Genomic DNA, 288358 nt, shown 5'->3' on the forward strand with positions numbered 1-288358 from the left:
TCTTTTTTATATTTTCTAGCTCCTTTTCAAAATTCTCACTGTGTTTATCCACTCTTCCCTATTGAGTTAGCTTTATTATTGCTAATGCTTTGAACTCTCTATCTGGTAAATTACTTATCTCTGTTTCATTAGTTGCTTTTTTCAGGGTTTTTCTCTCATTTTTCATTTGAAAGAAATTCCCCTGCCTCCTCATTTCTCTCAACTTTCTTGTGAAATTAAGTGAAACAGTTACTTACCCTGGTCTTGAAAGAGTGTCCTTGTGTGAGAGCATACCTCTACAACGTGCCTGTGCCCAGTAGCTTTGTCGGGAGAGTGTATCTAACATGAGCATGAGTCATGTCTTCCTCCACGGTGTCCTAGCAGCTATCATCTTAGTGGTAGGTGGGACTAGAGATGGTAGGTGGGGCTAGAGCAAGGGCAAGGTGTTTGCTGGCGTTCCTCCTCTGTGCAGTGGCCAGCACCAGCCTACTGGGGAGTGGGAGTAAGGCTCAAGTTGCTGGAGTAACAGCCCTGAGGCTTGGATACATGTTTGTTTTTTCCCCTCTAAATGTGTGCTCTCCCCACTCGCAACACTGATACCCTTACCCCAGAAGGAAGCAGTGCTGGAGCAAGAGGGACTGAGCAGGTGCTTGGCTTGGGTTGGAAAAAAGCTAGGGTGGTCCTGGCCCCAGGCAGAGTTCTAGACCATTTCTGAACTGCTGCCGCCACAAGTGCTAGTGATGTCTGCCCTCACCTGGCTCAGGTTTTTCTTAGGCCTGAGCCAGCTCTGCCCCTACAACTGCATGCTCTTCTTGTCTGTGGCAGTCTTTGTCCTGGAGAAGAGCTGTATTGTGGAACCAATGGGGCTGGAGCTGGCACTCGACTCAGCCTAGGTCAAGTGCTATCAGTTGCAGGAAGCAGGCCAGTGTCCCAGGCAGTTTCAATCTGTTTGCTCTGTCCTATTTCAGGAGTAAACAAGTGTGTGCACACTCTTCACAAGCAGAGTCTAGGTTTCTTAGAGCACTATGGTAGTCCCATTTGGTTTTTACCCAGCTAAGGAGACTCAATCCACCCAGGGTCATACCCCAGGGTAGGGTGCCCAGTACTTGGTTCAAACTTCTTACTCCCCAGGGAGGAACTCTGAGTAGATATAATTCTCCTCCTCTTCCGTGTATGCTCCAAGGGTGCAGGTCCCAACCTGATTGTTTTTTCTCCCATTCATCCAATTCTGCATGGATCTTTCTTACAGCTTTTGTTTTACAGGGGTCTTTCTGTCTGCCTCCAATTTGCTTTTAGTGAGAATCACTCCATGTACAGATATATTTTTTATGTATTCGTGGAGGGAGGTGAACTCCACGTCCTCCTACTCTCATGTTTGTCTCCTCCTACTTTACATTTCAGCAAACTAAAATGGACTGGAATGGGTGAATTTAACTCAGACAAACATTATATCTACCAATGTGGGCAGGAATCCCTTATAAGAAATGGAGTAGTCATCATAGTCAACAAAAGAGTCCGAAATGCAGTACCTGGATGCAATCTCAAAAACGACAGAATGATCTCTGTTCATTTCCAAGGCAAACCATTCAATATCATGGTAATCCAAGTCTAGCTCCCGACCAGTAATGCTGAAGAAGCTGAAGTTGAACAGTTCTATGAAGACCTACAAGACCTTTTAGAACTAACACCCAAAAAAGATGTCCTTTTCATTATACGGGACTGGAATGCAAAAGTAAGAAGTCAAGAAACACCTGGAGTAACAGGCAAATTTGGCCTTGGAATACAGAATGAAGCAGGGCAAAGGCTCACAGAGTTTTGCCAAGAGAATGCACTGGTCATAGCAAACGCCCTTTTCCGACAACACAGGAGAAGACTCTACACGTGGACATCACCAGATGGCCAACACCGAAATCAGATTGATTATATTCTTTGCAGCCAAAGATGGAGAAGCTCTATACAGTCAGCAAAAACAAGATCTGGAGCTGACTGTGGCTCAGATCATGAACTCCTTATTGCCAAATTCAGACTTAAATTGAATAAAATAGGGAAAACCACTAGACCATTCAGATATGACCTAAATCAAATCCCTTATGATTATACAGTAGAAGTGAGAAATAGATTTAAGGGACTAGATCTGATAGAGTGCCTGATGAACTATGGAATGAGGTTCGTGACATTGTACAGGAGACAGGGAGCAAGGCCATCCCCAAGAAAAAAAAATGCAAAAAAGCAAAATGGCTGTCTGAGGAGGCCTTACAAATAGCTGTGAAAAGCAGAGAAGCAAAAAGCAAAGGAGAAAAGGGAAGATATTCCCATCTGAATGCAGTGTTACAAAGAATAGCAAGGAAAGATAAGAAAGCCTTCCTCAGCTATTAGTGCAAAGAAATAGAGGAAAATAGTAGAATGGGAAAGACTAGACATCTCTTCAAGAAAATTAGAGATACCAAGGGAACATTTCATGCAAAGATGGGCTCAATAAAGGACAGAAATGGTATGGACCTAACAGAAGCAGAAGATAGTAAGAAGAGGTGGTAAGAATACACAGAAGAACTGTACAAAAAAGATCTTAATGACCCAGATAATCATGATGGTGTGATCACTGACCTAGAGCCAGACATCCTGGAATGTGAAGTCAAGTGGGCCTTAGAAAGCATCACTACAAACAAAGCTAGTAGAGGTGATGGAATTCCAGTTGAGCTATTTCAAACCCTAAAAGATGACGCTGTGAAAGTGCTTCACTCAATATGTCAGCAAATTTGGAAAACTCAGCAGTGGCCACAGGACCAGAAAAGGTCAGTTTTCATTCCAATCCCAAAGAAACTCAATGCCAAAGAATGGTCAAACTACCACACGATTGCACTCATCTCACACGCTAGCAAAGTAATGCTCAAAATTCTCCAAGCCAGACTTCATCAATACATGAACTGTGACTTCCAGATTTTAAGCTAGATTTAGAAAAGTCAGAGGAACCAGAGATCAAATTGGCAACATCTGCTGGATCATCGAAAAAGCAAGAGAGTTCCAGAAAAACATCTATTTCTGCTTTATTGACTATGCCAAAGCCTTTGACTGTGTGGATCACAATAAACTGGGGAAAATTCTGAAAGAGATGGGAATACCAGACCACCTGACCTGCCTCTTGAGAAATCTGTATGCAGGTCAGGAAGCAATAGTTAAAACTGGACATGGAAAAAACAGACTGGTTCCAAATAGGAAAAGGAGTACATCAAGGCTGTATATTGCCACCCTGCTTATTTAACTTATATGCAGAGTACATCATGAGAAACACTGGTCTGGAGGAAGGACAAGCTGGATTCAAGATTGCCGAGGGAAATATCAATAACCTCAGATATGCAGATGACACCACCCTTATGGCAGAAAGTGAAGAACTAAAGAGCCTTCTGGTGAAAGTGAAAGAGTAGAGTGAAAAAGCTGGCTTAAAGCTGAACATTCAGAAAACTAAGATCATGGTATCTGGTCCCATCACTTCATGGCAAATAGGTGGGGAAACAGTGGAAACAGTGGCTGACTTTATTTTGGGGGGCTCCAAAATCACTGCAGATGGTGACTGAAGCCATGAAATTAAAAGACGCTTACTTCTTGGAAGGAAAGTTATGACCACCCTAAATAACATATTAAAAAGCAGAGACATTACTTTGCTAATAAAGGTCTGTCTAGTCATGGCTATGGTTTTTCCAGTAGTCATGTATGGATGTGAGATTTGGACTATAAAGAAAGCTGAGTGCGGAAGAATTGATGCTTTTGAACTGTGGTATTGGAGAAGACTCTTGAGAGTCCCTTGGATTGCAAGGAGATCCAACCAGTCCATCCTAAAGGAGATTAGTCCTAGGTGTTCACTGGAAGGACTGATGTGGAAGCTGAAGCTCCAATACTTTGGCCACCTGATGCAAAGAACTGACTCGTTTGAAAAGACCCTGATACTGGGAAAGATTGGGGGCAGGAGGAGAATGGGATGACAGAGAATGAGATGGTTGGATGGCATCACCGACTCAATGCACATGAGTTTGGGTAAACTCTAGGAGTTGGTGATGGACAGGGAAGCCTGGTGTGCTGAAGTCCATGGGGTTGCAAAGAGTTGGACACAACAGAGCGACTTAACTGAACTTTGCATTTCAATGCTGATCATTGCCTTTTTGCCCTCAATTTCATTCTGTCACCCCAAATGATACAGTTCCTCAGGCTTCCTTGTGTGTAGGCACAGGGCAATAGGCCAGAACTGTGCACTAGTGACATTTTGGCTGGATAATTCTTTGTTGTGAGGGATTGTCCTCTGCTGCTTAGAATGTAAAAAGTATCACTGGTGTCTATCTGCTGAATGTCACTAGTACATTCTCTCTCAGAGTTGTGACAAACAAAAATGTCTCCAGTTGTCAAATATCCCCTGGAGGAAAGGGGGTCAAAAGCATTTCAGAACCATTATACTAAATCTTCATATTGTTGTTGGAAGCCTGGCCACATTACCAAACTGTTTATTCGATTTGATTTGGAAGTCCAACACAGCTTCCCAAGTGGTGTCTCATAAGGTGCAGAGTGCTAAATTCTTCAGGGAAGTATAATACTTAGGTTGTAACTCAATCAAAAGACAAAAGAAGATGCTGTGAAAGAATAACATCTGCTAAACTTTTGGTTATAGGTAGGAAATTTAAAAAGAAGTCATGTAAGACAAGAAAGTCAGCCAATTATAAGTCAGGCCTTAGAGTGAGATGGGCTTTTTGCGGCCACCAGAACCCAGAGTCTAGCCCTCAGGTTGTAGTTTCAAAAAATGGTTACTCTTTTGCTTTTAAATTATATTTTTTAAAAATGTTCATTCTAATACATAATATTTTGGCAAGAAACATTTATCGAGGTGTCCTCAACCCTGCCAATAATTTCCACCCCAGTCCATCAAGGATGTTAAAATGTTGGCATTGTGATATGTATATTTCCATACTTTTTCCAAATCTCTACAGCGATACTTATATACAGGTTTCTATATAGTTGTTATATTTGTTGTTGTTTATTTGCTAAGTCATGTCCAACTCTTTTGCAACCCCATGGACTGTAGCCTGCCAGGATCCTCCATCTGTGGAATTTTCCAGGCAAGAGTACTGGAGTGAGTTGCCATTTCCTTGTCCTTGGGAACTTCCTGACCCAAGAATCAAACCCATGTCTCCTGCTTGGCAGGCAAGTTCTTTACCACTAAGCCACCAGGGAAACCCAGGTATTATATAGGGGTTTTTAAATAATAAAAGGTATACTTATTAAATAATAAAAGTGGATCATAATATGCAATTTTTGTGCAACTTACTTTTGTTATTCCCAGTGTATCAGATAAACATTCCTCAAGAACAACCATTACAGATCTTTTTAAGGGTTGCATAATATGCCACAGTATGTATACATCATAATTTGATCAACGGGTTTTCTATTGAAGACATCTGGATGTGTTTCTGGACTTTTTTCCCAACAAGATTGAATGCCATAATAAATATTCTTGTACTCATAGCCTTAGATATTCACACCAAAAATATATACATAAATAAAAGCTAAGGACTACTAGGACAAGAAAAGAAGTTAAAAATCTTCAAAATCTTCTTAGTAATTAGTGTCTGAAGTCTATGACAGCCTTTAGTATATTTTGTTTTTCTCTTCTGTTCTAAACACAGAAGTCTTAACACACTTGTAGTCTCCTGAGTGATCAGATCAGATCAGATCAGTCGCTCAGTCATGTCCGACTCTTTGCGACCCCATGAATCACAGCACACCAGGCCTCCCTGTCCATCACCAACTCCCAGAGTTCACTCAGACTCACATCCATCGAGTCAGTGATGCCATCCAGCCATCTCATCCTCTGGTGTCCCCTTCTCCTCCTGCCCCCAATCCCTCCCAGCATCAGACTCTTTTCCAATGAGTCAACTCTTCACATGAGGTGGCCAAAGTACTGGAGTTTCAGCTTTAGCATCATTCCTTCCAAAGAAATCCCAGGGCTGATCTCCTTCAGAATGGACTGATTGGATCTCCTTGCAGTCCAAGGGACTCTCAAGAGTCTTCTCCAACACCACAGTTCAAAAGCATCAATTCTTCAGCGCTCAGCCTTCTTCACAGTCCAACTCTCACATCCATACATGACCACAGGAAAAACCATAGCCTTGACTAGACGGACCTTTGTTGGCAAGGTAATGTCTCTGCTTTTGAATATGCTATCTAGGTTGGTCATAACTTTCCTTCCAAAGAGTAAGCGTCTTTTAATTTCATGGCTGCAGTCACCATCTGCAGTGATTTTGGAGCCCAGAAAAATAAAGTCTGACACTGTTTTCACTGTTTCCCCATCTATTTCCCATAAAGTGATGGGACCGGATGCCATGATCTTCGTTTTCTGAATGTTGAGCTTTAAGCCAACTTTTTCACTCTCCACTTTCACCTTCATCAAGAGGCTTTTTAGTTCCTCATCACTTTCTGCCATAAGGGTGGTGTCATCTGCATATCTGAGGTTATTGATATTTCTCCCGGCAATCTAGACTCCAGCTTGTGTTTCTTCCAGTCGAGCATTTCTCATGATGTACTCTGCATATAAGTTAAATAAACAGGGTGACAATATACAGCCTTGAAGTACTCCTTTTCCTATTTGGAACCAGTCTGTTGTTCCATGTCCAGTTCTAACTGTTGCTTCCTGACCTGCATACAAATTTTTCAAGAGGCAGGTCAGGTGGTCTGGTATTCCCATCTCTTTCAGAATTTTCCCCAGTTTATTGTGATCCACACAGTCAAAGGCTTTGGCATAGTCAATAAAGCAGAAATAGATGTTTTTCTGGAACTCTCTTGCTTTTTCGATGATCCAGCGGATGTTGGCAATTCAATCTCTGGTTCCTCTGCCTTTTCTAAAAGCAGCTTGAACATCAGGAAGTCCACAGTTCACGTATTACTGAAGCCTGGCTTGGAGAATTTTAAGCATTACTTTACTAGCGTGTGAGATGAGTGCAATTATTCGGTAGTTTGAGCATTCTTTGGCATTGCCTTTCTTTGGGATTGGAATGAAAACTGACCTTTTCCAGTAGGAGCGTCCTTTATTATTTATAAGAAGGCTCTTCCAGCACTCCTGAGTTTATGCTAATGAGGTAGCATAAAGTAGGTCTTAGGGCGGGATCCCCAAGATAGCTTTGAGATGGAGTTGCTCACCAGAAGGACCAAGTAACTAGAGAGTGGGAACTTTTCAGCTCTACTCCCGAGCTCCAGAGTGAGGGGCAGGGTGTGCTGGAGACTTTAAATTCTATAAAAACTCTTGAAAAAGAAGTTTCAGATGGCTTCCAAGTTGGTGAACACAGTGAAGTGCAGGGAGGGTGGTGTGCCCCAACTCCACATGGACTTTTGCTCGGGATCTTTGTGAACTTTGCCCTCTGTATCTCTTTATATGGCTGTTCATGTGTCTCCTTTGTAAGGATACAAAAGTTAATGCTTTCTTTGTAGATATAAGTAATGTGTCTTACTGGGTTCTGTGAGCCACCTGAGGAAATTATTGAACTTTAGGAGAGTTTCACCAGAACTCCAAATTCAAAGCCTTTTGGTCAGAAATCTATAATTCTGGGATTTGTGACTGGCATCTGAACTGGGGACAGTCCTGTGAGACTGAGACCTTCACCAGCTCCCAGTATTTAATGTCAAAAATGATTTGAATTGCTGAATATCCAGTTATTGTCTGAAGAATCAGAGATTTGGTTGTTGGTGTTGGGAAACACATAGGCCAGTACACCATGCTCATCCTCTTGAACAAGATACCAGAAATCTCATATGTTTTACTAACGTTCTCATGTGAACTGTGCTGGCTACAAACTGAATTTCCTTGCCTTTTTTTTTTTTTTTTTTAAGCACCTTTGCTGCCTATCCCTATTTTTCCCCTTTTATTTTTAAAAAATATTTATTTATTTGACTGCACTAGGTCTTAGTTGCACACGTGGGATCTGGTTCCCAGACCAGGGATCAAACCTGGGCCCCCTACATTGGGAGCTTGGAGTCTTAGCTACTGGACCACAAGGGAAGTCCCTGCCCATCGCCTTTCATTCAACAATTCTTTTCCTATGTGGCAGGTTTCCTTTAGATTCTTCATTTAGTCTGTTGTTCAATAAATATATGTGCTAGCTCTCTACTAGATAGCTGATGATACAGAGGTGAGCAGGGACTACAAAGTCCCTGCTGTAGTCGGGGGAGACAGTCAATAAAACACATAGAGAAAAATAAGTTAACAAATAAAATAGGGGAATGTGTTCTCCAATCTACTGAATAAGAAGTAGAGAGGATTTGTTCTAGGAAAGTAGGCACAGGCAAAAAGTATGACAAATACGTGGCAGGCATGTACGTATTTATTTCAAGTGATTCCAGGGTTATTTTATACACATATATAAGCTAATGCATACATCTGGTCTCACTTCCACACCCTTTTAAAAACAAAAAAACAAATGGCACTATCCTGCACACTGTTTTACATCTTGCCCAATGCAGTTTGGAGATCATTCCATATGAGAACGTAAAGAGCTTTCCTCCTTTTAAAAAAAGTAGCTTTGAAATATGAAAAGTACTATTTAGAGAATAGTAATGCCAAAAATACTAACAAGAAGGTCAACACTAGAGCCACAGGAGATCTGAAAAACTGAATGTGAACTTCCAGCTTTAGGAACAAAGAATGAGCTGAAGTTCGTGCAAGTAATTTTCAACTACTGGTAAGGCCAGAAGAGATGAGAGTTTGTGTTGTTTTGTAATACAACTTCTGTCTCTCACTTATCCTACTGGCCATGACTGTGCCATTAGGGCACAAGTAATCACACAGTGATCACACAGTATTTCATAACACCATCAAGTGTCTCTGAAGTACAATATATACAAATCAATGAAGTAATAAGATGTTCATAAGCTTACATGTCTTTTTTTTTTTTTAATCTGAAAGTCCTGTTTCTATTTTGATAGAATATTGACTCTTAACATTTTATATATTATATCCTACCAACATAGTCGAGAAGCAATTTGAAATATATTGTGAGATAAGATAAAGTGGGGAGAGAATAGGACTGAGTATGAAAGCCAGGAAGGGTGAGGTGTCTACCTAATTAAGCACTAGAAGAAGTGTACGAGGGAAGAAAAGACCACAGGATTTGTTCACAGGCTGATTACAGGGCATCCATCTGAAGGAACACTTCAGTGATTTCAAGCCTTTTAGGATGAAAGATAGCACCCCACTCCAGTACTCTTGCCTGGAAAATCCCATGGATGGAGGAGCCTGGTAGGCTGCAGTCCATGGGGTTGCAAAGAGTCGGACACGACTGAGCGACTTCACTTTCCCTTTTCACTTTCATGCATTGGAGAAGGAAATGGCAACCCACTCCAGTGTTCTTGCCTGGAGAATCCCAGGGACGGGGGAGCCTGGTGGCCTGCCGTCTCTGGGGTCGCACAGAGTCGGACACGACTGAAGCGACTTAGCAGCAGCAGCAGCAGGAGGATGAAAGAGATCATCACTTTTAGAAATGAAACAACCAGCTGTAAGGAGAGATTTTCAGTTTAACTCGAGGTACAAAGACTTTTGGGTTTAGATGGGACCTTCCAGTTAAATTTTCAAAATTAGAAGTTTTTTTTTAAAGGATGAAACACCTTTAAGTTGCTTTCTTAAGTTCAAACAGTAATTGTCACTGTATAGACAGGACCCACTCAAAGCTTACAGACTGATAAACTATAAACTCACTACCCCTTAAGGGGGAAGAAGTGCTATGTTTCAGAAACAGATGCCCACGAAGTTTGGCTCTGGATCTGCCATGTATCATACGGGTTCGTAGTTAAGGTTAGATGTGGAGTGAGAGTCCTAAAATTTCAGGAAAAGTGAACAGAAGAGGGACTTCAAGTAGGCAAGGAATTAATATTTTTGGCTACTATGTACACCCTTCACTTTACATCTGGCTATCTTTAATTCTCATCATAACCCTACAAAATAGTCATTAACCATTTTACAGATGAAGATCTTGGGTTCAGAAAAGCTAAACTTCTCACGCTAGAAGGATCTCAAATTCTTACCCAAATCTACATATTTGTAGCGGCATATAAGTCATGCTCTGCCCAGTTACCTTCATACCACTCCACTTGACCCGATATACTCATTTTATGAAACCTATACGAGGGAATGGAGAAGGCAATGGCACCCCACTCCAGTACTCTTGTCTGGAAAATCCCATGGACGGAGGAGCCTGATAGGCTACAGTCCATGGGGTCGCTAAGAGTTGGACACAACTGAGCGACTTCCCTTTCACTTTTCACTTTCATGCATTGGAGAAGGAAATGGCAACCCACTCCAGTGTTCCTGCCTGGAGAATCCCCCAGGGACGGGGGAGCCTGGTGGGCTGCCGTCTTTGCAATCGCACAGAGTCGGACACGACTGAAGCGACTTAGCAGCAGCAGCAACAGCATACGAGGGAAATCACACATTTGGGGCCAAGCTGGGACCACAAAGCAGGTAGGCTGATCATCCCTCCGCCTCAAAGGTCTTTGCAGGGCGCACACATGCCTTTAATGGACAATCTACACCGCCCTACAACGGATGGAGAAAGGAAGAAATAGCAGTAGTCTAAAGACAAAAGCAAAGAGAAAAAGGGAGTCAAAGAGAAGCTGTGCGAGTGGGTGTGGAGGTAGGTTGACAAGTGAACCGTGCTTTTTGCCTCTATTTCTCGTGTGGCTCAGCTGGTAAATAATCCGCCTGCAGAGCGGGAGACCTAGGCTCGAACCCTGGGTTGGGAAGATCACCTGGAGAAGGGAAAGGCTGGCTACTCACTCCAGTATTCTGGGCTAGAGAACTCCATAGACCGTATAGTCCACGGGGTTACAGAGAGGCGGACAGGACTGAGCGAATTTCACTTCACTTGTCCGTTAACAAACTGACCGATTACTTAGCACATTTCGGGAAGTTTAGCCTTAACGCCGTTCAGGAACTTAGTATTAACCCTCAGCATAAGTTAATAAAAGACAAAGGCAGTCGAGCAAGGCGTGCTCTTCAGGCAGAAGTGGAAACTCGCGGTGCGAACCAAAACTTGAAGCAACCCGCGGGCACTGATTTGAAGACTCTGAAAGACAAGTTTGGCTGCGAGACGCGCCTGCCTCCAAGGGGTGGGGCCGCAGCACCCAAGGCGGGGTTTCCCCCAGGCCCACGCCGCCTCCGCCTGCACGTGACCCGCGGTGTTGTGGTCCGGCCCGCGTGGGTGGCGGGAGCGGCGGGAGGGCGGGGGCGAGGAGCGGCGCGTCACGTGACGGGGTTTAAATCTCCCGCAGCCAGAGCCGCGGGGGCGCCAGTGCCGCGAGTCGAGCGGGAGCAGAAGAGGCGAGGGAGGAGGGCCAGAGAGGCGGTTGAAAGATGGCGGACGAGGCGGCGCTCGCCCTTCAGCCCGGCGGCTCTCCCTCGGTAGTGGCGGCTGAGAGGGAGGCCCCGTCGCCGCCTGCTGGGGAGCCGCTCCGCAAGAGGCCGCGAAGAGACGGCCCCGGCGTCGGGCGGAGCTCGGGCGAGCCCGGTGGGACGGCCCCCGAGCGGGAACTGCCGGCGGCGGCCGGCAGTTGCCCGGCGGCGGCGGCGGCGCTGTGGCGGGAGGCCCAGGCGGCGGCGGCGGCGGCGGCCGAAGAAGAAGACAATGGGCCGGGCTTACAGGGCCTATCCAGGGAGGCGCCACCGGCCGACGACTTCTACGACGACGACGACGAGGGCGAGGAGGAGGAAGAGGCGGCGGCCGCTATTGGGTACCGAGGTGCGCAGGGCGCGGGCGGCCGGGACTGCGCATTCCCCCTCCTCCTCCCGGGGCCCCTCCTGGTGTCGGGTGGTGGAGTCTCGGGCGGGTTGGGGCTCGGGCCTGTCTCTGCGGCTTCCCCCTGCCGGCCTGGGCCTTCTTCAGCCGCGCGCCTTAGGGGCTGAGGGCCGGGCTGCCGGAGCGGCCCGCGGACTCGCTCCCTCCCTTGCTCTCTACCACCCCCCGCCCCCCTTCCTCCCCGCGGCCCGCCCCAGCGGCCTCGCGTTTTGCGCAGCCGCGGGGCGGGCTACCCTGGCTGTCGGTTTTAAAATAAGTTTCTCTCCCCTCCTACTCCTTTCGTGTATTGCTTTTGTTAAATGTTCTTCGCTTCTCCGCCCCTCCCCGTCCCGCACACTTCAACCTGCAACTTTTTGACTGTCCCTTGCGCCAGCCTTTTGCCGTTGCCTTGGCTAACTGACACCTGCGAAATTTGTTGGGGTTTTTTGGAGGGCCTTTATTTTTAAACTTGTTTTACATTTTAAAGAGCATAGTTGTTTATAAAGACATTACCCTTCTGTGGTGCAATTAATAGTGGGCATAGGAGAGTAATAGTTTTTTAGACTACTTTGCCATGAATAGTGTTTTTCCTCTAACCGTCTTCTTATAGTGGTTTTTACATTAACTGTCTTCGTGTGTGTATATGTAACCCTGAAACACGAATTGACATTTTTCTGACATGCTAAAATAGATGTGATAGTTGTGCGTCTCGTCATCCTTCAGTGTTTTCATAGTTTTTTTTTTTTTAATTTTACATAATTAGTTTTCATAGTTTTTATCTAGACAGATGTGCCTCTTATTTGTACCAATAAATCCAACCAGTGGACCATTTGACCATATGTAAAGATAACGTGTGCATTAGGGACTGGATTAGAAAAACAACACTGTTTTCAAGAAACATAGTTTAATAAGGGAAACGAATAATGCAAAGGTACCTTAGCGTTATGTAAGAGAAGTGCAAGTTGCCATAGCTGTATTTGCATGACTTTTTGGGTAAATTTTTATTTGGTAAGTTTTATGAACCATTATTTGTGATCGATAAATTCAGTCAAGGTTGCTACTTTTTGTGTTTTGATTAAGTAGACTTAATTTATTTCTAGATTTTGATGAAACTTAGCTTCTGAGCAGAATTCCTAAAGAGGATATACTGTTCCTGTGAACGGTGTGAGTTGATCCAGTAGACATTTTTTACACGGGCAGTATGAGTGAATGTTAAGTGCTTTATTCATTGGAAATTGTTGCATCACAATAATTATAGAGGTTTATAATTTTAAATGCTGATTGTTTCCACAACCTTGAGTTACCTTTGGTTTCTTTTGCAGATAACCTTCTGTTTGGTGATGAAATCATCACCAACGGTTTCCATTCGTGTGAAAGTGACGAAGATGATAGAGCCTCGCATGCGAGTTCTAGTGACTGGACTCCAAGACCTCGGATAGGTATGGTTTCACAGTTTAAGACCTGTCTTTTCTCTGTATTTTCTTTTTATGCCGACAAAAAATATATTTCTTTCTTCCCTTATTGTCTTGTGATGAGGTTCTTAGGTGTTTACTGATATTTAATGTCAGCTTGGTTTTAGGGATAGTCTAGTACTTTGTTCTGTTTTTGTTTGTTAAACAGCATGGGCCCATGGAAGCTGGCCTGTATTATTTCTCAAAAACCAGGTCCTCACACTTACGGTCCTTTCCACTTGTACCCTCCATATGGACTGGTCATCCTCCAAAGTATCTTGCTTCATCCTTCATATCCTTCTATAATTTTTCTTAACACTACTTGACAATTTCTGTATATAACTTTTATTGCTGGTTTCCTGTATTAGAATATAAAGTCCCATGGGGGCCAGGGATTTCTGACTGATTTGTATACTGTTTAGTCAGTGCCTGGAAAAGTTTGCCCTCAGTAAATATTAAGTATTTTGATGAAATGGGAAAGTATTTTGAAGTAGAGAATACTATGAGATTTTTATATCGAAGTAGTAACATGACCATCTCAAAATATTCTTTTTCTTAATATGCTCTCATTTTTCAGAAATGCCTTGACTATTTAAAGGCAGTGACGATTAGTTTCTCTTTAGTGTTTATATTGACTGTATTTTTGGTTTTCTTAAGCTAGGAACTGATTAAGAAATTTAGGGCAAAGAATTATTAAAGCTCAGAACATTAGCATTGTACGTATCATTGCAGAGACTGGTTAAGATTAAATTGAAGATTATTACTGGGAAAATTTTAAAGACAGTAGTTAAGTATAGATTTCATTTTCTTTGTGTTTTTAATGATAAATAGTGTGGGCTTTCAGGATGGGTAAGATCTTTATTGATTTGCAGAACCCTTTTGTACGTCTGTTGTATTTAAGTTATATTTTTTTAGGTTTTAACCAGAGAAATCTAATTCTAGTAGTAAATTCACTCGACTCTTGCACACGTTGTTGTTTAGTCACTAAGTTGCATCTGATTCCACCCCATGAACTGTAGCCAGCCAGGCTCCTCTGTCCCTGGGATTTCCCAGGTAATAATGCTGGATTGAGTTGCCATTTCCTTTTCCAGGGGATCTTCTCTACCCAGGGATTGAACTATGGCCTCCTGCCTTTCAGGTGGATTCTTTACTGCTGAGCCACCAGGGAATCCCTTTAAAATACATACCTGGCATTTTATAGCTCAGGGGACAGGATATATAGCATTGGCTCTGAGTCTGAGCTCCTGATTTCATTGGGATATATTAGCTCTGAAGATGTTCTGAATGAAACACCTTTGCAGTGCATTTTTTTTACTTTACAAAACAGCCTTAAGGATTGCTAATTTACTACTTCAGAAAATAAATGAGATTTTGAACTACTTGGAGTGGATTGATCCAGTTCTTTTCCCTTTCAATATAGGTCCATATACTTTTGTTCAGCAACATCTCATGATTGGCACAGATCCTCGAACAATTCTTAAAGATTTACTACCAGAAACAATTCCTCCACCTGAATTGGATGATATGACACTGTGGCAGATTGTTATTAATATCCTTTCAGAACCACCAAAAAGGAAAAAAAGAAAAGATATTAATACAATTGAAGATGCTGTGAAATTACTGCAAGAGTGCAAAAAAATAATAGTTCTAACTGGAGCTGGGGTATGTAAGATGGATGAGAATACTAGTACAAGGGGGAGGGTATGTATTTCCAGCCTTGTCCAAGTCAGAAACACATTTCTGGTATAGAATTTATTCTTACATGATAATGGGCATTTGTGTTTGGAAACTGCTAAAAAGTGAGTGCAGCAGCAGTTACCAAATTGGTTCAGGATTTTTTAAACTTCTTAGTAACCTTAAAAAAGATGCCCTTCTATCTATTGACACAGAAGGTAAGTGGGATTAAGGTAAGATTTTTACCTGCTTTATTATACCACAACTCCTAAAGGACATGCAGGGAATTCTGCTTGCATTACAGTGTCAGGGCCTAATGATAAAAATTGGTTATTTGCTCAGCCTTCATGGAGAAACCAGGAACCTATACGTATGTATTGGCAAGTAGAGAACTTAGTGTTGGAAAGGTAAGATTCCTCCCTCTCCTCCTTTTTTTTTTTTTTCCAGTTACACAGAAGTTTTTTTAAAGGGGAGATAGGGCACCATAAACAGAAGTGGAGTACAGATAGCAGATTAAAAAAAAAAACAACACCATGATTGACTTACAAAGGATTATTACTCTAATGTACAGTTAGCTTCAATTGATTGAAAATAACAATAATACAATAGAAAAAAGGCAAAGACTATAGACAAACAAGATGGTTTGCAAATAATCATAAAAGAGGCTCAATGTCAGTACTCAGTGAATGCAAATTAAGTAATAGTGAGTTTTCACTTTTTTACCCATCAGCTTACTAAATTTTAAATGTTGATAACACACACTGTTCCAGAGTGTGGAGCATTGTAAACATTCTTGTACATCGTCTCTCCTCCGTTTTAAATTAAGATGATGTGATTGTGGTGGCTTGACATTTTCCATTTGCCCCACTTTCCGTCTCAATTAACTAGTTACTTAGGCTGTTTCATATTGTGTGTTGAATACAGAATATATTACATGGTAGTGACAGTTTTTAGAATAAAGTTGAGTCCTGCTTTCTGACCTGTTGAGTTCAGGGAGAGTGTTATTTAACATTAGATGATCGTGACAAATAGGTATGTTTTGCTTCCCCAGTGTGACTTAGACGTTTGTTTTTTCCCTGAGACCAGAATGGAGTAAATGCAGACAAAATTGTGAAATGGATAACTTCTGAAATCCCAGTTTGAAATTGTCAAGATTTATTTGTAGAAAAAGCACAGAATCTAAATTTGTTCTTCACAATTAAAAACTGCAATATTGTACAGCATAGTTTTTTAAGGAAAATTAAGAAATTTAGTGTTCCTGAAGTAATAGAAGCCTGATTTAGAGGAGGGATTTTTTTTTGGAAATACTTGACTGATAGAAACTCTTGCCCGCTTTCTAGTTAAAATAATTTGAAATGGTTTACTTCTTTCCCAATCAAGTTGGAATTGCTTTAATTTGTTGGTTAAATGCTTATAAAGGTTTAAAGTTAGCCTGACTTAAAATTCCTTACCCCCTTATGAATGGAATATGTGGTGGACTTAATTACACTGGTTTTCTGAGTATTTTATTTCTATTAGAAATTAAACTAAGACAGTATCTCTATTCCCCAAAAGTTTCAAACTAAAAATATTTTTCAGCTCTTCCCTAATTGTGTGATAAGAGGACTAGTAATTATTAAGGTAGCAGTAGATGGTTTAATTGTACAAATCATGCCATGCGTATTTCAGGTTTCTGTTTCTTGTGGAATACCTGACTTCAGGTCAAGAGACGGTATTTATGCTCGCCTTGCAATAGACTTTCCAGACCTTCCAGATCCTCAAGCAATGTTTGATATTGAATATTTCAGAAAAGACCCAAGACCATTCTTCAAGTTTGCAAAGGTACTACAAACTTTTCTAGCTGTTTCTTTGTCCTTATGTCATGAAAAATTATTTTTGAGTGGCTGTCTAGTAAATTGAGTACTAGTACTGTGGTGGAGTAAAATCACTGAAATAAAATCATTGTAGTCAGAAATCCCTTCTTCCCCATAGGCACTATCATTTGCTTTTCTTCATTTTATGATTGTGCATATTTTCAAAGAAGATGCTATTTTGTATTTTTCCAGTTTGCACTTCACTTTACATTGTCTAGACATTTTTTTAGAGGTTAGTAGATCATATAAAAGTAACATCACTGTTTTGATATTGAATGGATCACAAAGATTATAACATCTGCTCAATATGTTTTATAGTATGAGGAGATATGCCTGTGTTCGGGGTGGAGAAGGTTCTTAGATTGCATTTTAGTCAGGGTTGATTCTGCTCTAGAGTATGTAGAGCTACTCTGTTCAGTTCCGAAGCCATTTGCCATGTGGGGCTATTGAGTACCTAAGTGTACTGTACTGAGATGTTAACAAGTGTGGAAGACATACCAAGTTTTGGAAACCTAGGAAGAAAAACATACAAAATATAAATTATATATAATGATTATATGTGTAAATAACAATACTTTGGTATTGGGTTATAAATTGTGAAAATTTCACATTGTTAATGTGGTTACTAGAAAATCTGAATTGTGTATATGATTCGGATGTTTTTATTTGGCAATTCTGGAGTTTAAAGTTTGACATAATAGTCATCCCTTGGTATCTGAGGTGGGGATTGGTTTAAGATTCCCTCAGATAACAAAATCTGAGGATGCTGAAGTCCCTTATGTACAATGGTATTCGCATACAGTCTATGTATATCCTCACTGTATACTTTATTTAAGCGTTTCACCTCTCTCTTTTTGGGGGGTGGGGCTACGCTGGGTCTTCATTGCTGCTCAAGGGCTTTCCGTAGCTGTGCTTCTCATCGCTGCTCTTGTTGCAGGGCACAGGCTCTAGGGTGTGTTAGCTTCAGTAGTTGCCCCGCATGGGTTTACTTGCCCCAGCCGCATGTGGGATCTTCCTGGACCGGGGATAGAATCCGTGTCCACTGCATTGGCAGGTGGACTCTTAGCCACTGGACCCCACCAAGGAAGCCCCTGACCCTGTATACTTAACCTTCACAGATACTGTGAGCTTTTTTGTTTTTACAAATTTGAGGCATAATGGCAATCCTACATCAAGCAAATCTGTAGGTGCCATTTTTCCAACTGCATTTGCTCACCTATGTCTGTGTCACACTTTGGTAATTCACAGTATTTCAAACTTTTTCATTATTTGTTTTTATGATCTGGGATCAGTGATCTTTGTTATTACCGAGGATGTATTGATGGTTAGCATTCTTTTTAGCAATAAAATGTTTTAAATTAAGGAATGTACATTTTTTTTGAGACATAATGCTATTGCACACTGAATGAATTACAGTATAGTATAAACATAACATTCTATGAATGGGGAAACCAAAAAAATTCATTTAACTGACTTGATTGGGATATTTGCTTTTTTGCTGTGGTCTGGAACCAAACTCATGGTGTCTCTGAGGTATGCTTGCATGATGTTAATAGTTGCTGGTGCAGTAAATTCAAAATTTGGTAAATTGTTATTGCTAAACTTCAGTATACTTGAAAGGGTCTTTTGTATTACTGATTATTTTTTAATGGGCATAGAAATGAAATGGAATTGAATTTTAATTAAAGGATGACCTCAACTACTTTCAAATCATGTGGTCTGTTTATATAACTATAGGAAAACCTCCGCCGATTTAGAATACATGTATTAGCTTAAATTGATGGACTATCTTAAATAATTTTGTTTTGTGCAAGTGTGCTTATAAACAGGAATTAGAATAAAATGGGGATATTACATTGGGATATTTTAGAAAACGATTTACTTGCTAAAACTGAAAACTGAATTTGAATTTGCTAGGCTACTAAGAGAAATTTGAATCTTGCCAATAATCAACTTGAAACTTAGAAAACTTTTGAACTTCATATATCAGCAGTGATGATGGTCTATCCTTTAGAATAGACTACTGGTTCACAGTGAACTGAGCAAATAATGTAAAGTTAGTTTCTGTTTGTTCTTCTTTGTTACAAGAATGTGAATTTGTGAAGATATTACTGTTTTTTATATACTGGTGCTAGGGGTACTGCTGCAAGACTTTGAAGACCAGTGAAATAGCAGTTACTTGGTTTCTTGAATTGGACTTAGGACACTGGCTCTGGTTATCAGAAATTAACACTTTTTTTCTGGCCTCACTGTGTGGCCTTTGGGATCTTAGTTCCCTGACAAGGGATGGAACTCATGCCTCCTGCAATCTGCTGTGGGAGTGCAGAGTCCTAACCACCAGACCCCAGGGGAATTGCACAGGAATTAACACTTTAAGAAAGCCATCAAGTAACTAGAAATTACTTTGATCTTGTATCTGAGTATAAGAGCTTGATTTACTGGTGCATTTATTTAATGCTCACAAGATTTTTGCTGTAAATTCTGTGTTCTAAGAGGAAACAACATGCCCAGACTAACTTTCCAGCTTTTTCAAAAGTCTGTCATTTAAGTGTATATTAAATTGTCTAGTAAAGGTAGTAATCTCACATTTGGGGAAAATATGATAACTGAGAATACAAATAGCAAGGTGAGAAAGATTGTAACTTTTGTTGTCTAATGTACATAATGAGTATTCAGTTTTAGCTTAAACTGGTTTTAGTAAACTATTCTTGTTTGGTGCTTTGACAGGGACTTGAACCTCAGATTAAAAATCTGATGTTCTACCAGCTGAGTTATCCAGGCAATTTAAACTGGCTTTGATGTATAAGAATCCACAGAAGCAATTAAATATTACTCTTACAAAGACAGGTTATAAAAATGCACATAACAGAAATCTGACAGGGCAAAAGAGAAATAAGATCTGAATTGGAGCAAAAATGCTGCTGTGCTGTGCTCAGTTGCTGAGTCATATCCAACTCTTGTCAGCCCATGGACTGTAGCCCACCAGCCTCCTCTGTCCGTGAGATTTCCCAGGCAAGAATACTGGAGTGGGTTGCCATTTCCTACTACAGGGGATCTTCCCCATCCAGGAATCAAACCTGTGTCTCCTGTATTGGCAGATTGTTTACCACTGAGCCACCTGGGAAGCCCAGAGTAAAAATGGCAGTGTTAATTTGGTACAGTGTACAGATTTTATGGTGGCTGGGAGAAGAAAAAGTTGGTAGAGGCAGCATGTTTCACTTCTGTATGAAAGTCGGAGCTAAACAAATGAATTAATCTTTATAACTGCTAGTCATACAAGATTGTTTTTCAGTTCTTGCACTAAAAACTACCAAAAGGAAAGCATCTAGTTGCTGAAGTACCGCTTAAAATAAATGGTAATAGGTAAGAGAGACTGAGTTAATTTGAGTCTAAAAATGAATAATTAGGAAAAAGCTGAAGGACAAATAAGAAAGGAAAAGAATGAAGGACAGTGTTCAGAAATTAAGAATGGGGAGGATATGTAAATCTTGTATTATTTTACTAGATTCCAAAAAGAATACATGAGTAAAATACTCAGAATCTAACATTTTCTACCAGTTTCTATACTAGGCAGAAAGTTTAAAAAGATACAGGAAGCTTGGGGCTGGTGCACTGGGATGACCCAGAGGGATGGTATAGGTAGGGAGGTGGGAGGGGGATTCAGGATTGGGAACACGAGTACACCCGTGGCGGATTCATGTTGATGTATGGCAAAACCAGTAGAATATTGTAAAGTAATTAGCCTCTAATTAAAATAAATAATAAAAATAATAAAAATAAAATAATAAAAAATAAAAAGATGGTTACTTTGCTAGTTGTGAGAGAAAATGAATTTAAGTTGATGTGTAGTTGATTTAAAATGGGTTTCAGGTGTGCAGCACAGTGATTCAGTTGTGTATCACTTTTTTTTTTCAGATTATTTACGTTATGGGTGGTTATGAGTATAGTTCCCTGTGCTGTACAGTAGGTCTTCATAGGCTACCTATTTTTATTTATTTATTTATTTTTGGCTGTCCTGAGTTTTGTTGCTGCACGAGGGCTTTCTCTAGTTGGAGCAGCAGGGGCTACTCTTCATTGTGGCTTCTCCTGCAGAGCACAGCTCTATAGAGCGCGCAGGCTTCAGTAGTTGTGGCTCACAGGCTCTGGAGCACTGGGTCAGTAGTTGTGGTGCACAGGCTTAGTTGTTCCACAGCATGTGGGCTCTTCCCAGACCAGGAATCAGACCCGTGCCCTCTGTATTGGTAGGCAGATTGTTAACAGTGGATCGTCAGGGAAGTCCCGGTTATCTATTTTATATATAGGAGTGAGTATATGTTAATCCCAAACTCCTAATTTATAACCAATGGTTTCCCCATTGGTAACCATAAGTTTGTTTTCTGTATCTTTGGATCTATTTCTGTTTAGTAAGTAAGTTAATTTGTTATTTTTATTTTTTAAAAGAAGTGATGTTTGATATTTGTCTATGTCTGGGTTACTTCACTTTAGTATAATAATCTCTGGGTCCATCCATTTTGGTGCAAACGGCATTATTTCATTCTTTTTTATGGCTAAATAGTACTCCATTGTATGTATTTACCACATCTTTATCAGTCATCTGTTGATGGACATTTAGGTCGTTTCTGTGTCTTGGGTGTTGTAAATAGTGCTACAGAACATTGGGGTTGCATGTATCTGTTTGAATTACAGTTTTCTCTGGATATATGCCCAGGAGTGGGTTGTAGGATCATATGTCATCTCTCTTTTAGGTTTTAAGGAACCTCCATAGTGCTTGTACCAATTTACACCAACAGTGTAGGGGGGTTCCTTGTGAAAGAAAATGAATTTAATAATAAAGCCATGAAAACAGGAAATATTGTGAATTTAGACCTTTTTGGAAGGAAAGTTTCTCTAGATGTATCAAGCCGTTGATTGTATATAGTGGAGAAGAAACAGATTTCCTCTAGACTGGGACCTCCAAGTAATGGGAGAGGTGTGTGAAAGAGGTTACTGGTTCATTGGAGCAGTTTCTCAACCTGTTGACGGTTTGGGATGGGTAATTCTTTGCAGCGAGTGCTGTGCACTGCAGGACATTTAGCAACAACCAGTGGCCTCTTATTAAATACCATTAGCACCCTCTCGTCAGTGTGGACGATCAAAAGTGTGTGCAGATGTTGCCAGATGTCTCCTGCAAAATGGCTCCCTGTTTGAGCCACTGGTGTATCAACAGTGTGCCTAGCTATGGCACCACTTTGAATTCTTCTATAGGAGAACAATTTAGGCCAACATTAAAGCTATATATTCTTGTTCTGAACCATTGTCTTCTTGCATAAGGGCTTAAATTGATAATGAATTGTGGCCATGGTTCTCAGGAGTCCATGAAAAACAATCCTCCTATATGAGTGGCAGTTATAAAGACTAATTCATTTATCAGGTGCTGATAAATATGAGTGATTTTTATTAAGAGTCAGTGAAGGTGAAACTGAGGTTGTATAAAATGCTTTTTTTAAAGGACTATGTTCAAAGATATAGTTGCTGTCCCATATTGAATACAGTGAATGTTCTTTCCCCTAAAGGGATAAAATTCAAGGAAAGGAGAGGGATAAATACGAACTTCCAAAAATGTATATTTATTCAGTAAATTGTCACTTAATTGATAGGTACAAACATACCAGATTAAGTAGTTACAAGGTTAAGGAATCTTAAAACCAGCTCATTTGTAGTATTTTCCGTTCAGTAAACTTTCTGTCAGATACTTGAATACTTCATAACAATCACAGTGTTAGTCAGGTGGTTCATCATAGGTTCCATCTATCGTAACTCATCTGGCAAGTGTTCATTTTGACATTTTCTGCTTTCTGCTACTAAAAATGTATTGCTCTGATTGTCCTTTTTGATATGTTTCTGATGTTCTAAATTTCCTGAAAGCAAAATTGCTAATGGTTATGGGTGAATAAAATGTACTCCCATCAGAAGTGTATTGGAAAGCTAAATTAGCATGCCCATGCTCTTTCCCCCACAGAAAAAGCCTCCCATGATACATTAGTATTGTTGGTTTGTTTTTTTTTAGAATGTGTGTTGTGTGTATGGTTTGAAAAGATTGAAACTGTAGAAAACATGTTAGTTGGCCTCTCCCTTCAGTTTTCCTGTCTAATCTTTCTTAAAAGTTACCATGGTAAAATGTTTAACTGGTTTCCTTCTAGGAAAAAAAAAAGAGTAAACCTGTTTCTGTGTGTGTGTAGGGGGGAGAAATATTATTAAGTTTCTAATGATACTTTAAAAATGACCACCAACAAAATCACACTCTTCTCTCTATATTGCTTTTTTCTCCACTTAATATTCTTGGAAATAGTTTCATAATGGCTCTTAAATGTACCTCATTTTAAAGAAAAGGCTGAATAGTATTGTTTCGTAGTTGGACCACAGTATAATCATCTGTTAATGGCTATCTAGAGTTTTTAAGGCAGTCAGGTTCTTTTTTTGTTATTAATACTAGCGTGGATGACTGCTTCTTACTACTTGTCATGTATCTTTGAATCGCCTGTTGTTCTTAGTAGTTTTTTTTTTCATTGAGATTCTTTTCTTCGTACTGATTTGTGAGAACTTTTTTTTTTTGCAATGCAGAGCTTGTGGGATCTTGGTTCCCTGACCAGGGATTGAACCTGGGCCATAGCAGTAAAAGTTGTGTGCAGGCCTAAACGCTGGACTGCCAGGAAATTCCCAAGAACGTGTATTTTTAAAAAATTATTTATTTTTGGTCGCACTGGGTCATTGTTGCTTTCTACAGACTTTCTGTAGTTGCAGCAAGTAGGGGCTACTCTTCATTCCAGTGCTCTGGCTTCTCATTACGGTGGCTTCTCTGGTTGGCAGAGCACACGCTCTAGGTACATTGGCTTCAGTACTTGCAGCGCACAGGCTCAGTAGTTGTGGGACACGGGCTTAGTTGCTCTGTGCCATTTGAAATCTTCCTGTTGTAGGGATTGAACCCATGTGCCTTGCATTAGCAACCGGATTCTTATCCACGGTGCCCTCAGGAAAGTCCTGAGAACATATATTCTTGAAGTGTTGGTGGATGATTAGAATTCGTCTCCAGTAATCCCATGTGGGATGTGCAATGTGAAAAATGCTTAACTAGATTAGTCTCAGTAGACTGATTTGCAGTACCTCATAGAAATGGTACTTCACCTGAAGGAAGAACGGGGAACGTGAAGTTGAGGGATCAGAAACTGCATAGTGGTTAAGAGCTGCACTTTGGCATCAAAACTGGGTTTGAATGATAGTTCTGCTACTTTCTGCTTTTGTGACTTTTGGTGTTACCTCTGTGCTTTGGTTTTCTCACCTGCAAGATGGGGATATACATGTCTAGAAAGGAGGATCAACAGATCTTTTCTGTACAGGTCCTGGTAGTAAAGGTAATCTGCCTTGTGGCCACATGGGAACTCGGTCATACTGTGTTCTTTTCCTTTACAGTCCTTGGAAATGTAAAAATCCAGTCCTCAGCCCAGTCTGCAGCATTATTATAAAGGGCTCTTGTTATACCTGGGACATACATTAAGTATTAATGAATAGCTTCACTAATTGAAATTCTCTTACGTTATGTTAGTGCAGGGGCCAGCAAACTACAGCCTTAGTCCAGATGTGGCCCACTGCCTGTTTATTTACAACTATGAGCTAAAACTTTTAAATGGATGTGAAAAAAAATAAAAAGAATAATACTTTACATCATGTGAACATTATATGAAATTCTAATATCAGTGACTGTAAATAAAGTTTCACTGGAACACAGCCATGCTCATTCATTGACATGTTGCCTGTGGCTGCTTAAGTACTACAGTGGAAGACTTGAATGGTTGTAATACAGACCATAAAGACAAGAGATCACATGGCCTGCAAAACCTTAAATACTTGCTACCTGGTATCCCAGTGTGGAAAAAGTTGAGGAAGCGAGCTTTTTAATGGGGAAAAAAGTACATTTGTCAGGTGACTGATTTACAAGTTTTTGACTAGGAAAGATACTGAGTAGTCTGTGATTTTGTGGAATGAGTGAAACAAGACTAGGGATTATGAAGATTTTTCATTACTGTGGTTAGTTGGTTTCACTTACTTTTTGGGACTTTTAAATTTTTTAGAAAATTTAAATTCTAGTTTCTTAGCAGCTCTTCCTACTGCTTATTGAAATAGTGGCATCTCAAACTTTGGTGAGTCCTTCTAGTTTCGAGGGGCTGCAGTTAACACCCCTGCCTTTGACTGGATTTCTCATTCATATTGGTAGAAATTGTGAGAAGCAAACAAGCAGAGGGCATCTCTGGAGAAAAACCATTATTCCTACATGAAAACTCACTATGGCAAAAAAGTTGGTTGCTAGTGGCCAATTACTGGATTGTTTGCACATTTCTGGACATAGCTTATAAAAGCAGCTTGTCATTTTAATAGCATTTCAAGCATTTGGTCCCAGCTCTGCTTCCAGTCTACTGTAAATGGATTCCTATGGCAATAACAGTGGTCCAACCCACATGACTGGTTCCTAAATAGGACTTAAGGAGGTTCAGATTTAGGATGCCCTGTCTTGCTTAGAACAGATCTGGAATGTCACAATTCCAACAGGAAGAATTAATCTGTATTTTATCTGAAAATTGTATCTCCTGCCAGCCAATTAGGTTTTTTAATTTTTTTTTTGGTCTGTGTTGGATCTTCATTGCTGCATGTAGGCTTTCTCTAGTTGTGGCCAGCGGAGGCTTCTCTTTATGGTGCCTCTCACTGGTGGCTTCTCTTGTTTAGGAGCACAAACTCTTGGGTGCGTGGGCCTCAGTCGTCGGGGCATGTGAGCTCAGAAGTTGCGGCTCTCATACTTCCAGGGCACTGGCTCAGTAGTTGCCGTGCATGGGCTTAGTTGCCACAGGAAATCTGGGATCTTCCTGGACCAGGGATTGAACCCATGTCTTCTACATTGGCAGGTGGATTCTTTACCACTGAGCCACCAGAGAAGCCCTCGATTGAATTTTTAACAAATTTTCCTTGTTAAGGGGTTGGGAGCTTAGAAAATTTAAATTCTAGTTTCTTAACAACTTTTCATACTATCTATTAAAATAGCGGCATCTTGGTGAGTCCTTATTTAGGGATAGTTCTGTTAAGAAAGTCCTGTCAGAGTAAATTTTTCCCATTATTTCAGATTATATCCCTTAGTTGGAATGCAGTACTTAAATCTAGTGATTCAGACATGGTCCACTGCATATTTGGAAGAAAATAGACAAAGTTTCAAATAACCATTAAACGTAAGCTTACAAAATAAACCCTTCATAAATTATTCCAAACTACAGGAATTGATTTGTAAATCTAAGTATTAAATTACCCCTGAATTGTTAGTGGGTTGGACATGAAGGGAAACTGAAGTACAGAGCTGAATCTAGTATCCCACAAATTTTTGTTGGAGGTGTTGTTTTAATAATTCTATTTTATTAAATTCTTTCATGAAAAGTCTACACGGTCACCACAGATAAGTCACTGCAGAAGCTTTACTCCTTTTTGCCAGCACCAGTATTGGCCTCTGCAGTCTCCCTGACTGTCTTCATTCTGTTCTAGCCTTCCTTTCGCTGTCTTCTTGACATGTTTTTCTCCTCCAGGCCATGTCTTGCAAGTCTGTGTTGGGGCTTATTCTTATTCCCATAATCCCAGGAATTGAAAATCATGCCAAAGCCATTTGTTTTGCCACCACCAAAATCGGTTCTGAATCCAAACACAAGGGTGCCATCTGGTATGGTTTTGTACATTTTGGCTAGTTTTTTTTTTTCTTCTGAATTTCTGTCTTGGGTACTGTTTCCTACCCATGGTGAAGGTCAACGATGACCATTTGTTTCCACTGAAGTAATCAGTTGGTCCTGAACTTTCTACTCTGGATAGTTACTGTGTCGTTCATCATCTTCAAGCAGTCAGGGAGGAGAAGAGCTAGTGTCCCACAGGATTTTGTCCTTAAACCTTCCCTTTTAAAAAGGGTGGCCAATAAGGCACGTGAAACTTCCTTCTGTGGGGTGGAGTCCTGGTACTCTTGCTGCTGCTCAGCCTTGCTCTGAAGGTAGGCAGCCATTTGTTCTTGTACTGCTGGCTTGCTATTAGCACTTTCCTGACTACTGTTCTATCTGTTGCCTAGAATATTGTATTTGTTAAAAAAAATTCTAACGGCTATTTCCAGAGGGGAGATTTATAAGGTGTTGGTATTAGAACAAAGCAATCTGATGAGAAAACAGTGGTTAAGAGAGCACAACCTAGTTGTCTAGACAAAATGTGACATGTTTTTTTATAAACATTCGCTTTAATAAACTCTTCACTTGTTACTTCTTTCTATATGCATTGTCTTTCTTGAATTGCAGAGTTCATAATCTTAATGATAAAAATTTGGGAGGCAGAATTATTGGGTTTTGTGTATGTCGCATTTTCAACAGCATATGGTCATGTATGTGATAGACCTTATAATGAGATTTATAATGAGACATGCCTATTATTTTCACCTAAAGGGTATCTTGGTAGGCAGTTTTTTAAACTTGAAATATTTAGTAGATTAAAAGTTAAAGTCATGTAGAATCTTTACTATTAAACGCTTTTGCATAATGTCAGAATTGAAGACTCCAACCCCCTTCCCAGTTTTATAGCTTGTTTCTATCCTTCCTGACTTGTTTAAGAAGTATCTGTGCTTTGCATATAATTCCCATTTTTGCTTCTTTACAAAACAACAAAACCAAAATTATACACATTGGTGACTAACTTGACTTTTTTCACATGTCATGGGCCATCTTGCAGGTCACTCCCTCATTCATTTTAATGGCTGCACAATCCACTATTATGGATGTACCATGTTTCTACAGCCAGTCCTCTGTTGGTGGACATATGGTTGTATCTAGTTTTTTGCTAGCACTTTAATAGGTTAGAGGCTGTAATGAATGGTAAGGAAGTAGGTAGAAGTACTACTTCAATGAAAAAAGTAGAGAAGAAACTTCCTTTGCCATAGTCACTTACTAAATGAAATTTAATAAAAACACTGTCAAAAGTTGAGAGGACCGAAATTGATACTTTTTTTCTGATCTTTTTGCCATGTGTATATCTGAATTCTTTGTTTTTAAAGAAGAAACAGCATTGAAGCATTATTTGGGGGGAAAAACACACACACAAAATCCAGCAACTCAGCATTCATGAGCAACTCTATACTATACCAGTATGTGCCTGTGCAGTGGAAGGAAAACAATTTTGGTAAGGAATTAAAACTTTAGCTTTGAACTTCCAACAGGTTGATATTTATAATGAATGATGAATCAAAAATTTTAAATATTATGTTGACAGTGCCTTTTTTAGTTTTAAAAAAAAAGTCACCATATCTCTAGTATTTTTTATTTCAATATAAACTTTTCCCCTTTTCCTTTACAAAAAAAAAATCTGAATTTGCAGCCAACAAAAATTAGATATATATTAAGGTATGTATTTCTTCTGACTTTTATTAAAATATCAACATTTATAAGAGATGTTTGCAGGTCGATTTTATCCTTTGCGAGAGGCCGTGTTCACTAATTGCTGAGTTTTATTTGTATTATAGCAACAATCCTTTTGTGTGTGTTGCATCCATCTAGATGCTTTGAGATTGTCGTGTGTTGTTTTCTAATTATCATTGGTAGTTTTTTTTGTTGTTGTTAAACCTAAACCTGTGACATTTATTAACACTTAATGTTTTTTCTGCTTTTTGCATTATCTAGGAAATATATCCTGGACAATTCCAACCATCTCTTTGTCACAAATTCATAGCCTTGTCTGATAAGGAAGGAAAACTACTTCGCAACTATACTCAGAACATAGATACACTGGAGCAGGTTGCAGGAATCCAAAAGATAATTCAGTGTCATGGTTAGTAAACTTCAGAATTGCTTTTCTCATTATATTAGTTTTGTAGGAAAAATTAGGATTAGTAAGTAGGCTGTCATTTAGGAATGGAGATTAAGCCTTATTATTTAATCATGTTACCTGATCAGGTGTAGATAAGGAAAGTATAGACTGCAAAAATATGAAACCTGAAATACTGGCCTCAACTCTTAATTGTATCAAATGTCAGATGTTAATTTGGATTTCAAAAGATGTAGCAGTTGTGTACACTCAAGTTTCAAATAGTGTGCTTAGTCCTCTGTGACCCTGTGCAACCCTGTGGCTTGTAGCCCACCAGGCTCCTCTGTCCGTGGGATTTTTTCAGGCAAGTATGCTGGAGTGGGTTGTCACCTCCTCCAGAGGATCTTCCTAACCTAGAGATCAAACCCACATTTCCTGCATTGCAGGTGGATTCTTTACCCACTGAGCTATCAGGGAAGCCTATTACATTCTTTTAAATAACACTTTTTATTACAAAAGTGATATTAGCTATGGATGAAAAAAACATGGCGTCTTGAGGAAATCAAAAGAACTGCTGATTAGGTCAGATGTACAGGATTCAGAAATTTAAAGACTTTAAAACAAGTTTAAATAAACTTTTATTGTATCTAAACTGTCTCTGAAACAAAACTGTTAAGCTAATACAATCGTAACCTTCCAAATTTGCAATTTTAGTGCTGGAGGAGTTAGTATTATTTTATTAAAAGAGTAGCTTTAGGAAGGGTCATTATATCAACATCTCTTTTGTGGAACCTCTTGAAATTTCTAAAGTCTCCAGCTTTTCTAGTATCATATTTAATTATAACTTATTTAAGAAATGGAAATATTTAACAAAGCGTGTATTTGTTGGTTGTTTTTAGGTTCCTTTGCAACAGCATCTTGCCTGATTTGTAAATATAAAGTTGACTGTGAAGCTGTACGAGGAGATATTTTTAATCAGGTAATTTATCACCCATATCTTAAGATTTGTGCTTGTCTCTGATCTGTTTCCTTTGCCTCAATTGTTTTTTCCCTCCCCCGAAAGTATTTATGTGGTACAGAAACATCCATGACTATGGGGGATTACAGAGGAGTACCCAAAAACCTTTCATTACCTTAAGTTGAAAACTTCGCTTCATAATCTTTTTTAAAAAGTATTTATTTGACTGCGCCAGGTCTTAGTTGTGGATCTTTGTTGCAGCATGTGGGATTTAGTTCCCTGGACAGAGGCAGGACCCGGGCCCCTGTGGTGGGAGGGCAGAGTCTTAGCCACTGGACCATCAAAGAAGTCCCCATAATCGTTCTTGAATGATGAAATTGACTTCCTAAACATTACAAAATATTTCATGTATGCTCATTGCCAAAAAAATTTTAAGAAGATAATGGCAGAGCATAAAAACCATCCAGAAATAAAACTCAATGTGCTTAGCTGTATATAAAATCATATAATTATGAGAAGATAGCATATTAGAATGGAATTGTATTTTACAGACTTACTACTTTTTAAAATTTTGTTTTGGCTGCGTGCAGACCTTCTCTAGGTGCAGTGAGCGGGGCTGCTTTTGTGGTGTGCGGGCTTCTCACGGTGGTGGCTCTCTCCTCGCGCGGCTCTGGGGCAGGTTCAGTAGTGGTGGTGCATGTGCTTAGTTGCCCCACAGCATGTGATCCTCCTGGACCAGGAATCAAACCCATGTCCTCTGCATTGGCAGGTGGATTCTTAACCATCTGACCACCAGGCAGTCCCAAACTTTTATTTTTTTTTAAGGTTAAGACTCATGTACATGTATACACATTGCTTTTTCTTCTTAATTCTCTTTAATGTCAAATGTGGGTCTATACAGATATTAGCAGCAGATAATAGCACAATTGTATTTCATTGCTAGTGAAATAAGTGGGGGGGTCATTTATAGTTGATGTTTCGGTTTTATCCAGTTTTCTCTATTTATCCAGTTTTTCTGTTTTCTTTAATAAATTTGAAATGATTTCTTGCTAAGTGTGGAAATGTTGATTGTTCTAACTTGGACTTGGCATTCTCTTTCCCTCCTCAACCAAAACCTGGAACACCTAGGTGGTTCCTCGATGTCCTAGATGCCCAGCTGATGAACCGCTTGCTATCATGAAACCAGAGATTGTCTTTTTTGGTGAAAATTTACCAGAACAGTTTCATAGAGCCATGAAGTATGACAAAGATGAAGTTGATCTTCTCATTGTTATTGGATCTTCCCTGAAAGTAAGACCAGTAGCACTAATTCCAAGTAAGTTGGTAATGATTTTTAAAGAACCATTTCTGTATATTTTGCCATGGGCTGTGGGTATGTAGAGTATACCCCAGTGATTTGTTCTTCATTTAAGAGTGGTAAAGAGCCCAAGTTTTTAAAGGTGACATATTCTTGTTCATGAAGATTGATTAATCTGAAATTTCAGTGGGAATAGAGGGTTTTCAAAACAGAATAGCAGGGAAACCGTTCAATGTAACTTTTCGATGGGATGTGTTTTTAATGCAGTAGGAGTTAGCATCAACTAATTTACATATACATGGGAAACATGAAAAATAATCTATTTTAATCTAAATTTGAGCCTGTTGCTAGTGTTTCACATTCTAGTAGGTTCAGATGTATAGCTTGATATTGTGTAAGTACTCATGTGAGAGAGAATTTTGGGACTCAAAATGATTGTTTTAGTAAGTCATAAGCATTATATGTAGATCAGCTCTAACAAAAAGCGTGTTCATGTGTATAAAGATGCTCTAATACAACTGAATTCCCTGTTACTCTCAGGAATATTTCTTTAACCCATGCTCCTATACTACATGTTTTTCTCCCTCTAGTGAGCAAGGAAGGGGGAGGAAGATAGAGGGGCTTGAATTATTGCATCACTTGTGCCATAAAAGTGAGGAAAGGGGCAGAGGAGAGAATATCAAACCCTTAACGAGAGAATTAGACCCTCACACCAGCAAATAGGCCGCTAAACTGCTGCTTTAATAGAAATTACTCAGGTAGATTATAGGATAATTTGTAGCTAAAAAGAAAATTTAATGTCTAAGCTTAGTTTTGTTTTTTTCTATTTAAACACAGAGCAGAGAACTTCTGACAAGCTTTCTGTGGAGTAGTATAATGTGTTGGTGATGTTAAGCAAAAGTGGAGAGTAAACACTATATCAGAAGCCATTTAAGTAGAGAAAACTCTCACCTACTAAGAGCCAAGAACTTTGCATATTAGGTCACTTAATCCTCACTGCAATCTTGTGGAGCAGTAGTTACCCTATTATGCAGACAAGGAAACTGAACACAGAATGTAAAAGTTTGAGGCAAGAGGTAATCAAGTGATAGAAGAAATTTTGCTGTTCATTTATTGACTTAATAGTGTGATGGTATATAATTGCTTGATTAGAGTTGCGTCTTTTTTTGGCATTGGGGAGTGTTAGATTTTCTTTTGGCTTACAGGAACTCATTTCCCTGACCAGGGATAGGACCCTGGCCATGGCAGTGAAAGCAGAGGGTCCTAACCACTGAACTTGCCAGGAAATTCCCTGTTAAGATTTAACATACTGTGTGTGTTTTGGTTTTATAAGTGCACCTCCCTTCTTTTTTCTAATTCTTATTTTTTCACCCTAATCTTAGGTTCCATACCCCATGAAGTGCCTCAGATATTAATTAATAGGGAACCTTTGCCTCACCTGCATTTTGATGTAGAGCTTCTTGGAGACTGTGACGTAATTATTAATGAACTGTGTCATAGGTTAGGTGGTGAATATGCCAAACTTTGCTGTAACCCTGTGAAGCTTTCAGAAATTACTGAAAAACCTCCTCGAATACAAAAAGAGTTGGCACATTTGTCAGAATTGCCACCCACACCCCTCAATATTTCAGAAGGCTCAAGTTCACCAGAAAGAACTTCACCACCAGATTCTTCAGTGATTGTCACTCTTTTAGACCAAGAAACAAAGAGTAACGTTGATGATCCAGATGTGTCTGAATCAAAAGACCATGTCACAGAAAAATCACAGGAAGTACAGACTTCTACTAGGAGCATTGAAAGTGTTAATGAACAGTTGGAGAGTCCAGATTTGAAGAATGCTGTCTCCAATTCTGGTGAGAAAAATGAAAGAACTTCAGTAGCTGAAACAGTGAGAAAATGCTGGCCAGCTAGACTTGCAAAGGAGCAGATTAGTAAACGCCTTGATGGTAAGAAAGGCTGTTGGGCCATTTTGAGGATATAACTATTATTTTTTTTTTTTTTAATTGGAGGTTAATTACTTTCCAATATTGTAGTGGAAATATTTTTGACATACATTCACATGAATCAGCCATGGGTGTACATGTGTTCCCCATCCTGAACCCTCCTCTCTCCCCATCTCATCCCTCAGGGTCATCCCAGTGCACTGGCCCTGAGCACCCTGTCTCATGCATCGAACCTGGACTGGTGATCTGTTTCACATAATATACATGCTTCAGTGCTATTCTCTCACATCATCTGACCCTTGCCTTCTCCCCGAGTCCAAAAGTCTGTTCTTTACATGAATCTCTTGTGGTCTCACGTATAGGGTCATCATTACCATCTTTCTAAATTCCACATATATGCGTTACATTGTATTGGTGCTTTTCTTTCTGACTTACTTCACTCTGTACGATAGGCTCCAGTTTCAACGGAATATTTGCAGGAAGTGAGCAATTTTGGCAAGCTAGTTAGTGTAAACTTCATGCAGCTAAATTTTAATACTTGATTGTGTTTAGAGAAACTGAATCTGAGATTTTAAGCTAGAAAAAGATAAAACAGTATCTCAATAATATGGGGAAGAAATGGTGTCCAACAGCGTGCTCTGTACTTTGAGTTTCTCTAGGGAGTGAGAAGTTAAGCATTTAATTGGGGACTACTGAGTGCCCTGCTGTTTTCTGCTAAGAGCTTTAGATGGTGAAAATCACAAGATTTGGGTGTTTACTGAGCATCAGTGACTTGACATATTTTCTGATTTCAGTATCTGATTTCAGTTAGGCAGGAAACTATTCCTTCTCAGGTACAGGTGGGAAAACAAGGACCACAGAGGTTAAATACCCTGTCCAAGGAAACAACTAGAGTGAAGAAGAGCCAGGTAGATTCCAGGTTCTGTTAACCTGTTGCTGTTTCAGATCTAGGAAAACATCTGGTTCTTCTCCACTATCAGAAATAGCATCTGCTCTGTTTTGACTCATGAAAAGTCCTTAGCAATTTGTATTAATATGGGTGAAATCACTTTCTACCTTTTAAAACCACTTGTGCACAAGTATTAACCTATGGTGAAAAACCCTAATTAAGACGGAAAATTGTGCTCTTAGATGCAACAATCTTGTACTGCTTAAAACACTCTCACTCACCATACATGGGGAAAACTGGCAAGAAATTTTAGACAAATGTATTACGTATTCTAATCATTTGCCATAAATAAGTTTTAGTTCAGTTGAATAAGCCTTTGGGTATTTCCAAACTAGGACTGCACCAAGTTCTGCAAACACCCATCCAAGCAACTGATATTTGGGTATAATTACAAAAATGGGTGAATGGGAAAAAAAATAGGTGAGATTTTTAAAAGGTAGATGCTACTTAGTGGGCACCAAGTTATAGAAGGCTTAACTGTAAGTTGGTGAAGTCTTCATGGGGAAGACACTAGAAAAAGCATAGAAGAATACTTATGCTTATCAATGTGGCAAAAGTCAGAAGTAGAAAAATTGCTGTTGATTTAGTCAGATAAGTCTCTGTCATATAGTCTGCTTGTGTGTTAGTCCTTTGTGTCTTGACTTGTGTCTTGACTTGTTTTTGACCCCATGGACTGTAGCCTGCCAGGCCCCTCTGCCCATTGGATTCTCCAGGCAGGAATACTGGAGTGAGTTGCCATTTCCTTCTTCAAAGTCTGCTTAGGCACTCACAATATTCTTCGGCTCTTTTTTGACAGATGGGTCAAATGTATAAAACTCTGCCCCAGAAAATTGGTATACCTTGGTTTTATTCTGCTAATTTAGACCTTTAAAGACACAGGCTTCAGAATTTGACTGCATTGTCAGATCTACCTCTCAGAGCATTGTGAGCATTTGAAAAGATAACTGATGTAAAGAATGTAAAACTTAACATTTTTAACTGTTTAAACAACTGGAGTTTACTCATTTACTTTGCCACCATTTGTAGTGAGGTCAGGGCTGAAAAGGAGGAAGTTGGAGCATATAAGAACTAAAATGTGAATATCTTAAAGGTAAGATTGCCAGTAGGACAAAAACAGGTACAGGGTACTTGGACTGAGAAATAGATTGTACAGTTCTTCAGGGGGCCAGAGCAGAATGAACTGGTTTTTAATAAACCCGTAAAAGGGCAGAACAGCCATGTGCTGGGACCCTTAGAAGACTGGCTCCTAGGATGTGATTCAGAGGAGATGGTCCTGTTATAATCACTAGATGGGTCTGCCAGCAGCTAGAATGCAGGTACTCAACTCCCTTCTCCATGAAAACAATGTGGTTTTCATGCTGCAAAACATGGGTTATTCCAGAGTGAGAACTGGATCAAGACGGAGTCTTAAAAAAGCTTGGAAGTAATTTTGAAGAGAAACTTAGGTATATATTACTCCAGATGAACTATGCAGTAGTCAGCTTTTGTGAATCAGTCTGGGCTCTTAAGAGCCTTGACTGGGGAGAGAGTCACTCTGGCTTAGGGGACAGAGGGGAAGGCTCCTCACCATGAGAGGTCAAATCTTATACTGCAGATGCTAATTTGGGAGGGCTTTGCAAAAGAAAGCTTCACAGTGCTTCTCACACTTTAACATGATAGGACTCATAGAAAAATAGCTTCTGATTCAGAGGGTGGGTGGTGGGTGGATACTTCGTCTCACCGAATCTCAAAGGAGTTGGTTAAGCCTAGTTGAACATGGCTCTCTACAATTTTTTCATACTTAACCTCATAGGGTTTGAAAATTACTTCATACCCAGATGAGGAAATTGAGGCACAGAGATAACACTCCCAATTTGCAAAGTTTATGAGTGGCAGAACTAAGATTTCTACCCAGGACTGAGTGTCTCTATAGCTTATTGTTGAGAAACTATATAATAATAGCCTCTAGTAATGATACTCAGGTAAAAGCATAGGTTCTATGCTTATCCAAACACCACAATCATACTAAGTCCTAGAAAACTGGAAATAACCCATTTCTCTATTTCTGTATTTCAGATAATCAGTATCTGTTTTTACCACCAAACCGTTACATTTTCCATGGCGCTGAGGTATATTCAGACTCTGAAGATGATGTCTTATCCTCTAGTTCTTGCGGCAGTAACAGTGATAGTGGAACGTGCCAGAGTCCAAGTTTAGAAGAACCCATGGAGGATGAAAGTGAGAATGAAGAATTTTACAATGGTTTGGAAGATGATGCTGATGTTAATGAGAGAGCTGGAGGAACTGTATTTGAAGCTGATGGAGGTGATCAAGAGGCAATTAATGAAGCTATATCTGTGAAACAGGAAGCAACATGCATTAACTATCCATCAAACAAATCATAATATAGTAATTGTCCAGGTACAGAAATTGTTCCACCAGCATTAGAATCTTTAGCATGTCAAATTGAATGTTTACTTGTGAACTCAATAGAGCAAGGAAACCAGAAAGGTATAATATTTATAGACTGGTATCCCCTCAATGGGTAATTTTTAACTTCCTTATTTCTGTGCTTATACACTCAAACACTAACTTTTTTTTTTTAAACAAAGGTACGTAAGTATCTTTAGTCAGCTATTGGACTAGACTTTCTGTTAAAGGTTCATTTGTATGATACATCGACATGTATATATAATTGTTTTTGCCTAGTGAGTTTCAACATTTCAGAGTCTTCAAAAAGCCATTGGAATGTTAAATTAATGTAAAGGGAACAGCTTATCTAGACCAAAGAATGGTATTTTCACACTTTTCGTTTTAACATTGAATGGTTTGAAATCCTCAAATCTGTTCTGCTAAACGTTTGATTCTTTATTAGCACAATTACCTATTTTTAAACACTGGCATTTTCCAAAACTTGTGGCAGCTAACTTTTTAAAAATCTCATGACATGCAATGTGAGAAGGAAGTCAACGACGTGGGAGAGCACTCAGTTGTTTTTGCTTTTTTAAAATGAAACTTGGTGCTAACAGTTTCAGAAATGTATCGTTCAAATGAAGATCGCTTTTGTACTTCCTGTGGACATGTAGTAATGTCTATATTGGCTCATAAAACTAACTTAAAAAATAAATGCTTTGGAAATGTTTCAGTTGCTTTAGAAACAATAGTACCTGCCTGGGTCCCCTTAGTTTTAAGAATATTTGCCATTGTTGTTTAAACACCTATCACTGTGGTAGAGCTTGCATTGATCCTTTCCACAAGTATTAAACTGCCAATGTCAATCTGCAAAGCCTTTATGATCAATAATAATGGTACTTTAACTGGGGAGAGTGTAATATTTTGGACTGTTGCCTTTTTTGCCCATTCATGAGAGCAGCAGACCCAGATTACGGTTCCAAAGCCAGAAAGTACATGTTTCCTGTTGGGAGGACTTGGTGTAAGAAACACCAAACATACTAGCCTAGTATTATGGAGATGAACGTGATGTAACTTGTAATAGCAGAATAGTTAATGAAACTAGTTCCTATAATGTCTTTATTTAAAAGCTTAGCCTGCCTTAAAACTAGAGAACAACTTTTTCAGCTGCAGAAGCTTCTAGCCTTTCAACAAAAGTTTGTACTTTATAAAATTGCACAGTAACGATTTATTTCTCAGACCTTTCCCCAACATTGTTTTCAAAAAGTATTTTTATGTTGCTTTAGTATTTATTACAGTTTAACAAGAAGGGTTTGAAAAACAGCTGTTCTTAAGCTTAAAATATCCAGCTAGGACCATTACTGCCAGAGGAAAAAATTTTATTGAATGGCCATTTCCCTACCTAAAAGATGTTTCAATCTGAATTTATTTGACTACACTAAAGAATACAGTATATTTAGTTTTCCATTTGCATGATCTGTGTTTGTGCTATAGATGATATTTTAAATTGAAAAATTTGTTTTAAATTATTTTTACAGTGAAGACTGTTTTCAGCTCTTTTTATATTGTACATAGTCTTTTATGTAATCTACTGGCATATGTTTTGTAGACTGTTTAATGACTGGATATCTTCCTCAAACTTTTGAAATACAAAACCAGTGTTTTATACTTGTACACTGTTTTAAAAGTCTATTAAAATTGTCATTTGACTTTTTTTCTGTTAGCTTATTACATTGTTTAAGGTAAAGAAATTGTGCAGCTTTTGTACGCTTTGAGGGCTATTAGATGCTACATTTTCTTTCAGTTTATATACAACAGTTAGTACTGAAAGTGCTGGTTGTAGTAACTGGTACATCACCAGAATGTTTCAACTGTTGTAGACCAGGAGCCTTCCCCCGTCATTAACCCTGCCTAAGAATAACTGGGAAAGGTTGAAGGCAAAAGGAAGAGGAAGCAGCAGAGGATCAGATCCGAGCAAGCAGCAGAATCTGAGCAAGCTCCAGGGGATACTGGAGGACAGAGAGGAGCTTGGCATGCTGAAGTCCATGGGGTTGCAGAGTTGGATATGACTTAGTGACTAAAAGAATAGCTAATTTTTGACATGAAACACTGACAAAGGACCAGGACTTTGGGATTAGGGAGATGAGGGAATGGTGGAACTGTAGCAAACTCAAGACCAAAAGGAGTAGACAGAAAGTGACTTGATCATATTTGGTGTGAACTTTCTTAGGCTGACCCAGAAATCGAGTATTCAGGAGGACAGAAACGTGCCCCTTTACAAAGACGTAATGAATAAACGTGGCAGTTTCCTGCCTTCAGGTCTCTTGAAGGGAACTAAACAATCCAAAAAACTCTCTGCCCCTGTATATCTTGTTTGCACTAGAAAAAATACCTGTGAAATTCCATAGATGCACAAAATAGAAAAGTGGTTCTTAATAAAGAGCATGTCATTTCAAGTAATTGAATACCTAGCAAAACCTAACTTAATTAAAGCCGTGGATTCAATGCTGTTGCCACTTCCCTAGGTGCGTGTACCATATTCCACGGATACACTGTTTAATCAGTGTCTTCCTCAGTGGCACTAAAGAATGCTGTACCTTGACCCACCTGCTAAAACATTATCTGATAAATTTTATTTGAAACAAGTTTCAACTCTTAGACTAATCAAAAGCTCTCCCCACTCCTTAAAAATGAACAGTCACCCTTCCCCCCCCATCCACCCACCAAGTGACTCTCAACTGGGATTAAAAATAAACTGGGGAATTTTGGGAAGTAACCTGAGCTGTCACCTCTTAGAGATGACATCTAATTGGCCAAAGGTGGAGTTTACAGTAAAAAGTAGCCCCAGGTGATATATTAAGAGTTGAGAAGTGAAAGGAATAGGGTGAGTTCCTTCTGCATTTAACCCTCCATTCAGTGTGGCTGGCCCAAAAGGGAAAGTAAGGTAGACATATATAAAACAGACAAATTCCCACTTTGTCCCTAGTAATGTTACAATGTGAGTGCAGGGAGCTACCGAATTACTGTGAAAGGAGGACAAAACTAACCTAAGGAGTTTGGATGGCCAAAGGACCAGAGGCTGCGGATAGGAAGAGGTTGAGAGCAAGACCATTTTGCCTTTGCTTTCAGAGAACTCACCATATGCAGGGGAAGACTGCCTTAGGCATGTTGCACATCATCAGAAGACCTTGTTCAACTAAATGCAGTGAAAACCTTATACAACGCAGGCAAAAGCATGTTAGAAGTCAATCCCTGTGCAAAGGCTGGGGTTCTCAGTTTTGAAAACTACATTGTGGTTTTATTTCATGCCAATTTAAAGGCTTGTATTGATTCTACTGCCTTCTCTGAACAATGGCTATTGGTTAAAATTACTACTGACTTAAGAACAACTACTTGTACAAATAGGTCTAAGTGGAGGCCAAATGTTTTCAAAGGTTAAGCCAGTTCCGCAATCATGGTCCTTAAAATTTAGTGAACTCAGTATTTGCCTACTTGCTAATCTATCAATTCAGTTCAGTAGCTCAGTCGTGTCAGACTCTGCGACCCCATGGACTGCAGTATGCCAGGCTTCCCTGTCCATCACCAACTCCTGGACCTTACTCAAACTCATGTCGAGTTGGTGAGCCATCCAACCATCTCATCCTCTGTTGTCCCCTTCTCCTACCTTGAATCTTTCCCAGCATCAGGGTCTTTTCCAGTGAGTCAGTTCTTCACATCAGGTGGCCAAAGTATTAGGAGTTTCAGCTTCAGTATCAGTCCTTCCAATGAATATTCAAGACTGATTTCCTTTAGGATGGACTGGTTGGATCTCCTTGCAGTCCAAGGGACTCTCAAGTCTTCCCCAATGCCACAGTTCAAAAGCATCAATTCTTCAGCGCTCAGCCTTCTGTATGGTCCAACTCTCACATCCACACATGACTACTGGAAAAACCATAGCTTTGACTAGATGGACCTTTGTTGGCAAAGAAATGTCTATGCTTTTGAATATGCTGTCTAAGTTGGTCATAGCTTTTCTTCCAAGGAGCAAGCGTCTTTTAATTTCATGGCTGCAGTCACCATCTGCAGTGGTTTTAGAGCCCAAAAAAATAGTATGTCACTGTTTCCATTGTTTCCCCATCTATTTCCCATGAAGTGATGGGACTGGATGCAATGATCTTCATATTTTGAATGTTTTAAACCAGCCTTTTCACTCTCCTCTTTCACCTTCATCAAGAGGCTCTTTTAGTTCCTCTTCACTTTCTGGCATAAGGGTGGTGTCATCTGCAAATCTGAGGTTATTGGTAATTCTCCCTGAAATCTTGATTCCAGCTTGTGCTTCAACCAGCCCAGCATTTCACATGATGTTCTTTGCATATAAATTAAATAAGCAGAGTGACAGTATCCCTGACATACTCCTTTCCCGATTTGGAACCAGTCTGTTGTTCCATGTCCAGTTACAACTGTTGCTTCTTAACCTGCATACAGATTTCTCAGGAGGCAGGTCAGGTGGTCTGGTATTCCCATCTCTTGAAGAATTTTCCAGTTTGTTGTGATCCACACAGTCAAAGGCTTTGGCCTAGTCAATAAAGCAGAAGTAAATGTTTTTCTGGAACTCTCTTGCTTTTTCGATGATCCAGCGGATGGATGTTGGCAATTTGATGTCTGGTTCCTCTGCCTTTTCTAAATCCAGCTTGAACATCTGAAGTTCATGGTTCACGTACTGTGGAAGCCTGGCTTGGAGAATTTTGAGCATTACTTTGCTAGCATGTGAGATGAGTGCAATTGTGCGGTAGGTTGAGCATTCTTTGGCACTGCCTTTCTTTGGGATTGAAATGAAAACTGACCTTTTCTGGTCCTGTGGCCACTGCTGAGTTTTTCAGATTTGCAGCACTTTCACAGCATCATCTTTTAGGATTTGAAATGGAATTCACCTCCACTAGCTTTGTTCTCAGTGATGCTTCCTAAGGCCCACCTGACTTCACATTCAGGATGTCTGGCTCTAGGTGAGTGATGACACCATGGTGGTTATCTGGTCATAAAGATCTTTTTTTGTATAGTTCTCTGTATTCTTGCTACATCTTCTTAGTATCTTCTGCTTCTTTTAGATCCAAACCATTTCTAATCTATAAAGCTTGGTATTTTTGTTACTTTTAAAAAGCAGCAAACAGCAATTTGAAAAATCTTCAATGGTATTTTTTCCCATGAATCTCCCTGCTGTTAATTCTACTGTAGCTCTGCAGTAACAGGGAGGAAAAGAATACCAGAGTTACCCAAATTATGCCTTGCACTGTTGTATTCCCAGATAACAGGTCAGGCCTTGTTAAAACACCTGTTCAATGAACTCTACCTGTATTAATCCAACGTGGCTGCTATTTTACAGAAAAGCTTCATAGCAAATAGAGGTTACTAAAAAACCTGACACACACATCTGTTTTCAGTGTTAACAATCAGTAGCCTCAAGGAATGGATGTGCACATCAACAATATAATACCAGAAACCTGGAGGAATTTTACTGGGAAAAATGTTACTTTAAGGACAATTATTAAGGCTTTTATTTAAAAGCCTATTAAAAACACCAGAAGTTTAACTAGTGAAAAGTACATGTCCACAATCCCTTTTCCAAAACCCTTGGACTCATTTGCATTTTGGAATTACGAATGTTAAAAGAGTTTTTAAAGCACACAGTGTTGCACCCACACAGATCTGGGCAGCACCTAGACCAAACACAAAACAAACACACTAGCACTGCCACAGTAACATATGCAAACAGTCCCATTTAGTATCATAAACAGCCTCAACAACTGAGGTCAGGTTTTGCTACAAAGTGATGTAACACCCCCGTCTCTCCCCACCCTGGCTGAGATGTTTTGGATTTTAGAATTACAGGTAAGGAGACTTGGGAGCTTCTATTAAACAGATAAATTTGTATGGAAATGGGAACTATCTGTCCAAAATTTAAGAGACCTTCCCTTAGATATTACTGTTTTTGAAGAATTTTGACTCTTATATGAGAACCAGTGAAAGTTTAAATATTAAGCCAATAAACCTTTATTATTTAAACAGTTTCATGGCATTTAAAAAATAAATTTAAAAAATAAATATTTGCATTATAGCAGAAAGTCACATGTGTTGCATCACTCACTGTTACAATTTAATGACAAGATAACTAAGCATCAGCACCTTAAAACTTAAAAGAGTTATCTGTTAAGATTTGTCTCTTAAAATTCAAGTAAATGGTTCTGAAGCACTAAAAATTCTCTTTAAATACCAACCTGCAGCATCAATAGTTTTAAAAGCTTTAACCCAATGATTGGTTCTCATAGTAGTCAACGATTGTATTTCCAGCAACTGGACAGAGTTCTTTCAGTACTAAACATTAAGCTTTCCCACAACTTCCCATTGGTCAATTATATCTCAAGACTCATAGAAAGAAAGAACTATATGTTAATCAGGTAAATTCTATTTGCAATTTAGACTTACACAAGGACATTATTCTAGTAAAAAAGCAAAGACTATTTTCCACCATGCTAATTTTTTGCCTTCACAGATTCTCAGAATAAGATTTAAATGATAATTTTTAACCCTTTAAAGGAATCTCAGTTCAAGTACAACCACAGAAACTGCACTGGTATCAGAACATAACTATTTTATTACAAAACTTTAACATTATTTACAAAATGAAAAAATAATCGAATGACTATTGCAGGCCAAAGTTAAAGGCTTCTCATCCGTGATTGGAGGAAAATTAAGCAACATTTTCATGCACTCACACACCAGATCATTTGTCAGATATGCAAACTCTTAAAATTTATGTTAGTAAAACCTCAACGTAGTCACAATACTTGTATGTTTATTAGAAGATGGCAAAAAAAAAAATCCATGGTTCTGTACAGTGTTTAATATTTAACACAGTTTGTTCGTTTCTTTTAATTTTTTTGGCTTTCATGAATACTCATTGCATTGAACATTTTGCAAGTAAGAATTATAATAGTACCTCTATCACCTTGCTGAATTCATCACCACAAGAAAAACACAAATAATTAGTTTAATGCTTTTGCAGTAAACTGAATAGTTGTAACTCCAAAGTTACATTAAACTGAAGCCTTCATTGTGATCAATAGCTTGAATCAGTTTAGAGCGTAGAGTTTCTTTGTCTGTATATTTTGGAAGATCCAGAAGATTAAAACAGGTATGGGAAACTGGGAGATACTCCTCACCACCTCCTGTTGACTGGATGACTAGTATTAGACTCTTCATACCAAGAATAGGAATGCGATCACTACCTGTCAAAAATACTGCCAAGAAAAGAATCACTGAGTGAAAGAACTACTTTTATCGACAATAAAAGTTTTAAATAACAATGTGGAGTATCAAGTTACTTAAACAATCACTTATAGCAAAGCTTTACAGTAACATTTGCTCTAAAGTGGAAGCCTATCCCCAGAATTTGTGGAAGCATGATTCTGAGATACATCCAAACAGTATTTTTTCTTTAAAAGTGTAATCTTAACATCAGCACACAGAAAGGCTTAATATATGTGTGATACATGAATGACTACAGAAAGGCTTAATATATGTGTGATACATGAATGACTACTATCCTTGATAAAAACACTTTGGGAGCCCCTCTTTTTTGAAAAGAGTAACCATTTAGAACTATTTATTAAAAAAAACATGCAGTTTTGATTATGATTCCTTTCCTATTTGTCTTGTCATTTTTAAACAAATTCATACTTGGAAGCCAAAATTAATGACCTGTCATCCTATGATATGCAAAACAGACACACATTAATAGGCATTAAGTTCAGGAACAGGAAAGTTCTATTTTCTACACCAACTACCAAAGTTTTCATTCTGAAGCAAAGAAAAAAAATTGAATATGAAAAGTTATACTGCAGAGATCTTGTTAAAATCTAAAGAATGTGGATTAAAAAAATTACTCTGAAAATTAAAAACAGGACCTTGAATAATACAGAAAAACCCACCAAAGTGAATCAAGTTAGTCTAAGTTCAAAAGTTCGATAATTAGACTCCATTCTCATAAAACAAATACTTACACAAAAATTGTTTTTTCTTTTCCAATGGTAATTCATGAAATACTTCCCAGAACATTTTTATTGTAGGATGTTCTGCCCAATATTCTCCTTTGTATTCTGTATTCTAAAACAACATAACCTTCTATTAATATTAAGGGATATCAGTTTTATCTTCAATCTGACAACTAGCTTCCTTAGCACAGAAAGTTAACACTATCCAAGAGTTTGAAACTCATGTAATTCAGTTAATTATTACTTCCTGGATATTCTGTAACTTGGAACTATTAGTTCCAGAGAAAAAGAAAGAAAATATGAATCTGCAGAACCATCTCCCCTGCTCCCAATTCAAAGAACATGATGTGATAGTAATATCATTTTCCAAAGTTAAGTATATAAAGGATAAACCAAAATTACTAAAAGGCTAATGGACTATTAAAGTTTAAGATGGAATTAATTATCTCTGATAATCATGAAATTTTCTTTCCCTTTATCGATGAACACAAGTCATATGAATTATTTTGTATTATTCCATCTTCTCTTTAAAACATTAATGGTTCTAAGAGCAACACTAACAATTTTCTGTGTTAGTTTCCATAAGGCCCTCAAAGACCTCTGCTTCCTGCTATTCATGGCCATGTTATGTCCCCTCCCACACTGAATAGGCTTGACCTCATCAGGATAGTGCAGATGTGAGAATACATGACTTCTGAGACTAGATCATAAAAACTTGTGTGGCTTTAGCTTTTTGGTCACTCACTCCCAGGGGGAGCATTTCATGGAGACATTCAAACAACCCTATGGAGAGGTCCTCATGCTGAGATCCTGAGGCCTTTGGTCCACAGCCATGTGAGTGAGCCATCTTGGAAGGGGAATCCTATCCTTCAGCCATCTTCAGATGACTAAAAGCACCAGCTGGCATTTCAACTGCAACCTCATGAAAGATCTCCAAGTCTAAAATCACTGGACTAAACCACTTCTGAATTCCTGGCCCACAGGAACCATGTGAGACAACCAATGTTCATCTTTAAGCCTCTATGTTTCGGTGTAACTTGCAACAAAACAGCAAACATGTTTCCCAAACACTCCTTTCTTTGTTCATCGGATTAAATTCTACTTGTCCTTTAGGTTCAGATTAAATGTCACCTAATTCATTCATTGGCTCATTAGACACATGTATAACGAGTTTCAGGCAAAGTCTGGAGTCCTGGGGAAACTGCACTGAACCTGGTAGATATTACCATCAAGTGAGAGGCTTTCCCTGTTTGTGCAGGTTTTGCCTTATATATCATTCACTAAACTCTCTTTATATTCATCACAGTTCAATTATTTAACGTCCAGCCTCCTTGCCAGAGAACAAAGACCACGTCTCAAGCTTATTTACTGCTGTCTTTCTAATCTTTTGCATAGTATTAGGCATCTAGTACAGAGAAGGCGATGGCACCCCACTCCAGTACTCTTGCCTGGAAAATCCCAAGGACAGAGGAGCCTGTGGGCTGCAGTCCATGGGGTCGCTAAGAGTCGGACACAACTGAGCAACTTCACTTTCTCTTTCATGAATTGGAGAAGGAAATGGCAACCCACTCCAGTGTTCTTGCCTGGAGAATCATAGGGACGGGGAAGCCTGGTGGGCTTCGACACGACTGAAGTGACTTAGCAGCAGGCATCCAGTAGAGGCTCAGTAAAGATTTATTTTTAGGTTCTTGAATTTGGAGCTCTATTTGTAGCCATGATTATATCAATGACTGAACTCGAGAAATCCACAACATATATATTAATTTACAAAGAGATTTGGAGATAATGGCTTGAATTCTAGCAATCAGCTTAAGTATTAACCTGTTTGAATTGAAGACTGAGTATGTTAGTGGGGAAATGAAAGGTGGTTGGCTAGTTTTTTTCTTTTTTCCTTTTTTTAAGCCACAAGATGGTACTGGGGAAATGTGCACAGTCATGATGAAGAACATCTGAAGACACAAATCATAATTAGTGAAATTATAATGAATCAGATCAGTGGAAGAAACTAAGTATACTAAGTACACTAAAATATACCTTTAAAAAATGCCCTCTTGCTGAATGAATACTTTTATCAGTTATAACTTCAGACAAGGTTTTAAGTATTTGCTGAATGCCCTTCTAGGTTCTGGGAACACAGCAGTGAACAAATAGACAAAAATCCTGACAGCAGTGAACTAAGAGACAAAAATCCTGCCGTTATAGTGCTGACAGTGAGTGGGGGTAAGGGGAGCAGACGGTAAAGACAATTAAGTAAAATTTTATTTAGTCACATTTAGAGAAGAAAGAAGGAAAATAGGGGGTATGTATGTGTACATATGCAATTTTTAGTGGGTTAGCCAATGAATTCTCTAAAAAGATATAAAGACATAAAGGAAATGAGACAAGACACATTTGAAATTATCAAGGTGAAAAGAATTCTAGGCACAGAAAACAAAAAGGCCACAGGGCTAAAGTGTTTCTGGAGGGTTCTAGGCCCAGCTAAGAAGCCAGTAAGGCTGAAGCAGAGTGAGAGAGGAGGAATGAAAGATGAGGCAAGAAGGATAAATCTTGTAGGATCTGAGGGGTAATGATTCTTAAAGTCATCTTTCTTCTGTTTAGCAAATTAATTTACCTCCTGAAAGAAATCTTCAATCTCCTTCCTGGAGGATTCAAGCCTGACTGCCAGTTTCTGAGTGCCAGCCTCAGTTCTACATGCTTTCCCAGATTCTAGAGCCTCTCTCCAGGGTTCTCTTTTGCCAGGCAGGAAAGGGGATATGAGAGGGCTAGTAATTCCTTAAATTAGTTTTGAAACAACTGTATTGCTTTCAGTCCAACCCTGTAGCCCTGGTAACATGACGTGCTCATTTCTGTGACTTGCACAAATTCTATAATGTGACAGGCTGCCTCTTGACGAATCTCGTCCTCTGGAGGCTCAGAATTCAATTTTCTTTGTTCTAAGTCACTCATCCACCTATTTTCCATCTTCCAAAGCTGTACTTTCTCGTGCTCACTGTGTTTTGGGGGAGGGGTTAGTCCTATGCTTAGTCCTTTACTGTAATTCTAATGAGATTTGGGAGGGAGCAGAGAAAAATGTTTATTCCACTATGCTTAATCAGAAGTCCTATTTTTTTTTTGTAATTAAAATTTTTTTTCCTTAAATTGTTACACAGTAAAATTGACATTTATGTGTGTACAGTTCTACAAGTTTTAGACCACGTATACAGATAAACCACCACTAGAGCCAGGACAGTCAACAATTCTGTCACCCTAAAGAACTCTCATGTTGCCCCTCTGCAGTCACACTCCCTCCTCATCCCTAGCCCCTGTCCAACACAGTGCTTGGCTTAATCATACGGTATATAATTCTCTGAGACTGATTTCTTTCACTCAGGTGTTGAACGTATCAATAGTGCATTCAGTTTTAATGCACAATAGCAATGGCACCCCACTCCAGTACTCTTGCCTGGAAAATCCCATGGACGGAGGAGCCTGGTGGGCTGCAGTCCATGGGTACGCTAGGAGTCGGACACGACAGAGCGACTTCACTTTCACTTTTCACTTTCATGCACTGAAGGAAATGGCAACCCACTCTAGTGTTCTTGCCTGGAGAATCCCAGGGACGGGGGAGCCTGGTGAGCTGCCGTCTACAGGGTCACACAGAGTCGGACACGACTGAAGTGACTTAGCAGCAGCATTATTTTAAAAAACTTGTAGTCAAATACACATAACACGACATGAATACCATCAATACCAGAGATATAACCATCAACAAGTTATGTTTTCCTTTTGCTTTTCCATCTAAACAATATCATAGATTTGTTTTCCCCTACCTTTTCCAATTCCTTCCAATCATAATTTGTGTTTCCAATAACCATTGCTTGTAGTTCATTAGGCTGAAAGAGCTGAAGGACTTTTCCTCCACAGACCTTATGAAAGCCCGCATGAAAAGCATCAAATAAGGAAGCCACTGATTTATTGAATATGTAATCCACATAAGCATCAACAAACTCTTGTCTAGAAATGAAAAAGCATACATGCACAAAATATAAAAAAAAAATTTACAGATAATATGTATTACAGTCTTACTAAACCTCTGAGTGTTACTGTACTTTTTGCAATTTACGTACAAAACCGAGAAAGTATGAGTAGGATTCAAAAGACAAAATCTTTATGAAGAAGTCTATTATTCTTTCTATATAAAAATCTGGTACATCTAGGAGGCATGTAGACAACCTCTCATTCACAGCCATTCTTAGCTTACTTCTAAGTGAAAGATGTCCTAATGGGAAGAATATTGATGCAAATGGCTATCAAAAATATTTTTAAATAATTCACAAATTATTGAGAATTTATATGTATCACTCTAATACGTCCCTAAAAAGTATAATGCTAAAATAAGGAATTTTTAATAAAGAGAGAGAACTTTGGGATTAAGACTGTTTCACAGATTGTACAGTCTGCTTTTCCTTGGGTTTCAAAGGAATCTGATGAACCAATTTATTTAAAAAATTAAAAACCCAAGAGGGGCATTAAGTATTCTTTCAGGATAACCATTAAAAACTACAAGTGAAGTTTCTTTTCAAGTGTATGTGTACATACATATAAATACACATACAGATGAACACTGCTGATGCTTTTCTCCCTGTTATGATACAAAAGGAAACAGTCATGAAAAAAGAAAACCCTTTACTCAGTAATTAGAACTAGTTTTATTCCCACTTGTTCTTCTGGCCACAAACACTTTATGCAGCTACCTGGTTAAGCTGATAATCAGAATGTGTGCTAGAGATTTCAATATTTTACACTCTTGTGATCCAAATTAAAAAGGATGCTTCTATAAATGGGAATACTGGTAAATTTAGTCATCTACAGATAACCACTTCAGCAAATTTTAGAATAATCCCAAACTCACTTTACAAAGAGGAAAAAAGGTTAAAGGGGGCCATTATAAAATAAAATTGGTGGCCCTAAGGAAAAATCAATAGCATATGCTTATCAGCGTAAGGTTCTTCTAAGAAGAAACAGGTAATTTCATAAGGCATCATTTTATAACTCAACTATTAGAAAGTCAAATTTATACTGCTAATAGTTAAGTCTCCTAAGTACAAAAGACTAAATTGTTTTATGTGCTAACATTTTTGCATTCCACACTTTCATTATGCAACTCGGACTGGTGGTAAAAAGATCAAAATTCTTTAAATTACTTCTAAACTAAATAATCTATGTGAAATAATATTTGTTAGAAACTTAAAGAATTAGTGCAACAATAGGAACTTGAAAAGCTGAAAAAATATCTTTCTATATCATAGTCAAAGCTTTTCAAAACGAGTAGTTTTTTTTTAAAGTAGAAAGACCTAAAATTTTTCCACATTATTTTAAAAACAGCTTTGTTTTTACCAAAGAAATAACATATATTTTAAAATGTCAAATGTATAGTCCTAACAGCCAACATTTACTGAGCACATACACGTGCTAGGTACTATTCTAAGCATTTTTAAATTATCGCCTCATTTAATCCTCAAAATAACCCCATGAAGTAGGTATAATATATCATCTCACCTTACAGAAAAAGAGACTTGAGGCATGGAGACACCAACTTATTAACCTAAAGTTACACAGCTTCTAAGTAACAGAATCAGGATTATAATCACCTGGATCAAGTCTCTGGCAATTTGAAGAAAACTATTTGTTAACTGTGTCGTTCCTTCTGGTATCTACCTTCAAACTTCAACAGAGTTCTGTTATTCCTTGATCTACAATTATTAATATTATCTGGTGAACTGAATACTGAATATTGGTTCAATATTCATTGTTAACATTTTTATGACTATAAATACTAAGTTAAGGAGTGTTCTACAATTACTTTTCTGAAGAATTTTTGTGTCCCTCAGGTTGCTACCTCATCCCCAACTTCAACAGAAACGTCAATCTCCTTTAGATTCACTCAAATATACTAGGTTGCATTTTTTTCCTGAAGACATTCCTCCTGGAATCCTCCATCTTCCTTATCTAAGGCAGATTGATTGTTATTTCTAAATCTTGTACATATCACTGTTTCTCTTTGCCTCTCATCTTTTTTTTTGATCCCTTTTTCCTCATTCTTGGTTCAATTCCTTGTTTTGGTAGGACATATCCTCTAGTAACTTCTTGAGAAAATTGCATTGGAAGTAAATTCTCTGAGACTCTGCATGTATAAAAACATTTTTATATACTTGTATGTATGGATATGAGAGTTGGACTATCAAAAATGCTGAGTGCCAAAGAATTGATGCATTTGAACTGTGGTGTTGGAGAAGACTCTCTTGAGACTCCCTTCGACTGCAAAGAGATCCAACCAGTCCATCCTAAAGGAAATCAGTCCTGAATGTTTACTGGAAGGACTGATGTTGAAGCTGAAACTCCAATACTTTGGCCAACTGATGCGAAGAGCTGACTCATTTGAAAAGACCCTGATGCTGGAAAAGACTGAAGGCAGGAGAAGGGGACAACAGAGGATGAGATGGCCGGATGGCATCACCGACTCAATGGACATGAGTTTGAATAAACTCCGGGGGTTGGTGATGGACAGGGAAGCCTGGCGTGCTGCAGTCCATGGAGTTGCAAAGAGTCGGATACAACTGCACAACTGAACAGAACTGAACCACATACTTGATAGTTTCAATATAGAACTCTATGTTTAAAATAATTTTCTCCCAGAATGTTGATCTCCTAACTTCAGTGTTAATCTTTATGAATCTGATATTATTTTGATTCTTAATTCTTTGTGTATGGTCTGCTATTCCCCGCCCGCCCCCCCCAAAGGTTTCAGGGTTCGTTTCTTTTCAGGTTGTGAAATTTCATGTAATTTTGCCTTGTATTATGTTTTATATTTCCGCTTCCATGCTGTCATTCTTAAAAGGCATGTCATTCAGTTCTGGAAATTCTGCGGGGTACCATTTGACAAATTTCATTCATTCCATTTCTTCCAATGAAGTTTTTCCAGTTTTTAATATTATCCTCATGGATGCTACTCTTACCAGTTTGAGCATACTGATTTCAATTTTTATTGACGTTTCTTCATCCTACACGGTTTCTGTTTCTGTTTTACCGTTTTGGTCTTTTCTGAAATGTCTACCGTTCTTTCATTATTCATTTACATTTAAAAGTTAGGCAGTTTTCCCAGAGAAGAATCTTCCAATACCCAGTGTCAAGGAGGAGAGAGCTGTAGACTTTCACTTAATCTTCATGTTTCATTTCAGTGCTTTGCCTAACTGTCCTCAAATCCACAGTTCCTTTAGTCTGATCAGTCAAGCTCCAGTCTGCCCAGCTGGAGAGGGGAAGTTCCTAGGCCACACGTGCTCTATGGGAAATGGGTCTCTAACTGCTTCTTATAACAGCCAATCACTCTGTTTCCAGTTTCCCCTTAAAATCCATACACTTTTTAACCTATTTTTTTATTCTCCATGCCTGAACTATTGTGCTGCAATATGAACTGTCCGCCTTCATGGCTCCTAGTCCATCTTGTGCTGCAGCTTCTTCTGTCTGGCTGAAGTTTGGTACCATTGGTTTCTAGCTTCCGAAAATGTGTCTGTTGTTGTCTCCTCTTTCTTCCCTTTGTTCTTGTTGGTAATGATCTTTTTGTCCCTTTATTAATGTCTTAACAGGAGCAAAAGGAAGATTGATTACGTCCTCACCATTCAAAGAGTAAATTTATCTGAGTAAAAATTTAAGACTGTGACATATTTCTAAATACAGAAGAAAATGCCTACTGAATCTTATTACTACCACTGATGCTGCTATAAGTCACTTACCGATTTTGTTTGTTAACAGCTGTGTCTGCACCATTTAGAACCAGTTCTTTCACTTCTGTTGCACCAAAGTTTTCAACTGTGATCTATTAATTTAAATTTTTAAAAAAAGTCAATGTCAGACTCAAAACTTATTATTTTAATAACCTATTATAATCTACCTTTCTCTCATTAAATATAAGAAATAATAAGTTTGAAGTAAAATTCTGGTAGCATAAGCTTATTTGTGAATTCTGCATGAAGCCACAGCTAGAAATTTTCATCTTCTCTAGCAGTTTGAAATCGTACATTGACTAATTACAAATTAACAAGCTTTTGGTTTGTTAACAGGAAATTGAGTAATTATCCCACGTAAAACTTCAGAATGGTCACTACAGGAGTAAAATATTAGGAAGGATGTTTTCCTTGGACAAGTGATAGACTCCAAGTCAGAATGCATTCAACTTTAGAATAGCTATGCATTCTTCCCGCATGACAGCTGCCACTCTGGTATTCCTTCTTGCTGCATTTTAACTACAGGTGGTTCTTCCAGTTTGCCATTAATTTGGTTTATAAAGAGTCATTTATTTTGAAATTTCTTATTTCCCTTACTAGTGTGCTCATTTTCCTATATATGTTTTCATTCCCACCTCTGCATCTTTTCTCTTCCTATTCCCTTTTTTTGGGAATATTCCTCTCTTCTATTAACATTTTTTTAATACCTGTTTATAAAACACTATACTAGGAGTGGGATGATAAAAGATGAATAAATCCCTGCTCTGGAATTTGCTACCCAATAAAGAAGGATAAATGTGATATGTAAACAACTCATTATTATAGTAAAATAAATGCTATAATAGAGACATGAACAAAATACTATCAGACCATGGAAGAAAGCAAGCTTACTTCTAAACAGAGAAAGTATAAAAAACCTTGAGAAAGAAATGTCATTTGAAAAGCATCTAAAAGGATGAATAAGGCTCTGAAAGATTAGGAGAGGACAGAATTTCTGACTAAGGACAGGGATTGAACAAAAGGATAGACAGACCAAATATCAAAAAAATGCATGCCCCTAAAAAACAGGGAAGGTGCGGCATATAAAAGAATACTGTGAGACATGACAAAACTTAGTATGAATGGGAGGATACAATGGAAGTTAGAAAGCCAGATTACAAACGATCTGAAGCCCATTCTAAAGCTATTACTCCATAAGTAGCAAAGAGCCGCTGAGTATGTCTGGGAAGAACTGACAGTGGGAAGCAATGTTTGAATTAGCATAGATCTTACTAAATAGTCACACACTTGATGACTGATAAAGCTTAGAATTCAATGCTTCAGTCAATTGAGATGATCAGTAAAGATCCAAAGAAAACTGATAGGGTTATTAAGTGCACCAACTGAAAAGGAGAACTAAAATTTCACAGTAAATATGAATTCAAGGAGGACTTTTTCTTGGAAAAAGTTAAACATTACTAAAAGAAATTAACCTATTTCCCTTTAAACCTATCAAATTCTCTTGTAACTGCACTATGTGACAATTCTTAAAATGACCAAAGAATGGACAAACATTTTTGAGGAGGCACATAATTTTTTTGGCAAACTGTGTGATACAAGAATATGGTATCTTTTTGTCAGCTTTGACTGTAAAAACACAAAGAGGACAGTTTGAGGGTATGTGGGGGGGGGGGGGAGGGCACACGAAGTTTTTGAGAAGAATAGACAGGAAAAAAGAAAAACTGAAGGTTTTTACCATTTTCCCAAGAATCTAATTTATACTATTCAAATAGTTACTTCTGAAGTGCCTTATCATAATCCTTGCTGATTTTTCTCTCCTTTAATTGTCAACTATTCTATTTCTGCCAGATCCTCATTTATCAATGATTCTGCATAAAGACTAGATGATTTATTGAACATCCCTCTCACTGAATTAAATTCTACATCTTTTTTAAGATTTGTAATTTCATTTTCCAAATAATATTTCAATGTATTTCCATTTATACTGCATTGTATCCAACAGTAAGACAAAATTCGCAAGGATGAATGTTACTATAAAAGGGATGTCTGAGTGGGAATTCATCTTTTAGGTGGCAAATTCATTAGTGGATTCATGTTACAATAACCTTTACTTCTCTAAATATTCTTGTGATTGCAGACTCAAAAAAAATGAACACTTGAATAAAGAGGAACCCTTGTATCTGGAAAGATCTTTAGTATAATGTTAAACAACACAGGCTTATCCAGTCACAGAGCTGGATACAAATACTATCTCTGAAATGTGACAACTGTTTTCAGTTTTCTCATCTGTAAAATAAGGATAATAATACCGATCTCTTGGGATTATGAGGATTAAATGAAATAATGCATGTGACTAGCATATAGTTAATGCTCAATAAATGTTAGCTAAAGGGTTAAGAATTCCATTCATCGAAATAAAAACCATAAGGCATAGCTGATAAATAAAAGGGATGATGAACAATCAAGCTACTATTCTATGTCTTTCCATCTTACCGTAAAATTAAGACAAAATGTCTCTTCAACATCATCTTCAGGATAGTCCAGTAACTGTTGCATGCTTCTGAAAAACAATATGTATGTTGCTTTGAAGTAAAATATAATTGCGTTATTTTGACTAGTTTGCCTATGACTAGGTATATATTTCTCATTCATTCTTGGTCAAATCCTTTTGCTAATCTGTACTTTTATGTTTGTTTCAGAATGGTAGTTGTACAAGCAAAATTTATAAACAATGTTGAAGGGAAAAAAAACAAAGGTTTTTATCTTTTCCTTTGAATACAAAGGCCATGTATCCACCCATTTTCAATACTTGTTCTTATATATAAGTTTTAGGGCTTCCCTGGTGACTCAGATGGTGAAGAATCTGCCTGCAATGCAGGAGACACAGGTTCAATCCCTGGGTCAGGAAGATCCCCTAAAATGGCAACCCATTCCAGGATTCTTGCCTGAAGAAGCCCACGGACAGAGGAGCCTGGTGGGCTGCAGTCCATGGGGTTACAGAGTAGAACACAACTGAGTGACTGGCAAATTTATATACAATATTGAAGAGAAAAAAACTAAGATTTTTACTTCCTTTGAATACAAAGACCATGCATGCACCCATTTTTAATACTTGTTCTTATATGTAATTTTTTATTCCATTTAATGTAATAAATAAAAAGAACTACATATTCCACCTAGGAATGAAGGTGATTAGAAGTAAAAGTCCAAATCAATTATTTAACTACATTCAAGAAACATTACCTTCCTAAATTTATTATCTGATATTCACAAAGTATTGTTAAACTAAAAATTTACCACATGGCTTTATACATATAACTCTTTCAGTAGGAAATTCTCACAATGGTTTTTTCTTTTATTAGAAGGGTTACTGGTTTATTTTGGAAATTCAAGAAGAACAACAGAAACATAATTATTCCTAAAAAGAAAATTTCTGTACATCCCCCATTTCCTATTTTCTAAACCCCATTCTTGCCACTTTTTACAACTAACCTCCCAACATCAGGGACCAGTTCTTTCAAATCTTCCAGGGATGGCTTCTTTTTTAGCAGTTTCTTATATAAAGCCAAAGGAAAATGGAGGTCCACAATAGTAAAATTATAAATTGCTAATCCACAGATAACACCAATTAAGTGGAATAAATCACTGTCTTCAAATGTCTGAAAATACAGAAAAAATTAATGAATAAAAAGAAAAAAGTTCATTCTCATTCCTATCTTCCTGGGGCAATATTATTGTTAGTATTTTTGCACATTTTCATTCAATGTATTTTCTAGGAGAGACAAAACTAAAATCTAGTGGACATGATACTATACATATAATTTCACAACTGACTTTTCCCCCAGAAATATAATCATTTTCACATCACTAAGCATTATATTAAATGAAATGATTACTAGAACTTTTTTCTGATTTAAAAACTTATACACATTCAGAATTTGAAAAATAAAAAGCTTATGGAAGAAAATAAATTAAACACCTGTGTAACTCAATCACTTAGAAACACCAGGGACAATGATTTTTAAAAATTTTAATGTATTTCCATCTACTATAAGTTCAGAAAAATAATATAAAACATATTAAAGGTTTTCTCATTCTTCTAATTACAACACAAGTATTTCTTATGTCATTACTCTTCCAGAACATGATTTTTAATGGCTGAATATTAATCACATAGAAGTATCATGGCTTGCTAAATTAGCTATTAATATTAAGGCTTGCTAAACTAGCTATTAATAACTATAGTTGGACATCTAGATGATTAAAATATTAAAAACAATGTTTGTTTCCTTCAGTAATCTTTAAAGAATTAAAGATTTAATAATTTTTAAAGAATTAATGTATGTTCACAGGAAATTCTGTGAGCATGTAATTAACAGAAGAAATTTTTAAATTAGATCTGGGGCTCCAGACATAGTTCATTCACTATCTAATGTCAGTGTTTTCAAGATAAAAGCAGTATTAATCTCATAAGGTTATTGTGAGGATTAAGTGGAATCATGTATGTAAAATGCTTTTAGCATAGTTCTTACAGCGCACAGTAAAGGCTCAATAAACATTCTAATTAGCTAGTAATTTTCAAAATAAGATGGGTATCTTTTTTGCATATATATATATATGTGTGTATATATATACTGGTCCATAGTTTGGAATATTTCCATAGAAGAAATTCTGCTTTGCAAGGAAGAATTTCAAAGTCAAAGGAATGCTAAGCATACCATAAAAACTCTTTTCCTCCACAACTGTTCTAGTTTATACTGCCATTGTAGTCCAGGAAAATGACTATCTTTTCACATTTTCATCTATATACACACATAAAATATATTTGAGTTAAAAAATGACAAATGTGTTTCACTGTACATTTTTGACTACTAGTGATACTAAAAATATAGATTTGTGTGTGTTTTTGAAAAGTCTTTTTGTGTCCTTAGCCCATTTATCTTTTAGGGGTTAGTGTTTTCTTATATATTTATATTTGAATACATCATATGTTAGGGTTATTACCCTGTGTCATATTCAAAACATATATGCCTTTTATGTTCTGTTATCTCATATTTTTCATTGGTCAGATTTCTCTTTTTCTTCTGTGATGTCCCTACATTGTGTTGAAGCTCAAAAAGTCCTTAAACAGGGCAGACTGTGTATGTGTTAATATCTCTTCTTCCAGAAATCCCTGTAGATGAGAATACAGGAATAAATGGCATAAATTCACAAGAAAAAAGAATAGGGAGGAGTTTCAATAGCACGAAAGAAATTTCAATATCTCAAGATATGAAAAATAAATGGCTGGTTTGATTTGGTAAAGCAGAAAAAATGGAAACAGCAGCTTGTGAGAAAAGCCAGTAAAAAAAAACAAGCTCATCTATGCTGTAGGCTCAGGAACTGACAGTGCCGGTCTATCCCTGTGAAGTCAGAGGTATTCCAGCTAGCTCAGCTAGTAAAACATAACTCTGAGAGTTAAGTATCAGAGAGGGGTTGAAAACAGGATGCTTGACGGGAGAGGCCTCTGACTTTCTAGAAAGGATGAATCAAAGAAGCTCTGGAATCTGAGACAACTGATGCTCGGGGTCCTGCTTCAAAAACAAAGGGATCAAATGGAAGTCTATACAGTGAACAATGGGAATCCGAGCTTCCCTTTCCAGTGTCTGGAACACTACTAGAAGAACACTGACAGCCAGGGCTACAACCATGCCTGTAAACACAAAGGGTAAAAAGCTTACACATGCTGACATAGGCAGGTTCATCCTTCAAAGACCTCTACCTAATCACTTTACGAGTGGGGTCCCTAAACATAAATGTGCATATGCCCAGACACAAAAGTATCTAGGTAGCATTTCAGTGTCACATTCTAAAATAATAAACAGCCAAGAATTACAAGGAAAAAACAAAAGAAACAAACACAAGAAAACTAGATGAATAAGAAATAAAGCCAATAAATGATTAACTTTAAATGGCTACATTTTAAAAGAATAAAATCATAAAATAAACCTTCTAGGACATAATGGAATGAAACTAGAAATCAACATCAGAAGGAAATACGGAAAATTCACAGAGATGTGGAGATTAAACAACACACTTTTAAAAAAGATTAGTCAAAGGTACCACCACAAGGGAAATCAGAAAATACTTTAACTCCTAAAAATGAAAACACATCATACAAAAACTTATGGACGACAGGAAAAGCAGTGTTCAAAAAGAAATTTTTATAGTTGTAAGCATCTAAATTTAAAAAGAAATAATACTTCAAACAAATAACTTAACTTTACATCCTAAGTAACTACAAAAAGAAGAGTAAACCAAACTCAAACCTAGCAGACGGGGAAAATAATAAAGGTTAAAGTGGAGATCAACAAAATTAACAAACCTCTACTAGAATGACCGAGAAATAAAGAGAGAAAACTTACTAGATTTAGGACTGAAAGTGTGGGCATTACTACTGACTTTATAAAAATAAAAAGGATTATAAGACAATAATGAGTAATTAGGCCACAATTATGAATAACGAATGCCACCAAAATAGACAATATAGATGAAATGGATAAATTCCTACAAACACACAAACTTATATAAGAAGAATTAGAAAACCTAAAGAAACTTTTAACAAGAGATTGAACCATCAATCAAACACCTGCCAACAAAAGCCTGAGACCAGATTCTACCAAACATTTAGAAGAATTAACACCTATCAATCTCAAAGTCTTCTTAGAAAAGGAAGAGAAGGAGACAGTTTTTAACTCATTCTATCAGGTTAGGGATGCCATGATAACAAAGCCAGACAAAGACATCTTTCACACACACACACCCCCCAAAGAAAACCATAAAGCAGTATTCCTAATAATAACAGAATAATTGTCAACAGAATACTAGCAAACTGAATCCAGCAGCTTATATAAAAAGAATTACACACCATGACCAAGTGAATGGTCAGGAATGCAAGGTTGTTGAACATAAGAAAATCAACCAATGTAATACATCACATAATGGAATGAAGGAAAGAAACCACATGATCACCTCAACTAATGCAGGAAAAAAATTGTGAATAAAATCTAACACCCTTTCATGATAAATAAACTCAACAAACTAAGCATAGAAGTGAATTTCCTTAACATGATTCAAGGAATTTATGAAAATCCACAGCTGACATTCCACGCAGATCAGGAAAAATTGAGAAGCATGTCCACTCTCACTATTTGCATTTGAAAACATATTGGAAGTTGAAGGCAGGGCAATTAGATAGGAAAAAGAAATAGAAGTATCCAAATAGGAAAGAAAGAGTAAAATTAAACCTACTGAATTTATAGATGACACGATCTTGTAAACAGAAATTCTAAAGAGTCCATAAAACAAACTATTAGATATAATAAATGAATTTAGCACATGATCAACACAGAAAACAATCAGCTGTATTTCTACACATTAGCAATGAACTAAAACTAAGAAAACAATTCCAGTTACAGCAGCATCAAAAAAAAACAAAATAATTAGAAATAAATTTAACCACGGAAGCGTAAGACTTGTACACTGAAAACTACAAAATGTTGCTGAAAGAAATTAAAAGACCTAAATAACTGGAAAGATATCCCATGTCCATAGACTAGAAGACAATACTTCCCAAACTGATGTACAAATTCAATGTATTCTCTATTAAAATCTCAATGGCTTTTTCTTTTTTTGCAGAAATGGAAAGCTAACTGTAAAATTCATACAGAATTGCAAAGGATTCCTAATAGTCAAAAGAATCTTGAATAGGAAGAACAAAGTAGGAAGACTCACACATTGCAATTTCAAAATCTACAAAGCTATAGTAAACAAGACAGTGTGGTACTGGCATAAGAACAGACATATACATCATCTGAATAAAATTGAGAGTCCAGAAATAAATCCATATAATGATGGACAATTAATTTTCAACAAGGATGCCATGACTATTCAATGGGGAAAGAATATTAGTCTCTTTAACAATGGTGAGACAACCAGGTATTAACATACAAAGAATGAAGTTGAACTCTTACCTCAAACAATAGTCAAATGAACTCATGATATATCAAAGACCTAAAAATAACAGCAAAAACTATAAAACTCTTCTAAGAAACTCAGGGGTAAATCTTCATGACCTTAAATTTGTCCATGGTTTCTTAGTTATAACACCAAAAAGCACAAGCACCAATATATGAAACAGACTGAGAAAAGACTTTACCAATATTTAAAACTTTTGATATCAAAGGATATTATCAAGAAAGTGAAGAGTTAATTCACATAGTGGAAGAGAATATTTGCAAATCATATATTTCTCAAAAATCTAGTATCCAGAATACATAAAAGAACTCTTAAAACTACAACAATAAAAATCCAACTTAAAAATGACATTTTGCTAAAGAAGGTATACAAATGGCCAAGCAAATACATCATTAGTCAGCAGGGGATGCAAACTGAATCACAATGAAATATCACTTCAAACCCACTATAGTAAGAAGAAATAAATACATGCATAAAATACATTTTTAAATATATTTTTTTAAAAAAGAAAGTAGCAAATGTTCAAACTGGAATCCTCATATATTCCTAATGGAAATGTAAAATGGTTCAGCCATTGTGGAAGACAATTTGGTGGTTCCTCAAAAAAGTCAAACAGAATTATCACATCACCTAACAATTCCACTCGTAAGTACAGATCCAAAATAACTGCAAACAGTAACTTGCACACAAGTTTTCATACTAGTACTATTCAAGAGTATTTCACCAAAAGAGGTAAACAACCCAAAATTCCATCAACTAACGAACGAATAAACGAATGTGGTACAGCTATACAACAGAGCATTATTCAGCTACAAAAAGGAATAAAGTACTGACACATGATACAAATGGATGAGCCTTGGAAACATTATCCTAAATGAGAGAAGTCAGATACCAAAGGCCATTTAACAGCAAATATCAAGAACAGACAAATCCATGGAAAAAGATAGTAAAGCAGTGATTGAGGCTGAAAGGATACGGGGAGAAACTGCTATGTCTACAAGTTTCATTTTGAGGTGATGAAATAGAACTAGATAGTGGTGAGGGTTGCAGAGCACTGTGAATGTACTAAATGCCCCTGAACTGTGTATTTAAAAAATTCTTCAGAGGAAGAACTTAGTTTTATAAATTTTACCTCATTAAAAAATAATATTAAATTAAAAAGAACAAACGGCCCTCTGATTTCCTCCCTCCTTCCTACACTGTCTCTGAGGCGTGAGTACACTCAGCATCCACAAGTGAACTTCTAAGTACCATTTTAAACTTAAAGAAGCCAGGGCCCTTAGAAGAAATGGCTAGTGTCAGGACTAGGGTATGGAAAACACAAAACCACATGGAACATTTTCTGTACCAAATTGTATACCAAATTTAAAGAATAATGAAAGAAAAATGGGGACATGTCAAAAGTACACTAAGTAGGAGCCAGCTCCATTGGGCTCCTATTGTCCAAATCAAGATATAACTGAAAAGGTAAGAGAGATCCACTCCCTTGGGTTATTATTTCACTCTTCTTTCTTCTTCAAGATTCCAACACCCTTCCCCCTACTCTAACCTTCTAACGAACATGCCTCTCTCCTAGGGTATACTCAAGGGGCAAAAAACCTTGCAAAACAATTAGAACTACAGTTGACCCCTGAACATCTCAGGGGTTAGGAATGCTGATCCCCTGTGCACTTGAAAACTTGAGTATAATCTTCTAGCTGGTCCTTTATCTGCAGATTCAACCAACTGAGGATAGTGTAGAATCACAGTATATAGTTGTTGAAAAGAATCTGCATATAAGTGAAAAGACACAGTTCAAATCTCTATTGTTCCAGGGTCAACTGTTTTTACAGTTATCATAATATTGGTTGAAAGGCTGATATTGTTAGGCAGTAATGTACAAGTCTAGAACATTTTATCATACCAAGTACACCAGGTAGCAAGGAAATTACTTAAAAGAGTATTAGTGCTCAGACACTCAGTTGTGTCCAACTCTCTGTGACCTCATGGACTGCAGCAGACCACCAGACTTCTCTCTCCATGGGATTATTCCAGTCAGAATACTGGAGTGGGTTGCCACGCCCTCCTCCAGGGGATCTTCCCAACCTAGGGAGTGAACCCATGTCTCTTAACGTCTCCTACATTGGCACAAGAATTCTTTACCCCTAGTACCACCTGGGAAGCCTGAGTATTATTATCTAGGAAGCAGAGTATTAAGACTATATCAAAAGGACTCAGGTGCCAAGTGGAAGAGCTCTTCTGACAAAAATGGGATAATACCAATAAAGATAATAACTGCAATGGATTGAAGGGCTTCCCTGGTGGCTCAGCAGGAAAGAATCCACTGGAGATGCAAGAGATGTAGGCTCGATCCCTGGGTTGGGAAGATCTCCTGGAGTAGGGCATGGCAACCCACTCCAGTATTCTCGCTGGAGTAATACCACAGATAGAGAAGCCTGTTGGGCAATGATCTGTGGAGTTGCAAAGAGTTGGACATAACTTAAGCGACTGAGCACAGCATACAGCAATGGATTGAAAAACATCAAATATGTTTAATCCATGAATATATAATAACATTTGAAAACAAAATCAAAAAATGAACTGTCACCCCTGGTATGCTAATGAACAGATTCATTCTTGTGAAAAATAAGTAACTACGGAGACAGAATGTAAAAGATCTCATATGAACTGTATTACTAAGGATCAAATAGTAGATGAGGAAATTTCCTTACAAGTATTTAAGCTACAAAAATGAAAAAGAAATGTCAGAATTAAGAGTAGCATCATTTTGCAACCCCTAATAAATTTAGCCTAGGCACTGATCATCATGACTGCTAACATCACAAAGGACAGTCTCCTGGAAGAAATGACTAAATAATATATTAAGGTTTTTAGAACAAATAGTACATAATTCAATTTCTTTCAACTCAAGAGTTCTACAAACTGAACCACCCATTTCACTTACAGTTTCTAAATCAGGGGCCAGCAAACTTCTTCTGTAAAGGGGCAGATAGTAAATATTTTAGCTTTTGTTGGCCACAGGGGCTCTGTCATAACTACCCAACTCTGCCTCTGCCAGTTTTAGCTAGAAAGTGGAAGGCTGCTCAGTGGTACAGAATCTACCTGCTAATGCAGGAGATACAGGAGACGTGGGTTTGATCCCTGGGTTGGGAAGATTCCCTAGAAAAGGAAATGGTAATCCACTCCAGTATTCTTGCCTGGAAAAACCCATGGGCAGAGGAGCCTGGTGGGCTACAGTCCATTGGGTTGCACAGAGTTGGACCTGACTTAGTGACTGAGTATGCACGCATAGCAGTGGAAAATAGGTAAGTGAGTAGGCATTGACTTTATGTGATGGGAAGAACTTAGATCATGAAATATCATTTGCTGCATAGTTATCTCTGCCCTATATGACACGGGAGAGAAATCAATGACCCCTAACGATAAATTGATTCTCCCCAGAATGAAAGTTAATCTGGTAGCTATTCAATCCTCAAATCTAACTCAGCAGAACAGTCAACATCATTTTTCAGGCTGACCATTCCTTAATTTCTTTTGCTAATTTGAAATGTGTGATAAGCATAATCTGTTTTAATGACTGTAAATCCAAGTTTATGATTTTTAAAATTGTAATAAAACAGATCTGTGAATGTTAGGAATCTAGTAAGTTACTGAGTTAAGCTGAAATATATAGGGGTGTGTGTGTCTTTATTTACAAAAGTAATTTAGATGGCTGGACTTTTTACCTTATCAGAAAACCAAATGAGTCTGGAATCTTCGTAATACCTAAACATGCCATATTTAGGATCCAATAATTCCCTCATGATAAGCAAGAAAAATTCTTTGCGTACCCCTCCTGCATCAACAGCATCTTCTCCAACAAATATAACCTAAAAGAGGATAATGCAAACACTGAGTGTAAAGAAATGAAAAGTATATTCTGGAGACTCTATAATACATTATTTATTATGAATAAATGTTCAGCAATTAATAGCTATAATTTTGTTTAAGTATATTTTTATTAAGATTCAAAGATACTATAAAAATAAACAGGAAAACTTTAAACATATTTTCTGAATAAAAGTTCCAATTATACAACAGAAAATGTTAAATTACCTTGAGTGGCTTTTTGTAGTCTATATTTTTTGTTTTCCTAAGGACTTCCATTGCATCTCCTACAATATTTTCCCTACGTACCACTAGAATTAGGCAAGGGTTCACAGATTCAATCACTGGGAGAAAAAGAGAGGAGACATTCTGTCTGTGGGCCTGGTCAATAGCCATCTAGAAAACAAAAATTAAAAATTTAACAACAATGCTAGGAAGAAGCTACTATGACTGGATAAGCTAACCTCTACCTATTTATAGCTATCCACGGCCCATAGGATTGTGAAGAGTTGAACATGACTTAGCAACTGAACAATAAAAAAAACAAATTACTGTATTATTGAATTCACATAGCACCTAACACAGTATTTAACACAGCATCAGAGCTTAAAAAACTATATTCTAAGAAAAAAACTATCCTTTTGAAATTTTTGTAGTAATGTATAACTGATGATACCATTAAATAAGCATGGAACTATAATAATAATGATAAACCTGAACACTGTTGTCTCTCAAAAAATAACTAGGATGGAAAGTGTGGAGAAAAAGAAAACTGCATTAAAACATACCTTTCCATAGAATAAGAAACAGCCTGGTCAACCAAAAGGTTTACAGAAAGTCATCTAGTAGATTGATCACAATGTTACTGTTATTAGTCACTAAGTTCTGTCTGACTCTTCTGCAACCCCATGGACTATAGCCCACCTGGTCCCTCTCTGCATGGGATTCCGCAGGCAAGAATACTGCAGTGGGTTGCCATTTCCTTTTCTAAGGCATGTTCCCGACCCAGGACCCTGCGCTGCAGGTAGGTTCTTTACTGCTGAGCCACCAGGGAAGCTCAAAGTGATCACCTTTTGTGCTCACACTCCAAACATTTGGCTTTTACCAATTTAAAGCTTTTATTTTTGTTTTTTCCTGTGATTTTCTTTGTGTTCTTGTTCTAAAATGAAATATCGTACATCGAAAGCACCAAGTAATTGTTTTAACAAAGACTGCTGGAAAAACCCAGCAATCCAATTGATAGTATAGAACCTTGCAAAAAATACTTATTTCTTCCATTGATGAAAACAGAAATAAGTGCAGCTCTAAAATTCCTCTTTGTATTATTTATTGTTTAAAACTATGAAAGAATTTAGAACATCAAATGCATTTATTTTAAAGGAATAAAAACTGCTAACAAAAGTAGGACGGGGGTAATTTTTAAAAGCATTTTTAGAATATCAAGTACCCAAGGTCTCATCTCATCCTTTCTTAGTCCTCAGCTCTATAGTCTGATATTCTCTATCAGAGGAAAAAAACTCAAAACCTTTTTAATTTACAAGTTCAAAAGGTAAAAGTAAAACTATTGTATTCCTTCACATTCACAATGTAAACTAGTTTTTAAAATTCTCATTATAAAGGAAAAAACACTCAACATAAGTGGGGGGAGGAAAAGAGCAAAGAGGAGGAGACAACCAACCTCAAAACACCTTATTATTACTAAAACATTCTTCACAGAAATTTCACACCCTCCTCCCAACATGTGATCAAATGCCTCCTACTCTAACATCATCTCATCTTTACTCACTTTCATCTTCTACTAAGTACATAGGTAGGGAATACATAATACAGCAAGATTTGAAACAAACCAACATTTTATCAAGGAAACAAATCAAACTGTTTATAAAGGCTACATATTTCTGTGATGAAAGATTATACCATTTTAAAATATAAAATGATAAAAATCTAAATTCTATTTCCTTATATTCTATATAAATTATTCTATTTCCTTTTAAATATATTTAAGTATCCCTTATAAGAATGCACAATTTACATCCAATAGTCTTAGAAGTACTAAAGATACTTTGGTAAAAGTACCTTTGCAAAAGACAAGACTACAAAGGTACAAAGTATCCCCAAAGACATTTCAAATATTTACTTTAAGAAAAAACCACAGAAACAATTCTAAAACTACTCTCAAGTTAAACTAGTACTATACAACATTTTACCTGCATCTGTAAGACTGCATCTGTTTGTAACAGAGTAGTTTTTGCTTGGGCGTCAAATACAAATGGATATGTGCAGATTGTAACCGGGATATCTGCCAACTGGAAATAAAAAATTAGCTTATTAGTACAAACTGGTTTGTGACATATTTCTTATAAGTACTGTCATTTCTTGTGTAAAGTTGATCATATTCTTGGTTTATTTGCTTTGTGTCATTCAGGAATTATACTGATAATTAGATGAAGCACTGGAATAAAGAACCCTAATTCCCAATTTTGGGAGAGAATTGTATACTTAGGAACCCATAAAATTGTAAATTACAGGTATCTTTTGCTTAACCTATATTAAACTAGAAGTTTCAGTGAACTATATTGGAAATATATTCTAAATTTGGGGCTCCTCTGTTAAATACAGTACCCCGTTCTCATATGTTAGGGCTACTCTAGCAACTGAGGCCAATGATAAGCAACCTACTTATTCATATTTACTGCATGCCATAGGGTGCCAACATTATTGTGAGCCCCAAAATTTGTCATTCAACATACAAAATAAGCATGATTAGCACTATTATTTTCTGTCAACCTACAAAGCTGATCAATAATAGTTGATATTATTCGCCTTATTATTTATCCTAGCAGATGAAATAGTGATTGACTGCAAAGTTTTTAATAGGCCAGAAAAATACAAAGAGCTATGAACTGCCAGTCACAGATCAGCTAGAGGATGTATTTCTACCATGTATCCAATAAAGCAAAATTTTTGTGCTACTTCTGACACAGAGTCCCTTCTCCTTATAAGGCTTCCAGTGAAGACTTAATACACCATGAAGCCACTCTCTTTAAGTTATTAGAAAGCTTTTTATATTAAATCTGAATCTGCATTTCTATGTATCACTTTGTTTTCTATTTCAGTCTTCATTCTGCCCCAGGAGGGAAGTTTATATGGTTTAGATACTTCATGCTGCCATATTCTCCCTAAGTTGTCTTTTTTCCACACTAAATATGCCCAGTTTTTCCAACCACCCTGAAAAATAATATGGTTTCCAACTCTACTTCATCCCAACTGCCATCTTTTAAATATATTTCAATTTGTCCAGGCTTCTTTTAACTATAGCTATCAAAAACAATGAAATAATTCAATAGTGCCTAATCCATATAGAACACAAGATTATCAATTCATTGTTCTCAACATGTAAGACAACATGCTGAGTTATATTAATCCTTAAGTAAATTGTCATTCTTGGCTATTTTTCATATGACAATTTTACCCTCCACTCTGTATTTGTCACTAACCAGCTATTGATGACTTTTCTAGTCTTTTTACTACTCTGAAACTAGAAGACTGAGACAATTTCTAAAGTCCTCATCGGCCCCAGCATTCTTTGATTTCATAATTTTATATGCTGCTTCTATTTGAGGGTGAGGAAGCAAACAATGCTGGGCCTATAATTTGAAACTAATTCTAAATATGTCACTGATTCAAGTGCTGGGAAAAAAAGCAAAGTAAACAACAAAACCTAATGTCTATAATAGAAGTATAATACAAAATTCCCAAGTGTTAAAAAAAAGGTGATTCAGGATTGTTGATTATGTAAGCCAAAATGCTAGAACCTTGAAAGTTTATTCAATTTTATGACCATGTTGAATATCAATTATTAGTTTAAAAACTGAAGATAATTCCACTTCTCTAACATAAAATATTTTCTGCCTTCTGTGTAAGCCTTTGTTAAATTTTACAAGTTTGCTTTTTTTGTATTCTGAGGACACTATAAATTTTATTCTGAAAGACTTTAAGAGGATAGGAAATATTTTAAAACATTGTTGAAAGGCATCATATAGGTGTAATGTTAACTAAAGAAAAAAGGGTCTAATTTTCTTCAGAAAATTCCTCTGAAATGTTATATAGGGCAAGTTCTATACACTCATTCATATATATATATATATAAATATATATATGTTTTACAGTCACAAAAAAGAGGAAGCTTGGGATCTCCAATCACTTAAGACAACACAGAGTGTATCTTACTCTGAACAGGAGACTTTATTACACCAAACTTACCTCAGTTAATCCATGGTTGACATCCTAAGACGGCAGTGCAGAATGTAACAGTAATGAGGAAAGAGCAATGTTAGTGTCCAAATTTAACCATTTCTATTCAAAGTAGCATTTCATTTATTCTGCTACAGTAGAATATTGAATTAATGAAGTAGACCAAAATACATCTACAACAAAACTTACCCTTTCTACATATACCTTATATATCTAAAAATGTAGTAAGAGCTTTTTTCAGATATCTTGTGATCAGAAAATCACTGAGGCTTGAACATAATGAAATTTGGTTTCAGCAAGTAAGTACGTCATTTGCAGAATTTAAGCAGAACAGAAAAACTAATCTTACAACTAATTTGGTCTTGAAGAAATAATTTTATGGCCCAATTTCTCCACTTGGAAAATGGGAGAAAATATTCCTCAAAGACTTGGTTAATCTTGACAAAATGTTTGAAAAGTGTTTAGTAGATTAAAGAGCTACACGGAGAAAATAAGCCATAAGTTGTTATTCATCAGAAATAACCAGTGAAATGCAGGTATCTAAATACTAAGGATTCTTTAACATTAAATTAGCTTAAAATAGGAAGTACAAGACAGGGCATAGAGGTTGCTAAATAGAAACAAGAAATGAAACGAGAGAGATATTCATGAAGGGTATAATAACGAAAATTATAATGAAAGCTTACCACTGCATTGACCAGAAATGTACAACACTTTCTTGAAAAAAGCTTTTGTGTATGTTTAGAGTGCAGACTCAAATAAAGGGTTAAAATCTCCAAAAGTATGTTACTAAATTTGCAGATGGTACCTTGTACAGTGAGGAGTTAATCTTACCCAAAGAGATCCTCTCCCAGTAGTCTGATTTTGCTCTGGAAGACAATCTATAGGACTTTTGAATTTCATACCTCAACAGGAGTATCACTGGTTGCCTGGAGACTCTGGGATATGTGGTTATCAGTTCTTACTGCAGAAGGGTTGGCAAGTAAAGGCCAGCCATATAGGCAGTACGTGATGGAGCCTCAATAAAAACTCTGGGCACCAAGGTTCTAGTGAGCTGCCTTGGTTGGCAATACTCTGTATCACAAACAGATGCTAGGAAAGTAACTTGTCCATGATCCTCAGGGAGAGGAAGACAAAAGTTCAGTCTTTAGTACCTTTGCCAGACTCTACCCTACGCACTTTTCCCCTTGGCTGATTTTAATCTGAACTCTCTCCTTATAATAAACTGTAAATGTCAATGTAATAGTTTCCAATTAGTTCTGTGAAGTTTTGTAGCAAATTATTGAACCTGAGAATGGTTCCAGGAATCTTCCAACCTCACAACTGGTATCAGAAGTGAGGGCAGTCTTTGTGAACTGTTCCCTCTAACTCTGCAGTTGGCTACATTCTTGCATATGCCTCAAGGGGTATCACTGGAAGCTTTAATATATTAGCAAACATTTAGGGTTTATTCACTATATTGTGCCAAATAAAGCCAAGACAGTATAAACATAAGTAAATATGACTTTAACTTCCTATTCTGAGAAAGATAAACATTTATAATTGTTTCTTTAATTTAAAAAACTCTGAGTACCAAATTATCACTACATATGCATCCCAGTGGCAGTACTAGCAGATATATTATAGAAGCTGTTCTGCAGAAAAAGCCATTTAGATTACACTGTTTAATTTAAAGCAATTTAACAGGAACACCTGAAATACTTGTATAGTACTAAATGTATCTTGTGGGATGTTTTTAAAGTCCTACTACAACTAAGAAAGTGTGAGTAAGAAACACCTTTCCACATTTTTCTGATTACCTATGGCCAATCTGATAACTATGTTTCATACCTGGTATCATGGAAGATGGATTTTACTATTAATAATGAAACACTAACCTATATGTACTTTGTTGCTACACGTAAATAGAGAAAAATGCTAGGCATATCATTTTGCATTGGGAAGACTGTCAGAATTTATAGTGCAACTAAACATAAGTCTGATTGTAGAGAGAGATGTAAGCTAGAAGAAATATGAAAAAATAATGGGATGTGGATAACTTGGGAAAAGAAGAGAGATTATAAGACACCAAGCAAAATGATTTACCTAGGGAAGAAGCATCAAAGGAAAAACCAGATTAAGATCACTATTAGAAATTTCAATGTAAGTGTTAAGAAACCTAAGACAAAAGCTTAAACATTGAAAACAAAGTAAATACATACAAAAGCAAGGGTAAACTCCTCTGGGAAATGTCAGGATTGCAAAGTAGTTACTGTATTAGTTTCGAGTCTAACTGAGCCATAGTAGTATTTCCAAGGGAAATTTAAAAGAAAAACTAAGTGGTGGTAGTGGTGGGGTGGGGCAGGGGGTTGGTATGCGGACAGGATACTAGCAAAATATGTGTGGTCAACTAAAGGTCCATTGCTGAAAATCCATCGTATCATTTAACCCACAGTCTACTCTTGGCTCCAAATCCACATACCCAAGCACTATCTGTTGGCTGTTTGTCCACTGGGGCCCCTGAAATTAGGTCAAAGTATGCCTAATTTTAGTTACCCAATGTCCTAGAAACCAGAGTGAGAAAGGCATGAAGGAATGTTCAAAAGCCAGGGTCTCATTGTCTGAAGCAAACTTCATTAAGGCTGCTTTAAACATCAATAGTGAATGATAATTTACTTAGTTTTAGACAAAAAAAGATGCAATTCCTTGGTACGTTTTAGTTTCAACATATTACTTATGGCAAAACACTGTATCATTGCTGGTGGCATCATTATTTAAGGGTGAAACACAGAATAAGTATAAACAGAGGATACTGAAGTTACTAAAGTAATTCAAATAAATATGAAGTATTGGTGACTAGACAGAAGTATAAAAGATACTTCTAAAACATGAAGAAAATGAAAAATATACAAACATAACTTGGTAATCAAGGCATAAGGAATCAGTCCAAGAATCCACAAAATATTAATGCCATTAAAGATTACAAGGGGGCTTAAAAAGCAAATGACAACATTCTGGGAAATATTATAACTACAAGGTTTATAATGCAAGGATTAAATGTATCACAAATATTAAAGTATGCAAATATACTTTAATTTCTTCATTTCATTAAATGAGGAAGAAGCTCAAACCCAGGAAGTACCAGCTGGTCTTCCCAGGTGTTACATCAGGCTATCTTCCTGGTTTGCTGGTGACCATGTCATGTCATTAGCTCAGCATTGTCCATAGTTAAAGTATAAAACCTTAACTCCACAGAACAAATACAGTAATGACTTATAAACATGGCAAAATTAATACTGAAATAAAAGTTATTAAAAATGTATAAAGTATAATATTAAAGACTAAAAATTTTACCAGTTTATCAAATATATTTAATTAGTACTTACTTGTATCTGACACAGACATACACAGTTCTTGAAATAAATGAATATACACTTTTAAAAATGCTTAACTTGATTCAATTATAACAGGCAAAGACTTAGCATAGACCTTTCTATACATTCACCAATTTTTACTAGACATATATTGATATTGTACAGTAACAAAAAGGATAAGAAAGGGAAGAAAAAGCAGCAAAAAGATTAGTTGTAACCACTAAAGTATTTTTGTCTTTTGACTATGCCTCACAGCTTACGGGAACCTAGTTCGATCAGGGATCGAACCCAGCCCTTGGCAGTGAAAACCCGAACCACTGGACCACTAGGGAATTTCCCACTAAAGTATTTTTAGAAACAATTTTAGAGCAAAGTTAAAAGAAGTAAGCAAATAAACTAAGAATAGTATCTAGAAAGTGGGAGGGGGGGGACATCAAATAGCAGAAGATAAAGAGAAAACTCACATACCCTTTTATTTTGCCAAGAAACTATTTACTGTAGAGGGAGAAAAAGAGATAAAAAGCAAAAGGAATCCAACTGAAAAAAAGTTTCATATCCTAATATCAGAGTCTGGAAAAACAAAACAGAGAAGCTTATATATTAATAGTAAGTGGCAGGAGTAGGAGATCAAGCAAAAACTTCACGGAAATGTGTAGAGGGAAACAGATGAAAGAGGATGGGAAAATAAGAGAGGATGAGGTGAAAAGTTAGTCTCAGCCATACAAAAGGACATTATAAGGGGTGCAAAAAAATTCACAGAATTAGTTTTTAATGTTTAGAGACAAGGAAAGCATATACCTGATGCATTCTTAAAAGTATATACCAAATGGGTTTTTTTTGTTCTAGTTCTATTGAATTATAAATGACATATAGCTCTGTGTTAGTTTAAGGTTTATATACCTGATGGATGCTTAAAATACTTGACTGGGAAAGAAAATCTGAGAAAAAAATCTCAACAGACTAGAGCATAAAGAGAAATATAATAAAAGCAATATAATAAAAGTGAAATAATCTTGTTGCAGTGTTTAGAACAAGATGAAGTTTCACATACATATGTGTATATATTTTGTCTCTCTGGTGGCTCAGACGATAAGGAATCTGTTTGCAATGAACGAGACCTGGGTTCAATCTCTACAACCGACTCCAGTATTCTTGCCTGGAGAATCCCATGAACAGAGGAGCCTGGGAGGCTACAGTTCATGGGGTTGCAAAGAGTCAGACATGACTGAGCAACTAAGCACAGCACAGCACAGTGCATATATTTACATATATAAAATACATGTATATATAAAATTTATAGACATATTTTTTATAATTCATAGTAACTATGTTCTATCAAGGAATATTTTAAACTTTCACACCAAAGGAATGGAATTATTTCAAGATCATAATTCTTGTTCAATAATGTTATACATATGTATGTTGTATAAAGTACATATATATGTGTATATATCTGTTGGTTATATAAATACACATACACATATCTGTATCATCACAAAATAACTTGGATCTTTAGGATAGACTCTTTAAAACTTTACTGGCTTTACTTACAAGGCCCACATGATGTTCAACCTAGTGTCAACACTAGTAATGCAAGTATGAATTTTATTGAACAGTCTCAGAAAAAAAAGCCTTTAGTGTTATATGTAAATGTGAAAGTGGTTTGAATTCTCCCACAGAATGCTCCTTCAGATATCACAATATAATTAATAAACTACTTGAGTTATTTAAAGACCTTCAAAGTAAACTGTCAGCCTTCTATTTCCAGAAGATTAGAAGAACCCAAATTATGGGTTCTAGATTCTGATTTCTAAGATATGATATTAAATCCACTGTGCCAATTAAAGAACAAGTTTCCACTGCCACAACCACATATTCAATACCAGTCTGTCTATAAATGGAGAAAAAGGAAAATCATGTGGTTGAAAGAGGAGAGTAACAGCAATTCTCAAGTATAGCAACTTGGAAAATCTTGAAATAAGATGGTCCTCTACTGTCTCCCTCTTACCAGAAAACAGTGGCATTGAAAGAGTTCCTAAGGAAATTCAATTTGATATCATCACAGTTATACACAAAGAGAAGTTTGGATATAAGCCTGTAAGGTTTAAAAGCAAACATTCAAACCACAGCTTTACCACAAAGCACAAGATTATTGCTACCTTAAAGGTTCTATTAGACTGGCATTTTCTCTTAACCTGTTCAGAACTGTTTTATAACCTACACACTAGGCAAAAATTCAGATGTCAAAGGACATCAGACCTAATTCACGGTGACCCAAGAGGATGTAACTCTCCAGCAGAGAGTGAAATGCTTAGTGAAGTAAGTCAGACAGAAATACAAATACTGTATGATATGTTACATGTGCAATCTAAAAAACAGTACAACTGAATCTGTGTACAAAACAGAAAGAGATTCATATAGAAAACAAACTTATAGTTACCAAAGGGGAGGGAGTAGGAGGAACGAATTAGGAGTAGGGGATTATAGCTATAAATAACTACATAAAATAGATAAGCAACAAGGATTTATTATATACCACAAGGAATTAGATTTAATAAAAAAGAAAAACACAAAAAATGTTGAGATGATATAGGAACCTAAGTGCTCTTATGTTACACTCCTTTCTTAGCATAATCAGGTTGTGAGCGGAGATTCCTGATCAAGACAACATAATCATCCTACATACTAAAATAATAACCTCATTTTAAAATTTGTAGTGTTATAATTAATTTACAAATGTGTTATGGCTTTAGAATTCTTTTAAAAGCTAAGAACCAGGAGCTTAGAACTAGTTTAGTATTTGTATACATTTAAATAAGATGGTCATAAACAGGGTAAGTGAACATTAAGCTTCTTAAAGGAATTGTTTTATTTTAAAAGGAGTCTATGTATTAATGCAGTCTCAAAAACACTGCTCAAAGACCAAGGTTACCGAGGTGGTATGTCAGAGTTTACATGCAAATTCTTAGAATGGAAAAAAAAAAGTTTACTGTCTGAATCATCAGTGTCCCTCATGGTAAATAATTTTAATTTCTTTTACAATAAATATTTATTAAACCTGAAATCTGCATTCACTCAAAGATGAAATATGACATTTCAAACAAGTCTTGCAGAGGGAAAATTAATAACCTCAAGAAATATGGTTTTTCTCCTGTCGTAGGAGTTCTCTGGAGGAAGAATGTGAAAAGCTTTATCTAGATGAGAGTTTTAGTTAAAACAGGGAAGGAAAAAGGAAATATTTATTCAAAGCTTTCCAGAAGTCAAGGATTTTCTTTTTAAAAAAACTGCTGTCCCTTGACTCCAGCTATAGCTCTACTTTTCTTACCCCCTCCTCTCAAGTGCAGAACTCTGTCAAAGTACTGCCTATGAATGCTGTTCCCTATTCCTCACCCCTAAATTTCCCTTATGCATAACTTACCCTAGACTGGCATTATCAAGGTTACCAGTGACCTTCATGAAACCAAATTCACTGCTCAATTCCATGGTTTTATCGTGTTTCTCAACAGCATTCAATACAGATTTCTGCTTCCCTTTTCCAGTTTCCACAACACTACTCTAGTTTTCCTTCTACCTTTCATCTCATTTGTTGTCCTTTCCTCATTTCATATCCATCAATAATTCTTGTCCCTTTTACATCCAGAGGTACTCAAGACCATTTATTTCCTCCTTTCATTATACAACTACCAACCATGGCCAAACTCATCATTTTCTCTCCCCTAACCTACTAAAACTATCTTCTAACTAGTCTCCCTTTAAATTTTTGTTCCATCCCCCTCATTCCAACCTCCACACAGCTGACAGGGTAGTTATTTCAAAATATAAACTACACTGTACAATATTCACCTTAGGTTCACCAGCATTCCAACAGCTAACCATAACACTTCAGATAAAATCTGTATTTCTGATCTTAATCTACTAAACTTTCCATGATCTGGCACCTGCACGTTTCTCTGATTGTTTCTCAGAACTCTCCCCATTCCCTTATTTTTAGCCATGTGTGTGCTCAGTCTCTCAGTTATATACAACATTTTGCAACCCCAGGGACTGTAGCCTGCCAGGCTCCTCTGTCCATGGGATTTCCCAGGCAAGAACACTGGAGTGGGTTACCATTTCTTACTCCAGGGACCTTCCCAACCCCGAGATTAAACCAGTGTCTCTTTTGTCTCTTGCATTGGTAGGTGCAGTCCTTACCACTGCGCCACCTTGGAAGCCCATTTTATACTGGCCTTTTTCTATCCTTCAAACATATCAAACTTGTTCTCGCCTAAGGTCTTTTACTAGATACTCATTTTTCCTGAAATTTTCCTTGCACTGATCTTACATGGCTGCTTTTTCTCATTTAGATAACAGATAATACTTCATTAGAAAAGACTCTTCTGATTACCCAACTGCAAGAAAGCATCCAGTCTTTACTACCTTCTCTTATTTTCATCCTCTATATAGTGCACATTATTAGTTTTTATGGCAGGGGAAGAGGGGTGCACACTACTTGATTACTATTCATCTTGCCTACTAGATTATAAGTTTCATGAGAACAGGCCTTATCCATCTGGTTCAGCACTGTATTTCTAATACCTAAATAAGTGCTTGTCACATGTGTTTTCAGTTGCTCAGTCGTGTCTGACTCTTCTCGGCCTGTCAGACTCCTCTGTTCGTGGAATTTTCCAGGAAAGAAGCATGGATTGGGGGTGCCATTTCTTACACCAGGGGATCTTCCCAACTCAGGGGCTGAACCCTCGTCTCTTGCACCTTCTGCACTGGCACGTGGATTCTTTAACACTAGCACCACCTCGGAAGCCTGTCTGTTACACAGGAGATTCTTACTAAGTATTTGCTGAATAAGCAAATGGATAGACGTAAATCTGTAGGATGGTTGTAAACTTGACTGAGCCTCCTAGTGATTCTGGGGAAAATAATCGACAAGTCTGTCCCAATGAAGATCTAAGTACCTAGGAAGTCTTTGCTAGGTTCTAGAAAGTGTTCAAGATGTTCTGGAAGTAACCTTATTCCTATAGGGAAGAGTACCCTAAAAAGAGCATACAGTAAACTGCACTGCTATTCAAAAACTACTGTACTTTCTAAGGGCCTACAAGACATATATGAGACACTATAAAAAGTACAGGTGAATAAATTGACAGAGTGCCTATTCACAAAGAGCTTGCAGTTGGTACCTAGCAAAATGAAAGGCCTTGCTAGAATTCAGTTCAGTTCAGTCCTCAGTCACGTCTGACTCTTTGCGACCCCATGGACTGCAGCATGCCAGGCTTCCCTGTTCATCACCAACTCCTGGAGTTTACTCAAACTCATGTCCATTGAGTCAGTGATGACATCCAACCATCTCATCTCTGTCCCCTTCTCCTCCTGCCTTCAATCTTTCCCAGCATCAGGTTCTTTTCTGATGAGTCAGTTCTTAAATCCGGTGGCCAAAGTATTGGAGCTTTAGCATCAGTCCTTCCAATGAATATTCAAGACAGATTTCTTTTAGGATTGACTGGTTTGATCTCCTTGTAGTGCAAAGGACTCTCAAGAGTTTTCTCCAAAACCATAGTTCAAAAGCATCAATTCTTTGGCGCACAGCCTTCTTTATGGTCCAATTCTCATACCCATACATGACTACTGAAAAAACCATAGCTTTGACTAGACAGACCTTTGTCAGCAAAGTAATGTCTCTGCTTTTTAATATGCTCTCTAGGTTGGTCATAGCTTTTCTCCCAAGGAGCATGCATTTTTTAATTTCATGGCTGCAGTCACCATCTGCAGTGATTTCGGAGGCCAAGAAAAGTCTGCCACTGTTCCCACTGTTTCCCCATCTACTTGTCATGAAATCTTGGGACCAGATGCCATGATCTTTGCTTTTTTAATGTTGAGTTTTAAGTCAGCTTTTTCACTCTCCTCTTTCACTTTCACATCAGGTGGCCAAAGTATTAGAGCTTTAGCATCAGTCCTTTCAGTAAATATTCAGGACTGATTTCTTTTAGGATTGACTGGTTTGATCTTCTTGCAGTCTAAAGGACTCTGAATAGTCTTCTCCAACACCACAGTTCAAAAGCATCAGTTCTTTGGTGCTCAGCCTTCTTTACGGTCCAACTCTCACATCCATACCTGACTACTGAAAAAAACCATAGCTTTGACTAGACGGACCTTTGTCGAACCTTTGCTTCTTGACCTGCACACAAGTTTTGCAGGAGGCAGATAAGGTGATCTGCTATTCCCATCTCTTGAAGAATTTTCCAGTTTGTTGTGAGCCACACTAATGAGGCTCTTTAGTTCCTCTCAGCTTTCTGCCATAAGGGTGGTATCATTTGCATATCTGAGGTTACTGATATTTCTCCTCGCAATCTTGATTCCAACTTACGCTTCATCCTGTCCAGCATTTCACATGATGTTCTCTGCATATAAGTTAAATAGGCAGGGTGACAATATACAGCCTTGATGTACTCCTTTCTCAGTTTGGAACCTGTCCATTGTTCCGTGTCTGATTCTAATTGTAGCTTCTTGACCTGCATACAGGTTTTGCAGGAGGTAGGTAAGGTGGTCTGCTATTCCCATCACTTGAAGAATTTTCCAGTTTGTTGTGATCCACACAGTCAAAAGGCTTTAGCATAGTCAATGAACCAGAAGGAGATGTTTTTCTGGAATTTTCTTGCTTTTTCAATGTTACAACGGATGTTGGCAATTTGATCTCTGATTCCTCTGCCTTTTCTAAATCCAGCTTGAACATTTGGAATTTCTCAGTTCATGTACTGTTGAAGCCTGGCTTGGAGAATTTTGAGCATTACTTTGCTAGTGTATGAGATGAGTGTAATTGTGCGGTAGTTTGAACATTCTTTGGCATTGCCTTTCTTTGGGATTATAATGAAAACTGACCTTTTCCAGTCCAGTGGCCACTGCTGAGTTTTCCAAATTTTTGGCATATTGAATGCAGCACTTTGACAGAAGCATCTTTTAGGATTTGAAATAGCTCAACTGGAATTCAATCACCTCCACTAGCTTTGTTTGTAGTGATGCTTCCTAAGGCCCAGTTGACTTTGTACTTCAGGATGTCTGGCTCTAGGTGAGGGATCACACCCTTGTGGTTATCTGGGTCATGAAGATGACCTTTTTTGTATATTCTTCTGTGTATTCTTGCCACCTCTTCTTAACATCTTCTGCTTCTGTTAGGTCCATACCATTTCTGTCCTTAACTGTGCCCATCTTTGCATGAAATGTTCCCTTGAAGAGACCTCTAGCCTTTCTCATTTTATTGTTTTCCTCTATTCCTCTGCACTGATCACTTAGGAAGGCTTTCTTATCTCTCCGTGCTTTTCTTTGGAACTCTGCATTCCGATGTGCATATCTTTTCTTTTCTCCTTTACCTTTAGCTTCTTTTTTCAGCTATTTGTAAGGCCCTCTCAGACTACCATTTTGCCTTTAGCATTTCTTTTTCTTGGTGATGGTTCTGATCACTGCCTCCTGTGTAATGTTATGTACATCCGTCTTGTACATCTATTATGTACGTAGTTCTTCAGGTATTCTATCAGATCTAATCCCTTGAATCTATTTGTCACTTCCATTGTATAATCATAAAGGGTTTAATTTAGGTCATACCTGAATGGTCTAGTGGTTTTCCCTACTTTCTCCTGCGTAAGTCTGAAGTTTGCAGTAAGGAGTTCGTGATCTGAGCCACAGTTAGCTCCTGGTCTTGTTTTTGCTGACTGTTTAGAGCTTCTCCATCTTCGAATGCAAAGAATATAATCAATCTGATTTCGGTACTGACCATCTGGTGATGTGCATGTATGTATATTCTCTTGTGTTGTTGGAAGAGGGTGTTTGCTACAACCAGTGCGTTTTCTTGGCAAAACACCATTAGCCTTTGCCCTGCTTCATTCTGTACTCGAGGCCCAAACTTGCCTGTTACTCCAGGTATCTCTTGACTTCCTACTTTTGCATTCCAGTCCCCTATGATTAAAAGGACATCTTTTTTTTGGTGTTATTTCTAGAAGGTCTTGTAGGTCTTCACAGAACTGTTCAACTTCAGCTTCTTCAACATTAGTAGCTGGGGTTCAGACTTGGATTACTGTGATCTTCAATGATCTGCCTTAGAAACGAACAAAGATCATTCCGTCATTTTTGAGATTGCACCCAAGTACTGCATTTCGGACTCTTTCATTGACAATGAGTGCTACTCCATTTCTTCTAAGGGATTCTCTCCCACAGTAGTAGATATAACGGTCATCTGAATTAAATTTGCCCATTCTGGTCCATTTTAGTTCACTGATTCCTAAAACGTCGATGTTCATTCTGGCCATCTCCTGATTGACCACTTGCAATTCACCTTGACTCATGGACCTAACATTCCAGGTTCCTATGCAATATTGCTCTTTATATCATCGGACTTTACTTCCATCACCAGTCACATCCACAACTGAGTGGTATTTTCACTTTGGCTCAGCCTCTTCATTCTTTCTGGAGTTATTTCTCCACTGTTCTCCAGCAGCATACTGGGCACCTACCAACCTGGGAAGTCCATCTTTTAGTGTCATATCCTTTTGCCTTTTCATATTGTTTATGGGGTTCTCAAGGTAAGAATACTGGTGGGCAGAGCCAAGCTCAGCAAATCTTTAATCCAATTTTCTGTTGATGGGTGGGGCTGTGTTCCCTCCCTCAGGCCAAATTATGGTAGGGGTAACTGTGGTGAAGTGAAGTGAAGTCGCTCAGTCGTGTCCAACTCTTTGTGACCCCAGGGACTGTAGCCTACTAGGCTCCTCTGTCCATGTGATTTTCCAGACAAGAATACTGGAGTGGGTTGCCATTTCTTTCTCCAGGGTATCTTCCCAGCCCAGGGATCAAACAAGGGTCTCCTGCATTGTAGGCAGACACTTTCACCATCTGAGCCCTCAAAAGGACTTATACCAGCATACCACAACTCCCAGGACTGATGTGTTCAGTGTCCTACACCCCACGGCAGGCCACTGTAGACCCACACCTCCACCGAGACTCCTGGACAGTCACAGGCAAGTCTGGTTCAGTCTCTTGTGGGGTCACTGCTCCTTTCTCCTTTCTAGAACTGCTATATGCATATTACTTAAAGTATTTGCTTCACAGATGATAAAGTTGGCCTTAAGTATATTACAAAGGTCAGCAAATAAGAGTATTAAACCTGTTTTATATCTAGCTGCTTATCCAATTTTATACTGAAATTTCACATGACTAATTAAAGTTTTATAAGACTATGTTATTATTTTTATGTTTTTTGGACCACACAGATCTTTGGAGATCTTAAGTTTCCTGACCAGGAACTGAACCCACGCACCCTGGGATGAAAATGTGGAGTCTTAACCATGGGATCACCAAGGAAGTCCCTATGCTATTATTTTAATAGAACATTAAGTGTCTAGTCATTAGAGACTTAGCCACATGGAAAGAAATATGTACACTTGTGGATGTACAACAAAAAACTGAAACCATATAAAAACATAAAGGATGGGGGAAAAAGAAAGAATTAATGGTCACACAGGTCTCTTCTGGTAGTTCTGAGGCACTGATATCAAAATTTTAATATATTCTTAGAATTCAAGTATCAGCACTCCAGTACTCTCAGCATTAGAGAATTAAGAGACAACCTCATAGAAAATAAATAAGACTTAAAATCTAAGTCATATTTGCATTTTTCTGTAAAAAAAAGTATAATCTATGTCTTTGGTTTGGCTTTATATAAAAACTGAATACTTACTTATAAACACTGCATAATATATATATAGCTGCTATTTTGCAATATGTTTTTATTTAAAAAATAGTTCTGGACAAAAGCTCTGCTATTTCAATAATATACAATTGTTCACTTTGTATTAGAACAAATGATACAAAAAAAAAGAAATCATAAAATGCAATAAGTAACATACCATTCCATAGGCCTGCTGTTGGACCCAGATGATATAATCATTCCGTATGTCTATCAATTCTTGTACTTCATGTATATAAAATTTATCATATTGAATAATCTGTCCAGATTTCTCATTTACCTACAAAAAAATTAAAATGTAATTAACATTAAATTTAACCAGTACCTAAGAAAGAGACTGAAAAGTATTTAAATAGAAAAAGGTTTGAGATTTCTTAGCTATTTTCTCTTCCTATAAAAAATAATTTACTGAGTGCCTACCATATGTAAAATGCTAAGTGCTATGAGAAATACAAAGATTTATAAGATGTGATATCTGTATTTAGTACCTCAAAATCAAGTAAAAAAAAATATTTATGTAACACCACATGAGCTATACCATTAAATATATATATATATATGTAAAATACAAACTAGAAACTATAAAGTCTTCTGATTGAGAATGGAACTTAAATAATAGTAAGAATAGCTAAAGCCCCAAAATCTGAATGTAAACTCCCCCTTCATCTTTGGCTAACTCTTAAACCATGAAAGCACAAGTGAGACTTGGTGGGGGATACCCCAAAAGAAAGCATCAACTTTCTGAGACTACTCAGAGCAGATTTCAAGACAAGCATTTCCAGAGGGAAAAAGGCCCATTTAATAATGCTAAAAGAATTCATTTATCAAGAAGTCATGACAATCCCAGGGCTTCCCTGGTAAGCTCAGTAGTAAAGAATTTGCATACCAGTGCAGGAGGCCCGGGTTTGATCCCTGATCCAGGAAGATCCCACAGGCCATGGAGCAGCTAAGCCTGTGCACCACAATTGCTGATCCCGTGCTCTAGAGCCTGCAAGTTGCAACTACTGAAGCCCAAGCACCTAGACCTGATGTTTTGCAACAAGAAAAGCCATCCCAACAAAACTGGAGAGTTACCACCACCACCCCCCACCCACCGCTTGCCGCAACTAGAGAAAGTCCACAAGCAACAACAAAAGACTCAGGTCAGTCAAAAATAAATAATTAGACTGGCTTGAATCCCGAAACTAACAACCACACAAGATGTATACAAATTTACAGGAATAAATTCAGCTTTTACTATTTTACAGACATTCAAAATTTGTGAGACATATCCAAAATCAGATAAGTAAATAAAACAAAAGACACGTAAAAAAAGCCTAAGAGAAAAAGCAATCAACAGAGCCAGACTCAGAGATGACCTAGAGGCTGCAGTAAGTAGACAGGTGCTTTAGGAAGGTATTTTGAACTTATTGAAAATAAAAACAAAACATATCAAAATTTGTGGAATGCTGGTAAAGCAGAGCATAGAAGGAAACTGATAGCATTTAATGATCATGCTAAAATAAAAGGTTTAAAATCAATAAGCCTAATAAGCTTCAGCTCAGGAATTCCCTGGTGGTCTAGTGGTTAGGACACGGTGCTTTCACTGCCACAGACTGGGTTCAATCTCACCAACTGTGTGGTATTGCCACCAAAAAAAAAAAAAAAAATTCTCAGCTTTAAGAACCTAGAAAATGATCAAATTAAGGACAATCAAGTAGAGGAAAAGAAAGATAAGAAATACAAAATACTATAGTTTTTAAATCTAATATTATTAATAAATATTTACATTTTTCAAAAGAAAAGTCCAGGCCAAGATGGCTTCACTGGTGAATTCTATCAAAAATTTAATAATACCAATCTTAAACTCAGAACACAGAGAAAGAGGGATCATTTCTTAATTCATTTTATGACCCTGATGCTAAGAAACTGATGAGAAACAAAATTTATCCAATCAACATCCCTAATGAACACAGACACAAAACCCTCAACAAATTATGAGCAAATTAAATCCAATTATATATATAATATAAAATGTCCAAGTGGAGTTTATCCCAGGAATGCACTATTGATTCAACTAACACAAATGAATTTCACTACATTTCAGGGAGAAAAAAAATTAATAATAATTTGTTCATCTCAACAGATGCAGGAAAAAAGCATCTAACAAAGTTCAACATCCCTTCATAACAACAACTCTCAGCAAACCAGAAATAGAAAGGAAGTTCTTCAAACAGATAAAGCTCACCTTAAAATCAAAACAAAAACTTACAGCTAATATCATGCTTATGAGTAAAACATTAAAAACTTTCTAAGATGAAGACTTAGACAAGAATTGTCCACTGCAACCGTTTATATTCAACATTGCACTGGGAAGTCTTAGCCAATTAAATAAGGAAAGAAAATATCATGACTGTATACATTAAAAATGCAAATGAATCTAGGAGAGAACTATTAATTTACCAAGGTCACAGAGTACAAGGTGAAAATTCAACTGAATTTCTCCACATGAGCAACAAAACTAAATTTCTCCATACTACTAACAATCAAAAATGATTTTAATTATCATTTACAATAGCATAAAAAACATTAAAAATAGAGTCGAGCAGTTATAACAGAAACCACACAGTTCACAAAGTAGAAAACATTACTATCTAAACTTCCACAGAAAAAGTTTACAACTCTTGCCTTACAGCTTAACTCTTACTGCTACTAAAAGAGAAAATAAACCCAGCAATTATATACAAAAATTCATTGGCTTTTCCTTCTCCAATATTTATGTGTTGTTGTTGTTGTTTAATCACTAAGTTGTGTCCAACTCTTTTGTGATCCCATGGACTGTAGTCTGCCAGACTCCTCTGTCCATGGGATTTCCCAGACAAGAATACTAGAGTGGGCTGCCATTTCCTTCTCCAGGGGATCTTCCAGACGCAGTGTCTCCTGCAAATCTTTACTACTGAGCCACCTAGGTAGCCCAATATTCATCTGCAGAAACTACTAAATATATACCTTAACTATTACATTGGACTCTTTAAAAATTTAATGATATTTGTTGAAAATGATCCACATCCTACTGACCTCTGATGTATTTTTCTTTATCTGAAATATTTATTTTAAAAGGTAAACTGCAATTTCCCTCACCAGTAGCAACCAGTGTTTACAGCTTTTATATCATGTAGATATGACATGTTTTTGATAAGAAATGCTATGTTAGAATGTGTGTGTATATTTCCCCTCAGTTGTGTCTTTCTTTTTGCAACTCACTCGACTGTAGCCTGCCAGGCTCCTCTGTCCATGGAATTTTCCAGGCAAAAATACTGCAGTGGGTTGCCATTTCCTACTCCAGGGATCTAACCCATGTCTCGTGGGTCTCCTGCTTTGGTGGGTGAATTCTATACCACTGAGCTGCCTCAGAAGACCATCAAGTTAGAATAAAAACTAACAATTTAGAAATCAGGTTTCATTCAGGAACAAATTTCAGTCAAACTTAAGACTTTGGGGGAAATGATGGTTAACGGTTAATTCAGTCACAATGATTTAATAACTAAAGACAAAATCAGTTGTTAAGTCTTTTAAAAATAGAGAAATATTTAGGCACTGAATAGAAGACCGATCCAAAAGACCTGTATACAGATTTACATATAAAGTCCACAGTTTTTAAAAATATAAATAAAAATACATTTGTATGGAAGGTAAAATTGACAAGACATTATTTTCTTCAGGAAGTTTTCTTTAATTCTTTTGAGTTATGTGCCCTCCTATGTGTTTCACAGCACCCTTCCTTTTGCTTAATCTAGCACTTACCATGCTATATCAAAAACAATTATTTATTTGTATTATACAACTGTTCTATATTTATAATCTTAACAAGGGAAGAAATCACATCTTTTCCTTATAACTGCATCACTAATGTTTATAACTGCACCATAATAAGCACACAGTAGGCACTCAGTAAATGTTTGTAAAATAAATTTTAAAAATTACATGACAGAAGTTCAAAACCTACACACTCAATACTGCTGTCTAAAATGTAAAAAACAGAAACTAAATGTGTGTGATCATAATGCTTCATATATTAATTACAGTTTAGTACTCTCATTTATAAACCTGAGTTCAGAGGTGGTATATGGTATGTAAACACATGCCTTATTTGTTTGAGTTTAAGGGTTCCTTGAAAAAAAATTTTTTTTGATAATCACTGACTTAGAGGGTTAGCATGATATGCAGCACTTAGGCTAGTCAGACCAAGTAAGTCTTTTCTTTTGGCATATTAGTGTCTCTATAATGTACTGTGTGAAAACTCAGAAACTACCCAATTTCTTGCCAGCAAATTCATTTATCTGGTAACACATTCATTCCTGACAGCAGGTACCAAAATTATCTTTCTTGTGATGCCATTTGGAGCACTGGGAGTGATTTCTAATTCAAAAGCTTTCCAAAGGACATGACATAAGGGAGGAACAAGTCACTTATATATCCTGAAAAGATCAGGAGAAATACAGACCAGTTCTACAGTTCTTAATCCTGTTCCAGATTTGGTCAGGAAGGAAATCCTTTTAGGAAACTTCTCCTAATTCTTAACTATGGAGCAGAGAGAAGAAATATATACAGCTGTCAGACATAAGGTGTCTTCTAAAACACAAATCTCTGATAAGCAATTTAGGTTCCACTATAGATGAAAATAAATCATCCCTGACAATTATCTATGACAGGTTAGGACCAAGTAAAGTTTTCTCCAAAGTAAGAGGTAAAAGAAAGGTAAGTGATTGCCCTAAGAACTCTCACTAAGAGATGCCTAAGAAACTGATAACGTTACTACCCTACTTTTGAGTATGTAACAATTTCAAACAGGAACTCAAGTTCCTCATTATCAAATAAATTGAGTTAAAAGCTGCAGTTTCCCATTCAAACAGTGGTGGTAACAAAATCTCTGCCTTATGAATGTATAGTATTTGTATATATATTCCATAATCTAAACAACACATCAATCCTGGGAAACCAGCAGGCCATTATTTCAATCCTTATTTTATAGATAACTATCTGCAAATGCAATAAAGAGAAAGAAGACTTGTTCAAAATCACATTGATAAGAAGCAGCATAGAGGGAATTAGAATTAGTCTTTTTAACAATTCAATGCTATCTACAATTATGGAAGTATAAGCCTCCAGACTGAGGCATAAAACAAAACCAAATCCCCTTCTAAATGAGTTATATTACCATATCTACTGATACAGAAGTACACTAGAAACATCAGGGACTTTAGAAGTAGATTTGTATTTCAATTCTGCTACTTACTGGTTTATGACCTTTGATACTCAGATTAAGGGGCAAGATATAACTATGAAAAGTTAAATGAGGAATTCATGTAAAGTGCTCACATGAATTAATGTACAAGGGAGGTTTTTCATCTTGTCTACCTCATGTAACTTCATATAACTTTTTGAACTTATTTTCCTTTCCCTTTCAGCTAGCAATAATTTAGGATCCTAGTTCCAGCATGGCTCCGTCAAAAAGGTCTCTGGACACGGAACCCCATAGGGTTCTCTTCAATAAAGATTGAGGCTTCTGAGCTACGCACATAAGTTACTAGCTGAAGTTCTGTCTGTAATTATGAAAGACAATTTCATAATTTCCTTTCCTTTTCACTTGTGGAAATTCCAATTTCCTTTCCCTTTCACTTGTGGAAAAAAAACAGCTAAGGAAAAAAAAAAATTTAAGAGGTAATAAAGATAACCAGACAAGGAAGAGGGGAAGTGAATAATTAATTACTTGGGAAAAAGGTCCTGCTGACAAAGGATGGTTCACTGAAATAGGAAGAAAAGAGAGTCCAGAGGAAGGAAAGAAACTAATCACTCACTTAAATCCTAGGCAAAAGGCATACAGAAAAGTAGAGACCCATATCATGAAGACAGAAGATCTTAATAGCAGTTTACTGCAGAATCCAGTTTACCCTAAAGTGCTGCAAGAAAGCCTTGGACTGGGGAAGGCAAACATAATAATAACTTATTTCCCCCTAAGAAAAAAAATGGCTATCATAGCCTCAGCTATAGTAAGAGAAATGACTTGTTTTTCAGAAGAGCTTGCAAATACTAAATACAAAAGAAAAGAAGTTCAAGAAGTAGTAGAGAAAGGATCATTAAATGAACCAGGAACTTCATTAAAAGAATAAAAAGGAAAAAAAAAATCGTCCGTATGGGCTCTTTCTTACAGAGAACACAAGGCTTGTTTCCTTTACCCTTTATCACTAACCGTAATAGCAAGCAAGAAGGGTCTGAAAACACAAGAAGCTGTTAAGGGGAGGAAACTAAAGATTCACATGAGTTTTTCAGTCATTCTAGAGGCTAGAAACATATGTTCCTCCCTTAGGTCATGTCTTCCAAGATAGTATCTTAATATCAAATGGCAGAACAGAGATATACCAGCTGTCAGGGATGTCTCAAAACCATCTTTAATGTAACAGCTGAGACTCTACTTCTTTGAACTGCTATAACTTTGAACTGCTACAAGTGTACTATTTCTTCCACTGGGAAGAAGGGCAGGAAAGAACAATAGGCAAATTAATGAATTATATATGGTTCCAATTTCAATTAGTCATGTTTCAAATGTTCTATTTTGATTGAAGTCATTAGTAGCCAATAGCAAAAAGAACATGAGTTTTAAATGTTCACAATCATAAGTAGGATGAAATCTCTTTCGTATTATGTCCACCTATAAATAACAAGTGTATTATTTAAATAACAAATCATGTTCTTCAGAAAAAAACATAAGGAGACTCTAATTCATTAGTATGCTATTGTTCTGCCCAACTATAGACAAGTTATTCATAAATGCCTAACAAAGTCAAGTAAGACCAAAGCTCTAAATACATATTCTTTCTTTGAAAGGAAAATTTAGATAACTTCTCCAAATTCCTATAATATCTTTTATGCCAATCTAATTCTGTAATATAGTCATGTTAAAATAAACATCAACAATCTGTTAGTGGCAATGGGGGAAGAGGAAAATAAATGAACTACTGGACATACCCTATGTAATATTTCTAAAACCTTTAATGCAGTATGAAGAAAACTGTTGAAAATTCTTCTCTCAGAAGGGGGAATGCCGATCTTGTAGAGTTTCAAAAGATGTACCACAACCTCCTTAAAAAGTTCTACAATCTTGAGGAATAGCGGAGGTTCAAGTACTGACCACCAGTTTTCTGTTATTAAAGGGTGAACACACAAATAAAATAAAATTTAAAAAGTCACAATTTTCAAAATCATACTGATTTTTCCTAAAGCAGTGGCTCTTAACCCTTTGAAAATCTCAAGAAGATACATGTAATATGATATTTTATGTAACATTTCTAGGGTTGATAGACACTACTCCACATTCAAGTTAAAGAATACGGTTCTAAAAGCTCTCAAAAGCAAAAATAAAGTAAAAAATGTCTATTGAATTTACATTCTTGGTTTGCTAAGCTATATTAAAAACTTAACCACTATCCCTCGTATTAAACCAGGTGTTTCAAAGTGCTTCATAAATTAGGAGGTTTAATTTTTAAAAACACTAAAAAACTGTATTGCTCCGATATTTATAGATCTCTCCAACTTTTACCTTTAACTTAAAGTGGAAATGTGAAGCACCACCTGAATGCAAGGTACTCCTAAATATCAAATACAGAAACTGAATAATGTAAAGTATACCATGTCTGTCGTTCCCCATGTTCACTATTTATAGCTATTAACTACAAATATGACAGTCTTGTGCAGGAGACAGAAAGGAACCGGAAAACTTCTGACAACATGGCAACAATACACTTGTGAGTCCCTGCTTCACTCTTCTAACCACTCACTGGCTCATTCCCTCAGATTCCAGCATTCTACCCACTGCTTGTTGCTTCCTCTGCTCACTCTCAGCCTAAAACTTCTTGTACTGATTTTATTACTCTTATGTATCTCAGACTGACATATCTAACAAATACTAAATTAGGAAGGAGGAAAGCACTGCTACTAAATATAGCAGGCAAACTACAACAGCCAACAGACAGAAATGAAATCTATACAATTAGAAAAATCAAAGCGAGAAAAGTTTATGCCAAAAACCCAGAGGAATAAGATCAAATGAAGACTGGAATCTCACATAGAGAGACATCAGAAAATTAGCAAACAAGGCAAAGGGCTAATAAAGTTCAAGGGGGATTTAATACCCAGGTTTGTTCAGTTTTAACTGTTCCCTTTCCTTTACTGTTTAACAATAAGATCACTCTGGAGTGAATCACTCTGGAAGTTTCTGTTCAGTCGCTCAGTCATGTCTGACTCTTTGCAACCCCATGGTCTGTAGCCCACCAGGCTCCTCTGTCCATGGGGTTCTCCAGGCAAGAATACTGGAGTGGGTTGCCATTTAGAGAAATATGAAAAACAGTTTTTATCTTTCCTGATATTGTCTCCACTGTTGTGTTTGATTAAAATTTTAATATTTAACATTCTTTGCCTCCAACAACTCTAACAACTAGCATCAGATGACTAGCAAAAAGTAATGAATTGAAAAACAGGTTTACCTTTCCCTGAGACAATGTCAAAATAATTCAGCATAGCAAAATTTCAAACAGCAAAAAAGTAAGAACCTAACGAGCATTTTCACTTAAAGAAAAAAGGTTACAAAAGAAAGAAGTATTAAAGTTCTTACCAAGTACTTTCAGCGGTGCCTTTTCTAAGTTCACAAGAGCTGTACCAAAGGGAATTGCTATTGTGGTGAAATTGTTGGAATCGCTCATCAGGGGACATTCTGGTAGAGTAAGATAAAATCTCAATGCTTCAACATCAGGTAAGGAGCTAGTCAGTTTAGGAATAAGATTCTTTTCCAAGCTAGCTGCCACCTACATTTTGACAAAAAGTAAAATCTACTTCATTTAAAATGAATGCATAGTCAAAAAAACAGAAAATCTTATACCAGAGGAAACATTAAATGGTGAAGGGGGAAAAAAAAAGAAAAGAAACCATCTTATGATGCATCAATGAATGTACTGTGGAGCACAATGAAAATTAATGACTACGCAATATAAGAGAATCTTTTTCTTTTAATTAATTAATTTATTTTAATTGGAGGCTAATTACTTTACAATATTTTGGTGATTTTTACCATACATTGACATGAATCAGCCACGGGTGTACATGTGTCCCCCCATCCTGAACCCTCCTCCCATCCCTCTGGTTATCCCAGTGCACTGGCTTTGACAGTCCTGTTTCATGCATTGACCTTGGACTGGTCATCTACTTCACATATGGTAATATACATGTTTCAATGCTATTTGTAAGAGAATCTTAAAAATCTTACGTATAAATCTCAATTTAAACTCTCTGCATCAACAGCTATGTAGACTTAACCAACATGGTAATGTTAAATAATTAAGGGTCTGCTCTGAACATCTGGAAAGATTTAAAGACGTCTGAGAGCTAAATTACAAACAGTTTAAAATAATACCTGATTTAAATTCTTACATTAGTTTATACAAAGACATCATAATAAAGTATATGAAACTATAAAGTTAATTAGGCAACAAAGCTTTAGAATAACATGGAATAAAAAACTCAACAGGGAACATAATACAAATACAAAATACTTTAAAAACAAACCTGCTGAGCTATCTGAGGATGATCAGGTTGTATAAGTTTGTGGAATAAAAGTCTAGCAGCATTCATGTCAACCCCTGAAAATCTAGTGCCCGTTCTATAGTGATCATCATTGCTATTGATAAAAAAAGAGAGGAAAAAAATGATAAACTTTAAATTCATTTCATTTATTTAATGACATTATTATTTAATATAATAAATTCAAAAAATTTAGTATAACAAAGAACTGTCACTTACCTAACAGCTAAAAAACTTCCATTTAGACAACCAGATGAAGAAAATGTTCCATCAATTTCACTAAAAAGAAATTTAAAAATCTCCAAATCACAAAATGTGAAATGTTTACCTTCATTTTTTAATAAAAATTAAAGTTAAACTAATATTTAATGCTACAGAGCATTCCTCCAATCAACATTCAGAATAAATCAGAATTCTATAAATTACTACAGATTAAGTAAACCTTGACAGAGGTATTACTGTTCACCCTAGACTCTCTTGAACATTACTATCATCCTCAGATTCACCAAATAAATCTGATGTTCCTAAAAAAAAATTTTTTATAAAAACATGCATATTTAACTTTCTTAATTCCACACAGTGGTAAATCTAATCTGCAAAGTTATTTTTCTGAAGACTACTCTTCAGGCTGTTAAGAAAAACTTCAATTTGGGAACATAATCTAGAACTAAAAAACAGCTGATCAGCTATAATCCCTCATCCCAAATACCTACACCACCTTCAACAACAACAACAAAAATTTAAAGTACTAAACAAGTCCATCTGCACGCAAAATTTTCAAGAAGGAAGTAATACTCAATTCTTCCAGGAACACAGATGTTAAAAGAAAGTGACCAATATAAAGCCAGAAGGAACTTTTTTGCAAACCCAATCTCTAAAGTGGCTATATTTAATATTTTAAGAACTGCATATTCTTATATGTATATTTTTATATATTTAAAATATATAACAAATTTAAATGAGATCTCCTAAAATATCCACTATTATAGAAATTCCAGACATTTAAACTTCTGTATATAAACCATTCAGTAAATGATATTTAATGAAATATTTATTTAAATAAAAACTTCTAAGTACAGGTTCCTCTACCAAGGAGTTGAGAGATTTTGTCTTTGTGTAGACAAAACATTTTTCTTACTTGGCTATCTCTACAGGAAATCTTCCAGAGGGGTAGCTGAGCCATTTTTGAATTAAAGCTTCATTCACAGTCCAGATCTGCTTCGAAGGATCAGGATATCTAAAGTCATCTGGTGGCCCACAGTTCTAAAGTTTAAAATAAGTAGATGAGTTTGAGGGAAGAGGATTATATACAAAGCATTCTGCATCTGGAAGTTAATCTCTACTAAACACCTGAAAACAAAACTGGAAAAACAAACTGAAAACAAAAACCTGTCAAATAGATCCGAAAATATTTGTAGACTTGAAGAACAAAATTAAGGCCATACTTTGTAACATATAAAGAATACTAATATGAAATTATCTGATCTTATTAATTATTCATATGATTTCTATTACCTGGGGATTAGAATAATGTGAAAAGCTTTGATCTCCACCTGAGAAAATTCTTTTCACGCAGAAATATTCTTCAGAATCTGTAATTAAAATAAAATATTTAAAAATTCAAGATTTATATATATATATTTTTTATAGCATCAAATATGCTACTGGACTTTCTCTTAATCTCTAACTTAATGAGACCTCCCAATCCTGGGCTCAATGACACAAAATGACTCAGAATGTTGACCAACCAAGTTAATGGAACATTAAATGATCCCACAAGCACTTCCAGCATTTGCTAAGCTTTTTGGTTGCTTTTTTACGTTTCTAAGTTTTGTTTTGGTTTGTTTTTTCAATTGGAGGATAAATTGCTTTATAATGTTTTATTGGTTTTTGTTGTACAGTCTTCTTTTTGATCTGCATGTCAAACAATGACATTTTTTAATCTAGATCTTTATTATCTCAATATATTTTAAACTGATGATGGTGTAAAAACTGAATCAAAGGTATAAAAGATAGCTCAGAAGAAAATAAAAAGTAAGAATATTCATTTTGGGGAATTCCCTGGTGTGGTCAGGACTCAGCATTCTCATTGCTGTGGCCCAGAGTTCAATCCCTGGTTGGGTAACTAAGATCCTGCAAGCTGTGTGGGACGTGGCCAAAAAAAAAAAAAGGAACATTCATTTTAAAAAGAATGAAAACAAACAAGAAACAAGTATCAGTGTATGTTATATCTTGAGTAATGCAAAATTATTTTCTCTCTCAACAAAGCTATACAAAAGTAAAGTGACACACACAGCTCTTTATTAGAAACTATCAATAACATCCAAATCAGGTCCAAAAATATAAATATTAATAAACAAATTTAGTAGAAATAAAAGAAGAAACAATAAAGTCCCTTTTCAAAAAGACATTTAAAGCCTCTTCCTCTTTCTCTTCATCTCAAAATGGAAAAACTATCTATAGTATTAACAAAAATACCACTAGACTAGTATTTATAAGTATCACATGCCAAAACACTATAGCATCACAATGTATGTAACTTAAGGCTTTGTTGCTGTTGTTGTTCGGTCTCTAAGTCATGTCCAACTCTTATGCAACCCTATGGATCACAGACCACCAGGCTCCTCTTTCCATAGGATTTCCCAGACAAGAATACTGGAGTGGGTTGCCATTTCCTCCTCCAGGGGAATCTCCCCAACCCAGGGATTGAACCCACGTTTCCTGGTCTCCTACACTTGCAGGTGGGTTCTTTACCATTGAACCACCAGGGAAGCCCAACTTAAGTCTAGTTATTTCCAAACATAATCCATTTCTGTGTTCCTACTCCTGACCCTCCACTCTTCAGCTGACTAGACTAATTCTTCACCTGTATTATTTGTGACCATCACTGCTACAGAATTACAAATTCTTAAGGAAGGGATCATATCTGGATCATTCCCTACTATTAACCACAATGTTTTATTTGTAAAAACACTGAGTAAATGTTTAATATATAAAAATTACCTAGCTTAGAAAATACCAATAATAAGAGCTTCAGAGATCAGAACATTAATGACCAAATTTTCCACAACAAGAATGTTCTAAGGCCAAATATTTTAAAGAACAAATTAAAAGGGTAAATTTAAAATATTAAATAAACCAATCATTCAACTTAAAATCTTTCTCTACATCATCTTCCCAAGTCCACATGAAGTCATGTACTTTCTTCAAAACACTGAGCAGGATGTTATTCATTTGTTTCTAAAAGGTGATTCTGCCCTCTTTAAATAATCATCAAGTAAATGGATAAACTATAGTACATGAATAGGTTTCTGGGGGCTGTGAATAGGTCACCAAAAATTATTTTCCTTAATTTTCTTTTAATTACAACTCTAAAAACGTCTGTGGAACCTAGTCATTTGTCCTACGCAGCTTCCTGCAGATTGGATTTTGGTGATTATATCCTTGAGGATTCTCCTAGTATTTTCCTCAGTCTTCCGTATATTTCTGTAAATTAGTAGTTGGATCTAGAGAGGATTTCATTAGATTAATTACTCAATTATTCTGACAAAATTATTACATGGTAGTGGACAGGGCTATTCTTCATCAGGAAGCACATAATGTATGGTTGTGTTCCTTTTTGTGATGTTAGTAACCACTGACACCCACAGACCATTAATTCATTGTGGGCTGAAAAATGATACACTAATATTACTTCCTCATCTTATGGTTGGACCATTAGCATCCCCTTATCCACCACATTGCCCTGTAATAGGAAAGATTAATGCTTGTTCTTTTCCACTTATTTACTATTGCTTGGCCTTTTGAATTTGCATTTCTCTTTGATTATAATTTTTACATGTTTCTTAGTAACCTGGATTTCCTCACTGGGAATTTCCATTAACTACCTTTATCTATTACACGTCTAAATGTTTGTCCTATTTACTAGGTATCTTACTATTTTTCACACCAATATGTATGAGTACTTTGGCAACTACCTCAGGTTTTATCTGTTACAAACATTTTTCCTAAATTATTTAATTTCAACTCAGATTTCTTTTTCCATTAAATCAAATGTATTTGTTTTATTCTTTATGACGTGTTTCATTGCCATAATGCTAAGAAAGGTTTTTCCCAGCCTCAAATTACAGAATTATCTTAAGAACCTTTTTATATTTAACTTTAATCCATCTATAATTTCCTTTAGAATATATTGTTAGTTTAGGATCTAAACTGACATTTTGCTACCAATTCTCATGTGTTGAGTAATTCTTACCCCTTCTCCACATATTTATTAGTGATGCCCTCGTTTTAAAGTTATAAAGAGACACTATACCTCTTCTACCTATAACATACAACCCTCAACAACTTTGGCACTCCTCTCCACCCCAAGTGTTCTCTAAGCCTTTCTCATAACTTCCACTTCATAAGGTCCTTCCTATACCTCCAAGAGCAACTGCCAATCAACTGCAGTTTGAACCTGGAACAAAATCTATATACAATGCCAATACATGGATCCTCCTCTCCCTCCCCACGATTTCCCTTAAACTATAATAATCTGAATGTCTGTTTTACCAATAATCTGATTTAACTGTTACAGTTTTATATATACATTGTCATATTTAGGAGGGCTAGTTCACCTTCTCCTTACTCCCTACAAAATACATTGTCAGGAAAAACTGAGAAGACTCTGAAATAGGCTCTCCTGAACTTCCTTCCCCATTTACTGAGTCTTGTTTAGGGCCCTTTTCGGAAACATAGCTACCTAAAAGGTGTCTCTGAGCTATTTACAATTCTGTAAAGCATACTATTTAGGAGCAATACTGACAGAGATACAACTATCTATGTGCCTTTGATTTACAAGGAAAAGTAGCTTTTGATGATCTCTGAATCCCTTTGCACTCTTAGGACTTATTCAGAATCCCAAAGAGCTTAAAAGCACTAATATATACCATACCAGAACTGAAAATTAAGAGATTTAAAAAATACTCATTGATTTATTTGAAAATGAACAAGAACAAAAGCACTGCATATTAACACTGACAACATTTAGTACTAATATGAAAGTCATTTTAACCTCAGGGACCCTCTGAGACAATACCACTTGCCCTTGAAAAACTATCAGCTTGTCCACAACATGGAAGAGCGTAACTGAAGACACAGCATGCTAAGTGAATTTCATCTGCCTCGGTTTATACTTGACTGTGAAAAAGGTTTTCAGTATGTTAAAATCTTAGCAAAGTCCACTTCAATTTTAAGGGTGTGCTCCCATGCCTTCACCTATATGTTGTTCTTTACTTTTGTGTAATCTGCCAAGCGCAAAAATTCTGCATCTTACTAGAAAAACTTTCTATACTACGTATCAATTTTATTGCCTTTCATTATTTAAGGGGAAAAAAAGAATCAAGACTCCTCACTTATGAATAAGCTAAAGATCTTTTCAATCATATTACCATTTACATTTATTTTGAAATGTTTTAATCTCACTTCAGTAAAACAGGTAACTAAGTATTATTTCTCAAGCATCAAAGGTTACATCTTTTAATAAAGTGTTCCTATCTTTTCTCACAACTTTTTTGATTTCTGTCTTCCTGTTATGGGCTGAACTGTGTCCCCTGCTCAAATTCATATGTTGAAGCTCTGAGCCCCAGTACCTCAGAATATGGCTGCATTCAGAGACAGGGCCTTTAGAAAGGTGATTAAAGAAAAATGAGACTGTTAGGAAGGTGTCCTAACCCAACATTCCTGCTGCCTTTATAAGAACAAGAAGAAACGCCAGCAAAATACATACACACAAACACACAATCATACAGTAAGAACGTAGCCGTTTGCAAGCCAAGGAGAGAGGTTTCAGAAGAAACCACACCTGCTGACAGGGTAATCGTAGACTTCTGGCTTCCAAAACTGAGAAAATCAATTTCTGCTGTTTAAGCCACCCAGTCTGTGGTATTTTGGCAGTCTTAGCAACCTAACACACTTCACCAAATCAGATCCTAAACATAGAAAAACAGAACTTCCAGATACTTTATATGTGTTAGTGAAAATTCCTTTGAGATTTCCCAGAGAGGCTATGGAGAATCACAGAGATCTGCCATTTCAACATATAAAAAGAGATGCTAGAAATAATTACGCTGATTTGATGTGTTACTATTGTTAAGAGTTGGTTAAATTTATATGGTAAATTTAAATATAAAATGTTTACTTCTCTAAACTAATAAAAATATTTCAAAATGCAATTATTATAAATTTTTCTAATTTACATGGTAAACATAATATAAAAATTTCATCAATTAATAAATTGTAAAAAGTGTTTGTCTTATAAGAAGTCCATGGAGATTCAGTAATGTCACTGCTTTGGGGAAACAGTATTCAAAACTCATGAATAGTTTTGTCAAGTTTTCCTGTATTTATGAAAGTTCCAGTGGTAAGTGCCATCAGTTCTAACTTCACTTATTACCGAACTTTCATTTTTATTTACATCTATCTTCTAGGCCAGTGATTTTCAAGCCGGGTTCTACAAAAATATAGATGTCTAAACTCGACCCCTGATTTACTGAGTCTCTTTACTTGATCCTCTTGGTGTTATTTCTGGCATCAGGTCTCAGGCTTATCATGTTGTAACTCAAGGCTTTCTTCGTCTATAAAAAGTCATATTTATTCATCTTTATAAATCAGATGTAACAATCACTGACTTCTTTGTAAACAGGCTTAACCATCATCATTAGAAACATTCTTGTTTAAAAACCTTTTTGGAATACAGGCATAACTCACTTTACTGTGCTTTACAGATATTGTGGCATTTACAAATTAATGATTTTTATTATCAGACAATGGTTAGCATTTTTTAGTAATAAAATATTTTGAATTAAGATACATATATTTTTTAAAGAACTAATGCTACAGTACATTTAATAGACTACAGGATAATGTAAACATAACTTTTATATGTACCAAGAAACCAAAATATTTATCTGACTCACTTAATAGAGGTGTTCTGGAATCAAACGGCAGTATCTCCAAAATATGCCTGTAATGTGCTCTGTCTGTCACAGATACAACAGACACAAATTTCCCTGTTAAATTTATTCTTATTATGGATCCTCATCATATCCTTCCACTTGACAATTACCAGTAATAAATAAGCAACAGTTATTCTAAGCCACTGTCATCTACTGAATAGTTTTTGTTTTACTCTCACGCTTGTCTGAAAGCTTTTCTATAAGCTACAGGCCAGAGTCTGTACTATCAACAAATAAGGATAATCTCAGAGTCCTTTGAAAAGGACTGTACCTGGTATTTTAAATCATTTATATGTCAAGCAGACACCTGGGCACAGGTGGGATTTCTCATATATTCTTTTTAAGCTGATAAGCCACTTTACGAAACTGACAATCCAAGATCTATAATGTTTAACTTCATTTTAATTTTCTGTTTTCTGGATCTCCCTTACAGAGAGTCATTTCTCCTTCTTCTAAAGTAATCTAATTCACATTAATTTTGTAAACTCTGCTTTGGTAGGCTGAAATGAAATGTTAAAAAAGTTTCTCTTCTCACTTCAGCTTGCCAGTATTTCCCAGAAAGGAGCTTATATCCTCACCTAGTGCCCTGATTTTGGCAGCAGCCATCTAGCGAACACCTCTAGATCACCCAACTCTGGGGGTCCAGTGGGCTTATGGCTCTAGGGTCCCACAAGACTATAATCAATGGAGAAAGACTTCTTAACTGACTACCACCCCAGGGCACAGCAAGAAGCAACAGACAGAGGTGTCTAATATTTTTATAAAAAAGGTGTATTAGTTTACCTAATACAGCTTTGGGCTAGGAGGAAGGCTTCTAATTAAATCCATATCTAAAGGCCTACTGTAATTTTCTCAGAAATCTCAGAAGTAGAGCCTTATCTATATGCTGTCCCTCTACTACACTCCAGAGCATCTGTATCTTCCACAGGGGAGCCTGTATTCCCATCTGGTAATCCCATTGTGGCTATCACTTAATGATTCCCCTTCATTGCCTGGTTCTGGTGGACAGCTGGGTTTGTATCCTGGATCCCATGGGATTTTAACAACTGGAGAAACAGTTCTTGGCTGGCTAGCACAGCATGAACAGCCAGTGGAAACATACCCCAGTTTTCTGTGAAAAGGCCTTCAAGCTTGTCCTGGAGCTTTAGCAACCTACTGAGGTGATCTCTGGGAACAGAAGCTGGTGGATGCCATCTCTACACTTTCCTTCTATCTTGCTTTAAGTTGCTAGACTCTCCTGCAAAGGAAGCCTGTACCTTTAATGGGGCCCTGATTTACACAGCTGCTGCCCAGGAAACATCTCTAGGTTGCCTGGTTCTGCCAGCCACTGTGACTTTCACTTGCAGTCCCACAGGACGATATATATTTGTTTACTTAAAAGATGCTGCCTAAGAGTCTGGCATCCAATCAGCCTGAATCTAGGTACTTGAAACTTTCCCCTTTGAGAAACTGACAGGTCTCAGCATATACTCAACTGGGAGCCACTAAAAATAGGACAGACTTCCTGGACATTAACAAAGGTTTGAGAGACAACAAAGAGTGAGGGCAGGGTTGAACTATATTACAACACTACAATAATCAAAATGGTATGGTATTGGCATTAATAATAAGACATGGATCACTGGAACAGAATAGACAGCCCAGAAATAAACCAAAGCGCATATGAGCAGTTTATTTAAGATAAAGGAGCCAAGAATACATAATAGGGCATGCTAAGTCACTTCAGTCATGCCTGACTCTTCTGACACCCCATGTGTGCATATCAGGCTCCTCTGTCCATGGAATTCTCCAGGCAAGAATACTGGAGTGGGTTGCCAGGCCCTCCTCCAGGGGATCTTCCCTACCCAGGGATCAAACCCACATCTCTTTATGTCTCCTGCATTGCCAGGTGGGTTCTTTACTGCTAGCGCCACCTGGGAAGCCCCACACAATGGAGAAGGACAGTCTTTTCAACGAATAGTGCTGGGGAAATTGGACAGCCACATGCAAAAGAATGAAACTGAACCACTATCTTATACCACACACAAAAACCACCTCAAAACACTAAAGATTTGAATGTATGACCTAAACCAGAAAACTCTTAGAAGAAAACACAGGCAGCAAGCTCCTTGACATCAGTCTTGAGGATGACTGTTTGAATTTGACCAAAAAGTAAACGTATCAAAAGCAAAAATAAGCAATAGGACTGCATACAAGACTAAAAAATTTCTACAGAGCAAAGGGAATCATCATCATGGATTAAAGACCAAAACATTAAGATCAGAAACCATAAAACTAGAAGAGAACAGGCAGATCACTCTTAGACATAAATCACAGCAACATTTTTTGGATCTGTCTCCTAAGGCAAGGAAACAAAAGTGAAAATAAATGGGACTTAATTAGACGTAAAAGCTTTTGCACAGCAAGGGAAACCACTGACATAACAAAAAGACCTATTAGATGGCAGAAACATTTGCAAATGATATGGCCAATAAGGAGTTAATAGTCAAAATACATAAACAGTTCATATTATTCAACATTAAGAAAACAAACAGCCTGGTTAAAAAAAAAAAATAGGCAGAAGACCTGAACCAACATTCTTCCAAAGAAGGCATACAGAAGGTCAACAGGCAAATGAAAAGATACTCAGCATCATTAATCATCAGGGAAACGCAAATCACACCAAAATATCAACCTGTTAGATTGGCTATTATCCAAAAGACAAGAAACAACAAATGTTAGTGAAGATGTGGAGAAAAGGAAAGCCTCATGTACTGCTAGTGGGAAAGTTAATTGGTACAGCCACTATGGAAACAGTATGGAGGTTCTTCAAGAAATTAAAAATAGAACTACCATATGATCCAGAAATTCTACTTCTGGGTAAAACAAAAACACCAATTTGAAAAGATGTATGTATCACCATGTTCATTTTACAATAGCCAAAATATGGAAACAACCTACGTTTCCAGTGATGGATGAATGGATAAAGAAAATATGAGCTGTGTATACATCTCATACACACACAAATAATATATACACAGCCATATACATGCAATGGAATATTAGCCATAAAAAGGGAAATATTGCCATTTGTGACAACACAAATGATTCCAAAGGGTATTATGCTAAGCGAAATAAGTCAGAAAAATAAAAAATAAACACTGCTTACACATGGCATCTAAAAAACAAACCACCACCAACTGAAAACAAGCTCATAGGTACAGAGAACAGATTAGTGGTTGTATATATTGCAAACGATCACCACAGTAAGTCTAGTTAACATTTATCACCAGTTACAAAACTATTATGAAACTGTTAAGATTTATTCTCTTAGCAAGTTTCAAATATGACTGGAAATTTGTATCTTTTGAGCCCCTTTATCCATTGTGTCTGCCCCTATCCCCAGCCACCTCTGACTGGGGCTCAAAAGGTACAAATTTCCAGTCATATTTTAAACTCGGTAGAGATTAAATCTTAGTTTCACAACAAGAAAAAAAAATTTAACTATGGTGATAGATGTTTAACTACAGTTACTGTGGCGATCATCTGTAATATATACCTGAAATAAAATATAGTACGTCAACTAAAAAATTGTATCTGATTCTTGCTGATCCCCAAAATTCAATGAGAATTCAAACATACTAGGTTTCCCTTCTTTTGATAGTAATGTTGCTGTCTGCGTGGGTTCAGTAAGAGTATGTTCCCCTTTTCACTAGTTTGTACTTCTTTCATAACTGGTTGAACAATCAATTATATAACTAAAGGCTTACCTGAAATGTCATATTTGAGAATGATGGCTATTGAATCAGATACAAGTCATTTTAAGGAATAAAGTTGGCTTTACTTATGGAGCCAATGCTTATGATGCTTCAGGCCCAGTAAAAGATTACTTTGTCAGGTCTGGGACATTGTCATGGAAAGAACTGTGTTCTCCGCAAATTCTTATGTTTGAAGTCCTAACTCCCAGAGGCTTCAGAAAGTGACCTTATTCAGAAATAGGGTCACTGCAAATGTAATTACTTAAACTGAAGTCATATTTGAGTAGGGTGGTCCACTAATACAAAATGACTGGTGTCCTTATAAAAGGGCAAAATTTGGACACACATAAGCACACAGAGAGAATGAAGGCAGAGACTACTAGCCAAGGAATACCAAAGACTGCCAGCAAACCACCAAAAGCTAAGAGACACATGGAACTCTCACAGCCCTCAGAAGGAAGCAACACTGCCAACACCCTGATCTTGAACTTCAAGCCGTGAGCACTGTGAAATCAATAAATTCATACTGCTCAAGCAAACAAGTTTGTGATATTTTATTACAGCCGCCCTAGCATACACATTCTAAAGAAAGGTTTACCCTTTGCCCAGTTCCAAGGAGAGAGTCTCAAAGTCTTGGGCATATCCTATTAAGAGTGTATTTGTTTACCTGTGGCCTTGAGACCATATCAGATAGTTTATGCTAAAAATGTGATTTATGGTAGGGACAACAGAGTTATCTTCTAGAGGGGCTGAGTAAATAAAATTCACATTTAATTAGTTTCTATCCTACACAGTTTTAGTACAGTACAAAGTAATTATCAGCCATAAATTGTGGTAAAATACACACAGTAGAAAATTTTACTGTTTTAAGCACTTTAAAGTGTTAATTTCTGGCATTAAGTAAATTCACAGTGTTATGCAACCATTATCATTATTCATCTCCAGAATACTTTATCATCCCAAACAAAAACTTTGTACCCATTAAAGAAGTCCTCATTCTCCCCTCTCTCAAGCATCTGGTAACCACGGTTCTCTCATTCTCTATAAATGTGTTCTAGGTACCTCATATAAGAGGGATCATACAATATTTGTCCTTTTGTGTCAGGATTCTTTCACTTAGCATAATAATGTTTTAAAGGTTCTTCCATGCTGTGGCATGTACCAAAATCTTATTCCTCTATATGAGTAATACTCAATTACATGCATATTCCATATTTATCTATCTATTCATCTGTTGATGGACAAATGAATTGTTTATACCTTTTGGCTACTGTGAGTAATGAGACTAAACAGCAGCAATAATGACTACCTTTAGAATTCTATTTCCTTTCCCACTTTAATACAAATAATCTCAAAGTATGCAGTTTTAAAGGCAACAAAATGCACCTCTAGGTGACTGAACTTTATGAACAGAAATACATGATTCCTTACAATACCCATGCTGCTTTAAATGACAAAATCTCTTTTTTAGGTTATTAACAGTGCCTTTTGGAAGAAACTGATATGATGAAACACCAACATGTTCCTAAGGACATAAGAAAAAGAACGATACTATTAAAATAAATGCAGGTTACAAACCAAAGAATGACTGGAAGAAAGTTAAGCCATATTCTAACACAAAATCAAACAAAAAGAAGAAAAAAACAGAATCATATTCTGACCTTTGTTAAATAAGAATATAACTGAGATAACCTTTCAGCTACAAAAAAAAATCTTCAAAGGTAATTCATATTAAAAAGTTTTGGATCTTTCAAATGTCAATCTTCATGGCAGGTTCATCACTAAATAGTCTCAAGTCCCACAGCTCAGAGAAAAATCCCAAAGAAAATCAAGTATAGATAACATAAATAAAAAACAATTCTGAGGTACAGTTCAGGATGGTAAAGAAAGTATTTTAAAAAGTACATTTTGGTTGCAGCTTGTCAAAGAAGTGAATGAGAAAACAGCATTTGAGTACTTCAAATTTTTTAGTAGTAAATTAATATCAATGAAAAGATATCCAGATCTATTGAAAGAGTAACAATATAAATTATACATTTGTCTAACACAGTGGGATATAAAAGCAAATTTTAAAGTTTAATATTTTCAATAAGTAATATATACATATGTTCAAATTTCAGAGAAATAGACAAGGTTATATATGTTAAAGTCTCATATATACCCAAGACTGTTAAAGTAACTGTTTCTCGCATATACCCAAAAGAACTGAAAGAAGCATCTTAAAGAGAGATTTATATGCCCATGTTTATAGCGCTATTCACAGCTGTCGAAAGGTAGAAACAATCCCAATGTCCATCAGCAATTAGTAGATAAACAAAATGTAGTCTATACACACATGCTGTTAATAACCTTACTATTAACATTCATGCTGTGACACGGAGGAACTTTAAGGACATTAATGGTAAGTTGATAAAATAGGCCAATCACAAAAAGGCAAATACTGCATGATTCCACTTATGAGGTGAAATTTAAAGTGTTAGTTGCTCAGTATTGTCCAAGTCTTTGTGACCCCATGGACTATAGGCTGCCAGGCTCCTCTGTCCATGGGATTCTCCAGGTAAGAATACTGGAGTGGGTTGCCACTTCCTTCTCCAGGGGATCCTCCCAACCCAGGAATCACACCAGGTCTCCTGCATTGTAGGCAGATTCTTTAACATGTGAGCTACCTGGGAAGCATTATGAGGTAATGAGTCAAGTCAAATTCTGAGAGACAGAATGCAGAATGACTGCCCGCTAGTGGGAAGAGTGAATGGAGAACTGTTGTTTAATGAACAAGGAGTTTTAGTTTTGCAAGATGCAATGAGCTCTGGAGGTAGCTGCACAACGATGTAAATGTACTTAACAATACTGAACTGAGTGCTTTAAAAACGGTTAAGTTCATAAACTTTGTGAAGTGTATTTTACCATAATCAAAATAAAAAACTAAAAATATTTCCCTCCCACTGGTTTCTAATCACCATTCGGTTTCCACCCTCTGAAACCACTTTCATTATTTTATTTATCTTGTGTTTCCTTATGCATATACAAGCAAATATAAATAAACTAAACCACAGTATATAGTATTCTGTATCTTGCTATTTTTCCTAACAATGCATCTTGGAATTCTTTCATTTCAAATGTAGAAAAGTTCACCTCTTAAGAGCAACATTTTAACAACAGTTTTAGCATGTGCTGCAAAGCTTTAATATAAAAGAACTTACCAAAATCTGGTGGACACTGCCCATTATAAGGAAACCAGTTTCCTTTCACAGTGAAAGGACTTTTCCTGTTGCTTGTTGAACCAGTTCCTAGCTGTCCATTACCACCAAGTCCAAAAGAATAAATTCGTCCTGATGAAGGAACAAAAGCAGAAGTGTGCTGCCTAGAGTAAAATGACAGAAAACCTCAGACTTAATGTTACCTTTCATGTAAATATAAAAATAATTTACATTTAGAAAAGCATGGTGAATATTACTGGTATAATTTTTCTCTTCAAAAATAAGTTAATAAGACCATTAGAGTTTTCAAGTTTTCTGTACAAATTTTTATTAATAGCCTTATTCTATACTGAATGAATTCTGTACCACACAGGTAGACTGCTTAAGCATGGTCCAGAAAATTCCCACAAATGTCCAAATTTAAAAAGGCCCAGCTCTGTACTGATATCTCTTACACTATATGATTCAGCTCTAGAGGCAGCATCTAACTGCTGTCCAAGGAAATCAGCCAACCACCTTCTCACTCAGGTTCTGGCTTAAAGCTGTAGTCTCTAAAGGCCTACACCATGTGGGTATCACTCAAAAGCTTTAGGGTAAGAACTGGGCAGAAGACTGGTACATATAAAAACGTATGGTAAGACAATGTTTCCTTTCTTCAAAAGAAACTGATTCTTATGTATACACACTCAGATTTCTCTAGAGGTACCAGAGTGGAAGCAAACAAATTACAAACCTAAGAAATTACAAAACTGAAGCTAGCGAAAACCCACTAATCCTGAATCTGTCCAACTCCCTCTGATGCTTCATCACCATATATTTAGGAATGGGCTAAGGTGATCATCCAGCTCAGGTGTTGTGTTCCTCAAAGTTTCATGGATTCAATCAAGTCTGGCAAATTCTTATGTTATTTCTGTAAATACTGTCTCTCTCCCATGTATTCAATGTTCTTCTTGATAATATTAGACAAATGTTTTATCTTCCCAACACTCTAACAGTCTTCTAACTTCTCCTAAATATCCATATCCCTTGTGACTAATTTCCCTAGATTTGTTTTCCATATTATTACTTTACTCTTTAGCAGTATGTCCAACCTGCTGTTTCCATTATCCACTGAATTTAAAAATTTAATGACTATGTTTTATCCCATTTCTAGTTCTTCTTTTCAAATCATGCAGACAGTTACTTCATTTAAAACCCTTAATACATTGTAAAACATAATACGTATACTTCAATTCAGGACTATTCTGATAAATCCCAAGCCTACTTCAGGACAGTCTTGTGGTTATAAATTCTGAGGGAAGATTCAAACAAGAGACTAAGCCAAGGCCAGAAAAGTTTCCTTAAACTAGCAAGAGAATATTTCACTGTGGACTCATCCCATGAGGTGGCTTTACTGGGAGGAGATGGTTTCGCAGGCCTCACTACCACCTATACCACTTCTTCGGTCCTACTTCCTATTCCAAATTCCCTTGCCATCTGTGGTATATTGCTTATAAAAACTGCTGAAGTTATTCCATTCCCTATACCCATTACCCTTGCAACATGACTTTTGTAGGGGTTCCCATCAAGATGAGGAATCTATTTCTCCATGTCTTAAAACTGGTCTCTGGCCTATGGCGTGCTTTGAACAGAATGAAGCAGAAATGACAGTCCATGAGGTGACCCTAAGCCTAACAGGTGGCTCTGCATTCTTTCCTCTCTCTTTTGGAACCCTGCTATACTACTATGAGCATACTTAAGGTTAGCTTGAAGGATAATATACAATCTGGAGCAGAGATAAGCCAACCCAGCTAAAGACCCCACAGACTACCCAGCCCCTATCCAGACCATCAACTGATCAACTGAGTTCACCTAAGATGAGAACTGCCCAATGAAGCCCAGCACAAATCACTAAGCCACAGAATTACTAGCTAAATAGGTAATTATGTCAGTAATTTGGGGGTGGTTTGTCAAGCAAAATAAGCTAATTAATACATTACCCAGATTCGCAAATTTTTTCAGAGTAGCTCCAGAGTCAGTTCAAACTAACAGGTATTATTTTCAGATTTCCTTGGTTTTGCCCAGTGGAATTCTCTTTACTTCCTTGCAAACTAATCTATGCTATTTACTTAAAAGGACCTTTTGATTCCAGAGTTTTCAAGTTATCTAGCCTGTCATATAACTGAAAAACTAAGGAGAATCTAACAACCAACTCATCTCAGAGCCAGCTAAAGTTAATAAAAATTTTTTAAATCAAGGATACACATTTAACAAAATAAACCATAAATGAACTCACAGAAAGGCTATGACAAACACAGACAGCTTCTTAAAAAGAAAAGGCATCACTTTGCTGACAAAGGTCTGCACAGTCAAAGCTATGGTTTTTCCTGTAGTCATGTATGCATGTGAAACTTGGACCATAAAGAAGGCTGAACGTGGAAGAATTGATGCTTTTGAACTGTGGTGCTGGAGAAGACTCTTTGGAGTCCCTTGGACAGCAAGGAGATCAAACCCATCAATCCTAAAGGAAATCAACCCTGAATATTCATTGGAAGGACTGATGCTAAAGCTGAAACTCCAATACTTCAGCCACGTGATACAAAGAACTGACTCATTTGAAAAGACCCTGATACTAGGAAAGACTGAAGGCTGAAGGCAGGAGGAGAAGGGGACGAAAGAGGATGAGATGATTGGATGGCATTACCGACTAGATGGACAAGAGTTTGAGCAAGCTCTGGGAGTTGGTGATGGACAGGGAAGCCTGGCATGCTGCAGTCCATGGGGTCACAAAGAGTCAGACATGACTCAGTGACTGAACTGAACTGAACTGAACTGAAGCAAAGAGACAACTCACTGGAAAAGACCCTGATGCTGGGAAAGATTGATGGCAGAGGGAGAAGGGGGCAACAGAGGATGAGAAGGCTGGATGGCCTCATCTACTCAATGGACATGAGTTTGAGCAAACTCTGGGAGAGAGTGAAGGACAGGGAAGCCTGCCTGGCATGCCGCAGTCCATGGGGTTGCAAAGAGTCGGACACAACTGAGTGACAGAACAACAAGCATATAAAACAAACTGCTGTGGCTGAAGAAGGGCTTAACGTTGTCCAGTCTGCCTCCTTCAGGAAGTAGTACTGTGATATTTTAAAGGAACATATCAATAATTTGAAAATTACTGCTCAATACTAGTTCATTAAATTCCTCCACATACTGATCTATTAAAGGTGTGGTTCTTAATCCTGGCCACATTTTGGAATCGCCTAGGAGTGAGCCTAGGCAACAATACATATTACTAAAAACTCTCCAAAGGATTACAGCACAGAGTTAGAGCCACTGAACAAACATAACTATCTCAAGTCCTATATTTGATGTAATAGTTTAAAAACAGTATGATACTATACTACTGGAATTTGAACCCTTTCCTTTTAGATTATCTCCCTTGATGAGTTCATATTTCTGGTATCCTTTGGTTACTTCCTTCAAGAAGTTCCTGACAATTATTTGTTAAGGAAATAATACATAGTTCTTGTAATACCAACTACCTGCAAATCAAACTGGTGAAGATATCAACTGACATTCCCTCTGTAGATAAGTTCTTACATCTCTATCAATATATAAGTGAAATTCCTCCCCCAATCCAATAGTTAAATAAATAAAATTATCAGAAAGAACTAAGTTTACAGAGCTAAGAATAACTGTTCAAATCATGCTCATCTTAACTATGAAGAATTACAAAACTGGATTAACAGTAAATAATCTGTGATATCTCACAGGAGACTGATTAAATATTTCATCAGAAAAAAATTACCTAAAAATATTTATAATCTTTTAATGAATTATGCATGAAGCTGAACTAGAAAAGTTGAACTCTCTACACGTTCCTGAATATATATTCATGTATAACTTCAACAGTCTAATAAACATTATGATAGTAAGCATTTCTGCCCACTTACATGTTGAGCTTTTATTCATCTTTTACAAGAGATCCTGATGAAGGCCTTGACAAATTATTCCCATAAATCATTTTTCAAATACACGGTCAAACAAACAAAACTGAGCAAAGAAACGGGGTACACTGAACTTATCCCAGCAGAAAGAACAATAGAAACAGACTGCTAAAGATGTCAGACGTTGGAATTTTCAAACACAAGAACCTAGAATAATTCTGTTTAATAGTTGCTTAATGTCCAAAGAAATAAAGGCCAAGGCTGAAAACTGACCAATAGCTAGAAATATTAAATTAAAAAAAAAAAACCTTAAAGATTTTTAAAAAGAGTATGAAACATTAGGACTGAAAAATCACAATAATCACAATTGAGACCTTAAAGGTTTAACAAAAAATAGATAACAGTATGAGAATTAGTGAACTGAAGCATAAATCATAAAAATAATCAAGAAGGCAGCAAATAGAGGCAAAAATGTGGAAAGTTAAGAGAGAAACTACAAGGTGGAGTGAGACAATTTAATATACATCCAATCAGGGGCTTCCCTGGTGGCTCAGTGGTAAAGAATCTGCCTGCCAATACAGGAGACATGGGTTCACTCCCCAATCTGGGAAGATCCCACATGTGGTACAGTAACTAAACCCATGCATCACAACTATTAAGCCTATGCTCTAGAGCCCAGAAGCCACAACTACTGAGCCCACAAGCTGCAAATACTGAAACCCTCAAGCCCTAGAGCCCATGCTCTGCAATGAGAGAAGCCACCACAATGAGAAGCCCACACACCGCAACTAGGGGGTAGGCCCCATTTGCCACAACTAGAGAAAAGCCCATGCAGCAACGAAGACTCAGTACAGCCATAAATAAATAAATAAATTTCTTTTTACAAACAGACATCCAGAGTCCTATGAGGAAAGGAAAAGCTGTATCTAAAGAGACAAAGAGATTAGAATTTCCCATAACTGATCAAAGATATTACTCCATAGATTCAAGAACCCCAGTAAGAAAATGAGGAAATTCATTCTTTAACAAATGAAAGCAAAACTGAAGAGACAAAGAGAAAAGAGACAAATTGTCTTCAAAGGAGCAACATACCAACAGCTGAATTCTCAAATCTGAAGACAAAAGACAGTGGAATGTTATCTTAAAAGTGCTGAAAGCAAACGCCAAGCTAGAATTCTATAACCAGCAAAATCATTCATGAATGAAGGTGCAATACAGATATTTTTAAATATGCAAAGAATCTGCCACCTGCAACAAATCTACATAAAGGAAATACCAGAGGGTGGCTGATAAATGGAAAATGATACTAATTATAAAAATTGAAGAAAAAAGAAAGTAGTAAATGCATGTACAGCCATTTCTAAATGTGCACTGACTATATGAAGCAATATTTTTCTGGGGTTTAATAATATATTTGGAATGAAAATTAGGAAAGGTAAATGGAGGTCTTACAACTCCTGGGAAAGTATTAATATAAAGATTAATGTTATTTCTAGAGTAACAATTTAAAAAGTTTCCAAATTTGCAAAATGGGTATAGGGAATTCAGTTAAGTTCAGTCGCTCAATAGTGTCAGACTCTTAGCAACCCCAGGAACTGCAGCATGCCAGACTTGCCATCAATCACCAACTCCAGGAGCTTGCTCAAACTCATGTCCATCAAGTCGGTGATGCCATTCAACCATCTCATCCTCTGTCGTCCCCTTCTCCTCCCACCTTCAATCTTTCCCAGCATCAGGGTATTTTCCACTGAGACAGTTTTTCACATCAGATGGCCAAGTACTAGAGCTTCAGCTTTAGCATTAGTCCAATGAATATTCATCTGTCCAATGAATATTCAGGACTGATATCCTTTACGATTGACTGGTTTGATCTTCTCGCTGTCCAAGAGACTCTCAAGAGTCTTCTCCAACACCACAGTTCAAAAGCATCAATTCTTCACTGCTTTTTTTATGGTCCAACTCTCTCATCCATACATGACTACTGGAAAAACCATAGCTTTGATTAGACGACCGTTTGTCGGTAAAGTAATGTCTCTGCTTTTTAATACGCTGTCTAGCTTTGTTATGGCTTTTCTTCCAAGGAGCAAATGTCTTTTAATTTCATGGCTGCAGTCACCATCCATGGTAATTTTGGAGCCCAAAACAATAAAGTCTGTCACTGTTTCCATTGTTTCCCTATCTATTTGCCATGAAGTGATGGGACCAGATGCCATGATCTTAGTATTCTGAATGTTGAGTTTTAAGCCAGCTTTTTCACTCCTCTTTCAACTTTCATCAAGAGGCTCTCTAGTTCTCCTTCACTTTCTGTCATAAAGGTGGTATCATCTGCATATCTGAGGTTATTGATATTTCTCTCGGCAATCTTGATTCCAGCTGGTGCTTCCTCCAGGTGGCATTTCACATGATGTACTCTGCATATAAGTTAAATAAGCAGTGTGACAATATACAGCCTTGTCGTACTCCTTTCCCAATTTTGAACCAGTCTATTATTCCATGTCCAGTTCTAACTGTTGCTTCCTGACCTGCATACAGGTTTCTCAGGAGGCAGGTCAGGTGGTCTGGTATTCCTGTCTTTTGAAGAATTTTCCACAGTTTGTTGTGATCCACAGTCAAAGGCTTTGGCATAGTCAATAAAGCAGAAGTAGGTGTTTTTCTGGAATGTTCTTGCTGTTTCTATGATCCAGCAGTTGGCAATTTGATCTTTGGTTCCTCTACCTTTCCTAAATTCAGCCTGAACATCTGGAAGTTCTTGGTTCATGTACTGTTGAAGCCTAACTTGGAGAATTTTGAGCATTACTTTGCTAGTGTGTGAGATGAGTGCAACTGTGCAGTAGTTTAAACATTCTTTGGCATTGTCTTTCTTTGGGACTGGAATGACTTTTTCCAGTCCTGTGGCCACTGCTGAGTTTTCCAGATTTGTTGGCATACTAAGTGCAGCACTTTCACAGCATCTTTTAGGATTTGAAACTGCTCAGCTGGAATTTCATCACCCCCACTAGCTTTGTTCATAGTGATGCTTCCTAAGGCCCACTTGACTTTGCACTCCAGGATATCTAGCTTGAGGTGAGTGATAACACCATTGTGGTTATCTGGGTCATTAAGATCTTTTATGTATAGTTCTTCTGTGTACTCTTGCCACCTCTTCTTAATATTCTGCTTCGGTTAGGTCCATACCATTTCTGTCCTTAATTGTATGCATCTCTGCATGAAATGCTCCCTTGGTATCTCTAATTTTCTTGACAAGATCTCTAGTTTTTCCCGTGCTGTTTTCCTCTGTTTCTTTGCATTCACTTAGGAAGGCTTTCTTATCTCTCCTTGCTACTCTTTGGAACTCTGCATTCAGATGGATATATCTTTCCTTTACTCCTCCTGCCTTTTGCAATTTCCAAATGAAGGCTTGGGTGATAAACTGCAATTAATTTTGATTAATTTCAGACTCTGCACAGTTTTAGCTACCTACCCCTTCACCCTCAACCCTGTGACAGGCAGTTATCCAATGATTCAGGAGTATCTTGCACACAGCTTGTGGGAGCCAGAGCAGGCTATACGGATTCTGTCCTTATATATGAGATCAGTCCTTTGATCATTGATTGCGGCTTTTGATTACAGAGGAACAGACACAAAAGGAGGATAAGTCTCTTCTGTAACCCTTCTGACCACTGTCACAAGCCTATTCTCCTCCAGCTGAAGAGACTTCCAGGACTGAAAGGGCTGGTGTGTGTGTTGTTGTTTTTTAATTTTATCTTCTATTTTCTTCCCTTTATTTCTTTTGCCCCTTTTAAAAGTCAGTTGTTTAAGATCTAGGACATTCAAATGTAACTGAATATAGAGGGGAATTTAGAAAGTCATTCTGCATGCCCAGGAAAAGGTACAGTCTCAGAAAAGAGCTGAGAAGACCTTAGGCTTACAGTTCAGTCTGATCCTTGGCACAGAGACAATCTGTAACAATCAAAACAAAACAAAAATCAGCAAACCCTAGAGAAGAAGCAGAATCTTTTTTCCAGAGTTACCACATTTTAGGTTTAAAGGTCCAGTTTTCAAAAAGAAAAAAAAAATCTCAGAGAATATTAAAAATTACAAAAGCATGGCCCAATCAAAGAAAAAAATAAACCAACATGGGAATGCAAAATGATACAGCTACTTTGGAAGGCAGTTTGATAGTTTCTTACAAAGCTAAACTATTACAATATGATCCAGCAAAAGAGCTCTTCATTATTTATCCAAAGTAGTTAAAAACCTGTGTCTAAAAAAACTTAAACACAGATGCTCATAACAGCTTTATTTGTAACTGCCAAACCTTAGAAGCAACCAAAATTTCCTTCAGTAGGTAAGTGGATAAACAAACTTACATCTAGACAGTGGAATATTATTTAGCATTAAAAAAAAATCAGCAACCAAGTTATGAAAAAACACAGAGGAACCATAAATGCATATTACTAAGTAAAAGAAGACAATCTGAGAAAGCTACAAAGTATGTGATTCCAACTATGAAATTCTGGAAAAGGCAAAACTATAAGAGTAAAAGTCAGTGACTGCTAAGAGTTAGGGTGTTGGGGGGATGAATAAGAGGAGCACAAAGTATTTTTAGGGAAGTGAAAATACTCTATATAATACTACACAGGTAGATGCACATCAATATACATTTGTCCAAATAGACAGAATAAACCCTAATGTACAATACGTATACTTGCAATAATCTGTCAATGTAGTGATGAAAAGAAATTTTCGCATATTGAGGTATGGGAAGTCATTCTGGCTCACACCTAAGATAACACAAATTTAACACTAATTAAAACAGCTGGTTTGTGGCCCATCAAACATACATCCTACACCTGCTCTAATTATTAAAGAAAAGGACACAATGACCAGAAATAAACAATGTTCATGGTAAGAATAAAGATTAAATCCCTGCTCCCTTCCTGGGATGCCAATCCTGGCACTCCTTCGATGATAAAAGACTCTCTTCCCAGGTTCAAGGCCACAGGGACTTGCTGTGTATATGCTCATATCTCTTTTAGAAACTTTGACGCAATCTATTCATGACTTGTTTGATGGGTCTTTGTTCCAACACGATATAAAACTGTGCTGAAAAGTATGCTTTTCTGGAGCAGTTCCTCAGTTATCTGAGAAGCTGTCTTCCAGGCTAACTGTCCTCAGTTTGGCTTAAATAAAGCTCCTTTCTTTTTTCCTATTATAGACTGTTTAATTATGAATTAATTTTCTTGTGAACCTAAAAATGCTGTAAAAAAGTCTACTTTAGAAAAATGAAACAACCAGATGATGAACCTTAATAGACTAAAACAATTTCCTAAAGATACTCAAATAACTAAAGAAAAACACGAAAATAGTCAACAAAACAGTATATGAAGAAAATGAAAATACCAATAAAAAAACAGAAAGCCTGAAAACAAATCAAAAGTAAATTATGGAGATGAAAAATACAATAACCAAAAATGAAAGTTCAACAGAGGAATCAAAGGCAGATTTGAGCAGAAAGAAAAATGAATAAGGGAACTTGTAAAGATAAAACAACTGAATTACTAAGTCTCAAGGGGAAAAAAAATGGAGAAAAGGAAACAGAACCTAAGGAACATCTATGGAACATCATGGAGTGCACCAAAAAGGCAGTGTAGGAGTTCCAGAAGATAAAAAGAGATAGAGATCATCTGAAGAAGTAATAACCAAAAAGTTCCCAAATCTGATGAAAAACACAAATATCCAAGAAACTCCAAGTAGGATAAACTGAAAGAGACCCATACTGAGACACATTATAATCAAATCGTTGAAAGACAAAGAGAAAAACTTGAAGTAATCAAGAGAGAAGTGACTTGTTACATACAAGGAATCCTCAATAGGATTATCAGCAGATTTCTCAGCAGAGACTTTGCAGATCCGAAAGCAGTAGGCTTATATGTTCAAATTACAGAAAGAAAAATCTATCAACCATGAATTTGATACTCCCTCATAGCTCAGTCAGTAAAGAATCTGCCTGCAATGGAGGAGACCCAGGTTCGATTCCTGGGTTGGGAAGGTTCCCTGGAGAAAGAAATGGCAAACCACTACAGTATTCTTGCCTGGAAATCCCATGGACAGAGGAGCCTGGCAGGCTACAGTCCATGGAGTTGCAAGAGTCGGACACAACTTAGCAACTAAACCACCACCAAAATTCTCCTTCAAAAATGAGAGAGAAATTAAGACATTTATAGATAAAAGCTGAAGGAGTTATCACCAAACTTGTCCTTTAAGAAATACTAAAAGAAATCCTACAGTTGAAATGAAAGGACACTAGTTACTCAAAGTTGTATTAAAAAAATAAAAGATCTCAGTAAAGGTAAATATGGGGCTTCCCTGAGAGCTCAGCTGGTAAAGAATCCACCTGCCACACAGGAGATCCTGGTTGATTCCTGGGTTGGGAAGATCCCCTGGAGAAGGGATAGGCTACCCACTCCAGTATTCTTGGGCTTCCCTTGTGGCTCAGCTGGTGAAGAATCCACCTGCAATGCGGGAGACCTGGGTTCAATCCCTGGATTGGGAAGATCCCCTGGAGAAGGGAAAGGCTACCCACTCCAGTATTCTGGCACAGAGAATTCCATGGATTATATAGTCCATATGGTCACAGTCAGTCAGACACAACTGAGGAACTTTCACAAGTAAATATACGGGTGATTGTAAAAACTAGTACTATTCTAACTTTGGGCTTTTTCCTCCAAATTTTGTTTTCTACAGAATTTTAGAGACTAATGCATAAAATTATTAATTTTTTTTGACACACAATGTATATAAAAGTTATCTTGTGACACCAATAACTGAAACCAAGTAGGGACAGAGCCGTACAGGAACAGAGTTTTTGTATGTTATTGAAACTGACTTTGTATAAATTTGAGTTAGTGTGTAACTTTAGGATGCTGCTACTGTTAGTGCTGCTAAGTCACTTCAGTCGTGTCCAACTCTGTGCGACCCCATAGACGGCAGCCCACCAGGCTCCCCGGTCCCTGGGATTCTCCAGGCAAGAACACTGGAATGGGTTGCCATTTCCTTCTCCAATGCATGAAAGTGAAAAGTGAAAGTGAAGTCACTCAGTCGTATCCGACTCGTAGTGACCCCATGGACTGCAGCCTACCAGGCTCCTGCATCCATGGGATTTTCCAGGCAGGAGTACTGGAGTGGGGTGCCAGTGCCTTCTCAACTTTAAGATATTAAATGTAATTCCTATGGTAACCACAAAAAAATAGCTAAAGAATATACAGAAAAGGAAATAAGGAAAGTAAAACATTTCACTGCAAAAAATAAACACAAAAGACAGTAATGTAGGAAAATCAGCAAAAAGACATACAATGAAAACTAAAAAATATTGCTGAAAGAAATTAAATAAATGGAAAGATCCCACATTCATGGATTAAAAGACTTAATATTATTAAGATGTCAATACTTTTGAAAGTGACCTACAGACTCAATGCAATCCCTATCAAATCATGGAAATACAAATTAAAATCATGATTAAGGCCACTATATATCCATAAGATTAGCAAAAATTTTAAAATATAACAATACCAAATTGATAGTGATGGGAAGGTAAACTGGTGTAACCATTCTGGTAAAAAGGATAACATTAACCTGTAAAATTCAAGTATACTCTATGACCCTGGGAAGCCCTAGTGGTTCAGCAGTAAAGAATCTGGCTGCTAATGCAGGAGACACAGGTTGAATCCCTGGGTCAGAAACATCCCCTGGAGAAGGAAATGGCAACTCACTCCAGTATTCCTGCCTGGGAAATTCCGCGGACTGAGGAGCCTGGCAAGCTACAGTCCATGGGGTCACAAATAGTCAGACATGACTTAGTGACTAAACAACAACAAACGACCCAGAAATTCCATTCTAACTATACACTTTAGAAATATTAAAGTTTATGTATATCAAATAATAAATGTTCAAAGCAAAATTATTTGCAACTGCCAAAAATGGAAATACCCAAGAGTCCATCAGTAATAGAATGAGTAAATAATTATAGATGCATACAGTTGAGTAAAACACAGCAGTAAGACCTAATGATGGAGAACCATGGCTATACACAGATGGATAATCATACACATGATGTTAAAAAAAGAAAGAAAAGGAAGTCACCAAAGGCTACCTGCAGCATAATTCTGTGTATCTGAATTAACTGTTGGAAAAGTAAATTATATTCTATAGAGATATATACCAGCTGGAAAAAAAATTAAGCTAAGTGGTCAAAACCAAGTTAGTCAAGCAAAGGGTATTTTGCCTCTGGGGACCAAAGGTGAAGCTCAATTACAAAGCCCAGACTCCTATTTACTCCCAAGAACTGGGGATGGGGAAATCAGTATTCCAGTTCAACTTTCACCACTGATTAATCTTATGTCTTAAATAATTAATTGGTCAATTTGTTCACTTTTTTTTTTTTAATTTGTTCATTCTTTAAAGAAAAAGGTGGACAAGCAAAAGAAAAAAGACTATAACCTCAAGTGTAACGTTACATGGAACGGCACTGTTCAAAAAGGAATGACCCACAAATGTTACCACAGCACAAGTGGAGGAATCTACAATGTTACCCTGCATGCTACTGCCATACTATAAACAAACAAGTCAAGGGCAAAATCCTTCTTGCCAAGAGAATTAATGTATACATCGAGCAAAAAGCAGCCCTTAAGAGCCAAGACAGTTTCCCCAACATGTGAATAAAAATGATCAGGGGAAAAAAAGGAAGCCAAACAGAAAGGTACTCAAGTTCATCTGAAATGCTACCAAAGAAGCACACTTTGTGAGAACCAATGGAAAGGAGCCTGAGCTGCTGGAAGTCATTCCCTAGGAATTTGTGGTATAATAATAGTAATAATTAAAAGACCCCTGGATTGTTAAAAAAAAAAAAAACCTAATAATTGGGTGATAGATGAAAATACTCTTTTCTATAACCGCTTACCTTCCACAAGCAATCTGAGTGACAATGCTTCCCATAAGTTCAAAAACTTTCCTTGGGTTTATTTCATGACTGGTAGAGTTATGACCCAACTGACCATACCCTCCGGCTCCAAAAGTAAACACTCCGCCTTCCTAAAAAGAAGACAAAATCCTTTGTGATTAGAAAGCCTGATAAAAGAAAATAATCTTCAGGAAAATAAGTTTCATTAAACCAATACTATTTTTTGCACTGCCTTTTACTATCTTTATATTCTTGTCAAATCACAGAAAATGTCATAAAATCTAAAAATGGTATCACTTTCAGTTTCCAAAGTAGCTCTGCAAAGAAAAAAAAAGTATGTATAAACACAGCACACAAATATACCTACTCTTAGCATAGTGTTACTAAACTATAGACAATCTTTAAAATATTTATCATAAAATACATAACTGGATTAAAGGTAATATTTTTTTAAAATTCATGATGACAGTTTAACAAAAGCACGGTTAGTATTTTTTCAGTTCAATTGCTTTTCTTCATAGTTGCAGCTATGTAAACAAATTTAAGCTATTAAATGAAAGTGGAATGAGAGTATTTATACAGACTGCTATGTCAGGAAATTGATTTTTCTGTTTAAAAACTTTTTATCATGGGGAATTTCAACAAAGACACAAAAGTAAAGACAAATATATATATATATAAAATTTATTTATTTATTTATTTATCTACGTACAAATATATATATTTATCTACATACAAATTACCATATAACGGTCACTTTCAACTGGTAAAACTTAGACAACCCTGGTTCATTGATGCCCTTGCCACCCGCTTTGGGAGGGTATTTCAAAGCAGAAAACTGTACCAAAGGTACTTTAAACTAGTAAACTGTGGTCCATAAGTCATTTCACCTATAAATGTGTATGTATTCTCAATGGAACATACCTCTAACAGATAAAAATATATAACACAATACCACTATACACAAAAAAATATTAATTTCCTTTTTTGGACAGAAATAGCATGGGGTCACAAAGAGTCAGACATGACTGAGTGACTGAAGTTTTGTTTCTCAGGTTTTTTCATCTTACTGACATTACTGATTTGACATAAGATTGTGAATATTTAAAATATACAACATGACATATATATACTCTGTGGAATTATTACTACAGTCAAATTAATTAACACATCTATTACCTCACATACTTTTTGGAGGGAAGGAAAAAGCTCAGATCTACTATCAGCAAATTTTAAGTACAGAATACTGTATTGTTAATAGTCACTATGTTGTACATTAGATCCTCAGAATGTAAAAACCTTGCAACAGGAAGTTTGTACCCTTTGACCACATATCCCCAGTTTCCTCATGCCCTACACCCTGGGAACTACCATTCTACTCAATGTTTCTGTGAATTTGACTTTCTATTCCTAATTGCCTCCCCTTTCACTTTTTTTTAACAATTCCATGTATAAGTGATACCATTTAGTACTTGTCCTTGCCTGGCTTATTTCACTTAGCATAATGCCTCCAGGTTCACTTATGCAGTTACAAATGAAAGCATTTCCCCTTCTTATGACTGAATAATATTCCAGTATATGTATGTATGCCCACGCACACATGTACACATCACATTTCCTTTATCCACTCATTTGTCAGTGGACACTTTGGTTGTTTAAGTATTTTGGTTATTGTGAACAATGCTTCAGTAAAAACGAGCACAGTTATCTCGTTGGGATCCTGTTTTCATGTCCTTCAGAAATACATCCAAAAGTGGGATCGCTGGATCTTACAGTGGTTCTATTTTTAATATTTTGAGGAATCTTCATACTGTTTTCTGTAATGTCTGCACCAAGTTGCATTTCCAACAGCAGAGTATAGGGTTCCCCTTTCTCCATAAACCTGTTGTTTTTGTTTTTTAATTATAGTGATCATAACAGATATGAGTTTGTGGTCTTGATTTGCATTTCCTGAAGATTTTGATGTTGATACTGAGCACCTTTTTCATGATCTTTTGGTCATTTGTGTATCTCCTTCAGAAAATGTCTATTCAAGCCCTTTGCCCATTTTTAAATTAGACTATTTTTCAGTCATGAATTATTTGAGTCCCTTATGTATTTTAGATATTAACCCCTAACCAGATATATGATTTACAAATATCTTCTCTCATTCCACAGGATGACTTTTCATTTTGTTGACTGTTTCCTTTGCTGTGCAGAAGCTTTTAGTTTATTTTTGCTTTTGTTATCTGTGTGCTTTTGGCGTCACATCCAAGAAATAACTACCAAGACTCATGCCAAGAAACTTTCTCCCCAGGTTTTCTCCTAGGAGTTTTACAGTTTCAGGCCTTACATTTAAGTCTTTATTCCATTTTGAGCTACATTTTGTAAGTGGTATGAATTAGGGATCCAGCATTTGCATATGGATGTTCAGATTTCCCAGTATCATTTATTAATGATGATGTATGCTTTCAGCATCTTGTTAATGATTTGCTGCATTTATTTCTGACTATCTAGGACTGCAAGATCCAACCAGTCCATCCTACAGGAGATCAGTCCTCGGTGTTCATTGGAAGGACTGATGCTAAAGCTGAAACTCTAATACTTTGGCCACCTCATGCGAAGAGTTGACTCATTGGAAAAGACCCTGATACTGGGAGGGATTGGGGGCAGGAGGAGAAGGGGATGGCAGAGGATGAGACGGCTGGATGGCATCACTGACTCGATGGACATGAGTTTGAGTGAACTCTGGGAGTTGGTGATGGACAGGGAGGCCTGGCGTGCTGCGATTCATGGGGTCGCAAAGAGTCGGACACGACTGAGCAACTGAACTGAATTGATTCTGTTTCATTGGTATTAATATATGTGCTTGCTTTTACACCACTATCATGCAGTTTTGGTTACCATAGCTTTGTAATATAGCTTCAAATCAGGAACCACGATGCCTCTACTTCACTGCTCTTTCTCAAGATTGCTTTGGCTATTCTGGGTCTTTCATGGTTCTGTATGAATTTTAAGATTGTTCCATTTCTGTGAAAACTGCCGCTCGAATTTGAAATGGATTACATTGTAGATCACTTTGAGTAGTACAGACATTTTAACAATATTTGTTCTTCAAATCCAAGAACACGAGAAATCTTTCCATTTATTTCTGTCTTCTTCAATTTCTTTCATTGATGTCATATAGTTATCAGTGTACAGGTCTTTCCTCTGTTTGGTCTACCTTTATTCCTAAGCATTACATTGTTTTTAATGCTACTGTAACTGGGGCTGCTGCTTCTCTCTTTTTAGTTCGTTAGTGTATAAAAACACAACCCACTTTAAATGTTAATTTGTATCTTGCAATGTCACTAAATTCATTTATTGGTTCTAACAAGATGTTTCAAGGAGTCTTTAGGGTTTTCTCTTTATAGTATCAAGTCATCTGCAGAGACAATTTTACTTTTTCCTTGCTAACTTGAATGTCTTTAATGTTTCTCATGACTAATTGCTATGGCTAGGACTTCAAGTACTTTTTTTTTTGGCCATGCAGCATGCGGGATCTTAGTTCCCCAACCAGAGATGGAACCCATATCCTCCCACAGAGGAAGCATGGAGTTCCAACCACTAGACTCCCATGGAACTCCCCTTCCAATTCTATCTTAAAGAGCAGTAGTGAAAGTGGGCATCCTGTTTTGTCCCTGATCCCCAAGGAAAAACTTTTAAATTTTCACTTTTCAAACTTTTCACCATTAATTATTATATCAGTGGTAGATTTGGCCTTTATAATGTTGAGGCATGTTCCCTCCATACTCCCTTTGTATAGTCTTTATCATTAAAGGATGCTGAACTCTGTCAAATGCTTTTCCTACATCTACTGAGATGATCATATAATTTTTATCCTTCATTCTATTAATGTGGTGTATAACACTGACTTCCGAATGATAAACCATCCTTGCATCTCAGGGATAAATCCCACTTGATCACTGGATATATAATCATCTGAATGTGCTACTGAATTTAGTTTGCTAGTATTGAGTAGTTCTGCATCTACATTCATCAAGGATGTTGGCTTGTAACTTTCTTTCCTTGCAGTGACTTTGTGTGGCTTTGATATCAGGATGATGCTGGACTTTTAAAGTAAGTTTGAAAGTGTTCCCTCCTCTTCTATTTTTCATAGGAGTTTGAGATGGACTGGTATTAATTATTTTTCAAATAATAGAATTCACTAGTAAAGATATCTGATCCTGGGCTTTTCATTCTTGGGAGACTTTTGATTATAATCTCCTTACTCTTTAGAGGCATATTCTGATTTTGTTTCCTTTGGTAAACAGTTTTGATTCAGTTTTGGTAGTTTGTATGTTCCCAATATGTACTCATTTCATCTAGGTTACCTGATAAATTTGTTAATATATAATTATTGATAGTAGTATCTTATGAATCTTTGTATCTTGGCATGTCAATAATCATATGTCTGACTGTTAACATTAAAAATAAGTGGGACAGTACGTTTCAGCCTTATCTAGTCCCATTAAGCTTAATGCTGATCTTTGTCTAGATTCAACACTTCATTAAGGAGTATAAAATGAGTATTAAAAAATATTTCTTCTAAATTAGTTGAAATTTTTCTATAGAAAACTTAACTCATCAGCTATTAAGCCGTCATGAAATACAATAAAAATGCTTTTCTCATTTACTAATTTTTAGAAAAATGAGTTGTTCCAGCAACTTCCAAGGATAAGCAATGAAGTTTGTTTTGTATTGATTTGGGTAAAAAGAGGATCATTATGAAGTCATAGATTTCTTATAATTGGTATATTTCCACTTATTAAAGATATTTCCTTTTTTTGACCACTGAATACACTTCTTCAAGTTGTCCTTCTGCCATGATCTTAGTAGTCTCTGCTTTTTTGTAACACAAAATACCCAAGGCTATTTTCATACTTTTTTGGTTCCAGATATGAGATCAAACTCTTTTCTAAGAAGCCTTGGTTCTTTTTAGTACAGAATCTACAACAATCAAAGAATATTCATTGCTTCTAGATTGCACATATTTACTTATATCTCAGATCTTTCAGTGGTCATAGCAAACCAACAAATTTATTTTAGAAGGAGAAAAGTAAGAATTCACACTGATACTTTTGAGTCAAAGCAAAGATTACTTTTAATTTGATTGCTACCATTTTATATGTCTTTTCTCTTAAGCTGAAAATCATGGTTTCTAATGACAATAAAATAAATACTTATTTGCTTTATCCTATTCTATATGCAGTATAGTGAAAATAACTACTAATTTTCCTAATAACAATAAGACAACAGAATGCAGTTTAAGAGGCTCTTTGTGAATTCGATTTATCTTTAGGCTATTTCCCACTAGTGATGCACAACAAAATACTATACTTTAAAATGACCTAAAAGAAATCTTCTGCAGTTGTACCACTAGTAATTTTGTAGAACTGTTTTAATATACAAATGTAAGTTAGCTTTTTAATTATGTATAAGAGTTTCTAGGTTTCAAAGTCAAAACATAAGGCAAGGCTCATATGGTCTACCTATTCTTTTCAAATATAAATAACATGTATCTTCTTTTTCCTTAATGGTAATATATCCTGAAAATCACTCTACAACAAAATAGAGATCTTCCTCATTCTGTTTTACAGGGCATGACACTACACGCAGTGGAATTACCACAGTTTATTCAATTAGGCTGTTACTGTTAGGTATTTGGATTTCTTCTATTCTTTTGTTATTAAAATATTACCACAGCAAACGGCCTTGTGTATACATAATTTTGTATCTTTGGAATAGATTCTTAAAATTGCTAAGGGACAGATAAGTCAAAAGGTACATGTACATGTAATCTGCATAGTGAATTTATAAAAGAACTTGAAAAAAATTGACATCTTTATGGTAGTGTCTTCATATCCATTAACATGCATGTCTATTTATTCTGTTTTTAAATTTTGGAAGGTTTTTTTAATTTTTCCTATTTGTTTTGCACAAGGAAACTGCTTTGTAAAGTAATCCTAATCTACACTGCTTTGTAAAATAATCCTAATCTATCTTCAAGAAGTTCTAAACTGCTTTGTAAAGTAATCCTAATCTATCTTCAATAAGTTCTAAACTGCTTTATAAAGTAATCCTAATCTATCTTCAAGAAGTTCTAAACTGCTTTGTAAAGTAATCCTAATCTATCTTCAAGAAGTTCTTGCAGAAAAGCAAAAGGCACTGATACACAACTATATTTTAACTTTCAACAAGGAAAACTAAAAAAATCTTACTTTTGAAATAGTTAAAACTATCTAATTTTGCTGAAAATAATATATACCAAAAATTCCAGTGATAAGTTTTGAGAGAAAAATACAGAAGATTAATAGAATTCACATTAAAAAAAAACTCAACAGATATAAAGACTTAGAAATCTTGGGAAAATAAGAAGAGAGCTTATCTGAAAAGATGAATTTGAAAAGCATTAACATATGAATATTTCTACCACAAAGTTAATCCTCAAGAATAATATTATACAAAATATTTACTATTATGTTCAACACAGCTTATTTCTTCTAAGTATCAATGACAGAAGAGAATCACTAAAATTTATAACTTGCCAACAGTGATTACATCTGTAATTTGAACTTTTTTTTAAATCAATAAAATATGGTAATAAGATTAGCAGAGATAATAAAACTTCCTTATTCCAAAGCAAGTACAATAAAATTTTTCTAAAAATTAACTTTTGTAATTGGTCATTATAATATTTTTTTTTAAGTATCTTTAGTACACTGTATTTGATAAGGACTGAGAATAATTCTTATTTTGAAATATCCAGTGGGGGGGGCCGGGTAGTAAATGTGTAGAATTTTTACAAATCTGATGAGAAGTAACTTTTTCTTGACAATTTTATCTACTATGCAGGATAAAGAAAGATAAAAATGCAAAAATATTAATCTCTAATTCAGTCAATGATAATTTGCTAGTTCCTTTATGTTAACATAATAAATAACACTACTGGTAAAGGTTAGCCTATTTTCATTTTACTTCTAATTGCTAGAGAATTATACAGTACTGATACTGAACTGGTACATATTCAAGGAAGTGAGAGGTCAGAGTTAAAACCATTAGCAAGACGGTGATGAAAGCTCATTATAACTTCTTGCATAATACTGATTCTTGGCCTAGGGATAATAGAGGAATTCAGTCTCCTCTGTTACTTGTTATACTTATAAGCCACATAGAAGCTAAATTAAAATTGGGCAGAGTTATGCAATATAAGTAAGATTGATACACAAAGCACAGTAAGCCTGACACACTAAAAAGAAATTATTTCATTCACAATATTATTCAAGCAGTATTTAATATTAAGTTGTAAAACTCAACAATATATATCATCACCACACAAACAGCAGATCACAATTCACATTTCGTAACATAAAACAGTTGAAATATAAGATAAACTGTTTTTGAGAACAGATGATAACCTAAGTCCCTTTTTCAAGATAAATTATTTTTTAGACATCAGTAACTCTCAAGGTTTCAATACACAAAGCATTAAAATATTCACTAATTACAAAAATAACTACATAAATATTAATAAAAAGGTTTTACAAGAGTACAATACCTTGGTTAGTGCAGCAGTATGATCTTCTCCACAACAAATATAAACTATTTTCTGAGTTCTTAGTGACTTTAGTAAATTAGGAACATACCTATCTGAAAATTTCAATAAGAGAACAGTTAACGAATGTATTAACGAACAGTATTTTTAAAATTAAAACTCTTCTACAATGTGTTTCTCTACAGCTTTCCCAATGGTGGAAGACAGTGATAATTAAACCATTTTAACAATTCAATAATTCTGTAGTAAAAGGCTAAGTTGGGTTGCCAAGCCTTTCTATTCCTACTACAGTGATAAAAGAAAGGTCTAAAAAGGGGAATTTAAATTCTAATCTGCCTCAATGCCAATCTACACTCAGGAATCAAGGAATTTCAAAGCTTTTTGACTGCTTCTAATACACATACATCATTCTTTATATCTACCTCATGATAATTAAGCTCATAGCATCCTACTTTGAAACCTAAAACTATACTTTCTGATGTTTTATAACAGGAAACATATAATAAATACCATAAATTGACACAGTTTTCTTATGCAGAACAAAATACTTTTAAATTCTAAGAGTATTATGTTATCATTTCCAGTTGTTATAGATCAACAACTCACTTTTGTCTAACTCATTATAATTATGTTGAACTTTATTAAATCAGTCTTTGTATTTCAAATATTGGCATTAAACCTAATGCAGCTATGAAAAATCAGTTCCCAAGATCCTAATTTTAAGTAGTTATAATTTTTTAAAATTCAAAAAGTTTATTTGTAAGACATTAGCATCACCATTAACAGATTAATTAAATGACTCAGATATAAATATTTCTTTGAAATACTCAAATAGATGAATACTTTGTTTTACTTTTCAGGATAATTTTACAACTTTTTTCAACTGATGGTAGCTGATAATGTGGTTACCCATCTGAAGAAATGTTTTTCTAAATTTTCTTTTAGTCATCATTCAACAATGAAGATTTTTGTCCAGATATACTTTCTCCATTTTATTTTAGAATAAAATACTATTTTTGGCCTTCCCACAATCTCCTAAAAATATTATAAGGTGGAATTTTTAAACTAATCTCTCCATCCCCACTTCAATCCCAAGGAAGATTTGTGTATACTTCTCTCTGACACTAAGAATCACTAATTCATCTCAAAAAAATCATCTCTTTTTAAAAGTGTATCTATAAAAATTGCAAACCTACCATTTTCATCATTAAGACCTAGTTGACCAAATTTGTTGCGTCCCCATCCAAAGATAGCTCCAGAAAGGGTGAGTACAAAACTATGGGCTCCTCCAGCCGCAATTTGCATGAAAGGGATTCCAAGTAAAGACTTAATCAGCTGTGGTGAAGCTTGCTTTTTACAGTCAATGCCTAAACCCAATTGGCCATATTTATTCTGTCCCCAACAGAAGACTTCACTTGCTGTAAAACAAAAATCATAAATTACTATTTTTCTCACACACAAAAAAATTCCATTTGAAAATCATCAGTTATTTTGGGACATTCTTCCTTACACTGGATGAAAATACATATTCCTCCTTACAATTATTTCTTATACGATACTATCTAGAACAATCCATATTAGTAGAGTTTTACTTTGACTCACTTTACTAATGAATAGGGTAAGTCACACAACTGAGGGTAATCTCATTTCCTGATGTTCCTTTAGAGATTTAGTTCAACTTACTTTACTAATGAATGGGGTAAGTCACATAACTGAGGGTGATCTCATTTCCTGATGTTCCTAAGAAAGTACCACCTTTTTAATATTCCTCAGGTCTCATTTTTATTATATGATTTCTTCCAAGAGGGACTCATTTAAGCTCAAGGCTTCAGTTATCAATTACATGCTAAACACCTTCAAAATTTATCACTACCCTACATCTCTCCTCTGAGCAATAAATCCATGTATCCAATAGATTATCTGACAGCTATACTTCGATATTTGAAAGGTACTTCCAGTTCAGCATGCCCTAAACTCAATTCACAATCCCCTTCCTACCTCCCATACCTGGATCTCTTCCTAATGTTCCTCATTTTCAGTAAATAACCATCTTAACTGATTCAGCAGCACAAGTCATAAACATAAGGAGTCATCCTTCATATTCCCCTCTTCTTTTACCTTACATACAGGTTTTTATTAATTAATCACCTATCAATCAAGTCATATACTGTTTTCTTTCTAAAGAAAAATATGGCTAATAGATCCACACCTACCCATTTCAACAGGTTCTTTATAATAGTTCTCAGTTCAGTTCAGTTGCTCAGTTGTCTCCGACTCTTTGCAACCCCATCAATCGCAGCACACCAGGCCTCCCTGTCCATCACCAACTCCCGGAGTCTGCCCAAACCCACATCCATTGAGTCAATGATGCCATCCAGCCATCTCATCCTCTGTCGTCCCCTTCTCCTCCTGCCCTCAATCTTTCCCAGCACCAGGGTCTTTTCAAATGAGTCAGCTCTTCGCATCAGGTGGCCAAAGTACTGGAGTTTTAGCTTCAACATCAGTCCTTCCAATGAACACCCAGGACTGATCTCCTTTAGGATGGACTGGTTGGATCTCCTCACAGTCCAAGGGACTCTCAAGAGTCTTCTCCAACTCCACAGTTCAAAAGTATCAATTCTTCAGCACTCAGCTTTCTTTATACTCCAACTCTCAAATCCATACATGACCACAGGAAAAACCATAGCCTTGACTAGATGGACCTTTGTTGGCAAAGTAATGTCTCTGCTTTTGAATATGCTGTCTAGGTTAGTCATAACTTTCCTTGCAAGGAGTAAGCATCTTTGAATTTCATGGCTGTAATCACCATCTGCAATGATTTTGGAGCCCAAAAAATAAAGTCTGACACTGTTTCCACTGTTTCCCCATCTATTTCCCATGAAGTGATGGGACCGGATGCCATGATCTTCGTTTTCTGAATGCTGAGCTTTAAGCCAACTTTTTCACTCTCCTCTTTCACTTTCATCAAGAGGTTTTTTAGTTCCTCTTCACTTTCTGCCACAAGGGTGGTGTCATCTGCATATCTGAGGCTATTGATATTTCTCCCGGCAATCTTGATTCCAGCTGGTGCTTCCTCCAGCCCAGCGTTTCTCATGATGTACTCTGCATATAAGTTAAATAAGCAGGGTGACAATATACAGCCTTGACATACTCCTTTTCCTATTTGGAACTAGTCTGTTGTTCCATGTCCAGTTTTAACTATTGCTTCCTGACCTGCATACAAGTTTCTCAAGAGGCAGGTCAGGTGGTCTGGTATTCCCATCTCTTTCAGAATTTTCCACAGTTTATTGTGATCCACATAGTCAAAGGCTTTGGCATAGTCAATAAAGCAGAAATAGATGTTTTTCTGGAACTCTCTTGCTTTTTCCATGATCCAGCGGATGTTGGCAATTTGATCTCTGGTTCCTCTGCCTTTTCTAAAACCAGCTTGAACATCAGGAAGTTCACGGTTCACATATTGCTGAAGCCTGGCTTGGAGAATTTTGAGCATTACTTTACTAGCATGTGAGATGACTGAAATTGTGCGGTAGTTTGAGCATTCTTTGGCATCGCCTTTCTTAGGGATTGGAATGAAAACTGATCTTTTCCAGTCCTGTGGCCACTGCTGAGTTTTCTAAATTTGCTGGCATACTGAGTGAAGCACTTGCACAGTGTCATCTTTCAGGATTTGAAACAGCTCAACTGGAATTCCATCACCTCCACTAGCTTTGTTCATAGTGATGCTTCCTAAGGCCCACTTGACTTCACATTCCAGGATGTCTGGCTCTAGGTGAGTGATCACACCATCGTGATTATCTGGGTTGTGAACATCTTTTTTGTACAATTCTTCTGTGTATTCTTGTCACTTCTTCTTAATATCTTCTGCTTCTGTTGCTGCTGCTGCTGCTGCTAAGTTGCTTCAGTCGTGTCTGACTCTGTGCGACCCCATAGACGGCATCTCACCAGGCTCTCCCGTCCCTGGGATTCTCCAGGCAATAACACTGGAGTGGGTTGCCATTTCCTTCTCCAATGCATGAAAGTGAAAAGTGAAAGTGAAGTCGCTCAGTCGTGTCCGATCCTTAGCAACCCAATGGATTGCAGCCTACCAGGCTCCTCGGTCCATGGGATTTTCCAGGCAAGAGTACTGGAGTGGGTGCCATTGCGTTCTCCATTTGCTTCTGTTAGGTCCTTATCATTTCTGTCCTTTATTGTGCCCATCTTTCCATGAAATGTTCCCTTCGTATCTCTAATTTTCTTTAAGAGATCTCTAGTTCTCTCTATTTAACCACATTTGCTCACCCATTGCTACATTTTTTTTTTACAACTCTAAACATCTTTTACTTATTTTTATAAAATAAATGGCACTAATAATTGACATACTAATAAGTGATTTTTAAAAATTCATACCATAATAGTACATACTTACTAAGTTTCTCTCCAAACTAGATCACCAGTTCCTCTTCCAAAAGACAAGCACTCTTACCAACTGCTGATATGCACTTGCAGAAATACTCTATGGACATTAACTAGCAGACATTTGTATATACAGAGATATAAAAATGTAGATCTGATATATGGTAGACACCATAATAGTGGTCTGGATAAGTTTCAAATTAATTATTCCATAAATTTATATGTTCATGTGTTTATTTCATAATGAAACTCAAATGAGCTGATTTTTTTTAAAAAAACATAGATCTGAAATGTTGCTCACCTGAGAAAAATTTGTCAGTGCCTTCTCACAACTCTTGGGATAAATATTTTTAACAAGGCTTATAAGGTTCTACAAAATCTACCTATGTTTCTGAGCTCATTTCACACCAATCTCTTCCCTCACTTACTATACTTTGGCCATACTCACCTTCCTTCATATTTTCCAAAGCCAGTTTCTTACACACTTTTTGTCTCACACACTCTGCCTAAACCTTCCCCTCACTCTTGTCTAATTTACTTCTATTCTCTCTTCCTTAATCTCCAAAATTAAGTTCAATCCCCGTATTACGGGATCTAAGTATCCCAAACCTTTTTCTTTACAGTCTTCTTTTGTACTATATGACTATACTGTTATCTGTATGACTGAACCATAAGGGCTACGCTAGTCCCTAAGGGTGACTCAATGGTAAAGAATTCACCTGCCAAATGCAGGAGACAAGGCTTTGATCCCTGGGTCAGGAAGATTCCCTGGAGAAGGAAATGACTACCCATTCCAGTTTTCTTGCCTGGGAAACCCATGGCTAGAGGAGCTTGGTGGGCTACAGTTCACAGGGTCACAAAACAGTTGGATACAACTCAGCAACTAAACAACCACCATAAAGGCTAGTACTATACTGCTTACCACTGTGCCTATTTCATACTGAGTGATCTGCTCCCCACCCCAAAAATTTGTTTTTCACTAAATGAATAAGACACTGCTAAAACATGAAGCTGAATAAGGCAAAAGAATACTTGTCAAGATAGAAAAACTGTCCTCATCAGTAAAGCCTTTGGGTTTAAATTTATCTTGAATTTATCTACCAAAGTACCAAAAGAGAAGTTGACAGGTAACATCAAAAAATACAGGGATGCCAGCCCGACCCCTCATTTTATTTCTTAGATGGAATAAACCCAAATCCCTTAACACGGCACATAGGGCCCTTTGTAACAGATTTGTTTTTACTTCAACCACTATTTAAGTATAAAAATGTCTCCCATGCTCTGAAAATACCCACGTAAAATTATACGCTGATACACAAATACACAAAATACTTTCCTTCTATGCTCTCACTAGTACTATTATTACTTTAGCCAATCCTTAACATTTCCCCCTAGCTGCTTCTCAACAGGTCTCCAATTCTGAATTATATTCATCTTTCAAGACTTGTAGCAAATATGACTGTTACCAATTCTATTGTCAAACTACACTTTTTCCCTTATTCCCACAGTATTTTACTTTTACCTTGACCAAAAATAGTATATATTTTTTCTGCCTCAATTATAATATTTGTACATCTGCCTCTTCTATTAGATCACATGGTCCCTAAAACTGTCTCTTAATTTATTGGTATTTCCCTATAGTTCTAGTCTACTGTTTCATTCGCAGTAGGCCTCACAAGGCATTTAATAAATTTAAACTAATAATAATAAAGCCACTGAAACTTACTTTTATAAATGATGTAACAACAAATACATGGGGCTTCCCTGGTGCATGTGTGCTGGCTCAGTGGTAAAGAATCTGCCTGCCAACAGAGGAGACATGGGTTCGATCCCTGATCTGGGAAGATTCCACATGCCCCAGAGCAACTAAGCCTGTGTGCCACAACTACTAAGCTGTGCTTTAGAGCCTGGGAGCCACAATTAATGAGCTCACAGGCTGCAACCACTGAAGCCCTTGCCCTAGAGCCTGCACTCTGCAATAAGAGAAGCCACACCACAATGAGAAGCCTGCGCACCACACCTAGAGAGTAGAAAGCCTGTGCAGAGAAACAAAGTCCCAGCAAAGACAAAAATAAATAAACAAAATTTTAAAACTATAAAAAAATAAATATATATGGCAGGTTCTCTACGAACTCATAATCGTTAGCAAGCATAGGGAGAAGTCAAAAGAAATAAGTGAAGGTACCAGGATGCTTAGATGACTTTCTGTTTCTAGTCATAAAAAGTTTATCTGTGAGATCAAATGAAATTGGGCAAGTATAAACTACCCCAGCTATGAAGGAATAATGTTCAGCAAGCTAAAGAACAATCAGATGCAAAAAATCAATGTCATGTCTATATTCTTGCAAAAAATGATTTGAGAATGACACCATTCAGAATAACAAAAAACATCAAATATCTATGGGAAAATCTAACAAAATGTATGTAAGATCTCTCCACAGAAAAGAACAAAATATTCCTGAGACAAATTAAAAGGAGATTAAAATGAATGGGAACATACCACCAGTTGCTGCTGCTAAGTCACCTCAGTCGTGTCTGACTCTGTGCGACCCCATAGACGGCAGCCCACCAGGCTCCCCCGTCCCTGGGATTCTCCAGGCAAGAACACTGGAGTGGGCTGCCATTTCCTTCTCCAATGCATGAAAGTGAAAAGTGAAACTGAAGTCGCTCAGGCGTGTCTGACTCTTAGCGACCCCGTGGACTGCAGCCTACCAGGCTCCTGCATCCATGGGATTTTCCAGGCAAGAGTACTGGAGTGGGTTGCCATTGCCTTCTCTGATATCACCAGTTGAAGAACTGAAAAACTCAGTATTACAAAGATTTTCCTCAATTCGATTTAGAGACAATGTGCAATCCCAAACAAAATCCCAATAGTTTAATAAGTGTCTATGAAAACTGCCAAACTAATTCTAAAATGTATACAGAAATGAAAAGGATAAAGAAGAACCGGGGCAATGTTTAATAAGGATGAAGTTGAAGGAATTTCGTCTTTAAATAAGAAAGCTGAAAAGGCAAAAGAAAATAGAAGCAATGCTTACCTTTAGAAAGTGCAAGTGAATGATAGTAACCACAAGCAACCTGTACTATCTGGATATCCGACAAACTTTTAATATTTCTAGAAAAGAAGAAGAGATCAGGATTAGTTAATTCCGTTTAATAAATGAATCCTGAATGCTATTTATTGACCACCTACTATGTGCAAAGAGTTTCCTTACCAGCAGTTCCTTACTAGTTGTGACCTAGCAGTTTATGCTTTTTTTACACAAGCCCAATTTATAAAAAATTTACACTAAAATCAGTAAACAAAATCTAAGTATGAAAAATTATGAGGTGTGATGAGAAAACACTTTGAAAGGACAATATTTAAGCACAGTAATCTATGCTCATACTTCAGTGCTTTCGTATGTTTTTATTATCAAAATTTGAAAAAACTTTAACTTAAAATATGAAACTTGGTAATATATTTCTAAGACAAATGTACATGATCTAATTTGTCAAAAATTGGTGTATCTGGCCCAGTTTAGTAAATGCTCTCCTCCATCAGGTTCCTTAAGAACCAGTAGGGATTCCTATCATGTGATGCTACCAATTCACAAATTATGAAACCTATTCCTTTTGGACTATCTTTCTTCTCCTTTGCATCTAAATCAATGATATTAAATGTATTTAAATTCTTTACTACAGAAACTTAATTCATATCTATGATCACTGATGTGTGAGGTCATATTTCTGCCATCTCATGTTTCTGCCTTACATTTTTTTAGCTTCTTTTCCCGCCAATTTCTGATTTTTCCTTAACTGCAATGTAACTCTAAAGGCTGTGTTAAAACATAAAAATCAAGTAACTCTGTGCATGAATCATCCCAGGTTTTATGTAGTTCACCTTCACCTGGTCATTCTGTTTTTCCTGAATTAACATTTTCAAGAAAAAAAGGGGGTGGGAAAATACAGTATGTTTCTTATTTCCCTTTACCTGATACTGCCACCTGACCTGATTCTGCCATATGAGAGTCCGGAGCAAGTTCTGACCAGAGTGTCGATACCCATGATTTTCGGGAGGCAGCTTCAGCAAACCAAATTTTGAGCGGGAAAAAGGAGAGTTACTCTAATTCCATATTGTTGTATTAAAAATAATTTATTTAGTGGATTTATGTTCTTAACTACAAAACTTGAGAGTTGTACTGCTACCATTTAGCAGAATCCAACAAGTTAACAGGGTCCAACATATTTTCAGATTTTCAAATATAGCAAAAGGCTATATATACACTGGCAAAGCAAAACCAGGAATAAAAAAATACATGGATATTTACAACTGTGAAGTTATTAAACATTTACTGTTATTGCTTATGCATATTACGTACATCATACATTGAATAGTGAACGGTATTAAATGGTTTTAAAAAAAAAACTGTTCCTGGCATCAAGCCCAATTTGCAAGACTAAGTAAAATCTTTTCAAATTCTACATTCTAACAGCACGCTGTTTTCTCCTTCACAGCATTTATCTCTATAAAATACTGGAATACTTAGTCATTTAATTATTACTAGTATACTCTGCTAAACAATAAGCTCTGTATATTATCTTATACCCATGGAATCCCAAGCACCTACCACAGTGCCTGGCAAAATGTATGAGGAAACAAAAAGTATGTCAAGTGTCCATTGTTTGAGGATAAGTGAATCTGTAACTTCTTTGAGGCTTTAATATTAAACTATTCATAAAGTTTGCCCCCAAAACTTCTAAATTTACACAGCAATTTACACTCAAGTGATTCTCATTACCAAAATATTATCATGCAGCTTAGAATATAGGATGAATTTTTTAGTTGTGTCTGCTTGAGAGAAGTGAAGATGTTCTTCTGTGGAATTACTGTTTCAAAGGAAAGAAATCTCTGCTTTTGTCTCTATGGAGATGTAATACACTGAAGATGGGGGAGTGGAGGTGGGAAAGAGAAGAGGGTTTGCTTTTTATTTTTTTTAGCTTTTGGGAATTTAAAAAAGAAACAAAAATACTGTTTTATATATATATGAATAGTAAAGCAATTTTACCATGGTGCATTTTTCCTGAAGAGACAAATCAGAAAATTCTTAATGAAACAAAGTTTTATAGAATTCATCAAATATAATCCTCAATGAGTAAAAAAGATAATGTAAATGTTTTTCAGTTTTCAATTTTTAAAAGGATTCAAATCAATAGGAAAGTCAAAAGAAAAGAAATTTTGTAAATAAAAATATATTTACACATGTATATGAAGATTCCTAATTAATAAGAACTATGAAAAGAAAATCAAAATTTCGGATGTCTAGGGTAAATATTTTATAAATACTTTTAAATTTAACTCCCTAAAGTTTAGAGTTCTTGTCAAACATTTTTAAATGGCCACATCGCTAAAATTATTCATTGTAAAGGAATTATTTCTTCACTGAATTTTGAAAGACGTTTGAAATTTTAAGAAAACAGTGCATAAACCTGGAAATAAGATTCATACACCCCTCCCTTGAGAAGCCTTGAAGTCAAAACATAAATTGTTGAATACGTGTACTGTTGTATTGTTACATTTTTCCAACTTAATGTACAGTGGCAATACGGCAGAAACCAGGCACTTCCAATTTGTCTGAAAAGGTAAAATTCTTTAAAAACCATTAACAAGAAACAGTGATAAGTTTGAATATAATCAAGAATTTAGTATGAAATCAAGAATTTGAGGAACTAAAGCATTAAATATTTTGCCAATTTGAAAATCATCAAGGTGTATACACTAAATAAATAAAACTTTTTGTATGCCAAATGTACCTCAAGAAAGTGGTTTTAAAAATAAATTTCCCAGTAAAACATAATCAACAATTTTCTATTTCCCAATTAAGCCACAACTTTCTTATTCATCTGAGAAAAGTTTATAGCTGATTTTGAAAAATTTAGGCTAACAACTGATCTAGCCCCTACCATTAAATGTTCTTTAATTTTCATTTTAATCTGAAATACTCTGTACTTTCATATGCTAATATTAGGCAGAAATTGTAAGATACTTTTTGGCCATGCCATGCAGCTTGCAGGATCTTAGCTCCCCTACCAGAGATCTAACATGGCCTACAGGTGAAAGCAGAGTCCTAACCACTGGACAGCCCGGGAACGCTCTGCAATATGCTTTCAAAACTGAGTTAAATCAAGAAAATCTATTCATATGTCTGAGTTTCCTCCTATCATATGTTTTATTCAAAACGTATGTGAAAGTTACAAAGCTGGCTGACATTTCTAAGCACCTAGAAAAAGGTTTGGATCTAAAAAATGATTTGGTGTTAAGACTTAAAAACAAAAAAATCACTAATGGTCTTTCATAAAAACATACTCCTACTGTACTGAAATACTAAATTTCCCTTTAAAATATGAAGTACCAGTAAAAATTTATATGTATGTATACATATGTGTGTGTCACAACAGATCCAAATCAGATTAGCCCAATGAAAAACTGAGAAAGTTCAACAGGAAAGATGCCCTTATACACAGTTTAAAACTAGTAAGACGTTCAGTAAATACATAAACAGAGACGTTTAAATCAAAGGACTCAATTAAGATCTCTTACAGGTCCCCATTCAGGTTCATAAAAGAGCAAAGTTACAAATAACAGGATTATTGGGCAACCTTCAAATAAACTGTCACATAATAAAATTTTCTCATCTTTCTCTCTTTACTAAGCATCTATGGATTACTGTCTCTTAGACCAGAACTGAACAGAAAAAAAAAAAAAAAAAGGAAAATTCAGTGGAGTGAAAAATATTGGAAACTAGACAGCCTTGTTGTGAATCATGGTTTTGAAAATAAGGACTTAGAAAACCTAATATCTAACTCTCTTTTCATACTAAAAACACAAAGTTCTTAAAAATCTTAAATAAAAAATCCCATTCTACAATAATTACTTATGGAAGGAAATAAAGGCAGTAGAGAATGTGACAAATGTGAGATCACTCTGTTCCTATGAATGCTTTGCATTTTGTAGCCAGCAGCCATTTGGCTGCAAATTAACATTTTCTAAAAGAAATCAAAATTGAAATGACTAAAAAAATTCAATTTACTTAGCTTAAGGAAAAAACTCTCTCTCCCAACAGCACCATCATTAAAGAGGCACTAAAAGCATAACGGGAAATGTGTTTGCTATTTAATTGTTATTACAGAAGAAACAAAAGGAAGAAATTTGTTTGGGGAGTTTTGCAGAATTTGATTACAGGTTAAAGAAAACACATTAATGAGACATATCCCAAAGTCTCAACAGACAGCTCATTACTAGAACAAATATAAAGCATCAAACTAAAGATGAAAAAAATATTTTAATATGCTAAAACAAAACAAATATTTCAAATGTATACTTTTTAAGTTTTTTAACAGACATACACACACATATATACATATATATACATTTGATAAAAAAAATATGGGCTTGCTGAAGGAACTAGCTACCATCCCTATTTAAAAAAAAAAAAAATCATTTCTAATGATAAGAGCTCTGTTCTGTTTTTTTTTGTTTGTTTTGTGGTTGTTTTTGGTTTTTTATACCAGGTAACTTAAGGGATCTTAGTTCCCTGACCAGGGATTGAACCTGTGCCCTTAGCAATGAAAGCATGGAGTCCTCACTGGACTGCCAGACAATTCCCTCCTGTTCTGAAATGTATTATTTCCTGTGCTCCAATTTCTTATCCTAGTAGTTATCTATTTCTTAAGCCAGGGCAAACATTAATAATGTTAAATTAAAAACAAAATAGTGCACTGGGACGACCCAGAGGGATGGTATGGGGAGGGAGGAGGGAGGAGGGTTCAGGATAAAAAAAAAACAAACAAAATATCTAAATGTGTATATTATAAAAATGCTACTTGGAATAAATCTAAAATGAGTATAATATCTTGGTTCCCTAGAGTTCTCTTTTACTCCTGTAACTATTACCAGGAGAAAAAACATAAAGAGTTTAAGGAGACAAGAATTTGTATAATTTTAAACACTAAGGATGAGTTAGTGTATTAATTATGTACCCAAAAGAACTGGATATTTTTCTTTAAACCTTTATGTTCAGGATTACAGTTTTTAATATTAAAGCAATGGTGATGCCCTATATAATTCTGTAAAACTACAATATTGATGAAGCACTGCTTATTTTTAAACTCTGAAATAATTCTATGATGAATCAGTGGTTAGCATAAATTAAATTGTGGTCAGTGCTATGTAAAAATGTAGAAAGTGAATTATTCTTTTTACTCTAAGCATGTGGGACTTCAACATTCAATAAAAACAATAAAGACAAAAAAAAAAACAAGAGAAAAAAACAATCAACCAATATTTAATGGTTTAGTCTTAATCCACTTAAAAATTTCAGTGAGAGAAAATTTATAATAAAGTGTGCATTCTCTACCCTTTATCTTTGCAAACATACATAATCTGGGAGAAATATGAAATATACAAAAAACAGTATTCAATCCAAACTAAAGGCAAGCACCTACCCAATAAATGCCTTTAGAGCTTAAAGGGGAGAAGTAATTGTATGTCAGCTCTTAAAAGCCCAGTAGTAAGCAGAATGATTTAGATAACAAATTTATTATAAAAGATTGTTAAAGACCCCTTTGTCGGTCACCTTTGTTACCTGGGTACTCTGATACATTCCTCTGATCCTAGCAGGCCAAGTTGTCCATCAGAATCGAGACCCCAAGCATACACCTGGCCCTTGTCATTTAGTGCTAATGTATGAGCTTCTCCACATGAAACAGCTACAATATTTTGGGCATCCAGGGCAACAACCTGCTCTACAGAAATCAGAAACAGAGACATTACATTCTAGTTTTAAACCTCCAGTAAGAATAAAACTACAGTCTTCATCTTGTACAAAAAAGCTAAGGAAATGCTGAAATACAGACTGTAATTTAGTTATTCTACAAAACCTAACAAATACATTCCACACAAAACTCTCACTGTAGTAAATACAGATATATGTCACAGGGCATAATCAACTCAGATTATTAAGTAACTTAAATATTTGGGAGAAGAAATTAAAGGTGTATAAAAATTTTCTCGGGAATTGGTCTTCACTCAAAACCATTACCAATAAAAGGAGTACAGCTGAAAAGGAATCATTTGAATAAATTGGCTGTTTTTTAACAATAAAATCATAACCAACATATGTATTACCATATGGGATACTACTATGAAGTGATTCTGAAACAAATGAAATAATCTGAATTAGCAATTTCTAATAGGAAACAAATTCTTTACAGATCTCATAAATAAAGTATCTACTAGATATGCTGAGGAGAGAACTGAAAGGCAATGTGACTATAACAAACAGATTTCAGTTTATGAGCTGCTATTTTAATGTGAAAGATATAAAAACTCCACATGTGGTTAAAATATGTTCAAGTTTTAAATCAGAAATTAATTTAAAATATTGGCCCTCTTAAGACTGTCAATAGCCATTGACAAACCAGTAAAGAAAATGAAATTGCTTCCTTAGTCTCTTTAAGATGTGCATTATAGGTTTTTTACTAGTATACAAGTTTTTTTAAAGACATCATTAAAAATTAACCTCTTAAAAAAATTAACCTTTTTTAGCCTAATAATAAAGCTATGTCTTCTACAAACTCAAAGTGTCTTTTTGCAGAGCTGCTAAAACTGAACCAATAAGAGCTTCCTCAGAAACATAATTTTAGCTCAGTGTACAAATACAGCTGTTCAATAATAAGAGATTACATCACAGAGGTTTGAATCCCTAAGTAACAGAGAAATTCAAATTGCATCTGCATTACTTATTCTGCATTTTGGGGTGGGAAGTCAGCCCTTAGAGAGCCTTAAGAATTTGTATAACTCTAATGATATGTCTTTTTAAGTACTTACCTTACAATACTATGAATTCATAATTCATGAAGTTGATAAATAGTACATGGAAATTCACTATATGAATCTCTCACTTTTTTGTGTATATTTTATATATATACAAGTTTTTATAAAATTATATTGCAGAAACATACGAAAACAAAACATAACATATATAACATACTGCCCCTTCTCCCAAAAACACAAAAGGACTTAAAAGTATGTTATTTATTTACATCAAAACACTCCCATAAATCTTAATTATGAAGAAAGAAGTAAAATGCAAAAGATCTATTAATCTTTCACAGAGGACCCCGAAATGAATCAATGTCTCTCCAGAACAATCCTCAAAGGAGATGGAATAAAGAGCAAAAAATGAGAGGATGATAAGAAGGATGAGTAAGACTGGTTGGTTCAACAATATAGGAAGGGCATTTAAATTTGTTATCAATTGCTATAAAATCAAAGACACCAAAAATCCAAGAAACAAAGAAGACACAATCATTCATGCCAAATATTAATATTTACTGTATACTTCTTGTGCTCTAAGTACTAGAGAAAGATAAATAAAACAGAGTTCTAGTCCTCAAGGAGTTTACAGTCTATAGAAAAACAAGTGGGGTAAGGATCTTATTAAAGGCAAAGCTAAAGATATACAAAAGGCACCAGGGGAACATGAAATACTTTTAAAAGATACTAGGAAGAATTTTGGAAGACACTGACACTAAGTTAAGTATGTGAGGAAAGAGAAAGAGATGCCACGTATCTGTTAAAGAAAATTCAAATTACTTCTTCAAATATAGCAAAACAAACTAAAAGCAAACTGAAACAACTGATTTAAAAAAAAAAAGAGGGAAAACGTAGTTGATATGTCGAATAAAAACATAACCTCCCTAATATTTAAAGACTAAACAGGAGGAGGGGGGAGCAGAAGCTCAGTGAAAAAATGGGCAAAAGATATGAACTGACTGTCCACACAGAAAGAACAGAAACAGCTCTTAATCCTATGAAAAGATGTCAAATTCATTGATGAGAGAAATGAAAATTCAAACTAAGCTGAGAAGTTAACAATACACTAACTTGGAAAATTCATAAAGCCATAAACTGTATAATTTGTATACTTCTCTATCTGATTACAAAAGTTTACATTTATCAAAAGAATGAGAAGACAAGCCACTGACTGGAGAAATTATCTGCAAAAGACACACCTATAAAAGACTGACAACCCTTCCCCCAAAATAGATCTATATATTAAATGTTCTTAGAACTCATCAATAAGAAAACCACCCAATTAAAAAATAGTGCAAATGACCTGAAATAACACCACACCAAGAAGACATAAACATGGCAAGTAATTACCTACCAACAGAGAATTGCAAATTTAAATGAGCTACCATTATCAGCCTATTAAAATGGTCAAAACCCAAAACACTGACAATACCAAATGCTGGTGAGGATATAGAGCAACAGTAGCTCTCATTCACTGATGATGGACATGCAAATGGTACAGATACTCTGGAAAACCGTTTGGCAGTTTCTCACAAAACAAACCATACCATTACATGATCCAGCAATTGTGCTCTTTCACATTTACCCAAAGGAGCTTAAAATTTATGTCCACACAAAACCCTGCACATGGATGTTTATAGCATCTTTATTCTTTCCAAAACTTGGAAGTAACCAAAATGTCCTTCAGTAAGTGAATGAATAAACTGTGGTATATCCAGACAGTGGAATATTTTTCAGTGCTAAAGAAATGAGTTATCAAGCCATAAAAACACATGGAGACGTAAATGCATATTACTAAGTGAAAGAAGCCAATCTGAAAAGGCTACAAAATGTATGCTCCTACCATATGACATTTTGGAAAAGGTAAACTCTGGAGACAGTAAGAACATTACTGGCTGCTTGGGTTTAAAGGGAGGAAGGGACGAACAGGTAAAGCAGAGGGCATTTTTAGGGTACTGAAACTATTCTGTATGGTACTATTACTATTCTGTACAATACTAAGTGAGCTTCCCTGGTGGTTTAGATGGTAAAGAATCCGGCTGCAATGCAGGAGACCCAGGTTCAATCCCTGGGTCAGGAAGATCCCCTGGAAGAGGGCATGGCAACCCACTCCAGTATTCTTGCCTAGAGAATTCCATGGACAGAGGAGCCTGGCGGGCTCATTTCATTATACAGTCGTCAAACCCATCAAATGTACAACACAGACAATGTTACAGTAAACTATGAGTGTGGATGATATGATGTGTCAATGTAGTACACTAATGGTTAAGAAACGTACCCCTGTGGTACAGGCTGTGGATACTGTGTGTGTGTTAGGGGGGGCGGGGGGGGAAGGGTTGTATATGTATAGTATAGAGTACCTGGGAACTCTCTGGACTTACTGCTCAGTTTTGCTGTGAACTTAAAACTGCTCTTACAAAGTAATTTTTTTTTAAAAAGCTTATTTATAAAAACACACATTCACCAAGACAACATTTTTCATCTCATAAAATTCAAAAGTCAGATAACAATCTGTTGGGGGGAAATGCACTCTTGTATATTCATAGTGGAAGTACAAAATAGAACCACCTTTATTAAAAAAAAAAAGTGTCAAAACCTAACAAAACATACACAATTACCTTTTGGTTCCAGATCTAGTCCATTCTGAAGGAGATCAGCCCTGGGATTTCTTTGGAAGGAATGATGCTAAAGCTGAAACTCCAGTACTTTGGCCACCTCATGCGAAGAGTTGACTCATTGGAAAAGACTCTGATGCTGGGAGGGATTGGGGGCAGGAGGAGAAGGGGACGACAGAGGATGAGATGGCTGGATGGCATCACTGACTCGATGGACGTTGAGTCTCAGTGAACTCCGGGAGTTGGTGATGGACAGGGAGGCCTGGCGTGCTGCGATTCATGGGGTCGAAAAGAGTCGGACACGACTGAGCGACTGATCTGATCTGATCCAGATCTAGCCTACAGATGCGTCTGTGTACTAAAGGGCAGCAGAATATGCCAACTCAAAATACGCCATTTCGGCATAAGGATCATTTTGAACTGAAGGCCACTAAGAAGAAAAGCTCTCTGCTCTCCTTCAATGTGCCTAAAAGCAGGACATAAACCTTTAGAGGTGTCCTACCTTTCCTCTCTACCAGGAAGGATAGGAGTTAATCACTGGAGACAGCTCTAGACCCTTATCAGCTGAGACAGCAACAGTACAAACTATGTAACAAACTACTCAATAGCCCTATCTTTCTTAAGTTTCCCCACACATTTACCTCCCCCAAATTGCCAACCCAGAAACTCAAAAAGCTGTTTTCATCTTGTTACTTCTCTATTTATTGTTCTTTTAAGATGCCATATAAGCCCATGTGCCACCATCCCTTTGAGTTACTCATTACTGAGTGCTAATGCATGCGAACACAAGGCAATACACTTATTTTGCTTTTCTCCTTGTTGATCTGTCCTTTGTCTATATAGGCCCCAGCTGGAGAATCTAGTGTACATGTGTGCGTCGCTTCAGTTGTGTCTGACTCTTTGTGACCCCATGGACTGTAGCCTGCCAGGCTCCTCTGTCCATGGAACTCTCCAGGCAAGGTACAGATTCTTCAACCGGAATGAATCGCCATGTCCTCCTCCAGGGGATGTTCCTGACCCAGGGATCAAAAATGAGTCTCTCATGTCTCCTACATTGGCAGGCGGGTTTTTGTTTTTGTTTTTACCACTAGCGCCACCTGGGAAGCATACAAATATACAAATATGCATGTGTGTGAATGTGTGTTTTTACATATATCTGCAGTACTGTATAAAATAACAAAAGACTGGAAATATTCCAAATATCCATCAATAAAGAATTTTGTCCACACATTGGGATTCTACGCTCTGAAAAATAAAGAGGAAATGCTACAAGCTGATGTGGAAAGATCTCAAGGGTATATTATCAAAGGAGGAAAAAAATCAAGATGTGAAATAATATACATGATTTGTTATTTTCTGTCACCTTTACCTATGTTTATTATAGCTACAGGGGATGTGGATACAGAGGGAAATAGGGTGGTCAAATATAAGAGCAAAGCTTCTCAATGTGTATTTATATGATTTTGATTTCTGAACCACATGAATATATTCTCTATTCAAATTTGAATAATTTTAAAAATTAAACATTAAAGAAAATAATTAAAGCAATGTATAAAAACCAATGTTTTCACTAAAATTTAACTGAGCTCTTTAAGATTTCTCTACATACTAAAAACTCAAGATAAATAACTTTGGTTCTCTTAGAATTTGAGCCCATCAAATTACTAAGATACCTATTTTGAGTATAAATAACTATTATATGCCTTGGGAAAAGTACTTAACACAGGCTTTTCAGACAACAAATATACAAACTGATAAGTTCTGTGTACGATTTTTAAAAATTACTTTTTCTTCCCAAATGGCCAATCAAAATTAAAAGGCTCAACCATTTTTCCCCAGTATGCTAGAAAAGTCAGATCAATGTTAAACTGAGACATTCACATTCAGGACAAATTCTGGTTGAATGCTTGAAACCAGATGGCCTGCAAAGAGAATCAATGATAAGCAAGAATAAAGGGGAAATAAATAAATCCAACAAAACAAACCAAAAAATTCACTAGAAAATCTGGCTTGATGTCTTGTATGAGAAAAAAAAACAAACAACTCATACCAAACCTAAACAGTTAACATTTGTTGTGTTTATTATATACTAGGTACTATGGAGCCTGGTGGGCTACAGTCCATGGGGTAGCTAAGAGTCAGACACGACTGAGTGACTTCACTTTCACTTTTCACTTTCATGCACTGGAGAAGGAAATGGCAACCCACTCCAGTGTTCTTGCCTGGAGAATCCCAGGGATGGGGGAGCCTGATGGGCTGCTGTCTATGAGGTCGCACAGAGTCGGACACGACTGAAGCGACTTAGCAGCAGCAGCAGCATGCTAACTCTGTTCAAGTTTTAATCACCAAGGTATTGCAAACATTTGCCTTTCAACAAGGCCAAAGAACACAGAAAAGGGAGGAAAAAGTGAGAATTATTCACTTTAATTTAGGCTGAGTATGGAAATATAAGGAGGATATATAAGAGGACAGAAAACAAAAGAAAAAACTGTCAAGCCCATTAAAAAAACTATTATTCCTTTGATAAATGGGAGCTACAGGAAGATGTTAGAATTATGAACATAGGATGCTAAACTTGCTGGGAAAGGTTTAAAGTAGCACAGGGTTATTACAATTGACTATAATTCAGAAATAAGGTATTTTTTTTTAAAATACGAATTCATACAGATAAAAATACATGGCAAAATGTTGGCCACTGTGCTATTCCTTCAACTTTTCTTTATGCTTCAAAATGTTCACAGAAAAATTTAAGAAACGTAACACTGCTCATATCAGTATTTACAGTTCACAATATTTCTCTTTAAGAAAAGAAAAAAGGACCATTTAGTTTGGGGAGGCAGAAAAAGGCAAAGAAAACTTAAAAGAATAGGAGACTGTCTTGAGAAAAGCAGAAAAAAAATATTTTCAAAGACAGGATCAAAAACAAAAAAGATAAAGCACTAAAGAGAAGTAACATATCCATCCGGTAAATACTGTCAGGCAGATATACTCCACATACAAATCTAACAAGTCCTAGCTCATTGTTACTTCTGGTTCTTCTTACACTTGCCCTGTTAAAATGCAGCATTTCTGAAAACTGATGGTGCATCATTTCATTAAAGAGAAAAAGGCCATCTTTGCGCCATAAATCCAAAACACTGTCATTCTTAGATTTATAAAAATTAAAATGTTTATTTAACCTTATGCCAGTTTTCATTTGTACATCATTTTGCTGCACAAACATCATAAAAGAAGAAAGAATATGGTTGCACATCCTTTTAGCAAAAGGTTCAGGTTCTTATTGTAAAACGTTACGTGATAAAAACCTTCCATCTGAGTAACTAGGAACAACCTATTTCCTTTGGGATCTAACAAACATGTTCATCAATTCCTGAGTTTGTGAAAATTCATGTAGAATATCATCTCCAGAATTCACTCTTTTACGAGTTCATTTATATGATCGATTTCACCATATTCATACAGTGGTGTATCTACATTTACCTTCTGATCTGTCCTGTAATTATGTACATGTTCCTCTGTCAGTTTTCTTCTCTTTGCCATTATGGACAGAAAAAAAAAAATTTTTTTTCATTCTCAACTGTGGCTAATGAAACATACAAAAAGAGAAAAATAAAAAATGACAAAAACTGACTCCAAACTTCTTTCATATTTTCTTGAAAGATAATTTAAAACTCTGCACAATATATGAAAAAAAAAAAGCTAAATATGATGGTTTATTTCACCACTGCACTACCCTTATAAGAAATCCCACCACTGTTCCACTTGTAATTTTCTTTGGTCTAGTTGGGAATACAGATTCTTATTATTCACAGTAGTTATGTTTCATAAAGTCATCACAAATACTTATTTAGTCAATACTGAATCACTGCCCCTAGGGAAAATATAAGATTAGGGTGCTACAAGTCTCCAAGTCTCTTATCACAACACTTTATCAATCATTCATAACCTTGTTTTGTGTTTCCATTTAAAGACATCTTAATTAATATACATTTGTAATCCATTAACACTGAATTCACTGCCAAAACACTGTAAACTCATGCCTCAATGAATTTTTTCCAAGCTTCTTGTGCCTAGGGAACACTAGACAAAACCTGAGCAGTATGCACAGGGGCCATTTTAAACAGTAAAATTGCCCAAGAAAAGGTACAAAAATGCAAAAAATGTGGCACTAAATATACTGCAAAAAGGACATATTGTAACAGGAAGGCAAAGCACTGCTTTGTTGAACCTCGGCTGGGAAGCTACTTGTATTTTGCAGCTCTGCATGTGCATGTCCAGGAATCACCATGAAAAGCTCCATGAGTATTGACCAACCGTGATCCATTCTGATTTAATAACATAAACACTTCTTCCTAGACAACCAATCACAAGATATACAAGATGGTCTATTAAGAGTCTTTTGCTAAATGGGTTTTAACCTGATAACAGCAGCTTCCCCAATAGCTCAGTTGGTAAAGAATCCTGGGTTGGGAAGATCGGCTGGAGAAGGGATAGGCTACCCACTCCAGTATTCTTGGGCTTCCCTTGTGGCTCAGCTGGTAAAGAATCTGCCTGCAATGAGGGAGACCTGGGTTCAATCCCTGGGTTGGTAAAATCCCCTGGAGAAGGAAAACGCTACCCACTTCAGGATTCTGGCCTGGAGAATACCGGACAGAGTCAGACACCACTGAGCAACTTTCACTTTCAAGATATAATCACCAATAGCATGCTCTGAGAACCTTGAAACCATGCAAACAGTAAGTAAAAAATGAGTTGTGTTTTGGTTATAAAGGTAATACTATGGAAAACCCATTAGTAACATATTCATAACAAACTTCTCTTTAAAGTTGCATCTTATTCAAAATTCTAAAACAGCTATTTAAAGGAAAATACATTATCATGTTACTCTGTATCCTCTTTCATCTACAGACTTCAAAATCTTGCTATGGGATAAACTGGGTTACCCCAAAATTCATATGCTGACAGTCATAATCCACAGTATCCAAGAATGTGACCTTATTTGGGAAAGTGGTCATCAAGGCTGTAATCGGTTAAGATGAGGTCTGATGGGAGCAGGGTAGGCCCCTAATCTGACTTGTGTCCTAACAAAAGTGGAACCAACCCTACTTGACACCTTGATATTCAATTTCCACCCTCCAGAACTGTGCTAATATATTTCTGTTACTTAAGCCACCCAGGTTGTGATATTTTGTTTCGCAGCCCAAACAAATACACTTACCTAAATATTTTTGGGTTCAAAACATTCCTGTCAAGTTAGCCAAGTAGCACCATCTGTATTTTAAAAGTGGTCCACAGAAATAAACAACTTATTCTAAATAATTCAATCACAGATAAACTTGATTTTGAAATTTAAAGTTTCTATTAATAGTTCAAATTACATTATTTTCATGCCAAACAATTTTTCAAAGTTGGCAAAAGACACTTCTCTAAGCAATCTTTAAATACAAGTGCAAGGGGGAAAAAAAGCCTTTGAGAGAGCAAGTTGGCAATATGTATTACAATTCTAAACATGCATGCCCTCTGACCCCCAAACTTTCCTTTTGGGAAACAACAGGAAATAACGTGATTTCCAGTAACAGGTACATAAATAAATATGGAATATCCATGTAACAGAAACTGGTGCTTCTATTAAAATACATGTCTATATAGTACAACATGAAAAGATAAAAACATATTAAATGAAAATGCAAACCACAGCATTTTATGTAATGTGTACAGGACTATGTATTTTAATACAGGTATAAAGTTATGAAAATATAAAAAATAGTAGTAGTCAGTTTTAGGATTCAGGGGAAAAAGTGGCTTCTACTTTTTAAAACACTTCTGTAACTTCTAAAAACTTATAGAAATGTATTAGAAAAAAAGAATTAGAAAAAAAGTAATTAGAAAAAAATAATTTTTTAAGATATCTGAAGTCCCCAAATTATAAATGACCCAAACCCCATAGGGACAACTGTCCTCTGTTTCCCAAAATCAAAATACTAGGGAAATAACTAACACAGACTGATAAATTTTCTTCCCTAAGAGACAGTAGTAAAGTATTATATTTAAAATGTGATATATAGTTAAGTTAAATGCTACTCACAAAAATTTGTCCTGAGCTTTGTGGAACCAATAAAGCAAGAGAGCCAAACAAGCCAGGGTAGATAATGGGTGGAAATAAATTCTAATATGCAAATGTAAAACTTCAATGAATTTTTTTATAGAAAATGTTACAAAGGTAAAATATAATTATTGATAGAATATTATACTTAGGTATAATGTGTTTTAAAGACTGGTTTGAAAACCTATTTATGACATGCAGCAGTATTTCCATGAGCAAAGAAAAATTTAGCTTTTAAAAACAATTCATTTATAAATCAGGGACTATCTGGTATAAAAAGTACAATTACTAAGCATGACCAAAGGCCACAGTTAATCTCAACTCTTAATATGGTATATGAATTGAATGAAGTCTTATGTGTATACATATTTTTTTTTTACTTTTTTTTTTTAATTTTATTTTATTTTTAAACTTTACAATATTGTATTAGTTTTGCCAAATATCGAAATGAATCCGCTATATTTTTAATTAAAAAAAAAATGAATTCAACTGAATTTGCAAAGCTGTCAATGTTTTATACACAGAACAAAAATCCTGGTTGATGTTTAATGCTCAAGCTTTCAGGGTCTAAAAAACAATAGTTATGAATAGCAAAAAGCACAGTCATATTAATAACAATTACAAAACTGGAGGTCAGAAGGATATACTTGGTAAAAAGCTAATTTTAAGAACCTCCATTTCAATTACTCAGTAAATGTTTAATTCAGTTAGAGCTTAAGTTTCAAAAGCCTCTGCCTACCATGCTTCACTATTTGCTATATAGATTTTCCCCTTCCCTCCTGAATAACTCAAAACTCCAACTAAAGCAATGCAAAGCACACTTAATATCTATCTCTAGAAATTTAATGTTCACAAAATGCTATACAATGAAATTTAAAAGGTAATGCATAATTCCATTCGTATATAAAAATATGTCACACACAGCCCAGTATACGTGCAGAGAAAAGACTGTGAAAATAGGGTTTCCCTGGTGGCTCAGTGGTAAAGAATCCACCTGCCAATGCAAGAGACAAAGATTCAATCCCTGGTCTGGGAAGATTCCAGAGGACAACTTGGGCCAAAGGACAACTGGGCCCGTGTGCCACAGCAACTGAGCAAGTGGCTACAGAGCCCAGGAGCTGTAACTACTGAGCCCACGTGTCAAAACAACTGAATCCAGAATACTCTAGAGCCCATGCTCTGTAACAAGAACAGCCACCGCAATGAGAAGCCTGTGCACCAAAACTAGAGAGTAGCCCCCTGCTCACCTCAACTAGAGAAAAGCCCAAGCATCAACACTCAGCACAGCCAGATAAATCAAAAATATTTAAAATAAAAAAGACTGAGTAAAGAAATACTAAATTGTCAACACTGATTATCTACCAGTGGTTTTCTTTCTTTCATGGTTCTTCAACTGTTTAACTGAACAAGTGAAAGTGAGTTGATGTATTTTATGATTGTGATTTTTTTAAAAGATGAAGACATTAACTACTTGGGATTAGTGAATAACACCAATAAATAATTTAAAATGCTTTTTTTACTTTAATAAATAATGATATTGCTAATTGTGTGACAGAGCTAACAAATTACCAAATGGCTACTTCACTAAAGGCATGTTATTTCCCTACTCCTAAAGTAAAACTGTTCACTGACACTTTTTAAAGGATCACTAATATAATCATATAATGATCATAAAATATGAAAAATTAAGAATAAAATAAAGCCTAAATGTAAAATATTTAATGAAAATGCTTATTCTCTAAAATTATTACTGATAATTATCAATAGGAATTTGGAATGGTACAACTCATCATCATGAAAACATTTTAGTAAGTTTTCTGATAAAATCAAAATATACAGTAACTTACATGTCTTAACTGACAGTACACAGTAATATTCATATGGAGATGTAACTATATTAAAAAATTCTTTATAATGGATATGTTTACAAATCCATACCCCTTTTATGCATTCTTATCTACATACAGGTATACAGTTAACATACACAGAGAACCTATTATGTGCCTGGCACTGTGCTAAGCACTTTATTTAATCTCATTTAATCCTCATAACATGATAAGGCAGGTGTACCATCATCCCTACTTCAAAGGCACTAAGATATAAACATTTCCCTATTGAACAACTTGTACTTTTGCTTATAATACTTAAACAACAAGGTTATGTTTTAATAACTTACTTTCAAAATATACTTAAAACTGTAAAAGTACTAGGGCTTCACAACATTTTTTCTTCAGGATTCCTTTCTGGATGGCTAGGAACTGCTGAAATTAATTGCCTTGAAGCAGAAAGAAGCAAAACTAAAATACAAAGATTACAATTAGAAAAAAAAAAAAAGACTCCAATATAAATATATCAACCAAATAGCTGTTTTAATCTCTTTACAAGACCAGCAAGAATGAACTCTCAAAATATACTGGCAGTCCAGATTCAATGCACGATACTGGATGCTTGGGGCTAGTGCACTGGGACGACCCAGAGGGATGGTATGGGGAGGGAGGAGGGAGGAGGGTTCAGGATGGGGAGCACATGTATACCTGTGATGGATTCATTTTGATATTTGGCAAAACTAATACAATTATGTAAAGTTTAAAAATAAAATAAAATTAAAAAAATATATATATATACTGGCAGATTTTTTTGTTCTGTTTTCTTAGATTCTTTCTTGTATATTTCAAATTTATTCACCTCAGAGACAATTAACTGTATTTTCTTACTTTATTCTTGTTGATGACATAGGAAAGGTGGGGGGAGGGTTTTACAGACACCAAAAGAGTTAAACCCTCTCAGAACTGGCCAATTCCTAAAGATAACTTGCCTACCAAAATGCCTTTCATACAGAAACTGACCAAACCAGAGATTATTCCACCAACTATATCCTTATCTAATTCTCACACACCAAACCAGAATTTCCCCTACCTTAAATCATCCCAGAACCAGGTACCAGGAAATAAGAAACCTATCCTACAGAACAAAGCCTGGAAGAATTAATCAAATTAGTCAATTCTTAACTATTTATTCTGTCCAGTTTGCCTCTCCCTGGAAAACCTCAATAAAGGCCACGGTCTTACGATTTCCCCTGAGCTCTTTTCTGCCTCCTGATTACCGTGGTATCTTCCTCCTCAGCTCTGTGTGGCACGCAGTGACCTCCTCTCTCTAGAATCAGTGAGCATAATCAACTTCTTCGGAGCCTCATTCTCATTACCCCTTACAGCCACAATGACTTTACCTTACCACTTCCAACATGTACATTCTTAGAACAGGTATAAACTTTAAACTTTTCATTATAAAGTAGCTGATGACCACAAACTTACCAAAACAAGAGTCTTAACTGTAACTTTCCTCCCTTTCTATGGCACATCCAACAAAATGGTCATCGTGTTCATTCAACACCTTGTGTTTCTTCTGTGATAAAGATATGTAAGACAAGGTGTTTAACCGGCAGTAACTGACATGGTAGAGAAGACTTACCCAAATAATTACATAATATGAAGTTAGCAATGCAACTTACTAACTTACTGAATGACAGAGAACTGTACTAGATACTGTGCAAAATATATGACTTAAGTTCTTATACGACACACCAGAGAGATGTAGGAGAAGGCACTTGATCTGGGCAATATTCCAGACAGAAACAGAAATATGCCTTAGAAAGATTAAAGATGGATGGATTGGAATGGGGAGATCAGGTAGAAAGCTACTGCCACAGTTCTTGCATAGACTGCTGCTGCTGCTAAGTCACTTCAGTCATGTCCGACTCTGTGCGACCCCATAGACGGTAGCCCACCAGGCTCCCCTGTCCCTGGGATTCTCCAGGCAAAGAACACTGGAGTGGGTTGCCATTTCCTTCTCCAATGCAAGAAAGTGAAAAGTGAAGGTGAAGTTGCTCAGTCGTGTCCGACTCTCAGCGACCCCATGGACTGCAACCTAACAGGCTCCTCCGTCCATGGGATTTTCCAGGCAAGAGTACTGGAGTGGGGTGCCACTGCCTTCTCCGTTGCATAGACTAGCAATGATGTAAACTAAAGCATGATCTAAACTAAAGAATTTTAATTGAGATAGGAGGAAACTACAGGCCCCAGGGTTTAGGATAATTAGCTCAAGATAACATATGCAGCCACTTGCAAATGCAATGAAGACACAAGAAAGTTACTAAGAGTAAGATTTTGGCAACTGAGTCAACACTGTTGCTACAGGTTAGGAAGCTGACTCTAAGGTGAATCTAAGGTTTAAAGCTAAGTGAATTGAAGAAGCATCAATAAATAAGGAAGAGAGGCTATTTCAGCTGTTGTAGAGAGCTGGAGACAGCTAACAGTGGTCTCCATTTAAACTGTTCCTTTTTTGTTCTCCACATTTTATCTTCTCATTTTAAAGCTCCACATTGTATCTTCACATTTTATAATCTCAGAAATGTCTATTTGTCTTCCTTGATTTTCTTAATGTATAAATTTTTCCCACAGTCAAGCACAATATAAGCAGCAAATGTCCCATTTTTTATTAACAGCCTTTTTATATACTAAGCAAGTAAATTTAGGCATACTTGTATTAAAATAATTATGTATGCAAAAGTAAGAGTAGAAAGCTGCAGCCAAATGCATTTATTTTCAATTTAAAAGGCTGCTTATCACCTTAGGAAGGGCAGGTTTGAAAGCGTGAATAAGCAGGAGGAAAAAAAAATGATTTAAGTGTCTGATCCTCAAACTACCAGTACACAAACTATACCTTCTGTTACAGACTGAGTACTTATGTCCTGCCCCCGCTTCCCAAATTCACTTGAAATTCTATCTTCCCATGTGACAATACTAGAAGGTAGGCCTTTGGGAGGTAATTAGATCCTAAGGGTGAAGCCCTCATTGACAAGATTAGTGTCCTTTCTTAGACAGCTCCCTCACCCTTCTGCCATATGAGGGAGGACACAATGAAAAGATGGCCATCTTTGAACCAAGAAGCAAGTTCTCAACAGATAACAAATCTAAGCACCCTGATCCTGGATTACCCAGACTCAAAAGCCAAGAGAAATATGTTTGTTGTGTAAGTCACCCAGACTATATTATTTATGGTGTAGCAGCCTGAACAGACTAAGAAATCTTCAAATTAACTATTCATTAAACTTTTGAAAATAAACAATGAATCTAACTTCTATCATTTATGTAATTTTCACAAGAACAACAAAAAAATCTGTTTTTTCTGTTATTACTATGATCTTTAAACTCTTAACAGTAAAGTAATTTATTTTATATCTTGCTCCAATACAACACTACCTTTAAGTGAAAATGGAACCCCACTCCAGTACTCTTGCCTGGAAAATCCCATGGATGGAGGAGCCTGGTGGGCTGCAGTCCATGGGGTCGCAGGGAGTCGGACACGACTGAGCGACTTCACTTTCATTTTTCACTTTCATGCATTGGAGAAGGTAATGGCAAACCCACTCCAGCGTTCTTGCCTGGAGAATCCCAGGGACCGCAGAGCCTGCTGGGCTGCTGTCTCTGGGGTCGCACAGAGTCTGACACGACTGAGGTGACAGCAGCAGTAGCAGCAAACATACATTCTGGGGTAATTTGGGTATAACTTTTTCATATGAGCTTCAACAAGGTAAATGAAAACTAAACATAAAGAAATATGTACTTTCATAATTAGCATAATGTCTAGGACAAAGTAGATAATCTGTTGAATAAATGCCTGAGTTTCAGTTATAAATAAAAAGATATTGTCTATCTCAAAGCAAATGTGTAAGACTTACTTTTAAGAAAACATTTACTGAGCATTTTCCACATGCCAGGCATTGTTCTTTGCACTTCAGTGTGATAGCTCACTTAACCCCTACAACTACCCTTGGCATGATTATCCTCACTTTACAGACAAGAATACTTAACACAAAAAGACTAAGCTATGTGCCCAAGATAACACAGCTAAAAAATAAAAGATAAGTGCCCAAGATAACATAGCTAAAAGGGTACAGGGTTTGTACCAAAGCATTCTAATTTCGGAGCCTACCCTTTTATTTTATTTGGGTTTCCCTGGTGGCTCAAACAGTAAAGAATCTGCCTGCAATGCAGGAGACCTGGATTTAATCCCTGGGTCAGGAAGATCCCCTGGAGAAGGAAATGGCAGCCCACTCCAGTACTCAGGCAAGAGTATCTATAAGCAAATACAAATATCTTTTTTCTAATCCAAAATATAGCTTTATACACAATGTTCTACACCTTGCTCTTTTCACTCAATTTATCTTATAATAATGAGCAAACTCCTCCCTCATTCTCTTCTTAACTACATAGTATTTACATTACACTGACTGAATTATTTTACCGGTTCCCAACAGACTGTCATGGGGGCTTCCCCGGTAGCTCAGATGGTAAAGAATCTGCCTGTAACGCAGGAGACCTGGGTTCGATTCCTGAGTCAGGAAGATCCTTGGAGAAGGGAATGGCAACCCACACCAGTATTCTTGCCTAAAGAATTCCATGCAGAGTTGGGCACGAGTAAGTGACTAACACACAACACTGTCGGGGCTTCCCAGGTGGCGCTAGTGGTAAAGAACCCGCCTGCCAATGCAGGAGACCTAAGAGATGTGGGTTTGATTCTTGGGTTGGCAAGATCCCCTGGAGACAGACATAGAAACCCACTGAAGTATTCTTGCCTGGAGAATCCCATGGACAGAGGAGCCAGGCAGGCTACCGTCCATAGGGCCGCACAGTCAGCCACGACTGAAGCAACTTAGTACACACAGACAGTCACAATGTTGTTTCTAATGTTTTGCTGTTATAAACAATGCTGTAGTAACACTCACTTTGTATATATACAAATGTAGCTATCAAATCAACAGCTGTACTCTTGGATTTCTTGAAGGGTATGTACATTTGTAATTCTGATATATGATAGCAAAATAACCGTTATAAAAACCTATGAACACTTATTTACTGACAGCCTCACTGCAGAGATGGTACTGCAGTCATACACAGGTCTTTTGCACTTCTCTTAGTATGAATGAGGCTGCAGAGTACTCATGGTTTAAGTCATTTGTATATCCTTTTCTGTGAAGTGCCTGTTCCTATCCTTTGCCCATTCTGCGGTTTTTGTCTCATCAATTTTTAGAAGTGCTTTGTATCTCAGAGATTTACACTTTGATTTTAATAAATATTAAACTTTTTATTTTCCTATTTGTCTTTTACCTTTGTTTACAGTGACTTCCACCTAGCAAAATTATTTTTACTTCCACGCAACTTACCTTTTCTATGCCTATTCACAATTCAGAAAGTATTTCCTGACTCTAACAAAACAATTTTTTTTGAGGGATATACATTTTATTGGAAACCTTAAATACTCTTCAGACAGAACACAATGTCTTCAATCAAGGCTCCCATGTGGCCTACAGGGAAGACTGCAATTTCTGAAGGGCAAGGAGAGGGACAGTACAGAGGATGAGTGCTTAACTTGCCAAAAGAACCTCCTCACAAGTTTCCAATTTTTAAAAATCAGTCCATGTTTTCTTCAAGCATTATCATTATAGCCTTTACATTTAAATATTTGATTGATCTGGAATTTATCCAATATGTACATGGCATGAGGTAAATCCAACTTTTTTATTTCCTAGATGATGCTCCTACTTATACCAAGGTTATTTATTGAATATGTCTCACTTGAATATTTTTCTCCATGCTTATGTCTGGGCTCTATATTGTTTTATTGGTTTTAAATGGCCATATGTAGGGCAGTTTTAACTACCAAGGTTTTAAAATTAAAACATGCTATTAACTATACATATTTTTTTTTTCTGCTCTTATTCTTCAATTTTCCTAACTACTCTGGTTTATTTTTTCCATATGAACTAGAGAATCAATTTGTCCAGTTCCTGGGGAAAAAAACCATTTGGTATTTTTATTCGGATCACATTAAATTGACACTAATTTTAGAGAAACTGATAGGTTTATGTAGGTTAAGCATGCCTGTCCACAAATGTGGTTACCATTTACTGAAGCCTTCTGTATCCCTCATAAGTGCTTTCAAGTCTTCTTCATATTCTAGGTGTTGGCACATTTCTTAGGTAATTCCTAAGTCACTGTACCTTTTTCTTGCTATTGTTAAGTATTGACTTTTGATTGTTGCCATCTAATTGGACTTTCTTTCCATTAGGTTTGGTTTTGTTTTTTAATTGAGGTATAGCTGATTTATAATATTATCTGTTTCAACTTTATAACGTAATGATTTATAATTTTTAAAGATAATATTCCATTTATGGTTGTTATAAATTATATTAATATCTATCCATACAAATATATGTAAATATAATATATATATTATATTATAGGCTATATTCCCTATGCTGCACAATATAGCCTTATAGCTTATGTCATACATAGTACTGCCTCTAACCCTATTTGCATTCCCCCTCTTCCCTCTCCCACTGGTGGTCACTAGTTTGTCTTCTGTATCTGCAAGTCTGTTTCTTTCTTATTAGATTCACTATTTTTTAGATTCCACACAGAAGTAATATTGTACTTTTTGTTTTTATCTATCTGACTTATTTCACTAAGCCTAACATCCAAGTACATCTATGTTGTTGCAAATGACAAAATTTCATTTTTCATGGCTGAGTAGTATTCCAGTGTGTGTGTGTGTGGGTGTGTGTGTGTGTGTGTGTGCACGCGCACACACATACACACACACACACACATCTTCTTTATCCATTCATCTGCTGATAGACACTTAGACTGCTTCCATATATTGGTGACTGTAAATCATGCTGCTGTGAACACTGGATTACATGTACCTTTTCAAACTAGTGTTTTCTTTTCTTTGAATATATGGCTAGGGGTAGAATCAGTAGTCCTTTTTTCTTTCTTTGAAGAAACCCCATACTGCTTTCCACAGTGACTGTACCAATTCACATTCCCATCAACAGTGTACAAAGCTTCCCTTTGGGATCTCCACATACTTGCCAACATGTTATCTGTGGTGTTTTTGATGGTAGCCATTCTGACAAGTGTGAGGTGATAACTCATTGTGGTATTCATCTGCATTTCTCTGATGATTAGTGATGTAGAGAATCTTTATTCTACATCAGACAGGCCTGATGGCATCTAGATGTTTTCTTTGGAAAAATGTCTATTCAGGTCTTCTGCCCATTTTTAAATCAAGTTGTCTGCTTTTTGATATTGAAATGTATGAGCTATTTATATATTTTGAGTATTAATTCTTTATGGGCCATATCATTTGCAAATATTTTCTCCCATTCCGTAGGTTAATTCCATTTTGTCAAAGATTTCCTTTATTCACCAGGTGGATTTTTTTTTTCATGTTTATTTATTTGGTTGTTCGAGGTCTTGGCTGTGGCATGTGGGATCTAGTTCCCTGACTAGGAACTGAGCCCAAGCCCCCTGCCTTAGGAGCACAGTCTCAGCCCCTGGACCACCAGGGAGGTCACTATGGTTTTACTTTTGACTCTGGGCAAGGTATTTAACCTCCTGAAGTTCTATTTCCCTCACCTATAAAACTGAGCTAACTGTACTCTGAAGGATGGATTTAATGCTTTTGGATAATGTATAAAGGATTCAGCACAGTGCCTGGCACATAATGGTGGTTACCATTATTATTTTCAAATGTCCACATCCTGCTGCTGCTGCTGCTGCTAAGTCACTTTAGTCATGTCCGATTCTGTGCGACCCCGTAAAGGGCAGCCCACCAGGCTCCCCTGTCCCTGGGATTCTCCAGGCAAGAACACTGGAGTGGGTTGCATTTCCTTCTCCAATGCATGAAAGTGAGAAGTGAAAATGAAGTCGCTCAGCCGTGTCCGACTCTTTGCGACCCCATAGACTGCAGCCTACCAGGCACCTCCGTCCATGGGATTTTCCAGGCAAGAGTACGGGAGTGGGGTGCAATCGCCTTCTGCGGTCCACATCCCAGTACCTAATATATTCTAAATAATATTTCTCATTAGTTAAGTTTCTCCAACTACGAGGTGGGTATCTTTCTTCTCCCCTTTACACTGTCATATTAACTTCTAAGTATTTCCTTCCCCCCTTACTCCTAGTAGTAGAGGCTTACTCAGCTCCCCAGCTGAGTGCAGAAATAATCTTAGGTTCAGGCAGAAGTAACAGCAACCTTTCAGAATTTTACCTAATTATTCTTCAAAAAAATAAGTGTAGGTCCAGGAAGTTCATTCTTGCTAGTCTAGTTATGTCATCTATAGCTGAGCAATACCCTGATCAAAAATCAGGAGTATACACGTGCTGATTCATAAATACTTGGGATCAACTATGAGAAGCCATCACAAACTTCTTCAAAGAACTTATAGATAAAGAACCAAAATTTCCTCCAATTGTTTTCAGAAGCTCTCCTTCTGAAATTAAAACCTGGTAGGGAGTTCCCTGGTGGTCCAGTGGCTGATATACTCTGGGCTCCCAATGCAGTGGGCCTGAGTTCAATTTCTAGGCAGGGAACTAGATCCTCCATGCCACAACTAAGACCTGGAACAACCAAATTCTGCTGAGGGGCTCTTTTAGCCTTACTTTATTCTTTTTCTCACTTTCATTTCCCTTTCACAAAAGCAAGATCATTATCTCAAAAAGCACATTTCTCAGGGGCTCTTGCCTACATGCCAGCACACACACAATTAATAGTTAAAACTATTTCGGCTTTCAACTATTTCACAACTTCTATGTGACATCTTGTGACTTCAAAACCTTTGTTTCCAATAAAATCTGGAAATCATAAAGTCAGACATAATTAACTAATAGGTTTTTGTCAGTTAAATGAAGCAAATGAACCTATTAGTAAAACTCAAATAAGCAGTCTATCAAATGGCACCTTAAAATATAAACGTTTTATCCATATATAAAAATTCAAGTTTACAAAACATATGAAATAGAGCAGGCAACCATTTAGATTACTTCAAATTTACAAAGGTGTTATATTGCTAGGTACTTTAAAACAGTCTTCCAAAAGCACAAAATTAAGTATCGTTAGTGGATTATTAATTTCTTAAAAGGCTGGAACCAAGGAGAATGTTAAACTAGTATGAACTGAAGAGTAAACAAAAAATTTAAATTAAAACATTTCATGCCATTAGTTCTATTCTTTCTCCTCACTTACAGTACTGAATTTACTAATTAAATATTGTTACCAAGTTCAAAACACAATTCACCTCACCAAACCTTTTCTCTCTCCTCCTAAAATAAAAGTTAACATTCCTCCTCTTCCAGGATTCCCTATTTCTATTCATGATTCAACCAAGGATCACACCTGGCTCTTCCCTTTACCCTGACCATTCATTTCCTTCTGGTTACCAAAGCCCATCCATTCTTTGTCTCCCTAATGTCATGCTCCCTTCTTGTTTTAAAGAGCTACTCTCATAGTCTAATTAGTTTCTCTACCTCCAAATTATCTCCCTTCTATAAAAACCAGATATGACCTATTGCAAACTACAGACATCAAAAGATATCTACCAAATTAAATTCAGGCTCCCTAACTTCATTAACTCTATAATCTGACCTCAATTTTACTTTTCTAACCTTCTAGCTCACTATTCGCAGACATTTCAGTTAACTGAAATAGTATTCTCTCAGTAGGCCTCATATCTGCCTATTTCCATTTGAGGTGCTTTACCTATACAGCATTCTTCTTCATTCTTTCCTCCTTGAAATACTATATATTCTTCCAGTTCATATGCTATCTTCCCTTTAGAAACTCATCTACAATCCACTCCATCCCAAAGGGTTATACTATTCATCTCAACACAGCACTCTGTTTATACATTTATAATACAGCATATTTTATATGCATTTCTATGTGCTTAAAATAATTCTTCCCTTCTAGATCTTTAAATGATAATATCACATTACACTTAGAAGCTTATCAAATAATATACATTTTTAAAGTTCCATTTATAAATATTTTCTAATGAATTTATCAACTTTGTAAAGTGAGACAAAACTGTGTTAAATTTTTTAAAATAAATTTAGTTATTGTTCCTTTCAGATATGCTAAAATTAAAGATGTTCTTTCTCCTTAAGAAATAAACAGGGAGGAAATAAAGACTAAACTGATGTACATGTTTGTGGTGGCATTACTTACAACAAAAATCTGGAAACAAGTTCCAGAAAATAAAAGAACACAAATTTTGGTATATTTAAATAATGAAATGTTAAATAATCATTAACAACATCCCCACCATAATACCATTTTAAAATGGTATTTTAAAACCATAGAGAATACTTACTAAATTGTTATTCAATTATTAATGAAAAATAGTTGAGAAACAAGAACATATTCCCAGTCCATAATCAGAAATATATTAATATATGAATACAGAAAAACTGTTAAATGACGGCAGTATTTATCTGTGCATGACGGCATTATGGTTGATTTTTATTTTCCCTATATTTTCTAATTTCACTACCAAGAATATGTAATAAAACCATCAAAAACTAAAAATGTGTTATTTCAAAACAGTGACACCCAGCAAAAGAATAAAATGAGACTAAACTTAGATATTAATAAAGAAATAAGGTATTTTACAGAAAAGGCAATGGCACCCCACTCCAGTACTCTTGCCTGGAAAATCCCATGGACTGAGGAGCCTGGTAGGCTGCAATCCATGGGGTTTCGAAGAGTCAGACACGACTGAGCTACTTCACTTTCACTTTCCTGAACTGGAGAAGGAAATGGCAACCCACTCTAGTGTTCTTGCCTGGAGAATCCCAGGGACGCGGGAGCCTGGTGGGCTGCCATCTATGGGGTCGCACAGAGTCGGACACGACTGAAGAGACTTAGCAGCAGCAGCAAGGTATTTTAAAGTAATGTGAAAAACACATTACTAAAGGATTACAGAATGTTTTCTTCATGGGCTAGAAAAGCTGAAATAAAACTCTGCAGTACTAGAACTGAAGAAAAATGAGTAATTCATGTAAACAAAATACTATGGATTAAAGAATGCCATCAAAATTCAAGAAATTTCCCTTTTAACCAAATTAACTTCAATAATACAATTATACTCAGCACAGGTTTTTCTTGCATGTAAAGTAACCATAACGATTCATCAAAATATAAAAATAATTACTGCCTTTTAAATTCCATCAGCCTGGAAAAAACATCCATAGAAACTGAAAGGAGAAAACCATGGGCTCTTTAATATGGTTTATTTATTAATGATTTCCACTTTTCTACTTACTAACATAATCCTAGTTCAAAGAAACCCTATAACAATGGCTGAATACATTTCCTCCATTGTTTTAACATGTATCTCACATATCTGATACACCTTTTGCCTAGGAAAATTTAATATCTTTGAAGTGAGACTTTATTTCTTCAAAACAATTTTAAAAATACATGAAAAAAAAAATACATGAGATTTGTGAAAAATGACCTTTTACAACAGTGCTACACTCATATGACATATTGGGGACACAGAACCCAAAGAACACAGTCGGCCCTCCTTTTCCATGAGTTCCTTATCTCAGCATTCAACCAAAATGTGGATGGAAAACACAGCTAACCCTTAAACAACATGTGTTTGAACTGCACAGATCCACTTACTTATACATGAGTTTACTTCAATAAATACTTGTATTTTCATTTTACAGATCTTTAAGTGTAGGGAAAAGTTTATGTTCAATTAGAGATCACAATATGTGGAATCATAAAACTAGGGTTTGAGTTCTGATTCTATCCAAATTGTTTCTGCTTCTTGCCCTTGAGTGAGTCTCTTCAATTTCTGTTTTTAAGGTAGAGATAACAGTATGAGGCTTTTCAACTGCATGGAAGATCAGTACACCTAACACTCATGTTGTTCAAGGGTCAACTACATTTAAGGGGGAAAAAATCCCAGAAATTTCCAAAAAGCAAAACTTGAATTTGCCATGCCAAAAGTTATTTACGTATCATTTACATTGTATTTATAACTATTTACATTGTACTAGGTACTATAAACCAGAAATAATTTTAAATACATGCAAAGGTTATATGCAAACACTATGCCATTTTATATAAGGGACTTGAGCATCCATGGATTTTGGTATCAGCGAGGGTGCTGGAACCAATCCTCCATGGATACTGAGACACAGACTGTACTTATTCAAAGACAATGGAAACTAGACCACCTAGGCTGCCATCTGTAACAAGAATCCTTAGTAACTGCTCAAACTGTGTAACTGAAATATTCCATCCTCCTGTTCTTTCAAGGAAAATATGTGGCTCCATTTCCAATCAGATAAAAACACTAACATATCAAACACAAAGACAAAATCATTGGTTCCAAATCATTTTAAAAAGCTTCTATTTGTTAGACTGCTCAGATTAGGCATCTACTACTATTATTGCTTTTCTACTGGTTAATGGGTTTATAAAGCATTCTCCAAACCAATGCATCCTACAGAGAGATACCATGGCAGACTTGATACAATATAATTAACCCAAAGTTCCAATGTTAACCACCAAATATGTTGTGCCAGGCAGTTACTATGGACCTTGGATAGTAGCACAGCATAGCATTAGCACAAAGGGATACAGAATATGATATATAACAGAACGAAGAGAAAGAACTGGGTGTCACCATAGTTAAGTTTTTGTTCCTTGGTTTAAATATTCTTCATAACACACACGGTTATAATGAAGTACCAAAGTGGTATCACAAGGCAAGCATCTCGGTAAAATAATGATTCATTTCAATAAGCCATCAGCAGAATGGCAGAAAAAAAAATCTGTGCATTAGAATTTGATCTTCCTCAAATAGAATATACTATTGTAAATAATTTTAAACATAAGCACAATTAAGTGAATAAGGTAGGAGACTGGGAGACTTAAATTTTCAGATTCAATTTATAGCTTTTCACCAGTCACCTGCTGTTTTGACAAGTTACTTACCAACTTGTGCTGCCATTTCTCCGTAAATTTATCCCCTAAGATGAGGATAATTCTTGCAAACTGTGTCACAAGCATTTTGAAAGGAACCATGAGTTATTGTGTAATGCTCTTGAAATTCCTCAGATGTAGGGTCCTACACAAAGTAAAGTATTATTATACATCTCTCTAACAGTAGTCAACTGTTTGCATTATGATTTTTTTCCCTACCCTCGACACTGTGACTCTTGGACACTAACCTTTCTCATAGTAAAGTGTCCAAAGCAAGCCTCCATTCCTGACCCAAATAATCATTTTTTCAAGTCTTCATATCATCCACATCTTTCTCTTCCTTAGAAGGTACTGTGAAAATTGGGAGTTATAAAACAGCTTCTTTGGTATTATATGCTTTGATTCATTAAGCAATATATGGGATAATTTGCAATTTTTAATCTACTCTAATGTGAATAATTGTATTTCCCATATTTATACATTTATTTTCCTATATTGTTTTTCAAATTTCAACTATTTTTAAGGAAGTCATTTATAAATTTATGTTTTATGAACAGAGAAAACAAGTCAGGAAATGAAGAAGCAAGAGAGGCAAGCAAATTACTGCTATATGACCAAAGTGTTTTCATTGCAATGATCAACAGACATTACCATTTAGGGACACAAAAAAAACAGAATCAATGCTCATAATCTTTTTATCTTCTGTAGAAGAGTTGAGCACAAGCTATAATAAATTTTCTCATACTGTTCAAAATTTTATCTACTGCTGGCTTTGCAATGAAGTCAGTCTTTGGTTCAAGAATAAAATATACATATTTGAATTTTTAGTTTGTGTTGATAGGAGTATTATATCTGAAACAGAATTCTCACCCTTCTTACAGGGTTCCTAAAATGACTTCACTTGGAATTTATGCACAGGGAAGGGACCAGTGAGGGATAATAAAACATGATGTCTTCACTGTATAACCTTTAGTTATAAAATAGTAACTTTTGAGAGATTTTTTTAAAGCCCTCTGAATTACATTTAAATAATGATGGAAACTAGCTTCCTCCTAGATGAATAAATATTTCTCTACATTCTAACATGGCAGGGGCAAAACTTTGTGGGATAAAGATAAAAACTACAGAATTTAGAGTGGTCTAATATTTGCTAGTGATTAAACTCTTAACTTCAGTTTCCTCATCTGAAAAAGGAGGACCATAACACCTGTCAGCTGATATGCAAGACTGCTGTGAGGGTTAAAAGAGATACATAATCCATTTGAAAGAACTTTGTACACCATAAAAAGTTATTAGAACAGTCATTTTAACATGGTTTTTCCTGTGGTCATGTATGGATGTGAGAGTTGGACTGTGAAGAAGGCTGAGCACCGAAGAATTGATGCTTTTGAACTGTGGTGTTGGAAAAGACTCTTGAGAGTCCCTTGGACTGCAAGGAGATCCAACCAGTCCATTCTGAAAGAGATCAGCCCTGGGATTTCTTTGGAAGGAATGATGCTGAAGCTGAAACTCCAGTACTTTGGCCACCTCATGCGAAGAGTTGACTCATTGGAAAAGACTCTGATGCTGGGAGGGATACTGGGGGCAGGAGGAGAAGGGGACGCCAGAGGATGAGATGGCTGGATGGCATCACTGACTCGATGGACATGAGTCTGGGTGAACTCCAGGAGTTGGTGATGGACAGGGAGGCCTGGCGTGCTGCGATTCATGGGGTCGCAAAGAGTCGGACACGACTGAGTGATCTGATCTGATCACATTATTTGCAAATTATGGATATAAAAGTTTAGCACTATGTCTAACAGAAAACAAAAATAGATGTGTAAAACATTTATTTAGGACCATGAACACGAAATCTTATCTATGGCTAGATAGTGAGTAAATAATCTTAATAAGAAAAGTACACCTTCTAAATGTTATCTTAAAATTTCAGAAGCAAATTTAGAAGTACAAAAATAAAACAATTTTACTTAGGTGGACTGACCTATCACTTTGAAGATTAACTATACTATCTACCTGTTAGCTATGAATAAAGGAGGAAATTGAGAGGTTCTAAATTTTAGAAGGTTTAAAAAAATTCCTATTAGGGAAAAATATATACAAGAAAGTGAAATAGATACACACTTCTCTGCAAATAGTTCAGAAAGTAGTAGTACTGATAGCAAGGAATATGCATATACAAGAGAACGAAGATGAACATGTACTTAATCTGCATTCTTAGTATAATAAAGGAAATCAGTGAACTCTCCCCAAGTGGTTACTAGAATGTCCAGAATGGAAACTTCTCCCAACAGGCCATAGGACAAATCTATTTACTACACTATAAGGGTATAGAGTCCTCCAGGAGGTTATCATGCCTCTCAAGAATAGCTTATCTATGAATAAGGCCACCTCTTCCACTTTTACTCCTTAATATTTAGTATGTTTATAAAGTGAATTTCTGTAAGAAAACAATTCTTAGCTCTGTTTGCTTTCTTCATGACTCAAGTTTAAGGCTCTGATGAAGTGAATGATGTTTATTATATGGTCCTAAAATTCAACCAGACTCATTCTCTTCCCAGGAGACTTTAAAACAAATTAAATAAGAAAACCTCCAAATCTTCTAATTCATTTCTCAAACTCACAAATGTTTTAAAAATGGTTAGGGAAGAAGCACATTTAAATCATTAAGGAATTATTCCAACGGGAAATAATTTTAGTTAAAAGCATTATTACATTTTCTACCCAATCCCCTTAAATCAAAACTGATTTAAGATTAAGTCCCTATTGGAGCAACTACCTCCATTTGACATTTTACTTTTCCTACCTATGTAACTCAGTACACTTCAATACATCATTTAATTTGACCTTCTAGTAATAAAAGTTTTTCTCAGGATAAAGACTCTCTCCTATAAAGCTAGCTATTTCAGCTCCAGATTTACTTTCTGGCAATTTATGTGATCAATCATCAAATTAAACTTAAGACTTCATTTTTCCCAGAAATCTTCAATTCCATCCAATGACATTTCTCATCATTTAAACTTCCTAGTCTCAAAATACATGCCACATCATGAAGAATTTCAATTCTCTCTAGTTATTTCATTTACGTATGCCTTAATGCCCAACCAAGGCTCTAAATTTTTCAAAGATAAAGTTTATGTATGCCTTTCATTTTTCTATCCCATAGACTGTGACGTACTCTGAACAATAAGGCAATCCTAAAGAGGTATCAAAACAGGTAAACCCACCCTCCCAACTTTATATTCCCAAATAATGGCTCCAGGATGAAGCAACAGTGATATAAAGGTCACAATGCAATCATCACAATGTCAACATGGCCACAAAGAAGACTCTTCTGGCGAACCTCACCTATAGGGTTAAAAGCTGTTCCAGGTACTAAGTCATTATACTATTAGCACACGGTGTCTACCACCCTTGTCTTGGACATAGAATAGATGTTCAATAACATTTAAAGAATTTAAATCTTAGTAAATTTTAGTAACCATATTGGCAATTTCTATGTGCTAGCTTTGTACTTTCTACTTGCCCTGTAGCCTCTCAGGAATTACTAAAGCAAAACAGAGATATGTTCAGTTACATTTGTGGGGCATGTTAAGTATAAGAATAGTAACAGCCCCATTACCATGAAAATCTCAACCTGAGACAGTATTCCAAGCTAAGTAAAAAAGGTAAAGGACCCATCTGCCTCTGAAGCAGTGATTACAAATAGGTATCAACAAATTACCACTCATGTTTAACAACATGACAATCTCAATGTCTAAGATTATGAAAATCTGATGATTCCATAGAATATTCTTCATGAGGCAGAGTAGGAGAAAACTACCATTTACCTTGTTTTGCAATAATTAAACCTCTTGTATTAAGCATCACTACCATTCATCCACACAAAAAAATTAAATTACAAATTAAAGCAGAAGAAAAGAGATTAAAACTATCAACCAAAAAAAGATGAAAACTACACAGTAATTTACAAGTTAGAAGAATGAGGTTGGGCATGGTGGTGAAATGATTATGAAAAATGAGTAACATGCTTTAACACCTTTAATATCTTATACCTTCATTAACCTCTTAAAAGACTAACAAGAAAAAAACCACTTAAATATTGATGTGGTAAAGAAAAATAACTGCCATAGAAAACACTTAGATGCCATTATTGTTAAAGTTAAAATAAATTGTGAATCAGTACAGCTGTAATCTTATCTGAATTTACCATCGTAAGAATTAACTTTTAGTTAACACAATTGAAAAAAAAATTCACATATTTCTAAGTGTGGTAATATTTTACTTTAAAATACGTATAACAAGGAAAACAGAACATGAAATGTGACCAAATTCCTCAAAATTCTCAGTATCCTACAAATTATTTTAAATTTGGTTTGTATGGCTACTACATTATCAGGACATCTCATAGACACAAAACTTTCAGTAGCTAGTGTTACTACTTGAAAGTAGGAAACTAGGGAAATAAAAAACATGTCAAACTAAATAAAATCGTATATTTAAAATACAACAGAGAGAACAACAGAATAATTAGGATTATGTTTTAGTCAAGTAAAAAGGTTTCATCTTAAATTTCCCCCCTTTCTGATATACGGAAAGCACACAGTAAAATATACATTTAAAATCTGCTCAGTGTGGCTGAACAGTACTTATAAAAAAGGACCTATATACTGTATATACTTTATCAATATACTCAGTATCAAAGAAGATCTATATACTGCAAGGTAGTTTTCTCTATTGTTTTACATCACCAAAATTAATTTCTGAAACCACAGCCTCATACATTATAAGAGCAGCAGTTAAAAAAAAAAACAAAATAAGTTCTTAGAAGCATGCAAACTGTAAAGGATATATTTAAGGCCTAGTTTGCTTTTAAAGCTTAAAAAACATATGAGTTTAGCAAAATTGTTTGACATTTCAAACAATATAACTATTAGAAGAGCAAACAAAAAATTTTTCAACTTACCTGGTTTCTTTCTGGATTTTTCATGACCTAGCTGCCCTAGATCATTACATCCACACGTGTACACTGTTCCATCATCCAGAACAAATACAGTATGTCTGAGTCCACATCCTACATCTCGAACCTTTTTATTTATAAAAAAGTCACTTTTTCTGGGCTCTAGTACAATTTCTTCATCAATTCCACCCAAACCTAGCTGTCCAAAAGAAGCATTTCCCCAGCACAACATGTTCGTGATTCTTCTGGTCTTCCAGCTTCAATAAAAAACTCCCTTCTGAAACACTGGCAAGTTGGAGGTATCCCTATGTCTGAGAAGACAGAAAAGAGTTAGTATGACTTCAAAGAAAACAATGTATAATTGTTCTTTCAAGCGCTAGGCTACAATAATCAATTTGTATTAAACATGAAAGCTGTAATATGCTACATAAGTATCATTCAGTTTCCAAAACCAATCAGTGGTATATTCTTAAAATTATTACATAGAAACGTTCAGGAAAAATACATCACTTCCCATAACTACAAAACTTTATTATTAATTAGCTTTGACTTGTTATCTTCTGACAGACTAACTGAAATATTAAGTATCTTGACGAAGTTAATCTTTTTTTGCTTTGGATAATTTCAGTGGGAGTAAGATATAAGACATCTGTCCACTGCCCCCCAAAATCAGATATATATTCAGTGAAAAACGTCTAAGACTACAGAAACATAAACGCTTGCAATCTCCCTCAAGTCACAGAATACGTGAATAATTAGACCTTCTAATAATACCTACCTCCACATTAACAGAAAACTAAAGTTCTTATCTGTACTAGGAAAAAAAAAAAAATAATGGAAACTTTGAGTTTCCCACAATTTAAAGACTCTTCCAACTATTCATAGTAAGAGGTCCCAGGGAAAATTATAGTTCTCTAGTTAAACTCTGATCTTAAGAAAACCGCCTCCAAAGATCATACCTTACAAATCAAAATATTAACACTCTGACCTCACAATTAAATTTAAAAACTAAACCAGTGTACCTAATTATAATACAAAAGTATGCAGTTTAAAGATCAAGACTCTCCCCCAAAATTCAACATTTTCTATTACGAGTGGTAACCATGACTGAAAAATACTTCCCCAAGGCAATCTATGTCTATCTATACCCCGGAGACAATTATTTGAAGATGGAGGGGGGAGAACTGCAAATAACATTGGCACTGTCGATTTTTCAAGAACAGAAATGGGGATTGGGACACTGATAGTCTGATGGCGAAATCTGTAGAACTTTCCAGTACACTGAATATTTCTTCGCTTACATAGACACGGTAACAAAGAGCTCACTTCATCTAAACCTACACAGATTTTTAGACACATCGCGTACTAAATAACACAATTACAGGAAGCCCGTCTTATTCCCGTTGTAGTCACCCACATTCCTTATACAGAACCTAAGAAGTTTCCAAACCCAACTTTCCTACGTTCAGGCTAGCACTAGTGCTGAAGCTGTCTCATTCCATCCATGACCCACCCATTAGGAAAAGTTTCATTTCATTCTTTTGGGGCATCTGAACCCGATAGTTCCCGTGAGTTATGCATTGTCTGATCGGCTTTTGCTCTGTTTTTTCGAGGACAGGAAAACACCCTTAATTTCAATGCACGAGGTTTATCCATCCTTTTCTTTAAAAAGTCAGAGGGGTTATGAGAAAGACGTCCTCTCGCCAGCAACAGGTAGGGGAAAGAGAAGCACTTTATTCCCATCATTCCCTGAACATGCACTCAGAACAGCTCAGGGGAACCGCGGGAGAGAAATCATCTGCACACACCCAACCTCACGGGCAGACCAGTCAACTAAGGCAGCCGCCCGCTCGCAGCAGCCGCAGAGGCCAGCGGACGAGGTTCCGCACCTCGGCGGCCCTAGTCCCAAGGAAGCCCTTCCCCAGGGAGGTGCGACATTCCAGCCCCCGGGCCAAGGGGCCCGGCACTGCCCGCGTCCCCCACCCCCCCACCCCGAGGAAACGCTGAGAAAGCACCCAGCGCCAGGCTGGCCTGTATCCGCCCAGCCCGGCCTGCCCCCTCCCTAACGCCGTCACACGCCCCCGAACCCGCCCGGGCAACGACTCACCGGACCCCTCAAGGCAGGGGAAGCCCAGGGCGGCTGGGGGCGGCGCCTCCCCCGAGAGCGAGGCAGCGCGGCAGCTGAGGCTGGTCTCCGGCTCCTGGACCCTCCTCCTTCAGCCAGTGGCGGCGAACACCAGCGCTCCTCCGACGTCAGTGAAGGTGCTCCTCTGCTCCTCTCTTCGGCTCCTGTGAAACTTTACCAGGCTCCTCAGAGAAAAGCAGCCGCCACTGCTGTCCAGTCCAGAGCCAGCCGTCAGCTACCCGGATGGAGCAGGAGGGGAAGGACGGGAGGAGAGAGAAGCGGAGAGAACTAGGGGTGGGGAGAACAGGGGGAGAGACTGGGGAGGAGAAGGGAGAGGGGGAGGTGGTAACGCGGGGGAGGGGGAGGGGCTGGCCGGAAGTGAATCGCAGAGCACGCGCGCGAGCCCGCCCACTTCCCGGCTCGCGCGCCTGCGCCGGAATCCTCCCAGGGCACACCGACCCGGGCGCCTGCGTAGTGTGCTGTTTTGCGTTTCCTTTAGAGGAAAATGCCAAATGCACAAGTTGGGGTTTGCAAGACGAGCGGAGGCGTTTGATGTGTCTTGTAACAGCGTTTCAGCGTGCACAAGGACCTTTTAGTGAAGAAATTTCTTCGTTTTTTGGCTAGCTTGTCTTTTTCCCTATTGGTTCCAGTCTATTATTTTATTCCACCTTTATCCAAGGAGAATTTGAAGTCGCAGAAAAAACATCGCAAACATGTAAATAAAGGCTGGTGAAGTCTTTTATTTTATCCCTTAGCCTCACATGGAGCTAATCTGAGCATACCAGATGTATTCACAGCAATGATGGAGCCTGTTGGCATTAAATATCAACACACGTTCATGCTCCTGATAAAATGTTGGCTGCCATCACTTTCTGCACTCCTTCTTGAAGATAAACATTATGTAGGGCCTCTTTCATTCAGAGAAAATTAAGCAATGTGTGTGGCTGGAGTTCCAGCTTCACATAAACAAACTGCATTTCCTAGACCAGTCAAGGGGGGAAACTTAAAACAAGGCACTCTTGAAACTTTATGTCACACTTTTCTAGTACCTTGACTTAAGAATGTTGAGAACCTAGAAAAAATTCCACAGTAAGCCATTATTTCTTTATCGTATTGAAAAATATATCACAGATTGGACAGTATCTGTGTATGTGTGTTATTAGTATGTGTATGGAAAAGGCAATGGCACCCCTCTCCAGTGCTCTTGCCTGAAGGGTCCCATGGATGGAGGAGCCTGCCTGGTAGGCTGCAGTTCATGGGGTCCCTAAGAGTCGGGCACGACAGAGCGACTTAACTTTCACTTTCCACTTTCATGCATTGGAGAAGGAAATGGCAGCCCACTCCAGTGTTCTTGCCTGGAGAATCCCAGGGACAGGGGAGCCTGGTGGGCTGCCGTCTATGGGGTCGCACAGAGTCGGACACGACTGAAGCGACTTAGCATAGCATGTGTATTATTAATTCCTTAGGGCTGCCATAACACAATACCGCAAACTGGATTTCTGCTTGCTTAAAACAACAAATGTGTTGTCTCACAGTTGTGGAAGCCAGAAGTCTGAAATCAAAGTGGCATGGCAGCAGGGCTGGCTGTCTCCTGGGACCTCAGAGAATTTTCTCCATACTTATCTCCTAGATTGTGATGGTTGCTGACAGTTCTTGGCATTTTTTGGCTTCTAGAGGTAACACTAATTTCTGCCTCCATCTCCACATGATTTTCTTCTCTGTGCCTCTGTGTCCTTCCCTCTTATAAGGAAATCAGTCATTGGATTAACTCCCACCTTGATCGATTGTGACCTCTTTTTTAACTGCATTGCATCTGCAATGACCCTATTTCCAAATAAGGTCACATCCTCAGGTACTGGAAGTGAGGACTTCAATTGTCTCTGGGCAACCCAATTCAACCCACAACCTTAGTTCTGTATATTACAGAAATAAGAATAAAAATTATAAGGTACTTAAACAAAGAAAGCATAATTTCAATGTTGGGAGTGGTAATGATGCTCATGAAACATACTTAATTCTTATTCTGATAGCTTCATTGCCCTTGTAGGGCTTTTGTTGTCTTTTAACCTTCAGGACTTTATGTCTCTGAATGTATCATTAAAGGGGAAGTTGTGGGTTTGAGTCTTCAAGGTATGTAACAGATGCTGCAACAAATAGACACTAAATATGAGTCCTAATGTGGTAAGAGTTTTTTTACCTTTTAAACATTCCACTGAGTATTCCTAATGAGTGAAAACTAATTTCCAGGAGCTCCAGGAGATGAGGGCACCAGGAGCTTCTTAAAAGTTTTGTCTGGTCACAGACTTAGAAAAGGAACGTATGGAGGGGGGAGGGATAGTTAGGGAGTTTGGGATGATCATGTACACACCGCTGTATTTAAAATGGATAACCAACAAGGACCTATTGTATACCACATGGAACTCTGTTCAACATTATGTGGCAGCTTGGATGGAAGTGAGATTTGGGGGAGAATGGATACATGTATGGAATACATGTGTATGTATGGCCAAGTTCTCCCCTGTTCACCTGAAACTACCACAAAAGTGTTAATTGGCTATACCTACCCCCAATACCAAATAAGAAGTACAAAGTGGGGGGGGGGTGGTTTTTGTCTGGGGAGGTGCCACATACCACTTCACATCTGCACACATAATGTTAGGAAAAAATACACACCAAGATGCAAGGGGACTAGGAAACAACCTCTGCTGAGTTTCAGGTACTACTTTATACCAGAGAAGAGAGCACGAGTTGGTGGACAGCTATCTCTGCTATGTGGATGCATCTCTACAATATTTTACAATATAGATCTTGCTTGTAGAAAGTGGAATAGACTTTTGTAGATGTCCCTTTTAACCTTATAAATCTATGAAACTGTGAGGTAAGATATCAGAAAAAAGGCTGTGATTACCTTTAAAGTGAAATAAGCATAGGGTCAGAAGGTTAGTAGGATAATATAAATTTGTTGTATAAAAGCAGCATGAGTAACTGATCATGAGTAAGTACGGGCTGTGGTGCTGGTTTGTCTGGATTCAGAGCCTGAACCTACAGGCCACTCAGACCGCTGTCCTTCTATCCTCCCAAAGATACCTACAGACATTTACTAATGGTCTGTTTTACAGAAAATTACTTCTCAGTCACAGTTTCTATAAATGGGGGAAATTAATAATCCTCACTAGGTTGTGGGAATTTAATAAGATAACATGTACAATACCTTGAACTTGGCCAGTGTTTTGTAAATGTCAGCTTTACTATTACTAATATTACCTCTCCTGAACTACCAGTAGTAAGAGAAAATTTGGGAAAGCATTCCATATCACAATGATATAATTTTAGTATAGAACAAAAGTAAAATATGTTTTACCTCTTGTGTTATTTGCACTTAAAAAAATGCTCAGACTGTTGAGAAATAGGTGTTCATCCTGTCCCACTCTTTCCCTTGCTCCCTTCCATCTAGCCATATTGCTTGTGCTGTATACCACCTGACCTCCTTCATTCAATTCTGCAGTCATATTACCTCCACAGTCTTCCCTGATCACCCTACCCAAAAAACCAGCCCCTCACTTTCTATAACTTACCCTGCTTTATTTTCTCTTATGTCTATTATCACTACCTGATATTCATGTGTATAATACATAAGTGTATAATATTCTATTTATTATATTATATATGTCATGTATAGCTTGTGCTCTGAACAAGAGAAGCCACCACAAAGACAAGGCCTGTGCACCACAACAAGGAGTAGCCTCAGCTCACCACCAAAAATAAAAATGAATTAATTTATATTAAAACATCCTTTGAAAATAGAATTAACAGAGTTGGGATGGATGGTTTGTAGGGGATCAGGGAATGGGAGGAGTACTGGGCCACTAGGAGCTTTCTGACTTGAGGACATTTACCACAATGAGGATGGCTGATGAGGGAAGAAGAACAAATCTTGACTAGGAAAAACGAAGTGGTCTGTTTTGGCCTTAAGTCTAAAAAATCAAGAGTGTATTCCTATATTAGTTTCCTAGGGCTGCCATAACAAAAATCCCACAGACTGGACGGCTTAAACAACAAAAATTGATTTTCTCATGATGCTAGAGGCGAGAAGTTAGATATCAAGGTCTTGGCAGGTTTCTTCTGAGGTCTCTCTTCTTAACTTACAGATGGCTACCTTCTCCCTGGGTGTTCACATGGCCATTCCTCCCTCTGTGCATTCTCTCTGTCCTAGTCTCTTCTTATAGAAACACCAGGTGTAACGGGTTGGGCCCTATCTCCACATTCAGAATGCAGTCACATTCTGACTTACTGGAGATTAGGATTTCAGCATATGAATTGGGGAGGAGGGGGACAGAATTCAGCCCATAAATTTTTTTCTTCCTTCTGAATTGCATTTTAAAAGTCCTTAATGTTGTCTTACTGGGTATGGACCTAGCCCTGAAATGAGTGAGATGAAAGAAAGATTTCTCTTCTGCCACATAAATGAAAAAGCACAGAAGAAATTTGCTCTTTTTAATAGATGCAAGCAAAACAGTTTTCTTGATAATATTATATGTTATATGTCACTTAATCAACAACATGAAGAATAATAATTCTAGATATTTATTATAGAATCCTTCTCAACTTTCACTCTCACGTTTATACTAATCTCATTTCCCACTCTAAATTTACATTCTGACTCCAATTTCCTTCTCAGTATCCCAGCATGAAACAGTAGTAATGATCATATTATAACAACCTGAAACATTTTTTAAATGCTCTCTTTTATAATTCTCTATAATTTCTTTCTGTTTTCTATCCCCTTATTACAAGAATTCAACTGGCATTCAAACAGGCATAAGCCTGAAAAAAATCACATGTAATGTGGCTATTGACCAGTATGTGGGGATGTGTCCATGCCTTTGAAATTACAGCATGATTATTCCAGTTACTATACTTTCTAAACAGAGAGAGTGCTCAAAATGACTGTACTGATTTGTGGGGTTTTTTTTTTTTTTTTTTCTTTTTGTGCAGTGTGGGCAGTAAAAAATAAAAACCTTTTTTAAAAAAGTTTTAACTGTATGATAAACTATGCTTTTAAATTAATTTTATCCGACAGCAATCATGAGAATGCTGTAAGTTCTAATTAATAATAAGCATCACAAAAGAAATACAATATTAAGTGTAGAATCTATACATATATGAATCTTTTAAGTCTATCTGTTTTTCTTTTAAAGGAAACAATTAAAATAGCAACAAAGAGAAGAAATCTCAACTATTAGAGCTTAACGGTCAAACTTTGGGTTGCAAATCAAGCTATTGCTACTGACTTCAAAGGGTCTTATAAAGATATCTGAGGTTGAAAAGTTCTAATTCAGCTGTCAGAAATATGAAATCTGGAAAGTTTGCTTTATTTTCTTCCTTGTGCCAGGTTCCATACCAAAGTAAATCAGCAATATAACCCTCATCACATCAAAGAGTGAGACTGTACATTTCTATGTATACACAAACGTAAATATATGCACACACACATATATATGTATATTTTTAAGTGGAATGCTTTACAGCCTTCAAATAGGATCAGGGCTAAAACTAATGGTAACTACAGGTTTTAGTCATATTAACAGTACTAATTCTTTTTTAGACATCAACCACAGTGTGAGTATCCTCATCTATAGAATCTTTTATTAATAACTTGTAAACTAAGGATATAAAGGAAACAAACTTGCTATGCATCTTATTCAATTATCACTTTTTACACGGAAAATTGACAATGTGTTTGTTTGTTTGGTTTTTTTTTTTGGCCTTGTGGCATGCAAGATCTTAGGTCCCTGTCCAGGGATCAAACCAGCGGCTCCTGCAATGGAAGCACAGAGTCCTAACCACTGGACTGCCGGGGGATTCCCGACAACACATGGCCACAAAAGTAAGGAGATAGAAAAGCTTTTTAAACTCCATTCCCTCTTCCCCTACCCCTCGGAACTTCTGTGCTCTAGAACCAACTGTTGGTGCCAACATACAGATAACTTTTATACATATTGATTGCAAATTTTAAAAAAAATGTATACTGCTACTCATGCTTCTTTTGGAAAAATGAAATAGATTGCCAAAATAACTGGCATTTAGAAATAGATAACACACAGACATTTTTATGGACAGGTTTTCATTAGGGTTTGAAAATGTATTTTTATATGCTCAGTGTAAGATCTGATAGCCTAAAGAACAGTTGAGCAGTAGTGACTAGGAAGGACAGAGTGTTCCTAGAAGACAAATTATAGTTGCCACCTCCACATTGCCTGAATACAGTTTAACCACATTAAAATGACAGAAATGTTTGCCCAAGAAAAATGCCATGCAGTTCAAGCTGCTATTTTACTTTTAAAGAGAGAGAGAGAAGAAAAATTACTCTTTGTCAACATAGGGATATTAAGAGGTGAACTGAAGGATTCTGTGCTGCTCACTTTCAACAAACTTCATCTGTTCAATCTTTAAAAGGAAGCTTTACCCAGCAAGCTAACTTCCAAAGAGCGTCTTTCAAACTGCTCCTGTTTGCAAGCGCTCAGAGTGTTGACCATAAAATAGAAATAGTATGAGTTGGTAAACGTTAGAATTTATTCCTAGTTTGGAAAGCGGTTTTTTTTTTTTAAGTATTGCATCATCAGAGAATAAAATTATACATTGAATCTACAGTAAGGATGAAACACCTTGTCGTCCTTTTCCTAGTTACAAATAGGGAGACTGAATAAGATGGTTTCTTTCACTTAACATAAAACTATTCTGTTTAAAATTAAATGTGTTTTGTATGGGAAATTCTCATTTAAAAAATTAAAATAGATTTATCACACCAAGATCCTCTATGACCCACCTCCTAGAGTAATGGAAATAAAAACAAAAATAAACAAGTGAGACTTAATTAAAGTTAGAAACTTTTGCACAGCAAAGGAAACTATAAAAAAGGTGAAACAACAGTCCTCAGAATGTAAGAAAACGATAGCAAATGAAACAGCTGACAAAGGATTAATTTTCAAAATATACAAGCAATTCATGCAACTCAATACCAGAAAAACAACCTAATCAAGAAGTGGGCTGCTGCTGCTGCTGCTAAGTCGCTTCAGTCGTGTCCGAACTGTGTGACCCCATAGACGGCAGTCCACCAGGCTCCCCCGTCCTTGGGATTATCCAGGCAAGAATACTGGAGTGGGTTGCCACTTCCTTCTCCAATGCATGAAAGTGAAAAGTGAAAGTGAAGTCACTCAGTCGTATCTAACTCTTAGCGACCCCATGGACTGCAGCCCACCAGGCTCCTCCATCCATGGGATTTTCCAGGCAAGAGTACTGGAGTGGGGGTGCCATTGCCTTCTCCGCAGAAGACCTAAACAGACATTTATCCAAAGAAGACATACAGATGGCTAATAAGCACATGAAAAGATGCTTAACATTGCTCATTGTTAGAGAAATGCAAATCAAAACTACAATGAGCTATGACCTCACACTGGTCAGAATGGCCATCATCAAAAAAATCTACAAACAATAAATGCTGGAGAGGATGTGGATAAATAGGTACCCTCTTGTACTGTTGTTGAGAATGTCAATTGACACGGTCACTATGGAGAATAGTATGGAGATTTCTTAAAAAACTAGAAATAAATCTACCATATGACCCAGCAGTCCCACTACTGGGCATATACCTTTGAGGAAACCATAACTGAAAAAGACACGTGTACCCCAGTGTTCTTTGTAGCACTATTTAAAATAGCTAGGACATGGAAATAACCTAGATGTTGATCAACAGATAGATAAAGAAGTTGTGGTACATACATACAATGGAGTATTACTCAGCCATAAAAAGGAACACATTTGAGTCAGTTCTAATGAGGTGGATGAATTTAGAGTCTATTATACAGAGTGAAGTAAGTCAGAAAGAGAAAAATAAATATCGTATATTAACACATATATATGGAATGTAGAAAGATGATACTGATGAATCTATTTGCAGGGAGCAATGGAGATGCAGCCACAGAGAACAGACTTGTGGACCAGGGGTTGGGGAAGGAGAGGATGAGATGAATGGAGAGAGTAGCATGGAAACATATACACTACCATATGGAAAATGTATGACTCAGGGAGCTCAAACAGGTCCTCTGTGACAACCTAGAGGGGTGGGATGGGGTAGAAGGTGTGAGGGTGGTTCAAGAGGGAAGGGACATATGTATACCTATGGCTGATTCATGTTGATGTATGGCAGATACCAACACAATACTATAAAGCAATTATCTTTCAATTAAAAATAAAATTTTTTAAATAAGAAAAAATTAAAATAGATTTTAAAATATTAATGATTATTGTTAATAATTTAAACAATTTGGTAAAATATAAAGAAGAAAATATCAGAAATACCACCTCAGGAGATAGACACTGATAATTTTTATTGAACATCACTGTGATATTTTTTCATCCTCTTAAGTATGTTGCACAGACATAGAAGTTGGTATGTAACCCCAGAGGATCTTGGACCTTTGTAAACTATTTTTACCCAACAACGTGCTAAGGACCTCTTTCCAAATATGGGGAGCTTAGTTATGTTCATATAGATAACATGTAAAGACCATGAACTTCTACAGGGCCAATTATCTACATATATAAATAAATGATGGATATGTTCATTCTCATTCTGTTCAAATAGAATAAAATCTTAAGTTGCATGTATTTAGGTGTGTCTTATTATATTGATAAGCATCATCTATGCCTTGATTGCCTAAAATGGTTTCTCCAGGTTCTTCAATCTCTCTGGCTCCGCAAAGTAGCCAGATGCTCAGACTTGACTTGTGACTTGATAGTCACTCAGCAGTGTCCAACTCTTTCCAATCCCATGGGCTATAGTCCACCAGGCTCCTATGTTCATGGAATTCTCCAGGCAAGAATACTGGAGTGGGTTGCCATTCCCTTCTCCAGGGAAACTTTCCAACCCAGGGATTGAACCGAGTTCTCCCACGTTGCAGGCCGATTCTTTACCGTCGGCCACCAGGAAAGTTACTCAGAGGGATATAGAAAATGCTAGTGATATAGAAAGGAGAAACTTGAGATAATGTTTAGCATATCCATTTTGTCCACTGCATTTGTATATTTATTCTTAGTTAATGAACAATTTGTTCGATTATACCTATAATATATATGAAGACATAATTTTTATTCATTATATAAAAACTAAGGAATTTATAAGCCCTCCTCTTTGAATCTGTCTATATATTGAAACATCTTATTAGCTCTTGAGGACAGGGACTCTGCTTTATTAAGTTTTTATTCTCACATCTTAACAGAGATCATGGAATACAGTGGAAGTTTGATAGATCTGTTATCAAAATTACATAAATGAAATACAGACGTGCTTTGCTCATCACTGTATCCCTGTGACTTAATACCTTATTCACAGTAGAAACTTAGTGAATGTTTGTTAGATAAACATGATGTGGAAATCTGGCTACTAGGAAGTACCACTAAAATCTAACATAAGAAGTTTTCCTTAGTCCCTAGAATTCAGGTAAATTCAGATTAGAGTAAGTATAATTCTGGAAGATATTTTACTGACTGCTAAAAAATAGCTCAGTTATACAGAGTTGGGTTGGGGAGGAGAAGAGAGAGAAGTTGTAACAAACAAATGAGACTTGGAGGAGAAAATAGCTCCTCTGAGGGGAGCCACATGCTCTGATACCCAAGGCAGCCGCATGAGGAAGCAGCCTAAAATTAGCAGGATGGGCAAGCCCACGGAGGGAAAGCCACAGCAGATTTCCCTGCACTCAACAAGTGAGGTGAAGGACCAGGAGCCCCAGTGGAACCCTCTTTAGCCTGTAGAGATCCACGACAGTTTGTGCCAGGTAAGGTGCTTCTTCAGAACTCACTTTGGGAGGTAAAGCAAGTGATTTCTTAAGGGAATGGGCAGAAATTGAATGATTTAATATCACCTAGTAAAGAGATACCTCCAGGAATCTAACGATTAAGAGAGCGATAAACCTATTCTTGTATCCATCCTCATCCAAGCTGTTCATCTGAACCACCCCTTTTTACCTTGTTGAATTAGGGCTTTCTGGGGTATGTAGGTGCTGTTTTTTTTCTAACCTTGTTGCTGTTTTTTTTTTTTCTCCTTACCTCCTACCTTGTTGGAATAAAGGGAGGAGCCTGTCCTAGGAAATTTGTAAAACCAGGTGGAAGAACAATAAGGAAAGAGTATTCCCAAGTGACATTTAAAGACTGGATAAGAGCAGAGCCAAAAAGGAAAGATTAGAGATACCAAAATAGGACTCGGTGGGCAACAGTGTTCTTTGATCATAGGTGAAGTACAGAGTTGTTGAACTGGTCAAAGACAGACAACAGAATCCTGGAGGAGGCCAAGATTTTCTGTGTTGTTGTTTCACAGAGAACTAGATCAGTGATTTACTTTATGTCATGTGAATTATTCCCAATTATAGTATTTATCTATCACTCATCATATTTTCTGTAAGTTCCCATTTTCTGTGCTGGAATTCATTTTTACATTATCTATTTTTTTGAAGTTCAGTTCAGTCAGTTCAGTCGCTCAGTCGTGTCTGACTCTTTGCAACCCCATGAACCGCAGCACGCCAGCCCTCCCTGTCCATCACCGACTCCTGGAGTCCACCCAAACCCATGTCCATCGAGTTGGTGATGCCATCCAACGATCTCATCCTCTGTCGTCCCCTTCTCTTCCTTCCCTCAATCTTTCCCAGCATCAGGGTCTTTTCAAATGAGTCAGCTCTTTGCATCAGGTGGCCAAAGTATTGGAGTTTCAGCTTCAACATCAGTCCTTCCAATGAACGACCAGGACTGATCTGCTTTAGAATGGACTGGTTGGATCACCTTGCAGTCCAAGGGACTCTTACTACTCATTAATTGTAAAACCCTCCATTCTCTTAAGAGGGTATCTCAGGATTGATCTGAAGGGACAGCAGAAATGCAGAACTTTAAAAATAATTACAGCTATCTTGAGATATAATTCACATACCATACAATTCATCTATTTAAAGTATACAATTCAGTGGTTTTTACCATATCTACAGACTTGTACAACCATTTCCACAATCAATTTAGGATACTTTATCGTCTTCTCCAACAAAACCCATACTCAACAGCTGTCACCTCCTCTTTTCTTCCAACACTCCCCTTACCCACAACCCTAGGCAACCACAAATTTACTGTTTCTGCAGATTTGCCTATTCTGGATATTTCATATAAATGGGATCAGGCATAGTGGTCTTTTGTGAGCTATTTTGGGGGCAGCTGGGGAGCTCGGTGTATAGCAAGAGAGAAAAGAACCTCTTCTGTTTTAGTTCTCTAGTGATACCCTAAATGAATGTACTTCACTGTATCAGGCCGTATCCAAGATTATTATTAAATAAAAATTGTCATTATTGAAAATAATTTAATCATATAATAAATGAAAATAAGATGTCAGGTGAACGGTGCCTGGCAGATATTAGATTCTTGGTAAACAATCATATTTTTTCCTCTATCCTACTCCCAGTGTTAAACATTTACTCATATTATAAAACATATAGAGCAGATTTGAAGAAAACTTAGCAGACTACTTTGAACATACTAGTTACTCAATAAATACCTTTTAAAATAGGAAAGGCAGGTATAGTCAGGTATGTGTGCATTTTACAGCTGTGATATTATTTCATAAAGGCTATGGAAAATAGCTTTATTTGCTGGACTAGGAGGCACCAATTATAATTTCAAGTCTGAGCTGATATCAACTGCAATCTTAAATAACTGACTTACTTTCTTTGGTCCTCAATTTATCTACAACTCCAGCCCAAGAAAGATAGGCTGGATCATAGCTAAAATGCCGTCCCCATCGTTCATATTGTGGAAATATCTTATGGCAGGATCTCCAAGATACACCTGCCTTTTGTATATTTCATACTGAAGGTCACACATTGGATTATAGGACTCCTTCTTAGGGAGGTTCAGTTGGTTGACTATCATTAGATCTTGCTGCTTGTAATTACCTTGATGAAATCACCAGGTTCCATTGTCTGGTCCTCAGGTATCCAAGATCAGAAACTTAATTTGTTTTTCAGAAATTCTTATAGTGAGCCAGTCCTTTTGCAAGGTTATTTACATTAACCAAACTCCCAAGTAATGCAGCATCCAAAATTCCAATTTGTTAATTTACAGTGAGAAAAATGACTTGAGAGCAAACTAAATGTCATATTTTCCTATTAACTTATTATTTAAAAGAAGTCTATTAAAAAAAAAAAACGCAATTGAAATTAGAATGCTGTGGCATCCAAAATTCCAATTTGTTAATTTACAATGAGAAGATGACTTCAGAGCAAACTAAATGTCATATTCTTCTATCAACTTATTTAAAAGAAGTCTATTTAAAAAAATTCAATTGAAATTAGAATGCTGTTGCATGAGAATGCTGTTGCACCAAGGTAAGTAATTGATCATGGCACCTGGCAGTATTGTTTTGAGTTGCCAACACCACCATCAGGAGCAGAAAAGGCTCTCTTGGATGAACATTGCTGATTCTTTCCTCTTTGACTTCCCTTTCCTACTTGTCATTCCAATTATCTCTTCAGATATAGATGCAGATATAGATATGTGCTAGTCCTTTCAGCTGTGTCCAACTCTCTGGGATGCTATGGACTGTAGCCCACCAGGCTCCTCTGTCCATGGGATTCTCCAAGCAAGAATATTGGAGTGGGTTGCCTTGCCCTCTTCCAGGGCATCTTCTGAGATATAGATATAAATATTTATATACACACATACATTTGATAGATAGGTAGGTAGGTAGATACTATCAGTTAGGCTACAGTCAAATTATACTTCTTTTTTCTACTGATGGCCTTGATGCTTTTGTGTGTGTGTGTGCCTTGTGGGCAATTTTTACGGTTTTTTTTCTTTTTGTAAATATCATACACCCTTATTAGAAGTTTTTTTTTTTTTAAGTACAGCTAAGAAAAATATGAGAAAAAAATCTTCCACAGTTCTACCACCTAGTTATAACCAATTGACATTTTAGAATACTGTACTCCAGAATAAAAAAAAAAACAAACAGGGTCATATTACAAATACTATTTTGAAGACTATTTTGGGTTTTTTAAAATCTTATACAAATGTTATTGCTCTTTAAAAATGAGTATTTTAAAGAGGTATATACAAGTATGGGCTTCAAAGTCTCAGAACTGAACCAATTCTCTCTCATTGAACTAATTTTTTTTAAACTAGTTAAAATTTTACTCTTTAATTAAAAACCTCAAAGGGGAAAAAAGTCACAGTAGGACTTGGAAACCAATGCTTTCATCTTTGCTTGGGTTCACTGTATTTGCTCTTAAGTATTATTTTTGTTGTTCAGTAACTAAGGCATGTGTAACTCTTTGCAACTCCGTGGACTACAGCACGCCAGGCTTCCTGTCCTTCACTATCTCCCACAGTTGGCTCAAACTCATGACCATTAAGTTGGTGATGCTACCCAATCGTCTCATCCTCTGTTGCCCCCTTCTCCTCCTGCCCTCAATCTTTCCCAGCATCTGGGTCTTTTCCAATGAGTCGGCTCTTCACATCAGATGGCCAAAGTATTGGAGTTTCAGCAGTATTATAAAATGACTTAAACATCTTTATAAAACTACGCTATAGAAATATAGCCAGCAGTATTTTATCACAAATAAAATTTCCTTTGTGATATGTAAATTATGCTGCCCTAAAATAATCTTACTAAGTCCTGTTCATTAGAACTTACAAAGAAAACAAATGAAAGAAAAAAAAATAGGTGGTTGTAACTGTGTAAATATGTAAGACATGAGACATGAAACTCAGTACATGCAAATAACTCTTTCTTGCCATAGTGTGCAGAAGTATCTTGGGCACTGGCGTGGTTGGAGAACCAACCATAAGTCAGATTGCAGAATGGAGGCCCCCGCCTCACTTCTGACACACCAGCCATTTCACAACTCTACAAACTCAGAGTACCTAGAACAAGCTTAACATAGACCCTCAAGGCAGGAACCTTCTCAAATCTTACTTCCAAGACTAATCAGAAATGAACAATTTAAGGAATTTCCCACCAAGCTTCCTTTAAGAACACAAAACAAGTTTGAATATTCATAATAGGTTTCCCTATTAAGTAGTTTCCCTATTGAACTGTTAAATAATCAACTTCATAGGGACAGGAAGTAGAATGGTGGTTGCCAGGGTCTGGAGGTAAAGGGGGATGGGGAGTTATTATTTAATTAGTGCAAATTTTCAGTTTTGCAAAATGAAAAAAGTTCTGGAGATGATTCTGGAGATGGTGGTGATGGTTGCACAACATGAATGAACTTAATGCTACAGAACTGTGTCACGTGAGTGTATGTTCCTGGGTTCTTTGTCTCGTCACAACAAAGATTTGGAGCGACGGACATTAAAGCCCTTGGCGCGTCACAGCTCTCGGGTCTTGGACAAACCGTGCTACAGCTCTTAGGCAAATCAGTGTTACAGCTCCATTTTATTTAGAAGATAGCAGGAGAGAGAGAGTGAGAGAGAGAGAGAGAGAAAGAAAAGAGCACACGCACGCGGGAGAGCGAGTCCATGAGATAGCGCTTTGGCTCCTCCTTTTATATGTTTTTTCCTCCACCTGGGCCTGCCCTATGCAAATTGGGCTTAGCCAGGAGTGCTGTTTGTTCTGCCTGAAGTCTTCACTCTGGTCTTCGGACCTTCCTTTGACCTTCCTTGTCTTTTAGCCACTGCCATTTTGGACTCCTTTTCCCTATTCTACCTACCTAACATTCCCCCCTCAAGAGATGGGAGGCCCAATTCTTTGGGAATAGGGGCGTCAAGGTCTTTCTGGCTACTTCCTGCTGAACTGAGACGGCGAGGGGTATTGGGCCTCCCCCTCTTGCTAGTCTCAATCCTCAGAGTCCTTATAGCGGTGTCCATGGGTGTGTGATATTTTCCGTGGTCAGCTGTAGTTTTGTATCTTTGTTGAACTGGCACTGCATGTTGTAGCTGGTTGACCCAGCTCTTCTTTTTCCATCCAAGACAAAGCTGCTTCCATCAGTGTACCAGATTTCCTCAGGATTGGTCAGAAGATCTTCTGACAATCCCTCTTGGGGTTTTGTCCAGTGGTCCAAGATTTCTAGACAAGAGTAAAAGGGGAGAGAGCCCTTGGGGGTAGGGAGGAGGGTGGCTGGGTTAAGAACCTCACAAGGGGATATAGTGAGGCCTGGATTTCCCATCAGCATTACTTGATATCTGAGGATTCTTTGATCAGACATCCATAAATGGTCTCTCCCATTTAGGAGTTGTTTTACTTGGCGGCTGGTAAAAAATAGTTAGTTTGCCCCCAAAGGAGAGTTTTAAAGCATCTTCTATCACGATTGCAATAGCTGCAAGATTTCGAAGGCAGGGGGGCCAACCTCGGGTAGTTGGATCGAGCCTCTTGGATAATTAAGCTACAGGCTGGGGCTCAGATCCCAACCTTTGAGTTAACACTTCCAAGGCTATTCCCTCCCTTTCATGGACATAAAGTTGGAATGCTTTTTCTGGGTCTGGCAACCTCAAGGCAGGTGCCTGAGTTAAGGCCTGTTTTAGTGTAGCCTCTGCCTTCTTTTGAGGAGCTCCCCACATCAGTGGGATTGAATCATTTCGTTCCTTTAAGCTTTCATATAAGGGCTGGGCAATTAGACCGTAGTTGGGTATCCAGATTCTACAATAACCAGTTAGCCCCAGGAAAGCTCACAATTGTTTTCGAGTAGTGGGGGAGGGCAACTGGAGGATTCCTTGTACCCGATCAGAGGACAGCCTCCTGGACCCGTGTGTAATCTGAACTCTCAGGTAAGTGACCTTTGTCTCGACCATCTGTGCCTTAGCACGGGAGACTTTATATCCCCTTTCTGCCAAGAAGTTTAGAACCTGAATTGCATGTTGTTGGGCACTTTTCTCATCTGGAGAGCAGATTAGTAGGTCATCTACATATTGTAATATTTTCCCATTAGGTCCCAGGTCCAGATCTAGGAGGTCCTGGCTAAGGGCCTGTCCAAACAGGTGGGGGCTATCTCTGAACCCCTGAGGTAATACTGTCCAAGTCATCTGTTGGTGTTTTTCTCCTGGGGCTTCCCACTCAAAGGCAAAAAGGTATTGGGATTCTTTAGCCAGTGGTATGCAAAAAAATGCATCTTTGAGATCCAAGACTAAACCGCTTGACATTGGGTGGGATTTCTCCCAAGATTACATAGGGATTGGGTACTGTGGGATGGAGGGGGACTACAGCTTCATTTATGATCTAGAGATGTTGAACCAGTCGCCAGGTTCCGTCTTTTTTCTTTACTGAAAAGATTGGGGTGTTACATGGCGAACTGGTGGGGATCAATAGCCCACAAGCAAGGAATTTATTTATTAAAGGCTGTAGTCCCTCCCGAGCCTCTCTTTTCAGAGGATATTGTTTCCGATTAGGAAACCGAGTGGGATCTTGGAGAACAATGATGACTGGTTCAGCTTGGTGGGCTCGTCCAGGAATCCCCTGGTCCCACACCTCAGGGTTAATTTTGTCTTCCCATAGTTTTTGGTCCCTCTCTATTGAAGGTGTAATGGGTTCTTCAGTAGTAACCAGGAGCTGTAGAGCTCTAGGGGCTGAAAAACTTCCCATCACAAGGGTGGTCCCCAGTTTAGTGAGTATATATCTTCCCAATAAGGGGGTAGGACACTCAGGGACCACCAGAAACTGGTGGGAAAATATTTGTCCATCCCAGCAACAAAGAAGTGCTTGGGTGAATCTTTTAGTAATTGCTTTTCCTGTAGCACCCAAAATGGTACAGGTTTGGGAGGAGAAGACTCCGGAGTAGGAGGTCAAGACAGAGTAGGTAGCCCCTGTGTCAACCAAGAAATTCTCGGACCTACCTGCCACATCCAGTTGCACCCTTGGCTCCAGCCCTGTGGATGGTCATCTGTGACAGGCGGGCTGGCTGGAGCGGGACGCTTCAGTCCTCTTGAACCATCAAGAGGGTAGGCTTGGCGCTTGACCTTGAGGCTCTTGGGTCCCTAGGGCAGAGTGCTGCCCAACGTCCCAGTTGATGGCATTCGTGGCAAGGAATTCTAGGAGACTTGTCACGGTTTGGACACTCTTTGGACCAATGCCCCACCTGTTCCCCGCCTCACTTCTGACACACCAGCCATTTCACAACTCTACAAACTCAGAATACCTAGAACAAGCTTAACATAGACCCTCAAGGCAGGAACCTTCTCAAATCTTACTTCCAAGACTAATCAGAAATGAACAATTTAAGGAATTTCCCGCCAAGCTTCCTTTAAGAACACAAAACAAGTTTGAATGTTCATAATAGGCTTCCCTATTAAATAGTTTCCCTATTGAACTGTTAAATAATCAACTTCATAAGGACAGGAAGTAGAATGGTGGTTGCCAGGGTCTGGAGGTAAAGGGGGATGGGGAGTTATTATTTAATTAGTGCAAAGTTTCAGTTTTGCAAAATGAAAAAAAGTTCTGGAGATGGTTCTGGAGATGGTGGTGATGGTTGCACAACATGAATGAAATTAATGCTACAGAACTGTATGGTCATTGCAATTAAAAATAAATAGTGTTTTTGAAAAAGAATAGGAACCTGGAGATCAAAGTTCAAAATAAATTTTTGATTAAGACCTTTTCTCACAATGTCAAAATAGAATAGAATTATGCTAAGACAGGTCATTTATTGGTATGAAGTTGATCCACAGATGGGTAAAAGATGATATATACAAATCAACTAATATTTCTAATAATTCTTAAATCATATTATCCTATGTATGTGGACACAGTTCACTAAAACTTAAAGATAAATACAATAAATAGTGATCTATTCAAATAAAAACACAATATTCAGGTTGTTTTTTGGTTTGTTTTTTTTTTTTATTTATTGACATGCTATGTAACTCTAGCTAGTTAATTATTCTTTATGTCAGCTTCCTCACATATAAAATGTGAGTATTAAAGCAGATCTACTGACAGGACTCTGATGAGAAATAGCTAATAAAAATAATAAAACACTTTTCAAATGTAGTGTTAGTAGAAAAGATCATTTAAATAAAAGTATTAAAAACATCATTGCTCTTTGTATTTGACATCTACCCCAGTTCATCATCCTTATCATTAGCAGCATTATGGAGAAGGAAATGGCAACCCACTCCAGTGTTCTTGCCTGGGAATCCCAGGGACGGGGGAGCCTGGTGGGCTGCCACCTATGGGATCGCACAGAGTCGGACACGACTGAAGCGACTTAAAAAAAAAAGTCTTCTTTATTTTATTTCATGTGGTGTTTATATACATTCAAAATTAGTCTATTAGACTATTCAGGATCATGGGAATACTAAAATGTCCCTCACTTCCCTAGATTTCTCCTCTCTAAATCACTTGACCTTAACAATAGTTTTGTCAACTTAAAGTTTTATACTAATCTTATGCTAATATCCTTTCCTAGATCTGATAAAAAATAAAATATTTACCAATAAATTCAATTATTTCCTGTCATAAAGCACATACCACAGAGTGGATATACTGCTCTGATATTTGTCACCACTCTACTTATCTGGCTAAAGAAGGCTTGTTTGATACCTGGGTTGTCAGATCAAATTATAATTTAAACCCTTTAGCTATGTTTAGCCCCTTGGCAGTAGCTGAGTTGAGAATTTAGAATTCAGAAGCAAATGGTTCAGGAGCACAGTAACTAGATGGAAAGCATTTACCTCCATGTCATCGGTTTAAACCTGAACTTGGTTGATCACTATTGGTGTCCTATACAAGATGTAAGTGATCTGATTTGAATCTCTAAATGAATAACACCCATGTTTAAAAAAAAGCTCATCACTCTTGGCACTAATTGGCATTCTTGTTGTCAGCGTCAGGACAGAAGCCAAGGACTGAATCAGTCTGGAAACCTGAACTGTGGCTGTGTCTGAGTCATCAGTCTCGGTGGCCCATTCAGCCTTTGGCCTTTCCTTAGAGTTTACAGCTCAGCCCAATTGTGTACACTTCACTCCCTGTGACTTCACAAGCCAGATTAAAAGATGTTTACTTAAAATACATCTTTTTATGATAAGAATGGTAATAATGATAGCTGACATTTACTGGCCACTTGCTAGAAGCCAGGTATTCTTCTAAGAGTCTTTACCTAACTCTCACAGCAATCCCATGAGATTGGTACTATTATTTCCCTCATTTTTAGAGATAAGGAAACTGAGGCACAAAGAACTTAAATAACTTGCCTACGGCTTCTCAGATAATAAGTGGAGGTAGAATCTAGCTCTAAATACAATCTCTCTGCCTAATTATAGCATTTATTTGACTTCTTTTAACATCTTACCATACCACTGATCAAAGTTTAAACATTCTATGTTCAAATCAAACAGGGCACATATCAATGTATCAGTTTAAAAACTGCTCACTTTTCTGTGCTAGTTATTTTTATTCTTTGTTTCTGAAAAGAGGCAATGGATCGCTCTTAAATTTGATTCACATGCATTCCTTATTCTGATTTTAAGATACTTGAAGACCTTGATCTGGACTTTCCTGGCAGTCCAGTAGTTAAGATTCCTCACTTCCAAGGCAGGGGGCACGGATTGGATCCCTGGTTGGGGAATTAATATATCCCACATGTTGTGAGATGCAACCAAGAAAAAAATAAAAAGGACCTTGATTTTACAATGTTTTAATGTTCACCTATTTTTTGTTGTTATTGTTTGAGCGAAACATTACCTGAACTTGGAAGCATCCTCTGACCTTAATGTTTCTAAATTAATAGAGAGAATTAAGTCAAATAAAAGCCTATCTACTACTCCATCCCAATATAAACATAGTGAATGATCACCAAATAGGCAATCCAGCTGCCTCTTTTTGTTAACATAGTAACTGAGTTCTTCCACCTACTCTTCATGCAAAATTAAAAAGCAGATAAGAATTTTTTTTTTTAATCTGAGGCTCCATTTCATGAGACTTCGCATAGTAGCTAGGAAGGAACATTTAAGTATCCTGAGATAAATGAACTTAAAAATAAAGTTCATGAGCAATTTGATTATTTTAATGAATAAAAGAAATTAATCTGGTTCTCACAGAAAGTTTTAAGACAGTAAAATATTGTTTGCCATAATCACCAGCTAAAAATAGAAAAGAATCACTTTTTATGCTTCTTTCAGTCACCATCCATACTCAGTTATTACAAGCATGTTCGAAGACTCATTTAACACATATTTATTGCTCTCAGTTTTGCTAAAAGATAAACTTTGGGGTATTTCCCCCCCAAAAGCTCTTGTTAAACTAAATTAATAATGTAAACAGCGATCTGGGTTTTACTGCAGATTTACATCTACATGCCCATTCTAATCGGAGAAGGCAATGGCACCACACTCCAGTACTCTTGCCTGGAAAATCCCATGGATGGAGGAGACTGGTGGGCTTCAGTCCATGGGGTCGCGAAGAGTCGGACACGACTGAGCAACTTCACTTTCACTTTTCACTTTCATGCATTGGAGAAGGAAATGGCAACCCACTCCAGTGTTCTTGCCTGGAGAATCCCAGGGACGGGGGAGCCTGGTGGGCTGCTGTCTATGGGGTCGCACAGAGTCCGACACGACTGAAGCAACTTAGCAGCAGCAGCAGCAGCAGCCCATTCTAGTGTTTCATTTTCCAATTCTAGTGTTTCATTTTCCAATATACAAAATAATCATAATAAAGACGAACTTCACGAAAAGTGGTGTTGTTTTATGTAGTTATTAGAACATAATAACCAAAGCATGATTGTAAATAACTTCAAAAAGATAAAATGGTAGCTAAACATATCCTTAAGATACAGTCTCTTGTGCCTAATTTCACTATGTCTAGTAATTTGCAGATAGAGATGTACCAAGAGAATTGTTTATTTATGGTTACTTCGATTTCTTTTCTTTTTGTAAAATTTTTGGTTGCACTGGGTCTTCATTGCTATGTGCAAGCTTTCTCTAGTTGCAGAGAGTAGGGGTTTCTCATTGTGGCGGCTTCTCTTGTTGCGGAGCACAGGCTCTAGGCACTCAGGCTCAGTAGTTGTGGCTCACAGGCACGTGGGATCTTCCTAGACCAGGAATCAAAACCAAGTCATCTGCGTTGGCAGGTGGATTCTTATCCACTGTACCATCAAGGAAGTGCTCAATGTATTTCTCTGACCAGGGTGGCACTAGTGGTAAAGAACCCGCCTGCCAATGCAGGAGACTTAAGAGACACTAGTTCGATCCCTAGTTGGGGAAGATCCCCTGGAGAAGGAAATGGCAACCCACTCCAGTATCCTTGCCTAGAGAATCCCATGGACAGAAGAGCCTGGCAGGCTACAGTCCATAGGGTCACAAAGAGCTGGACATGACTGAAGGACTTAGCACACAGAGACTTAGGTGTGAATCACAGCTCTGAGGGGCCTTGAGCAAATTTTTACTCCTATCTTCAGCTTGCTGCTGCTGCTAAGTCGCTTCAGTCGTGTCCGACTCTGTGCGACCCCATAGACGGCAGCCCACCAGGCTCCCCCGTCCCTGGGATTCTCCAGGCAAGAACACTGGAGTGGGTTGTCATTGCCTTCTCCAATGCATGAAACTGAAAAGGGAAAGTGAAGTTGCTCAGTCGTGTCTGACTCAGCGACCCCATGGACTGCAGCCTACCAGGTTCCTCTGCCCATGGGATTTTCCAGGCAAGAGTACTAGAGTGGGGTGCCATTGCCTTCTCCAGATCTTCGTTTTCCTCCTCTATAAAAAGAGGATGATGATATATAACACCTTGGACAATCTCAAAGTATACCTCTTGAGACTTTTTCAGATCCTTGAATTTGCAAAACCCACAGTAGTGTACAATTTTTTCAGTTTCATTCTCCATAAAATGGAGATAATGATTCATACTTCCTGGGTTATTGCATTCAGTTCAGTCACTCAGTCGCGTCCAACTCTTTGCGACCCCATAAATTGCAGCACGCCAGGCCTCCCTGTCCATCACCATCTCCCGAAGTTCATTCAAACTCACGTACATCGAGTTGGTGATGCCATCCAGCCATCTCATCCTCTGTCATCCCCTTCTCCTCCTGCCCCCAATCCCTCCCAGCATCAGAGTCTTTTCCAATGAGTCAACTCTCGCATGAGGTGGCCAAAGGACTGGAGTTTCAGCTTTAGCATCATTCCTTCCAAAGAAATCCCAGGGCTGATCTCCTTTAGAATGGGTTGTTGCATTAAATTATGTATTAAATATGAATGATTAAGCTTTTGTGTGGTCACTGGGCTGGGTCAGCTAGAATCACTCAGAAAGCTGAGTAATCCATTCTGGTTTATCTGCATTTTAATAAGTCTAATTTGCAGTCAGTCACAAATAGTTGAAATCTTGATCTATGTTAGAGAATAAATGTGTGTTTTAAATGTGTTGTACTCTATATCACAGGCAACTCAGTCTGTGACTTGAGCTGGAATCTCAAAAAACAGGGCATAAGAATGGACAAAATTGCCTCTTATCTATGAGTAGTAGGGTTTTAAAGTTGAAAACAGAAAGGAGAAGTCTACAGAAGCAGAAAAGAGTTTGATTCTAAAGGACTGGACAGAAAATAAAGACCTGATGTAAAACAAAGGTTGTTCCAAGGTGGGCAGGAAAAATAGTGGTAAGCCAGTTCAGGAGGATGCAAAAGTATGACAGTGCCTCTTATGGCGCACCTATAGAAGAACTCTAGGGCAAGGTGGGAGTTGTCAACAGCCCCAATCCTTTTCCAAAAGCAAAAGTCGCCGGTATCAATTAGCTCAGGAATGTGAGCATCCACTAAGCCAAATCACATATAGTTCCTTACTCAATGACTGGTACACAAAGAGCATCCAAATATTTTTAGCTCCTTTTCTCATTTGAATTGATGCTTAATAATATTTCTGTGTTAAACTAATGTAATTGTTTTTGACAACCAAATCAGTTAATGTTGCTGAGAGTTTGGTCATTCAATCTTTTCTGGCATACAATAAACATTCATTAAATATTTATTGAATTGTGTAAATAATTTAGGACAACTCAACAATTAATACATTATTTTTATAGCATGCTATAGACAAATATTTTTTAAGTGACTATTTTGTGCCATGCCTTGAGATTGAAATTGTGTGGCCTACATAAAAATTTTTTATGGCTTCAATTCTCAAGGGCTGGTCTAGTTAAATAAATAAAGCATAAATGCATAAATGAAAACTCAGTGTAATTCAGCAATATAAGAAATGTTATAATCACTAGTTGTTTAATTACATAATATTTGGAAAGAAAGATAAGAAAGAAGGAAAGAAGAAAAGATAAAGGCAAGAAGGAAAGATAAACCAAGGAAATATTCCTGAAATTTTTGGAGACAAGGATTTGTGTAGAAGAGTGGCAGATCAGACCAGAAAGACTATTAATATTTTACAGGATCAAGATGATCACATTTCTGATTATACTAAGATATTTCTTATTCCAAGTTGAAATTTACAGAATACTGTCTGGCCAGTGGGCTGACTACAAAAAGATTTACTCCCAGCTCAGTTTACTCTGGGGTAAATTTTTGTGTTTAATTCCCCTTTGACATTATATATTTGTTTATTCCTTTTATTGACATTATCACCCACATTTTTTTTTTTTTTTTTTTACTGTACCATGTGGCTTACAGGATCTTAGTTACTTGACCAGGGATCAAATCCAGGCCCATGGCTATGAAAGTGCCAAGTCCTAACCACCAGATCACCAGGGACTTCCCTCACCCATATTTTTAATTAAAGTTTATTGTCTGGGTTAGAAGATGAAAGAAGAGGATTTCAAGGATATTAATGGGAGACCTCTTGATTAGACTAGGTTTTAACTAATCCATTCTCAGCTTGGAATGAAAAACAATTGGGTGAAGAGGCAAAATAAAAAAGGTTTTCCAGGTCTTCCTCTATTAAAGTACACTGCCTTTATTTGATAGGAAGTTTGTTAACACAAGACACACCAAATGAGTAAGTCCATTTATGCAAATAAAAACGTGAACTTGAATAGGGATATAAAATACAAATTCATTTTGATAGACTTCATGTAATCAGATAACTTGTCAGAAATGTGTATTAGTCCTTGCTATTTTAGTCAACCAATTTTATTGAGTCGTCTTTGTGAACAGTCCAAGTCTTAGTCATATGCTATTTTTCTGTTCTCTTCTAGATTCTGTTAAATAAACACCAAGTCCCTAAAATCAAAGTGATAACTTTAATAATCCTTTTCCATCGATACATATGAAAACAATAGCAAGTTTCCTTCTTTGGGTGATTTCTGATTTTTTAACTAGCCTGTATAATTACTCTTCATTAGAAGGCAATGGAGGCCAATGAAAAAAGAATACATTTAAAACTAAGAGGCCTAGGTTTGAGTTCAACCAGCTGTGTAGCTCACCGGTTGGGTAACTTTGGTAAAGCTAAACTCCTTTAAGTATTAGTTTCCTCATGGGTGTCCCTGGTGGCTCAGACAGTAAAGAATCTGCCTGCAATGTGGGAGGATTAGATCCCTGGGTCAGGAAGATCCCCTGGAGAAGGGAATGGCTACACACTCCAGTACTCCTGCCTGGAGAATTCCATGGACAGAGGAGCCCGGCGGACTATAGTCCATGGGGTCACAAAGAGTCAGACACGACTGAGCTTGACTACCGACACACTTCCTTCTTATAACATGCAAATAACAATACCTTTTCAGGGTTGCTGTGAATGTTGAATTAAGAGATAAAGGCTGCTCCTGTCAGAGTACACTAGGATGAAAAGTTCATTCCCATTTCCTTTCCTTCAGGTAACTAGTGTTAGTGCAATTATTCAGGTCATGCATAAGAACAGTGAACTCTGGTTTCAGCTTTCTGAGATGTCCAAACTGCCCAAAAATAGAATCTTGAGTGGAATCCCCCAGAGCCTAGCACACTGGCATTTAAGATATTCTATGATACTGTTACAAAGAGAAAATATTTCAACTGTTATTTTTCTACCCTTAATTTGTAAAAAAAAAATTACTGACCCATGTTGATGTGCTGAGAAACAACACAAAGCATTTAAACTTACCTTCAAAAGAACAAAGCTTTTAAATTGTCTGAGCAAAATGATTATCGTAAATAGAAAAAAATTAGGTCTGTCAAAGCATTCAGACTGACTTCCAATGTCCTATCTTTCAGCATTAATGCCTCATGTTTTGGTCTATGTATCAATTCATGTTCTCAGCTAAAATATTGCAGACAGAATGTTTCTGAAAGCATTTGCTCTTTTTTCTTTCTGTTTTTTTCTCTTTTTGCTTGTTTGTTTAGTCATACAAAAGAATTTAGCATTGGTTTCTGTTAGAAAAATTATAAACAAAACTCTATGTGTTTCCTTAAGGAAGAGTAGGTCTTATGCTCACTTTTACCCTTTAAAAAAATGTTTGCAAGTACCACAGAAATGTGAACTTTTACATATGTGCAGTAGTTAAGAGCACAGTTAGTCTTAGGTTGAATCCTGGCTCAGTCACTCACCCCTTGTGTGACCCTAAGCAAGTTTTTAACTTCTTTCTAAGCCCCAGGTTCTTAAACATAAAATGAGAATTCTAACAGTACCTACTTCAGAGATTGTTGAAGGAATATGTAAAATAAAGCACAATATCCAAAAGCAACTATACTTTAATAAAAATTAATTTTTAAAAAGCACAATGTCCATAAAGAGCATAGTGCCTAGCAAACAGTTAAGGAATGTTAACTTAATTCTACTGAAATGATAAGCTTCTATGTGCATTGATATAAGCATTACATCAATGTAGGGACCAGTAGGAATCAATTGTAGACCTCAGGATTACATGCCTGATACTAATTGTCTTGGATTTCTTAAATAACTTAATGTTAGTCATAGATCCTCTTTTTAAAATAAAAAAAACCCTAGGAACAGATTTTCTTCATGGAAATAATACTTCCTTAAAAGTATAAATGTTGTTAAGTTCTCCATATCAAAAGCATGAGTAAAGGAAGACTTACTGTGCTTTCATGGAAACCATATAGTAAGGCTTTAACCTACCCCCACATTGGGCACACATTTAAGTATTACAATAATTGATTATTTCCCCATATTTACTTTAATTAAACTGTCAACCATACTTTCAGTTTTGAATCAAGTAAAGATGTTTACACATGTCACATGCATCCTGCTCATGGATATTTTGTGCATTCCTTACATTCTGTTCTTTTAAATGTTATCATTATTATCCTATTCATCTAAGAAGAAATCAAGAAAGTGTATTTCCTTAGTCATCTTAGTCATTATCCACCCCCACCCTCAATCCAGGCTAAGAACACCGTGCAGACTGAGTTATTAAAGTCGATCCGAAAGAGCAATCTGTTCTAAATGACTGTCCCAAGATCTGCCACGGAACCCTGTAAATACTCTTCATTACTCTGGCAGGGCAGTATCACATTTCCTTCATGCTACTTTTGTGGCTGACTCAAGTTAGGCAGTGAGATTTGGGCTTTGGATGATCCTGGTTGATTGATATAGGAATGGTCCTTCTCCTGGGACAGGTAATCAAATTTACTTTTCAGGATAGTAAGTATTCTGTTTATAGTTTTTTAAAATGCTTTTAGTTTGTAAAACTAGAAAGGTTTTGAACTTATAGCTTTTTAAATTCTTATTTTAGTTTTAGTTTTAAGCAAATGTTTTCAGTACCATTGAGACGAAAAAGACATTTCTTAGGATTTAACTGTAGCTCTCAATTACATTGTATCATGTTTGTATAAGACCCTCTATAATCTACCATACATACATTGTTTTGGATGGTCAAGAACTTATCTCTATTGTGTTTTTCTCATTAGCAAAGATTAGAAAGTAATGTATGTCTCTGTTCTTTAAAAATAAGATATAGACGGTTGTTGTCATTTCATCTGATACACACCTCAATATAAGTCCATGAACTTTAAGCAAAACTCATTGAAAGTTTGGAATATGTGAGAAATTTCTTTTAAAGGATAAAAATCTATAGCAATTTGGAAAAATAGCAAACACAAAAATTTTATATGAATCTGCTAGCACAGATTCTTACACACTTATTCTCCAAGTGAAGACTTCCTCTATCATAGATCTTCCAGATTCTTGGACATTCCTGTGGATCACCCCAATGTGAGTAAATTGTTTCTATAACTGAGTGACTGAATTCAGAAAACAGCTGAAGGCAAGCACGGGATCATGTTCAAACCACAATAAACACATGTGTTAGATGGGCCACTCAACTTTGTGGGTAAGGCTTAAGACATGTAACCTTGTATTTACCTGACACTTATGAATTTTGTTTTTAACTGTATTGGATTTAGATATATTTTTTTAAGCTTTAAGAATTATTCTTTGTCCCAATAAACTCTGTTAAAATCTCAACTAGTAGGTTTGTGGTGTAATGTAAGATGATATGCAAGTTATATTATATTACTTGCGAGCAGAAACCAATTTTTAAAAACTAGAATCTAGAATACAAGGTTCATGTATTGTATGCAAGGTATAATATAAAGTATTTATATGCATCTTTTTCCCCCAAAGAGCTCAAAAAATTTTTACAGTATCTGTATTCGAAATGTTACAGTAAAAATGAGAGGAGAAACATCAGTGTTATTCAGAAATTCTTTGTCTCTTTTTTTTGTAACTTTTTTTAAAAATGGATTTTACTTCTTCCTATTAATTCCTAATTTCACTGCCCAACCAACTCTATTTTATCTTTCAGTATGGGTCTCCTCCCACCTCAGTGTTCCATATACCTGGGTAAAAGGTAGGATATCAGGCTTATAATGGAACAGTTTGCAAGGAAGTCGAAATGTATTCACTTGCAGTGTGTGTGAACATTTCCCTTTGGAAGATCAAACTGTAGCACATCTATGTGCTAAATGAAACAGAGGTTCTATTTTTCCCTGTCCCTACTCAAGACTTAGTAGTCCTTATACTGATTATGCCTCAAGATCTGAATGGGATAAATGGGGAGAAAATCCTCTTTAAATAAAAAGAAATATTTGGGGCATCTACATAAATAGAAAATGCAGAAATACAATTAAGTAGGTTAATTTCAGAACAGGACTAGGTAAGAGAGCAAACAACCCTGTATATTGACGATTTAGATTAATGCAGTAATGAAAATAATCTATCCACATAACTCAGTTCTTCTTGTGCCTTCTTCCCTCCTCAGTAACTGTTCTTTTGACCTGGATTATTTTAAAGTTTTCCTCAATACTCTTTTTTATTCTGTCCATGTAATTTCAAGGTTCTTTAACAAAAGGTGTAGTGAAGCTTCTGATTTGATCATAGTAAACAAATTTTAAGTCTATTCAATATATTATAGAGTCTCAAGGTGACTGAAAAAGGTAAAAAAAGAAAAACCAAAATCTCTTAGTAAATACCATGAGGTCAAGAATCGGTATATTTTCCATGGACAGAGGAGCCTGGGAGGCTACAGTCCATGGGGTCGCAAAGAGTCGGACACAACTGAGCACTGCTTTATACCCAGTACCTGGTACCTAGTAGGTAGTAGGTACCAGGTACTAGGTATATCATTAATTAGATAAATATTTGCTGAATGAATGAACAGGAAGAAATTCTGCAAGTAGTTGGTGATTTAAGAAAAGTAGGTTTAAACCAATGTATTTTATGCTACCCAAATCTAAGAATGACCTTTTTAAGAAACAGTTAATTGCATTTATCTGAATTTTCAAGACCCAGGCTTCCACAGAGATTGAAATAATGGGGCTAAATTTTTTTTCCAAATTCATATTCTGAACAAGTACGAAGTCCTATCAAAGAGCCTATCCTTGACAAAGTGGGTTTTTCAGCAGATGTTGGTTTGGTTAAGGATTCTTTTTCTCGTTCAGTAATACTTGTGAAAGAAGAAATCGGGCATAGACCTTTTCAAAATAATATACAAAAAAAATGATTCCAGGATAGTAACAAATGAACAGAAGTTGTAATATATTACATTATACAGTAATTTAGACTTTTAAACAGTACCTGATTATCTTTTTTTTCTGAAAAAGTTTGTTCAAACTAATTTGTTACCAGGTTTATTCTCAGACTGATGGCTTTTTCCTCTCCATTTTTTCTGTGATCTCTAGTTACCAACTTTTAATGTTAGTTATCGTCTGCTTTTGCTAAGCTTTTGGACAAACAACAGAAAAAGATCTCTCAGCTTTAAGATGTTAGAGCTCACCTTCATGCTGGCTTTTCACAGCCAAATTTCCTAAAATGGATCAGTGATTAAATGAGAGTAAATTTCCCATGAATTAAGATTAATTCTCATAAAAATTAAGAATTTTGAAATATTTCAAAAATAATGCCGTTTTCTTTGAATGTGCTATCATGAATCCAGTATTAATTCTAAACATAAATCAATAAACAACTTGGGCCTCTAAGCTGTAAGTGAAATTCTATAGGTGGGAAAACTGACTGACCCCCACCGCCCATAGGTGCTGTCCTGCCGTGGAATCCCTTTGCTCAGTGTTCTCCTATCCAATCAGGTGGAATGTTTCACAGGCACATGGTTTATACAGCTCAAAATAACTTGGGACCTGTGAGCTGACAAATGCTCTGGCTCCGGTGGTGACAGGTTGTCCAGCTTCTAACAGCCATCTTCACTGAAACTAAGGTTAACTCCTCACTCTCTATGGACGGCTACTCTCTATTTCCAAGGGCGTGAAGAATTTTCTTTTTCTCCTGGGCTTTCATCTAAGCATTCTCCTTGGATAATTATCATCACAGTGGAGTGCCTGGGTTGGACATCCTCATCTGGGTCAACTGAAAAAAGAAAGGTAATATCCAGATTTAAGTTCTCGAGTGTGTTTTGATAACAAGAAACTGACAATGGGAAAGGGGGGATTTCGGAGACCTAATTTCTGTTGTGTGGAATGAAACCGAGGCTAACTTCCTAATTATGTATGGTGGGACACAAAATTACATGAAAAATAAAGTTTTCTACATGGTCAGATTTTACAGGGGGGTTGATGAGACCCTCAGAGATCACAGCCTACTCAGGTCCTAAGGGAAAATATCTCAACAGAGGAAGTCATGACCTGTGTGTATCATTGGCATTTTCCATACATTCTTTTATTAAAATAATGGTGTTTATATGGAGAATATGTGTGCAATGCCTATTTCCTTTTTAATGGAAATCAAACCTAAAATAATATGACTCCATAGTTAAAGACTTTCATTTAACATTTTTTTATCATGTAAAAGGATATGCTTGCTATATTTAGTGCTGGGAGATCTGCTCCCTGGATTAATGTACACAACAGCTGCAGAAAGTCTTGCTCAAAGGACATTGCTCTTTCTTTCTCTCCTTTCTCTCTCTCTCTCTCTCTCTCCCTCCCTCCCTCCCTTTTCAGCTGCAGCAGAAAGACGCTTGACAGTCAGTGGCAAGTGTTTGGCCTGGTACATTGCACTATTAGCAGTAATTAGATGCACAACTTGAATTATTTTTTTAATGATCATATAAGCAAAGAAAAAGAGAACATGAGTAAATCTGTATTTCCATTTCCCAAAAGTGAACATTACAGTAAGAGTGCTAAGAAATTTTACTATCTTATCAACAGATTTTTTCTTTTTACTCATACTTGTTAAAGATACTAGCATCAATCTATTTGATAGAAATAAAACAGATAACCAGTTTCCTTTCTCAAAAAATTATGATTCAACTACTTTCATACTGGTAATGATAAAATGAATTCTACAAGGTCTAAATTAAAAATTTGTTATAACTTTTTAGCCTCTCCTTAATAATAACTCTTAACTTCACATAAAATACATATAATCCTTTTCTACAAAACTAGAATATCCAGACTTAAAGCTGTAATAAACATATTTTTAAACAAAAATTAATATAAGCTATCTGATACACAATTTGACAATATATAAACTATTTCAAATCAAGACCATCTCATGAAATCTGAAATATATGCACACTAACTTTGTCAGGAGACAAAATTATAAACATTACAGAATCTTATAATAATGGACTATGAAACAAACAGTTGGACATTATCCAAATTCTGGAGGTTTGTCTCTATTCCCACTTATAGAATATGGCTAATGCTATTGGAACTTGAGACAATGTATCAAAGCCCTAGTGTTCTATATGTCTATAATTTTGAATAAGACTCTATTCCAGACTCTAATACATCTATTGTATAACAGAATACACTTTCCAGCTCAAGGTGCTTACAAAGGCACATATTCAGCAGAACAGACTCAGAACCACAATTCACAGACACAAGAAATTGAATGAGTTTGTACCCTGACTAGATTTGGGAATTTATAGAGCTGAATTTTCAAATTTACTTTTGAAGAAATGAGACTGCAGGTAAATTGGGTTTCACTGTGAAAGATCTTTAATGGACTAAAGTTAATATATGAAAAGGTGACAGCTAGATTTTTTTAACAGTTAACTCATATACGCAATAGGAGTAATGAACTCAGCTCATTAACCTGAAAATATAAAATGAATGAGACTGCCAACCCCAGAATAATTAGTTTCCTTCATTGACATTGAGATTTGACAAAGGCATTGCTTATTGGATGGTGTTATTGCCTATAACAAGACAAAAAAGGAAAAGATTTTTTTTAACTTTTTCCCTCTCTTAAGAGATACAGAAGGATCAAACACCACAGAGATATTTTCTTAAATTTCTATGGTGCTTTACAGCTAACAGAGAGCTTTAGAACTGCTATGGCACTGTGCTTTTGCTTAAAGGGAGCAACCCAGGCACCGACAAAATGGTCTGTTGAGTAATTTAGGAACATGTGTTTAGCAGCTACATTTTTGGTGGGCACAAAAGTTGGTGTGACTGTTTACCTGCAATTACTGAAGAGCTCTTAGAGCTCATGTATAATTAGAGTCACCTTGACAAGCTCTGTACAGACTATGTGTGTTACATAGACCTCTACTTAGAGTCACAGTGCACCCCACAGTCTGGGATGGGCCCAGCAGAGCCTTCCCACCAAGGGCTTGAATTCCAACTAGATCTTGAGATCACAAACCTATTTGGGGTACTTGTTCCTTTCCCAATCTAGCGAATATGTCAGTTAAGGAAGTTATCACTTTTCAAATCCTTAACCACCTAAGGGAAATTGACACGAGTATTAGGAGAATGAAGAAAGTTGAAAATGTTTAAATTTTTTTCTTATTTTTCTTACTTAAAATGAATCTTTGAGTTAATGAGAATTGACAAAGTTTTCTTATTTGGGACTTCCTGTATAAGAACTAAGTTCATCATGAATGGTGAATTGAGAGTGAAATAAAACTTCATTTTTGTGAAGGGTTTGGTAGTCACCCTAGAATCCTGAAGGCTTCTTACTTGGCTTCCATTAACCTTTTCATGGGTCATAGACTTTACTTCTACACTACTTTTTTTCAATATTTCAGATTAAATACTAACTTTGGGCTCTGGTTCCAGCATCCTTTATACTAGTGCAAAGGATTACCTTAATTTTGTATAGTGTTCTACATGTCTAAAGTTCTTTCACAGAGAATTCCCTGGTAGTCCAGTGGTTAAGATTTCACCTTCCAACACAGTGAGTGTGGGTTCAGTTCCTGGTCAGGGAGCTCAGATCCCACATGCCTTGTGGCCAAAAAAACACAAAACATAAAACAGAAGCAATATTGTAACAAAGTCAATACAGACTTTTAAAATAAAAATTAAAAATAACTTAAAAAAAAAATAAAGTTCTTTCACAAACCCTATGAAGTAAGCGGGGTAATTCTGTTCATCCTCCATTTAGAGGTGAGTTATGAGTTACTTAAAGACATCTATCTTTTCCTGTTCTAGGCAAAGTTAACTATTACATATTAGGTTGTCTTTGTGTTGATCTAGAGGGTAAAGCGTCTGCCTGCAATGTGGGAGACCTGGGTTCGATCTATGGGTTGGGAAGATCCCCTGGAGAAGGAAATGGCAACCCACTCCAGTACTCTTGCCTGGAGAATCCCATGGACGGAGGAGCCTGGTAGGCTACAGTCCACGGGGTCGCAAAGAGTCGGACACGACTGAGCGACTTCACTTTCTTTCTTTCTTTTAGCACCAGATTTGCTTTTTCACTTAATACCTAAGGATACTTCATAGCCAGAAAACTTCAGTAATCATGTTTGAATTTAAATTACTTCATATAACATTTTGTAAAACATCCATATTACAACCAAAAGATGAGTTAATAACTCATGATATTTCTAATGATAAGGTAGTCTTAGAACCTACAGAAGAATATTGTTGTGTTAATAAGACTTGAGAAATATGTCCAAAGGTATCAGCATTAAGTTTTGTTTTTATAAACCAGACTCTTAAATTTTAAGCAAGTCCTGAGGTGAGATCTCTTTTTCAGGAAAATTCATAGGGGAAAAAAAATAGAGATATTTAGCAAAATAAAGTGAAGAACATTCAGTAAGCATTCTATGTGGCTAAATTAATTTACATGATTTACTGAAGTTGGTCTTGATGCCACATTAATTGCCTCATTTCAAACCTAAGACCATTTCATCAAAACCATAATCTGTTTCCAAGGATATTTACTGATTCTTATTTTGAAAATGGCAGAATATCTGTTTCAATTTTATAAGCAGCAGAAAGAAGGAAGCAATGTCCAATGTTTAGCACTGTGAACACACCACTTGAAATGTCTAAGAGAACTTTGACATCTGTCAAATGAAATGTCTAAGAGAACACTTCTTAAAACCTGCTTCTGCCTCATCCCAGTAAATAATTCCACCATTCACCTAGTTGTTTAGGTTACAAATACTAGAATCACTCTTGACTCTGCTCTTTCTCTTGTATTCCACTTTCAATCCATCAGCAGATCATACTAGCTCTATTTTCAAAAGATACCTCAAATCTGGCCATTTCTCGCTACCTCCCACTGATACCACTCATTGATCCCAACTAGCATCATTTCTTGCATTCTTTGCATAGCAGCCACAGTTGAACTTTTTCAAAACCATGTTATCTGCTTCAAAAAACTTTAGATGGTTTCCCATTCACATGTTTAATAAAATTCAAAGTCTTTCCTATGGTCTGAAAGCCTTCACATGCCCTAGCCCTCTACTCTTCTTTTTCACTCACCTCCTGGAACACTGGGCTTGACTCAAACACACCAAACATTCACCTTCCCTGGCCTTGACACTTACTGCTTCCTCAGTCAGGAATATTCTTCCTCCCAGATGGTCACATGGCTAACGTCTCCACTGCATGAGAAGCTTTGCCTGATATCCCTAGCCTAAATAGCACGTCTTCTTCTCTACCCCATCATTCTCTATTCCCTTGCCCTACTTTATTTTTCTTCTTAACATTTATATATTCTCCACTAGAATGTCAGCTCCATGAGGGCAAGGACTTTGTCTTTTGTTCACTGATGAATCCTCGGGGCCTAGAACAGTGCCTGGCACATAGTAAATGCTCAATTAATATTTATTGGATGAATAAATGCAAGCGGGGTTATCCATAATAGCTCTTAGTTTTTTAAAAGTATAAATTTTATACAGATAGTTTTTAAATTAATGCTTGAAACAGAAAGTAATATATGTTCATATTTCCTATTTTAGGTAGTATCTATCAGTTTAGCAATTTATATATGCATTTCCACCTAAGAACTAACTGAGATGAAATTGTTATTACCCCATTTGATAGATGAGGATAATTGAGATTCAGATGCATTAAATGACTTGCTCAAGAAGCAAAATTATTTAGTGTTGGACTTGAGATTCAAACCCAGTTTTTTTAATTACAATCAGGTGTTCTTTGATACTTCTGGTATGAAAAAAACACATAATTCTAGTTATTTTATCCACCATAAATACATTTTTATTTGAAAGTTACTTTGAATTTCCTACTACTTTTACCAGTTTATATTTTTTCTTTGTGTCTATAAATTTCCTCTGTAAATATTTCTATGTATCTGTCTTACTTTAGCCTGCAACTTAAAAACAATAGATTTAGTAGGAAGTTCTAATGAACAAAATAATTCAACAGATACTTTTTGATTACCTTCTATATGCTGTGCGTGCACAGAGATGATGGTATACAAAACAAAGTGAGGTAATAGTAAATAGGCAAATATATACTGAAATAAGGGCTGCGTTTGAGGGTTAAGACAGTGAATTTGGGGAGCATATTGGACAGGGACCCAATTCAGGAAAAAGAAGAAATTCCAGGGCCAAGTGTCAGCTAAGAGCTAAAGACTGTACAGGACTTGGGCCAATAAGATAGCAAAAATACATGAAGAGAGGGAGCAGCCTGAGCAAAGATATGTACAAAGATCTGCAGGGAGCATAGTTTGTTCACAAGACTATTTCAATGGAGTATAGATATGCTAAAATTAGAGTTCGATTTCTCTTCAAAATGTGTCCTTGCATCAAGTCATGTCACTAGTTCTACTTCCATTTCTTATCATGGTATGTGGCCACAGTTGTTAAATAATAATAAATAATAGTACCTACCCTATATTGACTGTTTACTAAATGCCAAGCACATTTAATAACCCTTCAGCCTATGAGATGGCTACATTATTATCCCTGTTTTACAAACAAGCAAACTGAGGCTTATAGAGGTTAAGTAATTTTCTTAAGTTTATACAGCTAGGAACTGTCAGGATTAGGCTTTGAACCAAAGTGTTAACAAATGCTACATTCAAACATTAAAGAAATCCTTAATTTTGAACACCTGGAATTTTTGTTAAAATAATTTCTCATGACTAAGCATCAGAACAGGTACACATTTATACCTCAATTGGCTCCTTTTCTTTAAAAAAAGAAAAAAAATATTTGTAGAGAGCAGTAATTACTTATATGAGTATTTTATTCTGTATTTGCACCATAAATATAAACTTTCTGGAAGTTCTTCAACACTAACATCACCTTTTACCTAAATATTATCTTTTTACTAACATCAGTTGAGCTCTCACTATAGTGGTTGGCCCTGTTAAGAGATTTGCATTCATAATGTTATTAATCCTCACTCCCCTGGGAAATAGATATTATCCATGTTTCACAGATGAGAAGTTAGGTAATTTTCTCAAAGTCACACAACTCCTAAGAGATGAAGCCAGAATATGAAAACAGATTTATCTGATTCCAAACCCAATGCTCACTCCATGTTGCCCCAAGATAAAAGCCATCTTAAATTAAAGACAAAGTCACATTAAAACACAATACACAAGGTACTCTTTCTGCCCCCTTCTGATGCCTATGTCAGAAGCTTTTTCTATCTCCTTTATACTTTAATAAAACTTTATTACACAAAAAAAATAATAAATAAGTAAAACACAATATACAGTAATGTCCAACTAATAGAGGGGACATCCTGATTTATAAATCACTTAATTTTTCTTCTCACATTTAAATATATACATAAACTCAAACTAGGTTAATGGGACAGTTGATTTACAAATGGAAAGGATTTTCAATCAGTATATTAATCACATTTTTCAAAGAGCATTTTGCACCTTATTTTAATATCTTTAACTGTTCCTCTACAAAGTAAATGTACAAAGTGACAAATTTTCTGCTGGGCTCTCAATTACATTATTATGTACTATTTTGTATATCCTTCAGGGTTCTTCAAAATTTAATACAGTCATATAGTTCTATTTAATGAGTATATCATAATTTAACTAATTTTTATTGGACATGGTTCCACTCTTTTAATATTATCATCCATACTATGATGAATATCTTTGTAGATAAATCTTCACACCCATCCAACCCCTCTGCATTTTCAGTTAATCTTTTTTAAAGTACATATTCATTTATTTGACTGTGCCGGCTCTTGGCTGCAGCATGTGGGATCTAGTTCCTTGACCAGGGATCAAACCCGGGTCCCCTGCATTGGGAGCATGGAATCTTAGCTGCTGGACCACCAGGGAAGTCCCTCAATCAATCTTTTTTTGAGGCACAATAAACTTTACCCAAACAAGTGGCTCCAGTGGTGTCAATCTCAGCCTGTGGTTAGCAGACGGAAAAATATTTTGCTGTAGGTCATCCTTTCAGCCATCTCTAATTGTCCTCTCAAGGTGATTGCCTACCTTGTCAATTTAGAAGTTAGTTTTAAGTAGCATTCTAAAAGTATGAGAAGTAGGGCAGTCCCTAGGAAGCTCTACTTGTGATACATTGTGGTATTACAAATATTTTTACTTATAAGTGAGGCTGTCATACAAAAGAAGGAAGAGAAATTAACTGAAATAAAATTTGTCATAGAATGTTAAAGCCCGAAAATATTCAGGATATTACTTTCCTCTCCACCTTTCCAGCACAAGGCACACAGTAGCCAAGAATGGCAAACAGCCTTCATCTCCATTACCAGCTCTGATTGGCTGGTGGTGGCTGAGGGAATGGAGACTTAAAAAAGTGAAGGTCAGTGGGAAGAATACTGTAATTAGTTGGCTACATCTCTAAAGGGGGAAAGAGAGGAGTAACAGCCTAAGGGTCACAAGCTTGCTAGCCCTCTAGTAAATGTCTGAGTGAATAAAATGGATGTGACAATAATACGACAGTGGTTTGCATTACCCAAACTTCTAGTCCAGGGGACTGAGCTAAAGTTACTATACTGAATGAAAGTTACCATACTATTTTTATAAGACTTTACAAATTATTTATTTTTTGAATAAATATATTCATATAACTTATGTGACTATATAATTGATTATAAGATATTCATATAATTATGATTTAAAAGTGAGAAAATGGTATACAGTAAAAAGTGTCCTGTATTGAACCCCACTTCCCTGTCTTCCATATCTCTTCACCAATGTTAATTTAAGAGATTTTTTTTTTAAACCTAGGTGTACTCACACTTTTATAGAAATTAATTAATTATACCTTATTTGAAAAAGCTAAATCACTACAGTTTTCAAGAGCAGATTGAGCCTACAAACAATATTGAATTTAAACAATTAGTTTCTAGTCATAAAAGCATTATTTATTTTCATGAGCTAGATCAAGTTTTTATTTTTCAGTAACAAGATTATTTTATCAAAATCTCTTAATTTCTGTTATTTTATTACATTCAGGGGGAAGGGGAAAGAATGGAGAGAAAATCTCTGTATATGAGAAACTCCTCTAAAACTAAAAGCCCTTTATAGATATTATCAAAATTGTGCTTAGAAACTATATTTAATGTCTCCATAGTTATAGCATAGCTTTCAACATTGAACTCATATTTAAAGATTAATTTAATAAAGTGATAATCACCCATGCTTTTATTTCCAGTTTCAGGGAAACCTCATTCAGTTCCTCTCCATTTTACAATTTGAGAAGTCTTTAAACTTTGTGAAAGTTATCAAAATTAGGTAACTTTAATTTTAAGGTTTAAGTTCTTAAGTATCTATCATGCTATAATCAACACAGACCTATTATTCTGTAGAAATAATCTAAACATTTTGTCATTATTGCTATTTTGTGACAGCATGCAAGACGACAGCCTAGAAGCTTCTACTTCCATATCTCAACTTCTGAGAGAAAGCTATTTGGCTGAAACTAGGCATCGGGGAAATAATGAGAGGAGTCGAGCAGAGCCTTCCTCCAACCCTTTCCATTTTGGGGGTTCTTCTGGAGCTGCTGAAGGTGGAGGAGGCCAAGATGACCTTCCAGATCTTTCAGCCTTTCTGAGCCAAGAAGAATTAGATGAAAGTGTCAATCTGGCAAGATTGGCAATCAATTATGACCCTCTGGAGAAAGCAGATGAAGCTCAAGCTAGAAAACGTTTTTCTTCTGATCAGACGAAACACTCATCTATATCAAGTTTTGACCCTAACTTCTGCCAGGATAACTCTCAAAGCCCTACCAACTCTAAAGAGAGCCTCCAGGAGACAAAAAGGCCACAGTACAGTTCTGAAGCCCAGTCCAAAAAAGTATTCTTAAATAAGGCTGCCGATTTCATCGAAGAGCTCTCATCCCTTTTCAAAGCCCATAGCTCCAAAAGGATTAGACCTCGTGCCTGCAAAAACCACAAGAGTAAACTGGAATCGCAAAACCAAGTTATGCAGGAAAACAGCTCCAGTTTCCCTGATTTATCAGAAAGAAGAGAAAGATCTTCAGTTCCCATACCTATCCCTGCAGATACCAGGGATAATGAAGTGAACCATGCGCTGGAACAGCAGGAAGCTAAGAGGCGTGAAGCTGAGCAGGCTGCTGGTGAGGCGGCCAGTGGAGACACCACCCCAGGGTCCTCTCCTTCTTCTTTGTACTATGAAGAACCTCTGGGGCAACCTCCCCGGTTCACACAAAAGTTACGGAGCAGAGAAGTTCCAGAAGGAACCAGAGTACAGTTGGATTGCATAGTGGTAGGAATTCCACCACCTCAAGTAAGGTAAAAATGTCCCATTAGTAATGCTTGGTAATTACTTTCCATCTATTGTGATCCTTCTAATTTTATCTTTCAAGTATGTGGTTTCAAAGATTATATGCTCCCTTTGAGAAAAACAGAGTTTAAAGCAAACTGTCCAACGGAAGTATAATATTAGACACATGTGCAATGTAAAATTTTCTAATAGTCACATTTTTAAAAAATAAAATAACGGGGTGAAATTGACTTTTAAAACTATATTATTCAACCAATATATTAAAAAAAACTACCATTTCAACATGTAATCAATATGAAAATTATTAATAAGACATTTTATATTCCTTTTGTCACACTAGGACTTCAAAATCTAATGTGAATTTTGCACTGACAGCACATCTCAGTATGGATGCTAAATTTTTCTAGGAAATACTTAATGTGCATTTAGAGTTCATAAAATATACAGTTGAAAAACTACACTGTAAGATCCAAGTTGTTCCAAACATATTTGAAAGGTCTATCAGAACTGAATTGAGTATCAGCTTTTACATTTAAATTAATTAAGGTTAAATAAAATTAAGAATTCAGTTCCTCAGTTGCACTGGCCACATTCCAAGTGTCCACATGTGGCTAATGACCATGGTATTAGCACAGGCCTACAGCCTATAGCTTAAAAAAAAGTCTTTATGATCTATACTCAACAAATACCTATGGTAGTTTTTAATTTAAAAAAAAGCCGAATAATAGAAAAAGTGTGATAAGATAAAGATACAATAAAATTGGTAAAGATCAATTTAAAGTTTATTTTACACGTATTTATTATATACTTTTTGATTTATTCTAGGTATGTAAGCAGGGCGTCATCTTTTTTGCAAAATAATATTATAGGGCAGTAATAGCACTTGTATTAATAATAATATTTTAAATTATGTACGCTTATTGATTAAAGGAATTCTAGTCTAAAAGCAAATTTATATATTGAATTCTGCTTTTCAGAGTCAACATAAGGCAATACTCAATACTATTTCTACAATGGCATATACATGTTACTATCTAGTTAAACAACTGAGCTCCTTGAGGAAAGGAGTGTCTCGAGCACCAGGCATAGCTCCTAGCCTATAGTAGTCATGCATAATACATTAGTCGCTAGATTATGAGTATACTAATGGATAAAGAAACAGGAAAACAAGAAACTCGACTTAGATTTCAATCAGGAGTGAGACAATTGGCCTAAGACGTGGCAAAGGGTTGGAACAGCATAACAAAGGGAAGTGTCTACCCTTCTCTACGCATACCTGATGACACTCCCTGGGACTCTGGTCAGTGATGCTGGCAAGATGTCATCATAGCACCATGATGGATACTACTCAGTGGCATCTGGTCAGTCTAAGTAAGCTGGTGAGCACTCAAGTTATGGCACAGATACGGCTTACTTAGACTAGTTCTATCCATTCCACTAGTTTCTGGACATAGATTGGACCCTTTCAAAAAAATTAGACCAGGTCACTCAAGACTCATCCTCCCCATTCTTAATCATGACAATCTCAAACACAAAAAAGACTTGGGGCTCTTGTGAGAAAAATCACTCAGGAGAATTATAAAATACTCATTCCCCCAAAAAACAAAGTAATATGGTGGTTACTCAGAAACAACTTAGTCAACTAATTAAATATTTACAAATTTAAGAGTGAAAGAAATATACACAACTACCACGCAGCAATACTCATTTTTACCTGGAAAGAATTTCTTTAGTGATAGCATTCATGCCTATATCCCAGCCACTGGTTTGATGGCAGGAAATTAATATGTATTCACTAAGTATTTTCTGAATTCATCACAGTAATCATATTAATATTAAAAAAAAACTTAGGATTGTCTAAATAGATTGTTTTTGATGTTGTTGTTCAGTCGCTAAGTTGTGTCCAACTCTTTGCAACCCCATGGACTGCAGCATGCCAGGCTTCCCTGTCCTTCACTGTTCAAACTCATGTCCATTGAGTCAGTGATGCTATCTAACCATCTCATCCTCTGCCATCCCCTCCTCATTTTGACTTCAATTTTTCTCAGCATGAAGGTCTTTTCCAATGAGTCAGCTCTTTGCATCAGGTGGCCAAAGTATTGGAGCTTCAGCATCAGTCCTTCCAATGAATATTCAAGGAATATTACTTTGAATATTCAATGAAAATTATTTTCCTACATATAAATGTATATAACTCTAATCAGAAACCAAGTATACACACCTAGCTTTTACTTTAAACTCAGCACTGTGACCAATACAGTGACAGAGGCAATATAAACATGTGTCCCTGCTCTCAAGGAACTTGCAACCTCAATTAAAGAAATCATCCTAACTCTACTCAATACTCTGTAACGGCTTATATGGAAAGAGAATCTAAAAAAAAGAGTGGAGATATAGATAGATATAGATATAGATAAACTGATTCACTTTGCTGTACACCTGAAACTAACATTACATGTAAATATACTATATTACAATAAAAATGATAATAAAGAATTCACCCTAATTTTTATAGGACAATGAAGGGCTGGAGGACTAGATAGGTCAAAGAAGACTTCAGAGACATAAGGGAATTTTAGCTGAACCTTGAAGAAAGAAGAGAATTAAGTAGAAATGTAAATCATTTATTCATTCAACAAATACCTACTGAGTTACTAAAGTGACTCATTGAGAGTACAAAACAATTGGGAGCTACTGGAGGTCAGGGACCTTGTTTTGAAACCAAGGGTAAAACTATTCTAAGAGGGTAGCTCACAGTCTAATAGAGCAGTCAGACAGACATATGATCAAAACATTGCAATACTGTGTAATAAGGGCTGTAACAGAAGTATGCATGGAATGCAATGGCAGCTCAAAGGAAGATTGATATTTGGCCTGAAGGGCAGGATGAAGGAAGTGTTAATGCTGGAGGTGCCACTTCAGTTGAGAAAACTTAAGGTGGAAGAGGAAAGCAGGTGGAAAGGCCCAGAGACAAATGTTTTCAGGGAACTGCAGATACTTGGCTATGTGAGGAACATGGGATAACAGGTGAGGAAAGATAAGAGAAAAGACAGAAGAAGTAGGCAGAGGGACGGGTCCTTTTAGGCCAGGTCAACTCAATATGTTTATATAAAAGTACAGATGCTGGCGGAGTAATATTTTTAGATGACAGTGAAGAGACTGACCTAACTGGACAAGAGTGGAGCCAGATGATTTCGAAAAGCCTTGAAAGCAAAGTAGAAGAGTTCCGACTTGGTTTCAAAATCAAGTGGAAAGCATTTAAGGTTGTGTATAAGGACATACTAAGATAAAAGGGAGAATTTAAGTAGAATAGGTCTGGATGAATGAGTTAGACCCCAAACAAATAGAGCCCCAAGGGCACTTTGGAGGCTGTGAAAGGTATTCCAGGCATCAGACACTCTGATATCAGACTGGGGTAGGGGCTGTGGGAAAGCACAGAAAAGCTGTGAGGGAGCAATATTTAGAAGAAATGAAACCAAGCTGAACTTGGTGACTGACTAGATAGGAAGGACATGAGTAAAAGACTGATTCCACAAATTTGAAGCTGGGCACCTCAGAGAACCCTGGGGTCACTGTCAAGGTCTGAGAAACTGGAGGAGGTGGATGATTTGAGTCTGAGGAGATGGAGGGACCATATCAAATAGATAGCCAGAAACGTAGGACTGAAGGGCAAACGAGGGGGTAGTGGAACTGGAGACATTCCAAGGAATGCCCTGGACACTGGGAGATTTGGATGCAGTATCTCTGGCATTACAAAGGGACTATAAATACAGGTAACGTGTGGAACTAACATCCAGTTATGCTAGGCTGGGGCACGGTTTTTTCCAACCTTCTTTTGGCAGTAATTCCTCCTCCCATTTTTCTCCTCACAATGAATATGTTACGTTACCCCAATACATACTTTACACACACACACACACACACACACACACACAGATTTCTTAAAGATGAGATTAGTGTTTCTGGGATTGAAGAGGATTGGGGTGGAGGAAGCATGCAGTCCTGCCTGCTTGCTCACCGCTGAAACTCCTAAAGCATCTCCATAGAACCCAAGAGCACAGATTTTGATTGAAAGAATGCCTTTAAAAATGCATTACAAGAATGAGGTGCTTTGGTTTGCCATAAAGGAAAACAGTACAGCCCAAAGGAAAAGTATCCTTTTTTCTATTTTTGCAAGAAAATATAACGCATATACCTGGCAACTGAGGTCTAACCTTGTATGTATGTGCCTCGGTGTGTTCTCCATATTTTACCCATGTTTCTATAATTCTAGTTTAGCAAACTGAAAAATGCTTTTGGCCTATATTTGTTGATTTCCAAGTTGACTGGGAAGAAATTGTTTTGTAAGGGTAGGATCCTGTATCATTAAAGCTAGCTGTTTTTGATAGCTTGTTAATTTTGGACATAGCTTCATTGGAGGAGCTGAAATACACTCATGCGTTACCCACAGATGAAAGAGTCTGCAGGAATTCACAGCAAATGGCCATGATCCCTTTTTGTATCCTGACTCGAAATTCTTTTCCCAGGAATGTACAGCTGGGTCACACTAAGTATGTTTGCTTGTACATAGCCCTCTGAAGCAGTAAAAACTTACCTTTTATAGATGCTGATGTCTGATTTGGCTGTTAAGTTTTGCTATTGCTACTTCTGGACGTTTGCCTATGAGTGCCATGCTGAGGAATAAAAAGGAAATAAATTAGTTATAAAAACAAAGGATATTTTAAATTATATAAAATAGTATAAATAATTATATATGATATGTAATGTAAAATATTATATAAGTATTTTTAAATGCTACATTATTTAGGGGCTTTTTCTTCTACCTTTTGGGACAATCTAGATACCTTCATTTACTCATTCACGCAACAAATGTGAAGTGTCTGTTATGTGCCATGTACTCCTAGAGCCAATAAGATTATAGCAGTGAACAAGGAAAATCCCTTGCCTTCATGTATCTTGAAAGAAAAGTGAAGTCGCTCAATTGTGTCCAACTCTTTGTGACCCCATGGACTGCAGCCTACCAGGCTCCTCTGTCCTTGGGATTTTCCACGCAATAGTACTGGAGTGGATTGCCATTTCCTTCTCCAGGGGATCTTCCCAACCCAGGGATTGAACCCAGGTCTCCCACATTATAGACAGACGCTTTACCGTCTGAGCCACCAGGGGAGTCCTGTATCTTAGGGTCTAGTAAAGATCACAGGCAAAAATCCCACAGTATTACATTATCATAATTGTGGTAAATATTATAAAGGAGGGCGCATATAGCAAAGGGACTAAACCTTGTGAATGGACTAGGGAAGGTTTTCCTAAAAGTATTAGAGCTGAGACAGAAAAGATGATGAGAGGTTAGCCTAGCAAAGCGGGGTTTACAGAAAACTGTTGCCGGGTGAAGAAATAACGTACATGAGTCAGTGAGACAATGATTGACTTTACGGAACTGAAGGAACTAATGCCACCAGAATATGAAGAGTAAGGAGGAAATGGTTTGGGGTAAGTTCAGAGAACAGGGATAGAGACTAGATTTCAAAAGCCTCCCAGAACAAGCTACTCAAAGTGGGTCCCTGGACCAACAGGTCAGCATCACTTGGAATCTTGGTGGATGTGCAAATTTGCAGCTTCTATGTCAGACCTACTGAATTAAGCTCTCTAAAGGGCAGGCCCGGACATTTGTGTTTTAACCAAACTGCTATTTGTTTCTGTGCTAAGAACTTTTGCAGTCTCTTTGGAGACCTCCTCCCCCAGGGGGACCGGCCCTTGATTCTATTCCTTAACCCAGATGTTGCAATCTCTACTTAAGGTTGTAACACCTGATTCTCAGTCCCACTCCTCAGTACACTCCTCACAGCCTCTTTCTGTTGATGTCACCTCACCCGAGCTGGTCATTCTTTGAGGTAGGATCCGTCGTCAGACAGAAAACCAAGCTACCTTGTGTGGTATCCATTTGGCCCCTGGGAAAACCGCACCTCTGCCCTCGCAAACTTCGGCAATGTAGGCTGCTTCCAGGGCAACCCTCTCCTCTTGCTCTTCCCTCTTGTGCTGTGCTTACTTTCTCAGTTGTGTCTGGCTCTTTGTGACCCCATAGACTGTAGCCCGCCAGGTTCCTCTGTCCTTAGGGATTCTCCAGGCAAGAATACTGGAGTGGGTTGCCACGCCTTTCTCCAGGGGATCTTCCTGACCCAGGGATGGAACCCACGTCTCCCACATTGTGGGCAGATTCTTTACTATCTGAGCCACCAGAGAAGCCCTCTTCCCTCTTGGGCAATGCTAAATATCATTTCACTTTGAAAGTTTCCAAGGCAAGAGTTGGGTGAAGCCTCTGTGCTGCCACCAACTCCAGGGGCTACAATAGAAGATCTCCAAGGAATTCCGTAGAAGGCCCTGTCATGTGGCCACTGACCTTCTCTAATCAATCTCCCAACCTCCTCATCTCTACTCCCAAAATGGACAAGGATCACCAGACTGAACTTTCTGAATTGCTTTAGAAGTGCATTTTTAAATAAATACTGAAGAATATCTAGAAGTACAGATACGGTATAAGAGTAATGGCACATCTATCTATATGCCCACATTAGTATTATGTTTAAGTTGAGTGTCTTCCTGATCCTGTCCCTTCCTCCTCCCCTTAGAGGTAACCAATAGCCCAAATCTTGTGTTTTCTCTTTAAATTTTCCTTAACAGTTTTTCTTCAGTTTAACAACATATCCTTATGTTCCTAACCAATACTGGAACAGAAGTATTTACTGGTGGAATGACAGAAAATCCTACATTGTTATTGTTGTTGTTCAGTCACCCAGTCATGTCCAACTCTTTGCAACCCCAAGGACTGCAGCACGCCAGGCCTCCCTGCCTCTCACCATCTCCCAAAGTTTGCCCAAGTTCACATCCATTGCATCAGTGATGCCATCCAGCCATCTCATCTTCTGAGGCCTTTTCTTCTGCCCTCAATCTTTCCCAGCATCAGGGACCGAAAAGCCTATATTTACATTAAAATAAGTCAAGGTGGGACACAGTAGAATATATAAAAAACACATTTGCTATCTGTTGATAATTTGTTGAAGCTAAGTGATATGCACGTAGGGGTTCATTATATAGTCTTTCTACTTTGTGGAAGTTTTTAAGTTCCCATAATAAAGTTTTGGGTTCTACCTGCCAATGCAGGAGAACTAAGAGATGCAAGTTCAATCCCTGGGTTGGGAAGACCCGCTGGAGGAGGGCATGGCAATCCACTCCAGTATTCTTGCCTGGAGAATCCCATGGACAGAGGAGCCTGACAGGGTCCATAGGATCACAGAGTCAGACACAGCTGAAGTGACTTAGCATGCATGCATGCATAATAAAGTTTTTAAAAAATAGTAAATTTTACATGTTGTAACGTGTTTATGTGAGTAGAATCATAATGTATGTATTATTCTGGTACTTGAATTTTTTTCTAAAAAGTATATCCATGATGTGTGTAACTCTAGTTCATTCATTTTCATTACTATACAATATTTTACTGTAAGGCTAGAGAACAGTATTATTAATGTACATTTGGGTGGCTATCAGCTTTTTCCCTAATATGAACAATGTTATTATAAATGGTCTAGTATATTCTCCTGGTGCATGAGTATGTTTAGGTATGGAACTGCTGGCAGAGTGTATACAATTTCACTTTATAATTACACCAAATTATTTTCCAAAGGAATTATTTCAATTTACATTCCCACCAATGTTATATAAGAGTTCTGGTAGTTCTACATCATTGCCAACATGGATTTATCAGACCTTTTAATTTTGCAGATCTGATGGGTATGGTATCTGATGAGTATGAAGGTTTTTTGTTGTGATTTAAATTTTCATTTCCACAGTTACTAATGAGGTTGAAAATTTCAAAAATATGTTTATTGAACATTTAGGGTTCATTTTCTATGAAGGGCCTGTTTACATCTGTCACTCGCTTTTTCTATCAGTTTGTTATTTTCTTATTGATCTGTAAGAATTTTAAAAATAAGATTAGGAGACTAACTAGATGACATTATGTGTTATGAAAATATTCTCTCTCAGTTTGATTTGTCTTTTTATTTAAGGTATCATTTGATAATTAGATATTTTTAACTTTAGTATCAAAGTCTCCTTCATGGTTTTTAGTTTTTATAGCTTGTGCCTAGTTTACCAAGAATTTTCCACCTCGAGTTCAGTTCAGTTCAGTTCAGTCACTCAGTCGTGTCCAGCTCTTTGCGACCCCATGAATCACAGCACGTCAGGCCTCCCTGTCCATCACCAACTCCCGGAGTTCACCCAGACTCACGTCCATCGAGTCAGTGATGCCATCCAGCCATCTCATCCTCTGTCGTCCCCTTCTCTTCCTGCCCCCAATCCCTCCCAGCATCAGAGTCTTTTCCAATGAGTCAACTTTTCGCATGAGGTAGCCAAAGTACTGGAGTTTCAGCTTCAGCATCATTCCTTCCAAAGAAATCCCAGGGCTGATCTCCTTCAGAATGGAATGGTTGGATCTCCTTGCAGTCCAAGGGACTCTCAAGAGTCTTCTCCAACACCACAGTTCAAAAGCATCAATTCTTCGGCGCTCAGCCTTCTTCACAGTCCAACTCTCACATCCATACATGACCACAGGAAAAACCATAGTCTTGACTAGGCGGACCTTTGTTGGCAAAGTAATGTCTCTGCTTTTGAATATGCTATCTAGGTTGGTCATAACTTTCCTTCCAAGGAGTAAGCGTCTTTTAATTTCATGGCTGCAGTCACCATCTGTAGTGATTTTGGAGCCCAGAAAAATAAAGTCTGACACTGTTTCCCCATCTATTTCCCATGAAGTGATGGGACGGATGCCATGATCTTCGTTTTCTGAATGTTGAGCTTTAAGCCAACTTTTTCATTCTCCACTTTCACTTTCATCAAGAAGCTTTTGAGTTCCTCTTCACTTTCTGCCACAAGGGTGGTGTCATCTGCATATCTGAGGTTATTGATATTTCTCCTGGCAATCTGGATTCCAGCTTGTGTTTCTTCCAGTCCAGCGTTTCTCATGATATACTCTGCATATAAGTTAAATAAGCAGGGTGACAATATACAGCCTTGACGTACTCCTTTTCCCATTTGGAACCAGTCTGTTGTTCCATGTCCAGTTCTAACTGTTGCTTCCTGACCTGCATACAAATTTCTCAAGAGGCAGATCAGGTGGTCTGGTATTCCCATCTCTTTCAGAATTTCCCACAGTTTATTGTGATCCACACAGTCAAAGGCTTTGGCATAGTCAATAAAGCAGAAATAGATGTTCCACCTCAAAGAACTCAATAAATGTTAATAAAATTTAAAGCATAGACATACCCTCCCAACTTGTACCTCCATACTGCCATGTGTGAAACATAGCCAATGGACATGAAGACTTAAGTTTGTTACCTCGGTAGTGGTCAAACAGGACATACAAAACATTTAATTGTTTTACAAAATCTGACATAACTTTGAGTCCTGGTAAAAAGTATCTACTGTTATTTTACTGTCCAATGTACTCCAGTTGCACTTTCTATATGAAGTGATGCATGGAGAGAGTGAAGATGTCATTAAGAATTGGCTTGGCCAAAAAATGGAATCCAGTTTTTCTATAACATCTTATGGAAAAACTTAAATGAACTTTTTGGCCAACCCCAAAAGTAAACTACCATTTAGCTGTTTGAGACCTTACACTCTTTACCCAAGAGATCAGGCATCCTTAGTGAAGACCCAGCACAGCCATAAATAAGTAGATAAAAATAGATCAGGCATCTAGTCCCCAAGCCTTCTTGAAAAATGAAAATAAAACAGACTTAAAGCTATAATAATCCTAATTTGAATTCATTCATTTAACATCTATACAACAAACATTTTTGGGAACAGCTCTGATGTGTCATACCCTGGGCAAGGAACCAGATAAACAAGTGGTAAACCAAACATGTGTGATAATCTCTGCCCTGTGGTGTTTATTGTCCAGTAAGGGGGAGAGATATTAAACAAATAAACCAATAAGTAAGCTTATAATTATAAGTGATATGTAGGTTCTGTGAAGTAAACAAACAGGGTATTAGAAGAGGGAGTAAAAAGAGGTATGACAGGGACACTGGAAAGGCTAGGGCAGGGTTAAAGGAAGAGTCTGAGTAATCATTCTTTTAAAGAGCATTATTACTGGTAAGTCAGAAAAACACATTCAAATTATGTTTAGGAGTTGATAATGTGCTAAAACAATGAGTCATGATATTGAGCCACACCATATTTTAGACAAAACAGTACCCTAAGAGCCGAATGGTGATCTGCAGCTTAAAAGGCCAGATAAATCCGAAACATGTGTCTCTTCAGTGTCTTCATTTCCAGGCTTGGTAACTACCCAAATGACCAGGTCTGGCAAGCTGTCCTTAGTGCATTAAAGATGGATCCTTCTTTATCATTTGGATTTGTCCCATTTCCCCAGATCACTGACTCAGTTCCGCTGAGCCATGAATCACGCCTGGCACCCACTGCTACTCTCTAAGTGTCATGAAGATTTGGAGTTCTAAAAACATGCAGCCGGGCAGGGTACTTATATGAAAGCATTCCCTAACATAGATAGACGTTGGAGGAGAGCATGTTTCCTCCTGACCCTCAAACGTCTTCAGCATCGCTGGGTACATTTTAATATGTTTCTCAGAAGGTAGCCTGACCAGTGCATTATTTCTGAGTGGGTCATGGTGTTAAAGTAGGGGTGACGACGGTTACTGGCTGTCCTTTGGGGCTGGCTGAAGCCATCCTGGGCATCTGAGTAAAGACAAAAATGCTTCTGACGGAGAGTTTGGGCATTTGAATCACTCCACTTATCACCTTCAGGCTGTCCAATTGCTCACAGATGTTTCCACTCTCATTTTGGTAAAGAAGAGAAACGTTATCTAAAGAAACAACACAACCTTGTAACGTTTATATAAGGGAAGGTATTTGTATATCTGTTTGAAATAGTTATTCATATTTGCCTTCTCAAATGAATAAAGGTACATTGCTTAAAAAGTCAAATAATATTTTTTTGAAAAAAGACCACTTTCGACTCCTTTGGCAGTTTCCTATTTATTCGTCTATGAATTTCTAAACAATATGCCAGTGGTTCTCAAACTTTTTGTTCTCAGGACCCCTTTACGATCTGAAAGTTATTGAGACCCAAAAGAGGTTTTATCTATGTGAATTATATCCATGATTATCATAAGTTAAAATTGAGAAATATTTTAAACTGTTATTTTGAAATGAATAAGAAAAAACTATGATAAACATGCTCACATAAATAATTTTATGAAAAAATAACCGTATTTCCCCTCAGATTTTGAGTTACAAGAGTGGCATTGTTTTATGTTTTTTGCAAATCTCTTTTAAAGTCAGGCTTAATAGAGAACAATTGGATTCTCGTATTTGCTTCTGCATTTGGTTTGTTGTGATATGTTTGGGTTGAAGTTAATTTTTTAAATATGGCATTGTACACGTATGTAGTTAGAAACAGGAGGGATATTTTAATAGACTTTTCAGATAATGTGGCTATTCTAACTTGATATTACATGAAAATTCAACTAGGAGTAGTTTCTTAAAGGTTAGTTGCAGTATGAAATCTGAAACCATACCAATGAACTTTTGTACCCTGCTATAATAAAACCCTTTGTCTGTCTTGAACTTCGAATGGATAACATCATGCATTGGTCATTTGGAAAACAAAGTCTTCCAAATTTTGACACATTTTATTATATATTTTTAAATCATATTTGTTAATATCATCACTGATTTCACCAAAAATCTCTTTGTGTATTGGGAAGTCCTAAACTCACTGTGGGAGATACAAGCTTTCCAAAACTCTAATTTTTCCTTAAAAGTTCCAGTTTTTTTTCTTGACAACAAATGTTATCAGTTATTTTTGCTTGAAAGAACAGGCTTACCTCCTTCATTTTTTGAGAAAATGTCTGCCAAATACCCAAATCTAAATAACCATAATTTGTCAGCTGTTCTTTCAAGATATCGTTTCATGCATTAGGTGCCTGCTGCTGCTACTGCTAAGTCACTTCAGTCGTGTCCGACCCCATAGAAGGCAGCCCACTAGGCTCCTCTCAGATCAGATCAGTCGCTCAGTCGTGTCCGACTCTTTGTGACCCCATGAATCACAGCACACCAGGCCTCCCTGTCCATCACCAACTCCCGGAGTTCACCCAGACTCACGTCCATCAAGTCAGTGATGCCATCCAGCCATCTCATCCTCTGGCGTCCCCTTCTCCTCCTGCCCCCAATCCCTCCCAGCATCAGAGTCTTTTCCAATGAGTCAGCTTTTCGCATGAGGTAGCCAAAGTACTGGAGTTTCAGCTTCAGCATCACTCCTTCCAAAGAAATCCCAGGGCTGATCTCCTTCAGAATGGAATGGTTGGATCTCCTTGCAGTCCAAGGGACTCTCAAGAGTCTTCTCCAACACCACAGTTCAAAAGCATCAATTCTTCGGCGCTCAGCCTTCTTCACAGTCCAACTCTCACATCCATACATGACCATAGGAAAAACCATAGTCTTGACTAGACGAACCTTTGTTGGCAAAGTAATGTCTCTGCTTTTGAATATGCTATCTAGGTTGGTCATAACTTTCCTTCCAAGGAGTAAGCGTCTTTTAATTTCATGGCTGCAGTCACCATCTGTAGTGATTTTGGAGCCCAGAAAAATAAAGTCTGACACTGTTTCCACTGTTTCCCCATCTATTTCCCATGAAGTGATGGGACCGGATGCCATGATCTTCGTTTTCTGAATGTTGAGCTTTAAGCCAACTTTTTCACTCTCCACTTTCACTTTCATCAAGAGGCTTTTGAGTTCTTCTTCACTTTCTGCCACAAGGGTGGTGTCATCTGCATATCTGAGGTTATTGATATTTCTCCCGGCAATCTGGATTCCAGCTTGTGTTTCTTCCAGTCGAGGATTTCTCATGATGTACTCTGCATATAAGTTAAATAAACAGGGTGACAATATACAGCCTTGACGTACTCCTTTTCCTATTTGGAACCAGTCTGTTGTTCCATGTCCAGTTCTAACTGTTGCTTCCTGACCTGCATACAAATTTCTCAAGAGGCAGATCAGGTGGTCTGGTATTCCCATCTCTTTCAGAATTTTCCACAGTTTCTTGTGATCCACACAGTCAAAGGCTTTGGCATAGTCAATAAAGCAGAAATAGATGTTTTTCTGGAACTCTCTTGCTTTTTCCATGATCCAGCGGATGTTGGCAATTTGATCTCTGGTTCCTCTGCCTTTTCTAAAACCAGCTTGAACATGAGGAAGCTCACGGTTGCTCTTCCATATTCAGTAGAAATGCTGTGTGATACCTCCCATTTCACCACTCAGAATGCTAAAAAGATGTGGACTCAAGGTTGAGATGACTTTTACTGCTTAATCAATGACATTTTTAAGTGAACCTGGATTTTTTTTTTTAAACTGCAAGTGTGACAATGGAAAACACAGTGACCACTCATCAGCTTTATGCTGCTAAAGCACCAACAATTTTACCCATTGTGGCTTTTGCACCATCAGTGTAAATATCAACACAGTGAAAAGGCAAATAGTATCTTAGTATTATATGAAAATAGTTTTGTCTTCATAGAAAGTGAAAAGAACCACTGTAATATGCTTATAAACCACAATTGCTTGGTATGTTAATGCTATTTTTTCTTGACTTCCTGTTCCAGAAGATGGTGGGTTAGCACCCCTTCACCAAACCAGAACTTCCGTTGTTCCTTCCTTCATTGCCTCATATCACACTGTTGTTTTAAAAATTTTTAATGTATAACTTCTTGTCACTATGTAAGTATCATTTTCTGCCAAATCCAATAGGGAGAAGTGACTGTTTTCTTGCCTGTACAACTTTTTTCACCTGGAGTTGATGACTATTGTTTTTATGTGCTTGGCTCTCTGGTCTTGTCACAATTTGTCTCAGTTTTCCAATACCTTTGTAAAACATGTCCTATTAACAAATAGTCTGTTCCATGCAGTTAAGCCACCAAGCCCATTTGTTTTTTCCCTGGAGAAACTCTGCCTGAAACCCCTTTTCCTCTTGCTCCAATATGGAGCAGCTGCTCATGCAGCCAACAACTCAGCCTTCATCCTAGGGCATCTCTTAACTGCTCAGAGGAAAGGATGCGGCCTGCTGTGGGAATATAAATACTCATTTTTTCAACCTGAAATCAGTGACCCTATTTTAAGCTCTGTATCTCCTCCCCTATTCTTAGTGTTTCCACCAAACTTGCATCTTCAAATCCTGTAACTTTCTGGGGTTCTACTGCACAAATCGCCTTCTTCTCAATGACATCCCCAAGCAGGCACCTGGTATTCAGATTTTTCACCTCTCCTGGCTTCTCATTCTGCTTTCCACCTTTCAAAAGTGATTGAGGCCTCAGGTCTGCTCTTGTCTCCCTCCTCATTCTTTTGGTCCTTGTGATTTTTTTAAATCCCTTTAAAAATCTCCTTTATTCTCATGTTAGGGTCATTGTCAGTGGAAATGTTTGTCTGGATGCTCACTATTTGTATTTACAACTACACATACTCTGAGGGTGTGCTCCTACAAGTTCCATGGGGTCTTGCTGAGACTGATGCTCTGGGAGACTTAGGGACCCATTTCAGCAGCTGCATGCACCTCTGCTGCCACAACAGAGCAAACACTGGCATAGGATTTAATGAAAGCAAATAAAGTACTCACAAAATATTAATGATCAATTATTTCCATCATTTGTTCTTTCAACTAATCCAACACGTATTTTCTGCATACCTACTACTATGTGCTAAGATGTTGTCATAGGTGTGGGATTATATTCATAAGACTGATAAGATCCTCTAATGGACTTTACAGCTTAGTAGGAGAAGCAAACGATAACAAAATAAGCAAGTATGTAAGATAATTTCAGATGATAATAAGTGCTGTGAGGATAACACAAGAGAATAATGTGATGGTGTCTGAGGATAAAGAAGCTACATTAGGAAGAGAATATGACATTTGAACTGAGGCCTGACTGATGAGAAGGGCCTGTTTTTATAAAGACTGGGGGATAAGGATTTTAGGAAGTACAAATATCCTAATATGGAGAGTAGTTTAATATGTTCAGAGAATAGGAAAAAGACCAGTGTGGTTGCAACATAGTGAAGGGAGAATGATGGGAGAGGAGATCCAGAAGTAAAAGAAGGCAGGTTTGGATATTATCCCAAGTAGAAGTGTTAATTGAAACTAAGGGATGAGACAATGGCCAAAAGAGAGAATGTATAGAAAACTGTCCGAGCTTGTCAGGTACCATCTCTACACACAAAGGAGCTTAAAATTTAGTGAAACTGGTGAGACAAATTCTCCCAAATCAAGAATAATCAAGATCAGATCAGATCAGATCAGTCGCTCAGTCGTGTCTGACTCTTTGCGACCCCATGAATCGCAGCACACCAGGCCTCCCTGTCCATCACCAACTCCCGGAGTTCACCCAGACTCACGTCCATCAAGTCAGTGATGCCATCCAGCCATCTCATCCTCTGGCGTCCCCTTCTCCTCCTGCCTCCAATCCCTCCCAGCATCAGAGTCTTTTCCAATGAGTCAACTCTTCACATGAGGTGGCCAAAGTACTGGAGTTTCAGCTTCAGCATCATTCCTTCCAAAGAAATCCCAGGGCTGATCTCCTTCAGAATGGACTGGTTGGATCTCCTTGCAGTCCAAGGGACTCTCAAGAGTCTTCTCCAACACACAGTTCAAAAGCATCAATTCTTCGGCGCTCAGCCTTCTTCACAGTCCAACTCTCACATCCATACATGACCACAGGAAAAACCGTAGTCTTGACTAGACGAACCTTTGTTGGCAAAGTAATGTCTCTGCTTTTGAATATACTATCTAGGTTGGTCATAACTTTCCTTCCAAGGAGTAAGTGTCTTTTAATTTCATGGCTAAGAATAATCAAAGACAGTGTATAATCAAGACTTGCATGACATAATATAGGTTTTTTAAAAAAGTAAAGTGACAAAAAAAAAAAAAAGGTAAGGTAACAATCACTGAGAATTGACGGTAAAAGGTGCTTTGCATAGGAGGTGATATCTGAGCCAAACTAATGGATGAGTTATATTTACAGTAGCTGAAAGGTGAGGAAGAGAATCTCAGAAAGAGACAAACATGAATAGAGGCTTGAATGTAGAGGTGAATATAATGTATTTATTGAACAGCAGAGGAAAGTTTATCTCTTGAGAAGTCATTGAATAGGTGAGTTTTCTTAAACGTGCTTTAGAATCTTGCTTTACAAACAGTGGGAGGGAAAGGTTCAGGCATTGAATGGTTAGATCTGAAATTACAAGAAAGATTAGCAATTGCCAGGACTCCTTCATTCTTGCCATTAAATAATGGTAATGCCTCCTCCCCAATTACTTCTTATGATGATGCTGATTAATAATTATTACTTAAATATGGAAACAATTATAAAAGGGGTACACTGAGACATCTCACATTTGTCTTCATTCATCTTGTTTCCCCTCACCCCAATAGGAAGCCACTTTGATTTTCACTTTATTCTTTTAGTTTTCTTTATGTATATGCAAACAACATGGCTATATCTGATTTTTTGCCCCTGGGTTGACATCCTTGTGCTACTGTAACAGAGCACCACAAACTAGATGGCTTTCACAGCAGAAATGTACTGTCTCACAGCTCTAGAGGCTAGGCGTCTGGAATCAAAACATCAGCAGGGCCGTGCTCCATCTGAGATTCCAAGTGGACTCCTTCCTAGTCTTTTCTAGCTTCTGGTGGCGGCGTTCCTTGGCGTTCCTTGGCATTCCTTGACTTGCAGCTGCATCACTCCAGTTTCTACCTGTGTTATCATGTCATTCTCCCTATATGTCACTGTCCTCACTTGAAGTTGTTCTCTTCTTGAAGAACTCCACTCATATTGGATTAGGGCTATGCTAATAACTTCTTCATAACTTGATTTTATCTGCAAAGACCTTATTTCCAAATAAGGCCATATTCCCAAGTACTTAGGACTTCAACATATCTTTCGGTGGGGGAATAATTCAATGCATAACAACCCACAATTCTTATACAAAAGCTAACCCTCTCCATGTACTATTTCATACCTTACTGTTAAATTCTTAACTATGTATCTTCAGGTTCTTTCCATATGAGTACATAGTGATCTTTTCCATTCTCTTTCTAGAGCTGCATAGCGCTCTATTACGAGGCTGTTCCAGAGTTTCATCAGTCCCCTAGTGATAGACACTTGGGTCGTTTCCAACCTTATGCTATTTAAATAAGTAACCTACACATTTGTCATTTTGTATGTATGCAAGTGTATCTGTAGGCTTTTTTGGTGGCTCAGTGGTAAAGAATCGGCCTGCCAATACAGAAGACACAGGTTTGAACCCTGGGTCAGGAAGAGGCCCTGGAGAAGGAAATGGAAACCCACTTCAGTATTCTTGCCCAGGAAATGCCATGGACAGGGGAGCCTGACAGGCTACAGTCCATTGGGTCACAAAAGAGTTGGATACGACTTTGCGAATAAACAACAAGTGTAACTGTATGACAGATTCCACAAGTGGGACTATTGAGTCAAAGGATAAATGTAATCTGTAAATTTGGTAGACACTGCCATATTTTCATAGGGGTTGTATTGCATTCCTACTAGCAGTGTATGGGGAGTGGTTAAACTTTCAGGCTTTTGCCAATCAATATCATGAACAATGATATTTCCATGTAGTTTATTTATTATTTGACTGTGCTGCATCTTCATTGCTATGGAGGCTTTTCTCTAGTTGTGGTGAGTGGAGGCTACTCATTTTGGTGGCTTCTTTTGCTGCAGAGCACAGGCTTTAGAGCATTCAGACTTCAGCAGCTGCGGCATGTGGGCTCAAAACAGTTGGGGCTCCTGGGTTCTAGAACACAGGCTCAGTAGTTGTGGCACCCAGACTTTAATAACCCAATGGCATGTGGGATCTTCCTGGACCAGGGATGGAGCCCCTGTCTCCTGCATTGGCTGGTGGATTCATTATCACTGAGCCACCAGTGAAACCCCTATCTCCATGTGATTTTAATGTCTTTTCCTCTTATTATGTACCTTCACATCTTAAACATTATTTTATGCATTACTTAGCAATGGCACCTCACTCCAGTACTGTTGCCCAGAAAATCCCATGGATGGAGGAGCCTGGTAGGCTGCAGTCCATGGAGTCGCTAAGAGTCGGACACGACTGAGCAACTTCACTTTCATTTTCGACTTTCATGCATTGGAGAAGGAAATGGCAACCCACTCCAGTGTTCTTGCCTGGAGAGTCCCATGGACGGAGAAGCTTGGTGGGCTGCAGTCCACGGGGTCGCACAGAGTCGGACACGACTGACTCGACTTGCAGTAGTAATAGTGCAAACTTCTGGTGAAAAACTTTCATAATAAAAATTTCTAACCTCAAGTATATACATCACAATAAAATACCTTAACATATAGAAATACATTTAACTTAGGTTATTTGCCAGAGTTGGGTCACTCCTAGGAAAATACGAGCCAGCCCCCTTATCTGATGATTCAAGTAACCAATCAAAATAACTTTCATTTAGCTAGGTCTGATGCAATTTTGTAGTAGGGAATGAGTGTTCAACTTTAACTTCACAAACCTTTAATATTCCTTAGATTCCTTCCAAATAAGCTAAAGTAGCACTTACTGAATGCATACTATAGAATGCTGTAGGTGAAGTTCCACATCAAAGACCCTGCTCTCCGTGGTTGGCAGTGTTCGAAATCTCTTCATCTTCTTTTGGTTGTATCATTCTTAATAGGAGCTGCTTTCTAATTTCCTGAATATAATGTCACCGTGACTTGAATCCTGCCAGCTCTTCTCATTGTTACAACCAAATTATACCATAATACTGGGTCGTTTAATGTTTTGACTCCAAGTTTGCCGCAATTTTCTTCTTAGGGAACATCTGGAGCCATTTATGTTATTACTTCTCACATTTCAATCATGCCGATATTCTTCCTTGCAGGTGGTACTGTGAAGGCAAGGAGCTTGAAAATTCCCCAGACATTCACATCATCCAGGCAGGAAATCTGCACTCACTGACCATTGCTGAAGCCTTTGAAGAGGACACTGGACGTTATTCCTGCTTTGCTTCTAACATCTATGGGACAGATTCAACTTCCGCTGAGATTTACATAGAAGGTAAAGCAAAATACTCTTGGAGCATGGTACTTACTAATAAGATATATAGTTATAATAAATAAGTTAAATACATACATAATAAATATTTATTAAGGGCTTTCTCTACCACACACTCTTCAGTGAGGAAAACAGCAGTGAGACAAATAGACAAAAATCCCCAGGTTCATGGACAGATGGCAATAACACTGTCATAGGAGAGAAAATAAATGAGATAAACAAAATATATACTTATGTGAGATACATGAAATAGTTCTAATACAAATTCAATGTGTGTGTGTGTGTGTGTGTGTGTGTGTGTGTGTGTGTGTATGATAAGGAAGATGGTTCTCACACCAACAAACAATTTTTCATGGCACCAATTTGGTTTCCTACAATTTAACTCAGTTCTGACCCAGCTACCTGGAGATAGGGTCAGATCCAACAAGTTAAGAGCTCAGTCCCACAGGACTGCTCCTACCCCACTTCAGATGCCAATCACAGGGAGTAGGTGCCCAGGTCACCCACAACATCTGTCTGACTTGGCTACAAATCCGAGGTTCTCACAACCCCCTTTTCAGGTTCAATTAATTTGTTAGAGTTGCTCACAGAACTCAGGGAAACACTTACTTACGTTTGCCAGTTTACTATAGGGTGTGATAAAGGATACACGTGATCAGCCAGGTGAAGTGATACACAGGGAGAGGTGTGGGAGGCTCCTGAGCACAGGGGTTCTGCCACTGGGAAGTCGCCGTGTGCGGTCCTCCTAGTGTGCTTGTGTTCATCAACCTGGAAGTTCTCCAAACCCCACACTACTGGGACTTTAAGGAGGTGTTCTCACACAGGCATGATCAACTCTTAACTCCATTTCTGGCCCTCCTCCCTTCTCTGGAGTACGATGTGGTAGAATTGAAAATTCCAAGCTTCTAATCACCGTAGGGATTTCCAGGTGGTGCCAATGGTAGAGAACCCGTCTGCCAGTGCAGAAGATAAAAGAGACATTGGTTCAATCCCTGGGTTGGAAAGATCTCCTGGAAGAGGGCATGGCAACCCACTCTGGTATTCTTGCCTGGAGAATCCTTTGGACAGACGAACCTGCTGGGTTACAGTCCACAGGATCACAGAGAGGCGGACATAACACAGCTTAGCACACACACATACAATCACAGCTTGGTCTTCTGGGTGACCAGCCCCCATCCAGAAACCACCCAAAGTCACCTCATTGGAACGAAGGTGCTCCCAGTGCTCTCATCACTTAGGAATTTATTAGAGTTTTAGAAGCCCTGAGTCAGAGACAGGGTTAAAGACAAATATTAGAGCAAGAGATGCTCTTAAGTGCTCATCACTTAGGGGATTATACGGGTTTTAGGAGCTCTGTGCCAGGAATCAGGGGCAGAGAGGAAAATTTATGTTTTCTGTTATCTTACAGTATATATGAGCACTATGACAGGAAGTAGAAGGGATAGGAAGTGTGTGAATGCACACATGCCTGTGTGTGTGCGCGTGTGTGTACAGAGTGCAGTACAAGACCGAACTTACCCTATGACATATAAATGAAGACCTGAAGGAAGTGAGGGAGTGAGTCACAGGGATATTCAAAGGAAGAGTACTCTAGGGAGTGAAATCAGCCAACGTAGTGGCTCAGAAGAGGGAGTGTGCATGTCTTAGGTACAGAGATGAGCAGGTCAGAAGTTCAGGATGGGGTGGAGGTGGGAGGAGGCAGTGAGAAGATCACGTAGGTCCTCACGGGTCACTGCAAGGACCTGGCTTTTCCTCTGAGATAGGAGGCTCTGAAGGATTCCAGGCAGAGTTGTAATATGATCTGACTTAGTTTTTAACAGGGTCACTCTGGCTCCCAGCTGAAAATATACCAAAAGGAGTCAAACATAGAAGCAGGAAGACCATCTCGGAGCCTTGGAAAGGCATTAATATCAGTACCAAACTTATATGACTAATTTTAGGGAGGAATCAATTTATGTACCTTATATATCAACCTAAGTTTTTGATCCTGTTTCCTCTCATCTTCTGTGTTTTTCCTGGGAGCCACTCTTCAGTACTTTTATCATCTATTATACCTTATGCATGCCTTGCTTTTAGCACTTAAATATTGTGTTCTTATGATATTAAGGTTAGAACTGTCTCATTCTTCTTTATATCTCTAATATCTTATGTAGTACCAGGTACATAGTGGTTATTTAATAAACTTTTATTGAATAGATTGGAGAAGGAAATGGCAACCCATTCCAGTATTCTTGCCTGGAAAATCTCATGGATGGAGCCTGGTAGGCTACAGTCCATGGGGTCGCAAAGAGTCAGACACGACTGAGCGACTTCACTTCACCTCACTTCACTTATTGAATAGATATATGAATAATGACACTAAAAATGAATAATACATAAATAGATGTTATATTTTTTCATCCTCAAATTTTTGGAGTACATAAATACCTCCAGATTTAGTTTTGTGATATCTTCCTAGAATTCACTATATTAAGAAACAAATCAGGGATCAAAGCTCTGCTAGCAGTGCTGAGATTCGATTGCTGATTTTTAAAAATTTTTGGCAGCAGAGCTTCAAATATTCCCATCTCCCAAGATGAAGAGTGACTTGTTAATATTAGTACTGGACGGAAGGGCATCCACCTACACCTACAATGTTTGGAATCTAATGTAATCCCTTCTTTTATTTAATCTGTGTAGGCCAAGAGCAAGAGGATTTATGGACAATACAGAATGTCTGCAAACACTGCTCTGTTAAGCTAAAGGTGTCAGCAGGTGTTTTATATAAAAGAACCCACAGAATTTGGGCCAGTTAATTTGTTTTTCTTTTATTTTTTGGCCACACCTCATGGCATGTGGGATCTTAGTTCCCTGACCAGGGATTGAACTGGTGCCTAACTGCAATGGAATCACAGCATCTTAACCACTAGACTGCCAGGGAAATCCCCGGACCAGTTAATTTGAATTCTGTCACTAACTAGGCATGTGACCTGAGCAAGCACTTCAACTACTTAGGGTATAGTTTCTTATCTGTAAAATGGGTGTTAGTTCAGGGAATCACTGAGTTTATTTCTAGGTCTAAACTTCCATAAATCTTCAAATGCCTAGGAGCTGGTTTAAGAAATTATCTTTACAATTACATGACTTGTTTTTATTTTTCCAGGGGTTTCTTCTTCAGACTCAGAAGGGGACCCTAATAAGGACGAAATGAATCGGTAATTCCATTTTCTATCTTATTTAGCATCCTCAGGTCCTGAGAAAACTGCTAATTGTTTAGTAGAACTTGAAGAGTGGGGCTGCAGGGTATGACATCAGAAAAAAAAAATGAGTGACTTTGGGTAAAAAGCTATTTCTTTGCTTGTTGTTGCTTAAAAGATTAGTGTTCCCAATGTTTTAAAAATGAAATATCACCTATAAAACACCATCATACTTATATCTAAAGAATAAGAACAAATAACTCAGTGGTCCAAAAAAAATCGTGTTTTCTGACTAAAGAATAGTACTCAAAATAACACACAATCTGGTGAACCAAAAATATATGTATAAGTTATCTGGGCAAGTCATAACCTTTTTGCTAAAGTATTGGGTACTGAACAAAGTTACATTACTTTCCACAACCGTTGGCTAAGCACCTACTCTGTACCTATAGAGGAGCACTGTATCAAGTGCTTCACTAGATACACTGGGTACTAAGAAAAATCAGATGCTTCCTGCCTTCAAGAAGCTCACAGCCTAGTAGAAAGAAATATACATATAGCAAATATAGCAAAAAATGTACACCATGTATATAGACATTAAGAGTAATAAAGTATAATAGACTGTGACAGACCCATGTGCAGGGTTTAAGGATTTGACACAAAGGACCCCTTATTGCTTGGGGAGGGAAGGAGATCAGGAAAGGTGTCACAGAGCTGGGGACCCTAAGCTGGCTCTTAAAAGAACAGTAGGTGGAGATTCCCAAACAAGAGAGGAAAGGGTGTTTCAGGCAGAGGAAATTGTGGACAGAAAGCATAGGAACTAGAAACAGCCGTCTCTTGAGACTTTCTGAAACATAGGCAATGTCTGAAAGAGTAAGGAGTTGTTAACTGAATTTGCATATTCTATCCTCTTCCACAGAGGGCAAGCTCCTTAAGGGTAGAAATCATGACTTATTCTTCAAACTGGGGAGTGGTGGTGGGGGTAGGGAGTATGCCTATCTTAGGCTTCCCTCGTGACTCAGATGCTAAAGAATCTGCCTGCAAAGTAGGAGATCCAGGTTCAGTCCCTGGGTCGGGAAGATCCTCTGGAGAAGGAAATGGCTATCCACTCCAGTATTCTTGCATGGAGAATCCCGTGGACAGAGGAGCCTGGTGGGCTACAGTCCATGGGGTCACAGAGTCGGACATGACTAAGCAACTAACACACACATGTCTACTTTGGAATGGTAAACTGCTTTTAGCTTTTGTTCACATATGAAAACTTATAACCAGAGTAAATTATTTCTCCCTTTAACCTTCTTCCTTGTCATTCCCATGGCTTCAGTTCAGTTTTTTCTTCATTCCTCTCCCTTTATGCCAATCACCTCTTTATAGGTGCTCCAATCTTTTTCTCTCTTTTATAGTTTCCAAACTACCCAGTTAAAAGATCATTCTGAGCTTATCATTTTCTTGACTTAAAAAAGTATTGTCTATTGGAAAATAAAAATCAAACAAAACAAGCAAAAACATTAAAAAAAAATCTCAACACGGGCATACAAAACTTTATTCACTAGAGTATCAGTCAGGCTTTCCTGCCCCTCCTCAACCATTCTCCCGCCTCAGGCTCTCTACACAGCTGCCATTTCATTCTGTTCACTTTGCTAAGATTGCTCTATCACTTCTGCCTGGCAAACTCTTATTTATCCTCCAAAACCCAGTCAAGTCACATAATAAGCTCCTTCTCCACTGCACATCACTCGTTCCTCAAGGCTCTCATAACACGGCTTGCAAGCCTAATGGGTATGAATTTGACATACAAACTTAAATAAGAAATATCTCATTTGTTCATTTTCTTTAAATCTACTTGTGGTAGTTAGGATTTAGCTCCAGTTGGGTATAAATAGAGACCCCAAATAACAGTAACTTAAATAAGACAAATATTTTTCTCCTTTACATAAAAAATATGAATTTGGCTGGTAAAACAGCTCCACCTTGCACTGGACTCCAGTCTGCTTCCAGCTTTCTGCCTCCTTCCAAGATGCAGCCTCATCTTCTCAGTCTAAGATTGAAAGGAATAAAGGACATACCTAACCTCCTTTTTAAGGTCATCTCTCTTAAATTACATACAGCACTATCCTTCATTTCCCATGACCAGAATGTGGCCACAGTTAGCATCAAGGAGGGTTGGGAAATGCAATCTTTTTTTGGAGTAGCCATGGAAAGAAATCAGGGATTCTGTTATTGTAGAAGAAGAAAATGGATGCTTCAGGAAAACTAATAGCCTCTACACCATAAAATGATTCTGCTTCTGAGACCCCACTCTACCTGGCTCTGGGAAAATATTCAGTCATTATTGGTGTCCCTTTTGCTGCCAAAGCTTCTCTTGTGGCTCAGCTGGTAAAGAATGCACCTGCAATGCGGGAGACCTGGATTCAATCCCTGGGTTGGGAAGATCCCCTGGAGAAGGGAAAGGCTACCCACTCCAGGATCCTGGCCTGGAGAATTCCATGGACTGTACAGTCTACCGGGTCACAAAGAGTCGGACACAACTTGCAGTTTCACTTTCAGTTTTGCCTCCAACATTGAGCAAAGATTCCTGAGATATAGACAGATACAGACACAGACATAGATACAGATATATAGTGTGGTATTAAACATTGCTCTAAGCATCTTCTCTGGTGACTCAGATGGTAAAGAATCTGCCTGCAATGCAGGAGACCCAGGTTCAATCCCTGGGTCGGGAAGATACCATGGAGAAGGGAACAGCAGCCCACTCTAGTGTTCTTGCCTGGGAAATCCCATAGACAGAGGAGCCTGGCAGGCTATACAGTCCATGGGGTCACAAAGGGTCGGACACAACTGAGCAACTAACACACACACTAAGCATCTTACATGAATTACCTTATTTTACCCTGTGAGGTAAGAATTATTATTTCCTCATTTTATATATGTGGAAGCTAAGGCAAAGAGAGGTAACATACAGACAAAAGAGGAGCCTATCCTGACATCGGTCATCTACCCCCACAGATTAGGGTGAGAAGCCTATGTCCCAGATCTCAAGGTCCCTTCAAGTCCTGACATGCTTAGGGACTGATATGGTTAGCAAGACTGGGAGCCTTTAATCAAAGGATTGCCATTCTGTCTGGACTCAGGTTCTCTCTCTTGTTAGGTTCTCTGGTAAGATACCCAGACCTCTCTCTTTCCCACAACAAAACTGAAATAATCTCCCCTCTGCAGACTTCTCAAGAATACTTTCTGGCTCCCCTGCCCTTCAAACAATCTCTTTAATTTAATTTGTGTAAACATGAAGAGCTCGTTGTCTTGGGCGATTTCTGCTGTTTGCCACATCAAAATCCCAGAAGCAAAAATGTACAAAGCCTGGCCTCCTCCTTGGAATGGGAGGGGGAAGACAAACACAGAGAGCAACAACAAAACAAACCTCAAAAAAGTTTTTGCACGTGCACTGTCATAGCCCTTGTCTTGAATCTCAGCAATGAACACGTTTGAGTCCCCAGCTCTGCGAACGGCAGTGAACTCAAGGACAGAACTGGCGTCTTATCATCTTCCTGTTTACATTGCCTAACAGAGTGTACAGCAGAGAAGCCCTCAATAAACGTTTGTGCGATAATGTTGAACAAAAAGTTTTGTAAGCAGTGCTGAAAGCTTTGCTGAAAGAATTTTCACAAGAATGATAGGTCTGTTTTATAATCTGTATTTTAATCATTTCTCAGAATCCAGAAGCCAAATGAGGTGTCATCGCCTCCCACTACTTCTGCAGCCATTCCTTCAGCAGTACCCCAAACCCAGCATGTGGTGGTCCAGCCCAGGGTGTCAACCATCCAGCAGGTACAAGAGTCTAAGTGAAACACAAGTGCCATGAACTGTGTCAAGCAGGCACTGTGACCATGACCCTCTTGTATGGCACGATCGTGTTCTCCTCTGGTGCAACTTCATAATGACCTTGGGCGACACACTTCTATAGTCATGATAATCACTTTGTACTGCCGGTATATGATATCAGTAGTTCCCCTGGCTTTGGGAACATGTTCTGTAACTTCATAGGCAAGTTTCATAGGAAAAGAAACTCTACAAATTAGTCTCTGATACCCCAGCTTTTGAAGGGCATGGATTACATATACAATGAGCTGCCAGCTCTCCCACTGGCCCAGGACTCCCTTGAACCTCAGTTTTTCTAAGATAGAGTAACCATTAAAATAACTTTCAGAAAACTTAAAGTCTCTCATCCTTCAGGTTGATTATGATGATGATGATAGTACATGCTTATTGTAAAAACATTTAAAAAATACAAAAAGCATACTAAGTAAAAACTTAATCAACATTCTACTTCTCTGCTCCCACTCTTCAGAGGTACCTCCTGTTAATACTTTCTATCAGTTTCAGGCATTTTCTTTGCATATCTATATGCATATCTTTGCAAACTCCAGGAGATAGTGAAGGACAGGGAAGCCTGGTGTGCTGCACTCCATGGAGTCACAAAGAGTCAGACACAACTTAGTGACTGAACAGCAATGCATATACATTAAAATATGAAATCATATTAATATAAAATACTTGTAATGTGTTGTATATTTAAATATAAATAGTGATGTATATAAAGATCTAAAACCTTAAAAAAATTTTTTTTAATTTTCTTCAGCATACTTCTCTGACCCAGTTAGTAACGCAGAGGGGTCATATTTTAGTTCTAATCCAGTAGTTTTCAAACTGTGATCTGTGAAGCCTCAAGAGTCTATGGAACCTCTACAAGGGGTTAAGGTTCATTACTTAGCTCTTATGTAAGGGGCTGGTGACGGGTGGCATGTATTTACAGCCACTGTGATGTAGGAAGAAATAGTAATACAACCAGTTCAGCATAAAACTTGGTGTCTGTGAATCATGACATAGAAAATGTCAGTCTTTGGTTTTAGATTAATTTCATACACCAAATTCTTTAGCTTGTTATACGTATCTATCATCTATCTACCTACCTACCTGATAATTCTAGTGACGATGAATCTATTGTTGGTTCCCTTCTAACAGTGTCAGAGCCCTACAAATTATCTGCAAGGATTGGATGGAAAACCTATCATTGCAGCTCCTGTGTTTACAAAGGTAATCAAAATGTTACTTCTTTCTGCCATGGCTTTAAACACAACACAATACCCAAAGCTGCAGGATCCAAGATTCACTGATTTTATCTCAGGATTTTGTTCTCTTATAAATACACTATAGGGTTTGGGTTTTTGTGGTAGTTGTTACCATGCCTCCTGAAGTCGGAGATGTCTAATAACAGTTTGTGTAATAAAGTAGAGGTCATCCCCATCCGCATTCACCACACTGATCTCTATGGCCATCCTATTGCTTTAAACACGGTAGCCACACCGACGGGTCAGGTGTTAAGGTTTCTAAGCACTCCACAGTTTTCTCTGGATGTCTTTGGTGCTCAAGGAGATGCAGTTACATGCTCTCAGAAGGCTTAATATAGACTTTGTCACTCAAGGACAAAGAGCATTCTTTTTCTAATCCATAGTGTCAACTATTGTAGCGGCATCAAATTCTGAGTCTCATAATCTTTGTCTTTAGAACTGGAAATTTTACTCAGGAACTTTCTTTACAAATGAAAAAAAAAAAAAAAAACAAGGGTAGGCAGAGAGATTAAACAATGTATCCAATGTCACAGACCTTGGTAGAATCAGGACTAGAAACAAGTTCTCTCATTTCTGTCTGTTGTTCTTTCTATTATATAACATACTTTGTTTATATGTTGCCCAGGACAGTAAATTCAAAGGTGAAAAACTGAGTCACACTGAATTTGTTTTGGTATCATGAAGACTACATGAATGGAGTTTATAAATTATGGATTTATAATTTGTTCTTTATATGAATACCAAACTTAAACCCAAAGAGATCTTATCCTCTCAGAAGTATGTTTTAGAGCAATGGTTCTCGATCAGAGTTAATTTTGCTCCTCAAAGGACATTTAACAATGTCTGGAGACACTTTTTGATTTTCACAACAGGAGTTGGCATCCAGAGATACTGCTAAACTTTCTGTAATACACAAGATGACAGCCTTCTGCAACAAAGAATTATTCAGTCCAAAATGCCAGTTAATCCTGGGGTTGAAAAATCATGAATTAGAGAAAAATGTAAAAAAAAAAAAAAGGTGTCTTTTCCAATAAGTACTGATCCTAAAGAGGAGCTAAATTCACAACTTCCACAGAAACATCAGTTTTAAGAGAAGTTCTACCGTATTAGCTCATCCAAGATGGTTTTCCAAAATTAAGCAGAGTCTGAGTGAGACATGTTTATCCATGACCGTATCAGGTAGGCAAACATTCTTATGTGAAACAAGATGCATCTTGATTTTTCAGATGTTTCCTGTAACCTGCTTTCAGAATTTAAGTTTTGCTATTTTCAAAGACTAGCAGTAGGAAAGCAATGTGTTCTGATTTGGTGACTACCAGACTTTAATGACAGAGAAGGCAATGGCACCCCACTCCAGTACTTTTGCCTGGAGGATCCCATAGATGGAGGAGCTTGATGGGCTGCAGTCCATGGGGTCACTAAGAGTCGGACACAACTGAGCGACTTCACTTTCACTTTTCACTTTCATGCATTAGAGAAGGAAATGGCAACCCACTCCAGTGTTCTTGCCTGGAGAATCCCAGGGACAGGGAAGCCTGGTGGGCTGCCGTCTATGGGGTCGCACAGAGTCGGACACGACTGAAGCGACTTAGCCGCAGCAGCAGCAGACTTTACTGAAGATTTTTAAGTGGACCTGTGTGTGTGTGTGTGTGTGTGTGTGTGTAATACAGCTAACACAGCTACCTCTATTTGTCTTGAAAGTGAAAGTGAAACTGAAGTCGCTCAGTCGTGTCCGACTCTCCGCGACCCCATGGACTGTAGCCTACCAGGCTATTTGTCTTAGTTCACTGCTAAGTCACCTAGCCTTAAAACAGACCTTTAAATGCTGAGAAATCTGAACACTTTGTCGTGCCGATTTGTCATAACACTACCTTTGTCAGGTAGGGCTGATTCTTCAAAGGTAACGAAATCACAGAATAATTTATTCTGTCCCAAACTGAAGTCTCCTCCCACTCTTCTCCTCACCACCATCTGCCCAACCAAACAGCAGAGATGTGTCCTTACCTCCCTCCACACTTCCAGATCCTTTGGGGGTGCTGTCTTCTCTGCATCTATATCATCTGGTACATATCTCTGATATAACATTTAGCACAATAATAAAAAGGTTTACTTTTCTGTCTCTCCCCAAGCACCTAGAAGCTTCTCTCTAATATCTAGATAGGAGTCCACCATGATTATAATAGGTCCAAAACTATCTTTGTTATTCCCAAAAGCCTAATAAGACTTTAAAAACTATTCTTTACATTTAATTTTCATGGACTGGTTAGTCACAAGTTAGCTGTTTTTGTGTGGTGACTGATTACCTCCCTCTAATTATATGCTCTGATTTGCAGATGATATATATGCTTTGATAAATAAAAATGAGAAAGTGAATTAGTCATCAGTGTATGCTGTTTATCAGATAAATCTCCAAAAATGTTAGCTCCATGGTGGGAAAGCAATCTCTAATACAGAGATTCAAACTTTGGTGAGGCTTTATCAGTCCTCGGAAAGTGTGCTTTTGTCTCCATAAATGGGATCAGGGTTGTTCAGATGTAGGGCTCTAGCATAGCCTGTGGCTCAGATTCCAGAGGGACTTATCAGCAACAGTGTGCTTGCGTTAGTTTCCATGAGTGAGGGCAGAACTGAGGTCATTGTCACTGCCAGTGTCATTAGAAAATTTCTGAATCAGAGCCACTGATGATGGTAACCACGTGGCGTGAGCCGTGATAACCGATCATTGGCATATGTTTGCTTGGGTTTTTCCTTGTTCTATTTACTTCTTTAGGAACTTCTGGCATTCCAGTCCCTATGATTCACTTCTATACTGCCCAACAAAGCATTTCTCTGCCAATAATGGCAAGAAGCCATTTTTAAAAGGGGCTTCCCTGGTGGCTCAAACAGTAGAGCATCTGCCTGCAATTCAGAAGACTTGGGTTCAATCTCTGGGTTGGGAAGATCCCCTGAAGAAGGGAATGGCAAGCAATTTGAGGGCAAAGTTTTATTTAACCCCTTCTACCTCCTTTGGTGATGGGGAAGTACTGGTATTATCTTCTCTTTAGAGAAGGTTAAAATGAAAAGGAGGATTGCCCAGCAAAACAGTGGTAGAATTTGAAAGAAGTGTGGGGTCCCATATGCTAGTTCATTGCTCTACTTATAGAGGATAACTTTTTTTTTAACCTTTTTATTTTATATTGGAGTATAGCTGAATATAGTATGGGCTTCCCTTGTGGCTCAGTTGGTAAAGAAGCCGCCCGCAATGCGGAAGACCTGGGTTCGATCCTTGGATTGGGAAGACCCCTTGGAGAAGGGAAAGGCTACCCACTCCAGTATTCTGGCCTGGAGTCCATGGACTGTATAGTCTATGGGGTCACAAAGAGTCGGACACAACTGAGCGACTTTCACTTTCACTTTTCATAGCTGATTAGCAATGTTGTGGTAGTTTCAGGTGGACAGCAAAGGGACTCAGCCACGTATATACATGTATCCATTCTTCCCCAAACTCCCCTCCATCCAGGCTGTCACATAACACTGAGTAGAGGTCCCTGTGCTGTACAATAGGTCCTTGTTGGTTACCCATTCTAAATACAGCAGCATGTACATGTCAATCCCAAACTCCTTAACTATCCCTTTCCCTCATTCTTTCCCCCTGGTAACCATAACGTTCTTTCTCCAAGTCTGTGAGTCTGTCTCTGTTTTGTAAATAAGCTCTTATGAAGGATACCTATATTTTTAAATACTTTACGAAACAGACTATCCTCCATCCTCTATATTGTATCAAAAACGCTTTCACTCTGTTTATGGGGGGAAAACAGTGCTCACACTCCTTGAACATGAAGGGAGGTAGATGATCAAATTAGAATCTTACTCCTATCACTGCGCCCACTCCAACAGCAGCTGCTCAGGCGGGCTTTCAAGGCTGCAGCAGCACTGGCTCCAGCTGCTTCAGCAGTAATTTGAAGAGTGCAAGGGGGCAGGGGAAGTGAAAATTTGAAGAACGGCACTTCATTATATAATAGCAGAGGCAGGAAGCCCTGAAATAACTGGGCTGGTGGTTGGCTCGAGACTGCTAAAGACTACATGGGCCCCTCTCCCCAACCTGACAATTCCAGAGACTTCTCTGGCTCAACTGTTGCCCTGGACACTTGTGACTATCTTGGAGCAAAAAGGGTTCTTTATCAGTAAAAACTGCTCTGATCCAACTCCAGCCTAAGGCATGACAGCATTCATTTCCAGCATCTCCCAAAGTGCAAAAGCAGCCACTAGAATTAACAAAGAGAATAAAGTGATGATATGAACCTTGTAGCTGACATCTTTTCAACCAGTAAGGGAAACGCCTTTTCTCAAGGATGTCCTTGCACTATATCTGTGGGATCTACTGAGCAGGAACTGTGTCCTTTCAAGTCACATTTACAGCACCTGCACACAGCACTTGGTACAAAGCAGGCACCCAATAATATTTATTCTGTGGTGAATCACTTCCATTTCAGCTAAGAAGGAGTTGCTGCTTTCCTCACTTTGTGGCTTCGGAGTGTCTTTAGCAGGAACAGAGAAAAAAAAAAATCCAATAGCAAATGGCTGTGCAAGACATGCTTCTTAGGGTTGTGTTGTCAACTTACCACACAAAGAATGTCTTCCTGGATGATCAGTACGGTGATGACACACAGACAGATGTGCACTTTGGATACTGTTTACCTCAGCAGGTTGTAGACTTTTCATTATAGGGACTTTAATTCAAATCGGTAATTCCTAGTTAAGACTAACTTAATCTTTGCTTGTTGGGAAATGTTTCACGTCTTACTCATCTTCAGTGAAGTCAAGGTAAGTATGATCAAGTCTTATACAATGTGCCGTTAGTAACAGCCTAAGACCTACTGCTGTGTTGAACATGGCCCCATTTACAAAACGTGCAAACGGTGTAACTGATTTGGACAGTGATGTGAACCAATTTCTTGTCATGAGACTTTTGTAGAAAAGCACAGCTTTTAGCAGTAACAACTATCATTGTCCTTCAAATCATGACCTTCAACAACCTTTTCTAAGTGGCTTGTAAGATGACCCATGGCTACTCCTTTACTGAGTATTGATGATGTGTTACATCGGAACAAGCCTCCATCTCATATCACAGACACTTAACAGGCATGTTCTGTAACTGTAGTAATTCAAGTGTCTTGGCTATTGTCTCCAATAGAACACAGGTCTCGGCTTTCAATGTCAAGTGAGTACTTACAACAAGCTAACAGTGGTCTCAACTATGAGTAACATATTCTCTCAAGGAGGTCCTTCTGCAAACAGGACTGGGGCTTCCCAGGTGGCCCTAGTGGTAAAGAACCCTCCTGCCAGTTTAGGAGACGTAAGAAAGAAAGGTTCAATCCCTGGGTCAGGAAGATTCTCTGGAGCAGGAAATGGCAACCCACTTCAGTACTCTTGCCTGGAGAAGCCCAGGGACAGAAGAGCCTGGTGGGCTACAGTCCACAGCATCACAGAGTCTGACACGACTGAACCAACTTAGCACGTACACACAGCGCTGCCAGATTGAGACTTGGTTCGTATATCCGAACTGCAAGTCAGGTCAGAATGAACAGATCGACCTCATTCTGCTTACATTCATTCTTTAAATGTGCCACGCTTTTTTTATTCAATCCCTTCTGCAGCTGCCACTTTTTTTTTTTTTTGGTTTGCTTTTTTTTTTTTTTTAATTTATTTTGCCTCAAGAAGAAAGAGACTTCATTATGTATGAATCCCAGGGAGATGTCTGATTGCCATTAAAGTTTTCGATAGACTCCCAAACTATCATTTTCGCACAGAATTGGCTCAGATATCAAAGTGAAGGGCATATTCACCAGCCTACCAGGAGCACCCAAAACTCATTGATGTTCCCTACTTATTGAGAACATTCTTGTCACTAGAAGCCACTGTTTGCGAGTAGACAAGGAAAAACCAGGTTTTTAATCAAATGGTTCCTCATTACTTCAGAAACCACTCTGCAAATTCCGTCCTGAACTCCTTCAGCAAACAAATTTGGGAATGCAAAAAAAAAAAAAAAAAACACACCACCAAACCCACTAACTTTTGTCTGTGGCGCCCCCTGGCAGTCACAATATCAACTTACACACCCTTCTCAGGTAAAAATCTCCTATGGTAGCTAAAGCCATGTGGTTCTCCTCACCCTGTTATTCCTTAGACAGATGTTGTGAATATGATGGGTCCATGCACAAAATACCATATATTGTTAAGACAAGAGCTGTAAACAATCATAAAATATTTATCAGAGTGAATGACAAAAGCGAAAAAGACTACTGGCCCATCCTTCTCCAAAGTGAAATGTAAGTGAAAGTTGCTCAGTGTAAAGTGAAAGTGTCCAGCCCTTTGCAATCCCAGGTACCGCAGCCCGCCAGGTTTCTCTGTCCATGGAATTCTCCAGGCAAGAATACTGGGGTGGGTTGCCATTTCCTACTCCAGGGGATCTTCCTGACCCAAGGATCAAATCCAAGTCTCCCACCCCCTTCTGAAGCAAGAGCCAATACCTAAATGCAGACCCCAAAATTGTAATAATAGGAAAGCCTGAATTATTTATTGCTAATAGAGCTTGTAGAGGAAGATAATCATAACCTTTCCCATGTTTGTAATCTTTTAGTCTATGGTAAAAATATGCCCACACACATGCCAACAGAGCTTTTCACAATCAAATGAAGTACCAATAACACAAATGAACGTGTGACTTTAAGCTCACAAAGCACGATGAGTGAAAGACAAGTTATGAAAGGAAAATGTGAGTTCTATTCTCCCATAGAGTCTGTTACAGAATAGACTGATATTTTACAGTTGAAAGTGATTTTTGTAAACTTATTTTTTTGTGGAAGTTTGGAAGAGCATTTAACGATGCCTTCACAAAATTATGACATATTTTACCATGACCCAAAACTTCACATGCAATTATGATTATATAGAGATTGCCATTCTATATATCCCTCAACAGACTCTGAGGCTATACTGTAAAGAACACATACAGAAAACAAAATAGCAAAACAAACATCAATTTCCAGGTCTACAGAAAGTTGACAAGCAAGCCAAGAAAATAGTCAGCGTTGAGCCACAAAGATTTCCCACCTCATGGAACATTCTTATGTAGAAAAATACATTACTTTCTTTTTTAAAAAGGTTTTATTTATTTATTTTTTGGCTGCCCTGGGTCTTTATTGCTGTTCAGGCTTTTCTCCAATTATGGCAAGTGACAGCTACTCTCTGGTTGCGGTGCAGGGGCTTCTTTTTGTAGTGGCTTCTCTTGTTTCGGAGCACAGACTCCAGAACACTGGGGCTTCAGTAGTTGTGGCTCCCGGGCTGTAGAGAGCAGGTCCTGCAGCTGTGGCTCCCGGGCTGTGGAGAACAGGCTCAATAGCTGCGGCGCTCGGGCTTAGTTGCTCTGCAGCATGTGGGATCGTCCCAGACCAGGGATTGAACCCAGGCCTTCTGCATTGCCAGGCAGATTCTTCTACCACTGAGCCACCAGGGAAGCCCCCCGAAATACATTACTTTCATGCTGAATACACCTAGTATATACTCACTGCAGATTTTTTTAATTGTTATTATTTCTGAAAACCAAACTCTACTTGGGCATTTTCTCAAAGGAAGCAGAATGACTTTACTGAAAATTAGTATTTTTGCAAACCCTCAAAACATTTTGCCTAGTATTTGTCTGGCACTACAACAGAGAAGGAAGAAGATAGTGAGGAAAAAGTATCCTATGGGCACAGATGCGTGTATCTTTAAAAATAGATTTGATGTAGATCCACCGAATTGAAGCTGCTGAAAATGTGCAAGATTTGAAGAAAACCCAAACCTGGAAGCAATAGTGCCTTTTTGGAAAACTCAGCACTGGAAGTAGATTCCAAAAATAGATACTTTTTGGTTCTAACAATATTCTTCTCATTACAGATGTTACAAAATTTATCAGCCTCTGAGGGTCAGCTAGTTGTCTTTGAATGCAGAGTAAAAGGAGCCCCATCTCCTAAAGTTGAGTGGTATAGAGAAGGGACCTTGATAGAAGATTCTCCAGATTTTAGAATTTTACAGAAAAGTAAGTCAATGCTTTAAAATAATTTTTAAAATAATTTTTATAAATTTATTGTGTACATTATTTTTATAACAACAGCTAATTAAAATGTAATTAAAAAAAGAATAAAATAAAAATCACTTATAATCATAATCCATCAAACTAAGCCATGTTAATATTTTGGTGTACATTCTCCAAAACTTTTTCCATGCATTTTTTTAAATTTACTTATTTTTTAATTGAAGAAAAATTGCTTACAGAATTTTGTTCTTTTCTGTCAGACATCAAAATGAACCAGACATAAGTCCAGATATATGTCCCCTCCCTCTTGAACATGCATGTTTTTTAAGTAAAAATAAATCATTTTTTGTAAATTGATTTTTCATTCAACATTTCATATCTTTCCATATTAATACAGATCTTTTTTACCTTTAAAAATAAATCAATTCAATTTCATATTTACTTAATCACCTGTTGTTGAAAATGTAGAATGTCCAAAAATTTTTACCATCATAAACTATATCTCAAAGCATGTTAACAGAGAATATCTATGAATAAATTTGAGAACTAGAATTTTTACTGTAAATTCACAATTTTTAAGCCTTTAATATAAATTACCAAAGTACCCTCCAAAAAGGTTGAACTGAATTTACAATGATCATATAATTGATCATCTAATTTTGGAGAGTAAAAGAGGGTACTCTTAATCATTATACAGAGATCCCAGAATAAACCAGATAGATATCTGTCCCAGCCAAACTGGGACACATGCTGTTCTAGTTATATTCTACTACAACCAGAAATACATGGGAAATTCCTTTGTCTTAATACCTTCACTAACAATGGATATTAAATATTTTTTAATCTTCACTAATTTTCTAGGTCCAAAATGAGAACACTTGTTTTGATCTGCACTTCACTAATTACATGTGGGAAGGAACTTCTTTTTCATATTTATTAGGTCTTTAAATTTATTTTTAAAATTACCTATTCATATCATTTGTTCGTTATTTATTTAGGTTTTATTTTTTATTGTAATAAACATATATGTATGTGTGTGTGTGTATCCAAGTGGTTAATTCTTCTTTTCTTGTCATGCAGTGCTTTCAGCTTGACACATTTCAGTCATAAATATGCTGAAATTTGTTCATTTTTTCCTGTCACAAAATAGATTAGATATATGAATCAAATTACTATCAGGTTTAACAGCAGCAGCAGGAACAATAATATTCTGAACACCATTTAAGCTGAGAAAAGAAAGAAAAACCCTCACTAGTTTTATCAGTGGTAAAGACTGTTCTGCATGACTGCAATTCCATAAACATTAGTTGAGCACCTGTTTTAAGTACCAATCAGGCACTTTCAGAAATGCCAAAGAATTTTAAAATAAAAACTGCTCTTGAGGAATCTGTCATCTATCCTGAGGCTCTTAACATTAGAAACCTTAGGGCAGGAGGTATATTCTACATTATATCAAGATGTGATAGCCCAAAGCCAAGAAGGATCTCTCAGTCTTCACAAAATTTTTCAGGTCAGGCTGAATGAAAACAATAAAAATAAATCATCCTGAGTACCAGCTAATTCAGTAACTTTTCCCAACCTAAGGTTTGCATGTCTCAGGTGGAACCCAGGTATGTCCCAAGATGCAGCCACATCATTTAAGCAGTAGTTCTCTCTTGCTGCTCTTCTATGATAAATATCCTATACCCATCAAGGTCATCGGTGCTTAACATTTACAGATTAGCTTTGTCAAATTGCTCATGAGTATGCAGAAAAAAATTGTGAAATTCAGTGGGAAGCTTCTGATGAAAATATCACCTCTCAGTAAAATGAATGCTCAGAATCTTTTAATTTTTTTTCCTTTTAGAACCTCGATCCATGGCAGAGCCAGGTAAAGATCATTTTAACTTTCATTTTTATGTGATCAGTGATTTGAAATATGTAATAAAACATATTGCAGTTATACTGGTGTCAAGAAAAAAAAAGTTTTAGAAAGAAGATCGAAGCCAATTCTAGCTATTACTGTAGGAGAAGGAAATGAGGAGCATGTACAAATTTGAAATATATATTCAATACCTATTGTGAATACAGTTAGTTCTGGGTTGTTGAGGAATGTTTCTTAGGAATATTTTCCCTCTTAGGAATATTCTTAGGAATATTTTCCTACTTATGATTTCCTTCAACTGGGCTGAGCAATTTCCATGATGCTAGAGCAATTCCAATTCTACAGCCTATGTTTCTCAAAAGTTATGCATCATATTTTGAAATTCACAGAATCAATTCAGAATCAATACAATGTTAGTGGTGTTATTAGATGAGGTTGGGAGGATATTAAGATGACATAGAAGCTCTTACCTCTAGAAAATACAAGTCATTCACAAACCACAGCGTAAACATCTGAATGTCCTCTCTGTGATCACCCTGAAACATAAGATTGTATTTGTGTCCATGGGTAAGAATCATGGTTTGGAATTTCATTATAATTCTTTCTCCCAAAAACTGAATGGAAAAGCATTCCCAATACAGACACTGAACAGAAGAGGGTGGCAGAGCATGAGATGGTTAGATAGCATCACCAACTCAATGGACATAAATCTGAGCAAACTCCAGGAGACAGTGAAGGACAGGGGAGCCTGGTGTGCTGCAGTCCACGTGGTCGCAAAGAATCAGACATGACTTAGCAACTGAACAACAATAATCCATGTTGCATAACCTTGGATTATGCAGTAAGTAGGCCCTTGGGGATACAGTAAAGACCACAGTGGTCTTACTCTAGCATTGCTTGCAGTGGAGAAACATTTTTCCCCTTGAATATATTTCAGTCTTTTGATACTTTCAACCAGAACAAGCTTTTTCACTAGGTAGTCTCATACACAAAATAATTTCAGAGTTACCCTAAAGAGGTCCATGCCCAAAACTAAGCTCAAGCTCCACAACCTAAAATTTCATGTCCAGAGAGTTCTTCCTTCCACCTTGTATAATGCAAATACCCTTTGGAGACAGAATATTTTATCAGGCAGGTATAGTGTAGTCTGAATAAATTTATCAGATCATTTTCTGAATGCAGGTTCCTGAAAGCTGAGAGAGCAAATGTTTGGGAAGGGGAACAGAGAGAAGGAAGCATAAGCCTCAGAAAAAGGACAGAGAGGTACCAAAAACCAAACTTCGCCTCTCCATCATTTAAGATTCTTTGGGCAGCAAGCAAAGAAAACCTAACCAAACGTGGCTTAAGCAACAAGAAAAATCTATCTTGTCACATTGTAAAATGCCCTAAGAAATGGCAGTCTTGAGACTGCTTAATTTTGCATCTCAGATCATCAAGGACCAAGCTTTTTTTCCTCCCTCATTCTGTCACCTTCAGAGTATCCTCTTAAGCTGGTTCTACTCATATACCTAAGACAGCAGCCACAGTTCTGGGTATTACATGCAGATGACAACGTCCAGAGGCAAAAATAGGGAATAATGCTCTCTGTTATTCCTTTTAAAGAGCAAAGAAAACTTTCCCAGAAACTCCTCAGGAGACTTCCCCTAATATCTTATTGATCAAAATTGTGTGTCACATGCCACCACCTAAGCAAGAACAGAGTTAGCATGACTGGTTAGCATGACCAATCATGATTCACCAACCAAGGCTGAGAGAGGCCAGTCTGCCTTGAAGCCTATGATCACTTCAAGGAGGGTGGACAAAGCCAGGATTCTATTAATAAGGAGTAAGGAAGATGAAGAGTTAACTGAGCAGGTACTCAACACTGTCTGCCATGGCCTCCTGTCCTGTTTTCCTAGAAATTATCCAGCTAATTCAATCCAGTTATCATGAAACACTGAGATGCCAAGTTTCTAATACAACTCTGCTTTTGTTAATTTTGTTTTTAATGTCAGTTCCACTAAGTGATAACTGGAGGTTTATGTTACCATCTTATATCTCTCTTCATTAGTTGCCAAGGAACATCTAACTATAATAACTTAAGGCTGTAATCATATGATTCTATCTGGGAATCGCTTCAGCAGTTACTCAAAGGGGGTTCATGCTCTGTATTGGAGTAATCTTATAAGAATTACCATAGTATCACAAAAGAAAAGGTGCTTTTCTTTCACCCAGAATTCTAAGTTGCTCTACCAGCTAATTACCAGTAGCTAAGCAAAATATTGCTGTCCAGTTTTAAATTATGGCCTTCATTTAAAATTACCTCATGACAAAAGTTCCCCACAGAATAGGTCACCAAAAAAGAAGAAAATAGTTCTCCATGGAAATAGTGAGATCTGGGCTTAAAAATCGTTTTTTCAGTCCTTTTAGTTCACACAGAACTCCTTTTGCTTTTTAAAAAAATTTATTTAATTTTAATTGAAGGATAATTGCTTTACAATATTGTGTTGGTTTCTGCTATACATCAGCATGAATCAGCCATAGCCTCCTTTTGCTTTAAATCCTTTGTTTTTGTGATTTTAAGCTTATTGTTTCTTGGTTCTACTTTTGTTTTCTGGACTGATGACATAAAAACATATTTATGAATTCATAATCTGATTATATTATTATTAAATTCTCTTGCTGAGTGTCTGCATGGAGTTATTCATTTTACATCCTTTGGCTCATTTGGTCTGCTAACCAGTCAATTCAATCAAATAATTGGACTAATTATTTTCAAACGATATAATTATCTTCTTCTATTGATTTTTATAGAATCACTATCTAATATCAGAAAATTCCATAATTCCATTTCCATAAAAAGTCAGTAACCATCTCTGCTTTATTGACTTTAGAGGAGATCTGTACTTTGGTCATTGCTGAGGTATTTGCAGAAGACTCTGGGTGCTTCACATGTACTGCAAGCAACAAATACGGCACAGTGTCAAGCATTGCACAGCTAGATGTGAGAGGTAAGGATTCTTTCAATGCCATAACCATCTAGACCAGGGATTCCCTAACCACCAGATCAGTACCAGTCCATGGCCTGTTAGGAACTAGGCCATGCAGCAGGTGAGTGGCAGATGAGCAAGTGAAGCTTCCTCCGTATTTACAGCTGCTCCCCATCTCTCTTTACTGTTTGAGTTCCACCTCCTGTCAGATCAGCAGCGGCATAATAAATGTAATGCACTTGAATGAATCATCCTGAAACCAACCTCCCCAACCCCAGTCCATGGAAAAATTGTCTTCCACAAAACCAGTCGCTGGTGCCAAACAGGTTGGGGACCATTGGTTTAGACTAAGATTTTGAATATGAGTATGAGGAGTATACTTTACCCTTTCTTACTGCTTTTTATATGAAGCTAGTGTAGCTCTCCTAAAATTTTTTTGAATTATTGAGGAAAGTGTTTCTGAACAGAATTCAATTTCTAATTTCTTATCGCATTTATCACCACCATCTCATTTATCCTGCTGTTATTTTTGATATTCCCTAAAAAACATCTCCTTGGTCTTACACAGACTTCTAAAATTCTTTCCAAAATGCTACTTAGATTTTTTTGAGTTTTTCCCCCCCGGTATCCTTACCATTCATTAATGCCTCAGATTGTGTTTTCTGTTTTTGACAAGCATCTCTCATTAGCACATTCGCCTAAGTTGGATTCCGGCCCCAACTCAGGTGTACAGTCCTTTCTCAGTCTTGTTGAGTAAGGCTAATGGCTCACGTCCTGTTATCATCCTTTCAGGAAATGAAGATCTCAGAAACAATGGGTCTCTTCACTCAGCCAACTCCACCACCAACCTGGCTCTTACTGAGCAACAGCCATCCCCACCCAACCCAGAGCCTCCTGTGGAACAACCCCCTAAACCCAAACTGGAAGGGGTGCTGGTGAACCACAATGAGCCCCGGTCCAGCTCGAGGATCGGGCTCCGTGTGCACTTCAACCTGCCTGAAGATGACAAAGGAAGCGAAGAATCCTCCGAGGGTGGCGTGGTGACCACCCACCAGACCAGGCCAGATTCCTTCCAGGAGAGATTCAATGGACAGTCAGCAAAAATCTCTGAGCCTTCCTCACCCGTCAAAGAGCCCCCTCCAGTTCTGGCCAAACCCAAACTGTAAGTAAAAATGAGAATGGATAACCAAGAGTGCCTGTGACCTGCTCTGAGTCTGCCCTTCTTAAAAATGAAGAAGCTGAAAAGGAGGATTATGAAATGAGAAGACACACATTAAATGCTTTGCAAGTCATATGTCCTCACATCAGTGCAAACGTGCTCTCACTACCACCCCTTACTATTCATATCCTACTTCCAAGAAATGCTGCATCTAAACTGGCTCCAAAAAATGTTTCTTCTATACTAGGTGGCTTCAGGTGAAGCACTTCTGCACTTTTCTGTTTTAATACATTTTTTTTGACTCACCTTCTTGAGCCATTTTACTTTTTGGCTGCACTGAGCAGCTTGCACAATCTTAATTCCCCAACCAAAGATCGAACTGTGTCCCCTAAAGTGGAAGCACAGTCTTAACCTCTGTAGTGTCAGGGAAGTCCCTCCACATCCTTCAGTATTTTTTGCACCTGAATTTTTTCCTTTTTTAAAAAAACGAGGATATAGTTGACTTACAATGTTGTGCTAGTTTCTGATGGACAGCAAAGTGATTTAGTTATACATATGTATTCCTTTTCAGATTCTTTTTTCTTGTAAGTTATTACAAAATATTGAATATAGTCCCCTGTACTAAAACTGGCTGGATTTTAAAACCCAAATTTGCCACTTCTGGGATGTTATAAATATCTTTGTGTCTATTGGTCTGTTTTTTCAATTAATTTTTTTTAATTGAAGGATAATTGCTTTATAATTTTTGTGTTGGTTTCTGCCATACATCAACATGAATCAGCCATAGATATACACAGATCCTAGGTGCCGCCCACCTGAACCTTCCTCCCACCTCTATACGCTTCTTACAAAGCCCTTTCTTAGGTCTAATAATCTCTACAGCCTATAATTTCATCTCTCTATTTCCTGTTTCTACTTCAGCTTAAGTTTTTATACTCATTATAGAAAAGATATCAACTGTTTTTCAGATAGTTCCTTGGTATGGCTAGATATGCTGTGGCAATCACAGTAGGCTTCATATAAATGTAATGGGATGAAAGAAGTCATAAAAATTCAGGCACCTCTGGATCTGATGCACTTGTGGCCCAAACCCTCTTCAGAGCTTCCATCAGCGTCCTGTTGCAATATTTAACGTGCATCCACAGTAAAGCAAACATTGAACGTGACAGTACTATTATGTTCTGTTTGATCCACACATCAAAGTCATAAAAGTTACATTGATAAGTACATAGACCTTTAAATATCAACAATGAAATCTACAGTAATAAGACTCCCATCATGTGTTCCTTGGTGCTGACCACAAGGTACTCACTGGAAGCAGCTCATGTTGCTTAGTTTTATATTTTTCTCCCTACCACACAAATGCTGGGCATAAAATTAAATGTTACAAAACATACAAGTCACAGCCAGAAATACTTCAGTGTAGTCACTCTGTCTTGTCTGATTCTTTGTGACCCCATGGACTGCAGCACACCAGGCCTCCCTGTCCATCACAAACTCCTAGAATTTACTCAAACTCAAGTCCATTGAGTTGGTGATGCCATCCAACCATCTCATCCTCTATTGTCCCCTTCTCCTCCTGCCTTCAATCTTTCCCAGCATCAGGGTCTTTTCAAATGAGTCCGTTCTTCCCATCAGGTAGCCAAAGTATTGGAGTTTCAGCTTCAGCATCAGTCCCTCCAATGAACATTCAGGATTGATTTCCTTTAGGATGGACTGGTTGGATCTCCTTGCAGTCCAAGGGACCCTCAAGAGTCTTCTCCAACGCCACAGTTCAAAAGCATCAATTCTTCGGTGCTCAGCTTTCTTTACAGTTCAACTCTCACATCCATACATGACTACTGGAGAAACCATAGCTTTGACTAGATGGACATTTGTTGGCAAAGTAATATCTCTGCTTTTTAATAGATTGTCTAGGTTGGTCATAGCTTTTCTTCCAAGGAGCAAGTGTCTTTTAATTTTATGGCTGCAGTCACCATCTTCAGTGATTTTGGGGCCCCCCAAAATAAAGTCTGTCACTGTTTCCACTGTTTCCCCATCTATTTGCCATGAAGTGATGGGACTAGATGCCATGATCTTAGTATTCTGAATGTTGAGCTTTAAGCCAACTTTTTGTACTCTCCTCTTTTGCTTTCATCAAGAGGTTCTTTAGTGGTTCTTCACTTTCTGTGTGAAAGGGTGGTGTCATCTGCATATCTGAGGTTATTGATATTTCTCCCTGTAATCTTGATTCCAGCTTGTGCTTCATCCAGCCCAGTGTTTCTCATGATGTACTCTGCATATAAATTAAACTTCTGTCCCCTCAAAGTTCTGCCAGTCACAGGAAAGAGGAATTACTTGAAGTAAAAAGAAGGGAAGAGGTTATTGTAGGGATATAAGGAGGAATGGGAAACAAAACACAGCCAGGCCCTGCACAGAGAAGGAGAGTAGGGAGTCAGTGATAGCTTACGGTGAACAATGTTGGATTTGTGATCTCCGAAGAAGATTTAGCTTTGGGACCAGGGACCAGGCTTGATCACTCAAGAGCTTTCGTGTAGCAGAGTTTTATTAAAGTGAAAAGGGACAGAGAAAGCTTCTGACATAGATATCAGAAGGGGGATGGAGAGTGCCCCCTTCGCTAGTGTTAGCAAGGGAGTTATATACTTTTTCAACTGGTCATTATAGTAAATCAAAAGAATTTCTCAAAGTTGTAAAGATCTTACTAGGCCCACTCCCACAATTTACTTTTGAAGATGACAGGATTAGAACTAACAATAGAAAGATCTTACCAGACCCACTCCCATAATAAACATTCTAAAATAACAGGATTAGTCAGAAGGTTTTCAAAGAGAAACTGTCCTCAAACAGGATACATTGTTGTTATATAATCCTTAGTACAGAGTTTAAACTGAGTTCTTTGTTGTGTAATCATCAGTTCTGGGCTTAAAGAAACAAATATTTTATGAGACTAAAACTAAGGAATGTAGAGAAAAAAAAAAGACATTTGTCCTTTTTTCCTCCTTGAGAATTCCAGATATCTATCTCCTCCTCAAGAGCCCCAGATCCCTCTCTTCCTCAGGGACCCCAGACTTGTTATCAACCTGCCTAGGGACTGACTCTCTCATTAGGAGCTAGGATCACATATATGGTCAGTCCGGCTTCTATCTGCTGTTCATGCTCCGTCCTGAGCACCCCCTTGCTTCCTCTTTGCATATCCTCTCCACTCTTCTCTCTTGGAAGCCTCATCAACTCATATCCAGCCCATAGTGACATGTCCTTTCACGATTTGTGTCAAGTTCCACTGTTAACTGGGCTTCCCTGTGGCTCAGCTAGTAAAGAATCTGCCTGCAATGCAGGAGACCTGGGTTCGATCCTGGGGCGTTGGGAAGATCCCCTGGAGAACGGAAAGGCTACCCATTCCAGTATTCTGGCCTGGAGAATTCCATGGACTCTATAGTCCATGGGGTCGCAAAGAGTCGGACACCACTGAGGGACTTTCACTTTCACTTTGTTTTCACTGCTAACTACATCGTTCTCAGTAGCTCCATTCCAAATACCAATCAGCCCATCCTTGTCAGGTGCAGAGGATTTAGGTTTACAGGGAAGAAGAGCCAAACGGATCAAATCACAACTGTGTGTGAAGGCAATTCCCAGAGAAGCGAGTTGTGGGAACAGGTAACCCCAGACAATCCATTTGCCATTTTGTAGAGCTTCCACTTACTATTAGATTTACCTTCATGTTGCAGAAAGTCCAAAGTAACAGTGAGTTAAATACATGAGGGTTTATTTTTCTATGAAATAAAGGAATTAGAGGGGCTGCTGGGGCTGTTATCAGGGCTCTATAGTCATTAAGAACCCAGTCTTTTATCTTCTGCTCTGCCATTTTAGCACTGGCTTCTTCTCCAAGTACTCTCATGGTCCAAGAGGGTACTTGACTAGACAGTGGTCTAGTCATCACGTCTGCGTTTCAAGCAGCAGAAAGAACAAATGGGTAGAAGTCGTGATATTACTGTCTTTTAAAGGAGTCTTCTAAGGACTCACGCCAAATCACCTGCTTATATTTCACTGGCCAGAACTTAGTCACATGGCATACTAACAAAGGAAGCTGGGAAGTGTAGTCTTTAGCTGCACAGGTTGGCTCCATGGGTAAAATCAAGTCCCTTTACAAAGGGGAGAATTAAGTAGTCAGCCAGCAGTAGCTACCACATGAAATTTTCAATGAATATACAAATTCTACTAAGTTATGTAGTGACACCTTCTACAAATCCAGTCCTCAGCACTATATAATTCTTTAATATGTCTTGCCTTCCTTAAATTTTGTATTAGAGACAAGAATATGCATGCGGATGCTCCCTGCTTCCTCCGTTTTTCCTTCCTCCCTCTCTCTCTCTCATACACACACATACTCCCTTTGTGAATCCACATGCTTACACACTTTCTTACTGGTTTTAACCTTATTGATGTTAATCTTTTAGGTTTTTACATTAAAACATATTGACTCAGTAATCTTGAGGATACCATTTTCTGCTTGTTCTTCAATTTGCCATTCATATAGAAAATAGAATTCTTATAGATCTTAAAACTGCAAAGGGAAACTGTCATTTTTAAACACTATCATCAAAACCTAGATAATTTAGACTTTGAAATTTTCAACTTGAATATTAAGCTATCTAAAGAAGTGATTCTTCATCCTGGCTACACCCTAGAATAAAATGTAGAGCTTCTGAAAAATATTTATGCCTTGCACCCCAGCTGAATCATAATCTCTCCACAGATTATTCTTAGGTACAGCCAGTTGGAAACTACGAGTGTAAAAGTTGGTGAACCTGACTTACAACCCATTGTCACCCCACCCAGCCCCATACACACATTCCTCCATGGCCAGAAAAACAAGAATAAACATTTAAAGTGGATAAAATGTCAGAGACAAAATGAGAATGTACTGGGAAAACGTATGCTTTGGGGACAAGTGTTTCTCTAGAGCAGCGGTTCTCAGTCTTGGATGCAGGCAAGAATCACCTAGAGGCCTGCTGTTCAAAGCACTGGCATCCCCTTGGGGCCTGATAGAACTAATACAAGCTCTAGTATTCCACTAAGACCTACTGAACCAGAAGCCCTGGGCGTGGGACCCAGAAATCTATCTTTTTAACAAGCCCAACAGAGGATTCTGAAGCTCGCTGAAGTTTAAGAACAATTCACCTACACTTAAAAACTATGCCTGGATCCTTTCCCAGGCCAATTGACTCTCTAGCCAGTGGTGCCTAAATTAGTGAGGTTTCTTTGCCTTTTATGCTCCCTGCACAGCCAGCATGATTACCACTGCTAAAACCACAGCTAAATCTGATTGCAAGGACACATTTACCCAGAATTAGTTATCTTAATCAGTGGTGCACTGGCAAATGTTTTAATTACCAACAGAGGCAGGGAAGCCCTGACTTGCAGCACTTGCCAATTTCCTCCCACCAGGGATGATTTCAAGTTACTAAAGAAAGATCGTTGAACTGGGAATTGGGATGAGGTGTGCACAATCTCCTCTCCAGAGCCAATGAGAGCTGGCTCCAGAGCACACCGCCCCAACTGTTGTCGCCAAAACTGCTTTCAAAGGTACTTGATACAATAGCCCAAGTTTGTTCTACAGTGCTTATCATGAAGCCTTGACATTTTATCTCAACCACTTAAAATCCCTAAGAAATTCTTTCATATTCCAGAACCACAATAAGAAGCAACCTTAACATTTTTGAAACCCATGTTCATTCTTACAAGTCTTAAAATTGGCATCTGTAGTTCAGAAACTGAAAAATATAATAGCCACAATTTGTTGATCACTCAATTGATTTAGGTGATTCATCTACCAATTCTCACAACAATGTGAAGAGAAATTACTTACTCCTATTTTACTTATGAAGAAATCGGGGTCGAAAAAACCTAGAAACCACACCAAACCACACACATAATCAGTGGCAGAGCCAGGATTAGGATTAAATCTTTCTGCTGAGGCCATATTCTTGAGCATTATGCTTTAACTAAGTTGTGACAAGAGAAAAGATATTTTCAGATAACCCGAGAGTGTTGATAATCTACAGAAAGAAAGCTTGGGTATAACCCTGATTTCAGAAATCCTCACAGCAACAAGATGTGAACAGCTGAGCATACAGCAATTTATGATAGGCTGTTATTTTGAATTAGAAAGGTTTAGGGTTTTGTATGCTTTGTAATTAACTTTTCCTTTCTTCTTTCACTGCAATGTGTATCATTATTAAATAGTAAATTCTATAACTGAATTGAATGACAACAACAAATATGTCGTATGTAAATAACCACTCGTTATTTGTGTTACATGCATATATAGAAAGATTTTTTTAAGCCCTGAATAGTTCATACTATCTGAGGCATATTTGTATATCCTATAGCACCTAGCAAAGTAAACATACAGAAGATTCAATAAAAGTTTGTTGACTACTAGAATTGACACCTTGCCCTGTTGTAATGAATAAGCAAATTGAAACAGGTGTTTTAAATCCCTTCTGAAACAAGATAGAGCTTAGTAACATTTGGAGAAAAAAAGTCATGTCCAACTCTTTGTGACACCATGGACTGTAGCCCGCCAGGCTCCACTGTCCATGGGATTCTCCAGGCAAAAATACTGGAGTGGGTTGCAATTCCCTTCTCCAGGGGACCTTCCTGACCCAGGGATCAAACCCAGGTCTCCTGCATTGCAGCAGATTCATCATCTGAGCCATCAGGGAAGCCTATCAATCAAAAAGACACATTATTCTCAAATGAATCTTCCAGAATCTTAGATAATCAAAACAATTTGATGCTGTATCTCATATATCATTATGTTTAAGGTTTGTGACCCTCCAATATACTGCATTAAAGTATAAGGGCCAAGATGCTATTTAAAGTCTGACTTAAAGTTAAAAGCTAGTTCTTGGTTTTCATTCAATGGGAACTAAAAGAAAATCAGAATCAATATCAAGTGACTTCCTGGCCCCTTTTTTTCATCCCCAGCTTTCTAAGATCACTTAGTTTTCATATACTACTTTTTCTACTTCCAAACCACAAGAAAATATTTCTGCATCATCATCAGATTAAAATTTACTCAAGAATACAATACAAACCTGTCCTAAAAATCACACAACATTGTCTTTATGCTATAGGATTCACAGAATGGGACCTGCCAAATATGAGATCCATTAACAGTGTAAAGGCCTTATATTTTCATGCCACTGGGAAAGTTAACACCAGCAGAAATGTTAATTGTGTACATTTTTCTAAGGAAATCTAAGAAAGATATTTCTACTTCTCTTGATTGCTAAATAAAATGAAAAGGTTTAATTAATTTTACTTTATTCTCTCAGCTTAAATACTAATTTCTAAAAGGGGGGAAGAAAGTTACTCTGCCAAGTGGGGCTAGTACTTCTAAATTCTTAGTTTAATCCAAGATGAGAGTTTTCATAGTTTAACAAAGGATCATACAGTATGTAGCATTTGACAGGAGAAAGTACTTTAATGAAAGCAGAGATTGGTCTCTACTTTGTGAAGTTACTCTTCCATATATTGTGTATCAAAAATGTCAACGAAGGGAAGGAAAACTGCCTTAAACTCCAATGATTTTTTTAAATCAAGGTTTGGAGAGCCTTCTGACTCAATCTTTTTTAAAAAATGTATAGTTTCACTTATTATTTAGTTTTTATTGTACTGGGTCTTCGCTACTGTGCAGGCTTTTCTCTAGTTGCCCTGCGCAGGCTTCTCATTGCAGGAGCGGTGGGGGGTGGGGCTTTTGTTGTTGTTGCAGAGCACTGGCTCTAGGACACACAGGCTACAGCAGTTGTGGCTCCAGGGTCCAGAGCACAGGCTCAATAGTTGTTGCCCACGAGTTCAGTTGCTCCACAGCATATGGAATCCTCCCAGATCAGAGATCGAATCCATGTGTCCTGCATCAGCAGGATTCTTTATCACTGAGCCTCCAGAGAAGCCCCTGACTTGATATTGTTGGTGTTGACTTTCCCCATGGTATGAAAATGTAGAACCTTTCATTTTTAATAGATCTCATGTTCAGCAGATCATCTTCTATGTTCCAGGTATACTTTCAGAGAACATAAAACCATGGTGGTTGAAGCACTGTGGGCTCACTTGTGGCTCCTCCTATGGTTATTTTCTCAACAGGAGAGTCTCCTACAGCAAAACTTGACAGCCCTGACAATTTGATGCATATATAGTATTTAGTGGAGAAGGCGATGGCACCCCACTCCAGTGCTCTTGGATGGATGGAAAATCCCATGGATGGAGGAGCCTGGTTGGCTGCAGTCCATGGGGTCGCTAAAAGTCAGACACAACTGAGCGACTTCACTCTCACTTTTCACTTTCCTGCATTGGAGAAGGAAATGGCAACCCACTCCAGTGTTCTTGCCTGGAGAATCCCAGGGACAGAGAAGCCTGGTAGGCTGCAGTCCATGGGGTCGCACAGAGTCGGACACGACTGAAGTGACTGAGCAGCAGCAGCAGCAGCATAGTATTTAGACATTTTCCATTTTATTTATTAAAAAATAATTAACTATTTTAAGAGAAAGTATTAGACTGTGGGACTTAAGGCAAATCATACGATTCTGTGAGTCAGATTTCTTTAACTAGAGAAAGTGCTCCCAGCTTGATCATCTTCCTTTTTTTAGGCACAAGCCAAGTCTAAGGCAACATTTATAATTATGGTGACCATATAATCTAGCATTGAAACCATGACATTTTTGAGAGCAAAAGAGCACCAGCAGTAATTATGGCAGGAAAACAGGCATAAAGGAGGATGGTCTAGAATGCATCGAAACATATGGTTACCTTATCTATAAAGCTTTGTTGTTAGAAGAGGATGAGAAACACCAAGACATATCCAGCTGCTTTGCTAAGGTTTGCTCTAAAATGAGGCAGAGTGATGAATCCAGCACATTTTGTGGGGAACTCAGCCCTCTTTAGTGTTAGTAACTAACATCAGTGTGTAGCTCAACACCTTCTGTCCAGGAGCCCAACCCTAACCCTAACCCTAGTTCAGTTCAGTTCAGTCACTGAGTCATGTCTGAGTCTTTGCAACCCCATGGACTGCAGCACACTAGGCCTCCCTGTCCATCACCAACTCCCAGAATTTACTCAAACTCACGTCCATTGACTCGATGATGTCATCCAGCCATCTCATCCTCTGTCGTCCCCTTCTCCTCCCGCCTTCAATCTTTCCCAGCATCAGGGTCTTTTCAAATGAGTCAGTTCTTCCCAACAGGTAGCCAAAGTATTGGAGTTTCAGCTTCAGCATCAGTCCCTCCAATGAACATTCAGGACTGATTTCCTTTAGGATGGACTGGTTGGATCTCCTTGCAGTCCAAGGGACTCTCAAGAGTCTTCTCCAGCATCACAGTTCAGAAGCATCAATTCTTCGGTGCTCAGCTTTCTTTGTAGTCCAACTCTCACATCCATATATGACTACCAGAAAAACCATAGCTTTGACTAGACGGACCTTTGTTGGTAAAGTAATGTCTCTGCTTTTTATTTATTTATTTATTTTTCTGCTTTTTAATATGCTGTCTAGGTTGGTCATAACTTTCCTTCCAAGGAGCGTCTTTTAATTTCATGGCCTACCTACCCCTAACCCAGATACTATCCACTCATCTTGGAACTTTAAGCATTCCCAACAAGAGGGCCATTGTTTCTATTTCTTCTTCCTAATTTATAAACATTCTAAAATGGGGCTGCTATGTTGCCCAACACCAGGGTCACAAGACAAAGCACAAAATGTCAATAAATGATGCCTCATGGAGTTGTGCATTGTGGTGGCCTTTCCCTTCTTCCTGGCAATCAAACAGATCTGGAAAGAAGGAGAGAGCTCACAAGAAACTGATTGGCTGATTGCTGGCCGCTCTGGCTGTGCGTTTTTAGCAGATACTGGGTTGACCAAAAAGTTCATTCTGATTTCTGAAAGAACTTTTTGACCAACCCAACAATAAAGAGCCTGTCTGGACACTTTCTGATGGGTGAGGTGATGGTGACAGTTTCTCTTCTCTCCCCCGACTCTTGTTTTGTGTGCAGTGACTCCAGTCAGCTACAACAGCTTCACAACCAAGTTTTACTGGAACAACACCATTTGCAAAACCCATCTCCTTCATCTCCTAAGGAATTTCCTTTCAACATGAGTGTTTTGAACTCCACTACTGTTCCGGCAGTGACGGTGTCCAGCAAGCATGCGAAGGCCCCTCCATCACAGACATTCAGCTTGGCCCGGCCAAAGCACTTCTTCCCCTCTACAAGTACCACTGTGGCCTCCGTGTCCCCTTCCAGCTCTCCAGTGTTCACCCTGAGCAGCACTCCTCAAGCCATGCAGAGGACAATGAGCAAAGAAAGCCTCTTAGTTACTCACCCCTCGGCTCAAACCAAATCTCTAGGAGGGGCCTCCATCCAAAATGAGCCGCTCCCCACTCCAGCTCCAACAGAGCCAGCGCAACTGCCACTCACATTTTCCATCTCCAGCGGAAACCAGTTTCAGCCCCGCTGTGTGTCCCCAGCTCCTGTCTCTCCCACTGGCCGGATTCAGAACCCAGTGGCTTTCCTCAGCTCCGTTCTGCCTTCTCTCCCTGCCATCCCACCCACCAATGCCATGGGGCTGCCTAAAAGTGCACCATCCATGTAAGTATCTCTGAAATTTGAGTCTTTATTAAATTGGTTACAACACTGCTTCTGTTTTATGTTTTGGGTTTTTGGCCAAAAGGCATGTGGGACCTTAGCTCTCTGACCAGGGATTGAACCCCCACCTCCTGAATTGGAAGGTTATGTCTTAACAAGTGGACCACCAGGGAAGTCCCTCATTGAGGTTTCTTGATGTAAAAGATGTCATTTAAGAAGGGGTCTGCATAAGAATAGCTTAGTCTAGGATAGGCCTGTCACTTATCACTATTATTTATCCTATATTATCACTATCATTTATCCTTTATAATCCTATCTCATAGACAAAATGGATATTGAACACCTTAGGACAAAAGTACGTGATTATTTTAAATATGGGCTTCCCTGGTGGCTCAGATGGTAAAGAATCCACGTGAATGCAGGAGACCCAAGTTGGGAAGATCCCCTGGAAGAGGGCATGGCAACCCACTCCAGTATTCCTGCCTGGAGAATCCCATGGACAGAAGAGCCTGGGGGGCTACAGTCTATGGGGTCACAAAGAATCAGACATGAATGAAGTGACTTAGCATGCAGGCATTTAAAATATATTTTTATAATTTAAATACTGAAAACACCTCTATACGCAGATTCTTCGCTCAGCGCTCAACTTTTGCACACAAGATGCCCTACATAAGTGCTTGATGACTCCTGGTGTATGGTTGTCATTCCAATCACTCTGATTCCTAGGCCTTTGTACCCTGACCAGGGCTTTTCATGAGTGACTTAGGGGTGAATTAATTTTACAGGCCATCCCAGGGACTAATGAAGAAAAATACAAAGTCTTCCCACCCAGTGAGTGATGATTACATCCGTGAAACTAAGAATGCGGTGATTCTAGACTTGGGAAAAAAGATGAATTTCAGTGATGTCAGATCAAACCAGCAGGTAAGACTGTTGGGTTCAGATGATTTATTGGAATTTCATTGTAAGGAATGTAAGTTTGCTTAATTCAGTCCTTAGGTCACCTGACCTCAGTGAAACTGACACTGCAGCTTTGGAAGGCAGAGTCCAGACTGACCATGGTTTGTGCAGGAAACTTGTCCACATGGACCCACAGTTCTTGATTAGCCCAATAGCTAATTCAGTTTACTTGTTTACATGCGTTTACCTAGAATAGAGTCGGTTGAGAGGGACTAGATAGTCTGCTTTCCATTCTAGCAATCCTCTGCTCAGTATTGGCAAACACCATCACATCTTTGAGACATTTCAATATCTGAGCCTTGAGGTGATCTGGACTTGAAGGAACTCTGGAGTTCCAAGCTGTCTCTTATCTGATTCCTTCAACCCTAATGTGCCTGGGGATTGCTCACCAGTTCCTCTCAATCTTTACATTAGGTTAAAGTTTGTGTGAAACAGCCATTAGCCAATATCCTGTGGTTCAACCTGTACAACCCCCTGCTTTCTAGTTTACACTGAAGGAGAAAAAGGAAAGTCATATGCAAGCATTATATGAAAGAAACACTATTTTATTTGAACTAGTTTTTCTTTTTCGTCTGTGCCACATAGCATGCAGGATCTTAGTTCCCTGATCAAGGATCAAACCCATGCCCCCTACAGTGGAAGCATGGAGTTTAAACCACTAGATCACCAGGGAAGTCCTGAGCCATTTATCTTTGCTTTCTGTACGGTGGTTATTTTTTAAATGCAGATATATATTTTAATAATTTAACTCTTGGTTTATTTCCTCAGGTAGGAACTGATTAAAATTGATTTTCAAATAGAACATAAAACTTTAGTGAAAACTGTATGTCAAATATTGTGCAGTCTGTGATATAAGTGACCCTGGAAACAAGATCTGACACTCCCCTGACCATATGCTGCTTTCCTTCATGTTTTTAAATCTTACTTCCAGTGGAGCCACTGATATACAGTATTTTACTAGTATATTATATGTTGGGAAATTCTTACTGAGTGGATTCTTTTGAATATAGTGTCTACAGTACTCAAAATTGGAACTTCCCTGGTGGTCCAATGGTTAAGACTTTGCCTTCCAATGCAGGGGGTGTGAGTTCAATCCCTGGTAGGGGAGATTCACATGCCTCAGGGCCAAGAAACCAAAACATGAAACAGGCAATATTGCAACAAATTCAATAAAGACTTTAAAAATGGTTCACATCAAGTAATACCTTTTTTAAAATGCTCAAAATAATGCTTTAAAATGTTTTTTAAAATTGACTTTAAATTATTGACTTGAAGCAATTGGAAATATTTAAGCTTGCCATAATCAAGTACACTTTTCATATATCATTTCATCAAATTCATACATATCTGGGAGGCAAATACCAAGGCAACTATGCTTCTTTTCCATCTTCTAGATAGAGAAACTGAGGCACAGTTGTCAACCTGTCAGGTCAGTGGTAGAACAGGAACCAGAGGCCTGGTTTCCAAGACACTCACACATTTTCCCTGAACCTCTGCAGTCTTCTGCAGTTTACGACAATTACCTCCAAACCCCATAAACGTTGCTCTGTCTAGCACAGATTTGTTTTCCTATAATACTGTCATCACAGTTGTGGTTGTTAATCCTTCTAAGTATCACTGAAATCAGAGCTGTGTTCAGACTGTCTTTTACAACTCAGACAGGGAGCGATTAGAACCCTGTAAAAACGATACCAAGTCAGCACAGGGTCTGTCTGGTTTTACCTTTATGGTTACTCTGTAGGGAGATTCATGCTAATCCATTGCCCAACTAAAGGGAAAGTAGGGTTTTTCTCTAATATGAACTGTGAGTACATGTAAACATGAATTTCCATGAGTAGAGTGCTATAAATCCAGTAGAACTCTATTAAGCCTCCATCATGAATTAAATTCAAGGCTAACAGCAGGAACTTGGAGTCTCAAAAAGTATCTCAAGCCTTCCCATCTGAAAACTGTGACACATGTCAGTGTTCTTCTGACGATTATTATTCTTAGAGTTACTACAGTATGTTAATTACAGAATTGATCTTACACAGCATTCTGTGCCAATGAAATGAAATGAAAGCCAAGCTACATAATGCAATTCAGGAAACTAAGGAGCTATCTGAGATGGAATGCTTGCATTAGGTTGGTAGATGTTGATCTGAGGAAGTTTTGAGGCCATATTACAATACTGTTTTGTTCACTGCTGTCTTGGGAAACAATAGGGGAAAAGTCATGAAGAACTGTTTAAATGTGCTGTGGCCCACTGATGAAGTTAAGAAGAAAATTTGTTTAGAAAAAGTGGAAAAGAATCATAAAGAAACATGAGTATTGACAGCTGTCTATACCTGCATTCTAGGTACATGGGAATATAGATGATCTATTTTTTTACTCCCACATTAGCTTTAGACATTTAATGTCTTATTTCAACTTTCATCCTTGACCTCATTTCTCTGGAAACCTCCCCATCTCTTTATTCTGATCCTCCCTCCCATTTTTCAAATGAAAACTTTTAAAAGTGTGGCTCCCAGATACTCTCCTGTATGACAAGGAGGAAAAAATATAAGTACCTAATTCTTGCTCTGCCTTTTTTTCCTCTAATCTCCTTCTTCTCTAAGCGCCTTAGTCATTTCTTCTATTTAAATCTTACCTCTTTCATCTCTTACCATGAATTCTTCATGAAAATTCTCCCTTGAGTGCAAATAAATAATCTTGCCATCTATTTCTTTTCTAATAAAAGTACCATGTGTCACTGGCCTTACATTTTTCACTGTGGGCATGGTAGGACCCTGAGTGATGGAACAATGAAGTGTCCCATGTCATCTGCTGTGGGTTCACCCAGGATGTACTAGTCACAAGCTCCCTGAGAGCTGGAGTCGGGGGAGGAGGGTCTTGCTCATTGCTGCACCCCTGCTGTGTCTGGCCCAGAGTAGGTGCCCAGGGAATATCTGTTGAATTAAGTCACAACTCTGGGATTTATATTAGTTTCAGATAGGATAATGAAACTTTTGACCAAGGAGAAAATTTTGGATTTGTTGCATCTCTATAGAAAATATCTCACTTGACTACAGGGATTCTGATTGTACCTAATTATAGATACTATCACCATGATAATATTCTATTTTAATCAACTGACTGCTGCTGCTGCTCTAAGTCGCTTCAGTCGTATCCGACTCTGTGTGACCCCATAGACAGCAGCCCACTAGGCTCCCCCATCCCTGGGAGTCTCCAGGCAAGAACACTGGAGTGGGTTGCCATTTCCTTCTCCAATGCATGAAAGTGAAAAGTGAAAGTGAAGTCACTCAGTCATGTCTGACTCTTAGCAACACCATGGACTGCAGCCTACCAGGCTCCTCCATCCATGGGATTTTCCAGGCAAGGGTACTGGAGTGGGGTGCCATTGCCTTCTCCAAATCAACTGACTAAAGAGATGAAAACTTTAAAAAATAGCAAAATTAAGCAAAGCTCTGGCATTAACTGAAGCTTTAAAGGTAAATCTGTGAATCATTTAGTGATTATTTATTCTTAAAGACAAAATTTGGATTTAAAGTATTTTTAAATACTTTAAAAGGAGGTCTGCCTCCTCCACAGGAGAGTCTGTTTTATAGAATGCTGTACCACCAGTGCCTATTATAGTATTCTAAGAATCTGGCAATAAGGATAGGGCGGGGGGCTATGAAGCCTGGTTATTTCTACTGAAGGTGGCATGTAGTATTAGATACATGGTAAAAGAAGACATCCTCTGTGTATGTTAAAGTTTATCTAGGAATCTTTGATCTGCTGCCCATACTGTGGGCTGTCCCAGGAACAAAGGAGAATGCCTTCTCTAACGCATACAACTTCCTTTAGCACACACTGTACCCAGAGTTGGTTGGGAGCCCTTTGAGCAGGCTCTTCCAGCTGGTTTGATCCTACTTGGTTATTTGCCCCGAAGCCCAGACTCAGAACCCAGCTCAGGGCACTGAGTGTCAGATCATGCCCCATGTTTTGGAAATCCGGAACCTTGGCAATGACATATCTGATTAGAGTATGTCATGACACTGTGGTTCTCAGCAGAAGGAAAGTACTCTCCACCACTCTGACAATTTGAAGGAAATTTCTGCAGATGTGTCCCAGAAACCAAATGCCTCAAGTTGTCAAACTATCAGCCTAAAGAGGATTATCTTTAAAGAAAAAAAAAAAAAAAGAACCTATATTTTCAAGTGGCATATTCTTCTGAAGTAATATTTTGGCTTTTCATTTTCTTTCATAGAGCAACTGAAATTCTGTGCAATTCATTTCCACTTAAGGTCTTTAACATAAGCCTGGAAAGGATGGGCCATATGTCATTGACTTGCTGGCCACACAGACCAGATTTACACAGAAAAATATTCTCTCCTTTGAGCACAGACATCACCTACAAGCAGCCTTCACAGAAACTCCTGCTTCTTCTCACAGAGGGGACAGGGCAAGGGAAAATGGAGACCACAGCACAAATCCAGTCCTGGAAATTCAAAGTGCACAGCCACCCACAGTGCGTCAGTAGCACAACCTTTGTGCAGAACACTGCAGAAAGCACATTCAAATTTAACTTAAACATATTGCTTATTTGCAAATGTCCTTAGAAAACCTGAATCTCATCGGTCACAATTTGGAATGACAACCTTGATTTATGTATAAGAGGAGTAGTTATTCCTGGGATAACCACCTCTCAGGAGCAAAGCACCCCTCCTCTCCTCAAAAAAAAAAAAACACCCTACACCAATTCCTGCTTTGGACATGGTATGCATCTTTGTAAACATCCCAGTTGTAAAGATATGCTGCTGTAGAAACAGGCCACATACTCCTGCCACACAGTTGCATAGTTTTCTTTTCCCTAAGAATCAACTCCCCACATATTTTATGAAATCTTTCATAGAAATGCCTTGACCTACAGTATTCTTATTTGGTTGTGCATCTGTGACTCATACATCATATAACTGGCACCTTAAACAATTGTATCTTAAATGCAATTTTATTTTTTCTCCCTTTCTCCTTTTAAATTTACTCAGTGGGGCTAATCCTTCTCCTGCTCCTGGCCACCTCAAATATGAGGTAATGGCAAAACTATTTTGACCACTTTTAGTTCACATAAGGTTCTATGTTTTCTTTGTTGCAAAATACAATCTTGATCCAGAAACATGCAATGTCCAATTCCTGTAGTAACTAACACCCTAATCCTTATTCAAGAATAAGACCCCACACACAAACACCCCACACCCAGGGACCCCCCTACAAATGGGGACATCTAAAACTAGGAAGGAAGTATGGCCAACTTCTCTCTTTTTTGCTCCCTCCATCCCCCATTTCACTAACTGCTGTTCCTGACTTCTTCCTTTCCCAGCCACAGGGGGGACAAAAGCTGAGCCCATGCTGGCTTTCTCTCATAGCGGTCCGCATGTGCATGACAGGAATCATCACAGTCCTCTGACCTGACACCATGCAGGAGTGCGGGCCACTGAAAGCAGCCATCACTTGCCCATCAACAATAACCCACCTTGTTTCTCACCCTAGATTCCTTAGGCAGGAGTCAGATACCACCCACTGGAGGAACAGTAAGTGCTACAGATGGGTCTATTTAATCTCCCTCAATAGCCTGGAGGTGAAACACAGGTACTCTGGGACTGGAGGTATGAGACAAACATTATTAGCTCTCTCCAAAGTCATCTCACTGGATCTTCTCCTTCCTGACTGTTTTGTATTTCTGATGAAGAATCTCAATTATCTAACCTGTCCTTGAACACCTGCTTTGAAACGTCTGTTACCTCAGGAGAAACTTACAGTTAAGATCTGGTTACAACTGTATCCTCAGTACAAAGTAACAAATAGTATATTTAGATAACTCACTGAGTGATCTGTTTTCATTACCTCCCAATTTGTAGCACTGGTAAAATAGTAAATATATAACCAATAAGTGTACTTTTATAGCAAAACAAAATGTGCATATTTTCATTATGTTGTTTCCATGGTTCCTTTGGTTAAATCAATTCAAACATTAAAAATTCCATAAAATCAGGTCCCAACTGGGTAAAATCAAGTTCCTAAAGATTGGAATGCATGGAGACAATGCAGTTTTTATATTCTCAGGCAAGTACTAAAAGCCTTATCTATCACCTATTTGTCCCTGAAGTATACACATAATCAACACTTACCACTATGCACAATAATACTTGTTTGGAAAAATTAGTTCATACTTTCAATATAGAAAGCCAGGAACTGACCAGCCCTCACTCATTATGCAGTAGGAGAAGCTGCAGAGAAGGTTCTTTAGCTTGGATCAAGGACTCCACTAAAATAGTGGCTACAGGTGGTATGGAATGGATTGGGCATCTGGGGACTTAAACAAAACAAGATGAGCTGCCATAGAACCTGAGACCTCTTGCCACCCTCACAAAAAGCCTGGGTTATCCTGAACTCCAGGATCTCATGTGAGGTTTGCAAACTATGAGAATCATTCATCTGACTATTATTTTTAAAATAATAAAGCAACTTAGTACCAACCTCACATAGTAAGGGAATAAAATAACTCACTGGTTTTATTCCTAAGCATCCAAAAAACAAACATATCTGTTAAAAGGAAAAATAATACCTATTTGGGAGCATGAATGCAATTCAACAAAGATGAAAAATGAACTCCTTGTGGGATTTTTAAATTGTGAAGAATAGGAAATATTTCAAATTTGTAAGATTAGTTAAGGTATTTATGGAAAATATGCTCATTGTATAGTATTAGGGAGAATAATTTGAAATTGCTGATATTCTACCACTTTTAATCCTCAAAAAATGGCAATTTCATATGGTTCAAACTAATAGGTAGATAGCTGGAAGTTTTAAGTATTAACTATAAAAGAAACTCCCCAAATGTAGAAAATAGTCATAATACTTTTAAACTAAATTAGGTTTCAAATTAGAAGTGAACAATCTTTTACTTTAATTGGTTTGAGTTATCTGATGAAAAATGAATACACTTAACTGGAGAGTCATAATTTTTTCCTACTCTGAAAGAGCTGCTGTAGATTTATTTTGTTTACCCAGTCTAAGATGAGGCTGAGAAGAAAGATTTAAAATTGGTTCTGAGAAATTAAAACCAAGAAATATTTGGTTTCTGTGTTTCCTAAGTGCCAATTCTACACAAATTCAGGCAGTGATATATATAAAACAATAACTAGAAGACATGAGTGATGTGATTTAATAGCTTGAGATTACATCTCATGAGTCCTGAACTCAATTATTCTGCCTATGAATAGGGGCAGATGCAAATCAGCCTGGTGCTCCCAAATTCACTTCAGGGGCATGCCAGTATCATCCGCAGGGAACCTACCTGAATCATAAAATTATGGTTAACTAGAGTCACAAGTGTAACCAAAGGTCTCACCCTCACCCCAGGCACCTGGCTCTGGATTCCTGAGAGATACAGTGGTGCAGGAACAAATGACAGCCTCCAGGTCACTCATGTATTCTTCCATCCTTTGGGTACTCAAGGAGCACCTGCCATGAGACACGCACTCACTATTATATGTACTGTTGACATTGTGGGAAGCAAGACAAACAAGAATTCTGCTCTTTTGATACTAACATGCTTAGAGAGAGTCAATCATTTAACCAATAAACAAACAAGCAAGAATAATACTGGAGGGACTTCCCTGGCGGTCCAGTGACTAAGACGCTGTGATCCCAATCAGGGGGCCCAGGTTCTGATCCCTGGTCAGGGAACTAGAACCCACGTGCCACAACTAAGACCTGGTACAGCCAAATCAATAAATAAAAATAAATCTTTCAAAAGTTTTTTAAAAAGAATAATACTGGATAGCAAGAAATGCTCTGTAGAGAATTACAATAGGGAGTTACTTTAGATGAAATGCCTGGGAAGGCTGTTTTACAGAGGTGACATTTAAGCTTGATAGAACAGGGCAGGAGAGGGAATGACAAGAATCCAGGATAAGTTCTAGATTTAAGTTAACTTGGTGCACTCAAAGCATGGTCTGAAACCTATGCCAATTTGCAAGCTGTTATCTCTCCACCTTGAGATAACTATGGAAATTGAAAGTAACCAATAAGAAATTTCTATAGCATTTGACAGAGAAATTTTATGTCTATCAAACATAATCTTGCATGCTTTTAATATTTCATTTTTCTAGTAATTCATTTTTATTTTACAAGAAGAACAGGTTGAAAAATACCCATTTTTAAAATTTGGTTTTCACCATAGCTAATGTGAGAAACACCAGTTTAACTACTTAACCAAGTGGATGAATACTGGTGCCGGTTCCTAAAATAGAAACGAGCAGGGTAGGAGTATATTCTCTGGGGAACAGAAACCAAGTGTGTATCGTTTGGACCCGGCTACGTTTCAAGTGTCCATGAGGTACCCAAGCCATGACACAGAATAAGTTGATGGGTTTATGACTTTCACGCTATAGAGTAGATGATTGGGTATATGAGTTCTGGAGAGAAACCAGACTGAGAGACATGGATGTGGAGTCATCAGCACACAGGAGGCAGGTAAAGCTGTGGGACTGGATGAGACAATCCAGGACAGAGAAGGAAGAGCTAGCAGAGGAAACTGATAAGGAACAGCTAGAGAAAGGGAAGGAAAACCAATACAGTGTCATGGAAATCAACAACAACAAAAAAATGTTTTACAAAGGAGAAAGTAAGGACTTCTTTGGTAGTCCAGAGGTTAGGACTTCTTTGGTAGTCCAGAGGTTAGGGGGCCGGGTTCGATCCCTGGTCAAGGAACTAGCTCCCACATACCACAACGAAGATTAAAGATCCTGCCTGCTGCAACTAAGACCTGGCACAGCCAAATAAATAATTTTTTTTTTTTTTTTTTAATGGAGAAAGTAGTCATCTGTGTTAATGCTGCTCAGAAGTCAGGTAAGGCAAGAAAAGATAAGTGACAACTGGATTTGGCAAATAAGAAGACCCTGAGAGCAGCAATGTCAGGAGAACTGTGAGAACACAAACTTAACTGGAGTGTGTTAGTGAAAGAAAAGGTGACAAGGGAATGAGGCTATAAGAGAGAAAATTATCTCAAATAGTTTTGTTGTGAGGGCTGCAGAGATACTGTGAAGGCAAGCATGGGGTCAAAGGAGAGTTATGAAGACAGGTTTTCTGATGGCAAAACCCAGTAGAGACAGGAAGTTGGTGATGCAGGCAAGTACTAGAATGCAGTTCAGAATAATTTTGCCAAAACACCATACAGATAGTTCTGTATATCAAGATGGACACTTTTAGTAGCTATGGAAATTACATTCCATCTTCATTCCATTCCCTACAAGATTCTACTGGGACTCCATGATGAAGGTGAGGAATCAGGACATTTTGGGATTGCAGTAGAGACCCAAATCTCCTTCAGTGCTCCATCGTGAGGAAGTGGAAATGGAACGTGCCTAGTTTATGGAGGTTCCATGATATGAACCTAACATTTGAATCTTAAAAAGTTTCATCCTCAAATTATACTGATGAACACGTTCTTCCTCACCCACAGAAACTGACATTAAAACATGTTTGCCATTTTGACAGGAGTACAAAATCTCAAGCTTTGAGCAGAGGCTGATGAATGAAATAGAGTTTCGCTTGGAACGCACCCCTGTTGATGAATCAGACGATGAAATCCAACATGATGAGATCCCCACGGGCAAGTGTATAGCTCCCATCTTTGACAAAAGACTCAAGCACTTCCGGGTCACCGAAGGCTCTCCAGTGACATTCACCTGCAAAATTGTTGGGATACCTGTCCCAAAGGTAGGGGAAGATGAACAGCCGGTCAACCAACAGTACAAATCTGTAGACTCAGTGCCCTCAAGAAAGCCTTATCTGACTCTAGTGAAATATCCATACAGAGAATACAAACCAATACCAGAAAATTAACAAAGGCCAGATAACCTGACTAAAAAGATACAGTCAGGAATAGAATCATTAAGTAGGCAGAAAACAAATCAGATTACTTATGGGCAAAACAAATCAGATTACTTATGGGCATGTTAAAATTTTTGCAAAAGTTGAAAATAAATTTTCTTAGTCACAATCCTCTCTTTGGGGTTATTGATCCTCTCAACCATCAAATTCACCAATCTGATACTTTTTTTTTTCTATTTATTATCTACTGAATATCCACAGCCAACCTGTTAAACAAAGCGAGCTATATTTGTATCATTACTACTAGGTTGGTAAATGCAGAAAATGTCATATCGTTATCACTGGCTGGTGAAAAATCTTATGAGTCACCAGATTTTCTGGCAGTCAGCTGAGAGAGGATTTACACCCGGAATGTCTACAGCAGGGAATCTCTTCACTCTGCTTTCACAAACATTAACATGGCATTAGCGTGTATGGTTTGGTAACCAGGAAATGCAGAGAAGGTCAACTGCTACCGTACTTTAACTCACCTGTCTTTCAGAGATTCCCCTTGATACATGCAGAACTTAACATGAAAACCATGTAGACTTAAATTTTAGTCAGATGAGGAATTCAGCAAGTGAATCCTGGCCTCATTCCACTTGGTATAACACACCATACTATCCTTTCAAGTAAGGTCAGCTATTCTAGGCCCTGAGATCTGGGACTTCTAGCAGGAAAAGTTTCGAGCTATTCCAGTTTTCATTATTTTGCCTCTGAAGACCTGCCTGGCCCTTAGGGTGGCTTTTTAATTATAAAGTACAATAAAAATAATCAAAAGCTTTCTCTCCATCCTAAATTATTTGTAGTTTTTTACTTAAATATTCTATATGTACAAGTGGAGGAGCATATTATACTGTCATTGTAATACATCTGATAATTTTTCTCTGTTTTGTAAAAGATGGGTTACTAGTTGTAGAGATGGCAATCCATCCAGGCCTTGTCATACTCCTTATATCAGGATCCTCTAAAGATGTACAGAAGTGTGCATAGTCTCCTTGTCTATTGTTCATTTCAGGTTTACTGGTTCAAAGACGGGAAGCAGATTTCAAAGAGAAATGAGCACTTCAAAATGAAGCGAGAAGGAGACGGGACATGCTCTCTGCACATTAACTCCACCTCCAGTGACGACGACGGCAACTATACCATCATGGCAGCCAACCCCCAGGTGGAGACTCAGGGTTCCACGCTGTGCTGCATTCTGAGGAAGGAGCAGTTGATATCATTGTGAATAAACCTTGAGAAGTGCAAGTTACTAAGGATTGCTGAGGAAAATGAATGAGGAGCGCTGAGACTGTGTGTAACTGGAGCACAGGATCACAATTTACACGACTAGTCAGCCATTGATGGGTCATTCCACTCTTCAGCCTTTGAAGAGGACATTAGTACCATCTATTCACTAACTATATGCCTCAGCCTCTAGAGTACATCTTGTGTTTATCAACTCACTGACTCTCTTGAAGAGTCAATAAATCAATCTATCAAAGAATGATTTGCTATTTTTAGTTCTTTAGAGAATAAGCAAATTACTTGTGAATAGCCCTCACTCATAAAATTTTTTCTTCTTTTTTTGGTAAAAGTTGGAAAGTCATAATATTTCACTTTCCTTTTCTGAAGAGATCAGGACTTAAAATCCCCCTTAGCAGAATATGTATACATATAGCTGATTCACATTGTTGTATAGCAGAAACTAATACAACATTGTAAAGTGATTATACTCCAATAAATAAATAAATAAGTATAAAACTGGAAAAAAAAATATGGCAGAATAAATATTTCCAACTACTATGAGACTAGGAGGTACAGAACTATGATTTCTATTCTCACCAACTCCTATTAAAATGTTAGTTTTGAAGATAATCTCTATTGAGGAAAGCATAAAAACACTTGGCCATGATCTCTGCATGTGCCTGCAAATAATATTAAGTGCATAAGAACTCAATTTTTTTACATTTGTGTCTGTTCATTTTCAGCTTAAAAATGAAAGGCATCACAATATGCTTAAAAATCCTTTCTCCTGAAATGTTAACAGCAATTTAAAGAGTTATATTGTTTTTATCCCCCCTCCAAAAAACTCGTAATAGCCAAAAGCTAATAAAATTTTGGTCCAGAGAAATGTACGTATATTGAAAAAGTAGGGAGTTCTTTTTATTTTAATCTCCTTCATGTTCTGTTTCTCAGGGGAGAATCAGTTGTTCTGGCCACTTGATGGTACAAGGTTTGCCCATCCGAAGTCGACTAACAGCTGCTGGTCAGTCTCACAGGTAAAGACAGTGAGAACCTCACTTCTCCAGCCCCTCCCAAGCATGTACCTGCTGCAATGAGCACTGAAGTATGGGGCCTATAAACTGAAATATTGGCATCACTTGGGAGCTTGTTGCAAGTGCATAATTCCAAGCCCCACCCAGACCTACTGATCAGAATGTACATTTTACTAAGATCCCCAGGTGATTCACAAGTGTATTAAATTGGAGAAGTATTGGTTCACAGCACATTTTTAATGTTCAAAATTTGTAACCATCCCTAGCACCTATGCATATAATGTATAAATCAGACTGAACTAAGTTACCTTTTCCTTAAAAAACAGAAACTGTTAATGAGTATATATATACTAATCAAAGATTTTTGTTGTTGTCATTATCTCCAACATAACAATTGTCTCCAACATAGCAACTAACTTTCCTCCTCTCTGACTTTATTAACGTTAAGAAGAGAGAGCCTGGCTTTCTCTTGAGTCGTATGGTGCCACAAAGTCTTAGCAAAGCATTTCATAGTTGCTGACATGGATGAATTAAATTAGACTTACCAAAGAAACAAAAATAGTCACCTACGTTTCAGATGCAGTATTTCACTACCGTTACAACTATACCTTCTTCTTCAGTTTTTTTTTTTTTTTTCCCTTCTTCAAGAACAGCTGTTACTGTTGGTCAGTCTTAATCAATTTAGGTTCATGATCATCTTTAATGGTCTGGCAGAATTTATAAGCCGGGTTACATTTTATTACTCAGAGACACAGGGACCGCAGCTGCCTTGCTCTGAGTAATAAAACAGGACTTCTCTTTTGGCTCTCATTTGAGGTTCAGATTGAATACTGATTTATTTGTTTATTTTGAAACTTTTGAACAACTGGCCAAACCCAAGGCAAGGGGAGCTGAGTCACTTAACCCAGAAACCCAGAATGACTTCACAGAGAAAAAAGCTAAAGCCTGCTTATTTAATTACAGATCTCACAAGATAATCCTACAGTGGTGAGATACTTAATACTTCTTTTTTCACATCAGCTCCACGCTATTACTTATTATTTCTTTATGGTTCAGCAACCCTTACCCCCACCCCCCAAAGAAATCTTTCTCCAAGCCCTATAGCCATGTCTAAATACCTATACGTTATATGTTTATGAATTGGTTTCTACTGTTTAATGCCTGAACGTGCTTGCTGTTTTAGAGGAAGGTCCCGAGTGCAAGAAAGAGACAAAGAGCCCCTACAGGAACGCTTCTTCCGACCACATTTCCTGCAGGCTCCTGGGGATATGGTGGCTCACGAGGGGCGCCTCTGCCGCCTGGACTGTAAGGTAGCCTCTAGCACCATCTTTGGCGCCAGACCTGTTCATATTTTGTATTTATTTGTTTGTATGCACCTATTTTTGTTTGTATTTGTTTTATAGTTGGTTTGGGGGGCTTTTTTTTTTTTTTGGTGAAAGGGGACTGAGGAACACAGAGAGAAAGAGACCACTTTTTTCCACTCGTAAGGTTCTTTTGGAGCATTTAATACCAGATGAAGGTATCGCATCAAGTTAACTCTATGTTTGTAAAAGACAACCAAAGAGGTGATGTAGTTCAGACATCTTCCGTATGGTACCTGTAAAGTCTTTATTACCATAAAGACATAAGGATGATTTTTACATCCTTGAAATGAACTGCTATGAGGTACAGCCTTTGAAAAAATTCTAGTCACTGGCTCCAAAGCAGTTTATGAAAACAGAAGCTGGTTTCTAATACTAGCTAACATCCATCACCTTTAACTAGTCTATAATATATTCTAACTTTTCCACTTGAAAATAGGTTCAGTTGAACAGCATGGATAGTTCTCAGTATGAACAGAAACTTAAGTTCTCCTTCTGCCCTGACGCTGCAGAATGCTATGGAGATTAAGATGCAAATTAGTAAAGGTTTAAGGTTAAATATTTATAGAATCCACTCCTCTAGGTGGATCTTGCCCTCAAATTAGTTACCTAAATAATATTTGGGATGGACTGTTAATTTCTTCCACCCTAAATCCTAAAAGAAACCCATCCTGGGTCCACTCCCTAAAGATTCTGATTTAATATAGTAAATGGGCATCAGGATTTTCAAATATTCCCATGTGATGATGACACACAGCCAGCTTTGAGAACACTGGTTTAATGTCTGCCCCTTTCTTGGCTACCTCTTGGTCGTTAGGTATGTAAGCAATATATTATCTCTGAAACTGACACTACAGGCCTATTTTATCTATTTAGCTTTTTAATTCTTATTCATTTTAATCTAGTATATAATCATTACCCGAACTGGGGTCCAAATACTATACAGTTTAAATTCACACGCCCATCCATCCAGATCCCTCTTGTCCTGATGACGTTATGGAGAGGTTTCTCACCACTGACATTCCCTCGCTATCTATGTGGTGCCAGATCAGGATGAAGAAGTCAGCCACCAAATAAATCTGCCTGTCATCAGTCTGTCATTTGCCTCAGCTGTCCTTTTGTTTATTAGGTGAGTGGCTTACCGCCCCCGGAGCTGACGTGGCTGCTCAATGGCCAGCCTGTCCTCCCCGACACCTCCCACAAGATGCTGGTCAGGGAGACCGGAGTCCACTCTCTGCTCATTGACCCGCTCACTCAACGCGACGCGGGGACCTACACCTGCATTGCTACCAACAAAACTGGGCAGAATTCCTTTAGCTTGGAGCTCACTGTAGTAGGTAAGGCTTGCTGCTGGAACCCCTAAACATGACTCCCTCCAAAGCTACTGCCCAAATATGCAGAGCCTCTGACGTAATTCCTTTGTCCTTTGCCACACCGAGCCTCATCTCAGTTTCCCCTTCTTTGTAGTAAGGGCCATGTTCCATACATTGCTCTTGAAAACATATCAGTAAGCCAAAAACAAAATGCGGTACCTTGTGTATATCATGCTTGCAATAAATGATAGTCATTGTAATAATTAATCAATCAATTAATTACTAATTATTTGACTATCACTCCAGGAGTTGGTGATGGACAGGGAGGCCTGGCGTGCTGCAATTCACGGGGTTGCAAAGAGTAGGACACGACTGAGTGACTGAACTGAACTGAACTGAAATTCAGGTCACTTGCCCTACAGTTCATCACTCCAGGGTCTCCCCCTACCCCAAGCTTCTATGCCTTTGCATTAATGGTCCCTTTACATGGAATGCCCTTCTTTGCCTAGCAACCTCCTACTCATTCTCTAAGACTTATTTCATATGCTACCACAAAGGCACAGCGGACCCACCAGGCACATCCTCCTCTATGTCCACAGCACTCAGGAAAGGAGACACTCTTACAGCACTCATGGCTTCTGTGTAACTATTTTCTCTTTGCCTCCCTGAAGAGACTATGAGCCTCTGAGGCCATAGAAGCTTGTTCTTCTGTGCATTTCTGATGTCTGACTCAGTGCCTGGAACATGGAAGGCATTCAATCAATAACTAAACAAATGAATCCTTACCTTACAAGATGATGTCAGCAAACACTAATGCCTACAGTCATCATCCCCTGGGAGGTGTCAGCCCCTTGGGGTGTTAGTCCAGCTAGAATTAGCTTTCAGAATGAATGAATTCTTCCATTGAACTTTCTCCTGCTACCTCCCTTGCATGGCCCCTGAAATAAATCAGGACGGCATCAGAATGTTAACCTTCTCTCTAGGCTAGTAGCTGTTTCCTCTGTACTATCTTCTTTTTTTCCACTCTCAATCCCCTCTCCCAACAGAGTAGGAAAAGCTCATTCTGCGAGGATACACTGGTTGCAGCTTTTACTTTTTTCCCACTGTTTTGCTAAAGTATGGCCTCTGGAACCCTGAGATAGGAGGTGTTTTTGTCTTAACTGATTCTGCTGGGGAAAATAAAAATGCCTCCTTATGAAACATAATTTTTTTTTTAAATAGTATACTTCTTTCAATTTTTATGGAGCAATAAAATTTCTCAAGGTAAAATATTGAGGGAAAATCAATATACCTTCTACAAAATAACCTCCTCTAAAAAAGAAAACAAAATATATTTAGTACATAAAATATATCATTTCTCAGCGTTTACTGCTGAGCAATAAAAGAAACTCCCTTAATTCCACACCTACCATTTGCATCCCACGTGTGTTACCCAAATCCTTGAGCGTTCTCTCTCAAAAGATAGGCAGAAAAAATAAAATTAAAAAAAATTTTTTTAAGATAAGCAGAGGCAATTTTCTTATTTCTTTTTAAAATCATTTTTGGAGCTTTTATCAAGGCAGTGATCTTCACTAAGAAGCTTGAAAAGTGTTCTAAAGAAGAGAAAAGGTGGGTGGGTGCTCCCTCAGATTCCAGAACTGTCCTGAATTTGAGGCATGGAGCCCAAGGCACTTACTATTCAAACTAGCATGGCTCTTCTCTCATTCAGCCAAAGAAGTAAAGAAGGCACCTGTAATCCTGGAGAAACTGCAGAACAGCGGTGTTCCAGAAGGCCACCCCGTGAGACTGGAGTGCCGGGTGATAGGCATGCCTCCGCCCGTGTTCTACTGGAAGAAAGACAACGAGACCATCCCTTTCACCAGAGAGAGGATCAGGTACAGCCTCCACACTTGGTCAAGTTCAGCAAAGCTCATCAGGCCGCCCAAATAAGTCTTCAGCCTTTTGAATCTGGCTCCTTCCACTTGCATAATGCATTTGCTTTATCCATGTAACTGTGCTTATCAAGAATTTATTCCTTTTTATTGCTGAGGGTTCGTCCATTGTACAATGTCCCACCATTTTAAAACCTTATTATTATTATTATTATTATTATTGCACTGCATGGCATGCAGGATCTTAGTTCTCTGACCAGGGATTAAACCCACACCCCCTGCAGTCAACATGCAGAGTTTTAATCACTGGACCACCAGGAAAGTCTCTAAAACCTTAATTTTTAAGCTTGAAAAGGTTTGAGGGATTTATAAAGATCTTGCATGTTTTGGTCATTTGTCTTTTTGTCATGTGTCATGTCATGAGTCATATTAGTACCCAGACAAAAACTTTTGACTGTAAAAAGTGAAAATAAAATAAGGCAAAAAAAAAAAAAAGGCAAAACAAAACATTATGGCAATACTCCTTTTCCATCTGTCACTACATGCCTATGCATGTTGAGAACTACAGATATAGAGAAAACAGAAGGAAAGGACATGCAGATTTCCTCCTGAACTGAACTAAGTCAAATGCTGCCATGCCTAGTTGGTTATATTAAGAAACACTCCCTCCACCCTAAGGACTACACAGAAAACTATTAGAACTAATGAATCATATATTTTAAATGTATAACCAACAAGGTCCTACTATATAGCACAAGAAACTCTGCTCAGTGTTACGTGGCAGCTTGGACAGGAGGCAAGTTTGGAGGGGCTGAGTCCCTTTGTTGTTCACCTGAAATTATCACAGTGTTGTCTGTTAACTGGCTCTGGTGGTGATTTAGTCACTAAGTCGTGTCTGACTCTTGCAACCCCACAGACTGTAGCCTGCCGGGCTCCTCTGTCCATGGGATTTTCCAGGCAAGAATACTGGAGTGGGTTGCCATTTTCTTCTCCAGGGGATCTTCCCAACTCAGGTATCAAGCCTGAGCCAACTGAGCCACCAGGGAAGCCCCAATACAAAATATAAACCTTAAAAAAAAAATCCTCCCCCTGCAAAAGAACTGATGAATGAATTCAGCAAAGCAGCAAGATACAAAACTAACACACAGAAATATGTTGCATTTCTTTACACTAACAAAGAAATATCAGAAAGTTTTTAAAAATCCCTTTTAAAATCACATCAAAATAAAATACTGAGGAATAAACCTGACCAAGGAAGTCAAGGACTTATATGCTCAGAACATTGATAAAGGAAGATGCTTCAAAGAAATAGAAAGATATCCCATGCTTTTGGATATCCTTGAGTGGTTCTGGCACAAAAACAGACAGACGTGGATCAATGGAACAGAATAGAGAACCCAGAAACCCACACACCTAGAGTAAATTAATCTTTGATCAAGGAGGCAAGAATATACAGTGCAGAAAAGACAGTCTCTTCAGCAAGTGTTGGGAAAGCTGGACAGCTGCATGTAAACCAATGAAGTTAGAACACTCCCTCACACCATACACAAAAATCAATTTAAAATGAATTAAAGACTTAAATATAAAACAGGACACCATAAAACTCCCATAAGAGAACATAGGCTAAGCATTCCCTGACATAAATCATAGCAATGTTTTCTTAGGTCAGTCTCCCAAGGCAACAAATAAAAGCAAATATAAACAAATAGGACCTAATCAAACTTATAAGCTTTTGCACAGCAAAGAAAGCTACCACAAAACGAAAAGACAATCCACAGAATGAGAGAAAATATTTGCAAACAACATAACCAATAAAGGCCTAATTTCCAAAATATGCAAGCAGCTCATACAGCTCAATATCAAAACAAACAAACAACTGAACCAAAACCCAGGCAGAAGACCTACATGAACATTTCTCCAAAAAACATATCCAAATAGCCATCAGTCACACGAAAAGATGTTCAACATTGCTAAGTATGAAAGAAATGCAGATCAAAACTACAATGAGGTACTTATACCTATCATCTCTCACCAGTCAGAATGGCCATCATCAAAAAGTCTACAAATAATAGGGACTTTCTAGTGGTCTAGTGGTTAAGACTTTGTGTTTCCACTGCACGGAGCACACATTTGATTCCAGGTCAGGGAAGTCCTGCATGCCACAAGGTACCCAGCCAAAAAGAGTCTACAAATTATAAATGCTAGAGAGGATGTGGAGAAAAGGGAACCCTCCTACACTGTTGGTGGCGATGTAAATTGGTGCAACCACCATGGAGGAACCACTAGGGAGAACAGCAGGGAGGTGCCTTTAAACATCAAAAGCAGAGTTACCATATGATCCAGCAATCCCACTCCTGGGCATATATCCAGAAAAGATGAAAACTCATTTGAAACACTGCAGCACTACCTACAAAAGCCAAGACGTGGCAGCAACCTAAGTGTCCATATATAGATATAGATACATACATACATCTACATACAGTGGGATATTACTCAGACATAAAAAGAATGAAATAATGCCATCTGTAGTAACATGGATGGGCCTAGAGATTACCATACTAGATGAAGTAAGTCAAACAAAGAAATGTTATATGATATTATTTACATGTGGAATCTAAAAAAAATTATATGTGAACTTATTTACAAAATAGAAAAAGATCCACAGACATAGGAAAAACTTATCGTTACTGAAGGGAAAGGGTAAGGGGAGGGATAAACTAGGATCTTAGGATTAACTACTATATATAAAAATGAGTTTCTGGGAACCCTGAACTCTCTCCAGATACAATGCAATATACTCTTTCTTTTCTCCAGCATGCACCAGGACACAACTGGGTATGTCTGCCTCCTCATTCAGCCAGCCAAGAAATCAGATGCTGGATGGTACACACTGTCAGCCAAGAACGAAGCGGGCATCGTGTCCTGCACTGCCAGGCTGGATATATACGGTAGGTATAAGGCATCGGTTGACCTATGTGATAGGCAGCTTAAAAATCTTTTTTTTTTCTTTTAGGATCAGTGTAATATGTTTTCATAAATGAATTAATTGGTTTTTATTTTAGTGCTTAAGATATGGATTTTTTTAAGTCATTTTATTCTACTCACCTCAGGGCTTTTGTACACTTTTCCATTTCACTATAAGGTTAACCTTCTTCCAGACGAAGTTTTTTTCCGTACTTCTAATACAGCTACTTCAGAGCATACATGGGCTTGTACTTATGATCACCCAGCATCTTCATGCCATCCCCTTGCTGCCATGGGTCACCCACAGGAAGCCCTCCCCATGCCTGTAATTCCCCAGTCATAACTCCACATGGCAGAATTTTCCAGACCCTATTCATTTGTTAATTCTTCCACAAATATTTATTAACTCTCATCTCACAACCAGATTAATAACAGAGAGCTGTCCTGAAAGTGATAATCGCTCAACAGGTCCAAGTCTTTGCAAGCCCGTGGACTATACAGCCCATGGAATTCTCCAGGCCAGAATACTGGAGTGGGTAGCCTTTCCCTTCTCCAGGGTATCTTCCCAATCCAGGGATGGAACCCAGGTCTCCCACATTGCAGGTAGATTCCTTACCAGCTGAGCCACAAGGGAAACTTTCACCCTTGCTAAGTCGCTTCAGTCGTGTCCGACTCTGTGCGACCCCAGAGACGGCAGCCCACCAGACTCCCCCGTCCCTGGGACTCTCCAGGCAAGAACACTGGAGTGGGTTGCCATTTCCTTCTCCAATGCGTGAAAGTGAAAAGTGAAAGGGAAGTCGCTCAGTCATGTCCGACTCTTAGCGACCCCATGGACTGCAGCCTTCCAGGCTCCTCCATCCATGGGATTTTCCAGGCAAGAGTACTGGAGTGGGATGCCATTGCCTTCTCCGACTTTCACCCTTAGATAGTCCCAAACCCATGAGATTACTGTAATTGTTGTTACCCTCCTTTAAATGCCAAAGAAACACAGAGACTCAGAGAGGTTAAGTGACCACAGCTGGAAAGTAAATTCAGATTTTTTACATCATTCCTTCGAGTCATGTTTCTAAATATTTAACAAATTAATATTTACTAATGTATTTGTGTACTCTACTATTCTCCTCTATAATTTTGACATTAACTGGCATTTTTAAGAAATATTTCTTAATCCAAAAGAGTAATCCTTTTTTTCTTTAAAAAAAACTAATTGGTTGGGTTAATATTCCTTACTGATTTAACATGATGAACCAGAATAACAAAGAAGAAAAAGTAACTATGCATAGATCCTGAGGCCCCTGCTACTTATAGGTACACACCAGATGCATTCCCCTTTTTTTGACAGCACATAGGAGTCCTGGCCTGCCATTTTCACTCAATCTAATATTTAGAGGAAATACATAGCTTTCTGGTTATTCTCTCTAATCTGTCGACTTGAAATTCAACTGTGAAGGAAGTTGACTCTAATGTACTTTCCCCTGGAAGGGTCTGGACAAAGAGAAGCCACTGATATGTTTCTTAATCTAAGCTAATGCCTTAACCATTTTACCTACTTCACCATGTCGGAAGGAAACAAGTCTCCAACCAAGAAACTGCTACCAATAAGCCCTGAAACCGATGACACTTGTCCAGATCCTGCTCTTCCGTGACGGAGCCCCCACTTCAGTTCATCCCGGCTCACATCTCCCAGACTCTGGTCCTGATTCCACAGATCTGGGAGTGGGCGAAGGGATAGAAGACTAAGGCTGAGATCAATCCACTTCGCCCCCCACAACCACTTCCTACCTGCCCGAGGAACCGGGACAGTAGGCATCCCTCCTCGCCCGCAAAGGAGGGCTTCTAAGAGTAGCTCCTATCAGGTTAAGATGCCGAGAGAGCTGAGGAAAAGCTAAGAGGCAGAGGGGCCGCGGCGAGGGACTTGACTAGTTCACAGTTGCTTCACTTACCTGCTCTCTTGTGGAATCGCTATTAAGTTTTGTCCTGTTTTGTAGCTTTCCAAATTTGATTTTAATCAGTTCACTTAGAGGCATTTAGACCCTGAAAAACTAATTGGAAATAATGAAATCAACAAAGAGCCCATTTATAACTGGGAATGCTACACGCATCCATGATTCCCCAGGACCCAGAGCATCAATGTTTCCCACCTGGTGCTCCTTGTTCGCCACCACCAGGTTCTTGGAAACCTGATGAGAGGGCTGCTTGGTAATTTCTCAGTCAGAGGCAACGCCCAGGACTAAGCAACCAGGATCCCCCTTGGACAGTGTTTAGTGAACATGGAAATTCTAACACGTTCTCTTTTGTCCCCCAACCCTGGTTGATTGCATATGTTACTCTTCGGTCTTCTGGCTATAACTAACTAGAACATGATTAGGGCAGTAGGTAGGTAAGTAAGGGTGATTAGGATTAGCAGTAAGTACTCGTCAGAGGTCTGGATTCATCTTTTGTCTTCCATTTCCACAGATATCTCATCTCCTCCTTCTGAGGAGCCCTCCCTTGAGAGCCTACAACTCTCTCTACACCCACACCCGACCCCAGCCCCTCTAGACTCCATGCTAGGTCAGTGATGTTAGGTCAGGAGATAATTTTGAGATATCACACTCATCACCCACTCTTCCTTCTTATAGTCCCAGATTTTGCTGGATTAGAATCATGGGGGTTGGTATTACAAAATCAAAAGATCACGAGCCCAATTTCCCTATTCCTAGCAGGACAGGAGAGATTTTATTGATTTTATTTTCCTTTTTTTACAAATGAGGCATTTCAGACCCCGCTATTCATATATTTCAATGATTTACCGAGATCCCACACAAAGTGCTGGCATGAGGACAGAGCGCACCCCTGCTGTGTACCTGCTAGACTGTATTCTTTTGATTGTAACACATGATTTGGTCCATTTTCCAGCTCAGTGGCATCACCAGATCCCACCACCCATGACCGTCCGGCCCAGTGGCAGTCGCTATGGATCCCTCACCAGTAAAGGACTTGACATTTTCTCTGCTTTCTCCTCCATGGAAAGCACGATGGTGTATTCCTGCTCTTCTCGGAGTGTAGTGGAGAGTGATGAACTTTAAGAATGTCTGGGTGCCTGCTGTGTAAGGGGGCAGACTGTGGAGGGGGAAGGAGGACAAACCAGATAAGGTGGTTTCCAATCAACTGGATTTGAGTAAGTTTCCATGCTGCCGGACCTGTGGCAAGGAGAGCTTTGAGTAAGTCAGCTGGGGACTCCTGCATCTCTCCTGGCAGAGATGGAGGGCTATACCTTTTAAGATTCCAACAAAATGAGAAGATAATATGGATGAACCAAAGATATAACGCAGATGCTGTCCACTGCTTTGGGAAAAAGTTAGCATGCTCCTCTGCCCTCTGCTGTGTTAGGGGTGTTCAGGCCCTCCTAAGAGCAATGAGGGGCCAGATGCTTGGGCTGAAAGGAGTTAGATAGTAGTGACCTTAGGTATCCTAACTCACCAAACAATGCAAAGGGAAAAGGCAAGGGGGTCGGGGGGAGGTGGTGTCCATCACCTTTCACTGATTGCATTCATAGCAGAAGTTTTGGATTCATTAAATCAGCTTCTACTTAGCACTAGGAGACTGTGCTATACAACTCACATACCTAGAGAAGCACTTTTGATGTGCTTATCCTGGGTATATTGAGCCACATGATAAAGTGCCAAAATGTGCCTGAGATACCAAAAAAAAAAAAATATCACTGAATGCTCAATATTGCACAGTGCACTTATTCTATAGCCAAAATAGGGACCCACCAGCCTGCCTGCACCATTTTCTTTTGAATATGATGGTGAGTGGTTTTTCTCTCTGAATATATACATAGATTCTATAACTAAAGTGTTGTTAATAAACCAACCAGAAGGAAATCTTCTGCGGGGTCACTTTTAAAACTACTAGCTTCAGTTGCCACTTGCAAAACTATACAGGCATCATCATCATCTGCCCATAGAATAATGACTCTCCTGTTTCTCCCCTCGTCCCCCAAAGTCTGCACATCTATGAAGCAATGAGAAAGGAAAAAATGCAAACAAGGAGAGGAGGTGATGAGAGAATGGTTTTTGTTGTTTCATTTCCCCGAGCAAAGCAGTGGTTGTGGAAGGAGAGGTCTTTAATAGTTGTGAACTGCTTTGAAATCATTAGTCAAATTGCATTTTCTATTCAGAAAATACTATGCTAACTGAAGAAGTGGGAGGGAAAAGGAATGTGCCTCTTTATTCTAACTCACCAATTCAGAATTTGCCTCTCCACTTAAGGAATATTTAGACTTACATTCACTGTGATAGCCCAGTGCCTAGAAGATTGCTTAGCACAAAATAGATCTTTGATAAATATTCATTGAATGAATGAATTTTACATTAGAGAAATCTACAATGCATGAACCAGTCAAAACATTGCCCTAGGGATGGTCGTCATGGCACAGTCTGCTCCAGATTCACTAGGGAAATGAATTGGAGTATCTGTTACCAACTCCCTGTGCCCAAGTCTTTGGTGTTCTCTGAGCCAGACACCCTCAGCTGGCATCTTACTCAAGTGAACAAATAGTAATTGCTTAGAAAGGCTTGAAATTTCCTTCACTTTAAGGCAAAGATTTCCAGTATAAAAATAAATTCATTCACTCAAAAAATATTTTGTGTGTCTACTCTGTATAAAATGCTATGCTAGAGATTGTGGGCCATACACAAATATGATAAGACACAGTACCTGCCTGCAGAAAGCTTAGAATCTAGCGGGAAAGGTAAGATAAAAGGCATGTCAAGTTCTGCTCTTTGAAGCAAAAATCCTTTTGTCAAACGGAATTTTCTAGTGCTCTTCATCCTACATTTTTCATGACTCTAAAAATCATCTAATTATTTTCAATCTTAATTTCTAAATAAATACCATAGGTTAATTCTTAAGAAATAAAGATTTCAGCCAGTTATTTAGCAGAATTATTAGATTTTTCTTCCTTTCTTATGTATGTGGGAACAATAGTAAAGGAATAGGCAACTGTAATGATATAGAATGCATTTCATACAGAATGCATCTTAGAATACATTGTTTCCATATTGGCTTCTATTATCAAATTTCTTTATGACCAAAGAGAACTTTATAAGTTCAGGATTGCTTCTCCACAATTGGACACCCAACCTCCTCATCACGTCTATTAATGTAAACTCTAGACAGTTCTCCCATAAGAGGATATATTCTTCATTTCTGGGTATATGTCTTAGCTTTCTGAGGATTTTAGGATAAATATTCTATTTAACCACTAGATGGCACTGTTGAGCCTAAACTATAGCAAGCTTTAAAATTCCTCGAATTTTAACTTTTGGATTATGTTACAGCAAAGTTTCTCAACCTCGACACTGTTGACACTTGGGGCCAGATAATTAGTTGTTGTTGGGGAATCCTCTGCTCACTGTAGGATGTTTAGCAGCATCCGTGGCCTCTACCCACTGGATGTCAGTAGTAGAGCAGCCACTCCCCAAGTTGTGGCCACCGAAAATGTCCTCAGATATTGCCTTGTTATCTAGGAGGCAGGATCCCCTTTGTTAAGAACTACTGTGTTGAACAAATCCAAATTCTACTGGAATTCAGTTACAATAAGGAATACTTACATAAGAAATTTCAGTTCTGCTGAGTAAGTTTGGACTCAACATATCCAAAATCAGATTCATGGTCTTCCCTTTTATAAACCATTCATCATCCTAGTTTAATTATTTCTATTAGTGGCACCATCACAGTCCTAGTAATCCAAATGGAGTATTTAAGTCATTTTTTGTTTCTTCTATCTGATCAATTGACAAATCATATTAACTCTTATTTCTTTTATATTCAGGCCTTCCTTTCATCCCCCTTGTGGTTCCCAGCTCAGACTTTCATTACTTTCTTAATTTCCCTCAATACTTCTGACTTTAACCATAATAAGAGACTTCTAACTGGTCTTCCTGCCTCTAGTCCTGCTTTTTGTCCCCACTCAAGTCTAGCCCTGATCTCAGCATCAGACCATTCTTCCTAAAGTACTGTTTTATCTGGGCTTCCCAGGTGGCTCAGCGGTAAAGAATCTAACAGCCAATGCAGGAGACACAGGTTCGATCCCTGAGTCAGGAAGATCCCCTGGAGAAGGAAATGGCAACCCCTGCCAGTATTCTTGCCTGGGAAATCCCATGGACAAAGGAGTCTGGTAGGCCGCATCCCATGGGGTCACAAGAGTTGGACACAACTTAGCATGCACTGCTTAATTCATAACATTCCTCTAATTTTTGGACCCCAAGAGATTCCCTGGAGCCAACCCAGGCCAGCTCTTCTGCCCATGCTATTCAAGCCTTGCTCCAATATGATC

General features: G+C 37.6%; 3 protein-coding genes and 1 pseudogene across 15 annotated transcripts in view; 2 read left to right on the top strand and 2 right to left on the bottom strand.

The window, feature by feature from the left end:
• Nucleotides 1-11253: 11253 nt before the first annotated feature.
• SIRT1 (sirtuin 1) lies at nucleotides 11254-43402 on the top strand. Of its 3 annotated transcripts, none has more exons than XM_070782138.1 (9): nucleotides 11254-11741; nucleotides 13100-13216; nucleotides 14649-14890; nucleotides 16571-16723; nucleotides 28467-28614; nucleotides 29490-29569; nucleotides 30677-30863; nucleotides 32228-32698; nucleotides 35793-43402. In XM_070782138.1, the coding sequence occupies exons 1-9, from the start codon at nucleotides 11357-11359 to the stop codon at nucleotides 36119-36121; spliced, it is 2112 nt and encodes a 703-aa protein (XP_070638239.1). In that variant the 5' UTR covers nucleotides 11254-11356; the 3' UTR covers nucleotides 36122-43402. The 3 variants fall into 3 exon arrangements, with proteins under 3 accessions (XP_070638239.1, XP_019809551.2, XP_019809552.1); XM_019953992.2 differs by having other exon boundaries at nucleotides 11257-11741; nucleotides 32228-32791; XM_019953993.2 differs by lacking the exons at nucleotides 11254-11741; nucleotides 13100-13216; nucleotides 14649-14890 and adding an exon at nucleotides 27845-27969 and having other exon boundaries at nucleotides 16585-16723; nucleotides 32228-32791.
• On the bottom strand, nucleotides 22346-27846 carry LOC109553809 (small ribosomal subunit protein eS24-like; annotated as a pseudogene).
• HERC4 (HECT and RLD domain containing E3 ubiquitin protein ligase 4) lies at nucleotides 42737-170338 on the bottom strand. Of its 8 annotated transcripts, none has more exons than XM_019953894.2 (25): nucleotides 169973-170337; nucleotides 167872-168176; nucleotides 138118-138277; nucleotides 132532-132608; nucleotides 126298-126519; nucleotides 125105-125196; nucleotides 117529-117659; nucleotides 104671-104831; nucleotides 92251-92327; nucleotides 91874-91998; nucleotides 90955-91014; nucleotides 90721-90832; nucleotides 89774-89963; nucleotides 88132-88304; nucleotides 81287-81406; nucleotides 68062-68085; nucleotides 66006-66104; nucleotides 64027-64194; nucleotides 63657-63800; nucleotides 55408-55574; nucleotides 54409-54475; nucleotides 51925-52007; nucleotides 47965-48148; nucleotides 44165-44267; nucleotides 42737-43402 (listed from the first exon to the last, which is right to left on the bottom strand). In XM_019953894.2, exons 2-25 carry the CDS (start codon nucleotides 168095-168097, stop codon nucleotides 43194-43196), a joined length of 3174 nt encoding a protein of 1057 aa, XP_019809453.2. In that variant the 5' UTR covers nucleotides 168098-168176; nucleotides 169973-170337; the 3' UTR covers nucleotides 42737-43193. The 8 variants fall into 8 exon arrangements, with proteins under 8 accessions (XP_019809453.2, XP_070638233.1, XP_070638232.1 ...); XM_070782132.1 differs by lacking the exon at nucleotides 169973-170337 and adding an exon at nucleotides 162921-163053 and having other exon boundaries at nucleotides 167872-168006; XM_070782131.1 differs by lacking the exon at nucleotides 68062-68085.
• A 9388-nt stretch (nucleotides 170339-179726) lies between these two features.
• Nucleotides 179727-288358, top strand: part of MYPN (myopalladin) — a 113776-nt gene continuing 5144 nt past the window's right edge. Inside the window, exons 1-20 of one of the 4 annotated variants that reach the window (XM_070782188.1) lie at nucleotides 199450-199740; nucleotides 208372-209274; nucleotides 228249-228424; nucleotides 231564-231615; nucleotides 235308-235422; nucleotides 236617-236688; nucleotides 244638-244779; nucleotides 246623-246646; nucleotides 249514-249630; nucleotides 250402-250771; nucleotides 260816-261409; nucleotides 262192-262330; nucleotides 271889-272110; nucleotides 273282-273431; nucleotides 274445-274527; nucleotides 275708-275834; nucleotides 277015-277222; nucleotides 278907-279072; nucleotides 281884-282017; nucleotides 284932-288358. The exon at nucleotides 284932-288358 is cut by the window's right edge and continues 5144 nt beyond it. In XM_070782188.1, the coding sequence (XP_070638289.1) occupies nucleotides 208373-209274; nucleotides 228249-228424; nucleotides 231564-231615; nucleotides 235308-235422; nucleotides 236617-236688; nucleotides 244638-244779; nucleotides 246623-246646; nucleotides 249514-249630; nucleotides 250402-250771; nucleotides 260816-261409; nucleotides 262192-262330; nucleotides 271889-272110; nucleotides 273282-273431; nucleotides 274445-274527; nucleotides 275708-275834; nucleotides 277015-277222; nucleotides 278907-279072; nucleotides 281884-282017; nucleotides 284932-285101 (3963 nt within the window). In that variant the 5' untranslated portion in view covers nucleotides 199450-199740; nucleotide 208372 and the 3' untranslated portion in view covers nucleotides 285102-288358. Of the gene's footprint in view, nucleotides 179824-196356; nucleotides 196486-197062; nucleotides 197081-199449; nucleotides 199741-208371; nucleotides 209275-228248; nucleotides 228425-231563; nucleotides 231616-235307; nucleotides 235423-236616; nucleotides 236689-244637; nucleotides 244780-246622; nucleotides 246647-249513; nucleotides 249631-250401; nucleotides 250772-260815; nucleotides 261410-262191; nucleotides 262331-271888; nucleotides 272111-273281; nucleotides 273432-274444; nucleotides 274528-275707; nucleotides 275835-277014; nucleotides 277223-278906; nucleotides 279073-281883; nucleotides 282018-284931 lie in introns of those variants that run through there. The other 3 variants (XM_070782191.1, XM_070782190.1, XM_070782189.1) reach the window with 3 other exon arrangements.

The sequence above is a fragment of the Bos indicus genome, chromosome 28 (genome assembly GCF_029378745.1).
Source record: "Bos indicus isolate NIAB-ARS_2022 breed Sahiwal x Tharparkar chromosome 28, NIAB-ARS_B.indTharparkar_mat_pri_1.0, whole genome shotgun sequence".
Taxonomy (NCBI): Eukaryota; Metazoa; Chordata; class Mammalia; order Artiodactyla; family Bovidae; genus Bos; species Bos indicus.

Excerpts from the sequence above, each read along its gene's own strand:
- SIRT1 (XM_019953992.2), top strand. The coding sequence starts at position 11,357 with ATGGCGGACGAGGCGGCGCTCGCCCTTCAGCCCGGCGGCTCTCCCTCG. Across the intron at positions 16,724-28,466 it reads CATTCTTCAAGTTTGCAAAG|GAAATATATCCTGGACAATT; the intron begins GTACTACAAACT and ends TGCATTATCTAG. Across the intron at positions 29,570-30,676 it reads GAGGAGATATTTTTAATCAG|GTGGTTCCTCGATGTCCTAG; the intron begins GTAATTTATCAC and ends TGGAACACCTAG.
- HERC4 (XM_019953894.2), bottom strand. The coding sequence starts at position 168,097 with ATGTTGTGCTGGGGAAATGCTTCTTTTGGACAGCTAGGTTTGGGTGGA. Across the intron at positions 64,195-66,005 it reads ATGCAGTCTTACAGATGCAG|ATGGCTATTGACCAGGCCCA; the intron begins GTAAAATGTTGT and ends TTTGTTTTCTAG. Across the intron at positions 48,149-51,924 it reads GCTGTTAACAAACAAAATCG|ACAAGAGTTTGTTGATGCTT; the intron begins GTAAGTGACTTA and ends TTTCATTTCTAG.